The 288358-nt window shown below is 39.9% G+C and overlaps 1 protein-coding gene and 2 long non-coding RNA genes across 5 annotated transcripts; 1 reads left to right on the top strand and 2 right to left on the bottom strand.

The window, feature by feature from the left end:
* Window positions 1–85007: 85007 nt before the first annotated feature.
* Window positions 85008–116368, bottom strand: TBX18 (T-box transcription factor 18). The gene is made up of 8 exons (XM_004270067.3): window positions 114631–116368; window positions 113212–113416; window positions 110939–111040; window positions 107748–107919; window positions 99040–99207; window positions 95746–95810; window positions 90067–90161; window positions 85008–87995 (listed from the first exon to the last, which is right to left on the bottom strand). Exons 1-8 carry the CDS (start codon window positions 114935–114937, stop codon window positions 87271–87273), a joined length of 1839 nt encoding a protein of 612 aa, XP_004270115.1. The 5' UTR covers window positions 114938–116368; the 3' UTR covers window positions 85008–87270.
* Window positions 116369–124357: 7989 nt separating this feature from the next.
* LOC117201423 (uncharacterized) lies at window positions 124358–272033 on the top strand. Of its 3 annotated transcripts, XR_007470422.1 has the most exons (8): window positions 124358–125644; window positions 133509–133647; window positions 218850–218993; window positions 225458–225523; window positions 231892–231989; window positions 246061–246169; window positions 268784–268820; window positions 269372–272033. It is a non-coding gene; the product is annotated as an uncharacterized LOC117201423 (long non-coding RNA). The 3 variants fall into 3 exon arrangements; XR_004483437.2 differs by lacking the exons at window positions 268784–268820; window positions 269372–272033 and having other exon boundaries at window positions 124361–125600; window positions 246061–250237; XR_004483436.2 differs by lacking the exons at window positions 268784–268820; window positions 269372–272033 and having other exon boundaries at window positions 124361–125644; window positions 246061–250237.
* LOC125960612 (uncharacterized) lies at window positions 252408–256810 on the bottom strand. The gene is made up of 3 exons (XR_007470424.1): window positions 256594–256810; window positions 253857–253994; window positions 252408–253032 (listed from the first exon to the last, which is right to left on the bottom strand). It is a non-coding gene; the product is annotated as an uncharacterized LOC125960612 (long non-coding RNA).
* Window positions 272034–288358: the final 16325 nt, after the last annotated feature.

Genomic DNA, 288358 nt, shown 5'->3' with positions numbered 1-288358 from the left:
ATTTAAATTCTCCTTTTTTCTTCTCAGTTAAATAAAATTCTCATTTTCTTTGGTAAAGCAGTTAAATGTATGCGATATCTGTTTTGCATATTTTTGAGAAGAAAGTATTACAAATATAGTTGATAGAGGGATACCACAAGTGTAGACCAAGACATGTCTAACATCTTTAACTGGGCAACCGACTAAACTCACGCTCCATCCTCAGTGCTTCTTTGAGTACAAGCATTTCTAATCTAATCTAGTCCTAAAAAGAGAGTAATTGTCTAAGCAATGGCTTTCTTGGTGTGTTATACTGACACTGGGAGGTATAAACAACTAACATAGTGCTAAGCCTGATTGGTGGCTAAACCATGTCTGAACCTGGGCTTGAGTTTCACAGAAAACAGGGGATGTTTCCCAAGCCTTTTGGAGAAATGGGTGCAGATCACCAGAAATTCAGCACAAACTGTGGAGTTGAACATTATCAGTGTGAGCAAATGAATGAGCATAATAAAAATGTAATTGCTATATATAAGCAATTTGACTCCACTTCTCTGTCTTCATTACAAATCTTTCAGGGAAACAACATTGCCTCTTAATTTCAGCAGACTAGCATCTTAAAAGCAAATGCCTTCTGCCTCTGAGATATTTTGGAGAATGAAGCCATGAACCCATCCAATGCTTATGTAATGCATGGGTATTTGACATTTGCCAAGCCCTCTGCCAGGGAAATCCAGACACTTGCAGCCAAAAAGTTAACAGCAAAAGAAGGCAAGGAGCTCTGGAAAGTGATTAGGGAAAGAAATAATGACTAAATACCCAACTCAGTAGAACATAGCAGGCTCACTGGGGGACTTTTGAAAGGAAGGAGGGTGAGGATGTACAAACCCACTGTACGTCTTGTCTAAGAACACTATGGTGTCATCAGAGGATGACTTTTAGTATTACTCAGAAAGATAATAAATGTGCATCCCTGGAGCAGATACCATTGCTAAAGCTGATTTTCCATCATTAAAGTATTTATGATGACACAAGATTTAAATTTGTTCAGCCTCAAAGCTGGCACTGTGGTCTCACCGAGCCAGTTGGAAATCCTCTGAGCCCATGCCATATCTTACTCCCACCAGCCTTTGCTTCTCCTTCTTGCTGCTGTTTGTGTACACAGTGCTATTGTATCCCTTTCTGCGGGCCTAACAAGTTTACGACTTCTTTAAAATTCATCTAAATATGACAAATGAAGCTAGAATTTAGAAACACATTCACCAAATATTGTGCTGATTTTTAGGATGGCAGCCCGCACTCTCTTCTGTCTTGGTGTTTCCTCCCATACAGATTTGGGTTCACTCTAATCCAAGAGGAAAAGGTAGACAGCTTTTTAATTTAATTTTTAGGGTCTAATTAAGGATTGGTCACCATAGAGTGTTCTATGGTGTTTAGTTACTAAGGACAGAAATACAACTGCCTGTGAAAAGTCCACGTAGTGTACAGATAGTGTTCTGAGAGATCTTAGGCTAACATATAATCTTTCCTTTTGGTTATCCCATTGGGATTATTGAATGTAGATCTGATTTTCAAGAGGCAACTGTTCAGACAGGATTTCCATAACCCAGGCTCTCTGCCCCAGCTGACCATCAGTGACATGAAAAATTCCTCAGCAAAGTTCAGTGTGATTCTAGGCCAGAGACCAAACATAATTCCTTCTTCTCTTCACCACTCCTATTTAAAAATGTAAGTGCTTGGTCATCCTCTACAAGAATGTTCTTGCCGTCCCCCCTTGGTGCCCTGCCCTCCTGCCTGCGCGGTGGCAGCTGAAGCCAGGTCCTGCACTTCTGTCCTCACACAGGCCCCCGCTCTTTCCTCAGCCATTTGCTTTTCTGGAATCTCCTCCCTGACTCAGTCCCCCCCACCAAGATTGCTGTTATCAGGGCTCAAATACCAGTCACTCCCCTATGAAGTAAGAAGAGATACCTTGGCAGCCCCAGCGAGGCAGGAAAATGCTGGCATCTCATCAGTTTTCAGGGTTAGAATTTCACTGTCAAGCTCACTATCTGCTCTTCCCTCCCAGATAAACAGGAGATGGAGGCTCACAGCACATTCCTTTCACGCTCACTAATTCGCAAAGACCACTCTTCGGTCGGACACCAGAGGATCTCTGAATCCTGTTGCTCAGGTGGTGCCTCTGGTAGAAATCAGAAAATGTCCTTCCTGTCCTCTCAGCTGGGATGCTGTGGGCAAATCAATAGCCTTGTCAGTTAATATTCAGGACTGGGCATTTTACACTCATAAGAAACCATAGGTACAATTCAAGTTATTTAATAATAGGATATACATTGGAGATTCACATGCATATGAATCCTACTGCTAGAATTTCTAGTCTAAAGCAACAACAATAAATGTACTTATCTTATTCAGAAGTTTAAAATGATGTTTTTAAAAGTAAATAAAATTCAGGAGTTAAAATCTTCCATCTCACCCAAACTGGCTTTAGACAACTTGCCAACATTGTCATATTCCATGGGTTTTCCCCCTTTTGTTAAGTTAAATTCTACTCTCAGAATGCTTACTCAACAGCATCAAAAACTCATCCTTTAAATTGATCAGACACCTTGATTCTCTCCTCTCCAAAGTCTCCTGCCAAAGACAAGGGGAGTCATAAATGTGGAATGGAGGTGGGTGTCTGCCTACAATGTCTGCTTTTCTCCTCAGTGTCTTCCCAGCATCTTGGATAAGATTCTTTTCTGAAAACCTCCCATGCCATTGTGCTCACCATGAATCTTCTCCATCTTCTTTGATCATCAGTTTGTTCTCACCCCATAAGTGTAGATATTCTTCTCCTTGGCCCTCATCTCATCTGTGCTGGAACTTTCCCTTACATCAAACATCATTTGAATTTTCTATCAGCTTCTCTGGATCCACAGGTCAAACCAATCTCACATTCTTCACGCTTCTACCCAACTTTTCCTCCTCCTGATTTCCTTCTTTATTCTCCTAGAGCCTCCTGTCCAGGCTCTAAACTTTAGAACTATCTTGGACTTAACATTTCTCTCCCTCTGTTTCACCTCTAATCACTGCCACATTCCTTTTTTTTCTACATCCTCAATGTCCTTCTCATTTTCTCTTAAGTTCATACCATCTCCACTCTCATTAGGAAGTCATTCATTATCTCTCTCCTGACCTGCTATAAGTGCTTTCTGGCAGGTCTCCCCACTTCCAGGCTCTTACTTCTCTCCATCTCACTCGTTAGGAACTTCCTGATGCCTGGCGCTATTCTTGCCCTTGTTCTGCTCAAATGCTTTTGTTGTTTCCCCATTCTCTATGGGAAAAAAAGTTGAAAGTCTTGTTCCTGACAAATGTGACCCACTGAGGTATTTTTTTCCAATCTATATAACACTTCATTTTTCATCCTATTAAACCTTTTTACCTAGCCCCTTTTTTTTTCAGTCTGAAGGAATTCCAAGTACTTAAAGATACACAGCTCTCAACTTTGCTTGGCCAAACTTACCCCAACAAAAAGCCTCTTTCCTTCTCTGCCTATTCTTCCCTTCCATACCCGAATGCCATGAATTAACCCCTGATTTCGCAGATGGAAGATAATCTTTTTATCGTCTATTCGCCACAATGCATTGTACTTCCATTATGGTAGCGTATAGTAGGAAGGGATTCTTTGAACTGTAGTAACTCATTTGCCCATTTAATCACATCTTCCACATCACCAACTTGAGAGTAAGTGTTTGTCTTTGCATATATCCACAGTAGCCAGTAAAAAGCCATGAATTCAGTAGAAAATACTTGAGATGAACAAATGCATCACCTGAACATGCAAATCTCCTCACACATAAAGGACATTTTGCCTGGTCCATAAAGCCTCAACATTTAAATAAAGTAGTATTTCTTGCAATATGTACCTCTGTTTTTTCTTCCTCAAATATGGTATAGTGAGTGTACGAATGGGAAAAGGAGATGAAGTTAAGAAACATGCCTTCAGCAATCCTGAATGAAAGAACTATCTACTCCTAATCTTAGCCATTAAATGTTGTTGCTTCATTTCACTCTGTAGAAGGCAGACTAATGACTCCCCAAGGATGTCCCCACCCTATTCCCAGAACCCATGAATATGTTAGGTTATAGTCAAAAGGGACTTAGCAGTTGTGATTAAGTTTACTAATTAGATGACCTTAAAATAGGGAGATTATCCCAGATTATCTACATGGGCCAGTGTAATCCCATGAACCCTTAAATACAGAAAAAGTGGTTAGTCAGAGTCAGAGAGATGTGGTAGAAGAAGAGGCAGGAGAGATGTCAAGTGTGAGAAGGAGTCAAACCACTATTTCTTTGAAATAGAAGGAAAGGGGCCATAAGCATCCAGAAGCTGGGAACAGCCCTCAGCTGACAGCCAGGTTTCAGCTCCTCAGTCTTACAATCACAAGGAACTGATTTTTACCAACAACCAGAATGAACAAGGAAACAGATTCTGCCCTGGAGCCTCCAGAAAGAAGTGCAGTCCTGGTTAACACCTAGTTTTTACCCTCGTGAGATCCATATCAGACTTCTGGCTTACAAAACTTTGAGATAATACGATGAATTATTTTAAGCCACAGTTTGTGGAAATTTGTTAAAACAGTAACAGAAAACTCCTGTATCCTCCAAGTGGCTATTCAGATATGCTTGACCTATGGTAGGTCGAAGTGGATAAAACTAAGAACAGAGTGTGCATACTTGTTGAATTAGAAGGCTAACGGCATGCTTGGTTATTTTTTGATATGAAACCACTCCAAAGCATTATAAGTAATGTGGCTTATTCATTCTCCTTTTTAGTCAATCACTCTTTCTACAAGCATTTCCCAATTGTCTACACTCACAGTATAATTTTTCTTAGAGTTTGTGTTTGTGGTTCAATTTCGTCACTAGCCATAACATATAACCCGGAAAATGGCAGGCACTCAATAAATATTTAATGAATAAGACTAAGTGTGACTCTGTCATTCAAACTCTCTCTACCTGAAGTTCTTCACTGGTAAGATATGGATGGTAATTTTTTTTTTTTTTTTTTTTTGTGGTACGCGGGCCTCTCACTGTTGTGGCCTCTCCTGTTGCGGAGCACAGGCTCCAGACGCGCAGGCTCAGCGGCCATGGCTCACGAACCCAGCCGGTCCGCGGCATGTGGGATCTTCCCGGACCGGGGCACGAACCCGCGTCCCCTACATCGGCAGGCGGACTCTCAACCACTGCGCCACCAGGGAAGCCCATGGATGGTAATTTAATTCACAGGGTGGATTCAAAGACATATGCCTAAGAAATTTTTAGAAATGGGTCATTATTAATTCCCAAATATTATTTTTAAGATCTAAATCTTGATCCTTTTGTGCCTTAACTTACGTATTCATCTTTGCACTTTCCTCTAGGGTCTCTCATTTCACACAATAGCTTTTGTAAAGGACTATTATTATCTGGTTTCTTTCTGGCTCAAAATTCTCTAGTAGCTCTCCACTGCCTTTAGGGTCAAGTCCAAATTCCTCAATCTGGCATGCATAGTCTCACAGCGTGCCTATCCAAAGAATCTCCTCTCCCAGTACTTCCCAGCCTAGCCTGTACTCCCTCCCTCAATGCAGTCTCTACTCAAGTAAGGCTCCCCTCTGATCCTAAAAATGCCCCATTCACCCTACATAAAGTCTTTGATCTTGTGCTACCAGGTCTGCAGTGTCCCTGTCCTTTCTTTTCAATCCATCCTATCCCTCAGAAAGAGTCTTATATCTCCCTTCTAATAGGACTTTCCTAAATATACCAACTCAGACTAACTCCCCACTCCCAGATGTTGATCCTCATCTTGTTATAATAATTTGGCTCCAGGTCTTTATTCCTACTTATTTCATATTGGTTGGTATCCCTTCCTAGCTGTATCACAGAGAAAAGTATTCACAATTTATGATTTTTAATATCTGCAGCACCACACCCTACCTTGGCAATAATTCTGTGTTCAGAATAAATGTTGAGGAAAATCATGAACATACAGAGTGTTTACTATGATCTAAAAATCATTATTTACAATAATGATCTAAAAATCAATATTTATAATAGCCAGGACATGAAAGCAACCTAAATTTTCATCAACCGAGGAATGGATAAAGAAGATGTGGTACATATATACAATGGAATATTACTCAGCCATAAAAAAGAATGAAATAATGTGATTTGCAGCAACATGGATGGACCTAGTGATTATCATACTAAGTGAAGTAAGCCAGACAGAGAAAGACGAATATCATATGATATCACTTATATGTGGAACCTAAAAAAATGGTACAAATGAACTTATTTACAAAACAGAAATAGAGTCACAGACATAGAAAACAATCTTATAGTTATGAGGGGGAAAGGGTGGGGAGGGATGAATTGGGAGTTTGGGATTGACATAAACTCACTACTATATTTAAAGTAGGTAACTAATGAGAATCTACTGTATAGCACAGGGAACTCTACTCAACACTCTGTAATGACCTATATGGGAAAAAAATCTAAAAAAGAGCGAATGCACGAATATGTATAACTGATTCATTTTGCTGTACACCTGAAACTAACACAACATTGTAAATCAACTATACTCCAATACAAATCTTAAAAAATAAATAAATAAAAAATAAAAATTATTATAAGTGCTCTACAAATTTTATCTCATGCAAAGTCAAAACAATCTTGCACTTGTAGGTATTGTTTTGTCTCCGTCTTGCAGATAGGAAACTGAGGCCCAGATGCTCAATATCTACTTATTTATATGCTTTAAAAAAAAAAAAAAGAAATACAGTTCACATTGATGTACAATACTATGTTCCTTTCAGGTGCACTACATAATAATTTGACATTTGCATACATTGTGAAATGATCACCATGATAAAACTAGTAACTGTCTTCCCTGTACCAAGTTATTACTATTCCTTATGCTGTATATTACATCCTTGTGACTTAATTATTATATAACTCGACATTTATACCTCTTAATCTCCTTCATCTATTTTGCCCACCCCTTCACTCTCTCCCTTCTGGCAACCACCTGTTTGTTCTTTGTATCTACAAGTTGCTTTTGCTTGTTTATTTGTTTTGCTTTTACATTCCACATACAAGTGAGATAATCTGGCATCTGTCTGTCTCTGTCTGACTTATTTCACTTGGCATAATACCCTCTATATCCATTGATGTCATTGCAAATAGCAAGATTTCATGTTTCCATGGCTGAGTAACATTCCATTGTGTGTGTGTGTGTGTGTGTGTGTGTAAAACATTTTCTTTATCCATACTTCTATCAGTGGACACTTAGGTGGCTTCCATATAGTGGCTATTGTAAAGAATGTTGCAATGAACACTGGAGTGCAAGTGTTTTGTTTTCTTTGGATAAATACCCACAAGTGAAATTACTGGATTATATGCCAGTTCTATTTTTAATTTTTTGAGGAAACTCCATACTGTCTTCCATAGTGGCTGCACCAATTTACATCCCACCAACAGTGCACAAGGACTCCCTTTTCTCCACATCCTAGCCAATGTTTGTTAGTTGTTATCTTTTTGATATCCCAGATACATGTATCTCTTCTTTGAAAAAATATCTATTCATATCCTCTGCCTATTCTTTAATTGAGTTGTTTGTTTTTTCGATGTTGAGTTGTACGAGTTCTTTGCATATTTTGGATATTAATCCCTTATTGGATATATCATTTGCAAAAATCTTCTTCCATTCAGCAAGCTGCCTCTTCATTTTTTGATAGTTTCCTTCACTATACAAAATCTTTTTAGTTTGATGCAGTCCAACTTGTTTATTTTTGCTTTTGTTTCTCGTGCCTGAGAAGACATATCCAAAAATATTGCTAAGACCAGTGTTGAAAAGCATACTGCCTGTCTTTTCTTCTGGGAGTTTTATGGTTTCAGGTCTTACATTTAAGTCTTTAATCCACTTTGAGTTTATCTTTCTATATGTTGTGAGAAAGTTGTCAAATTTGATTCTTTTTCATGTAGCTGTCCAGTTTTCCCAACATCATTTATCGAAGAGTCTGTCTTTTCCCCGTTGTATAGTCTTACCTTCTTTGTCATAGATCAATTGATCATATAAGTGTGGGTTCAATTCTCTGTTATCTATTCTGCTACATTGATATATGTGTCTATTTTGGTGCTAGTACCATACCGTTTTGATAACTGTAACTTTGTATAGTTTAAAACCAGGGAGTGTGATACATCAGGCATTGTCCTTCCTACTCAAGATTGCTTTTTGCTATTAGGGGGTCTTTTGTGTTTCCAAACAAATTTTAGACTTATTTGTTTTAGTTCTCTGAAAAGGCCATTGATATTTCAATTAGGACTGCATTAAATCTGTAGATTGCCTTGGTACCATGGTCATTTTAACACTATTAATCCTTTCAGTCCACAAGCACAATATATCTTTCCATTTATGTGTGTCATCAATTTCTTTCATCGATGTCTTATAGTTTTCTGAGTACAAGTCTTTTACCTTCTTGGTTACGTTTATTCCTTGGTATATTATTTTTGATGCAATTGTAAATGGGATTGCTTTCTTAATTTCTCTTTCTGCTGGTTCATTATTAATGTATAGAAACACAACATATTTCTATGTTTTAAGTTTGTATGCTGCAACTTTACTAAATTCATTTATTAGTTCTAATAGCTTTTTGGTGGCATCTATAGAATTTTCTATATATAGTATCACATCATCTGCAAACAGTGACAGTTTTGCTTCTTCCCTTCCAAAGTGTATTCTTTTTATTTCTTTTGCTTTGTCTAATTGCTGTGGCTAGGACTTCTAATACTCTGTTGAATAAAAGTGAACATCCTTGTCTTGTTCCGGATCTTAGCGGAAAAGCTTTTAGCTTTTCTCTGTTGAGTATGATGTTGGCTGTGGTTTTGTCATTATGGCCTTTACTATGTAGAGGTATATTCTCTCTATACTCACTTTGTGGAAAGTTTTTATCATAAGTGGATTTTAAATTTTGTCAAAACGTTTTTCTGCATTTATTGTGATACTCATAGGATTTTTATTCTTCAGCCTGTTAGTGTGGTATGTCACATTGATTGATTTTCAGATACTGAACCATCCTTGCCTCCCTGGGATAAATCCCACTTCATTATGGTATATGATACTTTTAATGTATTGTTTAATTTGGTTTGCTAGCATTTTGTCGAGGATTTTTTCATCTATGTTCATCAGTAATAGTGGCCTGTAATTTTCTTTTTCTGCGATCCCTTGTCTGGTTTTGGTATCAGGGTGCCGCTGGCTATAGTGCTCATCTCCACTTCACTTCGTTCTTCTTCTAGGGGTTTGTCTTGTTCCTTCGTTTGGAACATATTCCTCTGTCTCCTCATTTTGCCAAATTCTTTGTGTTTATTTCTATGTATTATGTAGGTCAGTTATATCTCCTGATCTTGGAGAAGCGGCCTTATACAGGAGATGTCTTATGCATCTTGGCGGTACACACCCCTCTTTTTGTCAGAGCTCTATGTCTGGGGGTACAGCCTATGTGGGCTGCACGGGTCCTTCTGTGGTGATGGAATGGCTGCTGTGGGTGTGCTTGTCAGCAGGGCTGACCCGTGGTCCCGTTGGTTGACAGGCCTTTTCTCATGGAGTGGCTGCTAGCCTGCTGTGCAGTGCAGCAGTGTTCCGGTGTGGCTGGCTGTGGGGCCTGGCTTGCCGTGAGGTTGCTTTCAGCCCTGTGGTAGGGTGGGTAAGCCCCCAGCACTAGTAGGCTAGAGGGAGGACTCCAAAATGGCTCCTGCCAGCACCAGTGTCCTTGTGGTACACGAGCTTCTACAAACTGCTGCTGTCTGCTTCTCTGTGCCCAGGAGGAGTCCTGGTTGCCTCCTGCTTCTCCAGGAGGCTCCCCAAGATCAGCAAGTGCAGCTGACCCAAGGTCTTTTCAAATTACTGTCTCTGTGTGAGGCCTTGGAGTATGTGAAGTCTGGGGCACACCCTTTAAGAGCGGAGCCTCTGTTTCCTGCAGCTCTCTGGCTCTCTCATATGCAAGCCCTTCTGGTGTACACAAAGGCAGACATGCATTAAGCCAGACGCCCTGGGTACTTGTCTTTGCAGTGCAGGACTCCTGGGCTGGGGAGGCCAGTGTAGGTCTTGGAACACTTACTCCTTGAGGAGAATATCTGCAGTTGTGGTTATATGTTTGTGAGTCATCTGTCTGTGCGTGTGGGTCTTGACTATATTGTGTCTCTGTCCCTCTTACCCATCTCATAGTGGTTCCTTCTTTTTATCATGAGTTGTGGGAAATGTTTTCTGCCAGCTTTCAAATAGTTCTCATAGATGGTTGTTCTGTAAATAGTCGTAATTTTGGTGGACCCGTGGGAGGAGGTGAGCCTGAGTTCTTCCTACTCTGCAACTTGGCCATATCCTACTCAATATTTATTTGTTGTAGGAATTAAGAAACTATGAAAGTAGTCTATAAAATGTAAAATGATTGGAATCTGTAAAATGATTGATGATTAGACTATAATGTAGTTTATTTTAAGAGAAAATCATGCTTGGGAGGTTTGAGCTTGTTTTATTTTTACATAATGGAGGGTAGTATATGTTTAACAAATAATAGCAAATCAAGAAGACTATGCAACATACATCTTTTAATAATAAAGTGAGGTTGAATAAATAATCAATGGCACAAGTCCCAAATACTTTTGTGTGGATTTCAGATTATATCCATTACGACAAGCTACCCTCCCCAGGCTAACAAAGAGACTGAATTTTAGTTATGTTCAGCAGAAATGTAGAGTTGTAATCGCTCTCTGTTTCACTGTAATCTTCATTTTACCAGGTTCCTAATCCTTTGCCCTATGGAGTTATGTAGAGATTTTTTGTTTCTGTTGTTGTTGTCATTGTTGATGTTGATGGTGGTGGTATCTACTTTATCTCAAAAACCACTGCAAAGCTCTAAGAAAAGCCCCTGTGGACATTGATGTTCTGGAAGAAAATTCAGCCCACTCCAAAGCTAAGACTTTTCATGCAAGGACTCACAAGAGCTTCACACAAGTTATGTTAATACTAGTGAGTCTTCCCAAATGCATGTCTGAAACAACCATTGTCCGCAACAATTAAGGAACTAGCACAAAATATACAAAATCCAACTTCTGGCTCCTTGAATAATGTTTACATTGTTGCCATCACCCAGGTGATAATTCTCAGCTCAGAACTCTTTGTCGGTTATCTTGCACTTTTAAATGATTTATTCACACTGAGATTAATTTATAAGCTCCATCTAGCTCATCAGGCGATAATAAAAATAGACTGTCTCAAAAGCAGTTTAAGTAAAGGTCAAGGAAATCTTAGAAATTTAGCTTTACTGAATCAAAGCAGCTGTACAAGCTTTTCCAGTCAGGATGACAAAAGTGTTATCTGCAGTCCCGGGCCCCTCCCGGACCCTTTCTATTCTTATCTCCTGTGCCATTCACCACTGGGAGAAGCACAGGACCTGGTATAAATTCTATGGTGGAACATTGTTTTCAATTAAAGATAAACAAAAACATATTCCTTCCAGATGGGGATACTTGATTCTTCCTATTTTTCCATGTGAGAAATGAGGCAGAAAGATCCCGTAGTTCTTCTGAAATGTCATGAGTGTTTTACTGGGATTGGCAGGCCTCCACTCTGAAACAAGGACTGCCAGGGCCAGTGGCAATTCTCTGCCCTCCCTCTTTCCTGGCATCTAACTCACCAGCAGTCACATAAGGACACATTGATCTTTCTACAGCTTGCTGGGCAAGGTACGGCAGCGGTTTTACGAAGATAAAAGAGATTATCAACTTGCCAACATAGAATCTTCTGCCAACTTTTAAAGAGACATGAAGAGGAGGAAGAAAGAATAACAAATTATGAACTAATGGGAACCCACTTAATATAAAAAACATAGTGAACCCTCTTCCTCCACACAGATAGATGGTTTTGCCTTGGGGGCAGATTTAATATTCTGTGGTGCGTAAGACCTAGTCGATTTGGATACTGTGGCTTCTCGGTGAACCCACTGTTTAGCGCTTGAAGTTGAGTGTCACAAATTGGCCAGCCTGAATTCATCTATATTTTGGCTTTAGCCAGTTTTTTTCAATAATTTCGCTGCTCTATGTATTTCCTTTATGATGGAGACCCTTAGTGAAAACAGACAAAATGCACTTTAGATCAAATGTGACCCTCAGTCTTCATGTTAGCCTACATCCAAAACAGATCCCGGAACTTGGAATATTGGCACAACATTTCCTTCAGCTGCATAAAAGTGTAGTGGAGAGGAACAAGCAAAAGACCAGCCTAGGTAATAGTGTACAACAAGGGAGAAGATGGAAAAGGCTAGCAGAGGTTTGAGATATAAAAGCCCACATTGTCCGCAGAACATATTGAGACATATTTTCTGCCTGAAACAATAACAATCATAAATGAACTATTGTTAACACAAAAATACCAAATACTGGTAAGAGCTGTCATTTTGGTTTTCTTTACACATGATAAATTACATTTGCAAATTAGTGTCTGATCTGAGATGACATGGAACAAATGGTAATATTTACATTCTGCACATTATCCTTGTCAGATTAAGCTGCAGTTGGCCAGTGTGGATATAAAGAGGCCTTGGGAGGCTTGTCTGCTAAACCAGCATGTAAATTGTCTCTAAGCCATCCACTGTCTACATGTATTATCTCCTCAAACCAGTAACAGCCGTCCCATTTGCATGTCAGTTTTGCCAAGTTAGGGTAACTTTACCAGGTGAAGAGAAATCCCTCCAAGAAAGTACTTCAAAGCAGATTAAGGGCCACACGACACATTTTGTAAGAAGTTGTCAAAGGCTTCCTATTTCTTTAGTAGTTTAAGAGGAAAGGAGGCAGAGGAAGGAAGTCGCATTTAAGTGCCCACAATGCAGTTATGCCTCAAGGTGAGTCAGGTTACCCCATTTTATCCTCACAAATTCACCTCTAATATAGGCATCATTATACCCATTTTACAGATATGAACATTGAAGTTCGAAGACATTTAGTTATTTGCTGGTACAGTTAGTGAGGACAGAGTATTTGAATCAGGGGTAGCTGATGCTGAAAACTTGTACCATGTCATTCTGACGCTGGCCTTAACTAGAAATGTCTGAACAGGGTGGCAGGTCCCAGGGGGTTCTGGAGAATGTAGCCTTAAAAAAAAGAACATCGGGTTCCTATTGCCCCATCACTTTATATTGCAGAAATGTGGTTCAGGGGGAGGGGTATGTAGAAACACTGCTAAGCTCCTTCACAGGATACAGAGCTGACAACAAACTTCCCACCTATTTTCATCATAAATAACCGCAAGGGAGGCTCAGGGAGTCTGAAGGTAGTTTAATGTGACTTCATATTAATCCTGTCTTAAAGTTAAGCCTCACAGACAGGAAATGCAAGATGGCATGAGAAAAGAGGTTGCGTTTCTTGATCCTAAAGTTTCTGGAGGAAAGAGGGTAGCAGAAAGAACCAATGCAGTATCTTGTGCTTGTTTCAGAAAAAAAAAAAACAAAACCAAAAGAAAGAAAGGAAAAAAACACCTTATGATTAGATTGGCTGAGTTCATAAACCCAACTCTAAAATGAAGTCATTAAAAGGTAGATCTCATTGTGAAACCGATTTTAACCAACCAATTGCAAAAAGACATTTTGAGACATTTCAGGAATTTTAATTATGGATCAGGTACCAGATGATATCAATGAATTATTGTTGTTAAAAGAGATAATGACACCGTAGTTAGATAAGAAAATGCCCATTTTTAAAGAAATATGTTCAACATATGTAAGGATGAAGCAACACTGGATGGGATTTGTTTTCAAATATTTCAGTTTAAAAAAAAAAAAGTAATCCAAAAAACAGAAGTAAGATGGAAAAATCAGGATATTCCTTGATTTGGGGTAATGGAGCTCAGAGGGTCTATTATGTAATTCTCATTACATACATGCGTGTTTTAAAAAGGTCATAAAAAATAAAAAAAATAAAGTCTCTTGAAATACAGATCTGATTCATTCAAAACGCATTTAAAATGCAGTATGTTTTAAAGTGTGTTTGAATTTTAGGCTTCACCAAGTTTACTCAGCCGGGCTAATTAGCGGACAGCCCTGGGAAGGCCCGCAGCAAGATTCTACAGTCTGTCAATAACTTCTGCTGGTTCCCGAACAAGAAACCTTAGAGAAGTTACTATTACGACATGAGGAAGGAAGTGCTAAAATTGCCAGTGTTAATAAGACATGTTTAACTCCCTGCTCAGGGAAAGAGGTCTGTAAACTACAGAAGAGAGTGGCGTAACTATAAATCATACTTTAGGGTCTACCCTTGCTGTGGGGAGCTACTGCTTCACAGTACGCCTTCCATTGCTCCAATTTTCAATCAAAGCCAGGATGCTAGCCTACTTTGCTTACAGAGAGAGTTTCACATGCTCCGGAGGGGTCACAGAAGGTACTGGGGAAGAGGGGATATGAGCTGAGAAATAGACTCCTTGGGACAAAGGTCACATTTTCTATCCTGCCGATAGCATCCATGTTACCCAGGGAGCAGCTCACATCTGGGCTCCACAGAACCTGGTGTCTAGACCCTGCTCCCCAAGGACAGGAAAAGGCAGCAAAGACAGAGAGGGGTGTTAGCAGAGCTTCAGTCACCAATGCATCGTGTTTCCAAAATGTTGAAGACTTTTTAAAAGAGAGCATCTTTTTAGAAGAAATTTACAAAATACCTGTTCACTTGAGTGCCAAGAAAGATGTGTAAATGTGATCATGGGGAAGATCCAGGTGAAGTGGGAAAGCAGAGGAGACCATATTGTGATGGGGACTTTTAACAACACAAGGTATTTTTCAAAGTGAGGTCAGAAGCCACCACCTGAGTCAGAATCATTTGGGATGCTTCTTAGAAATGCAGCTTCGTTGGCATTGTCCCAAACCTACTCTATCAGAATTTGGGAGAGTAGGATCCAGGAAGCTGCATTTTAAGTGAGCTCCCCAGATTCTCCTGTGTAGTAAAGCTTGAGAACTGCCATTTCTCTTCTTTGTCTTCACCTATTTCTTCATCTTCAACGTCCATCCATTGTCCCCCTCCCTGGGCGTTCCCCTTGAGGCTTGGTCCCCGACCTTCATTTTTTTTTTTTAGCTTTGTAGTGCCTAATTCCTTCATTTTCCCATAAACTGGGCTCAGAAAGCCACTACTTGATGGCGTCTTTCATATCTTAGTTATGAGCACCTAGTCCCGCCCCTTCTCTGAGCCCCCATAGCACCTGTTTCTCCCCTGGTACAACTTACTATGTGGTATTGTAGCTGTCCATTTACTTCTTACACATCAGTTCCGCCCTGGATGAACTGCTTGGTACAGGGTAGGCATTCAATAATTGTTTGTGGAATGAGTAAACGGATGATTGTTTCAGACTCATAATTCTTACTACTTAACGCTAATTAAGTAAATTTTCTTTCTAATTGTCCAAAATGAATTTATGCATTCCAGCCATCTTACCTACCACCTTCCTACCCGGTCATCTTTGTAACTTGGCTAGTGTTTGAGCATACAGGGAAAACATGTGATTGGTCTAGCTTGGACCTGTGACTACCTCTTGGTTATGAGAGGATAGAGTATCTTGCTTTACTTCCGAACCGAGAGGACCCAGAGTGGGAGAGAAGCTATTCCTCAGAATGAAATCATCATGCTGCTGGAAGGGCAGTAAATGTTTGGAGGCAAAAATACCAGTTAATGTTAATAAAATGTCTAATGAGCTCTTAACCTGGACTTCATGACTAAACTCATTTGGAAATTTCTGTAAATGTTTACATGGCTACAATTTTCTTTAGATTTTAAATAAAGTCCAAGACACAAAATAGCTAGAAGTACTACAAAGCCTTGTATGTGAAAACACTTTTCTCCAAAATCCAAGTGTTTTGGAAATTAGTATTTTAAAACTCAGCAGGAAGTCTTGGCTAAATTTACTTGTCCATTCATCTGTGTTTAGGAAAGAACATTTAAATTTTGTCCAGTGGTTAGAGAGAAAAGATGCTTCATTTTGAATTCAGTGTTTGTTGAGATATGGATAATGAAGTCCTCAGAGCTGGGCGAATAAAGTTTATCTGGGATGTGGAGCAGGGCATACAACGATCCTTCATCCCCTTGTACCTGCTTGCCGGGCAGAGCTCAATCCTGCGTGAATCCAAACACCTGCCTTCTCTGGGCACCTGTGGACAGACATGGATTAGTTCCTAAGGAAGATGGATAAGTTTAAGACCACTGCCCTCCCCAGCCATCTTCCCATCACTATCCCTGGTCAGTTCACTCTCCCTTCTCCATAATGACTATTTCAAAACTTCTCTGCTCTCTTCAAACTTCCACAACTTCCTCCTGCTTCTCTGATAAAAATTTCTTCATAATCAGTTTATTGTTACATACTAGAGCCTGCAAGCAGGATAGAACCCTATCACCATTCCTGGATGAACTGATAAGCCCGCACACAGCACAATTTTCTTCTGTGATTCCCAGTTGAAGAGAGAGGTTGCGGGGAAAGGGCAGGGGGGGACGTCTGTTTCAAATGGCCCATCACATTTTTTAGATAAAAACAAATGCTTCTACAGTAAAGAAGTGTAATCCATCAATCTTGATACAAATATCTCTAAAGAATGTCCAACTACATTACTCTCATTTGAAGATCATTAAGAACCTTTAGATTTATAACTTAATATTGGGTTTATGAATCAATCTTCCATGTCTTTGGGACATAAATCAATTCCTTAGAGCCTGATCATTGGGATAGAAATAGCAAAACCAAGACTTTCAAATTGCAGTGCTGGGGACCAGATTCAGAATCCGAGATGGTCCCCAAATATTGCAACACCCTGTGAGTCTTGGCCTAAAAGGTTCAACCTGTCTTACCTATTTTTATTATCACCATTAGGCAATTTTTCTGTTTTTCACTTTTAGGAATGATCTGACTCAGAACACCAAGTTTGTTTTTTTTTCTGCGGTACGTGGGCCTCTCACTGCTGTGGCCTCTCCCGTTGCAGAGCGCAGGCTTCGGACGCGCAGGCTCAGCGGCCATGGCTCACGGGCCCAGCCGCTCCGCGGCATGTGGGATCTTCCCAGACCGGGCACGAACCCGTGTCCCCTGCATCGGCAGGCGGACTCTCAACCACTGCACCACCAGGGAAGCCCCAGAACACCAAGTTTGACTTTCTAAAGGGTGATACATCAACCTCCTTTCTTTTCTAGTGATTAGTGACTGTAGAAAGCACAATGCTTTGCTTTTATTTTCTTTGCTGTTTCCAGTGGAGGAGATGAATGGCTCCCCTTCCTGAAAGTCATTCTGAGGTCAGGAAGAAGAGGTTAAAATGAGTGGGCGTTTCAAGTTTATTCACATTCACTGACTCGTCTTTCAGGTTCCTCTTAAAATAAAAATTCTGTTTCTCAACCAAGGCTGGATTTAAGTTCAGATTTGTCTCTCCAGAGAAGCTTTCCCAGACACCCCTATATCACCTGGTACTGCCCTTCAGGTTGAGGACATCTCAACCAGTGTTGTAATGACTAGCTGACCTGAGTCAGCTGTATTTTGATCTGTATTTTGACTGTATTTTGATCATCTTTTTAGCCTCAGAATGTGGATCAATGGTAGATCAGTATGTGTTTGCTGAATAAATGAATGCAGTGTAATCTAGCTCAGTGCAGGTAATAAAGGAGTGGCCAAGATGAATTTCTGAAGCCGCTTTAATAATTTAATTTTGAGAAAAAATTGTGAATCTAAGGAACATTAGCTCTGGCTCATTTTGGAAGTGAATAGAATAGCAGTTTTTAAAATAAAATTATACCGTTAATATATGTCTACTCAAATCAGTTATTGTTTCACTGCGACTGACTCATTTAGCGAGAACAGCAAGTTAACATATTTATATGTGTGCCACCTAGCTTTGCCCTCTCTACCAAAAAATATAAAGTGAGTCACTGTGTCTTCCACACATCTGCTATGTTGGTTTTATATTAGGTCAACTTAGCCGAGTTGGAACATTTCCCCAAATTCCCATCCTCTATGGCCCCCAGTTAAAGAAGGGCCACAGGAAAAATTTGCACAAGATTTAGAAGACAAAAGTGATGTTGGTATTGCACCCTGAAGATTGGTACAAAGCATCAGGTGCTGATATCATACGGTATTTGTCTTCCTCTTTCTGACTTACTTCCCTTAGTATGATAATCTCTTGTTGCATCCATGTTGCTGCAAATGGCATTGTTTTGTTCTTTTTTATGGTTGAATAGTATTTCATTGTATATTTGTACCACATCTTCTTTATCCATTCATCCGTCGATGGACATTTAGGTCATTTCTGTGTTTTGTCTGCAAGCAGAGATTGGTGCAACATTGTAAATCAACTATACTTCAATTAAAAAACAAACCAAAAAAGCACCAGGTTCTGTGGTAGTTTACACCTCTTGTCACCGGGGTGCCTGCTCATGGAGCAGCAACCAGGTCCACAGCGCCTCCTGCTGGATCTCTTCCTCCAATTTCTCCAAGCCCTGGGCCCATTGCATATACAGCTTCATGGCAAAGGTACTTACTTCTTCAAGTCTCCAAGGCATTGAGGTTGGAGATGGTGAGAGACAGAGGCAGGTTGCAATTTGCCTAGGTAGGTTCTGGTTTGTCCTCACAGGTTCCAGTATGACCATGCTCTCCTCCACTTCATGTCTAGTTTACTATCTTAACAGCTGGTCCTGTTGGCCTGCAATGACTTCAGGTCCACACCAGATATAGAGGCAATAGATTTCCATAGATTTCTTCACCACCTCCCATCCTTGTGTGAGATCTAATCTCTATAGTAGATCCCTTATTCTGTATCATTCAGAGTTGTCCTACTTCCCTGATCAAATCCTAACTGATATACCTGTACAGGGCATCACCTTGTCCTGCCTCAGTCATTCTGTATAACACATATAGGTTAAAGCAGAAGAGAATCAGGAGTTAGACAATCTGGGAAGACCACACTACAGTTTATCACGATGTGTTTGCTAATTAGGAGTCAATAGAGCCATTTCAATTTTATGAATCACTTACAGGGCTGCAACATTGCACAATCCCCAGTGACGCTTGCGGAGCTGCCCAGTCTGTACCTTGTTGAGCTGTAGATGGCAGCCCTGGCAGAGAAGAATATTGCAAAAGGTTCCTCTTTATAGAAAATAGTCATTTTCAATTTGTAGCAAATAACTGATCCATTCATGTGGAACCATCCTTGACTCAGGCCAGATGGGATTTAAAGCAATCCAGTGTAGTATAGCATGTCACTGGGAAAACAAATAGAAAATACAGTGCATTTGAAGGATTTTTAAGCCATTAAAAGCAGAAGAAATTAATTGCATCAGCCAATTAACTTGACTATTCTAATAATATATTTGCTGCAAATTGTCAGGTGATTTGTGCTCTGTTCTATTTTCCTGTTCTAAAGCCACTCAACTGTCAATTGGCAAACCCAGAGAGTTACCAAGTAAATGGATCAATAAGCGCCCTCTCTATCATCAGAGCCTACAGAGGAAATTTTTCTTAAAATTAAAGGCAAGACTAAAACAAAGATCCAACACCATAAAACTTTTGTGGGCACATTTAAACTCAAGTGCCCACTCTATGCTTGAGAGAAACATATCTTCACATATTAAGAGGTCACTGATTCTCCTGCCTTGTCCAAACCCATCTTCCCTTCAAACTCCCCCTGTTATTAGCCATCACCTTCTGGTCCTTCTTGCTGAGACCTGGGACTGGTTCTTGCAACTTTCTGTTAACAATGTGCCTTGCATATGGTAAGCACCTAATAAACAATTTCTGTGATGATGGAGATCTCATGTCTACCCAGGTCATAGTTCTACTCTCCACCCATGATAAAGATAGTATGGATATTAGACCAAGAGCACTGGAATTGGAGTTCCTTGTAGAACTAGCTCTTCCATTTGCATAAACTTCCACTTTCTCAGGACCTCTGTTTGTCCTTCCTCTGTAGATAATGCTTACTATTCTTTACATCACACAGAACAGGGTTCTCCTATGAAGAAATCTACTACAGTAGACTTCTCAGCATGCAGCGCCAAAGAGAGCTGGCCCTGGGGTTTGTCTTGCCTGAGCAGATTAACAACCTGCCAGGACTGATCAGCTGAGACCTTCAAAGCAGTGCAACGGAGGTCAGATGCTCATCTGCTTCCTGCCGTCTTTTTCTGCCAATTAGCAGGTCTGATTCTGTCTTCAGTTAGAGACATAAAACCACAGCAATTGGCTTCTGAGAAGTATCTGGCTATGTCAACCAGGCACCTGCTAGCACTGATTTACTCACCCCTCTAGCATGTTTGATGAGATTTGTAAAGTTCATCACAAGACATTCTACTATTGGGCCTAAATTCTTAGGAAGAGTTGAAATAGTTTCAGAGAGAAGAAATGTTGTTTGTAGATCAGAACAACCAACAGATGGACCCCCGCTGGTCCAAGGGCCCCAAAGCAATCTTAGCCTAAGTCCCTGCCAAAGAGAAACCCTGAGAAAAATCATTTGCAGAAAGAGAAGAAGAATATCCAGTGTTTTGGAATAGTCCCAGGTAATTTCACACTCATATGAAGCCCTGAAATATTATTGTTAATCAGGCAAAACCCTTCCAGCTTGGAATTTGTTTATTTTCATACACAGTGATAACTCAGGGGATATTGTAGCAATAGAAGGTTTTGTATGTGAGTGGCAGCTGTCATCTCATCTCTGAAGATGTAAGACCATTAGACTTGCTTGTTCGCCTCATCTTGGGTGGTGAAAGTCATTGTCAGTTGTGTCCAAAAGAGCTTTGAATACCAGAGTTTTATGAAAGAGATTAGTTCATTTTTCCCCTGATACTTTTTTTCCACATACAAAAAATACCTTAGTACATAAGTTACAAGGACCTCTGACTGATAAGTGATTTATACTAAAAACACTGAACATAGTCAGGAGAAAGCAATCCCTGCTATTTCCCCAGCTTGGAATTTGGACCCATTCCAGGCATTTCTCTCTGAATCAGGCCCAAGGATCCCCATCTGGGGTACTTGCAAACTGATGAGATCTTCTGCTTCATAAAAATCTTATAACTTTACTGAAGCAGAAGTAGGCTGACCGTATTGTAAAGGTCTCTGAACAAATTACTCATCTTTTTTTCTAATTTAGTTGAAAATTTAAGGTTCCTTTTCCACATTGTGAAAGTGGTGGAGAATGTGTTTTCATATAACCTCTAGCATTAAACCTCACACATCACATCTACTTCTGCCAGAATCGAACTGGACTTTCTGAAACAGGCTGGTGCCGTCTCATTAGATTCATGACTCTTTCGAGCCAGGCTGGCTGATGCAATCAGCAATCTATCCAGGATTGTTTGCACATAGAAGCTGCTTTGTTAAACACTGTGCAGGAATCTGTCCATGAGTGGGAATCCACCCCAGCTCCAGATGCTCACGCACTTCCTTGAATAATCAGGAGTCACTATGGGTAACTTGAAACAAATGGAGAACATCTACTTGCGAAAACTCACATTCCTGGTTTATTTTCACAAAATCGCAAGGTTGGAGAGTTCAATAGGTCATTTTATCGGCCCCTCTGTCTCTGGCAGGCTCTTCATCTCAACAGTACCAAGTGGATGGTAGTCTAATCTAGGTTGAAAGGGATGCAGAAAAGGACATTTTTCAGTCCTACCTTGGCAATGCTCTTGAATCTGCCCTTCCCTCCCCCATTAAATGTCCTTTGCTACGACCCTTCTGTCCCTAGGAAAACTCATTTCCCCTTTTTCCATGTTCGTAAGAACTGGAGAACGCTACCAACCAGTGGACATATTTTCTTCTCACTTTCTCGCTGGGGTGGGTCTCATTCACTTCCACAGATAATTGCCAAATCAGAGAAGCTGTCCTTTGCAGTGTCTTCTCTGGTGAAATTAACTTGGACTTGTGCATTTCATGTCTCAAATCAGACCTCCTCCAACCACACCCTAAGTTCAATAAATAGTAAGTAGTAAAGATAAAACCCAGAGGCATTAGTCATTTAAATTATATACGCAATATTTTGGAACACACTACACAACTGAATCTAAGTTCAAAAAAAAAACAAAACAAGTGAATAATATCTGTTGTGAGGGACAAAGAGTAGTCCCACTTTTAATATAATATGTATTCATGATTTTTTTAATGCGAAAACAAAGGAAAGTGCACACATACAAAAGTTAAAAAGCATAAATAATCCTACTAAACACACATAACTACTGACATCTATTTCTTTCCAGATTTTATTTTTTTAATAACTTCATTCATTTGTGCAAACCCTGCTGCTAAGTGAAAAGTCATTAAATTACAAAACTGTTTCCATTAATTTTAATGGCAAAAATGACACGTTCCACCCCAATGTAAGGTATCAAACGATTTGTACAGATAGAAAAATATATCAAATTAATGATGAAATCAGTTTCTATAAATAGCAATCATTGAAAAGTAAATAAATACAGTCTGATCATAAAATTTAATGTAATGAAGGTTTATTGTACTCACCAAAGGGAAAAAAAAAAAAAAAAAAGAAAAGCCTTGATTATAGGTGGGTAGCCTGGAGGCAAAGTGTAAGCAAGTCATTTTCTGGAAAAGGTGGTGAGTCAGTGATCGACTTTCACACAGGCAACCTTTTTGAGCTCCTGGTTATCTTGCATATTTTAATGCAAACTAAAGCACTCTAAACTTGAATGGCTTAGACTAACAAACATTTATTATTTCTCATTATTCTGTGGGTTAACGGGGCCGCCGTTGTTTTGGTCCCAGCCAGCTTGGCCGATCCCTGTTGTTAGCTAATGACTCAGCTGGAACTGGTTGGTTTAGGACAGCAGTGGACAAACTTGTTCTGTAAATATTTTTAGGCTTTGCAGGCTCTGTTGTCTCAGTTGTAACTACTCAACTCTGCTATTGTAGTGTGAAAACAGCCAGAACAACATGTAAACAAATGGGTGTGGCTGTGTCCCTTGCTTACCCCTGGTGTAGGATGGCCTCATTCATGTGTTTGGCAGTTAGCAAGTTGGTTGGTCTAGGGGATGGTCCTCAAACTTGAGCATGTCTTAGGATAACCTAGAGCATGAAAACACAAATCGCTGGCCCCCACCTCCGGAGTTTCTGAGTTAGTAGAACTGGGGTAAAGCTGGAGAACTTGCATTTATAACAAGTTCACAGGTGATGCTACTACTGTTGGCCTGGGGACCACATCTTGGGAACCACTGATCTACAACATCTTAGCTAGGATGGCTCATCTCTGCTCCATGTATCTTTCACTCTCCAGGAGGCTACCCTGGGCTTTTTCTGGGTGGTTTCGGGGTCCAAAGAGCAGCAGGAAAGGGCAAACCCCAATGCACAGGTGCTTTCCAAACCTCTTGTTACATTACATTTGCCATTGTCCCATTGGCTAAAGCAAGTCATATGGCTGGGTTCTGTCATCATGAAAGAAGAAAACCTAATGGTGGAAAGAAGTTTGAACAAACTGGATGTCGTTACTGCAACAAACTACCACACAGTATAAAGTTAGAGAACAGAAACACATCTCTAGAACAAAATAAATGCTGAGCACAAGAGAGCTTTGAAGCACATGGAAAGAGCTCACATGCCCAATAGAAAGGAGAACCATAGAAGACACTACCTTTTTATCCCTTTCATTTGATATATATTTGCAAAGCAAAGCTTCTTGGGTTCATCCACTCAGGGCACACAATTCAAATTTGTTCCATATGATATTCTCCAATTAGAAACTGCTGTTGTCAAGTAATGGGTCTTTGCCTGAAATCACAATGTCAATACATGACTTCTGCTAGCATGTTTATTTAGTGGGCTTTGGGGTAAAAGAGTTGTTATATTGAGATAAAAAATGTGACTGCAAAGTAGAAAAGTAGTATAACCTTTCAGAAATTGTTTTAGCAAAAGGTTAACTAGCAGTTGTAATATGAGATGAGTTTGGGTATGTTAAATATTTTCACGATTTCTAATAAAGAAAAATGTAAGAAATTAGTTCTATTTCAATTAAACTCACACAAAATGCATGTTTTATGGATGACAAATGAAATTAATGGGTTCCACTTTGGTCCTAAAGCATTTTTCTGGTGGGGCCCCGGGTAGGGACATAGAATGGAACCCTAGGTACCCTCATTATGTTATGAAAGTCGGCATATGGCTCACCCCTTCCCATTGACCTCATAGTTTCGTGACAACATGGCTTTGATTTATAAAAGGTGTCTCGTCACGGTTCTATTTTTCAGGAATCTGTCTCTAAATGAAACACTAATGCTAAAATGAGTGATGCCAAATCCAAATGGCTTACAATATGTCTAGTGTTGTTTTTTTATGAGATGCAGAAGTATTTATATATTTCATTATAAACTGAAGCACATTGAACTTTTTTGTACTTCCCTTTATTGGAGATTAGAAACGTTAGTTTTGTTTACATGACAGTGTGGCTCCAAAATTGATGACAGACCAAATGCTTCTATGAAGAGTCTTCTTTCTTAAACTAGGCATAGAATTAAAATACAAGTTGGAGAATAAAATATGCTACCTATATAGAAACCCTGAAAAGAGCTGTGAGATAAACTGATAGTAAGCCAGTAATTATGGCTCTGAGCACTTGGTTAAATCCAGAATAGAAAAGACATTAACCCTAACCTCAAGGGACTGGCATTATAGGTGAGGGTCAGACAGGCAAACATCATGTGGGCCAATAAACAAAATAGTTATGAGACCAGAAAAGTAGCAGGTTGAGGGCTGTGCTGCAGATTGGAAAGTGAAAGGGATGAATTAGAAGGCTCCCCGTTTTCCCCCCTGGGTACAGATATATGTAGATTACCCCATCAAATGTGTGTGGTTACTGTAGTAGGTCTTATGAAAGCTACTACCTGAACGTGCTAGCTGGTATAATGAAAAAGAAAAAAAGCAATTTAATCTTGTCCCTGGACCATAAGTCCTCTTCCTCCGTAATTTCCACCTTCAAATTCTCTCAGTTGTAGGTATGGCTATCATCTAGACTGTTTGGAGGTTCCCAGAGAGACTGCTGTAAAAGGGGTCCCAGCTGAGGAGCTTTGGATTCAGCTTCTGAGTCAAGGGCCAGAAAACAGCCTTGGTTTACCCAGTTTTCCTCCACCTACCAAGTGGCATAAATGAACTGTTAAAAGATAAACTGAGGCACATTAAAATTCTGAAGAGTTTACTTCTTTCAAAAGTGATTCATAGGGCTTCCCTGGTGGCGCAGTGGTTGAGAGTCCTCCTGCCAATGCAGGGGACATGGGTTCGTGCCCCAGTCCGGGAAGATCCCACATGCCACGGAGTGGCTGGGCCCAAGAGCCATGGCCGCTGGGCCTGCACGGCCGGAGCCTGTGCTCCACAACGGGAGAGGCCACAACAGTGAGAGGCCCATATACAGCAAAAAAAAAAAAAAAAAAAAAGTGATTCATACAGCTTCCCTGGTGGTGCAGTGGTTAAGAATCCACCTGCCAATGCAGGGGACACAGGTTCAAGCCCTGGTCCGGGGAGATCCCAAATGCTGCAGAGCAACTAAGCCCGTGCGCCACAACTACTGAGCCTGTGCTCTAGAGTCCGCGAGCCACAACTACTGAGCCTGCGTACCAAACTACTGAAGCCCACCTGCCTAGAGCCCATGCTCTGCAACAAAAGAAGCCGCCACCCGCCGCAACTAGAGAAAGCCCGCGCACAGCAACAAAGACACAACACAGCCCCAAATAAATAAATAAATAAATAAATTTTTTTTTAAGTGATTCCTATATGGCAGCCCCAAACCGGAAGCGGTTTGGTGTGCTCCTCCTACAGAGACTAGGAGCAAGGCTTTTTATGGAGGAGATAAGGAAGCACAGCCTAGAAATTATTTGATTGGCTACAACTTAAACAGTTGCCTTATTTGGGAAAGCCTAGTTGGTTGTTTCTTATTGGTTGTTTTTAAGTTTTATTTTCTAAGGTTCCAGTGCACTGACTCGGGCTTAGGTTTTTGGTTTGTTTGCTAGGTTACCAAGGTATCCTCATAGATAACAAAAGCCACCGCAGCCTAATGGTCTCCTTGTTTAATTATATTAACAAAACTCATCCAAGCATCAGTACTGTAACCCTACATCTTCTCCAAGCTACTACCTCTCTGTAATAACTGAGGACATCATGCAGAGTCATGACCCATTGTGGTTCAGCTTTTTGACAATCACATTTAAGAACATGAACACTGACTTGCTGACACACTAAAATGCATGCAGGCGAGAGGGGTGTTACTTTATGAAACCCCCCATGCATTCTCTTAAAAATGGATTATGTTATAGGATTTAAAACAAAATGGTATCCCTTCACGGTCATAGATAAAAGGTATTGTCCCAATATTTCATTCTGTTATGCTGTGACCTTTCAATATTTGGCTTCTATGCTATCTTCTTGCAAAGTATTTCTTAACAGAGGGGGTATTTGGTGTACAAGGATAAATTAGGAGATGGAACCCCACAATGGGAATTTCTGGGAGATTGAATCTTGCAACTTGTTTTTTCACAAAGTTCTAGAGACTTGTTAACTGCTTTGGGTGTCTCCAGGGTGTCATCAGTTAATTGAACTCTGGCCTCGTAGAAGTTGATTGATATGCAGGTGATTGAAGCAGTGGCAGTGTCTCTTCCTGAAAAACACCAGTTTTTCTCAGCTCCTCCAGAGAAACGTGCTGGTGAGAGAAATGAGTCTGCTCGTTCATAGATCATGTATTACCTACTCATCACTTGGGAGGCGGTGCTTGTCAGGGACAAAATGGAAAAAGATGTAGGAAGAAAGACATTTTAACGCTACAGCACTGTTAGAACACTTGTCATTAACCCATTTCCCCCAAGACATTGCTTGCTTTTTTTTTTTTAAGGAAAACAAGCCGCGTGGGGTTTAGCTGGAGCCTGCCTATGTGGAGGTGTTGAGGTTTAAATGTGCTTTGGCCCCTAACTTCCTTAAAATAATGGACCATCATTCATTAAGTACTTTCTCTGTGCAGGGCACACACATGTATAGGCTTTCTGTACATTTTCTTAAATTATTCCTCACCTCAGCCGCATTTAGCAAATAAGCAAAATGAGGTTCAGAAAATTTCCCATGATCTCAGAGCTAGGAAGGGCAGAGCTAAGATTCAAACTGATGTCTGCCTCACTTCAAAGCCAATGAGAAATTCTTGGGAGTTTACTTTATTGCTTCACTTCCTTACCTTTAAAATATATATATGGAAAGGGATAAGAGGAAGCAGTAGAAAAATGGGGGTAGGGTTAATATGTTAATATTCCTGACAAGATTGTCCTGAGCAAGAATTTTATAAGAAAGGTTAAACGTGGATTTGTGAGTGTGTAAATACAGTCTCCGCACTTACAAACTGCAAAAATCCCTCAGGGTAAAGGTAAGATGTATCTCGAAGCAAGAGTCTTTTATCATTTTTGACTGACTCTATGGAAAATACACAGCTATATTATGATCCAAACAAGGCGGGGGGGGTCCTAAGAAGCTAGGAAAAGTCTGCAGTTGCCTCTTTATTTAAATGAGAAATTTTAATTCTATGGCTTCAAGATTGCTAAAGTACTGTTTTTTATTAAAAAAGAATTTGCATCGCTTGAGATCTTATGTCTTTTCCACATGCCACGTGGCCTCTGTCCTTGGGGGGTGACACACGTATTTCCTTTGAGAGCTTTGGAGGTTATAGGCAACAACCACTCCACCCTTCTGATAGCCACTTTCAGAAGCAGAGATACTAGCTGTCCATCCAGAAGCCATCCTTTGTCCTACCCTGAGACATTAGGTGCAGCCCGAGAAGAGTGATTTTTGGATTTACCCCATATGTGGTATAAATGATCCTACTCAAGCAGCTGAGGAGTACTTCGCTAGTAGAGCATTTCTTTTAAGGAAGTTGACTTTCCTCTAAGGAATATTAGAGGAAGGTGGTGTCATGTAGTTGAGGGTGGAACCTCCATTGTTCAACCATGTCCATCCCCCATCTCCATCACTTGTTGGCTGTGGAGCTGAGTCATGTAATGCCCTTATGCATTTTTATAAGAGATGATAATTAAAGAATTTTTGTGAGGATTAAATAAAAAAATATCACTTGCAAAGCATTTAAACCAGTACCTGACCCTCAATAAATCTTATGACTTGTTAATATTGATAAAGAATTCAAGCCATGTGTATTTTTCCTTTCCAATATTTTCCACTTAATTTCTCATGGTTGTTTTTTCTGTGTACTCTTCAATAATCACCCCCTAACTCTCCATTCAACTTCACATTCTGGATGGATATTTTTTGACTGTCATGATTTTTACTTATTCTTGGTCCCAAAAGAAGAATTCCCCAATATTAAATCCACACCAAACCAAATCATGTAAAGTATCACAATTCTTTAACCCAAATCAGAGCCAATATTTCTTTTTTTTTCCTGTTTTAAAAAAATAGGAGTTCCGGGAAGATGGCGGAAGAGTAAGACGCGGAGATCACCTTCCTCCCCACAGATACACCAGAAATACATCTACGCGTGGAACAACTCCTACGGAGCACCTACTGAACGCTGGCAGAAGACCTCAGACCTCCCAAAAGGCAAGGAACCCCCCACGTACCTGGTTAGGGCAAAAGAAAAAACTAAACAGAGACAAAAGGATAGGGACGGGTCCTGCACCAGCGGGAGAGAGCTGTGAAGGAGGAAAAGTGTCCACACACTAGGAAGCCCCTTCGCGGGTGGAGACTTCGGGAGGCGGAGTGGGGGAGCTTGGGAGCCGCGGAGGAGAGCACAGCAACAGGGGTGCGGAGGGCAAAGCGGAGAGATTCCAGCGCAGAGGATCGGGCCGGCCGGAGCTCACCAGCCGAGAGGCTTTTCTGCTCGCCCGCCGGGGCGGGCGGGACTGGGAGCTGAGGCTCCGGCTTTTGTCGGAGCGCCGGGAGAGGACTGAGGTTGGCGGCGTGAGCACAGCCTGCAGGGCGTTGGTGCGCCGCGGCTAGCCGGGAGAGAGTCCGGGGAAGGGTCTGGACCTGCCGAGGAGGCAAGAGACTTTTGCGTCCCTCTTTGTTTCCTGGTGCACGAGGAGAGGGGATTGAGAACGCTGCTTGAGAGAGCTCCAGGGACGGGCGCGAGCCGCGGCTAAAAGTGCGGAGCCCAGAGACAGACATGAGACGCTAAGGCCGCTGCTGCCGCCACCGGGAGGCCTGTGTGCGAACGCGGGTCACTGGCCGCACGCCCTTCCGGGGAGCCTGTGCAGCCCGCCACTGCCAGGGTCCCGGGATCCAGGGACAGCTCGCCCGGGAGATCGCGCGGCGCGCCTCAGGCTGCGGCGTCGCGCCGGCCTCTGCCGCTGCAGGCCCGCCCCGCGCTCCGTGACCCTCCCTGCCCCCCGGCCTGGGTGGGCCAGAGCCTCCGAATCAGCGGCTCCTTTAACCCCGTCCTGCCTGAGCAAAGAACAGACGCCCTCCGGCGACCTACACGCACAGGCGGGGCCAAATCCAAAGCTGAGCCCCTGGGAGCTGTGAGAACAAAGAAGAGAAAGGGAAATCTCTCCCAGCAGCCTCAGAAGCAGCGGATTAAAGCTCCACAATCAACTTGATATACCCTGCATCTGTGGAATACCTGAATAGTCAACGAATCATCCCAAATTAAGGAGCCCTGTGGATGAAAGGCTCTTGGTGCTGCAGCCAGGAGTCAGTGCTGTGCCTCTGAGGTGGGAGAGCCAACTTCAGGACACTGGTCCACAAGAGGCCTCCCAGCTGCACATAATATCAAACAGCAAAAATCTCCGAGAGATCTCCATCTCAACGCCAGCACCCAGCTTCACTCAACGACCAGCAAGCTACAGTGCTGGACACCCTATGCCAAACAACTAGCAAGACAGGAACACAACCCCACCCATTAGCAGAGAGGCTGCCCAAAATCATAATAAGTCTACAGACACCCCAAAACACACCACCAGACGTGGACCTGCCCACCAGAAAGACAAGATCCAGCCTCATCCACCAGAACACAGGCACTAGTACCCTCCACCAGGAAGCCGACACAACCCACTGAACCAACCTTAGCCACTGGGGACAGACACAAAAAACAACAGGAACTACGAACCTTCAGCCTGCAAAAAAGGAGACCACAAACACAGTAAGATAAGCAAAATGAAAAGACAGAAAAACACACAGCAGATGAAGGAGCAAGATAAAAACCCACCAGACCTAACAAATGAAGAGGAAATAGGCAGTCTACCGGAAAAAGAATTCAGAATAATGATAGTAAGGTTGATCCGAAATCTTGGAGATAGAATGGACAATAGAATGGACAAAATGCAAGAATCAGTTAACAAGGACCTAGAAGAACTAAAGATGAAACAGGCAACGATGAACAACACAATAAATGAAATTAAAAGTACTCTAGATGGGATCAATAGCAGAATAACTGAGGCAGAAGAACGGATAAGTGACCTGGAAGATAAAATAGTGGAAATAACTACTGCAGAGCAGAATAAAGAAAAAAGAATGAAAAGAACTGAGGACAGTCTCAGAGACCTCTGGGACAACATTAAACGCACCAACATTCGAATTATAGGGGTTCCAGAAGAAGAAGAGAAAAGGAAAGGGACTGAGAAAATATTTGAAGAGATTATAGTTGAAAACTTCCCTAATATGGGAAAGGAAATAGTTAATCAAGTCCAGGAAGCACAGAGAGTCCCATACAGGATAAATCCAAGGAGAAATACACCAAGACACATATTAATCAAAATGTCAAAAATTAAATACAAAGAAAACATATTAAAAGCAGCAAGGGAAAAACAACAAATAACACACAAGGGAATCCCCATAAGGTTAACAGCTGATCTTTCAGCAGAAACTCTGCAAGCCAGAAGGGAGTGGCAGGACATATTGAAAGTGTTGAAGGAGAAAAACCTGCAACCAAGATTACTCTACCCAGCAAGGATCTCATTCAGATTTGATGGAGAAATTAAAACCTTTACAGACAAGCAAAAGCTGAGAGAGTTCAGCACCACCAAACCAGCTCTACAACAACTGCTAAAGGAACTTCTCTAGGCAAGAAACACAAAAGAAGGAAAAGACCTACAATAACAAACCCCAAACAATTAAGAAAATGGGAATGGGAACACACATATCGATAATTACCTTAAATGTAAATGGACTAAATGCTCCCACCAAAAGACACAGATTGGCTGAATGGATACAAAAACAAGACCCATATATTTGCTGTCTACAAGAGACCCACTTCAGACCTAGAGACACATACAGACTGAAAGTAAGGGGATGGAAAAAGGTATTTCATGCAAATGGAAACCAAAAGAAAGCTGGAGTAGCAATTCTCATATAAGTTATATATATATATATATATATATATATATATATGTAGTTTGCTTGAGTGCAGTGTTTTTTGTTTACTGTACTGAATTCATTAGCATGGGTCGGTATAAAATTTAGCATAGGTCAATATGTAATTTGTAAACTAATAAGGTCTTAAAAGTGAGGAATTAAGTCTTTTAAATTTAATTATTTATTGTAAAGAGCAGAATAGCATACATAAACAGGTGCCTAAGGAAAACTTGCATTCTAATATGGAACTCTCATGAACACCTTTTTTTTTTTTTTTCTTCTAACAGTATGATAGTAGGCCATTTGATTATTTTTATGGCTTTAACTTTACAACAATGAAATATTCGTAAATTTTAAAAAGTATTTTTCTTTATTTGATGCGGGTGGGATACTGGAGAAATGAAAGGTCAAACATCTATTGAGGAATCCATACTTGTCTATATATTGTGTACTTTTATTTCAAGAACTGATTTAAAATTCCTAAAAGGATGCTATAATAAGTTATTATGCCATTTTACAGACAGAATTAAGTGAATTTCAGGGAGGTATGAAACTTGCCTAAGGCTATCCAGCTACCAAGCGGTAGAAGTGAGAATTAAATCCAGGTATACCTATAAAAAAAAAAAAAAAAAAAAAAAGAAGGCGAGGACAGCACCAGGGTATGGGGTTGTTAGTTTTATAGGGGTGAGTAATTTCATACGCTGATGAGTGGGAGGAGTATTCCAGCTATTTTGGGGAAGGGGTGGGGATTTCTAGGAATTGAGCCACCGCCCACTTTTTGACCTTTATGGTCATCCTTGGAACTGTCATGGCACCTGTGGGTGTGTCGCTTAGCTTGCTGATGTGTTACAATGAGTGTATACAGAGGCTCAAGGTCTAGTGGAAGTAGACTCGTCCGCCATCTTGGACCTATTTTGTTCTAATCAGTTTATGTTGTGTCCTCGGGCTATGTAATTCTTTTAAAGGTTGTGCCCTGCCCCCTTTCCTCCTGTTTCATATTGAATATATAATATTTACCAGAGTATGTTTTAATAATTAATACATGATATATTGTATAATTAATTTATATATCATATATATAATGATATCTATAGGTATTTGTTCTAATAAGTCATTAAAAATAAATGAATATTCAAAAAAAAAAAAAAAAAAAAAAAAAAAAAATAATCACATCATATTCCTCCTCTAAATCTGTACATTTGTCAAGAGTTTGACATATTAAAGTAACCAGATTATTTAAAGTGAATTGTCAATTGCCACCTTATACAAAACCTTTGTTATCTGTTTTCCCCCAGTTCCACACCATATTCCAGAGTCTGGCAGTGCTCTGAAGGAGATGATACTGTGAAACACAACTGCTTACCCCCGTGATGGATGGGAAGGTGGTGGGAAACTTACTGAAGAGTTTACTTTTCCAAGTTTGAAATGTTCAAAGTAGACATGTGTTAAGTCATCCATCAGAAATGTGGAATGCAATGACAGGAATAACCAGATGCCCTGTAACAAGATGCCACAGGGCAAACATGGAAAAATGAAATAACTATACTTTTCTCTCTTTGTGTAATAAAATACTGCTTGTAACCTGAAGTTTTACTCACACTTGTGTACAATTATTACTTTCCAAAAGACATGGCAAGAATCCTAGGAAAAAATTCCATAACAACCTCAATGTTGACAAAGGAACTTAACAGTATTCTAGTTATTTTTTTCTTTTTAGGCATTGATAGAAAGGGAGGGAAAAGGACTGCTTGGTAAGTCCACAAATATACTTTTGAAAGAAGAGTGGTTCTTTGTTGCCATGGTAACAAATAATGTTTTCTTGCTTATGGTGTTGCCTGGTGGATTTGTGGTGAAAAATTATTTTTTCAACACATAACTTTATATGAACACATACTGTTGGGCAAGGAGGAGAGTTACCAGAAGAACACAACATGGTGAAATCATAACACACAAGGGAGGATAGAAAGTTGAACAATAATTAAAATGAAAAAAAAAGCAACTTTTAAAATGACAAACTTATTACAAATATAATGTACTTTTTGAAACTTCATAGCCATTGTCCCTATCATTAATACTTGTTGAGTAGCTAATGCTTGTGAAAGTTAGCTGTAAAAGTGAGGTGATGCTGGGGTCAGCAGTTAGTAGAAGGAGTTGTGTTGCCTGCTGTCCACACAACACTCCACCAGGATCCTTTTAGAACTTACGAGGCCCTGCATTTCAAAATTTAGTGAAACGAACACCTAAAATCCCTGAACCCTCAGGAAGAGCGACTTGAGTCTTGGAGAAAGACGAGTGGCTGAGAGGTCCACTGTTTGGGGTTGAATAAGAATCCACAATTTCCTTCTTTTTGTGTTGGGAATAAAACCTTCTCTCCCTAACCTTCCCATAATAAACCCTCTGTGAGTTAAAAGCCCGTCTTCCCATATGCTCATGTTGTTTTTGAGTGGAATAGCCTACCCCTGCCTCATCTTCTTTTAGCTATTATGTGATTACTTAGTCATTCAGCAAACTGTTCCCATCCTCCAATTTATCAGCACTTACTCCTGAAAGCTATATGGAAGTGTGGTTCAAATTCCGTTTTTGCCCCAAACTTGAGATAGTTAATGACTCTACAGCAAAAGCTTCTCTTTCCTAATAATTAAACGGGGATAAAAAGAGTGTCCATAGAGGAATATTATGGGAATTAAATGAAATCAGGCACGTTAAGGGCTTGATACAGTGTCTGGCACAAAATATGTTTTCAGTAAATGTTAGCTGCTAGTATTATTACAGCGTGCCGTGTTCTATCCTGCAAGGTCAAGTTCATGTCCTATCTCCTCCATGAAGCCTCTCCCATCATGGCAGCCCTCATAGAGCTTCTCTCCCCAAATCCCAAGCATAGGCATTACCACCCAGTTTTAATCACACATGATAACACTAATGATGGTGAAACAAAGATATAATTCTATACTGCCTCGTGTTTTAGGATTTTCTCCTCCACTAGAAGGTAGAGTTCTTGAGGTTAAACACTAACTTTAGCTATCTATTCATCTTTAATTTTAAAAACATGTTCTCTGCACATTAATATGTTCCTGGAACTACAGAGGGTGATATAGGACATATGAAGATGATCGTGCCAAGGTGCCCATCGCTGAGAGCACTCAGTCTAGTAGGATTTAAGACACGTCTGAGCAGACCAATGGGATAAGACCGTATAGAGAAATAGAAAGTGGCTTAGGTGATGCAAAGAGAAAGAAGTCAACCCTGGGCTTAAGGAAAGCTGGGAGGAGGAGGAAACTTCTCTCTTTCTATTTAAACTGAACAGGAGAAGATGTGCAGGGAGAAGGTTGGAAGATCTGACATAGAGAAGCAGTGAGTAAGGAAGAACTCCATAGTAATGGGAACAACATGAGCTTGGTGAAGTGGGAGCTATCTAATTTTCCCGGGGTCCCCAACCCGGAAAAAAAGCAGTAAGAGAGGTGAATGGAAAGAAAGACTGAGATAAAACATACCTGTAGGCCCATTTTAAACCATGGTCTAAAAGAGACCTCTGGAAAAAGATCTACAGAGGTCTTTCCATGTCTGATATGTTTATTCTAAGTAGCACAGCAAATCCAGTAGTTGACAAAGTTACAGAGTAGTATTACATTTGTCTCTGCATATCCATATCTTCTCTCTGTATCTTTTACCAAGACTTTGTAATACAGCCCCACGCCTTCCATTAAAAGTCAGGGCTTTCCTGGTGGCGCAGTGGTTGGAAGTCCGCCTGCCGAAGCAGGGGACGCAGGTTCGTGCCCCGGTCCGGGAAGATCCCACATGCCGCGGAGCGGCTGGGCCCATGAGCCATGGCCGCTGAGCCTGCGCGTCCGGAGCCTGTGCTCCGCAACGGGAGAGGCTGCAACAGTGAGAGTCCCACGTACCGCAAAAAAAAAAAAAAAAAAAGGCACTCTCTCAAGTCTGCCATTCACATTGTAGTATAAATTAACTCCACAAAGTCTAAGACTTCCATGTCACTATGAAGATGTACTTGTCAAGGTAGGAGGACAGGATATATTGTGCATTGGTTTCTTAGCTTTATATATAAATATTTAGACCTCTATTTGTAGTCTTGCTAGGACCTCAGAAACATTAGGGGTAAGTGTAACACTGTGAACAGGTTTGCAAGTACTGATCCCAGGATCATGGCTCCCTGCCTTTTGCCTCAGTTTGATGGCTGACCACTGTGTTTCAGCAAAGGAGGACCCAGCTTCACAGTGGCTGGTCACTTTGAGTTAGAGCAGAAATTACTGTTCATTCTTAACTTCATCAGCTCAATATACACCAGAACTTCCATAAACCAAAAGTGAGTTGTAATTTTCACAGCCAAGCTGTGGTCCCAACAAGCATGACGACCATAATGGTTTTCTAGCAAATGTTGGCATTGCTGGTGCCTGTAACGGGGTGGAAAGGGAAGGAGAAGTTTCTGTGAGCCTGTTATCCACATATTTGCTGTTCTTAGTACGTCTTGCCTTACCACATGTCTTTATTTTTATAGGAAAAGAATTATGTCGAAGCCTTGAGTTTTATGGTACCCAATAAGTGAAGTTTCTGGGATATCTCCTAAACAGCTACAAGGTAAAGTATAAGAATGCTGGTTCTTGGAAAATACTCAAATGGATCTGGCAGCTTACTGTCTGAAAAATGGTCCCAAAATAAAGAAATCACCTCCTCCTCCTTCCTACAAGACAGCCAGTTTCATGGGGAAAAAAAAAAAAAAAGAAAACACTGTTCCACTACAGAGCAGGAAATGAAGAATACTTTATAACAGAAATGATGTGGGAAATTCTTTATGTTGGCAACGTGCAATTTCCCAAAATAGAAGCTGGCCAAAACCAGTTTAACTATTTGGGAATAAATATTGTGGCATTTTTACTTACCCAGAGTGGTCAGCGAAGACTCTTCAAGGCTGCAGAAGACAAATGCCGAAGAGGTCTTGTCCAGGCTGTGGAGTCTGTTCTCCCTGTGATGCCCCAGAGACAATGGAATTGCCATAGAATTACCGAAAGTTATTTGAAAAATTACTTTTTCAGATTACTAGAGATCTGAGAAGTATGTCTTCACAGGTGTTCAGAATTTTACTTGAACGATTTGATTATCTCAATTATGTTGAAGTCTTTGTTAATATTCCAGATATCTGTAGAAACCTGATATATTTCATTTACTCCCTTTTATTTCTTTAAAACAATCCTTTTCTTAATGCTGACAGTGTCAACATTAACTCAGATTCTATATATGAAACAGAGAAACTATGGTAGTCATCAATCTCTCCTTTCCATTTTCAGTCTTATGTGAACTAATTCATTTAAAAAATATGCTGTCACTTCCTCTCAAAATAAGGCACATATTGAGTTCACAAAAAAAAATTGATAATTTAATTTATAAAGTTTCATACACACACACACACACACACACACACACACACACACACAGCTTTCTGGGTTCTTTTGTGTCTAGGAGGGTATATTTGTGAGACTAGAGGGCCTGTCCTAGCAGTTTATGGACAAGCTAATTGCCTGAGGGAGCATCTAACACGTGGCCTGGTCTCCCAGACTCCCTGCTGGAACCACAGACCTCACTTGTCATTTATGCTGACATCAAGATGTTTATTCATTCATTACAAAGTGAGTGCTGGTGAACACCCAATGGACGTTGATGATATAAGAAGCAAAACTCCTTACCTGAGGAGAAAATGAGCTCCGGACTCAAGGCATAAATCAGTACTGAGAATGAAAGGTGAGAATATGTCTTGAACATTCACCCTGAAGATGGTTGTTTAATAAGGACTCTGTAAAGCAAAATAATACGTAAAAATATACGAAGCCAAAATGGTAGGGCAAGTCACCTACTCTTCTGGCCTTTACCAAAAAATACCATTTTTGTCATTTCTAAAAGAAGCTTAAATTCAATCATCTTTGAGAATCTCTAAATAATATTGCTAGCAAACAAAGACAATACGAGGTGCCCATGTACATCTTTTTAATGGCAAGAGACAAAAAGTAACGACCTTGAGTTTGAACATTAAGGACAATCCCACTCCTGATATGCCAGCTTTTACCAGTTAATTTGGAAGCTTGGGAAGAAATCACCCTTTGATTTTTGGTGAAATGTTCACTCCCCAGCTTGTCAACAAACTCCTCTTGAGATAGTGTATTTTTTACTCACGCATTCAGCCCAGCTTGGTCTCAGCATGGAACATCTTGCACGGCCCAGGGTTTTGCAAGGAATCCAGGGAGCTGTGAATGTCAGGCATGTTTAAGTATGATCTTGAGCACAGGGGCTTTCAGCTTAGTCTTTTGTGGAGAGATAATGGTTTACGTTAGATTGATTATATGCAGACTGAGAAGTGTATCTTGTGCAACAACTCTGAGGCGTGCTGAAAGATAAAAATCCCATTTGCTGCATTTTATATTGGTGGTCTCTGACGTGGGCAACACAGGCCTGCATAGTCCTTGTAAATCACAGATATAATGAGGGCCAGATAGCAGCTCACTTAACTGTTGAATGAAGTAAGTGTTTCTTTACTTCAGACTGAAGGATGGCATATTTGCTATCTAAAACCCTATGATATCACGTTGAAAGAAGTCTTTTATTTATATCTCTGAATGCAGACTAGATAGCTGGTTAGTTATGTGAACATTCCTGGTGTTGCACAGCAAGGTTTGAAAGGAAGTTGTATTTACTCAGTTTTATTTAAATTTTATAATGCTCTCCCTGGAGAGCCTTTAGTACTAGTGATGAGCTGCTTTCCAACTTCTTCCTCTTTCCATTTTGCCCCCAGCCCTCTGGGCAAAGAACAAAGGCAACCCTGTGGTTGCTCATCAACATTCGTCTTTAACTGGCTACTGGGTTCTCAGACGAAAAGCAGTATAATTCCAGGAAGCAAGAACAATTCCAGACCCAATAATCCTGCGTGAGTGGAACATAAACCTTGTGTGTGAAAACACCTTTGCTTCTAATGTTTCATTAATCTCAGTTTTATAGGCAGCAGTTTATTTTATGTCTAATAGGGGTATTTCCAAGTGTTTTATAATATGATGTATTTCTATATCTACAAGATGAATGGTAATTCCAGTGTTTTAAGTGGAGAAACAGGAGCACAGAAGGATTACAAGGACCTTGGTGCTAGAGTCACCAGCAGAGTTGCTTTCTATCGGTGCCATAAACACACACACACGTATATACACACAGATATACTCTCACACAGTCACAAACACACACATTGGCACACACATATGCTCACAGACATACACATACACTTTCACATGGAAATATCCATACTTACACTCACACACTCACACACATATATACACTCACACACTACACATTCACTCACACACATACATATACTTGCACACATACATGTACAATCACAAGCATGAAGACCTAAAGGGGAAGGCTCTCTGTATTACACTAGTTGGAAGAAAAATGACCTGATTTATGCCAGTTTTATAACATAATACCATTTAACTTTTTCTTTTCAAACACATTTAGTAACTTCAACAATCCAAAAGAAGTCATTTGTTTAATATATTGATTGTTCAGCGGAAATACTTAGGGGATTTGTTTTAATGAAGACTGAAGCACAGTGTAAACACTAAAAGTCCAAGAAGCAGCTCCCAAAGAAGAGTTTGGCACATAGTAGGCATTTAGTAAAAGTCCTGAATTTTAAAAAAATGTTTATTTAAAAGTATTGTAGACTTCAGGTTAAACAAGACAGACGGAACAACTCTGTTTATCCCATTTCCTCCTGAAACTCCATTAAATGAGAAGACAGCAAAAAAATAAATAAATAAAATAAGATATAGACCACAGGGACAAAGACACATCAGGGAAAATGAAAGCAAACAAATACATCAAAGGAAATTGAAGAAAGAAATCTAAAGAAAGACTGAAAATTGATTTCACAGTAGAGAACTCAGAAACATCCATGCTTATAGGGGAGGAAGCCATCAAGTCATAAACAATTCACGCTACTGAACTGAGCCAGGCCCAGGAGTTGGGGGTTCAAGGTATTTATGGAAGCCAAGGTGGGGTGCAAAAATGAAAGCAGGACGATTGGTTGAAAGTCTGTATTGAGGCCCTCCCAAGTCCTCTCCCTGGTCCAGGAAAGTGGAAGTATACTCTCTGGAGAAGGCTTTCACTTGGAAGACAGAGATCTAAACAAACAAAAGGAATTGCAATCGGAGGAGACATAGCAATGGACAGAGCTGAGATGGTTGTAAAAGACCAATATTTGTTGATAAGATAAAATATTGCAGCCATGAAACAACAGAATGTTACTGAAAAATGATAATGGCTATTCAGGGAAGAATAAACTCACTGAAATCTAAAACATATTAAAATAAAGATTTCAATAGACGAGTTGGAAAGCAAAGTTGAAGAAATACCCTAAATTTAAAACAGAAGGACAAAGAGATGGAAAGAAGGGAGCAAAAGATATGAAAATTAGATGTTTTATTCCGGGGAGGGGTCAATATGTAACTAGTAAGAGTTCCAGGAAGAACAAACAGAACAACTAGAGGAAAGTAAATAATAAAAAAATAATACAAGAAAACTTCTCCAAACTGAATGATGTGATGTCCAGATTTAAAAGGATCCAACATATATCCCAAACAATTATGAGAAAGATCCATAATCAATCATGTCATCATGAAATATTGCATCATCTAGGTATTGGGAGAGGTCACTAAAAGTCCCAGAGAAACAAAACAAAGCAAAACTAACCAGTGAAAACAAACAAACAAATATCAACACACATACCCAAAAAAGACATGAAATAACATTAGAATTCATAAAAAAAAGAGACTCCACTCATGAGAAGGCAATAGAGAAATGCTTTCAAATTCCGAGGGGGGAAAATGATTTTCAACCTAGTTCCTATACACAGGACTGTTAATCAAGTGAGGGTATAGAATAAAGACACAAGGTTGATAAAATGGCCTCACTTATGTCCTTCCTTGGGAGACTGTAATGACAAAAATAACAAACCTTACATAATATTCAGTGTGTGTCAGGCAGTGTTCTAAGCATTTGATATATAGTAACTCACTCACTCCTTGCAGAATTCCTGTGAAGTCATAACTCTTATGAAAAAGTTGAGGCACAAAGAGGTTGAAAATCTTGCCCATGGTCACCCCAGTTAGTAAATGGACAAGAAGGGGTATGGATTTCAGCAGCCTGGTCTCAAAGTTGCTGTTCTTACTGTCCTGCTACACTTTCCCTCAGGAACACTGGGGAGAGACATTAGAGGCAATCGAAGTATACCGTGTGGCTCAGCTGTGAATAAAGTCACATGGTCATAATAATGAAAAACTTGAATACTTGTTTAACAAAAGCTACATAACTATTTTGAGATGTATGAAGAAGTGTGAGTCTGTGTGTGTGTGTGTGTGTGTGTGTGTGTGTGTGGTGTGGGTATATGGTGTGCGTTGGGAGTAACTAGAGAGTTACTCTAGTTCTCATATTTCACATCTTTCGCAGTACAAACTTCTCATCTTTCACAGTACACAGTGAATGGATAATCTCGCAAACTGAAAAACTCGCAAACTGAAAAACAAACCTGGTTCATCTCTGCCTAGAATATATTAAAGACTCCATAAATGTTTGTAAGTGAATAAATGAATGTTCCAATATACATTCATTTGTACATTTATATAGTACTGTTATTGAAAGACTGGACAAATAGCTTTTATCTACCTCTGACATGTTATATGTGTCATGGACAAATTTTTCTGACAAATTTAAGTAAAAAATTGCAATTTTAAAAAGAATATGCGTATGTGTATGTGTATAATTACAAATATATAGAATTATATACATAGAATAAAATCTTTGCCAGGATAAACTCTAAGGTTCTAGCAGTCGATTGGGAAGAAGAGAATTTTTTATTTTACATGCTGCTGCATTTTCTAAAGCTTTGCAATGAGTATTTGTTACTTTGTAATTAAAAATTAAAGATTTTAAATGTATTTAAAATGTCACCAACAATTAATTTTTAAAAGATTGAGTCTAAATTCTTAGGTTTTGTGTTTCAACACCTTGAGTGCTAACACCTTAGATAAAAAACATTGCTTCAGTCAAGTATAAAAGTAAGTCGATTTTGGCTGAGAATAGATTAAGGGACATCACTGTCATCAGAGACACCAATCACTTAGAGACTCTGAAAGTTGTGGGTTGTGGCTAAACTACTGGAACTCTGGGCACAAAACCTGGAAAGCTGGGAAGCTGCTTTATGGACAGCTAGGGACCCAATAAAATTTTGACAGCTCAACGTTTCCCCAGCTTCCAAGCCAATGGCAGTCATGTGAGAGCACGCCAACCTTAAAGGGGCATAAAACCTGAATAGATATCTTTGTATGTCATCTTCTGTTATCAGTGTCCAACACATAAGGCAACTGAAAAGTAGCAAACAGACTTTTTTATTCCCATCCAGAACCTTTCACAGAGACTCCTAGACACACACTCCCACTCTATTGTCTGAAGTTCTGGGTGGGCTCCTTCATGAAAGAAACATATCACAGGGGAGGGTGAAGACTTGCCAGGACTCTAAAACTTTCACTTCCTGTATTTGTTTTTTAATGTATTTATTCCAGTTTCAAGGTAGGGTTTTGCTCATCTCTTCCCTATCCCCCAAAAATTTATGAAGGAAGAAAGGTAAAGCCAAGGAGACTTGCTCTTCATACAGACCTCATATTCGGGTGCGGGTGGAGGGTTGTTTGGGGTTTTGTTTAGGTAGTGTCTTGGCCTAGGCATATGGTTGGTTATGTACACACAGAGTAGGGAAGAGAAGCATCACTGATCCTTTAATGGGAAAGCTTAAAGTAAACAGAGTTTTTCATCTACGTTATGCCAAGAGCTGGAATAATAAATACAGATAGGAGGTAGCCTCATACTCAGCCTGTTTCTATTTGTGCAGTTGTTAACCATAAGGACGGTCGTAACCCTTGCTGGGATTTGGAACAAGTGCCTTGCCAGTCACCGCTCACATCATTCCAGCCCTGGAGACTAAAATTAGTTGACACTGCTCAAGTGTCCAAACTATGATCGATTGTCTCAACTTTCAGGGCAGACACTTGAGTTTGACTGGCAGATCAAAATGGCAACTATCTGGTTGGAGGGCCAAAGATCATGCTGTGTCTGTACCTTATTATATAAACAATGTTTCCAAGAAAAGAGCAGAGAAACCAGAATAAAGATAAACTGGAAAAGAATACCAGAATGACCAAAAAGTTCATTGCTTAAGTTTAAGTTTGAGACATATTTAATAAAACTGTTTTTCTAAAGCTTATGTACTAATAAGTCCTCATGTATTGTTCTGAGCAGAATAATTAAGAATGTCTTATAATTATGTTTGTGTCTTAAGCTTTTGTTGTCAGTTCTTTTGGAAATGATCTAAGATGTGTAATCTACAAGGCTGGATCTACCAACATCCAAGTTTTGTAGAAGTAAAATGCTGAGTAAATCATGTTTGAAATAAATAATGACAAACTCTTACATACAGATTTGTGTGAAGAGAAAGATGTTTTGACAGTAGGTGGGACAGAGTTTATGAATGTGTTTTATACTTACTTAATATTTTTCAAAAAACAAAAAGTTCTTTTTCTTTTCTCAGCGAAGCCCAGCTTCCTCATCTCCTGTCTTTTCCTTAACCCACTCCATTTGGACTTTTATTCTTAACTTGTCACTGAAACTGCATTGATCAAGGTCACAAATATACTACACCATGCCAAAGTCAACATCACTTATCTTTCTTTAGCCTCTAGATAGTATTGACTATAGTCATGGCTCCACCCTACTTGAACTATTCTGTGCTATAGCCTTCCATAACACTGCAATTGCTGGCTTTTCCTTCTACCTCACTGGCCCTCCTTTTGGGACTTTTTTGCAGGATTTTTCTCCTTTCTTATAACTCTTAATCTGGGAATGCCTCAGGGATCTACTCTCTTCCTTCTTCTCTGTAATTTTCCCTGGGTGTTCTCACCTAATCCATGCCTTTTAATAGTATCTCTACATGCATTCCAATGTTCTTAGCAGCACTATTTATAAATACCCAAGACAGGGAAGCAACCTAAGTGTCCATCAACAGATGAATGCATAAAGAAGATGTGTATATGGAGACCTTCAAGAAGGCGGAGAAGACATGGAGATCACCTTCCTCCCCACAAACACACCAGAAATACATCTACATGTGGAACAACTCCTACAGAACACCTACTGAACGCTGGCAGAAGACTTCAGACTTCCCCAAATCCAGGAAACTCCCCACGTACCTGGGTAGGGCAAAAGAAAAAGGAAAAAACAGAGACAAAAGGATAGGGACGGGACCTGCACCAGTGGGAGGGAGCTGTGAAGGAGGAAAGGTTTCCACACACTAGAAGCCCCTTCGCGGGCGGAGACGGGGCGTGGCGGAGGGGGAAAGCTTTGGAGCCACGGAGGAGAGCACAGCAACAGGGGTGCGGAGGGCAAAGCGGAGAGATTCCCGCACAGAGGATCCATGCCGACAAGCACTCACCAGCCCAAGAGGTTTGTCTGCGGGTCGGGACAGGCGGGGCTGGGAGCTGAGGCTCGGGCTTCGGTTGGATCCCAGGGAGGACTGGGGTTGGCTGCGTGAACACAGCCTGAAGGGTCTAGTGCACCACAGCTAGCCAGGAGGGAGTCCGGGAAAAAGTCTGGACCTGCTGAAGAGGCAAGAGACCATTGTTTTGGGGTCTGCGAGGAGAGGGGATTCAGAGCACCACCTAAACGAGCTTCAGAGAAGGGCAGAAGCCCCAGCTATCAGTGCGGACACCAGAGAAAGGCATGAAATGCTAAGGTTGCTGCTGCAGCCACGAAGAAGCCTGTGTGCAAGCACAGGTCACTATCCACACCTCCCCTCCAGGGAGCGTGTGCAGCCTGCCACTGCCAGGGTCCAGTGATCCAGGGAAAACTTCCCCGGGAGAACACACAGAGCACCTTAGGCTGGTGCAATGTCACGCCGCCCTCTGCCGCAGGCTCGCCCCACATTCCATACCCCTCCCTTCCCCTGGCCTGAGTGAGCCAGACTCATCAAGGAAAAAAGGGAGAAGACTCAAATCAATAGAATTAGAAATGAAAAAGGAGAAGTAACAACTGACACTGCAGAAATACAAAGGATCATGAGATTACTACAAGCAACTATATTCCATAAAATGGACAATCTGGAAGAAATCGACAAACCCTTAGAAAAGCACAACATTCTGAGACTGGACCAGGAAGAAATAGAAAATATAAACAGACCAATCACAAGCACTGAAATTGAGACTGTGATTAAAAATCTTCCAACCAAATAAAGCCCAGGACCAGATGGCTTCACAGGCGAATACTATCAAAAATTTAGAGAAGAACTAAAACCTATCTTTCTCAAACTCTTCCCAAAATCTAGCAGAGGGAGGAACACTCCATAACTCATTCTACAAGGCCACCATCACCCTGCTACCAAAATCAGTCAAAAAGAAAACTACAGGGCAATATCACTGATGAACATAGATGCAAAAATCCTCAACAAAATACTAGCAAACAGAATCCAACAGCACATTAAAAGGACCATACACCGATCAAGTGGGGTTTATCCCAGGAATGCAAGAATTCTTCAATATATGCAAATCAATCAATATGATACACCATATTAACAAACTGAAGGAGAAAAACCATATGATCATCCCAATAGATGCAGAAAAAGCTTTTGATGAAATTCAACACCCATTTATGATAAAAAAAAAAAAAACCTCTAGAAAGTAGGCATAGAGGGAACTTACTTCAACGTAAAAAAGGCCGTATATGACAAACCCACAGCCAACATCGTTCTCAATGGTGAAAAACTGAAACCATTTCCTCTAAGATCAGGAACAAGACAAGGTTGTACACTCTCACCACTATTTTTCAACATAGTTTTGGAATATTTAGCCACAACAGTCAGAGAAGAAAAAAAAATAAAAGGAATCCAAATCAGAAAAGAAGAAGTGAAGCTGTCACTGTTTGCAGATGACATGATACTATACATAGAGAATCCTAAAGTCTCTACCAGAAAATTACTAGAGCTAATCAATGAATTTGGTAAAGTTGCAGGATACAAAATTAATGCACAGAAATCTCTTGAATTCCTATACACTAATGATGAAAAATCTGAAAAAGAAATTAAGGAACCATTCCCATTTACCATTGCAACAAAAAGAATAAAACACCTAGGAATAAACCTACCTAAGGAGACAAAAGACCTGTATGCAGAAAACTATAAGACACTGATGAAAGAAATTAAAGATGATACAAAAAGATGGAGAGGTATACCATGTTCTTGGATTGGAAGAATCAACATTGTGAAAATGACTCTACTACCCAAAGCAATCTACAGATTCCATGCAATCCCTATCAAACTACCAATGGCATTTTTCACAGAACTAGAACAAAAACTTCCACAATTTGTATGGAAACACAAAAGACCCTGAATAGCCAAAGCAATCTGGAGAAAGAAAAACGGAGCTGGAGGAATCAGGCTCCCTTACTTTAGACTATACAACAAAGCTACAGTAATCAAGACAGTATGGTACTTGCACAAAAACAGAAATATAGATCAATGGAACAGGATAGAAAGCCCAGAGCTAAACCCATGCACAAAAGGTCACCTTATTTTTGATAAAGGAGGCAGGAATATACAATGGAGAAAAGGCACCCTCTTCAATAAGTGGTGCTGGGAAAACTGGACAGCTACATGTAAAAGAATGAAATTAGAACACTCCCTAACACCATACACAAAAATAAACTCAAAATGGATTAAAGACCTAAATGTAAGACCAGACACTATAAAACTCTTAGAGGAAAACATAGGCAGAACACCCTATGTCATAAATCACAGCAAGATCCTTTTTGACCTACCTCCTAGGGAAATGGAAATAAAAACAAAAATAAACAAATAGGACCTAATGAAACTGAAAAGCTTTTGCACAGCAAAGGAAACCATAAACAAGACGAAAAGACAACACTCAGAATGGGAGAAAATATTTGCAAATTAAACAGTTGACAAAGAATTAATCTCCAAAATTTACAAGCAGCTCATGCAGCTCAATATCAAAAAAACAAAAAACCCTGTCCAAAAATGGGCAGAAGACCTAAATAGACTTTTCTCCAAAGAAGATATACAGATTGCCAACAAACACATGAAAGGATGCTCAACATCGCTAGTCATTAGAGAAATGCAAATCAAAACTACCAAGAGGTATCACCTCACACCAGTCAAAATGGCCATCACCAAAAAATGTACAAACAATAAATGCTGGAGAGGGTGTGGAGAAAAGGGAACCCTCTTGCACTGTTGGTGGGAAGGTAAACTGATACAGCCACTATGGAGAACAATATGGAGGTTCCTTAAAAAACTAAAAATAGAACTACCATACGACCCAGCAATCCCACTACTGGGCATATACCCTGAGAAAACCATAATTCATAAAGAGTCATGTACCACAATATTCATTGCAGCTCTCTTTACAATAGCCAGGACCTGGAAGCTGCCTAAGTGTCCATCGACAGATGAATGGATAAAGAAGATATAGCACATATATACAATGGAATATTACTCAGCCAGAAAAAGAAATGAAATTGATTTATTTGTAGTGAGGTGGATGGACCTAGAGTCTGTCATACAGAGTGAAGTAAGTCAGAAAGAGAAAAACAAATACTGTATGCTAACACATATATATGGAATCTAAAAAAAAAGAAATGGTTCTGAAGATCCTAGGGGCAAGACAGGAATAAAGATGCAGACATAGAGAATGGACTTGAGGACATGGCGAGGGGAAGGGTAAGCTGGGACGAAGTGAGAGAGTGGCATGGACATATATACACTACCAAATGTAAAATAGATAGCTAGTGGGAAGCAGCCACATAGCACAGGGAGATCAGCTCAGTGCTTTGTGACCACTTAGAGGGGTGGGATAGGGAGGGTGGGAGGGAGATGCAAGAGGGAGGATATGGAGATATATGTTATGTATAGCTGGTTCACTTTGTTATAAAGCAGAAACTAACACACCACTGTAAAGCAATTATACTCCAATAAAGATATTAAAAAAAAGATGTGTGTGTGTGTGTGTATGTGTGTGTATATATATATGTATATATATACATATATATACATATATATACACACACACAATGGAATATTACTCAGCTATAAAGAAAGAATGCAATATTGCCATTTGCAGTAACATGAATGGACCTACAAAATATCATACTAAGTGAAATAAGTCAGACCAAGACAGATGTTGTATGATATCACTTACATGTGGAATCTAAAAAATAATACAAATGAATTTATTGACAAAATGGAAACAGACTCACAGACATAGAAAACAAACTTATGGTTACCAAAGGGGAAAGGGGTCAGGGGAGGAATAAATTAAGAGTATGGAATTGACAGGTACATACTACTATATGTAAAATAGATAAACAACAAGGATTTACTGTATAGCACAGGAAACTATATTCAATACTTCATAATAACCTATAATGGAAAAGAATCTGAAAATATATATGTATATATAGCTGAAAAAAATAGTGTATCTAAACTGGTGATTTTCAAAATCTTATTTTTCAACTTGACCAATGTCTTAAGCTCTATGTTTATGTATCCAACTGCTCCTTCACAACTCTAGTTGTCTAATTTTCACTGCATACTTAACACAGACCAAACAGAATTATTAAATCTCATCCTCCTTCCCTAATTCACTGTCCCCAAGTCTTCTCCATCTTGATAAGTGGTACCACTATCCATCTAGTTGCTCAGACCAAAATCCCAGGAGTCATCCTTGATTCCCGTTTTCCTCTCACATCCTGTCTCCAATCCATCAGCCCGTTGTTAGGTCTACTTCTAACATATAGTTTGAATCTGACCACTCTTGCCCTTTTCATTGCTACCACCTTTGCCCAAATTACTCCTATCTGTCACCACAAATCTTTTTACCCAGTCTTGTGTCTCCACCCTTGCCCCCTATAGTCCATCCTTCACCTAGAGGCCAAGAGAACTCTTAGAGTATAAGCAAGACCTTGAAACTCCCCAGTATTTCTTTGCTGATTATCATATGTCAAGCATTGTGCTAGAATCTGTGAAAAGGGGAAGGTCACAATTCAATACAGGAAATACAGGCACACTGTACCTCTAACCATGATCAGAGTGACAGGTGCAAAACTACTGGTATAAACAAACATGAAGAAACTAATTTTGACTAGAGTGGTAATGGTTGCTATGGAGCAGGCTTAGAGAAATTATTAGCTGGTCATTCACTCAACAATGATTTTTTGAGTGCATACTATACCCTGCATTTCATAGGGGAAATTACATTTGAGTTTTGCAGCATAAGCAGAACTTGAGAGAGATATTCCCTGCTAAAGAACCAACATCTAAAAAGAAGTTACACATTCTTCTGAGATTCATGAGTGGTTCAGTATGCTGAAACTAAGGCTATGGTTAAGGAAACCACAGGGACAGAGCCTAGGAAGGTTGGGAGGGTCCACATCATGTTGGACCTGGAAGGTCCAGCCAGGTCAGAGAGTCTAGGATTAGCCTGAGGGCCACAGCAATCATCAAACATGCTTTGTTCTGTTTTGTCTTTTTAACAGTGGAGTAATATGATCAACTGTGTGTTTTTAAATCTTCACTCAAGAGCCAGGATGAAGCATGATTAGTGGGAACATGACAGAAGTCAAGAACAGTGAGGTCGCTGCTGACAGAAGATGGTACAGGAGCAGTGAGAATGGAGAACAAGAATAGGGTTAGAGTATAGTTCCCTGTGCTACAGTAGGTCCTTGTTGTTTACCTATTTTATATATAGTAGTGTGTATCTCTTAATCCCCAACTCCTAATTTATCTCTGTATAGCATAGGGAACTATACACAATATCTTGTAATAACCTATAATGAAAAAGAATCTGAAAAAGTATATATACATACATACATATATATATATATATATATAACTGAATCACTGTGCTCTACATTTAAAACTAACACAACATTGCTAATTAACTATACTTCGATTTTAAAAAAAAACTAAAAAAAAAGAATAGGGTTAGAAAAAACATCACAAACAGCTTGCAAATTCAACCTTGTCGTAATGTTTTGTTTGAACTACATGCAATGTAAGCTTGTTTTGCCTGAATTCGTTGCCAAGATTTTAAAATCCAGAGACTGATTTCACATAAAATCGAAATTTCCAACTCCTCCTTAGAAATTCAAACTCTGTAGAGAGACAGAAAAAAAAAAGAGAAATTCAAATCTGCAGTACTGAGTCACGTCCACACCACAGCACTCCACCTGGCAGTAAAGAGCCCTTGCTCTCTTCCTTAGACAGAGTCCCACCCCCATGGGGCCACATCCCCCTCAGGCAACATTTGACATTTAAGAGACATTTGAGATAATCCAAGAAAATCAACAGGTCCCAGAGGTTGGTGGGTGAGAGAGTGATGGGGGAGGGGCAGAGTCACCTTCAGGGCAACTGAAGATGCAGAGATCTGAGACAGGGTGCACAGGAGCCGGAACAGGTTTGAGGAGTAAGATAGTTCAGTTTGGGGCATGCTGCGTGAATATATTGTTAAATTACTCTATCTTCCAGTGACGTGTTATTAAAGGAAAAACCATCGCCTGTTATAAGCTTTTAAAAACAGATGACTAGGGGCTTCCCTGGTGGCGCAGTGGTTGAGAGTCCGCCTGCCGATGCAGGGGACGCGGGTTCATGCCCCGGTGCGGGAAGATCCCACGTGCCGCGGAGCGGCTGGGCCCGTGAGCTATGGCCGCTGAGCCTGCGTGTCCGGAGCCTGTGCTTCGCAACGGGAGAGACCACAGCAGTGAGAGGCCCGCGTGCCGAAAAACAACAACAAAAAAAGAATCTTCAAACAACAACAAGAGGCAGCAGCAAAAGAATAGAAAAAAATCTTAGGTTAGAAAGGACATTTCAAGGAAAACATGAAATACAGGAAACTGAAAGAAAAGAAAGCACTGCATATCAAAATTTGTGATAAACAGAAAATTTAAACATTCAAATGTTTTCATCCTAAAATAAGCTTGAAAACAGTAAGCTCAACCTTCAACACAAAAGCTAGGAAAAGAATAGAGGCAACCACCCCCCCCAAAAGCCATTATCTCCCCACCAAAAAACTAGAAGGAAGAACATAAAAAGGAAATAATACAAATCACTGACATAAGCAACAACAAAATATTAATCAAACTAAAACTGGTTCTCACAAAGATCAGTATGATAAACATCTGATAAGGCTGACCAATAAAAGCACTAAAAAGTGTTTTAAAAATTAAATAAACCAATGCATAATAAAAATGGGAGATAACTATAAATAGAGGTTTTTTTACCATCACAAAAGAATGTTATAAATGACCATATGTTAATAAATATGAGAGCCCAGGCAAAATGGGACACATTTATGGAAAAATATAAAATGTCATAATTTGCACAAGAAGAAATTTTAAAAATTGAATAGATCGATAAACAATCTCTACAGACATAAAATGTTTAAAAATTAATTTCCATTGCCATGTCCTGTAGAGCCAAGCCCAGTTAGTTTAAAATGTGAGTTCTATTAAACTTTTAAGAAACAGAAAATCCCTATTTTATACAAGTTATTGTGGGAGGGAAAAAAAAGAAAATCTGCCTGATTTGTCTTATGAAACTAGTATGAAATGTATTCCAAAACTAAATCTTTATTCCAAAACAAGATGAAAAGAAATGAAGAAGAGAAAATATAGGCCAAATTTCCTTTTTGAACTTAGGCGTAAGAATTCTAAATAGAATATTAGGTAACTAAACCTAATAGGATGTTAAAAATAATTCTAAGAATTCAAGGTTTAACATGAGAAAATTTATCAAGATAGTTGGCACATTACTGGAAAAAATGAGGAAGTCATATTATTTTAACAGAGAAAAATATTCAATAAAGCTTAGCATACATTTATAGTTTTTTTAAAAAAATAAAAATAGGAATAGAAAGGAATGTTTTTAACAAGACAAAGCCAATCTACCCAAAAAAGTAGATCAAACAACATAAGTAATAAGGAAGTTTTAGAAATATTTTCATTAAAGTTAAGAATAAGATAAGGATAGCCATTATCATTTTCTATAAAACATAGAAACAACAGAAGTCCTCACATAATATAATCAGAAAAGGAATAGTAGTTATTTGCAGATGTGTAGATATTAACTCTACCCAGGGCTCCAAATAAAATCAACAGACATTAGATTTCAGTAATGTTGTCAGATATAAGATCAATTTACAAAAATTTACTTTTATATCTAGGGAATTTAAAATGCTTTATTTATAGTAAAAAGTGTTAAGTCTATTCAGGATGTAAAAGAAATCCAAGAGTAAAGAATTCAAAGTCACTCTCATACACTGCTGATGTCATTGTAAAATGGTGCAACCTCTTTTCCATTAGTTTGGCAGTTTCAAAAAGTTACACATACATCTACCATATGACCTGGCCACTCCACTTCTAGATATTTACCCAAACGAAATAAAACATATGTCTATACAAAGACTTTATTTGTAAAAACCAAAAACTGAAACAACTCAGGTGTCTTTCAACAGGTGCTTGTTTTTAATCTACACAAATGAATACTACCCAGCAGTAAAAAAGGAATGAGCTACTGATACACACAACAAAATGAAGGAATCCCAAAATATGCTCAGTGATTGAACACTTCAAAAAAAAAAAAAGAGTAGATATTGGACTTCTTTTCCATTTTTATAAAACTCTAGAAAACACAAACTAACCAATAGTGATAGAAGACAAATCAGTTATCACCTGGGAGTTGGAGGGGTAGCAGGAAGCAGTGGGAGAGAGTGATTATAATGGGGCACAAGGAAACTTGGGGGAATGATGGATGCATTTATTTTGATTGGGATGATGATTTATAAAAATGGCAAAATTATCAAATTGTGTACTTAAAATATGTGCAGATATTGTAGATCAATCATATCTCAATAAAACTGTAAAATAAGACATCATAGCTAGTTTTTTTTTTCCCCCCCAGGGGAATGTGACAAAGTGATTCTAAAATTCATGGGAAATTTTTGAAGAAAAAGAAGAGATTCATTCAGCCAGATTATTAAGACACCTTCTGAAGTCATGGTAATAAGTACAATATACTACTGGCACAAGAACAGATTAATACAAAATTAAACTCAATAAACAACTTATAAATATGTAATTCAACTTGCGGAATGATGGATGTAACATTACGAAAAGTGGATGACTCAGTATAGATACTGTTATGAAAGCTAGACAGAGGAAAGTAAAATCAAATCTCTAGTTATTAATGGTGAGCTCCAACCAAATCAAAAAATAAATTTAAAAGCTATGAAGGTAACGGAAAAAACATAGAAAAATGCTTACTTTGGTAAGAAGATCTCTTAAGACAAAACCTTTGAAAACATGTCATTGGAGGAAAAATCAATGTACTTTACATCAAATTTAAAACAAAGGTAACAAATCTTTAACAGACTGAGAGAAGATACTTGTACCTTCTAAAATCCACTAGGATTGATTTGTAATATACAAGAAACATCTACCAGTTAATAAGAAAGCAAGAAATTATTTTAAAATGGCAGAAGAAGTCTAATCTAACTGGCTAACAAATATAAGAACCTCATATTCAATCAGAGAAATTCACATCAGAAACAACAAAATTTATTTCTTCATACCCAGCAGATTTGCAAAAGTCCGAAAGTCAACACCTATTGTTGGCAAGAGTATGGGGTACCAAGAAACCTTACATTATGGTGAAATATAAACTAGAACAGCCATTCAGTTCTCAATGAAATTATCTCTGCAAATGTCCAGTGACTCAACAATCTCATTCCTGGATATACTCCTAAGAAACTCTCACAGATGCATAAGAAGACATTTATGAGGATGTACATATTATACTGTTGTTTGTGGTAACAAGTCAGTGGGAACAACCTCCGCATTCATCAGTAGGTGAATTAATAAGTAAAATGCATACTATGAAATACAATGTAGTGGTTAGGAGCACTGAATTCCATATATATACAACAACATGGGTAGATATTAAAAACATAGCCTTGATTATGAAAAGGAGAGGAAAAATATGTAGAATAACATCATGTATTAATTAAAATGATATACTTCCAGAAAACAGCATTATATATTTTTCAAGGTTGCTTGCATATCCAAGGATATATATGCTAAGGCATCTGTCAAGTAGAAAGATGGGGCTAAGAGTGGATTTCATGAATGATGGGGTAGGCTAAGATAATAAAATGAAACAAGAGAAAAGCTGTACACAGACCAATAGCAACAGTGTGCCATGAACTAAGGAGTAAGGTTAGCTCAGTTTTCTCTGCATCTGAAGTCCAAATAAATAAAATCTTTTCTATTCTGCACTAGTGAACATCATATGAATGAGTAGAGCAACTAAAAATAATAGTCCTCACTATTTTTCTTCAGTTAATGTGTTAATTTGGGAAAGCAATATCTAGAAAAGAGTCTTTTAAAAAATATTGGTGATTCAGAAAGTCATTCTTAAGAAGTCCCATGAAAGCAGGGACCATGACTATTTTCTATGACTCTTTGTAACTGCTACTAGCACAATGACTGGCACATAATAGGTCATCTATAAATATTTGGGAATGAGTAAACAGAACAAAAAGAAATGCACCTGAAGTGCTTTATGGGATATGTAATTACAGACACTGAAAAAACTCAGTCTGTTGAACACTGGAATCTGTGATGTTTGAATCACTTTTCTGTCCCCTGGGAGATTTAGGGAATAGGAGACAATGTGAATCAAATTGTCTTTGAGATATCTCCTTACTAGACATGGTGGGATTAACTACACGCACACACACACACACACACACACCCCTCTATGCCCCACTGCCCTATTTTTTGTTTGCTTGTTATTACTGTTGCTTTGGCATTTGTTTGTTTTCTCGAAAGGAGCTTAATCTAGATCTTAATGTGAATGGTGTCATGCAAGTCCCACTTGAGTCTGGAGCATGGTCTACCCGGGATAAATGGTGAGAAGTTGTTCTCTGAGGCACTTCACTGCATGGAGCCTGGAAGGACCCTGCCTCTGTGCTCTTTGAAACAGAGGCCCAGCCTTATCATTTATTTTGTATCCTCTATTAAAGCACTTAACCCAGAGTTCTACACACAGCAGATACTCCGAAAACGCTCTTTAACATTTTGAAGCATGAAGAGCTGCAGCTGATTTTTGCTACATGAACCTGATTCGGACTACAGAACTATTGTATCCACTTGACAAACCGCACTCTGAAGATCCAATGAGCACAGACAGAGTCCAGCCTGCTTCTGGAAGATGGTGCCTGGAAGGACTGCTTTGTCAATTCAACAATGTGTATGGACATACATAAGAAAGGAATACATGCATGCCTTAATGAACCAGCAAAGATAAACAGAATGGGCTAGAGAGTCCTAAATGTTTAGAGAATGAAAATAGGAGTTGGAACACCTAGGCTCAAACCAACGGTATGACTTCAAACAGTGTGACCTGGAGCAGACCACATCATCTGTCACAAGTTCAGTTTCATCTTTAAAATACATGTATAATACACACACTTACACTAGTCATTCACTAGTGAATCATTCACTAGGGATTTTTTTAAAAACATAAAGCAATTTAACACAATGTATAATGTTTAATTAAATCATAGAGCTTATGACCTGATCTGAAGTAAGCCACGTCATTTCTCTAAGGCTGTTTCATCTTTAAAATAAGCATATAATATATATATTCATATTCCCTCTCACTGGATTCTTAAAAGTACCATGAAATTTAATATATCTAGTACTTAATTAATGTTATAGAGTTTACAGAGCAGTTTCATATAAATTATTTCATTTTAATCCCGAAAACTTCACTGTGAGGTTCATATTATTATTCCCATTTTTCTATTATTCACTTTCCACTAGATTGTAAGTTCCTTGGGAGCCTGGACTTTGTCCTGTGTATCACTGTACCCCCGGAATCTACTATTCTACCTGAAACATTGTGGGCACTTCCATTAAACAAAAATAAGTAAAAATTAAGGCTCAGAGATATCATGACTTGCTCAACCTGGGACCCATGGGAAGAGCTTTTTTATTGACATATCAGAGTACAGAATAATATTATGGTCTAAAGCCTTTACTTCCTAAAGAAAGTAAGACCATCTTATTTATTCCATCCAAAACTGATTTGGATAATCTACAATCAAACAGCAAGTAGATAATGCTAGAGGCTCTATTAATATTCTTTAATGAAATCACTTTGGGAATTATACAAGGAAACAGTAATGTTTATTCAGAGATTTCTTTTTCCTCTTTAAAATGTATTTGGAACACATAGTTCCCAGGCTTAACAAACGAAGGATATCATTTTTAACAGTGTTTTGAAAGTTTAGAGTATTATTGAAAACAAAAACTCTGGTGTTTCCCTTAGGAGAGAATGAATAGAGAGAAAGTAACAAAATCTGAAAACAGAGGCTGAGTGGGAGAATTTCCTTAAATAAGTAATTGGGAAGCAATAGATCTCATAACAAGCAGGGGAAAATTGCTGAGGGAATTTTAATTTTAAAGCTTGCAAAACAGCTTATGAATAATCTAAGAGTAACCTGTTTGTAGATAAGCCAAAGTTCGTACTTGTTTTGTAAGATGTCTTGAGAATAAAGGAGGAAACCAGAAAAAAGTTAGTGGTTATTGTGCAAACTGAGTAAGAGTGAACACATTATGCCTAAATACTATATCTAAAAAAAAATCTTGTTGTACACTTCCTTTGTGTTTATTTCATCTCTTACCAACTTATCTAATTTGTAAGAACATAGAAACAAGCAGTTAATTTTTCTAAAAAATAACAGGGTTCATTCATATTTTTATTTCCCTTCTTAGTTGTCTTAACCAAACTGCAGCAGCTCCTTTGTCCACCTGGTGGAAATGCCTGAAATTGCAGGAATAGTTTTCAGAAATGCAAACCTCTCCAGTACATAAAGAAAACCCAGATGTCCTTTCCTGTGTTCAACAAACAATTATTAGATACTAAAAAAAAATGAGATATTAGAGCATAATGATGAATGTCAGTGGCAACAAAGTTTTTAAAAGTTTAAAACTACATCAGATACTGGTTAGCAAAGTTTAAATGCAACTGTGAAGTACCTAGCATATATAACACTCAGTTATTGAATTTAAAATGCTACAGTCTAATGAATGTTTACTCTGGTTGCACATCTATCAGCATTCTAATTAAAACCATATGTCTTACAACAGGATTCCAGTTCCTGTGAGACAAATTCAGCCCAATATACATCTCACGAAGATCACTTGTCTACCCCCGATTGTATTGGGCCAGTTTGAGTACCTGTTGCAACTGAAAGTTGCCAAAAAAAAAAAAAAAGTAAAACTAAGAGAAAAACAATTACGTGTTCTGATGAGTAATTTAATACAAGATGAGTATTATTCATTTTTCTTGGATACTGCTCAATTTTCCCACTCCTCGGGGTAAAGAAAAGCCTAAATTTGCTTTATTTTGCAACGAAATAATCTAAAACACTATGACCTGTGAGCTGAAGTGCCTCTTTAAAACATGTTGAAAACTATGACTTTGCTGACTAGTTCAAAACAGTTGCAAATACACAGTCTATAATTTAGGGTGCTGAGCAAATTAAAACTATTTTCTAGCCTGCCTAAGGCCACAGAACTTGCTGTAATAGGCTCTGGAGCCAGTTTGCAAGGGAACTAGTAGATACATGAAAGCCTTTAAAAAATACCCATTTTCTTTTGTTTATCTCTATATCACTCAGGGATACAGAATGAGCCAAGAGCCCATACACTCCATCTCTTGATTAGGAGGCAAACACTTGATTCAGAGATGTTTTTCTGTCTTTGGACCCAACTCTGGTCTTGAAATAGGATGTGCATGTCTAGGTGTAGACTGCCTCCTGACTAAAGTGATGAAATGACCACACTGGAAATTCATTTCTAAGCCATCTGTTTGAACAGCTCCAGATAAACCCATCCATTATCCATATCAATTCAAAGGTTTTCATTTTTTATTCAAACATTTATTTACCAGGTACCGTATACTTTGTCGGTTTTGGGGATACAAGGAAGATGAAAATTGAGCTCAAAGAACTTACTGTCTAGTGGCCAAAAGCCTAAATTTTATTCTTGCTGAGCTTGTGAACAATGTCCTCACTTCCCTCCAGGACTGCCCTCTGAAGCACACTTTTTAGTTAATAATTTGCTTGGTTTCCAAAGGGTATATAAAACTGAAACCCTTCAATCAGTGAGAGAAGCTTGCTCAGGGGAAGGATTTCATTCATTCCATCCTATTCCCTGCCCACCTTTATAGAACTAGAATAGAGGGGAGGTGTTATAAGGGAAGCGTGTTGACACCAGAATAGGGAATAGCATAGAGAAAACTCCATTCAACAAGTCATAAAGGGGAAGAATGGCTTTGCTGAATTTTTCTCCTCTCAGGGCAAAATGATCACACTTTAAGAGACAAATCTCTGGACATCCATGCTCCAGGTACCTCAGTACTCAGCAAACTTTTTAACTCTATAAACCACTTCCTTGGAGCTGAAGTAGGTCTCTGGGTAAAAATGATGGGTCTTAGCCAGTGGATGAGAAAGAAGGAGAAAAATCAAGAGAAAGGAAGTAGAAAGTAATGAAGTTAAAGAGGAAATGAGGGGCAGGGGTAAAGAAAAGGAAAAAAGAGCTCAAGACAACAGACAATAGAGAGGATTCCAGTTTGGACAAAAAGAAAGAGCTTACATGTGAAAAAATGATGAACTATTATACTAACAGTGACTGCCTTGGACGCACCACTCTGACACCTACATTCAGACCACTACCCTGTGATTTATTCTTTTCATAGTGTTGGCTTGCTCTCATTGAGATAGTCTAAACATAATAGCAATTGTGATGCAAGTAGGGACTTTTGCCCAAAAGGCAAAAGGGTTTGCCTTTTCTTCTTGCTCTTAGAACCCATAAGAAGAAGCCTGAGCTAGCCTGCTGGATGATTAGGAAAACATGATCCAATCACTACTGTTGCCTCAACCAACAGAGAGCCAAGTGTCACACGTGGGCAGGAGACCGTCCTATATCTACCAGCTGACTTCAGAGGCAGGAGTGAGTTGAGCCGAGATTAGTTATGCTACCCAGATCAGAAAAGCTGTCAAGCTGACCCACAGAAAATTTTTAAAAATCCATTTGGGGCTTCCCTGGTGGCGCAGTGGTTGAGAGTCCGCCTGCTGATGCAGGGGACACGGGTTTGTGCCCCGGTCCGGGAGGATCCCACATGCCGCGGAGCGGCTGGGCCTGTGAGCCATGGCCGCTGAGCCTGCGCGTCCGGAGCCTGTGCTTCGCAACGGGAGAGGCCACAACAGTGAGAGGCCCGCGTACCACAAAAAAAAAAAAAAAAAAAAAAATCCATTTGGAAGCATTTATGTATCTTCCCTAAAGCATTCATTGCTGAGGCAATAAGAGTTGGGAAGTGTTATATGGACACAGAAGGCCAATTGTTTTCTGTTATGTCCACAGAGGAAGATCTCTCTTTCAATGGAATATGCAGGAATTTGTCACCTTGGATGAATTCCGGATTCACTCCACCCTAGTTTTTGATTCCACTAAATAAATATATTTTGAAAGGGTAACAAAAACTTTAATAGCTATTTTTAGGAATCTCCTCTCTTTTTTGTGTGCATTTGGCTCTCAACTTCCTTTGGAACTGCCTTCTGCACAATATACTTCCTATTTGTTACTTAAATGTCCTTGTTTCTTCAAACAAAATGTAAAAGTAAAGGAGTTTGATCAGCAGGGCAAAGTTACTCTCTGCAAAAGGGCCCAAAACACAGAGTCTTGAAATCGGAAACTTCCAAGTCTTTTCCTCCACTGGCCCTGGAGTTAACCATTTTTTGGACCCAGCTGCTTCGGGAGGAATGAGGACTGAAGGAATCAGAGTTGGCAAGAAAAATGTCTCTTCTCTGCTACTTCCAGCTGCACATTCACTAAAGATGGGACATTTGAAGTAAGAGCATAATCTACCTGTCAGAAACACTTTGATTTTGTTTAAACACCAGGCAAACCGACAACCACTTTTCCCATAACTGAGAAGAATCTCCTAACATGAGAGGCACTTGAAGATGTGTTAAAATTTTTGCAGCTATTAACACATTCCTAAGGAAAATACTGCTGGAGACACAAGAAAGCCAAGGATAACAACCTCCTCTTTCCCATGAAAATGTTCTGTCTGTTTGATTAAAGGAGGATAAATGATGAAGGGGCTAGGCAAGCTCACCTCACGTTTTGCACTACAGTTTGGTTCGCCTTGAGACCAAGTGGCCTAGCTTAGGAAACATACAGTCTGTCCTCACGTCCCTGCATTCCTGGAGTGGAGGATCTCACAAGGAGCCACTTACCTTCAGGGGAAGAGCCCAACCTTCCCTGGCAACCTCTGCCAGGGGAGGCGGGAGAGAGAAGGCAGAGCAGAGCCGTAAGTGTATGTGTCCTTACACTCATCCCTGTTTCAAGGGATTCAAAGTGAGCCGCAAATTGTCCTAAGAGAACATGACCCTCTGGACCAAGAGAGCTGAGCTCTGACCCCAGCTGTGCAATAACAGTGACTTCAGACAACTCTTTTCTTGTCTCTGAGCTTCAGTGTTCTCTTCTAGTAAACAGAGGAGTTGTTCTAAAATAGTATTTTTCAAGCTGTGAGTTGTAGCCATTAGTGGGACATGAAATCAGTTTAGTGGATTGCAACAGGCAATTTTTAGGAAGAAAGGGATAGGATAGGATAAAAAAATTATACTGTATCACATATTGTTTCATTAGACTTTTGTTTCAGTTATTTGGTTGTGTGTGTGTTGTTAAATATAGTTCTCACTATGTATTGTGTTCTTTAAAAAGTTTTGACTGTTTTTTGTTGTATGCTCATCTTTATAATTGCTTCCTTTTTAAAAAAAAAAACAGTTAAAGTTTAGTATTCCATGGAGGTCCAAATCTATTGTTTGTTCTTTCTACCACCTCTGCTTCATCGTGGTCTTCCTTCTAGTGTGTTTGGTAATCCTTGCATGTGACTTTATGGCTTGATTGTATCCTGTGGAACTCCTACAGCCCTAATCTGGGGAAACATTCCTTCAGAGAAAGTTTGGTTCTGCCTCAACTGGTCATCAATGAGTACCTATGGCCTGGAACTATTTCAGCCTTTCTAAACAGTTTTAGCTCAGAGCCAGAGATCCAGTTCAACTTCTCCTCACTACTATTCCAGTGTTCCTCATTACAGAGTTGCTGTAGTAACACAGCCTCAAAGGTATAGGGATTCTTCCCTCCAAGCTACTGGCAGGATCTGGTATACTCCCTACTACTCTGACACGCTGTTGTTCCAATGCCCCTATTGCTTTGGCCCAAGTCCCCACCTCTGCAGTGTTGGTCTTAGTCACCCATGCTCAGCCCAGCTCACCAAGTCTTCTGGCTGCCTTGAACCAAGATCAGGGATGCTCATGCCACATGTTTCAGGGAAGGCAGAGAAAGTAGCATACAAATAAAATGCAGTCAGTTGGGCAAAGGGCAACTCCCTCTGCCTGAAATGGTCTCCTGCCCCAGCTCCATGCCTGACTCTCATCTACTTGGAAGCCTTCAAAACTCAGCTTAAACTTCACTTTTAGAAAGACTTTGATGAGCATATTCTATTTGTTCCCCTACCTACTCCACTAGGATTTAGGACTGAATCCTTCCTTGCTCCCAGGAGGTATCCTTTCTGTTTTTGTTTGTCTGTTTGTTTAATTTTTAATTTGTTTTAAAAGAGGAAATGCTCACAAAATTATGGGCAGCTATGCCTAAGATTAATAACAAATTTGAAAAACTGCTCCCATATGCAACAAAATTACCAATAACATAAAAAGAAGTAATTGGGAATCTTAACTTCTGACCAATTCATTATTTTACTAAATATACCCTTAATTTATTTCCTACCAAATTGTTTTGGATAGAATCATCACCTGCTCTCTTGTGACTCTACTGGATCCCACATGTATTTTAATCATAGCACCTTCAACCTTTAATTTCTGTATTTGTTTCCTAAAATACTAAATTATAAATTTCTTGGAGGCAGTCACCATTACCTCTATTCCCAGCACATAGTAGAATGTTTAGTATTTATTTCTCACTTAATATGATTAAAGTAATGAATGAATTATGTCCAGAATGATCCCTTTCTGTCTAAATAAAGTATACTAACTCTGTAAGAAAATAGTATACATTTTGTACACTCTGTTTATGACATAAATTTGGGTGCATGTATTAATGTTAGGTAATTGCTTATGTATAAAAGGTCTTTGGACTATTGTGAAATGATGATCATGAAGCTTAGAATCGTGATCCTGTGTATAGTTCATAGATTTTACAAAAGAGAGCATCCAAGGAAGAGAAAGCTGGTTTCTCTTCACCCAGATTTTCCCTCTTGAGGATCACAATTCACTTAATTATTTATTATAAAAGTAACTATACGCTGCCAACTATCAGAACTTGTGAGATGAACCTAACAGTGACTGGTCAAGTTCCAAAAAGATGAAAAGGAATTCTAAAGCTCAGAATTTATAGTATTTCACTTGCTTTGCTAAATCTTCCTTTAATTTATTTGTTGCCAATTTTCTTAATTGAATGCTTTTTTCGGATGGAGGGAATAGGGAAGGCTGTCGTTTTTCCCAGAATGTACCTCAATAAATGTTTACTGAATTAATTATTATTCATCTTCTTTCATATTGATTTTTTTGAGCAACTGAATGGAACAATTTAACCTATGCATTCTATTAAAAGCCATTAAAAGCTGAACCTAATATACAGGACTCTCCAAGTATTGTCTATCACATCCTATAGTGATGGATTTTGATTTGTGATACTGCAAAGACTCTGTATTTGATTTCAACATCTTGATAAGCATGGTTCATGACTTTGTCTGGGTGTATTTCTTTAAAATATGTGTAACCCTTTCTACACTGAAATGTCCAACTCATTGAGCAGAGGAAACTTAATTTCATTATTATTGATCCCATTTTTAAAAATAAGTAAGGTGGTCAAATAAATTTTGAAATAAAAACTGAAGCCATCTTAGACTGTATACTAATGTCAGCAAACACGACAGAACATTCAGATACAAATCCGTTTGGGAAGCAACTGCCAAACATTTTTTCAATTCATTGATTTTCTATTTTGAAAACACAGTTTCCAATTTGATGTTATATAGTGGGGAGCAGAGTGATAAATGGTGACAGGTCACCTTTCCTGGGGATTCTCAACTGGATCCAAGGGGAAGGGATAGGAGATGATGAGGGAGGGGCTTATCAGATTGATCTGTGGAGGTTTTTTTCACAATATACCTGTAGGACCCCAAGAAAATCTGACTATGGGACATGTAAGAGAGATAGCTACCTGTGTGTATGTCTCCACCTCCCAAGTTTGAGAGCTGCCTATGTTCAAAATCTAAGCTATCCTGGGTAATAATTATGCACACTCCATATTTTAAAGGCCCTTTGGGAGATTGAGATTGACATATACACACTACTATATGTAAAATAGATAACTAATAAGGACCTACTGTATAGCACAGGGAACTCTACTCAATACTCTGTAATGACCTATATGGGAAAGGAATCTGAAAAAGAGTGGATATATGTATAACTGATTCACTTTGCTGTACAGCAGAAATTAACACAACATTGTAAATCAACTATACTACCAAAAAATTTTAATATAAATAAAGGCCCAAAAGAAAATTTATATGCAAAGGAATACCTCTTTACAATGAAGATACAATGGTCTCAAACATAATAGTTTCCATACTGTATATTGTATAGTTGATATAATGTCAACTTTTCCCCCGACCAACTCTAGTTGGTCAAAAACAGCTTAGATACAGCAGAAACTAACACAACATTGTAAAGCAACCATACTCTAGTAAAAATTAATTTAAAAAATAGCCTAGAAAACTTGATAGTCATTTTTCATGTCTAATGGCATCCAAACTTCTTTATAGAAATTCTGTCAGTTGGTAAATGTACTTAAGTTAGTGATGCTGTGTTTACATAATGCTGATTTCGTACAGGCACTGTTCTAACTGCTTTACATATATGAGATGATTTAACCTCACAACATCTCAGTGAAGTAGACACTATCATTATCCTCTTTTTTTAATAAATTTATTTATTTATGTATTTAGTTTTGGTTGCATTGGGTCTTCGTTGTTGCGTGCGGGCTTTCTCTAGTTGTGGTGAGCAGGGGTTCCTCTTTGTTGCGGTGCACGGGCTTCTCGTTGTGGTGGCTTCTCTTGTTATGGAGCACAGGCTCTAGGCACATGGGCTTCAGTAGTTGGGGCACTCGGGCTCAGTAGTTGTGGCTCGTGGACTCTAGAGCACAGGCTCAGTAGTTGTGGAGCACGGGCTTAGTTGCCCCACGGCATGTGGGATCTTCCTGGACCAGGGATGGAACCCGTGTCCTCTGCATTGGCAGGCGGATTCTCAACCACTACAACCAGGGAAGTCCCTATCTCCTTTTTTACAGAAAAAGAAACTCAGAGGAGTTATGGAACCTGTGCAAGGTCTCAAAGGTAGAAAGTGTAAGGATCTGAACGTGCACTTGCAAATTTAGCAAAGTCCCTTTCATAAGAATGTGTTACAGAAACCAAATGATTTTTTCTGTACCTATAGAACCCAAAGAACTATCCAAGAATGTCAGATGAAAAACATGATAATTGAGGTCATTTTAAAAACAGGTAAGGAAGTCAAAGCTCAGGAGAATTTAAGTTATGTAGACTATCAACTTTCCTTGATTTTCTTTCTCTTACGGGGTCTTCCATTCTCTATTTATAAGAATAGGAAAGCTGAAAGTATCCATACAAAATTAAAAACAAAATACACATTCCTTGTTGAAAGTTGGGGTGAAATCAGGTATCTTATATCATCATTATTCTTCCCACAGAGCTATTTCAGAATGGGTCCTGAATAATTGCATGTGAATAGCATAGAGTCGTTCAGGAGCCATTAACCTAATTGTAGGTATACTTTAGGATTTTCAGAGATGAAACAATGTATCTCCATACAATTGGACAATAGCTTCCACATACCAGGTAAACCTCTGTCCCACAATAGTTTTATGCAAGAGGAAAGAGGCAGGGAGGGGATGCTTAAGAACAATTCAAATACCATCAAGATATGTTATATATATATATATATATATATATATATACACACATATTTTTTAGCCAAATATTATCATTATTATTGCTAATGTTATATTGTCTTGCCCCCTTCTTTCCTCACCCAATGTGAACATGAAATCCTTGCCACCAAGAGGATTGGCTGGAAAGGAAAGGCTAGACTGATGACACAAAATCACTCACCTTCACAAGTGTGGACCTATTCTGTAGAAGCATCATGGTTGGAATATGAGTACAAAAATCACCTTAGAGGCAACATGGGTGACAATGCCTGGTAAACAGCCTGTGATGTTGAATTTCTGTATCAGTCAAAGTGTATATTCAAGATGACAAAGCTATAAAAGAAAACATGTTTTTGGATCTCAGCCACAGATTGATCATGAGGGAGAGAGGAAGGGCAAACAGTCTTTAGACAAGACAAAAAGGAATGAAAAAGTATTTCTAGCTTAACAATATTTTGAGGGAATTGAGGTGGGAACTGGATTTCTGATGGACAAGCATTTGGGTCAGCCAAACAATCAACAAGACGTAATCTGGGGAGGCCACTTTGTCCTTCATTCCATTGGAGGCAAAACTGTGTTGATGTATAAATGTGTCTCCTGGCTTCCAACTGTTGTTCTCACTCAGCAGTGAGGCATGAAGCCTGGGAAACCACACATATTTGGATCTAAGAAGGTATTTTATTTCCCTTCTCCAGGGCTGTAGAGTGGAAAATACACAAGGGTACTTTATCTTAGTCCTGCGAGTTCTCATAGACCTATAGCTCTCTTCCTCTGAGCTTCAAGGTTATTAACTTGACCTGTATGTAATTTCATTATCAAGTGGGCTCCCTCATACACACATCCTGGGCCAGGAAGAAGATGAGTGAATTTCTTCCCTCGTCAAAGGCCACACACCTTATCCTTCTAACTTTTCAGGTGCCAGAAACAAACCACCGTAAAGCAAAGCAGGAACAATCTCTTTGCCTAGTTATTTACCGTCCATAGGCTTTGTTTGAGAAAGCGTCTCACTGAAAAGGAGAAAAATGGTCCTCAGCCCTCCCAACACACACACACACACACACACACACACACACACACACGTGCACACACGCATACTTCCTTTCCTGAAATCTCCATATCATCTTAATCCCTTCAGGACCTAGTCAATCCCAGTGTCTTCTATGGGGTGGGGGGGTGGGCGGAGGGGAGACAGAGCAGTGGATTCAGGGCTTCCCAGCATGGTTTTTATTTTCCTGAATCCACAGAGACTTCCCTCCACAACTTTTTCCCAGCTGTACTTGGAAGCAGTAACAGATCCAGAGACCATTTTAGAACCTCATTTGTATTATCCTGACACTTAGGAATCCAGTTTCTCTTACAGGGATGTCATCAAAGTTGGTGGGCTCAAAACATGACCTACTTTTTAAAGCCCATCTGTTAGGAGCCTATAGATTTTCTTGGTTTGTTTGTTTCTGACTGTCTACAGAAAGGGCAACAAAAATGTTCTCACTTTCCAAGCCCACCCCCAAATAGCAATCAACTAAATGCTCACCATGAAGGGGATGAATGCCTTCCAAATACGCAGCAGGCCAAAAAAAAATCCAGAAAACACTGATTTTCCTTAATCTGGAGGGAAATGGGTGAGGGCAGGAAGTAGTATTCAGTTTAATTTATGCACATGCAGGCCATTTCCCATCAAAAATTCACTCCAGACCAAAGAGCAGTATTTGAAAGTACAGCACGAGATCTACCAGTTAGCTTGCCAAGCTTTCACCACCGTGGGGTCATGAGGTTATGGTTGCAGCTAACAGTGAAGTTCCGAACATCATGGTGCCAAAGAAGGAAGATTTGGGGACTGTAAATTGATGTTAATGAACATAACATCACATAAACCACTAATGGCCTTGGATAGTATCTCTTTGGTGTGTGCTATCAATCGATTTTTACCCTAGTTCCATGGCTAAATGTACACATGTGTGAATACACACACACACACACACACACACACACACACACACACACACACGTGCATGCAATGAAATCTCTAAGTTCTCCAAAGTGATCATTCCTGGATTTGAATAAAGCTACAAATAAGGAGGGTAAAGAGGAAGTAGGGAGGGAGACAGAGAAGGAGGGGGAACACAAGAAGGAAAAACAGGACTTTCATATATAGTGACTATTCAGCTGAATTGTTCATCTCTACCTAAAAGTCAGGCTCCAGATTCTATTAACAATCAATTTTACATCAAGGGCACCCCAACCCAGTTTTAGTTAGTGATTCAGGCGTTCGCCGTAATATGGTTCAGGATCCTAGTTTAGAGTCTTTTGATTAAAGCCCAGCCTCCTCACGTTCCTACCTCCGACCTGCAATTCTGTAACATCTCCCCTCTCTACAGTTGACCCTACACGCCACTTTACCCTTACGACTCTTATGCTTAAAGCTGTCAGTGGTTCTGTCTGGCCCCCGGGAAATGTCCGCAGTTCATTGTCTGACATACAAGACCTCTGCATCTTGCTCAGATCTTCCATTTTAAACTTAGTTTTAGTATGCCTTGATTTTGATGTTCACAAAATGTCTCTTCTACCTCTGTGATTATATCTGTGTTTTAAGTGAGCAGAAGAATAAAAGTGGAAGGGAATAAGAAATCAAAGGTGGCACTTGTGGCACAAAGGAAAGCAAAACTTTTTCAAGTTTTTTCAAGCACATCAGTTTATATCTTACTGGCCTAAAGTCTTCACATAGCCAGTAACAGCTGCAAAGGAGTCTGGCAAAGCCAATAATTCCCAAAAGAAAACTGAAGTTCTGATAATGAGGAAGAAAGACAGAATGGTTACTGGGTAGGCAACTTGCAGTGTCTCCCAAAGAGTCCAAAGCCAATAGTGCAGAGAGGTTACAGTATATTTTGGTAAAAGAAATTAGACAAATACATCAATCGAGCAGGGATAAGCTCTGCATAGCAGCCTGTGAAGTGACATAGGATTTTGTTATAACCAGTCAACTCTAGACAGATGGGATGTAAAAAGAATTATTACATCCAGATATAAATATTTTTACAATCTTTTTGTTCTCTTTTCTGAATTCTGAGACCAAATCATGAATTGCTAAGAACCAGAAGGTGGTATACCCAATGAGCTAAGTTACCAGAACATTGACTACTCAACTATTCTTCCTAATTAAAAGAAACCTAGTCCAGGAATAAAAATGAATGTCAAAATCACTCAGCATTGTAGCAAACTGCTTGAGCTCAGGCACATTGAGGTGATGGATATTTTTGCATTGAGTCAAGCAAAAATTGTATATTTACATAGCATCAGTCTGAAGGAAAAGAATCAGAACGACAATAAATCAGTTTCTATATGAGAATTTGCATTAAAATGGAAAATAAATGCAAGTGTGGTATTAAAAAAAAAAGTATCCTCCATCGCTTTCAGATAGGTCAACCCTAGATATGACGACGGGCAGAAGCAATTGTTTTTGTGATCTGGCCTGCAAGCTCAAGTGAGTCACATTCTCTAAGAACTCTGGTAGACGATGCTGAAATGTGACCTGGAGGGAAAAAAAAATGGAGTTTTTTCATGACCACCTTGAACTATGCGTAAGCATTCCTTAAAGGAACTCTGGAGAAGTCTTTCCTGGGTGTGGCAACAGCAGGAAACCTTCCCATCCTTCTTCCATTCTGTCACCAGTATCTGCTAATTTGGGCTGGGCTTTCTTGCTGGTACTCTTATTTTGGCCTCTGCACTATCTTCTCTTTAAAATATAAGCTCCCAGATGTCAGGGTTTTTTGCTTTGTTTTCATTTCAGCAAGCTTCTAAGCCAACCCCAAAGATAAGTGTTCAATGCTCAGATCTGAAGAAACGCAGGCACAGCCCAGGGACTCAGCTTCCAAGCTGCACTTTGCGACTGACTCACCGTGCGGGCTTCAGGCAATTCATTTCTTTCCTTCCATTCACTCATCTTTGCAGTGGGAATAATAGCAGCCGTCCTCACTTACAGCGCTGTTTCCTTTGTCATTAAATATTTATTAAGCCTCCACATGCGTGACACAAAGTTGGAGCTATACAGGCTATACCAGACAGACCCCGTCCCTGGCTTTAAAAAGCTTTCGTGATGCAAAACACAGGCGGAATCTGAGCACTTAAGTACAGGGCAGGAGTGTGCAGATTTGTGTGTGTGTGTGTGTGTGTGTGTGCGCGCGCGTGCACGCGCGCATGCTTGTGCACTAAAGAACAATACCTTTAGCTATGTCTCATTGGCCATCTTTCTAACTCCATGTGCTTGCCTTGATTTTAGGTTATCTTTGACCATTAATATATGGAAATATATTTGAATTTCCAAAGCCCTGGAGTTCACAGGAGAGCATAACCAGATTCTGCCTCCTTTTCTATTTGCCCAAAGGGCATTCCCAAAGATGTTCCCAGAAGGTATTCACATAGCAAGTTCGCAAGGTGACCCTCACAGAAGAATAAGGACAGACATTCACAGCACCAACGAGATTTCTCACGTGTTGGTGGCACCTAAGTGCATGTGACCACAAGGGCATCATTCTGTATGATAGAGGTCAACATGAGACTGAACTATAACAGCCGTTTCTGCTAAGAAAATACTGTCTCTGGGCGGAAGTGGGCATTTAGGGGAGTGGAAACCAAGAGGGTGCAGAATGGTTGTTGCTATGTTAATAAGTCCCCAGCTACGAAGCTCCAGTCCTTCCCATTAACCTTGGGTCCGTCTGTCTTAGCAAGAGACAGTCAATTACACGAGGTACGCTATCATTCTTTTTTTAAGCGAGTAGTTGGAAGTCTTCATCCGGGCCCTAGCTGCGTTTCCCCTGTTTGCTTAATCTGGGCTTCCGCTCTTCCCGAAAGATGAAAGCCTGCCATTTTAGCCTCCATGCCTCCTAATATGTGCGTTAAACCCAGCACCGCCTCATTATTTATTAATGTCAAGTTATGATACTTGAATGGAGGATGGGAGCTGAAGCCGCAATGGTGACAGATGTTCCAACAGATCAGCTTATATAATGAGAAGTTGGGCCAAATCTGAGGAAAGGGGTGTTTTTTAAAAAAACACACTGACTTCAAAGAAATGAGTTGTGGCATCTGTAACATCTAGGGCGCAGCGCCAGCGGAGGCGAACGGGGCTGCAGCCGGGGGGGAGCAACTAGTGCGCTGATTGGAGCTTGCGGCGGGGCTGGAACAACATCTGGGCTGCAGCACGCCGGCCAGGACGTTTTAAAAGAGCTCCTGTGGTGCCTCAAACTTTGATTTTACAGAGCTGCCAGGAAAGAAACAGGCTGCGTTCAAGAGCTCGTGTGTTTTGGCTCACACGTTTGTCCTCGGACGCTGGGACAGGCCAGTCCGCTGGGGAATCAGGGACGGGCTTGGACCGTCGTTCTCTGTCCACTCTGCTTGCTCTGCGGGTCTATGCCTGGGCCTGGGCAAGTGATCCCTGCAAAGGGTATAAAATAAGAAATACCTCTTGCCAATCCATGAAAATTACACTTATTCTTTCTCAGCAAGAAACTGCTCAAGGGATGCATTTGTGCAGGAACTTGACACCTATAGCTGGTTTTGGGTAGTGCGCCAGTTGGCAACGAAATAGGGTATTGTCCGTGTGTGTGTAGTGAGGGAATGAGGACCGTGTCCTGCAGCTGGGAATTAAGAATAGCCATCCATTCCCACAGTATACCTGTATCTATTCCCAGCATCACAATGTTCAAAAAAAACGTTTTCCCTGCCTCCCTTCTAGAATATTCATTTATTCAACACATATTACTGTGAAAACAACCCAGTGTGACATAAAGTACACAGAGTCCTGGACAGGGACAAGACCTGGGACTGAATCGCAGCCTTGCAGCCCCCCCCCCCCCCCCCCCGCTCTGTGAGCCTCAGTCACTGCTCAGATGCTTTGGAAACCCTGACGTTCTCTAACACAGCACAGGTGGTGGGATAGCACGGTGATGAAAAGCATCATTTCTCGGCTTCCCTGGTGGCGCAGTGGTTGAGAGTCGCCCTGCCAATGCAGGGGACACGGGTTCGTGCCCCGGTCCGGGAAGATCCCACATGCCGCGGAGCGGCTGGGCCCGTGAGCCATGGCCGCTGAGCCTGCGCGTCCGGAGTCTGTGCTCCGCAACGGGAGAGGCCACAACAGTGAGAGGCCTGTGTATGGCAAAAAAAAAAAAAAAAAAAAAAAGCATCATTTCTGGAGCCAGAGTCCTTGGGTGCAAAACCTACAGGTTGTGTGACCTTGGGCACATTATTTGATCTCTCCTTGATACTCAGTGCACATCTATAAGATGAGGGTCATAGTGATAGTAATAACAGTAACCTATTCCAGAGGTTTATTCTTATGACCAAATGTGTTAATACGTATGATGCATTTAGAATTTTACTTGGCACGTAGAAAGCCTCATATAAGTGATTGCTCCTTTAAAACACACATCTGCACGCTCCTGTGTGCACACACACATACGCACACACACATACACACACACACACACACAAGAAAGGTGTTATTTCAGAGCTGAAGCCATCAGATGAGAACATCAAAACTTCCCTTTCTTGTTTCTGCATCCTTCTCTTTTCACCCCTCACTTGGCCCAATTCTGTCCTGGATTTCCTGATTCCCTTGTTTTTACAACTTTGTGTGTGTGTCTTTTAATCAATGTAAGCTTCCTTTGCCAACTTTTTATGCATTATAAATTTTGGAAGCTTTCCATTCCCAAAACACAAGCAGGAGCAGAACCCAAAGGGCAGGTTGTACATATAAATTAGAGCTGGAAAAGGAAGCACAGGAACCTGGAGAGAAGGCAGTAGGTAGAGGAAGGGGCTGGGGCCAAGGAGACTGAAGTTTAAGACTCTCACTTACTATTCCCTCCTACATTTAAGAACCCTTGATAAAGTGGGCTTTGGAAAGAATCAGACCTGGTATGCGTCTTGTCTTGAATAGTCACTAGCTGTGTAACCTTGGTAAATTTTTTAATCTGGTTGAGTCTTAGTTTCCTCATCTGTAAAATGAGGGTAATGATATTTCCTCCCTCCTAGCACAGTTACATAGGTTATATGATATAAAGTAGTGGAAGGACTTAAGAGAGTATCTGAAACATAGAAAGTATACAATTAAGAGCAGCTATGACTATTGCCACCGGCTACCCCTTAGTCAGGGAGGAGTGTAGGGTAGGAATTGCCTCCACCAGGAAGAAGGAAGAGAAAGGAAACCTCCCAGGTCTCTGCCTTTCTTCCTTTCAGATACTGTTAAGCATCTGAAAAAGCCTTCTCCTCATGCTTGATAGAAAAGAAATGGGCTAAGGAGAAACCCCAGGCTGTTTGCTCAGGAAAAGAGACTTACCTTTAATAGAATCAACATGAAGACCAAATTTCAAAGAATTTAGGAAGAAAATCTTGTTTTGTAAAGGCCAGTGACCTCAGTTCTCTGTGCCTGAAACAAACAAGCAAGCAAAAAACCCAAGCCAAATAGCCAATAGAGCGGCAGAGCTGGGGGAATTCAAGAATGACTTTAATAGGATCATAACATTCACGAGCTATTGCATTTGTTCCATTCTCAAAAAGGGACACTCATCAGGGTTGAATGGTTCAGCTTCACATGCTTCAAGGACTTACAGAATCCTCCCACTGTGGAAGCCCATAAATGAGTCACTTTGGGAACAGCACATTTTCCTCTTCTTCCTACAAATTCAGCAACAGCAGAAAGAGATCATAGTCTCTAGAAGCTACAGTGATAATCCTCCTTATCCAACCTATTTTCACTTCAGGAGGAAAGATGGTGTTGAGACCCAGCAGATTTTTCTTGAAGTTTATGATGGGTCAGCTAAACAGACATAAAGTCCAGCTTCCTCTATGATAGCTGCCTTTCCCCCCTTATCTAATGCCAACTCTACTTTTTATTGGATTTCCATTACTTCAGCGCTCTTCATGGAGACTCAGCTCCTGTAACTGTTACAGCTGAGGGTATTTTAGTACTTTAAACATCATTAATTAACTCTCTGCATCGTGCAGGCTGGACACATTTCCATCAAAAGTTATCATCTTGTCCTCCAGCCTTGTCTTGGCATGGTGCCCTCTCAGAAAGCCTGGATTACATCTAAAACCATGTGGCAGAGAGAGAAGCCAAAGATGGGCTATCCTGGGAAGATTCAGGCTGGGAACAAACCTCTACTGTCCAAACAATAGGGAATCAGAATCAACCACACTCAAAACAGCTCCACTGGCCAGCCCACAAATTTCCACATTTCTCTGAGCAATTTTACTTGCTTCCATACCAGCTGCCCCATCGTGACCCTCTCCACTTCTATTATAGTGGCAAATAAATCCAAAATCCAGTTTCAACTATGTCTTCTTTCCAAAATACATACCACTTTAGCATACCAGGTATACCTAGCACTTGTCATAAGCCAATAATCATTTTCATGGAGTATAAAAGAAATTCCTCTTTTCTGCAACACTCTTCCAATGGTTGTCTTTATGAGAATCTATCCTGAGTCACAGCCATTAGTCACCCATTGGGATAAATAAGCTTGTTTCTATCCTTTTACTGATTAAGTTATGCATGGCTACTACAATGGATATGAGAAAAGAAGTAAAGGGTATTAACACTTAGTAAGTACCTATTATGTGTCAGTCCCATTCTGTGACTTTAAGGATCTTACATTCATACTATTTATATAAGGCTAACAAATTCACAGTAATGGCTACTGCCTTTTTTTTTTTTTTTTTTTTTTTTTTTTGCGGTACGCGGGCCTCTCACTGTTGTGGCTTCTCCCGTTGCGCAGCACAGGCTCCGGACGCGCAGGCTCAGCAGCCATGGCTCACGGGCCCAGCCGCTCTGCGGCATGTGGGATCTTCCCGGACCGGGGCACGAACCCGTGTCCCCTGCATCTACAGGCGGACTCTCAACCACTGCGCCACCAGGGAAGCCCGGCTCCTGCTTTTTAAGCCATCACTTGCAGTGATCCTGCTGTCTGCTTCTATGAGTTTCTCTTTTCAGCCTTTACTTCCTAAAGAAAAGATGCCCTTTTAGCTCCAAGTCCCATTCAAGCCCTCCTGGGGATCACAATGCTCATACTTCTCATTTTTCCAATAACTTGGGTATAAGACTGCATATGTTCAAGTGTTTAATAGAATGAAATTAAATTCCCAAATCACAGAGATCTGGCTCTCACCAAAGCTTGAGGATTATGCTGTCCAATATGGTAGCCACTAAACACTGGTGACTACTGAGCACTTGAAATACTGCTCATGTAATTACAGAACTAGATTTTAAATTTGACTCAATCTTAATTAATTTAAGCTTCAATTTCAAAACAGAAGCAATGTAAAATATTTTTCCATTAAACAAAAATTTAGTTTTGAAAGGGCTGCCCTGAAAATTTAGCATCCAAATTGAGATGCACTGTTAGTGTGAAATAGATACTGGCGTTCAAAGACTTAGTCCAAAAAAAACAGAATGTAAACTATCCCATTACTTGTTTTTATATTAATTCCATTTTAAATGATAATATTTAGAATATATTGGGCTAAATAGAATATTTAATTAAAATTAATTTCACCTGTTGATTTTTTTAATGTGTTCGCTAGAAAATTTAAATATCCACATGAGGCTCGTTTTATATTTCTATTGGGTAGTGGTGCTCTGGAAAAGAATTATAAAGAGAATTGAAAGAGTAGTTTCTACACTGAAATGTAAGGGGAGAAAGATAGAGGAGGGAAAAATGAGTAACTATTAATTTAGCCCATCTAACTTTATGAAAGGAAAGTAATTTTATTTGAGACAACACCACTGGCTCATAATTCCCTGTAGGGTTAATTTTCCATTCCATGTTCCTAACCAAAACCCTTCACTGGCCACTTCTGAGTGGTGAGATTGTTCTGTGTGACACTGACTAAATGCCTGGACATGACATGTCCCCTCCTCTTATCAAAGTGCTTCAAATGGTATAATAAACACACAGCTTACAGTAATGGCATGAAATGTTTCCCTACAGGGTATCTGTGTGGAGCTTGATTAGATGGAAGGATTACAGGAAAAGTTTGTGTCATAACGATTCTTTAAAGTGAAACCGTAGATCAAAGTTCACCACTGCCAAATATACAACTTGAGAACAAACTCAAGAGCTGCTATTAATCATGGTTTCTGGGGATTTGATGACACAGATTAAACTGCTGTAAAGAATACTGCTGTGCATCACGTTCTTGCAACTGTCATCAACGCTTCTGCCAAGTGTTCACAGAGCAGGAAGAAAAGCTGTTCAGCCTTTGCTGTAGGGGCCTCTCTCACTGAGATTAGTCAAAAATCGGCAGCAGGTTTAAGTTCATGACAACACCTCAAGGGTATCTGCAAAGCCTCTGCTTTCCTAGAAGGAGAGAAAAGTCTTGGACAGATTGAGAGACAAAGTGGAGGTGGAACATAGGGGGACAAGTCAATTGAGATCAGATAACACATTTAATTTCACTTCCATTGAACTTCCAGTCGGATATAAGACTTTCCATAGAGATTCTATAACGTGTTTTAAGTAACTTATAGTGGATCATATTTCAAAGAGCTGAGGATATGTAACTTTTTTTCACATTTTGAACATCTTCCAAACAGAAATACTTCTTCGAATTGATGGCATCTTATAGTCGTTGTAGCCAGGCAGCAGCTACGATGAAATCATTGTTGCCTGCACGCCGTGGGCCCATTCAGTCATACTGGTCTTATTTTAATCACTTTCTTTGAGTTCTTTTTTTTTAAGAATTATTTTTTAAAACATTTATTTATTTATTTGGCTGCACCAGGTCTTTGTTGCGGCATGTGAGATGCTTCATTGTGGCACACGGGATCTTGCAGTTGCAGCATGCAGGCTGTTAGTTCTGGCATGTGGGATCTAGTTCCCTGTCCAGGGATCAAACCCAGGCCCCCGGCATGGGAGCACAGAGTTTTAACCACTGACTGGACCACCAGGGAAGTCCCCCTTTGAGTTCTTTGCACTGTTGGTACAACAAGGGCTGAGTTTAACTGCAAAATAAAATGTCTCTAAGAAGACTACGTAAGGATACCGTGTTGAAACAAAAGGCTATTGCCTTTTTGTTGCCTCGCATTATGTTTTGTAACACAGGGATTACTGCGAAAACAAATCTGGGATCAGATGAATTTGAGTTCAAATCCTGATTTTGTTCCTTTCCAGCTGGGTGGCCCTGACTAGGTGAGACCCTTATTTTGCTTCAGTTTGCTTATTTATAAAATTGTACTAAATAATACTTGTTAGGATTTTTTTTGTTGTTTTTTTTGCGGTATGTGGGCCTCTCACTGTTGTGGCCTCTCCCGTTGCGGAGCACAGGCTCTGGACGCACAGGCTCAGCGGCCATGGCTCACGGGCCCAGCTGCTCTGCGGCATGTGGGATCTTCCTGGACCGGGGCACGAACCCGTGTCCCCTGCATCGGCAGGCGGACTCTCAACCACTGTGCCACCAGGGAAGCCCCTTGTTAGGATTTTAAAAATTAAAACACGTAAAGGAGCTTTGGGATCATAACTCATGTTAAAAGATTTTCAGGCAATGACACCAACCATCATAATATTTAAATTTGAAGCTGGTGCACTTTTCCTTGAGCCAATACAGCAAGATCAGTGAACTTTGGCATGAGGTCAACTTTTCCATCAAGAAACAAATTGATACAATTCTCCTCCACTCTATCTTCACTATCTCCACATATTTGCTCCCTTTTTTAAGAGGCGTAGAAAAAAGACTTTTCTCAGATGAAGGCTTGACTTCAGAAATAATGTCCCATAGCATTTTGACATTTTGTACACATATTTCCAGGGGGATCATAAGAGGAAAAGCTGACCATTTCATGTTTCCTCTTTTCAATCCCTTAAATTGAAGTAAACTTAAATTAATTACACAATGAGGCCATTAGACTGCTGTGGCTCTAAGTTCACCTATGTAAGCAAACCCAAATCTAAGCCTTCAAAGGCTTCAAGGTTCCAGAATCAAACTCCCAGGGACAGCCAATCAAACAGCTGACTAGGCTAGGCTGTGAGCTAATAGTCAAGCCATAATTCCCTCCCTTTGCTTTGCTTTGGAGTTTATAAAAGTCTGACCCCGAGGTCCTGTCTGTAGAGTTCTCCTAACCACTTCGGTTTAGCACTGTCAGGTTAGAACTGATTTTCGCTCAGATAAACTCTTAAAACACTTAATATGCCTCGGTTTATCTTTTAACAACTCTAAATTTAACCAAGACTTTCCCACTGGCTTTGAGCCAGCTCTGAATCCCTTAGCTACCCATCCAAGGTAGGGGCTGTTCCCGGGAAGCTGGTGAAAAGAGGGAGGAAAGCTGTGGTGAAGGGTTTGTTTTGGGGATTATTCCTGCCAACCAATTGCTTCCCCTGGCAGGAGTTTCGGTCATGCGGAATCAGCAAGGAGCACTTTCTTTCCCTTTTTTCTCTTCCCTTCCCTCCCAGTCAGGCTTTCCCCTCAGTCATTATTTTTGCCCCAATCTCCTTCCTTCCACGCTGTCAGACGCTCTTTAGGCAACAGCAAACAGGCTGAACCCCAGTTTGTCACCTGATGGCCCAGTGATTGTGGGCAAGTCCTTAACTTTTGTGAGCTCCAGTTTCCTCACTTATAAATTGAGGATCGAAACATCTCACAGGAGTGTTGTAAAGACTAAATGGAATAATGTATGTGATTATGCAGTATGTTCTATAAAATGCTATGCAAACGCTAGTCATTTTTTAATATCTCCTATGAGGAACATTTTGCATTAATTTTTCCCCATCTTCCGCTAGGAGGAATTGTCTTCTTAATTCATTTAATGGGGGTAAGGCGAGAGAAAGAATCACATTCACTAATAAATGATTATCTGGGCTTTAATCAAGGGAAGAGGATGACAACCTTTCACCCTGTAATTCACCAGTGGGCACTGCACAGAGAGAGTAAAGAGCAGAGCAAGGAGAAAGGGGCCAGGGCATCCAAGTCTCCTCAGCCCGGAAGAGACCCAACGATACCAGAAACTGTCTTTCCTGCTTCAGAATTAATAACCGCTCTTCCCAAAACAAGCCTTGTCAAAGAGAATTACAATGTGTAAATGCCCCCGAAAGGACTCTCTTGGCTTCTTCCTGATAGAAGGGAAATGACCTGAGGCCTGGGTCGTCACCAAATGACTGTGCAACCAGCCCAGCCATGTGGAGGACAGAGGAGAACTGTATAGGTGCTCAATAAACATGTACATCATGGATGGGTTGCCAGGCAGAGTCTTGTAGCCTACTCAGTTTTCAGTGATGGTACAGTCACCACCTACTGGTAGTAACCCTCCAGAAGTATCATCCACACAGTGGGGTGAACTGCGTATTGAGGAAGATTTATTCTCTCCATTGCCCAATATCCACACTTCTCTTAGGACGTGCATTGCTTTCTGTTTCACAGAGTTTTCTAGAGCTTCGCTGTTCAATGTGGTAGCCACTAGCCACGTGTGGTTTTTTTTAAATTTAAATTTGAAATAACTAATATTCAATAAAGTTAAAAATTCATTCCCTGAATCACACTAACCTCATTTTGAAGTACTCAGTAGCCACAGGTGGCTACTGTATTGGTTGGTGCAGCCAGAGAATATGGTCACTGTTGCAGAAAGTTCTTTTGGACTATTGGAGTATTCTGTTCCAGAATACTCACTCCTCACTTCCACCACCCTTCCCTGGCCTTTATCAAATGGTGCCTCATCTTCACGGCTTTTCTTGATCCCTTCCTTGTGCCCCGTATAACCTTAGTCACACCCTCCAATGTTCCCACAGCTCTTGGTACTATGTCTATTTTAACATTTACCACATTGTGTCAGGACTCTGTGTTTAACATGTGGGACCCTCTGATGAGGCTCTGAGCATCCCCCCAAAGAGCAAATTCTTCTTGCTAATCACATCTCCAGCCACAGAATCTGGCATGTGGCAGGTGTTCCACAAACACTAAATGCAGGGATGAATTAATGATTGAACCACATGTAAATAAGCAAACACATGTATTAGGAGGGCAAGGTGTCATTCACAGCCTTCTCCCTGGGGTTCTGACAGATGCATCACACACACACAGGAAATTAGAAAAAACACAGAAACAAAGTACAATTTTATCAATCTGGGCAGATAGCTGGTACCCCCAAAGCACAGCTATGGTGGAAGTTACTTTGTGGACACTGCCCAGTAACAAAGTTACTTTGTGGACACTGTGGGGCTGCCTGCTTTATGGTTGCTCCCTTCCCCTAGTCTCTGCTTATGTCACCCCCAACCTCTTAGGTAGATCTTACTACTAGAATCAGAAGAAATACCAAGCCAAGTTCTCTCCTGCATACCAGAAAAAAGGAACGGGCAGAGAGCAAGAAGGGGCATGTGTGCCCCGATATGCAGTGCCTTGCTCATTTAAGCTGTTCACCCCCTGTACACCAGAGAAAAAGGAACGGGCAGAGAGCAAGAAGGGGCGTGTGTGCCCCGATATGCAGTGCCTCGCTCATCTAAGCTGTTCACCCCCTGTATACCAGAGAAAAAGGAACGGGCAGAGAGCAAGAAGGGGCATGTGTGCCCCGATATGCAGTGCTATTAGGTCAACAGTCATTGTTACAGGTTTCCTCACAGCAAAGAAGTTTTCCTCCAAGGTGTCTTGGGTCTCCACCAACAGAGAAAACATTTTTATCCTGACAGAGCACCCCCTAATCCATGTGAGTTGGAGAGATCTCTAGGTACTCTTCTGTAATTTTATTTTTTAATCTTACAAAATAGGTGCTTTTTCTAGATGAAATGACATTTATTGTAATATCAACTCACTTGCACAGATGTACAACTAATAACCTACAAGTAACTATGTTAATAACCTCATATGGCAATCCCTTTAGAGCCACTGGGCCCATAGCTCCCAGGATACAATACATCCATCACCTGTGAAGCCTGGACTTCTCTACCCATCTCACTTCAATCAACAACACATCTGTGTCCAGCTGGGTGTCCTAGGATGTAGAAAGCCCCACTTTCCTCCTCTTATTGCTAGACTAGACTCTAGGGATGCCTGCAACAGAAACAGTCAATTCCTGAAACTATAGCTTTGCCTGCTGAAGCTCCCTAGAATGAATGATCTCCATGCTGCATATAATACATTCTCCCCTTAGGAGTATTTCCCCTTTGAATTCATATAGTATCCTAATAGCTTTTGAAGACAGTCATGATAAAATACATAGAATATGGGGAGGAGTATCTTATGTAGGTGTCAGCCACAATGCTAACAGGAAGGAAGGAACAAAGGAACGAAGGAAGGAAGGAACAAAGGAAGGAACGAAGAAACGAAGGAAGAAACAAAGGAAGGAATGAAGGAAGGAAAGAAGAGAGAAAGTCTTTCCTTTCCTGTCCTTTTGTGAGGAACTACTGACCTCTGTGTCTCTGCTGATAATGGCAAATTGGCAGCTCACCAAGCAAAACCTCCAGACCTATCAAATTTTAGGTTCCTTTGTAGGCCTACAAAATTTATTCAATTTTTTATTAATTTATTCACACAGTTACTCATGTATCCGCTCCTTCATTAATCACTTTTTTATCTTCACTGTACGCTGTGGCAAAAACAAACGAGATACAGCTCTCTCCCTTATGGATCTCCCATTGTAGCTGGGCTGGTTGGCCTACATGAAGAGCATATATTGAGTTATTTTCTTTTGAGAGAGGTATGCATGGAGTGCTGTGGTAACATTCTAGAGGGCGAGTTTATTTCTCCTGGGGAAAGGAATATGGAAAGAATGGTAATTGGGAAAGGCTTCACTGAAGAAAGAGTACGTAATTCCTTAAAAAATGAGCATGCAGGCTTGAAGGACATTCAGGGCTGAGGGAAAACCATGAAGAAAGACAAGGAAGCTTGAAAGTGTTTAATGTCATTGATGGAGGCTATCACTGAAATTTTCTGAATATCTTGTCTGAAGCTTGTAGATGGTCAACATTGTTACCTCTGAAGGTCAGTTGCTTCTCCACATACAACTCTCTTACTTGACCACTCAGGCTCTTCTAGCTCTAATTTTTATATTTCTGTCTCCCCATTCTGCCCTCCCAAGGTAAAATTGAGTGGACAGCAGACATTTAAACATAGGCAATTGCTATTTCCTCTCTTCTCCACACACCAAGGTCATCAAATTCAGAAAAAAAAAAAAAAAATGAGCAGAAGCTACAAGGGACCTGCCATGATGTTCATTCATTCCTTAGTCCCTAAAGCCAAGGACTACTGGAACTTTGTAACATTCCTTGATAGAAATGACTTTTAAAATTTTCTTTACCATTGATGAGTGAGAGCTTCTATTCTCTTTGAAAAACATACGGTTCAACTAATTTTCCCTTGAAATTCATTTAGGCAAATTAAGAAAAAGAAATCTGCAAATCTCTGCAATTCCTTTCACCAAACACCTTTAAGAACAATATGCAGGAGTTTTCCAAAACCCTAAACAAGTAAGGTTTCCCCTTCCTGTTATTAATAGGGAAATATTTACTACAGTTCTGTAAACAGAGCCAAACTGAAACAATTGCATTTAAATGATGTTAGGGTTTCCAAAGAAAACCACGGAACAAACTCAGAATTAAGGCGATAATGCAACCCTGTTGTACCTTGGCATACGAGCAAGCATTTTGCAGTGACCATCTGGGATATGTAATATCATGATAAGGGCGAGGGCACCAGCTCACAGAGAAGCCAAGAGGCAACATTTTTTTCCTGCCAACTGTGATGTGTTACAGTATGAAGTTTTCTTCCGTAGGAAACCAGCATTTCAACTTTTACAGGGCATTTGAAGACACCAAAATTTTTTTTCACTGCAATACCTCAAATGTCTAAAATAATGTCAATGTAGATGCTCAATAAATATTTATTGATTGAATAAATACTGAAAGTGCCAACCTTTTTCTATGGTAATAAAAACTTCATGATGCTTTGGGATCTTTTCACTCTCCTTTTAAGGCACTTAAGGATGTAAAATTATTTACCCAACGACAACATTTCAGGTCTGTTGGGAGGAGGTGTAATTTATCAAGTACTATTAAGTTTATACAACCAAAAAGCACGCTACAATGCACTTCTGTTACTACTACTTCTACTAAGAATGTGAAAAGGCAGATCTTAAAAGTTCATCAAAATGTCTTGGCCCACATAACAAAAGTACAAGCAACAAAAGAAAGAAATAGATAAATTGAGTCTCTTCAAAATTAACAACTTTTGTGAGGCAAACGACATGAACAATAAAGTTAAAACACAGCCCACCAAATGGGAGAAAATATTTGCAAGAAATATATCTGATGAGACTTGTATCCAGAATATATAAAGAACTCTTACACCTCAATAATTAAAGGACAACCCAATTAAAGATGGGTGATGGATCTGAACAGACATTTCTGTAAAGAAGATATACAGGAAAAGATGCTCAACATCTTCAGTCATCAGGGAAATGAAAATCAAAACCACAATGAGATATCACTCACACCCACTAGGATGGCTATACCCAAAAAGACTGATAATAACAACTGTTAGTAAGGATATGGAAAAAATCAGAACCTTCACACATTGCTGGTAAAAATGTGTAATGGTGCAATGACTTGGGAAGACAGTCTGGAAGTTCCACAAAATATTACGACAGGATCCAGTAATTTCGTTCCTAGGCATATACTCAACAGAAATGAAAACATATGTCCACACAAAAACATGTATGCCAGTGTTTTTACCAGCATTACTCCTAACAACCAAAAAATGAAAACAATCCAAATGTCCATCAATGAGTGGATAAATAAAATGTAGTGTATACCTACAATGGACTATTATTCAGAAAGAAAATGAAATTAAATACGTGCTACAACATGAATGAACCTTGAAAGCATTATGCTAAGTGAAAGAAGCCAGTCACAAATGACCACATATTGTATGATTCCACTTACATGAGAAACACAAAATAGGCAAATCTATAGACAGAAAGTAGATTAGTGGTTGCCTAGGACTTTGGGTTAAAGAAAGAGTAGAGGGAAAAGGGGTGACTTAATGGGCATGCAGTTTTCTGCAGGGTAATGAAAATGCTCTAAAATTGATTGTGGTGATGGTTACACAACTCTTATTACACGAAAAACCACTGAATTGTTCACTTTAAACAGGTGAATTGTACAGTTTGTGAATTATATCTCAATAAAGCTGTTATTTAGAAAAATGTCTTTGCTTTATTATTAAGTTATTCTAGTGACCTGATTAATATAATTTTAAAATTATCAAATATTTTAAAATGAATATAGTTTTAAAATATTATTTTAAAATTAATATAATTTTTTAAATGAACAAAGGATTGGTATGTTGATCCAGCCTTGTGCAAACTCAATGAATTGCAGAGTAATCAACTTTTTTATATTTTGTATCTGAGTCTCAGCATGAATAAAACCCTTCAAAAAGACAAATTCATGGTTTTTTCTCAGTGAAGATTTAAATGAATTTTGAATGGCTTGGAATGATCTCTAAATATTTTACTAGATTCCATAATTATTTCACTTATTTCCAAAGTGAAACAATTTTACGCCATGCCACTAAGAGCATCATGAAAAGGAAATTTTATTAACATCTTTTTCTGTTCACTATAAAGTAGCAAATACATAATTAAGTGCAGCTTCCTTCAAATACTAATATACAAAAGTACGTCTTATATACTATAACTAAATAAAGCACAGCTCCATTTTTTAAAAACTCTAAGTAATCCAATAAATTTTAAATAATCCTGGTGGTGTAATGTTCTTTATAAAGATAGATATATATCTAAAATAGTTTTGTAAAAACATACCTTTTGGAAATATATATATCCAAATATATGTACATATCTCCCAAAGATATATTTTTATAAAGCTATTTTCCTACTATCAAGCTGAATATTTTTTATGCACTAAGGTCATATGAATTTGAAACTGAAAGGAATAGTACAGATTCTCATCCCAGACACTTCCTTCACATATAAAAAAACTGAGATCTAAAGTGGTTAACTTTTGTCCAAAATCCTGATTGGGAAACCCATTGTTTGAAACCAAGTTCCCTATTCTCAAGGAAGTGGTGATCTCACCATAGCAAAATTCCAAAAACAGAAAATTCACCATTTGAAAATCTATCAGCATGCAGATGGATACTAAGGTTATAAACATCTGTTGGACGTTTCTATACTTGAAAAAAATATATACATATATATATTTGTTCATTTCCATCACTGATACTGTTTTCAAGTTTTAAGCTCCTAGAAGGCTGTAATCACATATGTCTACTTCACTGTTCACATGTTCAACCTCACCTACTGTTTATCTGAGCACATATTTTAAGGAATGGTGATCAATGAGATTAAAACACAATATGGTAATAATTTAATAAAATGACTTAATTACCAATGGAAGGCTTAAGAAAATCTCCATGCAGATGAGTCAATAAACTCCCCATGAGGAAACCCAGCAGAGTTACACTTTGAAATAAAGGATTCTTTACAAACCTGTCTAATTAAAGACAGCATTCGCATAGCATCCACCAACTCTACCATGACCCCTGAAAGAAACTCATGAAATTAAATAATGGCTGGTATAATGGCTTTACACCAGGCTTGGCTAGTGATCACTTTTCTTGCACCTTCTTCTTCGCATTCATATTTTCCCAGAACTTCCCTACTCCAAAAATTACTCCTTTCTCTTAATCAAACCTCCAGCTATCTCTAAAACGTCTGTTTATCTATTTCATACTAAGGTGTGAGTTGCTAATAGGTTTAAATCTAGGGAGTGAGGTCTCAAGAGGAATTCACATTTTAAAAGTGAGGTGCATTTTGCTCAAAATTCCACTAATATAAAGAGTGAGTGTGATCCTTTGCTATATCAGCAACACTGTGCCCCAACCTTCTCTGGGGGCCACCAAAGTCTCCTGACCCCCTACATTCCAGAAATCAGGGGTCAGCAAGTGGGTGCCCTGCTTGTGAAAAGCTGGTGACCTCTGGGAGGGAGCTTGTATGGAAGCAAGTGTTAATTTTCAAAATGTGACTGGTCGTGATAGCAGCAACCTCACCTCATCACAATGTCCCTTGGAATGTTTTCTGAGTAAGGGGTCTAAAAGTGATCTGTCATCACTGGTCAGTGGTACAAGCAGCTCATTCTTATATCCTTGCCCTTCCCCCCCACCCCGGACCCGAAACAAAACATCCCACTCTGCCCTCCTCTTCTCACATGTGAATTTTCATGTGTTCAACATTTGTCAGGTCTTCACCTTCAATGAAATGGTCAAGGCACCAAGAAATTATATCGAACACATCAAAAGTGAATACCAGGCCCGTTTCCCCGTGCCTTGTACTCATAAGCCACAAAATTTGTGTTTGGAGCATGCGTGTGTGGGCCTGTTCTTGGAACAACATTTATAGACACTTCAAATGATTCCCCTCCAAAGCCATGAAAGGGTTTAGTAACACACTTTAATATATAATTTCTTAAGCATTTTTTAATAAAATACAGATATATAATTATAATTATCAATGCCTGTATGTCATTTAATATAATGATAAAAGGCTAGTCTTTGAAGTGACATGATGATTAATATTTACAGTAAAGCCTAAAGGAAACAGCATTTGTACAATATTGCTAAATCGAAAAGAAAAGATTAATTAAAAATGCTACTTGTATTGTGGTGTCATCTCAAATCACAAAGAGCAGAAAGGAAAATTCTCATCTTATTAATGCATATAGGTATAGATCATTACTTTCTATGTTTTCTCCAGATGGAAAAACTCTCTTGTTCTCCTTAAATTATACCAAGCACTGAGGCTGGGATGTACTCATAATAAGGACGTTTCCCGAATCTTTGTCAAGTTATTAATACCATACACAAACATCTTATGTAGATCTACCTATTGGATATATGTCATGTGCCTTCATGCTAATTTTAAATTTAAAGATCAATACTAATTGGACAAACTGTTAGAGAACCCATGAGGAAATTTATCAGTATATATAAACAGAGTCACATTCTGTGCAAATACTGTTTAAATAGTAATCTCCCTCAATATGTAACAGCCATGCTGTTTTAAAGTAAAGAAGCAAACCAGGAGCTTCGCCCTAGCCCCATCTAACCTAGGGATAGGTTAAAGCCATTCTGTTTAGCACTGAAACACACTGCTTTTGCTTGGCAAATATATGAAATGTAGTGAGTCAATGAACAGACACATGATTTTATCCTCAATAGACATTCGGTAATCCTCTTCACCTTGCATTCTTAGCCTTTCCTATTCATCTCATTATGTGCTATCAAAGTTACTACATGCTTCGAAACCCTGTATACATTGTTTTAGGGGTTTTTAAAAAATAATACTGCTTTCATTTTCTTTTTTTCAGTTTTGAGGTTAAAAATGATGTTGAGGTTAAAAGTTTTACAGCTCCTTTATCATAATTGGTATCTTCCTCCTTAGTCTTCCAAAAGGAACTTTATAGTAATGGGCTTTGGCCTTTGCACTGCAACCCCCAAAAGACAGATTGCTGGAGATAACCCCCTGAAATTCCTTACAGTGTTATTTAACACCATGAAGGCCTAGAATCTATCTGTTTTGAGAAAGACTTCAGACAAAGGGACAAGGTTCAGGAGGGGGAAGGTTTCAATTTGTAGGAGTTATGAGATATAAATAAGTAGCATAAATGCCTTTTCCCCTTACTTATAGACCATGGGTCAGGAATCTCAAAGCAAGGTGGAAAAAAATCCTGAATTAAAAAAAACCAAAACACTATAAAAACCTAAGGGATAGCTAACAATATAATTCTTCTTGATTTAAAAAGCTAGACATTTCTCATTGGAATCAAAGAATTTGAGGTGGATTTATTTTCTTTTTGCCATTCCAGTCATATCATATATTCCTTCCCTGGTGAAAACTGGAATTTAAAATGTCTATAGGACATTCTTTAATAGTCTACTTGATACTAAATAAAATGAGCAAAAAATCCAAAATACTGGAAATTTATTCTCTGCAGATGAATAAATACCTCTTACCTGTCCAATAGAAAGTGAAAAAAATCACAAGCTTTTCCATTTTCCTTAAGAAAGTAATTACTATGGATTATGAATTTTTATAGGACCAAAGTCACCTAATACCTGTGATAAATAAAAGCAAGTAGGAACACAAAAGCTAATCCTTCATGATTACAGATACCTCAGTACTATTACTAAGACTTCTACTGACTTAGGTTCTCACATTGTGCCCAAGAATAACAGAATTCACGAGACTCTGTGTGCTGGTTACTGCTGGTTATCAACCCTCAAGTAGGAAACTGTGTAGAGCATTTTCCTGATAAATTAAGTTATATGTCTTAGTCTGGTTAGTGTCATTGCCAAGTTTTAAGTTTGCTGTTTGGTTTTTTAAAAAGTATGAGAACTTTGGTTAAACATACTACATTTATGCCAATACTCTGTGTAACTGGGGGGAAAAATAGAGGGAGGATGTGGTTTTGTAGGCTGCAAAACCCCACATGCCATATACAGTATACATATGTACCAAAGATAATTACAATCTCACCATGAGAAAGTCAAAAAAACTCAGTGAGCCTTCATTTTCTATTATATGTACATTTTACAAGCTACTGATAAGTTTCTTTTCATATTGCTTTCCAAAAAGAAAAGACAAGGAAAACGAAGAAAGAATATACATTAGCCAGATTCCAATGTAGTTTAACTTAAAGGCTTCATCAGACCATATGTGCAGACACTTGAGATGATGAGAGAGTTAAGCTTCCTAGGGTCCTAGAATCAAAGAAACTCTGCTGACCCCCACTGCTAAGCAGGTGCACTCCTTCCACGGGGGGCAACATCTGCCGATCCGTCATGGTCCCACTCGGTGAGGACCCCAAGAAACTTCCTTGGGAAGAAACAATTTTCTCAGGACTGGCAGCCAGTTTGGGGGATGTGGAGAAGTTATATCCATACAAGGCACAGGGGCTGTGTAACCTGAACGTGTTATAGGAACCCTGGTGTGTCTGGTTAGCAGCAAAGGCGTTGCTGGGGGGTGAAGGCATGATGTACTGGAGCTGGGGGGACATCCCGGAAATCTGCATGGACAAGCTGGTCTGTGGGCAGCTGAAGGTGTCCCCATCCGTGCCGCCCATGGACATGTTCACCGAGGCGCTGCCGCTCACGCCCACGTAGGAGGGAGTCCTGGGCGGGGCGAAGGTCTCGCCCGTCTGATTGGTGAGCCTGTTGTAGGTCTCGGCCAAGGACGTGCTGTATCGGTTGAGGGTTAGGCTAGAGCGGGCGCATGCGGAGTAGTCAGCCGGGGCCAGACTACACAGCTGGCTGGTGTTGGGTCCCAGGTGGAAGGCTGGAGACGAACAAGGGGAGCCGGACAGAAGATGAGGGTGGGTGGCCGCAACGCCATTCCCAGAACCTTGGAGTAAGGTGGAGGAACCTGCATTTCCTACAAAAGAAATTGAAATGTAAAGAGCATCTTTTCCTTTCAACTGTGTACACATGAGCTAGACGGACTTGTTACAAGGGGCGGGTACAAAGACGAAAAGGAGATGGTCTCCACTCTCAGGAATTGTAATTTAATTGAATTCAGACTGAAATATTTTAAACATAAATCCTCTCAATATTTTCAAGGAAATTATCTCCCCAAGGAGTGACTATTTTTTTTTCCAGAAGATATTAGGACACTATCACATAGAATTTTCACATTTTCTCCCTCAATTAGCTTTCTCAAAGTTTTCTCATTTTTTAATAATAAACACTACAAATACTGACTTTCCTGGCAACTTTAGAAAATATAAATTTCATCTTACCCTGTATCTTGTTCCAAAAGTTCCATCACCTCACTTCTACCCAACTTTTTTTTTTTTTTTTTTTTGACTGTACGCGGGCCTCTCACTGTTGTGGCCTCTCCCGTTGTGGAACACAGGCTCTGGACGCACAGGCTCAGCGGCCATGGCTCACGGACTCAGCCGCTCCGCGGCATGTGGGATCTTCCCGGACCGGGGCACAAACCCGTGTCCCCTGCATCGGCAGGTGGACTCTCAACCACTGCGCCACCAGGGAAGCCCCTACCCAACTTTTACTCTTTCTTTCGGCAGAGCTTCCTCTGGAGCAATATATTTTCTTGCCAAAAAAGAAGGAATTCAAAGAAAAGAGCCAAATTGGTCAAAGACACATCCTGCCTCAAACAAACTTGCAACTTCCCACTGCAAGCTTGTGTGCATCAATGACTGTACCACTCAGGGCTACTGAAATAAGGCAACCATCTAGAACTTTATTTTCTTTTTAATTGGAGTATAGTTGCTTTACAATGTTGTGTTAGTTTCTGCTGTACAACGAAGTGAATCAGCTACATGTATACATATCTCATTTCCAAACAGAAAATGGTTTGGTGAATCACATGCTAACACAAGAGCAGAGGTCCAGCAAGTAAACAGCCCTGTGAAATAGAGAGGGGGGTTAACCCTGCATCCAATCAATAACAGTGGTGGCGGCTGACTCCCCCCTCTGGATTCGCTGACAGATTGATGTTTGCAACTTGACGGAACTTAGGGAGAGAAGAGAATTCCAATGGGCTGGATAGGTTGTAAAACCTTCATTGCTCTAGTGACAGTGTTTTATACAGCTTCTTAAAATAATCTAAAAGCCCAATCTGCCCAATGATAATTATCTAAAACCCAGCAATGCTAAATTCTCAACGGGGTGCTGGGCAGGATCAGACGTAAAATGCCTGAGTGCAGGAGTGAGCCGCGAGTCCTACCTACCAAGTAGAGAAGGAAGTGTCATCCCTTTCCATGCTGCTCCCTCTGAGGAAACACCAGCCCTGAGCTCGCAGGAAATACTCAAAGGGGAGCTCAGGGAAGGTTGCCTCAGTGTGCCTGACCTTCTCATCATAAATACAAGAGAACCCTGCCTAGAGGCAATTCTGCTGAAGGAAGAGGAAGCTGGCAAGAAAGGGTAAACCGGGACCAGCATGGGCAATTATCTGTGAAGTACACCTGGTACCAGGGCCAACTAGTCTACCTCTAATTTTAAGAAGAGATTTAGGGTAAAGTAAAGGTTATGAAATATATAAACAGCCTAAAACATCCAAGACTTAACCTTTGACCACAACGGCCATTTTCCTGGCCCATCCCCATACCAGACAGAAAAGAGAGGGATCCTGTAATGGGAGGATGTTGGTAATGAGGTCGCCATTATAGAGCACAAGCAATGACTTGTGCAGTTTTCAGTGCCTGAGCATCTAGGCAGGACCTGGCTGTATACATGAGCCAGGAGACTTCTTTTTTTTTTTTTCGTTTTTAAGTCTTTTTTTTTTGATGTGGACCATTTCTAAAGTCTTTATTGAATTTGTTACACTATTGCTTCTGTTTTATGTTTTGGTTTTTTGGCCGGGAGGCATGTGGGATCTTAGCTCCCAGACCAGGGATCGAACCTGCACCCCCTGCATTGGAAGGTGAAGTCTTAACCACTGGACCACCAGGGAAGTCCCTGACCCAAGAGACTTTGTGATTTACCTTGCTTGGGAATTCCAGGGATATCTTCAAAGGTGAGGGTCCGTAGTGAAGGTCTCCAGAATGCATATGACTCCACAAGGGCTTCCAAACCCATTCTAAATGGAAGGGTCAGGATGGGGGTGAACACAAGAAGCTCAGTTAGGAGCAGTTGGAGTTTGCAGCCACAATAAGCAGCTCAGAAAACACCGCTGCTGTTGACAGTGGCCCCCCACATTGGCAAGTGAGGAGCTTGGCACAAACAGAAAAAGAAATGGTTCAGAGATGAGCTACCATTCTGTCGCCAGGAGCACAAGAGGATGGAATCCACCCAGGATGTCCTGTTAACGTTCTCAGAAAACTTAGCTGATCTCAGGGGATAAAAAGCTGTACCCTTGTACCAGGAAGTTGGGGTGGAGAGAGTCCATCCTAGCTGCCATGAGTCCACGGCTTTGCTGTGATCTGGAGCTCATCCTCTCTCCCTGTTACACCACTCTCCCTCTGATGCGGAGAGCTCTGCCACAAAAGCACGCCCTGTAGAGGCATTTCTATCCAGCATCCGGTGCCTCGGCAGCCAGCTGAGAAGAGCACTCATCCTAAGAAAACTGACTTCTCTCTCAGAGGCGTGATCACCACACGCAGGGCAGCCAGGGCGGGCTCTGGGGAAGAGGGGGCAGCCCTGGCTTCTCAGCCCAGCCTGGAGGATGATCCCAGGAAGGTGATCTCACAGGGTGCTACGGTATATGGAGCTAGTATCAGCAGCAGACATTATTTTAAAGCCCCTACACACACTGAATGAATGGACACTTAAGAGAGACAGGATAACTTCATTATGGGCTACTTACATGGATACGTGTATGTTTTAAAACAAGGGTGACTACTCTAAATACATAATAAATGTATGTATCTCCTACTGTAAGTGATTCAGATATCACTTCCATACATCAGATAACTAAGTCCTCTAGGTCATAGAAATGAGGCCCTTCACTCAACTAGCACATTCTCAAGGCCTCACCAACTATTTCCTCAATCATCTCAGTGCTAAGCAATTTGTTAATCTAGGTAACATTGTGCTTTTCATGAAATATATAGCTCCACTGTAGGAAATGTCTGATTCCTGAGTGTCAAACAGCACACGAACACCTCTTGTGATTGTCAGATGCAGTTTTATTTAATACAGATAATCTGTATTTAATGCTGATATTAAAGACAGGGTCTATCTTTAATAGCTTAGACTCCACGTGCTACTTTCCCTCCATCCCCACGTCATGAGCTATGAACTAAGACTAGAGAAAACCGCCTCACAGAGTCACACCCCCTGTACAACATGGCGAGAGCTGTCTAAAGACCCATGGTAAGTGACCTGTGCGTGCAGCTAAAACCATCTTCCGCTGCTTGCCCTGGGCTGCCCTGAGCACGAAGGACAGAGTCTGTCTTCGGATGGAATCAGTGTGCCCCAGAGAGAGGACTATTTTGTGGTAAGGACACTGGATTGGAGATCAGGAGAACTGGGTTGTAACTACAACCCACTAACCTTGAGTAAATGTTTGAAGCTCCCTGGACTGCAGTTTCCCACAAAGTGAGGATTGGAATACAAAGCTTTAAACCCTCTCCTAGCTCTCAAGTTGTTTACCACGAAGTGATTTTTTTCCAAACGAGACATGCTATCTGTGGCTGACTACAAACCAGATCCAAGGCCACTCTACTCAGCAATATTTTATGTACATTAAAGTATTGACTGGGGAGAAGGTTGGCAGCCTGGTCAGTCCCAAAGCCCCACATGACCTGCAGGTTTCATTTAATACTCAACTTATGAACGCTGGGTGCTGTTGAGCTGATTGCTCTATTTTTAGCTTGTACTAATACTCAATTTTTATGACTTTCTAGAAACAAGCTTTTTTAAGCTAAAGAAGTTAGGACACAGTTTTGTATAAACTGCTTTGTGAAACCGCATAGATGAGTTTTCGTAATTGTAGTTTTAAATATTCAGGATACCAGAGTAGTCCTGGAGTGATCTCAAGGGGAATTTACAAAGCGGTAAGTCCTGAGCATCGATGGGACCTAGAAATTTACTAGCTGTGGAGATGACCATCAGTGCCTTATTTGCTTTAGCAGTATAAACTGTATGATGCTTCAAATACAAACCCACAGACCAAATTTTTAGGGAGAAGTTATTGATCCTCACAAATATATAACCCTAAGCTGTAAAGGGATGCTCTGAAGGTGACAGATCTACATGTGATCTGATTTGGACCTATTGATATTTTTCTTGAAGCTGTTGTTTCACACTGCAAGTTCTAGAAAGGATTTCAGATATTTCGCAGGAAACAGTTATAAAATATTTATTAGCTGAATCTGGACATTTTTTTTAAAAAGCCTTCATTTTCTCCAGTAATGGAGACTTTTTCCCATCTAGTTAAAGAAAAGATAAAAGACACCTCCTGCAGGAGTGTAGCCAAGACGGTAATTTATACAAGATGCTTTTGAACAATTTCCACATTTTATCACCTCGCTAATTTATGCTATCAAATGGCCAAGTTTATTTAGTAAAATGGTTATGTTTTTCCTGAAGTATTTAAAGAGAAGAAATTTTTGTACCTTCCTGAGTAAAACATTTTATAGGGTCAACCGTAAGGCCTAACTGAAGAATGAAACTATTCTCAGCACATAAATTCTCCTTCACGTAACAAATGTCTTGCAGGAGAGCTTTTAAGGGCTGAAGCTACTGATTCCTATAAAATAGGCTGCAGAACCATAAATAGCCAGGAGGGTATAATTTTTAATTCAATTGTTTTATAAAGTTTAAAAAAATCACAAGTCCAAGTTTCTTTCTTGTCCTGCATAATTTGTTTATTTCATGTCTAGGGAAAAATAAAAACAGAATGTGTATTAAAAAGCAGTAACAACAGTGCAAGAAAACTGGGGGTATTAAAGAAATATTTTGAATTTTTTCTCATGGGCTTTTTTCTCTATCAATATATGAAAACATATCACCCCTCCCCCAAGTCCTCAGCACCAACGCACCTTCCTGGTCTTACAGATAACTTCCTTTTTAAAGGAAAATAATACATAAGTTAGAAATCTTTAAAGCTGACCAAATTCTCTCTTTTCATTATAAGTGTCTTTTGCATTTGTCAATGGAAAATGTTAAAATCAGATTTTTTTAAAACTGGGAATACTGGTCCATAGATATTTAGCATTCCAAAATGGGCACTGAAGAGCTTTTCTATGATAAACAGAAGTCATTTAAATGAGAAAAAAAGTGAAACTATTCATTTCACTAACAAGAAAGCTATGTATAAGTTCAACATGTTTTTCCTATACTAAGGTATTGTTTAAAGATTTGGAGTAAAATAAAAATTTAAAATTTTAACAACCTTTAAAAAGTGTTAAAACATAATTTATTATTTTTTGCATGTCCATTAAAAACTTTAAAAGGTTTAGAGTCAGGCAATAAACAGCAAGCACCATGGATGCCATGCTTATATACTCCTGAAACAGCCAAAGGGAAGAAAAAATTTCTATCAAACCTAGCATTTGACCTCATGGTACCAAACAAGAGACTTAGTGGTTTATTTTCACCAATGCCTCTGAGTTTTTCTCACTGATAAAAGTTTTAAAAACTAACATCTTTTCATTGTGCTGACTTATCTAGAATTCTTCCTGAAACCTTGTAATATGTATCTTATCATCTCACTTCTACTTATAGGCTTATCCACTATGACTACTACCCAAAATACACCTTTAAAAATATGTGTAAAGTTATTGCTTCAAAAACGAACTGACAGTAATGTGCAACATGATAAATATAATGAACACTGCTGTATATTACAGAGGAAAGTTATTAAGAGAGGAAATCTTAAGAGTTCTCATCACAAGGAAAAAAATTGTTTTTCTATTTCTTTAATTTTGTATCTATATGAGATGATGGATGTTCACTAAACTTATTGAGGTCATCATTTCATGATGTATGTAAGTCAAATCATTATGCAGTACATCTTAAACTTAGGCATGCTGTATGTCAATTGCATCTCAATAAAAGTGGAAGAAAAAAAAAAGACTGCATACAAGCCATGTGACCCCCCAATGTCAACAGCAGTGAAGTCTTTGCTAGAGCCATCCTACAGGAGAGCCTGGACTTAGTTCCTGGATGTATAGTCTCAAGCCTAAATGCTGCCCTCCTAGAGTTTCAGTGAGTTTTAATAAATTTATTCTCTGCTTTAAAAAAAAAAAAAGAACTGAAAGAAATGCAAGGGTCATAAATAGATAAATACTCTTCGGCTATAACCAAAACCACAAGAAGATTCCATCAAAGTATTTGGCAAGGTAGAAAAGGAGTCATCCCAGGGGCTTCCTTCAGTCACCATACCAGTGACCACCCCAGTTACTAGATTATTCAACTTTCAGAAACTCCTCTGAAAAGCAAAGTTAACCACGAGCTAATGCAACATAACAAAAGCCAAGCAAAGTTTTTCTGCACATGGAAAGAGACATCTAAAATGACAGAATCATCTCAATACAGCAGACAATGTATAGTAGGAATACCTGCAAATCTTCCTACAGAGTGAAGCCCTGTTATTAGTCAGTCTTGTTGATCTGCCTGTGCTAAGTTTAAGGCTTAGGGCAGGTGTTTGAATGAATCATTGCATATGAAGATGAAATCAAGTCTTTCTGCAAGCATTTGAGTTTATTCTGAGAAAAGGTCTCTGTCTACACTACCTTGCCCAGCTAATCAGCTGAAAGAACTAAAAGTCTGCACTACTGCTTGATTGTTTTCTCTCTACAATTTTAAGTGAAATTGTTCCTAAAATAAGATAATCGGGGATTTTGACCTCATGTAGACACCGCCTATCAATACCAAGTTTTCAAGAAGTATTTCTGGAGTAAAGTGATAAAAAATGTCTCAAATACTTTTTAAAAACAAAGTGCTTTTAAAAACATTTAAGTCCAAGTCTTACCCTGAAAGGGCATCTGGAGAACGTTAGTCTATTATTACTATCAACAGTTATTTTAGAAAACGTTGCACCGAACTGTATTGGGATAGAATCATATCAATAAATTCAAAAACTCTTGGCACACAGACTAGGGTGGTCTGCTTTTTGATAAAAAGTAATAGGGTGGAATTCATTATTGTAGCTCTCCCACTTAGTACAAACACCATAAAACACGACACAGAAAAAATAAACAAGTGTGTGGCTGTCAGTAGAGCCAAGACAAATTTGGAAACCAAAGAACATCAGCTGTCTTGGCAGTGAGGAGTAGTCTCATATTCTAGTTGGAAATCTGAGTGAACAAGAGTCTGTCCTATTTCGAAGACAGATCAATACATAATTGTGACATCACTAAGCAAATTCTAAACCAAGAGCAGATGCAGAGAGTATTTTGATTTGGGATATTAAAGCCCCTGGATCTTGAGGGGCAGGTTTCCACAAGGCCCCTTCAGAGGCAGCATGCACTGTACACCCTGAGAACTTCCGTTTTCACCCCAGCATTTCACATCAATATTAATCTTAGAAATGGGCAAAATGCCACACCCAAAATAAGTTACATCCAAGGCTCAATGATATTAGTAAATTTAAATCCTCATCAGAAGTGATTTCAAAACCATGTCAGTAAATTTAATTGTTTACTTTGTCATGGAAAGTTCACAATAAAAAATCAAATATATTTATCACAGCCAGAATGTTTTTCACTAAGGCTCACCTGTTACGCCCAGAGTCTCGGAAGCCTTTGGCAAAGGGATTCCTATCTATCTTCAGGCGAGTAATCTGCAGAGCAGAAAAAAAAATCACATCAAGTCTTATTATAAATGCCAAGGAAGGTTATTAAAAATGGAAATGATGGAAGAACTATAAGTAACTCCAAAATTAACTGTCAGAGGATGTACTGTGTTCTTCCCTGTTTCTCAGGTATTTTATTATATTAGTAGCAAAGTTACATGAGAATTTCAGAAATCATCTAGACATTCATTTGCTATGAAAAGGACATTCCCCCGCCTCTGTTCAAGCTCTGTAATAGATAAAGTTTGCTTTGCTTTTAATATCCCTGGAGAAGGAGATTCTGAATCATCTGTTGATAATTTGCCCTTTGTTTGACAATCTCTCTAAACTAAAGTTCTTCCCTTTATTAACGCTGTGACATGTGTCTGTTTCTCTTGCAGTAGTGGTGATGCAGAGCAGCTAATATCCAGCTTCTATTTAACAGACATTTATACGCTCGAATGTTGTTAAGCTTCTTCATAAATAGGCAATATACATTCCTTTAACTTTGTCTCTCCTTGAATCATCTTTATGGCTCTCATCTCCTCTTTTATCTATGGATTCGTGACCTGGTCAGAGCACTACAGTGAATGTCTAACCAGAGGTAACCATGACTTGAAGGTTCTAATGGGATTCAATCTTATATATGTAGGAGAAATAAATAATGGCTTCATTTTAACTACAGTTGTAATTTGTTGACTCACAACCAGATTTTTGCCCAGGAAGACCCCAAGATTTGAGGGAAACATTTTTGCAAGTGGTCTAATCGTCTCCATTAAAAACAACTTTTTGTAGTCATACCATCCTGAAATTGACACTAGTGAACAACGTCCCATTTGTTTCTTACCAGATCTCCACTTTGCCCAAAGGAGTTAACAGCCTATTTTCTAAGAAGCACATCGTGCTTTGTTTTCTGTGTTCCCTGGTTTAGTGGAATCTCCAAAGTTAATGAACATCCTTCTTTCTTATTGTGCCATTTTGGCCAAGGACAAATGAACACTGCTGGACGACACTAAGGCAAAGAAAGGCACCCTTGGAAAGTCGTCCGCAATCCCCCTATATTATGCTGTGTATGCTCTCAACCATCTGCCAATCAGCCATGCAACACCTGAGGTAGGTGTACTCCATATGCTACTGTCTTAGTGTGTGGATAAAACTACATTATAAACGAGATAATGTAAGAGTCTGCTAAGTAATTCACCATGTCTGCCACTCTGCCATTGAAAGAATTCTTTATAATTCATTATAGCTCAATTATCTGTTCATTTAAATCATGTTTAAAGAACATTTAATAACTTAAGTTGTTCATTTAAAATAGTATTTTAAAAAAGAGTACATATTTATATAATGGTGCCTTGTCTAAATATAGGTTTTTCACAATTACTATTATAATGATTTTTTTATTGCTGACATCACATCTGTTGAGTGCATACCATGTGTGCTGTAATACGAGTTTTGTGCATATTATTTTATTGAATTCTCATAGCAACTTAGATGTAGTTATTATCCCAATTTTATGTTTCTTTTAGACTGGGTTAAGTTTCCTATGATCATAAGGTTAACTGGCCGTAGAACTGGGCTAGCACCCCAGGCTTTAGAGCCCACGCTGGCAGCCACCAAGCATGGGCTGCTTACCAATTTTCCAAAAGTTCTTCAAAATGGCAGCCAGGAAGTTTAAAAAAATGAACATGGTTTTTCATCATCAATTTTCTTTTCTTCTAACTTTTCCATCCTCTTAATTGATTTGTCAACATTTGTGAATTGGTGTTAGTCACCAACATGTACCAAAAGCCCACTGCAGCTCGTTTATTGTATCACAGAGGCTAGTAGAAAATACACTTTTAACACAGTTAATTGGGTGCGCTGGAGAGAGACTGACAGACAGAGAAAAAAGATGAACTGGGTAACAAATGACTCTGCTCTTTTCTCCCCATGCATTATATTTTTCCTTTAATAAAAAACATTTTCTACACCTGACATATTTTAAGAATATCTTCCTAATTATCTCCAGCCCTTGCGGGCCTCTCACTGTTGCGGCCTCTCCCGCTGCGGAGCCCAGGCTCCAGACGTGCAGGCTCAGCGGCCATGGCTCACGGGCCCAGCTGCTCCGCGGCATGTGGGATCTTCCGGACTGGGGCACGAACCTGTGTCCCCTGCATTGGCAGGCGGACTCTCAACCACTGCGCCACCAGGGAAGCCCTCTCCAGCCCTTTGAAAGGTTAATTTCATGTTCCCTCCCAAAAACCTGTATAGAAGTGTGACAACGTGAGTATGAGAGGACAGGACAGCCTGGGCTGTGGGACAGGTGTCGCCACATGGACGAGAACAGATGAGCCTCTCAGCCCTAAAGGAGGACGCACAAGACAGGGTCCAAATCTCCTAAGAAGCTTTAAAACAACAGAAAACACAACAGAGAGTTTATAAAGCCTAAAATTGTTAACTGAGATGTATATAAATGTAAAGAGAAGTGGAAACCTAAAATAATTCTGCTGACCGTTGAAATTTTTAAAAAATCTACCACAGACCACATCAGCCTCAACTCCTTCGCTATTTCTTATGAAATCTGTCCAGAATTGCATGGATCAAATAATTGCCTCAATTCAGTTATCCACCTGTTTGACACAGCCTTAAAGAAGTACATATACTTACTCATATAGAAAAGAAGTTTTTCACTTTTCAAATTATTTCCAATTTTATGAAACGATTACTCCACAATCGCTCATCTCTCAGACTATATAAGCATATGCATCACCCTCTATCACAATTAAAGCATATCTTGAAAGAAATAGCCCTTTTGTATATATATACTAAAATGACTGCATAGGATAAATGCTTCTGAAATATTTCCCATAATATATGGATGGTAGCTTTAAAATAAAGTGAGCTGTCAAATCCCATACCCTGTGATGCAACTCACTTTCATATCCTACATGTCTATTTCCTAGTCAATACACATGCTTTCTAATTTTAATTATGACATCAGGATTCAATGTCTCAAAATGGAAAGTAAACCTACACTGCCAGTCATGAGACACACTCTGGTCTAAAGAAATCCTCACTAGAGTAGCTTTACATGAGGAATAATGGATAAATAATTGTTATTACAATACATATATATTCTGGATGGCAAATGCTTTATGACAATTCATAACATTTAGATACAGTGAAAAGAAGAGCTAGCTTTCAATCTGCACATGAAATTAAACGGCTAGAAAGATCCCAATTCTGAGAACAGTACCTGCTGGTTCTGATAGGCGGTGACAGTGGTGAAAACAGTTTCTGGAAAGGAGAATGCCTTCACTCCCTCCCCACATGGAACAGGCTTGATGGGAGAAAGATCATCCCCACAGTCTTTACGGATGACATGGACTCGCGGTTGGTATTTGTGCATAGAATGAAGAATAATCTATGTCAAGGAAAGAGAAGCCAAATTTGTCAGCAACTTCTGCCTTGACTAAATCTTTAACGTGCAAAATGAATCCCAGTTGGAAATAAAAATATCCAAGGCTCTGAAAGTGCCAATTTAATAAAGTATATCAAAATTGGACTGAGACTGCTAGGAAGCTGTTTGCAAAGTGTGCATAAAAATACAAACGAAAAAAAGTAATCACTATTTTGGCGGAACCCTGTGTATAACCATACAAATGTAACATCAAATTTTCCGTTTCTGAAAACACAAGAATAAATTCATAAGCCTTTTATTTATAATGAGCCTAATGGAACACAGAGTCCAAGACAATAAAACTAAGAGTGAGACTGAAATGATTATTTGAATTCTACCACACCCATCCCCTAAAAATAAGTATTTGCACACCAAGGTTTTCTTCAGAAACATTTTTTCCCTTGTTGGTGACCACAACATGTCTATTCAAGGGCAAAGGGATTTTAAGGATACCCCAGGGTGTGACTTATGCGTGGCTCACAAAGTCTCTGGTTTGCCTGGAGAGCCCAGCGTCCGTGCTCCCATCATAACAAGGCTTCCAAAACCCAGATGCCTGGCGATGCAAAAGCTCTCAGACTCAGCTAGGGGAATCTGATGATACGGTTCAACTGCCTTCTGCCCAAAGACTCCACTTCTGAGAATTTATCCTAAGGAAATATTCCAAATCCAGAAAAGCGTTTCATATACAAAGATGTGCAGCGCACCATTTATAACAGTGGAAAAACTATAAACCACTGACATGAGTAGACTGGTTAGGTAAATGAAAGTCCACACAGTGGGATACAACATTATTCAGCCATTACTAACGCTTTTAGGACATTTTTAACCACATAATGAAACGCTTCTTTTTAAATCTTAAATTAGAATAAAGGATCCAAGTTGTTTTTCAACTTATCATAACTACATAAAAGTAGATAGTAAAAAGGACCCATACAAAGATATGAAGAGTGGTCACAGCTCTGGATGATGGAATTGTGCGTGAATGTTTTCTTCTTCTTTATACGTTTTATACTGTCAAGGTTGAGCAGGTGGGGTAAAGAAATAGCCCTAACCCTCTATGCCTACTTTCTGGAGATCAGCACGGTGCTTTGTGACCACCTAGAGGGGTGTGATAGGGACCAGGTGGAGGGAGACGCAAGAGGGAGGGGATATGGGGATATATGTATACATTTAGCTGATTCACTTTGTTATACAGCAGAAAGTAACACAACATTGTAAAGCCATTATACTCCAATAGAGACGTTAATAAATAAATAAATAAATGCAATGTGTGATTCTGGATTGGAACCCAGACAGGAAAAAACAGTACTCAAAAGATATTATTGTGACAGCTGGAAATTTTTGAATATGGACTGTGTATTAAAAATAGTATATGTCGGGCTTCCCTGGTGGCACAGTGGTTGAGGGTCCGCCTGCCGATGCAGGGGACACGGGTTTGTGCCCCGGTCCGGGAGGATCCCACATGCTGCGGAGTGGCTCGGCCCGCCCGTGAGCCATGGCCGCTGAGCCTGCGCGTCCGGAGCCTGTGCTCCGCAACGGGAGAGGCCACAACAGTGAGAGAGGCCCGCGTACCGCAAAAAAAAAAAAAAAAAAAAAAAAAAAAAAAAAAAAAAATTGTATATGTCAATGATTAAAAAAAAAGAAACAGCCCTATCCAATGGGATTTTCTATTTGCTGCCAGGAATCCAAATTAATATATTCACTAATGAGTTTAGTTAATGAATCTATATGTTTCCTGAGCTATACAATTTGAATTCCGGTTTTGAGGAGTTAGGAGTTTGGAGAAATGCTTAAACAAAGGTCTGGGAAAAACACAGTGGTTGGTTGACCTGCCTCATGTTTTTCAGGATGTGCGCAGTTTAAATAAGCCACATTCAGAATCACTGGTCAGCCCAAACACAAATAGCCCTCTACCTGTAGAGTGTGTTTGCTGCCCCCAAAGGATGTCTTTACACTCTGTTATTAACCAACAGTTTTGGGGTTTTTTTAACCCTAAAATTTTCTTTCTATCAGTGGAGGAAATGCCTGGATAGCAGATCTAATGATGGGACCCACCAGACCTTCCTGATGGAACAATAGCATGAGTCTGAGGAAAGGACAAGAGGGGACAATAGCCTTCATCATCACCCAGGGACACACAACGCAAATCAGCAACCTCTGGAAAAGTCTGTTTCCAGGTTTAAAAAAGGACAGAATTTCAACTAACTCATTCATGGCTCACAAAATCAGTTTAAAGTGTTGCAACTGGAAATTTTTAAAATAAGTAAAATTAGCAAATAAAGCAGAAAAATAGAGTGTGCTGCTTGTAGTAAGAATAGATACTGTTTTCCAAAACACTGTCTGCTTTCTGTGTGTGTGTGTGTGTGTGTGTGTGTGTGTGTACACTAAGTCTAACATGAAATGTATGTCTGGCTGTGAGTCAGGTAAAAAGTATGAAAAAGCAAGATTTAATTCCAATGATTAGCGAATTCCAGAGCAGGCTAAAAATTGGAAAAAGCCACTTTACATTAAACAAACAAAAATACAGTGCATGGCCAAGAAGACGAGAGTGAACTGGCTTGTAGTGAAGGAAACAAAAATTCATTTGGGTTTCTGTTTACTAGTCAATGAAAAGTGGGTTCTTGTTTTATAAAGTCTTTGTTCTCTCAAGCAGATTTCTCTGTATAGCTATATACACTTTAATTTCATTTATTTGTTTATATCCTTACGAAATCTCCAAAATGACTTAAGGTGGGGTATACTGGGGTAGGGTACAGAAATAGATGAGGCATGCCTATGTTTGCACATTAAAGGGTAACTGCCAATAGCAACCTGAAAATTATTCAAGGAAAATAATATACTTGCAATATGATCTATAGGAATATAGTATATCCCTGGAAATTTTAAGAGAATGCTAAACGAGCCTTAGTTATTCTCATAAAATAGCATGATTTGCTTTTTTTTTCCATTATTTGCTTTTTAATGAACTATCAAAGTTATAATGACAAGTGTTCAAGAATATTTTTTTAACATCTTTATTGGAGTATAATTGATTTACAGTGGTGTGTTAGTTTCTGCTTTATAACAAAATGAATCAGTTATACATATACATATGTTCCCATATCTCTTCCCTCTTGCATCTCCCTCCCTCCCACCCCCCCATCCCACCCCTCTAGGTGGTCACAAACCACCTAGCTGATCTCCCTGTGCTATGTGGCTGCTTCCCACTAGCTATCTACCTTACGTTTGGTAGTGTATAAATGTCCATGCCACTCTCTCACTTTGTCACAGCTTACCCTTCCCCCTCCCCATATCCTCAAGTCCATGCTCTAGTAGGTCTGTGTCTTTATTCCCATCTTACCCCTAGGTTCTTCATGACATTTATTTTTCTTAGATTCCATATATATGTGTTAGCATACGGTATTTGTTTTTCTCTTTCTGACTTACTTCACTCTGTATGACAGACTCCAGGTCCATCCACCTCACTACAAATAACTCAGTTTTGTTTCTTTTAATGGCTGAGTAATATTCCATTGTATATATGTGCCACATCTTCTTTACCCATTCATCAAGAATATTTTGCTTATTTAATAGAACAAGTAGAACAAGGAGAAACACTGGCCTTATAAACAAGGAGAACACAATGATAATGCCCATTTCTGAAACTCAATTATAACTGATCTGCATGTTCCGTGCTCTCTGTTCTGTTCAGATGGAGGCTGTTTTTTCCTTGGGGCATTACCTAGTAGCATAGATAGTCACATGGACCTCTGTCCATAAACACGGGGTGCATTCCCATGTGAAGGTTAATACAGTTTTTTCCCACATTAAAGATACTAGGTTTGAGTCAAAAGAAGCACGATGTTACGTATTTCTGATCTGATGGGCCTTAAGTGCCTGTAGTTTGACAGATACACCACCTGTCCCTCACAAAACAGCTCAACAGGGAAACACTACCTGCTGACTCTGGAAATTTTCTACATGACCTAAATGCCAGTGTTGGAACAAGTCAAGCAAAGGACCAAGAAGGAGCAGATAACAAAAACCTGGCTCCCTGCATTTTTGGTGATACCAGATGCAGACTTGCTTTCAATGGTAGGAGTCAGGGTAGTTACACAGGGTCGCAAGCTCCGTAGCAAAGTGGCCTGGGTTTTGTTTCAAGTGTGATGCTGTGCCCTTACAAATATGGACTTTCAAATTCATCAGCTCATTTGAGTCACTCAAAATTCTCTGGTTCCGATATAACCCGTGAGAGAACCAAGGCCCAGAGAGTCAAAGTTTTTTTGCTTATGAACCTTAGCCCTCTAAGCCATGGCAAGTTCCTTCCATCAGGGAGATCTAGCAATCTCCCCTGTGACCTCTTGCTTCCCCATCTGATTCTCGAGCAGAAATGGGAAGAGGGTGAGGACAAACTCAGAGCTAGGGTGACTGTATCAGTGAATCCTCAGCAGCTGGAAGAACAGACCCTCCGACAAGTTTCCTGGCTGTAGATGCCTGACTGTGCTTCCTTCCAAAGTACACCAGCACTGTGGGTACAAGTCCTGCCCTGGTTAAAGGTGCACCATTACCTTAGATATAGAATTACCTTAGATATAGAATTATCTAATTCTGCAGGGAAATGTTCACCTGAATGTTTCCCTCCAGACAGCAAATTCCAAGTGGAACATGCACATAATGAGAAGGAAATACCCCACCCAAGCATGCTGACCATCTGCTCCCAGGTAATCCAAGAATCAGTCTTGGTTTGTATACAATCCAAGACAAAGCTGACTACAGTCTCCCCAAAGGACAAGTAGGGATTATAAAGTCTTCACAACATTCAAGATTAGCTGTGGAGATTGAAGTAGGTCAGAAAGAGAAAAACAAATACCGTATGTTAACACATATATATATGGAATCTAAAAAAAAAAAAAAGGTCTGAAGAACCTAGGGGCAGGACAGGAATAAAGACACAGACGTAGAGAATGGACTTGAGGACACGGGGAGGGGGAAGCGTAAACTGGGACGAAGTGAGAGAGTGGCATGGGTATATATACACTACCAAATGTAAAATAGCTAGCTAGTGGGAAGCAGCCGCATAGCACAGGGAGATCAGCTCGGTGCTTTGTGACCACCTAGAGGGGTGGGATAAGGAGGGTGGGAGGGAGACGCAAGAGGGAGGAGATATGGGGATATATGTATATGTATAGCTGATTCACTTTGTCATAAAGCACAAACTAACACATTGTAAAGCAATTATACTCCAATAAAGATGTTAAAAAAAGACATACATGTGTAGTCCTAAAAATTATAAGATTAATTTTTCTTTAATAAAAAGTTGACACGCTAAACAGGAAAAAAAAAAAAAAAACAGATTAGCTCTGGAGTGGTGGGACGTTTCTACATCTCTAGATTCTCACCAGTATTCCTCTCTAAACAATTCTTGGTGTTTGGAAAGATGAAAAATCACTTTGGGGAAAATCACAACGGCACATAATCTCATGTGCAGCCCCAGGTCCACTCACAGCCCTGTGACAATTTGTTTCCTCCAATCTCTCTGTGTTTAATAAAAGTCCCAGGTCTACATGGAGTTCTCAAGTCACCATGTTGAACACTTGTACATCTTTAGCCGAATAAAACTGGGAACTGAGAGGACAAAAAGTAGGAAACCAATTTAGAAAACAAATTACCTCGCATTTGAATCTACAGCTTGATTGGTTAGAGATTAGTGTCACTTCCTTCAGAATTGGGGGGTGGGGAGGCTCAACTGTATGAGGGCAGAGAGGTGAGAGTCCCTGAGAGGTCTCTGCATCAGGAAAGGGACTGCTGAGTTAGTCCCATCACAATGGTACTGCTGTCTTCTCAGACGCTGAATCACATCAGCAATAGAATAAGAAATGACTTCCTAATCTCTAATCTAACCTTATTTAGGGTCACCAAACTGAGCAAAGAATCACAGCAGACACCTTCTTCACAGGGCCTTCCCAATGTCTCCTGGCTGGAACAATATGGTAGCTGCACTGCTGTGCGCTGACATCACGATCACCTGTGTGCCTGTCCTCTCTCCCCATCTAGGCTAGAAGCTCACTGAAGGCAGAGACTATGGCTTCTTATCTCTTACTACATTTTACAAAGTCTTCAAAACTTTGTTTTTAAATAAAGAACAGAAAAGAGCATTTTCCCTCCTACCTTCTCCTCTAGTATCAAGCAATATGTACATTTTTACTATTTGCAAAGGCAATTTCCTCGCTTCCAAAATGCACAGGTACATATTATTCTCTCCCTATTCCCTGCGCACACTAATTACTTTCCTTTATTAAAGTATTACATCCTGTCACAACCTTAAAAGAATTTTACTGGAAAATGACACACTTCTATAGATTGTGTCTGTTTTCTGCTATGTTTTTATTTTTTTTAAGAGTGAAATGTTATAATTATTTAGGTATAAACAATTGTGGCTCAACTTGCAATCTATTCTTTTGTATTTAAAACAAATGCTGTGTGATAATTAACGTTATGTATCAACTTGGCTAGACCATGGTACCTAGATGTTTGGCCAAACACCAGTCTTGATGTCGTTGTGAAGGTACTTTTCAGTTGAGATTAACATTTAAGTCAGTAGAGTAAATCAGATACCCTCCATAATGTGGGTGGGCCTTACCCAATCAGTTGAAAGACTTAAGAGAAAAAAGGTGGAGGTCCCCTGAGGAAGAGGAGATTCTGCTTCCAAACTGCCTCGAGGCTCAAGCTGCAACATCAGCTCTTCCCTGGGTCTTCAGCCTGCCCACCCACCCTGCAAATTTCACACCTACCAGCCACCACAATTGTGTGAGCCAGTTCCCTAAAACAAATTCCTCCTCTATCTCTATCTCTATTTCTATCTATATCTATCTATATACCTATAACTATATCTATACAGTCTGTGGGTTCTGTTTCTCTAGAGAATGCTGTTTTAAATAAAGTCTAGTGAAATTATGAAGTTAAAATCAGATGGATAAATTACTAGATCTATATCTAATTTTGTAGATATGGTAGATATTAGATATAAAGCCAGTAATTTGACCTGAAAGAATTTGAATTATAGAATGACTATATTTATTTAAATTATTTAAAGGAGTTTGTCCCTTATATATGACAGTGTATAGCTTTTAGACCCACTTATCTCTTTAAAAGATATATTCTCAAACTATAGAACTCAGAAAAGCAGGGTATGTTTAAGCTTTGAAAACAGGTAACACTTAGTGCCATTTATTTTAAAATTTTTTACTGTAAAAAATATTAAAGACTCCTCAATGGATGCACTGGCAAAATTTCACAGTTGGCTCCCTCAATGAGACAGAAGAAACTAGTGTTCTTTCATTGAAATCAAATGAAAAATAACTGTTACAACCTGACTGTGTATATACAGAAAAAATAGAAGAGAAGCAAAGTAATGCACTAAAGTACAGGGCATGAAGTGGGATTCAGAAATAAACTGTACACTGTTACTTTTCTGATTCTGGTTTAGAATATGAAAGGCAACAAATAAACAAAAGTACTGGCAGTTTGAGAGAGATGAGTCTTAAAAATCCAGATGCTGCATCTGTACCACAATGAAATTTGTACTTGAATGTCTTCATTAAGGTCAATTTGCTTAAGATATTATCTAGCAACTTACAAATCACATCCTGTCATCGCTGTATTACTAGCTTATGACAGTTTGCATTTTTGTTTGAAAAGATTGGCCCATAAATATGCTATCTTCATGTCACCCCTTTGAGAAATGAACTAGTTGGTATTCCTTTTACGTACCATATATGCTCTTAAAAAGGCATTTCAATCCTGCTTCAGTCAAAATCCTCTCAAATAACAGAAACCTAATAAAAATGCTAGCATTGAGTGGAAATCAGCATGTATCCAGAGTTACTTATTTATTAAAATAATAAGGGTAGTCTTCCCTAGGAACAATACTGTGTAAAAATTAATAAAGTGTTAAAAATGACTATATTATTGAAATGGCTGGCTTTAGCATATATATCATTTTTCAGCAGTTTTAAGACGAAAAGGAATTATTACAACGTATTTGACACCTTAGATGTCATTACAAAACAATTGGGAGCTTGCAGGTGGAACATGCAAACAGCATAAGCCTGGGCTGTTACTGAGAAGCATGAGCTTCACTGGAGAAAGAACTGGATGCAGGCAGGACACAATAAATCATTATCACTGTTCACCCAAGTGCCAAGAATTCATATTCAGAGTATAATAATTGGCACCTCACGGGATTTCAAACAAATGTTTTGGCTAAAAATGGCTGCCTGAGGTTCTTTCATTCCAATACAAATGCAATATCTAGTTTTCCCTATTAAATGCTTCATAGAATACTCCGGCCACAGGCATAATCTCTGATGCAACTATAACCTAGATTTTGCGCAGACTGTGCACAGGCTAGTCAACCAGGAGAGGAATTTCATGATCTTAGAAAAGTTCATTTCCTTCAGGCAGGAACAGTACAGATACAGCCCACGCCATCCAATGGAGGCAAATTAGGGAGGCCGTGTACTTACATGGCCTTGGTCATCCAGTTCGTTGTTGGTGAGCTTCAGCTTGTCGAAACTGATCACTTGTCTCATCCAAGTCTCCCCTGAGGCAGGCGAGTCTGGATGAATGTACACCCGGGGTGGCACAGGGGAATCAGCGTTGCCCGCCACCATCCATTTAGAGCTGTGGTAAACATACCTAGAAGGCAATGACAAGGCTCAGTTTGTGAACTGTTGCTTTCTTGGAATTTCCAACTCAGTAGACTCAGACAAAATCTGCACCCTTTAAAAAGTCTAAAATTTGACGATTTGCTCTTTACATTCAATGCATATAAAATAAGAATTCAAGCACTTTTTAAAAACTCTCTGAAGTAGTGATAACCTACTGACCACTCAAAGTGGTATGTTAAGGATTTAGTGAAAAATATGCACACTATTCCCACCATAAATACAAGTGTTTTAATTTGGATGAATCACACTTAAACACATTAGACATTCTGTCTGTATTCTGATGTTTTCCATTTTTCATCTGGATGTTCAATTGACATGAAGAAACTAAGTTCTCAATCTCTCCTTTAACGAAATCTCAAAAATACTTGAGAGTTATACCTTAAAGTGTCCCACTTTCTTTATCACTTCCCATTTTATGCTTATGTTCAAACTGATGAGATAGATGGTAGAAAGGCAAGGGGGGATTGTCAGAACTTTCAGTAAATTTATTTTCATAGGGAAAAAAGTTCCATCTATTATCATTTATAATTATTTTTTCTAACTCTATTACACTATAAACTGAGGATATTCTGTTTAATTTTAAAAGTTTGTAAAATCATAAAACATAGGCCTTTATCTCCTATATTTCTCTTTGTTTTGACTATTGTAAGAAAATTCTTTCAATTTTTTATACCACTAATTAAAATACACATCAAACTTTAAAAATTATGATATATCTAATTAACATTACCTTTCTAACTAAGAGACAAAACATCTTATTCTATTTGTGTATGTCAACTATATTGACTCTATAAAAATAATCATTTAAATAACAATGCTTCAAGTAGTATATAAGACAATAATGTTTAATCTTATATTCAGACCATAATTTATTAATGTTCATTTAAAATACACTAATTCAAAAACTAGAAACTAGTATATGGATGATTGACTTAGAAAAGGGTAGAAAATGAAATTATATACTTCGATGTTTTTCTTCCATTTGTTTTAAAATATGGCATACAATTTAAAGCAACAATTTACAAATAGTCTCAGAGAATTCTACCAGTATATATGCAAATTTCTTTTTAAAATAGCATGAAACAGTTTCATAATATCTCTGGTGAGGCTCACTGTTTCAATATGGTCACACATTTCATTCTCTTTTGAGTTCAATATGCCTTCTATTCTTTAATTCCTTTTCTTGGGAAAAAATACACTATCACAAAATAAAGAATAATAATAAACACAATTCCCCTTAATTGATATAGTGCAATTTCAATAAATAAGCTCCTAAGTGCATGGCCTTTTGTGAATATTAATTTTACATTCTAATAAATCACAATCACTTTTCATTTCACCAAATGCCATTCTTTGATAGCAGAGAATAAGCCAAAAATATTTGTTTCTACCATTGTTGAAAAAGTTGGAAAATAAAATGCAAATCTTAGAAATGCAAGAAAAGCAGCACAATGAATATAGAGCTATTGCCAAAATAAATAGAGTGATATGCTCTGTCAAAACCTTGAAAAAGTATGCATATTGAATAGTTCAAAAATCCACACCCACTAAGAGAATAAATGCTACATGTTACATATTCTTTGTGAAACATTCTCAACACAAATGCTAAAAACAATTTTTTTCTTGAGAAGCAATATAAGTGAAAGCAAATTTATGTTTTATAATTTGACCTTTTATAATATGGCATCTTAATACTTGAAATTTTTCTTGCTTTATGTGTGAATAATAAGGATCAATTAAGTAAAATAAAGCATCCAAAATATATGGAAGAGATCTGGAGAAAGAAATAGAAGACAAACTTAGAAGAAAAAGGAATAATTTCTAAGCTCATTAGAATTACATTGTCTTCCTAAGGGCAAAACCCAAATTAGAATATGGATTTTAAACCAAGTAAACTTAAAGAATAAACTTCAATGCCTTCTAGCTTCGATCATGTAGTAGATAATTTTAGCAAAGCTCCCTAATGAATTATTTAATTAAAATAAGGGATACAACTTTAAAGAGTAATAAAAACCAAATCTGATTTCATTTAAAAACTTACCAAATGCTCTAGCTGTTTATTTAAAAGACAGAAACAAAGAAATTTAAAGCAGCATCTTCCGATTTTCCACTCAGAATTTCCTTTTTTAAATGTTAGCATTTTTTTAAACATCTTTATTGGCGTATAATTGCTTTACAATGGTGTGTTAGTTTCTGCTTTATAACAAAGTGAATCAGTTCAGCCCCTCAGTAAAATAAAAAGAATTGCCATTGACGACTGTTGATTTGCTTACTTGCAGAAGGAAAAGCAAAGGTTGGTTTGATACCGAAGAAAGTATCTTTTCCAACTTTACTTGATATCTAGATAAATATATTCTCTCAAAATCCAAACACTACAAAACTTTTAAAAAATTACTGTGTTAACTACCAGCCAAAAAAACAACAGTGAGGTAACAAATTCATTGCCAGCTTAAAGATGTCTTAATATAGTAATGAATTGAGAATTTTTTTTCTAAATTGTAAAATATCTTCAATAATTTTCTCAAATTAAAGGGAAAAAAGCCTGTGAAGAAGCCTATGATTTTGTATGTAACACAATAAAGGGAAATTATTTAAATGTCCAAAAAATCACAAAGAAAATGAAACAATTTGTTAACTATTATGTATATCTACAAACTTGACTCAACATTTTGTCTCAAAATCCTAATCAAAATGTAAATCAACATTAAAGTCACATTTAGTTTAGCAACACTAAACTGACTCCTTATTAAAATTCCTCAACACTTAAAGACATTTCTGTATCTACTAAAAGCAAAACAAAATTTTTTTTCACATTTATTGTAAGAGAAGGCACCATCTAGACTACTGGAAGTGACAGGGTTTGGATTATGGATCTGATAAGTCTACAGGCTTCTGGAAACAAATATCATAATCAGCACAGATTAAATAGGCGTATCCTGTAAAATCCCAGCGTTTTCTTATCCTCTGTATCCATCTGATCACTGTACCTGTATCTTTTGTTGTCCACTGGCACAATATCCATGGCAATGTAATATTGCTGGTGAGGATCTAATCCTGATATCTTCACTCTCATTGCTGGAAACATGCGCCTATGTATAAGGGAGGGGAGGAAAGATGGTTTGGGTTCTGTTTTTGTTTATGATTACACTTGGAGAATGAATAAGCAAAGAAAACTCTCGAATCTGTATTTTTCACAGGGAAAAACTTATAACATTCACTTTGGTAATGTAATTCAAAGAATCTGAACACAGGATGTATCAAAACTGAATCATTTAAATGTCATTTGTCCCTGTACTTTATTCCATGTTTACTGAAATGTCAGTATAGCTAAAAGCCAAAAAAAAAAAATTGTACACTGAAGAAATAATGGCACAGAAAGCACTTTATTTTTTAAACAAAATTTGGTAAGCAGATTAACTTTAATAATACAAATAATAAAGTGTTCCAAATGGTAGAAATAGAAATTTTGAATTTCTAAAAGTGATAAAATATATTATAATGTGAAATTTTAAAAGGGTTATAAAAAAAAAAAGCACAAGGAGCCAATGTGCCACGCCATAACCAAACAATATGTTCTTTATTGAGACAGGACTTCCTGTCTGCAGCATGGTAAAGGTGAAGTGCAAAAGTTGCTCTAAATTTGAAAGGTATAGTAAAACTTCTTTATTGAAAGCAGAAACTAAACACAATGTATATTTGCCAAATCATTCCTTCCCCCACCATACCCTGAAAACACTTTCTTATTTAACCACACTTACTCAAAATTTGCTAATTAAAATAAATGAAAATCCACATTTCTCTTGGCTTCCCAGAGATGCATATAAAAGGAGATGCTAAAATAAACGCACCTATCTTTTAAAAAGGGCACAGCTGCAAGGAATACAGCAGCAAATTATTGTATATAAAAAAACAAAGCAGTTCTCTTAAAAAAAAAAACTTTCATCAAATGATTTATGTCTAGGACCCTTCCGGTTAATCTAATTCTTGCTAATTTAACCTTCTAACACAAATTTTAGTACTGTTATTTACCAGAAATGTTTCCTATAACAATAAAGCCATTAAAGACCACTTCCAGAGAAAAGAAAGTCCATTATTCCTAACTAGGCATGAGAACAGTTTAATACGCTGGCTGTTTTAGTGTTATTTCAGTGCACCTGTAAGATAAAGAGTAAAGGTCTTTAACTACATCCTTTATAAGACAACTGTTGCTTTGTGTTGTTGAAGACTGAATTTGGATCATTAATAAAAAGCTCTGTGAAAATGTAGAAGGTAGCATATGGATTCAATAAAATATGTTTTTGTAATTTCTAATAAGTTTGGATACTTTTATGCTATCCAGGTTTTTGCCATGGGTACTCCCTGAAAGAGTTGTGTGTGCTTTTTAAAGTTTCTTTTAAGGAAGATAGTATTCACCGATTTCACTGCACTAAATGAACTGAAAACTCTAAAACGCAAATATTTCTGTCCCTCCCTCACATTAACATGATTTGTGCAACAAATCAATTTATTTTACTAACTGACGGATGTGCAAATTTCACACTTTCAAAAAAATAGATATAACTTACAAATTTTTTTGGTATTCCTCAGCAAATTTAGGCTAATTTGTTGGAATTCATTTAGAAAAAAAAAGTAATCACGTAACTGTGAATCTATAAAAAGGATGGTTTTTAAAAATCGGGGCAATTGTTTTTGCAGGGATTAAGCATGTATTACTGGTGATTCCACTAATTTTCATCCTAATCTAATATCAAAATAGCATAACACATCACGTTCTCATACTGCCTGCAAATCTTTTGATAAAGATCCAACTGGAAGTTTCGAATCTAAAAAAGCAAACGATAGTTTGCTAAAGAGTAAACTGCGTTTTTTTAAAAACGGGGGGAGGGGTGGATAATCTGTTCCTTAATTTCAGAAACATAACTAAAGCCTAAATAAATGCCTGAACAGATATGAAGTATGATCACGAAACTATAACTACCCTGCATGCGGATTATCAACAGTAACCGTTACCGCCTCCGCGGCGACAGCGATTTTCTCCTTAGCATCCAACGAGAGGACAGCCGGGCTGTGTCCCTCGCCGGCCGACTGCACTCCAGGTTAGGTAGGCAAAGTCAGTCTCAAAAATGAACCACTACCCGGGGCCTTGTCTGCAGAAACTGCTAACAAGAGACCCCACCGCTCTGGCAGGTCCTTCTTCCCAACCCACCAAGAGGTGCGGTGAGGCCAGAGCCGGGGCCGTTCGCGCCAGCGTGCCCTTTACCTGCCGGCCTTGGTGATGATCATCTCCGTGCCGATCTCGTGAAAGCGCTTCCAGAGCTCAGCTCCCTGCAGATCCACCCGTGGGGCCTCCGGCGAGGGCAGCGGGGTCACGGGCCGGGCCAGGGCGGGCACCGGGGACCCCTTCGGGGAGTCTCCTGGGGATGCCAGTGGGGAAGCGCCCTGCAGGAAGCCGTCCTCACAGCCGCCTGGGCAGCAAAGGGCAGAGAGGGGTAACCGGTGAGGGCTCGAAATGGGAAACCTGGTGGGGAGATGAACCCCCGAGGGCGGCTGCGGAGAGGAAAAGGACCGCGAGGAAAGAGGAAGCTTTCTTGCCATCCGGCCCTTACAACAAACAGGCCCATGGGTGGGTAAATACGCGCTCCGCCAGCCAAAGGGACGGACACTCGACTTTCAAGTAGAGCCCTCTCGGTCCCCAAGTCTCAAGTCCCGCAGAGGCGTGCGGCCAGCGTCCACCCCACCCTCCCTGCTTCCGCCCGGTCAAGGCCCCAAAATAAGTTTTGTGCCGCAGCCGGAGTCTGGGATGCATGCCCAACGGAGCCTGAGATGGGTTCCCGAGTCCAGATCCGCAGTGCAGGCCCCGACACACCCCACGCCATGGAGAGCACGGAGCAAAAGCGCCTGGCGCCCCGGCTCCTGGTCCCAAGCCCTTGGGCCTCCCTTCGTAATAGGCGTCCGAGGCGCCTTGCTTCGGGCCCGGCCGGAGGCATCCTCTAGAAAGCTCTTCAAACACCGCTCTCGCCAAACTCCCCGGCCGCCCGGAGCTTCTTAGCAAAGCAGCAGCGGGAAGAGAAGAGCACGAAAAACAAGCCCACGATCGCCGTCGGCCTTGGCAGCGGGAATCAAGAGAGGAAGGCAAGGGAACCGCTCAGCTACCCCTCGGGAAACCACGTTTGCAAATATGCCGCCCTCTTCCTGGTTTGCCCAAACCGTTTAGGCATTCGTTTCGGTTTCGGGGGTGTGGGTATGCCGTCGCTCCCCCCACTCCCATGCTTTTAAAAGTTAGGAAAGAAAAAAGAGCACCCAGGGGCTGGAAGCCCAAGGGAGGCAGATGCGGAAAGCACAGATGTGCACCGCCGAGCGCCGCAAACTGCAGCTGCTGAGGGCGCGGTGTGAGTGGGCGGTGGCGGCAGCAGCAGCCTGAGAAACCAGGCTGAAAGCGGCATTTTACTGTCTGGAGGGTGACCCGAGTTGCGCGGCGAGAGCGTCCAGGGCAGCGCGAGCTCTGCGCCCTGACACCCAGGCTAGCGCTCTGATGGCTGAGTTGCCCCGGGCGCATAGGGACACCGCGCGCGCGCACGCCCACAACTCGCAGTAGTTCAGGTTCTCCGCGGCGGTACTGGCCCGTGGGACCGGGAGAGGACGTCTAAGGAAGAAGTTAGGCGGGAAGGGGCTGACTCACCCGCGGCTCCGCGGGAACCGCAGCTCCTCTCCAGGTCTGCACAGCTCCGGATGGGCCCGGATGCCGCCCCAGCCGGCGGCGAGAGCGCAGTGCCTTCGTCTCCCTCAGAGGAGCCCTTTTCTCCGGCGGCGCTGCCGCGGCTGCAGCCTCCGTCATCTAAGGCCCCGGCCGCCTCCTCTGCGCCCAGCTTTCGCCTCTTCTTCTGAAGCTGTTGCTGCTTCTCGGCGCCGATCAGTGCCTCCACAGAGAAGGCGTGCGCCTTAAGGCTTAGCATGCTGCACGGCGAGCCCCTCCGTTTCTCGGCCATCCCCGCCGCCCGGCGCCCGCCCCTCGCTCATATACACAAGCGCAGGCACACGCACACACTCGCTCTCCTTCCCCTACCAAAATCTGAACGACTCTCGGGGCCTCCCGCAGGCCCAGATCTGCCCTCTTCCCCGCCCGGGCAAAAACAAATTTGGCGTTTCCTCTCTCGTGCTTGTGTTGGGATCCCAGGAACCAGCGACGCGCCCGCCAAGTTTCCTTCCCTCGGTCTCTCGCGCGCTCTCTCAGTGATGGACTCTTTCGCTCCCACCCTCTCCACCTCTTCCTGCAGCTCCAAGATCTGCCTCGACTGATGCGCCAGAGAGGACTAACATGGGTAAAAAACACTCTGCGGACACAAATTAGGGATTGTAATTGAAATTTGTTGCCTTGATCTGTCAGCACTTCCAGGCAGGAGAGCGGTGGGAAGAACTTGCTCATTAGTGTCAATAAAGGGGCGGGGGCGGAGTCCGGGGCCCTGTCAATCACCGAGACGGCCAGCCAATCAGGAGGCGCCGACTCCGCTCCGCCCGCGCCCACTTCCTTACAAGGTCGCAAAAAACCTAGAGTGGAAAGCGCCGCCGTCTGGCTTGGAAGTGCCAGCCCGGGCCCTGAACCGGGTCAGTCTCCCTGCCTCCCACAGCCAGTCCAGTCCGGGAGTCTCCAGCTTTCCCCACCGGGACCTGGAAAGGCTGAGGCTCCTGGCTTTAAACCGAAATGATCACCACATTAGAATATCAAGAATTTTTCAAGAAACCTTAAGTTCCAGTCCCATTCCCTTATCACTTAATATTGCTACAACTCAGAACATTTTGAGGAGTGGGGAGAATTCACATCCACCAGGCCCGTCTTTTCTCTTGGACACATTCTGCATTTAGTAACACCCACTCTGCGCCGGGCGTGGCACTAGACTTATTTGTTTTACTCCGTGGATTTTTCTTGGGGAGGGAGGGGGAATTCAAGATACGTTTAAATCCTTTATATTTAGGAGAGCAAAATTTTACCCCATTATTGCTCAGTCCTTTATATGAACCTGTCAAAAAAAGCACGCTCTTTCCTGAGTCTCCCATTTCTTTCGAACAATGATCGCTAATTTAAACCTGGTATTTTAATTTTTATGTCTTTAATGATAAGGACTTAACTTTAAGACCCCTAAACACTTCGCAGAGTGAAATAAGTTTTAAGATGCAATAAAATTTCCATTGCAGTTTTAGAAAATTTCTCTGTGATTTAACGTAATTTCATGTTTGCCCTGTTTTTGCCAGGTAGCTACTTCTTTCCTCAGGCTTTTAAAGAGCCAACATGTTTCTTTAAAACCTCTTTTTAATTGAATAACACTTAACATGTATCTGTACAGTTTGTTTTGTAGTTTCAACTCGGATTTTGCTCTGGATTAAAAAAATAATGGATGTGATGTAAATAGAGCAAGTCTCTTTGTAGAATTGCTCTGGATTAAAAAAATAATGGATGTGATGTAAATAGAGCAAGTCTCTTTGTAGAATAAAACTCATCATGGATATTACTCTTAAATCTCTGGTATAAAATACACGACAAAGGATTGAGGGTTTTTTGTTTGTTTTTTGTTTTCTCTCCCTCGCTCTGTTTAACCTCCACACTGTTGGCTGCCCCATTATCTCTTACTTCTCTTAGTTTCCAGTACAGTGATTCAGGCAGTAGCTTCGCCACTGCGATCTTTTTACCGTAGCTCCAGGGGGAACTCGCGGTTCCTCCAAGGAAACCAGAAGAGCGGGAACCAGAGCGGGCGGTGCTCAGAGGAGTCTCCGCACGCGCCGCCCGGCGGGCCCAGCAGCCTCAGGGTCAAACACGACTCCCTAACTACCTGAAGAGGAGGCCTCTTTTAAAAGATTGAGAACCAGACTCAACTAGGAGGAGGTGTTTTGCATTTGCAAAAAATGGCTTTGCGAACGATCTGGAGCGGTCCGGACCTCGGTGGACCTCCAGAGTCTGCGGCGACCTAGGCGGGTAGTACAGCCTTAAAAGTAAGCGTAAACCTGGTTTCTGAAGCCTGCCCGAAGACGGGCGCAAGCCCGGCAGAGCGAAGAGGCCGCCTGGAGGGCTGGGGCAGGGAGTGGGGAGGGATGCGCTGGAGGGAGGGCCGCAGACCTGGCAGGAGGCTGCCCACCGAGCTCCGCGCGTCCGGGGCATCTGAAGCCAGCATCCATCCGCAGCCTGCGGGGACCGAGCGCCCCGCTCCACGCCCAGGCTTTCAGTGGCCCCAAGGAGGAGCGACCCGAGGCTCCTCTGAGCTGCCCTTGCGGACTTGGAGAGGTGGATGCGCTGAGGCCCAAGGGTGGAGTCGCCGGGGCCCTGAGGCCTACTCCGGGAGAACGGCTCCTCTGGAGAAACCCCAGGCCGCCAGGGACGACCGCGGTTTTCCAGACGCGAAGCCTGTTTTGTAGACGGGTTCTTGTCCGTTTACAGGCCCCGCTGCTCAAAACTGATTTAGAAGGGACTACACGGGCCTGCAGGGCCCCAAGGCCTCCGATATCCCTACACCGCTTCTTTCTCCTTTACCCCAGGCAGCGAGGGGCTCAGCCCTCGGGACGCCGGGGACTTGCACCCTACAGACAAGCTGGAAAGCCGGGCCTCACACACATCCACTATGTCAGATAGAACGTGGCCCTTAAAAATAATCCAGATGTGCCCTGGGCGCCCGGGACAGGACCAACTCTGGTCTCCTTAGTCCAAATCCAGGCTGGGCTTTGGGAACCACAGCGACAGAGCCGCACCGCCGCTCTCCACCTTGGGCTCGCATGGAATCCAGCTCAGACTCCGGGACCCAGCGGGACCAGCTGCCCCCGACCCCACGAAGCAGAAGGTCGCAGACCTCAGCTCACCCCCGACCTTCGCTCCCGAGAGGGGAAGCCGAGCTTCTCCAGGAGCCTGAGGGGAGGAAGGCGGGTTTGGCAGGCTGGCGGAGTCTCGGCCTTCGAAGCGCTGGCGAAGCCACCACACTAATCGGGCGTTTTCTCAAAAGCATGGCACGCGCGTGCCAGAGTAGAATCAGGGCCTTGCACTTTGCCAGTCAAGAGAGCAAAGGAAGCGGGGACAGGGCACAAACTGGCGGGAGAAAAACTCGACAGGGTGCGCCCGTGCACGTGCCTGTATGTGCGTGGATGCGCGTGTGTGCACCTGCGAGGGTGTAAACATGGGTGGGCATGTGTACCGGGGAGCGTGTGCCTCTCGTCACTTTAAGAGAGAAAATGTCTGTTCCCAGTATGAGCTATGTTAAGGAAACGATTAAAACTGAATTAAACTGTCAGGCCTCTGGCATGACTAGCACGGCTCTATTTCAAATAAAAGTCATCCAGGGAAGAACGTTATCAGAGTGGGCTTCTCTCAGGAACTTGGGCGGGGAGAGAGGGAAGGACACAAGAGCCTTGCGAATGGTACCTAGTGGAATCTGTGTTCAGCCAGTTAGCAAAACTATCGCGGGAGGGGGGTGGGCGTTGAAAAGCGTAGTCAGTTCCTCTTCCTTATTTTTCTCTGTGCATTTTTAAATTAGACAGTTCCAAAAGATTTTTTTTAAACGCATTCTGTCGGTTTCCGCTGTGCTTTCTCAGCCTAGAGCCTGTTCACCCTATATATAGTGTAACATATATATGTTTGGAAAGAGCTTGCTATTTCCACTTACCTGACATAGCTACTTGTATTTATAAACAGTTACTTATTTTTAAATTCTGAATTTAAAAATTCTATGCATTAGGATTTCATTCTCTAGATAGACTTCTTTTTTCTTTTACACTTGACGTTGGCCATAAGAGTTTCTAACCCTTACGATTAATTTCCCACACTCAAGACATGACACAGGAGGTGAGCCCTGGCACACAAGACAGTCTGTTCTTGGCCCTTGAGTGGGAGTTGCTTCAGGTGGTCCCCAAGTTTCCGAACAGGCATGATCCGGACTTCCTTCCCATGCGCTAAAAAATAAAAATTAAAAAAAACTTTATTATTAGCTAGAAGATTAACCTAGCGAGAAGTACAGAAATAGACGGGAGAGTGGGGGTGAGCAAGGGCCCAATCCTAGCACCAAGGGGGGTACTTATTTGGCTGCCTTAATTTGTAACAGTTTGGGAAGAAGGTACATCCTAATTGGGGGCGTGGACGTCAGAGCCGCCGAGTCACCAGGCAGCACCTTACTCGCTGGCTGGGGCTCCCTCTCTCCTCCCTTCCTTCCCTTACCATCTTCCACTCTCTTCGTTATCTGCCCTGCTATTCTTCTCGCCTCTCCCTCTGATCTGGGTTAATAAAAACAATAAATTATAACCTGTATAAGTTTACAAAGAGTAATTTACGGGAGTAAATTCAGTCAGCCAGGGGCTGGACCGCTGCGCTCTCGAGGGCTTCCTTCCTGCCGGGTCTCCGGCTGCAGCTGCAAACCCAGGCCCCGTGGAGAAAGCGATCCCGAACCGCGATTCCTCGCGGCTTGCTTCTGTCGTGGATTTGCACACACACACACACACAGCACTATCCCACATGTTGGCGATTGTTTACCATTCTCCTCCTCCAACAAGTCTCTTAAGTATTCTCATCAGCTGAGACCGAGTCTCGATAGCAAAGAAATCGCGCAGCCCACCGAAGTGCTCTTCGGGGCTCCCGAGCGCCCAAACTCAGTTTGGGGTCCGGAGAGATTCCTTTTAGTGCTGGTTTTTCAATCAATGCTCAATTCTCGGTGAGGTTTAGGGGAGGTGCGCTGTTTGGAGAGAGCAAAAGGCGTGTACTCTAATGGTAAGCTTGTCGTCATTACTCCCTCCCTCCCTCCACTTCCAGTTCTCCAGGGAAAGGTAAAGGAAGGGAGAAGTGAGGCCCCTGACCCACCAAGTCGAGGGGCTGTGAGGACGTAATAAACCTGTAATGTATCCGGAAGAAAACTCACTCGGCTGGACGAATGAGCTTCGCCACTCATGTCCAATTTCCAGCAGTATCTGCTCTACCTCCAGATGATGCTGGAATTATTTTTCACCCTGTGCATGAAAAACCGCCCTCTTCACTTCCTCATTCATTGACCTACACTCCTCTGACGACACTACTACAGTAAGGGGTTAGTAACAGAAATGTCCAAGAAGGAAACACTTGTCTCTATCACTAATACCTGATCCAAATACAAGCTGGCTTCAAGGAGGTAATGAAATTAACACCTAGATGTAAATGGATACCCAAAGATGGGTAGATGGACATTGCTGAATTGCAATAGGTCAATTTGGACATAAATCAAACTGAGACAATGAATGGAGAAATTAATATTCTCTAAATAGTTAATGGGCATTTTAATAGTTTATGCTTTATAAAATGATGTTTAAATTGATATTTAAGATATGCAGCTTCATATTCTTTGAATTAAATATTTAATGCTATTTTTCCCCATAAACAAAGATTTTCTTGAGTCTGCTGGTTTAATTAAATGAATTGAAAAGGGAACTGAGTGCCTGTTTAGGCTCCAATAACTAGGTAGGATGTTTAGCTTTTTATACAAATTATTACACCCTCTAATTGGCTGTAAATTGGGCCCTGTTCTCCTATTTCACATCTGTAGATACCCACAGTTATTAAACAGTGAAAATTCTGTGGGCATTTATATAATCTGCTGAAAGTACGAACAATAAAGAATGTGGCTGAAATTTATTCATATTTTTGTACTGACAGATGAGGCATTTCAGTTTCAGCTGAATGAAAAGACTTTTAACAGATTAATTTAAGGCTAGCACTGGAACTGCACAAAAAGAAGTGAGCTATTGAAAAATTCTATTAAGAATGATCCCTGAATTTGAACACATGGGCAAAAAATTTGAGAACAAGTTCTGACTTTTCTACATTTGGTTTTGCTTTGTTTTCACTTTTAATTGTGTAAACTTCTCCATCCTTTAACGAGTGTAAGATGAACAATTAAGATAGCTGAAAAATGAACGAGTTTAAGGTTTTCCCCGTTTTTGATATAAAAATATTAAAATTTTTCTCAAAAAAAATAATCTTACTGGAATACACTTCCAACCTGGGTTTTCAGGAAGAGCCAAATTAGAATCTTCAAGCAAAAGAACAGTAATAACAAGAGGATCTTTACCAAAACATTTAGAAATTTTGGAAGTGTTGCTTGTAAAGAATTCTCAGCATATATAACACTGCATTTCCAAATTCAGTCTCAAGAAGAAAGAGAGGAAAAAAGCTATCCAGGCCAAGCACGATAGGTGATGTAAATTTTGAATAACTAGCATTTCTAGAAAGACTTGTGCTTTTTTCTGTTAACCTTTACTCTTTGGTGCAGGTTCCTTCTCAAATTACATAAAATGTACTTTAAGAAGCACTCACTACCTGCTACAGATGTCCAGGAAAAACTGAATTATGGAAGTCGGAAACATATGGCAGTTGCCTATTGCAAAAGGAAGGTACATATGAAAGTTATAAATTTCTTTCTTTAAGTCCACATTGTAAATGCATTTTATAGGGTTCACAGTATGTATTACACCTGTAGATTTAATTTTTGAAATACACGTTTTTAGGAGAAATTTGTGGCTTGGGATTCTAAGAGAAAGAACTCATCTTGATGTGTTAGAAATAAAGAAAAAACAACAAATAAAAATAAATATGTGGCGAGGCAAACATTTTTCTTTTAATTTCCCAGTTGGTTACAGTGAAAAGGACATCAGACCATCTATTGGCAAAGGATTACTCACAACACAGGAGTTGCCCGTCAGCAGAGCACGCTGCATTTACTGAGTTCCAGCTCTGAAGAAGCAGAGATGTCAACCTGAGCAAAACCAGTTTGGGGTCGATATAAAAAACACCAGATTAAGAATTGGATCACACAAATGTCAAAACCACACCAATATGATTTGTTTTTGAGAAAAATTTCCAACTACTTGCTGATCTTTTTCCCCATCAAAATATTAGATTTAATTTAATTTTATTTAATGCCTTTGAAACGTTTTTTTGAAGTCATAATTTAATATTATATATTCGGTATGGATACCAAGCACTATCAACTACCAAGATATCTTCTCTTAAACCTTCAAAGTTATTTGAAAATAATCCCTCCAACTTTCTACCTGAAGCCCCCTTTGGTATCTTTAAATTTAATTTTAATTTGTGGATCTTAAGAGCCACAGTCTCCTGTTCCATTTTATTTGGAGAAATGTTAGAAGCATGTTGTGTGAATGGTCTTGGTCAAAAAGAAGTTTAAACAAATATATACTTGTTTAATACCCTAAGACTGGGGCAGGTGCCTACATTTAAGGTCGCTGTGGTTTCACGTCAAGAAAACCGTCTTCAGATTCCCCTTGTGGAAGCTAGGGAAACGCTCCTGCCTGATCTCCGTTTTGCTGTGTTAGAATGAAATTTACTTGCTGGGGTGCGGGTTGTGTGAAATAATGCCAAAATAATAGCAGATGCTCTCCACCCTGGCAGAACTTTTATTTGGTTGCGTTTTGAATTCCCCTAAGTGATCAATTGTTGAGTGGTCGCCTGAGTGGGTTTTCTCTTTTCCAGATCCTGCCTTACTGAAGGCCAGTCCTGCCCAGGCTTTAGACCATTCGATCTATGTGCGGCGGTAAGATATCGAGCTTTCATTATTAGGGGCTTCCAGACAGGTGGAGGAGAAGAATGCCTGAGGCGCAGAAAAGACTATCAGATTCTTTTCTGCTTATTCACAGAAATTTGGGGACATGGAAAGTGCCAAGAAATTTCTGGTTTCCTTCTCCAAGTCGTAGGTCGTTTCCAGAGCTCCCACCCTGTCCTGCCCAGACGGTTCTCGTTAACTTTTACAATTGGAGCTCTTCAAGGGGACCCCCCCAAGATAGCATATATTATTTAATAACAAAAACAGCAGTAACGGTAAAAAGAAATAAAGAAATCAGTCCAGTTTCCAGGGTACCCTAGAAACCCCAAGGCAGATCCGACTGGTAAAACATTTACGAATTCACATTCTCGATGAGGTTCCACGCCTAAAATTAAAATCCAGTCTGGGTGTCTGAAGCTCGTTTTGCTTTGGTCAATACCTGCGTTTTCTTTCATTTTGTTTCCGTTCCCTCCTGGGTTTCGTGCTTTTTTTTTCCCCCCCCTTTGCAAAGACAATCTGATTTACAGTTTGACTGAGAGTTGCATTTCTGTTTAGAAGGTGAAACGTCCAAGTCAGTTAGCCAAATTATTCCCCGACGGCTCCAATATTGCGCCAGAGTCAGTTATTTTTACGTCTGACTGTATTTCAAATGTGCAAGGTGATAAATAAAACACGCCTCAAGCTGCAAACTATCTCAGTGTGATGAGGAACAATTGACAAAAATTAACTCAGCCAAAGCGTCGGGGTTCTCGCGAGCGGCTGGAGCATAAATCAGTATCCTGGCAGCTTCGGGAAGCAGCGCGCTTGAAGCCGCGCGCCCGCTGCAGCCGCGATTTTCCAGCAGCCGCTCGGCTCGCCTGGCTTGAGTGAGCGAGGCTCGGCCACGGGGATCCGAGAGGGAATCGGATTCCACTCCGAGTTCAGAGTCATCCGAGGAAGGGACATGTTAGGGGAGAAAGGCATGGCCACGCCTAAGCGACTCCGTAATTTATCACTGAGACTTCTCCAGTGGGTTGTGTGCGAGTGAAGTCAAAAGGACTAGGAAGGCAAACTCGGGGGTGGGGGGTTGAGCAGGGAGTAACAACCCCCAACTTCCTCTGGATCCCAGAGGAGCGTCTTTGATTGCTCAAGTCACTTGAAAAGGAGATTCGTCTCAGCTATTAATTAAACCTATTTTACGGAAAATCAAGGAAGGCGCCTGGAAAGCTCTCTGCGTTAGCGCTGTTACTGCTTGGAGTCCGGAGCCCGCCTGCATATTCACTCCCCAGTGCACACGCCGAGTCCTCGCCCCCTTCTCCATAGCGAGGTGGCTGGCCGCGACACCCAGGAGACATGGGTCAGGCAGGGCGGAAGGTGTTCGGGTCGGTTGCCGCCGGCCCTCGCCACCTGTTGGAGAGACCAAGCCTAAGATCCCGCGCCCCCGGGCGGACTCGCGCTCAGCAGCCACAGGGAGTCAAGGCTGACGAGCCGCGGGTTTCTGTTGCTAAGAGCAAAGAACAGCCCTTTCGGTGCTAAGTGCACAGTAAGTGCGAAGAACAAATACATCATCTCCCGGGGCTGCTCTCTCGGAAAGGCCTCTCAGCCCCCTGCAGTTCAGAGCCCGCTGAGGGTTATTGATTAGAGCCAGCGCCCGCGCCGCGCCGCGCCTGCGCCTCTGCTCGCTGGCTGAGAAGGGCGCGCTGCCCCGGCCACAGCGCACCACTCGCCTGGCGCGGCGCTAGCTCCTCCGAGGGGAACTAAAAATAAGGCTCATCAAAACCCTCAGAGACGTCCCCAGACCCAGGAGACCGCACAACCACGCTGCCGACGTCCCAGGCCTCGCCCCACCCTGCCTGGGGAGCCTGAGGTGCACCGCAGAGCCCGGACACAGCGTGCGCGGCGTGTGCGCATGTGTGCATGCGTGAGCGTGCGTGTGCGTGCGGATTCGCCGCGGGCCGTCAGTCCCAGTAGCCGCGGGAGACGGGCAGTGTCTGGAGGAGGGGGCAGGAGGCCGTTTTTGTCTTCTATAGCTTCGAATCAAGACTCTCCTTTTAAAAATCGGTTAAAGAACAAAGTGAGTGAAAACCTAAGCGCCCCCCCTCCCTCCGCAGGAAGCTCTAGTTCCGGGGCTGCGCGGGCCCCGTTTCTCCGGGGGTTAGCGCACGGGAGTTGGGCGCCCACCGCGTCTGCTGCTGAGGTCGGGCGGCCGCATCCCGGGGCACCTGGGCCTCTTCGTGGCTCCTGGACTCCACAGCGCAGGCCTCCTCTCGCGCTCGGCTCGGCAATCCCGGGCCCCTGACCTCTGTAGCCGAGCCGCCCACCGCTTCCTCCCCAGAGGGCGTAAACCCGAATCCACTCTGGACTCGGGCCTCGGCCTGCGCCTTGGCCGGCGGACCGCCCGGCTCTGAGGATTCTGGGCGATGGGGAGGCGGGCTGAGCTCCCCTCCTGACGGGATTCCGCACGCATCTGTTTCGGGACCCTGGCCGTGTCCCGGCCTTAACCTCCTCAGCGTTACAACGGGGATAATAAACCTTGCTGGCTCGCCCGCCAGGTGGTGGCTGGATAATATATTCCGGTGGAGGACTGAGGAGGGTTGGCAAAGACTGTCGACTATTCCGCTGGGTGGCCGTTCACAGCCCTCCCAGATTGGAGGGTGGAGGGCGGGGGTAGTTCAGCCCCCGGCCTGCGACCTCCCGGAAGAAAGGGGCTTGTGGTCGTTTAGGTTGCGCAGAGCCCGCCACGCTTCCGGCTGGGGCACGTGGCGCCCTTGGGGACCTTCGGCCTCACTGTCCCGAGCTCGGCCTGGGGCGGAGCAGCCTTCTCGGCACCCTGTACTCGGCTCTGCGCGGACCCCACCGTCTCGCCGAGGGCAGCAGCCGTAGGAGACTCCGGAACTTCTGGCCAGAGCAGGAGCTGAGCGTCCCCGACTGAACCCAGGCAGAAAGGGAAGCCCTGTAGGTTGTCCTGATCTGCGGACGCAGTGGAGGCGACCCTGAGTCTTGCAGGGAAACCAACCCCAGAGAAGACATTGGCCTCTGATGGTCAGACCTCCGCGGAGAGTATCAAAGAAGGAAGTCCCACCAACTCTTCACAAAACTATAAAACCATCTAAAAAAAGTAAGCGTCCATATGGATTGAGGGAAACAGTTGAGAATTAAAAGGTAAATAGAAGGAGAAACTTGAAAGGAATATTAATGTACATTTTGTTTGCACCTGAGTTCAGGTTAACCCTCAAACAAAAAAGGACTTAAATTTCCCCAGGCCCTGGGCCTGCTAGCGCGTAGTTGCCAGGCCAGTTCCCGTGACCTGTTACCATTATCAGTGCGCCAGATAAGAGGGCGAGGAATGAACTTCTCGTTGTCATTTCCATTTATAACTGCAGGGCACGCTACTGATGAACTTTCTTGACTTTTCTCATTAGTGAGGTTCTCTTGGGTTTTTTGTTGCTGTTTGTTTTGTTGTTTAGAAAGGCACATTTCACAAGTTTGTAAGTAGGTCAACTGTTGCAAACTGTCCCATCTTGAATCATATAGCAGAGGAAAAAATGAATACAAAATAACCTGTATATGGGGGTAGTGAGCTAAGATGGCTATGGGCTTTCAGTTGCATAGTTATTTCTAAGAAGACTTCATTTGAAAAAATGAAAAACATTTTGGGGCAGTTACAGTTACATTAGTACATGTTGTGGAAATAAGCTTGCAGTTAGAGAAAAATTATTAGAAACAGCTGTGATGTTAATGTTTCAAAACCCAAAGTGCTCAGTACGCTCAGTATCTACTTTTCATAATTTTTTCTTGTGCATCCAAATAGTGCACTACTCTGTGTGTAATATAAGACACTTGTTTAATAAAGCAAATGATTGTCTGTGTCAGGGAGATTTGGTCCTCTTTCCCTCTCCCAGTCCATGTGCAGAGCAGATCAAAGACCTGATTACCTCTGTCTTTCCAAAGGCACCAGATGGTATCTAGATTTTTTTTCAGATATTTTAGCAATATAATTCAAAGGACTAAAGAATGTGTGTGATGCTACAGATGAAAGCTGTACCCAGGTAAATTATTTTTTAAATTAATGTCATGCCTACTAAATGTTATTCCACTAAAGTTTTGAGGAGTCTCATGAGAATATATATAATGAGTAAATATATAAATGGCAAGTAAAGATTAGAACCAAGTAAAATAGAAATCACAATCCAGAATCAAGATAAGAAGACAATAACTCTGATATGCATGTGGAGTACTACACAGTTATTAAACAGGAACTTTGGATTTGTCTCCAAGCTTCCTAGCAGCAAGGGTAAAGAGCAAAACAAGATCCTTATAGTGCACAGGGAGAAATCTAATCAGTTCCTTATAGTAAGCAATAGTTCCCTAAAATGATAATGATGATGATAGTAACGATGCTAGCAGCAGCAGCTGTTCCATTTGGGAGATCAACTGCCCTTCCCCTCCCTGCCTCCCAACACATTCAGATACTCTTCTTGGGTTGTTTTTACTTTGTTACAGTTAGGCTAAAAGCTGCGTCTCTGCATAGAGGCAGTTTAGCATCTGGAAGGAACTTTGGAATCAGAGACAGCTGAATTCAGTACTGGCTTTTGCACTTAGGGTTCTGCTGTAACCCTTGGCAAGGCATTTAATCTCTCTCTCTGAGACCCAGTTTTCTTTATAAAGTGGAGACAGTTTATCCCATCGGCTTATAGGAGATAGTTTTCTACATCCTGACACTAAGAAACTCTTGGTGTGAGGCTGTTGCTGTTTTTATTTTCCTTCACATAACACAAATGTTAGTTTCCTTTCTCCTTTTCCACAGCTACACAGCATTCAATGCCACTTCTACTTTTGGGCCTCAGAGCAAATGAGAATGCCAGGCTTTAGACTTGAAGACCTGTCAGTACAGTTATATGAGCAAGGTCCCTGAGGTCCTTTACTCTCCCTACTTACCTGTAGTATTTTTCTGGGGAGAGAAGGGGGTATTGGTAAGATGGACCTTGTCTTAAACCAGCAAGTGTAAAAGGGCGTCAGTCCCTGCGGCTGCAGGTGGGTTCTATACAGCAGCTGCACTCCTAGTCACCAGTGGGGATGGCAACTGTCTGGATGACCTTGATAATGAGGTGAGTCATTCCATGAATGAGTTCCAGGAGAAGGCAGGTAGATCTCTTGAGTATTTTTTTGGAGGGAAAAAGAGCACTACAGTTGTGCAGGCGACTATAGAAAGTCAGTAATCTCGTAAGTATTGAGGATTTGGTGCAGGAGCGAAATACAAGGTGAGCCTCCCCTTTCCCCCATCCTCCCTCACCCTGCCTCTTACTGTGTAGAGCTTCTAAACTGAGTACTTGCGAAGAATCCAGTAGTGGCTCTAGGTTTTATGGAGACAGGTTCTCTGTCCTGGATCCACCACCTAAGACTATCCAGGCAGTTGGAAACTCTCACCTTTCTCCTGCTAAAGCTTGCAGGTTGATAACGGGTTAAATATCAATCTAGTGTATCTAAGTCTTTGTATTTTCCAAGTTAGTTGTATCTTAGAAAAGAATGAAGGTGTATATGTGCATGTGTGACCTGTTCTACAAGATTGTAAGCTTCCCAAGGTCAAAAACGTCATGGTGTTTGTGCATTGACTGAATTTGGAACAGCAGATCGTTTGTTTCAGGTTGAGGTGGCCCCAAGACTAAGATGCCAAGAAGCACACTTGTGCTTGTTGTTTGTGGAGTACAGGCCAAATGATCCAGAAAAAATCTCCAGCTTCTGTCCTTAGCAAATGCACAGAATATGGCAGAAGGGAAGCAGCCTTATGATGGCTTTTTGGATTTTTTCCCAGCTAATGAGGTGCATAGTGGGTATCGAGCAGTGTGGTGTGCAGCCAGTAGTGGGGTCCACCTGGCCCTGGGAAGGGGTTTAGAGAGGCCTACCTGTTCCTGTGGCATGGATTTCGTGGCCACGTTTGCCCACTCTCTGAAGCTCTCTCAGGGGAAGGGAAAGAAGGAGTGAGAAGACAGCTATACTCTGTTAAAGTATATGAATCTGAATTCCTCTGCTGGTTTTAATGGATTCCAGAATTAAGGCTGAAGGCAGAACCAGTAGACTGTTTTCTAGAACAATGCTGTGAGAGAAGGATACAGTAAGTTCTCACAATAAGGCATTTCCTTGCTTCCTCTATCAATTGGGTCGTTGAGCCTACAGCCCAGCCCATCCCTCCGTCCTCTATGCTTACCTTTAACTGGAGCTCCTCCGAGCAGCCCTTCATGCTGTGGCCCGCCCAGAGCCTCAGCCTGGGCCAGCTGGTACAGCACTCCTGCATTTCCTCCCTGGAAAACTGGTGCTTCTAGAGCTTCTGCTACTATTGCTTGCAGCCACCAAGTTGCTAAACTTGCCTGTTGCCTTGGTTACTGATACTATCTCCACAGTCACCCCAGCTTCCCATCGCTGGGCCTGCATACATGCTTGGGTATTAGATGTTGGAGGCCCTGCTAAAGTGCTTCCTTCTTGCCTGTGTCAGATTGGGCTGGGATGGTCCAGATCACTTGTCTTTTCTTCCTGCTGTGGATTCTTCTGGTTCTTCCTTCGCTCCCTTCACCCACACAGCCGTAAAAGTGAGCTACTGCACTCTGGCCATTCCTTCTAAAGGTCCCCTCTTTGACTGGCAGGCCCAAAGGTATGGAATGGTACTTCCTGTGCACCTCTCCTTGTAGCTGCAGGAAGTACCCATGTACCCACATGTGAAGGCTGGTTGCTGGTCCCCTTCAGGCCAGTTAGGTTTCCTTGAGTTCACTTGAACGCACATTCATCCCCATCCATTTGTGGTGCATTTATCATATAAGTTTCAGGCTTATTTATTTTAGAAAATTTCAACATTGTAGAAGTTACGTATTAGTCATGGAAAGTAATGCTAACTGCTATATCATACAATCCTTGAATAACAGTGGAATAACGCAATACTAGTTTACTTCTCACTTACTTAAGAGGCCCACGTGGGTCAGGTGGCATCTTTCCTCCAGTTGGTGACTCAGGCACCCAGGCTGACTCCTTGTAGCTATGCTATTTGGAACTTGACTTCCAAGTTTGCCGTGGAAACAGAAGAATGTATGGGGGAAGCACACCTATTCTTAATGACCTCAGCTTTGAAGTGACACTTATGACCTCTGTTCACACCGGAAGGCAATCCCAAAGCCCCTTGTACCTGCAAAGGAATCTGGAGAATATAGTATTTTTTCCCCAGGAAAATAGAAGTAAATTTGATTTTTCTCTGTTACAAGTTTTGAAGGGAAACCCCACTCTTTTCTGTATAAGGGAATGTCCAAGGCTAGTATGCTCCAGACTCAAAAGGACAGAGAAAATAGAATGCACTGTTTAATCAGGTATAAAAACTAAGATGAGTACTATAGGCCAATATTTGGTTTTTGCTTTTACGGAGCTGATTCAAGGACAAAGTTCTCTTTGAGGTCAGGGAGAATTACATTCCATGGAATTGAAACAAGGTGTCTGGAGGAAAATGAGGATGTGACGAGCCAAAGGATCTCCACTTATTGTGGAAACAGCTGTATCAGTGTTAAAAGCCCTAAATCCATCTATTACAGATCTCCATAGTGTTTTTATTGCCAGAGTAGTTTCCAGTGACTTGGAACTTGGGAAGGTTTAGCCAACAAGCTATAGTGATATTCCAAAATCCAGGAATTAATCATGTCTTTTCTGGCCTTTTACTTTTAGTCCTAATAGATGCTATCAGCACTCTCCCTTCCTTCTCTGTCTTGGTTAACATTTTATTTGTACCTTTAATGATTTAACAGATGTCAAACTTTGTTAGGGGTTTGACAAGGGTTGTGCTTGAACGTCCTTGCCCGGGGCCGGTTCGTTTATGAGGGGATAACAGACCACTGATGTCATTTTCATGTGCTTTGATGGAAGTTTTAGTGTCCCAACTCCCCTTTGGACAGAGTTTTACACTTCTAAAGTGGTTGCAGCCTTCTTGTTAAGTTCTTTTCCCAACACACTCTTGCATTTTACTTTCTCACTGAACAGTATATTGTAATACCATTTAGGATAGTTGGTTCAACACCAGTATGCTCAAATTTTCCAGATGAGAAGTATAGTTAAGAGAAGAAAACTCTAAATGTCCTCTTTTTTAAGAGAGATGATGGACATCACACATTGATCTGTAGTTCTGGTCTTCGAAGGGACTAGAAAAACCTTTGTGCTGTCTGTTCTTAGAATAGTTGCATTTATTGTTTAAAATAGCCTGACTTATTATTTTCATTCCTGAACTTATGTGTGAGGAGGTCTTAGAAGTCCTGCCAGAACTTTAGAAGCCACTTGGTTAATGCTCACTGGACAGATTCAAAGCACCTAAGGAAGGCTCTGGCCAAAGAGAGAAGCTAAATGGGGATCCCTTGAGTGCCAGGAGACATATGTCATGAACTATACTGATCGTGGAGAAGACCTGGCCTTTACCTTCAGTAGTTTATAGCTAAATGAACTGTGTGAAAAATCAAAAATAAATTAACTGTATTAATAGGGCAGGAAAAGCATGGTCAGAGGCAAACCAATGATAATACCTAAAGGAAATGAAGGTGAAAATATTTGGCTGGTATTCTTTCATGCAGAAATATTTTTTAAAAATGCCCAAATAGGAGTCAGGGTCAAGTGAAGGAATAAGAGTTGAGAGGTTGTTTCTGGTGCAGATCCTTTAACTTACTGCCTATATGACTTTGAGGGAAGTTCTTTAACTTTTAGGCGCCTCTGTTTCCTCATCCAAGAAATAGAGTAATGTGGACCCTGGCAAACACATGAACTGATTGTGGATCAGATGAGACAGTATATTTGAAAGTGCTTTAAAACGGTAAAGTGCTGTGCAGGTAGCTTCCCAACCCCACATCCACACACAAACTGTTGTGGCTCTTCATTGCGGCACAAGGAAAGGATCCCACAGGAAACAGCATTTCTGGGTGGAGGTGGTGTGGAGGTGATCGTTTTTTTGGTATGTTGTTTGGCACCATAAGTACATGTAAAAACAGTAATGTTGGTAGAGACCATTTTTTCCCCAAAAGTTCACTTCCAGCTGCTAAAATCATTTGCTACGTGAATGGAAACATAAGTACGGTAGTATGTGGCACTTGGTGATGGCTCCAAATCAATTCTTTGACAATCAATTTGCCAAAGTACCAATTGCTGGAAACCGTCAGGTATATATCTTTTACCAGGGTGGAGAAGGTTTGTAAAGAGCCTTTTCACCAGCAGAAGTAGAGGCAGGGCCAGGGCATATACCTGCAGAAATAGAAAAGGCTGCAAAGAGTGTTTAAAGGAAAGCTCGTCCATCCACATCTTCAATGCTGAGCGCTGGAGAATTGCTTCAGCATCTGAAGTGTGAATCACATGGGAAATTGATAACTGAGCCGCCCTCTCCAGTCATTTGTGAAAACTACTGGTGCGAACAATCACCAAAACTCAGCTTTTGAAAAAATTCAACAATAACTCAGTGAATCGGTCATTCAGAAACTTTGTCAGACCAGTAAGGGGTGACCATTGATCACTGATTCAAACGAGAGTGGGTTGGATCTAAATTGCTTTCCGTATCCGTGTGTGTGTGTGTGTGTGTGTGTGTGTGTGTGTGTGTATGTGTGTGTGTTTTGAGGAAGGGGGGAGCACTGCAGTAGTGGCATTTAGGTAATGGAGATTTTCAGAGCTCGATGAGAGATAGACTCATAGTTTTCTATAGTTTATTCAGTTCGGAGCAGGATCCAGAATAGTATTGAGGGTAAGGTAGGAGCGGAGGCAAATGCTGGGGGTGAAACGGCTCTTGGAACCCATGTGTACAGGGCCCGTCCCATGAACACTGGAGTTCAGACACAAAGAAGCCAATCAGATTTCAGAAGCACCTACAGTTGGTTTAGAGCTGTGGTTAGGGAATGGCTCTGGAGCCCTTCAGGTGGTCAGAGATGTGGGCTGGTGACATCAGTGTCAGCATCTGAGAGCAACAAAGGACCAAAGCAGCCAGTGCTGAGCCAGAGGTCAGGAACCCCAAGTTCTGGCCCCAGTGTTTCAAACTCTTTGTGCAGGATTATTTTTTTGAATGTCAACCCATTTTGGATTGACATATGGTCCTGGTGTACATGACACGCACTCAGCTTGTGCCACATGTGACTTACCAGGTGAATTAGATGACACACAAACTGGTTTACACTCTGTTCAACGAGATGAGTATACTACTGATCGTGGGCTTGCATGTCACAGAAATATCAAATTACTGTAAGTTTTTAAGTGTTTATTTTGTTTTTGATCTTATTTTTGTGAACTGATAACAGACTTTCAGTGGAGTGCATGGTCTCCAAGTTGTTGTCTGTTTTGACACTTTGTAAATGCAGGTGTGGGAGGGGCACTAACCTTTCAAATACAGTGCTGCTTCCTTTATGGGTCATTATTGGAGAATGAGAATGTGAAACTTAATATAGGTGAATGCTTCAGAAAACAGAAGCTTAAAATACTGGTTAAAAGGAGACTGGTTGTTTTGCGACCTCCATTTCTTCTTCTCCTTAGTATTAGAACCCATACTCTTTGGTTGGACTCATGACCCTTGGAATAAAAACTACATTTCTCAGCTTCCTTGTAGCAAGGTGTGGTCATTTGCTAAATTCTGGACAGTAGCATGTAAGCAGAGGTGGTGTGGCAACTTCTGGGAAGCCTGAAAGGGAAAGCCCTGGAATGTGGACATAATTGCTGGGGCTCCAACACTGCTATGCTTGGCTGCTTTGGGAGTGCAGGCCCTGTAAAGCACAGCAACAGGACAGATGGAGCCTCAGCCCCTCTCTCCGTGGACTCAGTGTGGCACATCAGCCCCAGCTGCAGTGTCAGACGGATGTGAGACAAGGAAATTAGATTCCATAGTTTTCAGTGGTGTTTTATTTGCTGAACCCAGTCCTTAATATAAGTATAATTTTAAAATCCTGATATTTGTATTAAAATATTTATTTAACAAAACACAGTTTATTTCCCTAATCCTTAAATAGTTCAAAATGTGATTTAATCTCTTTATGATTAACAGGCATCACGACACAGGGCTATGATTATATATGCCATCGTCCAGGAGACCACAACTACTTGCTTATGAGGACCGCGCTTATAAGATTGTTTTCCTCGTCAGCTCTACCACTTCTTACTTTCAGTGTGCGTGCATCTACAAGGTAGGACTATATTCCTTTAAATTTTTTCTGCTTCCAGATGGCTGCAACATGGAAACCAAAAGTATTAAAGTTGGGTTAGATCAATTCCACCTCTATTTATTAAACACCTACTTACATGCCAAGCACTGAACTGGATGCCAGGCATCCACATATGAACTAATACAATCCTCAGTCTCAAGTTGTTTAAAATCCAGTGGGGCGTTATGAGTGCCATCAACAAAGTATTCTAGGAGCATTAAAGAGGAAGCTATTACTTTTGTCTGGTTTGGGAGCAAGGTTGTTAGGAGGGTTGGGAGATGTGCCCAGAAAAGGTAACATTGGAGCTGGGTGCTGATGTAGGATGTTACCCGAGGAAGAAGTTGTTGATAAAGTCACTCCACATAGGGACATAGCTCAGGAGAGCCATAGCAGAGTGACAGTGGATGTCACATTGGTGAAGTAGCCCAAGGAGGTGGAGGCATGTAGTTGGAAAGGGAAGTTGAAGGCACATTTAGATGGATTTTGAATGGTTTATTTAAGAGTTTGGTCTTTGTGGGCAATTGGGAGCCATTGAAGTGTGTTGTTTGTTATTTGTGTGTTTTTAAGCAGGGCAAGGATGTGACAAAATATCTAATCTTAGGGAAATAATGTCAGACAACTCTGAAAGAAAAATTGAGTGGGAAAAAGAATAGGAAAAAAAGGTAGGAATCTACTGCAGTATAATTTATACTACAATCTATTACATTATAGATCAGAACAGGACCCAAGACATTGGCTACGAGGAAGGGGGATGCTTGTGAGACACGTTTTTAAAGAAGCAAAAGACTTGCTGGGGGAAGGTTGGTTGTATCTATGTATGTGGGATAAGGAAAGGGAGTCAGTTACAGTTTCAGTGAGACTGACGACACTTTTAACTGCGATGAGATGAGGAAGGTGATTTTAATCAATCAGATTGTGTTGAGATAAAATCTAAAGAACATCAAGTTTTACATCATTTACAAATTTTAATTATCTGCTCCCTAGGGCAAGGGCTGTGTTTATCTCTTTTCCTGTGGTGTCCCCAACAAACGGTGTTTGACTATGACCACTGCACAGTATCAAATATATATTGAGATAATGACTAAATAATTCAACTAATGGAAAGGTCTAGGGAATAGATAGGTATTTGGAAGTCAGCAGTATATGTGTGATGTTTGGGTCTGTGGGAATTGAAGAAATGAACAATCAAAAGCTTAAAGAGAGGTGAAAAGAGAATTTAGGAACCTTAGGAAATCTCATATAGGAATAAAGAGGAGAGGTAGTGAGGATGTATCAGAATGGGTGATCAGATAACAACATGTTCTAGAAAACAATACAGTTTTAAGATTGAGACAGTGGTGAATTCTATTAAATGCCACCACAGAGTAAAGTTTCATGAGGACTAAGCTCACTGGTAGATTTGGAATTAAGAATGACAGAGACCATTTAGAGAGCAATTTCTGTAGAGTGACGATTCTCAAACTTCAGTGTGCATCCGAATCATCAGGAGGGCTTGTTTGGTAGGTCTGGGATATTTGCATTTTTAACAAGTTGCCAGGTAATTCTACACTGTTGCTGATCCAGGATCATGCTTGAAGAACTACTGCTATAGTAAGAGAGAAAATGATCAGATTATTTGGGGATGAAAGAGACTTTCCTAAAGGAAGAATTCCTGGAAAGATGGGAAAAAAAAAAAAAAGCCCACTCTCCTCACTAATTAAGACTTCATCACCTCCTGGTGGAAAAGCAATAGAATAGATTTTTCTTAAATATTTAAAGCTGAAGAACTTTTGTCAAGACATGCAACCTCTTTGAACTTCTGTTTCCTATTCTGTATAAATAGGAGTAGTAATAAAACCTACCTCTATGCATTGTTCTTAGGAGTAAATGAAGCATCAGTGTTGTGATAGCATTCACCTATGTTTAGTGCTCAAATAAATGTTGAATCTGAGCATATACACTGTTTATCAAAGGCCAAAAAGCCTATACATAAATGCATCTGTTAACAATAAAAACTGCCTCTACAAACTTCCAGCAGTCCTCCAAAATATTTTTTTATAATTGGCACTCCAGTGCCATCTATAAATTATAAATTGAGCAAATATAAAAGGCTTGATGACTGTTTTCAGGGACAGTGGAATTTAATACCACAAAGCTTTTTCCTTCTTTCTCTTTAAATATGTGCTGTTCCAAAATTTCCATCTCCCGAAATTTTTTCCTCTGGTCACTTTTAAAAATAAACATTTAAATTAACCATTCAACATTTCTTTCATTAATGTGATGAGTGAATATAAATCATTAAAACATGTTTGAGGAAAGACTACAAAAATCTATTCAAATAAAGATGTGAATGTTTGCTAAAGAATTTAATAGGAAGCCAAAACAAACTCTGTCAATATTCTTTATTAAACAAGTGAAGTATTCCTTTAAGTCACCCTATATTTAAATAATGAATCCACAAGACTAGGTAAACAAACCGGGACTTTGAGAATTAAAATTTAAATTTGTCTTACAAATATTCTAATCCAGTAATTATACTTAGGTAGGCAATAGTTACCAAGTGTGGTGTTTTATGGCTATATAATAATAATATTTTAAGATTGTGTCTGTATATTAAGAAAAGGAAAATATTTATGATAATATCAACTTCATATAATTGTTCTGAGCATTAAATTAAATGATATACATAAAATCTTTAGATTACTTGGAATAGATTAAACACAATAATAACAGCAATAATATACATAATAGCTACCACTATTTTTGTCTGAAATTATGGTCAAGTTGTTACCACATTAGCCTAGTTTAATCACTATTACATTATTATGTAGTATATATTATCATTAGCCTCATTTTACAGATGAGGAAATTAAACCTTAGTGAGGAAGTAATATCCCAAGTACCACAGCTAGTAAGTGGTGGAGGCAGTGTTAGAACCCAGGCTCTCTACCTCTAGAGCTCTCCCTCTCCCCTGCAAAACCACTACTATACAACACCTCCATGTGTTGGTGCATATAGTATTGTGAATCTAATAGAAATGTTGATGAGGGAAGGCATGATACTGAATGTGTATCCAATGCATTTAATTTGAAGGATTTAATTATAAAGCATGTTGACGTTAACTTGAATGCAGGAAATGTGTCTAAAAGAAGACTGTGATCATGTAGAGAGTTACCAAAACATGCAAATAAAATGCTATACACGTTTAGCAAATCACATCTCTGATAAGGGGCTTGTATCTAGAATAGGTAAAGAACTCTTACTACTCAGTAACAAAAAGACAAATAACCCAATTAAAAACTGAGCAAATAATCTGAATAGACATTTCTCCAAAGAAGTTATATAAATGGCCAATAAGCACAAGAAACAGTGCTGGATATCATTGGCCATGAGGGAAATGCAAATCAAAAACACGAGATACCATTTCACACCTACTAGGATGGCTAGAATAAAGAAGTCAGATACACTCATACACTGCTAGTGGGAATGTAAAATAGTATGCAGCCATTTTGGAAAATAGTCTGGCAGTTCCTTAAATGAGTAAACATAGAGTTACCACATGACCCAGCAATTCCACTCCTAGATATATACCCAAGAGAAATGAAAACATGTGCCCATCCAGAAACTTGCATATAAATGTTTGTAGCAGCATTATTGATAATAGCCAAAAGGTGAAAACAACCCAAATATTCATCAACTGATGAATAGATAAATAAAATGTGGTATATCCATATAATGGAATGTTATTTGGCCATAAAAAGGAATGAAGTATTGATATATGCTACAACATGAATGAACCTTAAAAACATTATGCCAAGTGAAAGAAGCCATACAAAAATCAATGGCATTTCTGTATGGTAACAACAAACTGTCTGAAAAAGAAGTAATGAAAACTATCTCACTTGCATAGCATAAAAAACAAGAAAATACTTAAGAATAAATTTAACAAAGGAGGTGAAAGATCCGTGTGCTGAAAACTATAAGACTGTGATGAAAGAAATTGAAGAAGACACAAGTAAATGGAAAGATATCCCATGTTTATGGATTGGAAGAATTAATATTGCTAAAATGTCCACAATACCCAAAGCCATCTATAGATTCAATGCAATCTCCATCAAAATTCCAATGGCATTTTTCAGAGAAATAGAAAAAAACTATCCTAAAATTTGTATGGAACCATAAAAGACCCCAAAGAGCCAAAGCAATCTTGAGAAAGAAGAACATAGCTGGAGGCATCACATTTCCTGATTTCAAACTATATTACAGAGCTATAGTATTCAAAACAGTATAGTAGTGGCAAAAACAGGCATACAGACAAATGGAACAAAATCAAGAGCCCAGAAATAAACCCTCACATAAACAGTCAACTAATATTTGACAAGAGAGCCAAGAATATCCAATGGAGAAATTAGTCTCTTTAGCAAATGGTGTTGAGAAAACTGGATATTCACTTGCAAAAAAAAAAAAATGAAATGAAATTGGACCCCTATCTTACACTACTCACAAAAAATAACTCGAATTAAAGGCTTAAATGCAATACCTGAAACCATAAAACTACTACAAAAAAACATTGGAAAAATTCCTCGACATTGATCTTGGCAATGATTTTTCGGATATGACACAAAAAGCACAAGCAACAACAGCAAAAATGAGTGGCACTACATCAAACTAAAAAGTTTCTGCATAGCAAAAGAAACAGTCAACAAAATGAAAAGGCAACCTGTGTAATGGTAGAAAATATTTACGAACCATATAAATAATAAGGGGTTAATATACAGAACATATAAGGAACTCATACAATTCAATACCAAAAAAACCTCCAAATAATCCAAATAAAAATGGACAAAGGACCTAAACAGACATTTTCCCAAAGAATACAAATGTCTAACAAGTACCTGAAAAGGTGCTCAACATCACTAATCATCAGGGAAATGCAAATCAAAATCACAATGAGATATCGCCTCACATCTATTAGAATGGCTCTTATCAGAAAGTTAAGTGTTGGAGGGGATATGGAGAAAAGGGAACCCTTGTGCATCATTTTTGGGAATATAAATTGATGCAGCCACTGTGGAAAACAGTATGGAGGTTCCTCAAAAAATTAAAAATAGAACTACCATATGATACAACAATCCCACTTCTGAGGGTATATCCAAAGGAAATGAAATCAGTACCTCCAAGAGATATTTGCACTTCCGTGTTCATTGCAGGATATTCATAATAGCCAAGACATGAAGTGTCAGCAGAGGAAAGGATAAAGAGGATGTGATATATATATACATATCACATACATATACACACACACATACATGCACATACTGGAATATTATTCAGCCTATAAAAAAAGGAAATCCTGTCATTTGTGACAATGTGTGTATGCCTTGAGGGCTTATGCTAAGAGAAATAAGTCAGAGAAGGACAAATACTGTATGATCTCACTTGTATGTGGAATCTAAGCCAAACTCATAGAAACAAAGAGTAGATTGGTGGTTGCAAGGGCAATATTTATTACTGAAATTTCTGAGAAAAACCTTAAATGGAGGCATGTAATTAAATTAGGGTACACAATTATCATAGAATAGTATTCACCTGTTAAATGAAACGTACAGTGACTATTTAGCAACATGAACAGATTATTATAATGTCATATTAAGCAAAACAAATAAGTAAACTTCAGAAACAAAATCCCTACCAGAATGCAAACTTAAATCAACTGCCTAAAATTATTGTATATATATGATCAAGCGTTAGGTGGAGACACAGAAAAATTGAAAGTTTGATTTGTTGGAAGAGAGGAACTGTAGGTAAATATTTTTATTTTCTTTCCATTTTTATCAATATAATGGGCAAAAAATAGGAGATATATGGTGCAGTGGAGAAAAAGTGCTGTCAGTTGCACTTAGCAAAGCTGACTGCTACGGCAATGGGTGAAGTAAAATAAGAGTTAAGATATTAAGTGAATCATTAGAGATGTCTGATACAGTTTATCAAATATTAGTTTAAATTAAAACTTTTGTAAAAAATGTTCAAGGCACTTTAGGAAGGTTTTACCTTATTGTTCAACTCCTTGCCCCAAGTTTGGGAAAGGAATTGCTGTAGGAGATGCCATCCTACCACTGTGTCCCCAGAGGTGGACACATAAGAACTAAGTGCTGAAATCAGGAGTTCTCACATAAGACCAGAGGAAGATGGTACATAGAAACCAAGGAAGTGAATAAACCCATGCATGAATGCTGAGCCCATCAAGCTGGGAGATGGGACCAACGGACTGTAAAACCAAAGGTGCCAAAGTTGGATATGGAACCAGAAGTAAGAGTAAGTGCAAGAAAGCCAGAAACAGACATCCTGATGTTTCATAGTAATCTGAGATGATTTTTAAAATTTTCATGCTACTTAGTGTGTAGAAAACTGGAAAGAGCATCACTCTCAAACTTACAACAGAAACAATGACAATAACAAAAAGCCAGATAATCTGAAAAATCATGATTTTTCATGAAACCATCAGAAAGTTGAGATCACAGGGCAACCAACTCATCCAAAATCTTAGGAAGCACAGGTACCTCCAAGGAGAGGCAAAACAGGAGCAATTAGGGCTTACCTGGGGCTGGTGCTACCAGACGCCACACAAACTGGTAGGAAAAATTCTGCTAAAAACTTTCACAAATTGCTTAAGGCCAAATGGGGGCCAGCATGAAAATATAGAATGCCTGCAAGTGGCAGACACAAGGAGAAATAGCGCCATTTTCAGGCTCTTCTCCGCAGATCTCAAGGGGTGCTCACCAAGAACAGTGAAGGTAGGATGAGAGTACCAAGAAAGCCATCCTAGGATCTGGGAGAGGGGGAGAGCATCCACAGTAAGAAGGTCAAGAAGACCAGCCTGCGTCCTTCTCTCCTATTTTTTTCCTAAGAGACAAAAGTCCTAAGCTACTGGGGGAAGGGCAGTGACCCCTGTGGCACTTAGGGTATTGGTGAAGACACATGGAAGCTGGCGGCAGGGAACCGAGAAATCTTCTCTATCTCTGAGGGAGGTACAAGAACACTCCTGGTCCTAGACCATTAGAGGTCTTCTACAGCTGGGGACAGGGCAGGATCACAAGGGGGCCCCACCAGTACAACCCAGGGACATAATTCCTGTTTAAAACTAAAGCTTAATCAGAGCAACACAGTAAACATCCCACCTCCTCTTCCCAAAACAGAGACTAAGAATCTTTAAGCAATAGCTGATAGCAGTCTACTGCTGGAAGAGGGGCTGGACAGTGCAGGGACACCTGTCTGAGGCATAGGAACAAAGACCTAAAGCTGAGGAAAACTTTTTTTTCCTCAGATACTGAGGAAAACCCTCTGACAAACCAGCCACTACAATAAGCACAAAGTAATTCTATGGGAATTTGAAACGTATGGCGCACTGAGAATAACCTTAGCATCAGCATCCCCCGACCCATTTAAATTTCTGACTAGATTGAGTCAAACTCCCCTCCCCCACACTAAAGTCCTAACAGAAGAAGTGGTATGAATATTTTCATACATAAAATCTATTTACCTTGGTCTCTACTGCACAAGATGTAAGGCATACAAGGAAGCAAGAAAAAATATAACACAATTTCAAGAGACAAAGAAATTAATAGACTAGACTCAGATATAACACAGGTATTGGAACTATCAGACAGGAAATTTAAAATATCTATTGCTAATACATCAAAGGATCTAATGGAAAAGGTAGACAATATGCATGATTAGATGGGTAATATCAGAAGAGAGATGGATGGGGCTTCCCTGGTGGCGCAGTGGTTGAGAGTCCGCCTGCCGATGCAGGGGACATGGGTTCGTGCCCCAGTCCGGGAAGATTCCACATGCCGCGGAGCGGCTAGGCCTGTGAGCCATGGCCGCTGAGCCTGCGCATCTGGAGCCTGTGCTCCGCGGCGGGAGAGGCCACAACAGTGAGAGGCCCGCGTACCACAAAAAAATAAAAATAAATTAAAATAAAATAAAAGCAGCATGATGTGATGGAAAGAGATAGAGTTTGGCAGAAAAATAGATCTGGATTTGATTCCTAGTCCTGCTACTTACTGCTGTGTAATTGTGCAGGTTTATTTCTCTGAGCCTCAACTTTCTCATTTGCTAAAGCGGGCTTTGTAACATTTCACATTTTTGTAGTAATTAAATGAGATAATGAGATCATTTTTGCAAAATATTTGACATAGTATAAATGCTCCATGAATCAAAACAATTGTCTTATTTTATTTTTTCTGAACAGCACCTGGCATGTAACCCAGAACATTTTAGGTATTCAGTAAATGCTGGTTAAAGAAATAAAAGCTACAGAATCAGCAAACTGCTTTCTCCTCATGATGGGTTCCCTAAGTAGGCTTTCCTAACATCTTTCCTGTCCTTCGTATAAATGCACTGATTACCTGTGCGTAAGCAGTATACTGTACTTCTAATAGTAAATCACTGAATTAGGATTTTGCCATAAATCAGTCTCATGACTTACAGTTATATGAGTTTTCCAAAAGTCTGATCACTAGAGAAGATCACTGATGTTTCCCCTTGAAGCTCTGCTGATCAAATGTATTAGAATATAAAGGCTGCCTGAAGCTCTTTCTTCTCCTCCAGGTCTTCTCTGAATTTGAGGGAGCCTGGGCTACTTTTGAGACTTGCAGTGTATAAACCAATAAAGTGCCAAATGGAGTTAAAATCGTGTGGTATATTTTAAATGTTTACATGAAGTAAAGTAGAGCTTTTAACCCTCAAAATAGAATGTATTATGTTCCCTTTTGACTGTAAGCTGTCAGAGGTCTGAACATGAGGCCCATCATGACTGTAGGGCTGGGGCAAATGGACCTCGGGGTTCAACTCCTCTGAGCCTGGCCCTGCTCAACTCATAAGACTTCTAACTTGTTGGCACTTTAAAGCATTTTTCAACAACTGTTTTATGCTTCTGAGAAGTAGTTCTACACTTCCATAAAGCGCACCTGGAAATACCGGTGCATTTTGGATAATAGCTCTCATATTTCAAAATTAGACCTGATAACTTACTCAGTGTGGAATGAGAAAAACAGACGCTCAGCCAGAAGAAATTCTGTAAAATGCAGTTTAGGTTGATATGCCTAAAACCATGCATAGGTAATAAGTAGTATCATCCAACTTGGGGGAATATGTTTTGGAACTAAATGCTATTCTTTTTTCTTAAGTTTAAAGAAATGATTTACATAGGAGGCATTAAAAGTATATATATCAGTGGGAGCTTTTTATTATGGGTTGATATAAATTATCCTTGGAGTCCTCTAGAACTAACATACTTTGAAATAATATTTATGAGAGTGCCCGTGGCCACAAAATTGTGTAATAAAGACTATAAGGGACCATAGGCACAGCATTTTGTTGTAGACAGGGGTTCAGAATGTCTCCCTTGTGATTTTCTACAGTTGAGCATCCTTCTGGCTATCAGAATTCTATTTCTATTGACTGCTATTTATAGAGCAGTATATTGTGTCAGGCCTCTGCTATGAGCATTCACTTAAGACTCCTTAAGAATGGTTACCTGATAATTGTGGAATGTTTTTGAATGGATACACTATCATATTTTATTCTCACTCTGACCCTGTGAGGTATGTATTATAAACTCAACTGTGAAGATGAGAAGCTGCAGTCAAGTAACTAGTGATTAGTGGAGTTAAGATTTATTTTTGCATCATCTATGCTGAGATGTCTGGAGGGCCAACCGTATTCATTGTGCTGTGGTCACTTTATATAAGGGATTTGAGCATCTGTGGATTTTGGTATCTGTAGGGGCTCCCAGAAGGGTGACTAAGTGGGCAGCTTTGATCCAGCTGAACTTAAGTGGTCAGGATATTGTTATTCCATAGTATCTGTTCTGTATCAGAGACTGAGGTAGACATTGGTTTATGTTGTTTCTAAATCTTAAACCAGTGATGTTTCCCTGGAAACCTGGGCCAAGCCTTCCATGAGGTGTTTAGATTGTATTTTAATTATTTGTTTTTCTGTTTTTAGCTATCCAAGGGCAAAGATCATGTCTTATAATGGGAAGCAGCATGATATGATGAAAGGAGCTCAAGTTTTGCAGTTAAACAGACTGTCCCATTTTATGGGCAGTGAAACAGGATTAATAAGATGAAGTGACTTGTCCATAGTCACACTGCTGTGAAGTGGTAGAGCCTGGATGAGAATACAAGTTAGTATAGTTCAACAGCCACCTTCATCCTTCTTTCCCTCCCACCCCTGAACAATGTTGAAGGATGGAACAATGATGGTGCTGTTGTTTGGTCCTAATGTATAGTTGGATCCTTTCTGCACTGGTTAAGACATATATCTGGATTTATTGATGTCTCATATTTTTACACTTCGAACCTGGGCAGACTAAATCAGACAGTGGAAACAGGTACAAAAGGATAACCACCGTATTCGTTGCTGTGTAGAGATGTTTGAAGGTTCAATCACTTATATTAATTGTGCTGTAATGCATGGCTTTCTATAAGCAGGACACTTGGATCCTGGCTGTAGCTTTGATTGCAGCAGCTCCTTCCAGATGGCAAGACCAGGCTTGTGTGGCTTGAGAAGTAGTACAAGATCTGACCTAAGGTAGTTTCTGAGGTTGAGCTACAGCTGACCACACTGCCATGTTAGAGCCTTCTTCTCTCTGGCACATGGTAGACATAATTCTGTGGAACCTGCTAAAGTGATGCTTTGAGCGGAGAGTAAAGAACCGTGTTACCTAAAGGGACTTTTGGCAGACTTGACCCCTCTGTGGAAAGTGAGCCAGGTGCCAGGCTCCGGCCGTACCCACAGTCAATAGTTCTGCTTTTGATAGGTCATCTGACCTTCTGTGGAGATGACTGTGCCGAGGATTCCATCCAGAATAGACTGAAAGCTGATGTTTCAGTCTGGTTACAGAGCAGTGACTGCACAGACTGGTTCTCGCTGGGTGGTCTGGAGCAGGGTATTGTTCCAGTTCAAAAGGATAAATTGGAAATGTGCCTACATACACATTCATGAAACAGTCTAATGTGTTCTGGAAGAAATCGCTCATAGAGTGCTGCATTCTGAGGAACTGGTACTCAATCCAAACATCAACACAGAATATTTAAATTTATTAAATTATTTATTCTTTCATTCATCAAGTATTTATGGGCTGCCAACCGTGTGCCAAGCACTATTCTAAATTACAGAGGCTCAAAGATGAATGAGATACAATCCCTGCCCTTGAGGAACTCACAGCGTAGTGGGGAGACAGATACAATAATGGGCAGTGATAAAACAAGGTGAGAGATTATTGGCAAGTATAAAACTGCAGGAGATATTACTGGAGCAGCAAGAAAGGACCTCTAAACTAGCCTGGTGTGTGGGTGGGGTTTCAGGGAGACTTCCTGGAAAAGGTAGCTCTTGTGTTGAGTCTTGAAATAGATGCTATAGTATACCTGGCAAAATATAGGGTGAATAATAGTCCGTGTAGAGGAGCTTGGAGCAGTAAAGCACCAAGCAGCAATGTGCCTCTTTGGAGAATGTTGCGGAGTGTATTGCTGATGGAGCACAGTTAGGATGATTATAATATGTCCAGAAGGTAATCTTCTTTATCTAAAATCATACCCATATTGCTCTCTCTAGTTCTAATTTGGTATGATCTATAGGTTTCAATAACTTGAGTGATAAATTAGAGTTCAAATGATGAAATTTGAGTGCCCAATAATCATTACAACAAAATAACAACATGTGCTCTGTTTCTGTGTAAAGATGCCCAAGGCTTAGTGGGAGACATCTAGTTTCTGCAAGGACCAGACTGCCAAATTCAACAGAAATATAACTGGGAACACCATCCCTGTATCTTTTAGGTTTTAATAGTGGCACTAATCTCCACCATCCCTCCTGGTATGTGATATTGTTTTTGATTTACTGTCTTGGTCTTTAGAGACAAGAGCAGTTTCAAAGGTTTCTATTTGGTCTTCCCTACTATGATAGGTCTTACTCCATAAGCTGAGGACCCAATATGGGGGTTACTTTAATTGCTTAACATGTCAATTCCAATTATAAGGTAGAGAATTAAGGAAATGACCACTGGGTAGGTCTCTAAAACTTGTAAGCCAGACTTTAGCCATAACTGCATTTATTACCTGTCGTCTATAAGCCCCCAATCTAGCAGGGGTACCATGATGATGCTTTGGGCCTCTGGGATTCACTGTCAATTCAGACTCTGAATCCAGTAGCCTCAATATGTCTGGGTATTCCCCTTTCCCCAGTATATCCAGTCACCCAAGTATATGCCCATAGATCCCATTGGGGAAGAACAGGGAAAATCATTACAATATGTCCTTATAGCAGTGTTGTAGTGTTCTTTCAAGGGACCCTTTCAAGTCAAGGGATTCTGGATCTGAAAACTGAGCAAGGGATTGGTACTTCTTTTCTGATTGTAGAAGTAAAGCAGCATCCTTGTCGCTCAGTGGTCTATTTTGCCCCTACAGACGCCACCATGTTATGTTAACCATCTCTGCAGTTCCCTGTGCGTCAAGACCTCTTGGCTACCCCTCTGGTCTTGCATGTAATAATTATGGTAACTGGCCTCTGGTGGGTAAGGACCCCCATGAGGCCTCTAGTACTTTGGGGCTGAATGTTATTGAGCTCAGCTCTCTGGTTGCCTCCCCTACAGTGAGCCCAGCCTACAGAGAAGGGCCACCATGAATATTTACTGTTGCTCACGCCCCTCCCACCATTGCCATTTTAATGGCCTTAGTGAGTGATACGTTCTGTTCTCTCGACCTCACTGGGGAACATAATCTTCTGGCCTTTTAATATATTCATTCCACCATGTCCACTTCCCTCAGCCTCTTTATTTCTTCCTCTACCATCAGCCAAGGCAACCCAAGCATTTCCATTTCTCTCAGCATTGGCCGTAGTTTTTTAGAAGCCTCTAAGAGCTACTCTAGCAGTGAGTTTGTTGCATCACCTGGGATCCTTACCATGATATTAAATGTAAATATACTGGCTTGGACAATAAATGTTTTTGCTCATTTAATCTTACATTCTGGATTATTTGATGTACATTCTGGATACTTGTATCAGTCTAGGTCTAGTCAGGAAACAGAAACTACAGTGTAATATGAACAAGGGATTTTTAATATAAATAATGATTAAACCATATAAGGGATGCAATAACTATAGGGGTGCAAAAAGAACCCTAAAGGAACCCCTCGGACTAAGGAAGCATACCCGTGGAAGGAACAGCTTGGAACGGAGGCTCCGTCCCCAAGGCCAGGCTTCAGACCTCACTGTGGTAGGTGTGGTTACAATTGATGGTTGAGATGTTTGCTGGGTTTCTTGGGTCAGAGTTGGTCTGCCATTGTCAGGCAGTAGGACGTAACTCTTTGGAGTGTAGGTAAGCTGAAGCTGGTGGGTAGGCACGAAGAAGGAGTTGGGGTGCCACTTCCAGTGCAAGTCCTGGAGTGCACCAGTGTTGATGATAGGGCAACTGCAGCGAGGTGGTCACCAGGCCCAGGCAAGGGCTGTGGGGTCACCAGTGGAAGCTGTTCAGCTCCATATACACTCTTGTACACCCGTGAGAACTCCCATGCAACAACCGTACCACTCCCTATTTCTTCCTAACGAGATAGAGCTATCTTCCTCACAAGTAAAGAAATTCTCACCCTTCCCCCAAATGAGAAGACACACAGTTCCAACAGTCTGAAGGGGCTCTGCAGAACCAGCGTCTTTAGGGGCATCCATCCAGATGGCCTCGTGCCATATTTCAGGGGCTCAGTTTTTCCCAGCCAGGGTTCTTAGCCTAACCGAGTGAGCATTCAAGCATCTCTGGAGCTCCGACACTCAGCTGTCAGATCTCTAGATCTCTAGGATGTTGCTCTGCTGTGTCTGCTCTTCCATTCAGGGGTTAAGGACCTCTTAGTGAGCTACCAAAGATATGCTCTGGCTCTCACACTCAGCTCTTAACTGCCTGTTAATGGCTCAGTTTCTCATCATCCCTCTGTAGGAAATCAAAACAACTTAGAAATAAGTAGTCACCTCCACTGTTCTTATTGTTACTTCACATCTTTCAAATGTCTGGATTGTTTAAACTGCAAAGATATTTCCTCCCACTCAGACATTTTCCCAGGTAACCACTAGTGAAATCTCTAGCAACTGAGCTGCCAACTTGTGTCGGGAACTATCTATGCTCCACTTACCATTCAGGATAGCATCCTTTTTGCCTTTCTGTGACAAGTAAGCCAGTCTCATGTTCCTATCTTACCACCTGTTTCTCAGACCACCTCCAGTATGACTTGCATTAGTTCATGCCTACTGAGAAGCAGATGCCAAGATGGAATTAGACATGTAGGAGATTTATTGGGAGAAGGAGCTGGAGGAGGTGGGGAGAGGCTTCCGGCCACACGTAGGTCTGACATCTGTGGAATATGAGAGAGAAAGAAGGTGGATGGGAAAGAGTCTAGTTTTGTACTGTGATGTGATTTCAAGAAAGGTTCATCCAGGCTAATGAGTCCGCAAACAGCACCACGTATTAGAGAATCCCCACATCTTGGCAGAGCGCCTCTGCCATGCTCAGGCATTGCCTGGGAGTGGCCAGTGGGAAATGTGCACTTGGTGTGAAAATAGTCCAGAGTGGCAGCAGGGGGAGGAGAGGCAATAGTCAATTATTCTCCCCCAATCAGTAAAGTTGAACAGGCATTTTCATTGCTTGCTTGGGGAGTCTGCACCACAAAGCAAACTTTCCAGCACTCATCAAGGGGGCGGTTGATGGATCAGGGCACTGAGAGCTTCAGGAGACAGCAGCTGTTTGCGTTAGAAGTAGCCTAAGTAGGAGGCATAATAGAGAAGGGACTGAGGCTTGGCAGGGTCAAGGGCTGATGGTATCCTGACTCACCCCAGCAGACCTAGAGCCGGGCCATGAGCTGCCTCAGACTTTTTTCTTTTTTTAAACTCTTTATTTATTGGAGTATAATTGCTTTACAATGGTGTGTTAGTTTCTGCTTTATAACAAAGTGAATCAGCTATACATATACATATGTCCCCATATCTCCTCTCTCTGGCGTCTCCCTACCACCCTCCCTATCCCACCGCTCTAGGTGGTCACAAAGCACCGAGCTGATCTCCCTGTGCTATGCAGCTGCTTCCCACTAGCTATCTGTTTTACGTTTGGTAGTGTATATATGTCCATGCCACTCTCTCACTTTCTCCCGGCTTACCCTTCCCCCTCCCCATATCCTCAAGTCCATTCTCTAGTAGGTCTGTGTCTTTATTACTGTCTTGCCCCTAGGTTCTTCATGACCATTTTGTTTTTTTGTTTTGTTTTGTTTTATTTTGTTTTAGATTCCACATATATGTGTAGCATACGGTATTTGTTTCTCTCTTTCTGACTTAATTCACTCTGTATGACAGACTCTAGGTCCATCCACCTCACTACAAATAACTCAATTTGTTTCTTTTTATGGCTGAGTAATATTCCATTGTATATATATGCTACATCTTCTTTATCCATTCATCTGTCGATGGACACTTAGGTTGCTTCCATGTCCTGGCTGTTGTAAATAGAGCTGCAATGAACATTTTGGAACATGACACTTTTTGAATTATGGTTTTCTCAGGGTATATGCCCAGTAGTGGGATTGCTGGGTCGTATGGTAGTTCTGTTTTTAGTTTTTTAAGGAACCTCCATACTGTTCTCCATAGTGGCTGCTTCAATTTACATTCCCACCAACAGTGCAAGAGGGTTCCCTCTCCACACCCTCTCCGGCATTTACTGTTTGTAGATTTTTTGATGATGGCCATTCTGACCGGTGTCAGATGATATCTCATTGTAGTTTTGATTTGCATTTCTCTAATGATTAATGATGTTGAGCATTCTTTCATGTGTTCGTTGGCAATCTGTATGTCTTCTTTGGAGAAATGTCTATTTAAGTCTTCTGCCCATTTTTGGATTGGGTTGTTTTTTTGATATTGAGCTGCATGTAAATTTTGGAGATTAATCCTTTGTCAGTTGCTTCATTTGCAAATATTTTCTTGCATTCTGAGGGTTGTATTTTTGTCTTGTTTATGGTTTCCTTTGCTGTGCAAAACCTTTGAAGTTTCATTAGGTCCCATTTGTTTATTTTTGGTTTTATTTCCATTTCTCTAGGAGGTGGATCAAAAAGAATCTTGCTGTGACTTATGTCATAGAGTGTTCTGCCTATGTTTTCCTCTAAGAGTTTAATAGTGTCTGGCCTTACATTTAGGTCTTTAATCCATTTTGAGTTTATTTTTGTATATGGTGTTAGGGAGTGTTCTAATTTAATTCTTTTACATAGAGCTGTCCAGTTTTCCCAGCACCACTTATTGAAGAGGGTGCCTTTTCTCCACTGTATATTCTTGCCTCCTTTATCAAAGATAAGTTGACCATATGTGCGTGGATTTATTTCTGGGCTTTCTATCCTGTTCCATTGATCTATATTTCTGTTTTTTTGCCAGTACCATACTGTCTTGATTACTGTACTTTGTAGTATAGTCTGAAGTCAGGGAGCCTGATTCCTCCAGCTCCGTTTTTCTTTCTCAAGATTGCTTTGGCTATTCAGGGTCTTTTGTGTTTCCATACAAATTGTGAAGTTTTTTGTTCTAGTTCTGTGAAAAATGCCAGTGGTAGTTTGATAGGGATTGCATTGAATCTGTAGATTGCTTTGGGTAGTAGAGTCATTTTCACAGGATTGATTCATCCAATCCAAGAATATGGTATATCTCTCCATCTATTTGTATCATTGTATTTAATTTCTTTCATCAGTGTCTTAAAATTTTCTACACACAGGTCTTTTGTCTCCTTAGGTAGGTTTATTCCTAGATATGTGATTCATTTTGTTGCAGTGGTAAATGGGAATGTTTTCTTAATTTCACTTTCAGATTTTTCATCATTAGTGTATAGGAATGCCAGAGATTTCTGTGCGTTAAGTTTGTATCCTGCTACTTTACCAAATTCCCTCGCTGCTTTTAATATGTTTTCTTTGTATTTAATTTTTGATAGTTTGATTAATATGTGTCTTGGCGTGTTTCTCCTTGGATTTATCCTGTATAGGACTGTCTGTGCTTCCTGGACTTGATTATTTCCTTTCCCATATTAAGGAAGTTTTCAACTATAATCTCTTCAAATATTTTCGCAGTGCGTTTCTTTTTCTCTTCTTCTTCTGGGACCCCTATAATTCGAATGTTGGTGCGTTTAATGTTGTCCCAGAGGTCCCTGAGACTGTCTTCAATTCTTTTCATTCTTTTTTCTTTTTTCTGCTCTGTGGTAGTTATTTCTACTATTTTTTCTTCCAGGTCACTTATCCGTTCTTCTTCCTCAGTTATTCTGCTATTGATCCCTTCTAGAGAATTTTAAATTTCATTTATTGTGTTGTTCATCATTGTTTGTTTGCTCTTTAGTTCTTCTAGGTCCTTGTTAAACGTTTCTTGTATTTTCTCCATTCTATTTCCAAGATTTTGGATCATCTTTACTATCATTATTCTGAATTCTTTTTCAGGTAGACTGCCTATTTCCTCTTCATTTGTTAGATCTGGTGAGTTTTTGCCTTTCTCTTTCATCTGCTGTGTGTTTTTCTGTGTGCTCATTTTGCTTAACTTACTGTGTTTGGGGTCTCCTTTTTGTAGGCTGCAGGTTCGTAGTTCCCGGTTTTTTTTGGTGTCTGTCCCCAGTGGCTAAGGTTGGTTCAGTGGGTTGTGTAGGCTTCCTGGTGGAGGGGACTAGTGCCTGTGTTCTGGTGGATGAGGCTGGATGTTGTCTTTCTGGTGGGTAGGTCCACGTCTGGTGGTATGTTTTGGGGTGTCTGTGGCCTTATTATGATTTTAGGCCGCTTCTCTGCTAATGGATAGGGTTGTGTTCCTGTCTTGCTAGTTGTTTGGCATAGGGTGTCCTGCACTGTAGCTTGCTGGTCGTTGAGTGGAGGTGGGTCTTTGAATTGTGATGGTGATCTCTGGGAGATTTTCACCTTTTGATATTATGTGGAGCTGGGAGGTCTCTTGTAGACCAGTGTCCTGAACTTGGCTCTCCCACCTCAGAGGCACAGCCCTGATGCCTGGCTGGAGCACCAAGAGCCTGTAATCCACACGGCTCAGAATAAAAGGGAGAAAAGAAAGAAGGAGAACGAAAGAAAGAAGGAGAAAGAAAGAAAAGAAAGGAAGGAAGGAAGGAAAAAGAGAGAGATAAAATGAAATAAAATAAAGTTATTAAAATAAAAAATAAGTATTAAGAAAATTCTTTTAAGTAATAAAAAAAGAAGAGAGCAACCAAACCAAAAAACAAATCCACAAATGATAACAAGTGCTAAATACTATACTAAAAAAAGAAAAAAAAAAACAAAAAAAACGGACAGACAGAACTCTAGGACAAATGGTAAAAGCAAAGCTATACAGACAAAATCACACACAGAAGCATACACGTACACACTCACAAGAAGAGAAAAAGGGAAAAAAATATGTATATCGTTGCTCCCAAAGTACACCTCCTCAATTTGGAATGATTCGTTGTCTATTCAGGTATTCCACAGATGCAGGGTACATCAAGTTGATTGTGGGGATTTAATCCGCTGCTCCTGAGGCTGCTGGCAGAGATTTCCTTTCTCTTCTTTGTTCGCACAGCTCCCGGGGTTCAGCTTTGGATTTGGCCCCGCCTCTGCGTGTAGGTCGCCGGAGGGCATCTGTTCTGCGGTCAGACAGGATGGCGTTAAAGAAGCCGCTGATTCGGGGGCTCTGGCTCACTCAGGCCTGGGGGGAGAGAGGGGTACGGATGTGGGGCAAGCCTGCGGCGGCAGAGGCCACCAGGACGTTGCACCAGCCTGTGGCGCGCCGTGCATTCTCCCGGGGAAGTTGTCCCTGGATCCCGGGACCCTGGCAGTGGCGGGCTGCACAGGCTCCCTGGAAGGGGGGTGTGGACAGTGACCTGTGCTCGCACACAGGCTTCTTGGTGGCGGCAGCAGCAGCCTTAGCGTCTCATGCCCTCTTCTCGCGCACCAGGAAACAAAGAGGGAAGAAAAAGTCTCTTGCCACTTCGGCAGGTCCAGACTTTTCCCCGGACTCCCTCCCAGCTAGCCGTGGCGCACTAACCCCTTCAGGCTGTGTTCACGCCGCGAACCCCAGTCCTCTCCCTGCGCTCCGACCGAAGCCCGAGCCTCAGCTCCCAACCCCGCCCGCCCCGGCGGGTGAGCAGACAAGCCTCTCGGGCCGGTGAGTGCCGGTCGGCACCAATCCTCTGTGTGGGAATCTCTCCGCTTTGCCCTCCGCACCCCTCTGGCTGTGCTCTCCTCCGCGGTTCCGAAGCTTCCCCCCTCCGCCACCCGCAGTCTCTGCCCGCGAAGGCGCTTCCCAGTGTGTGAAAACCTTTTCTCCTTCACAGCTCCCTCCCACTAGTGCAGATCCTGTCCCTTTTCTTTTGTCTGTTTTTTCTTTTTTCTTTTGCCCTACCCAGGCACGTGGGGAGTTTCTTGCCTTTTGGGAGGTCTGAGGTCTTCTGCCAGCATTCAGTAGGTGTCCTGTAGGAGTTGTGCCACGTGTAGATATATTTCTGATGTATTTGTGGGGAGGAAGGTGATCTCCACGTCTTACTCTTCCGCCATCCTGAAGTTCCTCCCCCTGCCTCAGACTTTAGTGGTGGTTCATGAGCCATCAAAGGTGGGTGTGAGGGCCTAGTACCATCAAGGTCTGGGCCTCACCAACGGAGTTGTTACTTTTTTTTTTTTTTTTTTTTTTTTTGCGGTACGTGGGCCTCTCACTGTTGTGGCCTCTCCCGTTGCGGAGCACAGGCTCCGGACGCGCAGGCTCAGCGGCCATGGCTCACGGGCCCAGCCGCTCCGCGGCATGTGGGATCCTCCCAGACCGGGGCACGAACCCGTGTCCCCTGCATCGGCAGGCGGACTCTCAACCACTGTGCCACCAGGGAAGCCCCGGAGTTGTTACTTTTAAACAGCGATAGAGAAATAGTCAGAAAGGCAGAATGGGATAAGTAGTTTAAAGTTCAGTGTTTGAAATAAGATATACCTGTGTTTGAGTCTCAGTCTGCTTCCTAGTAAAATTGGGATAATAATAGTGTTGATCTCAGAGGAATGTGACGATGAGGGTCAAGTAGGAAAATCTGCATAAAGCTCTTAGCACCAAACAGGACATGTTGCATTCATTAGATTTCCACTGTAAAAAATATTAAACAGTTAATCAAAGACTAGCACCATTTCACAACCACACAAGTGAAAGAAACAGGGAAGCGGATACAAGAAAGATAAGCAGGGCAGTCAGAATGTTTCATTGATCACATTCTGTTGCTAGCAGGTTTCTTTTTGAAGTGGGCAGCTCAGCACCTCTTGTTCCAAAAGAGTTCTTGGAACCCAGTGATTGAATTTATAAGGATATAGCAGTGAACAAGCTGACTAAAATCTCTGTGTTAATAGAGCTTACGTTTCAGTGGGAGAAGGCTGTGTGTACCCTCGTTTCTGCAGAAACCCTCTCTGTATGCATCAGAGGAGCTCTCTGCAAAGACTAAGAGTTCAGCTGGAGAAGGGGGCTATAGGTGGATTTCAAGAAGGGTAAAGGAGAGAAAAATCCTCTCACATCCTCCACTGGTTTCTGTATCACGATTTTCTTCCTCCTCTTTAGACAATATAGTGGTTAAGTGCAGGAGCTCTACCCATATTAACATTTTGCCTTTACTCAACATTGAGTAGTTATATGTCCTGGGTGTGTTACCGTGCTGCCATCTGCCTCTCCAGATCTGGTCTTCACTCTTCTCCTCCTTGCTCTGTATTTGGGAGGCTGGCCTTTAGAGACTGCATCACCAAGTTCCCCTGTCCTGTGGTTTCTAGTTGAGTCAGCCAATGTGATATGGTTCAGGAGATCAGAGAGAGGGGAGACAGAGGTCAGGATATTTATTCTCCTGGCCACCTGCCTGCCAGGTCACAGTTTGGCAGTGGCTGTGTCCTTCTATCAAAAGCTGTTGGCTGGGCTTCCCTGGTGGCGCAGTGGTTGAGAGTCCGCCTGCCGATGCAGGGGACACGGGTTCGTGCCCCGGTCCGGGAAGATCCCACATGCCGCGGAGCGGCTGGGCCCGTGAGCCATGGCCGCTGAGCCTGCGCGTCCGGAGCCTGTGCTCTGCAACGGGAGAGGCCACAACAGTGAGAGGCCCGCGTACCGAAAAAAAAAAAAAAAAAAAAGCTGTTGGCTGGTCTTATAGTGTTCCAGCCTGCGATAGTAAGAACTTCCTGATGGGGTTATCCTCTCACCATTGCTTGCTGGTTTCCCCTAATTTTACCCACAACTTTGTAAATAGTCACTTCATTTAACTCTCTTTATTTACCCCTTTTGGGGTGGCATCTCTTCCCTGCTGGGGTGGATCTCAACAGGTACAATTGTTTTTCATCTCTAAATCTGTTCCCTCACTTATAGAATGGGGATAATAATGGCACCTATATCATAGAATTTTGGGGATGGTTAAATGAGGTAAAATTCTTAGCATGGTGTCTATAACATAGTAAATGTTCAATGAATGTTAGCTGTCGCTCTTGGTACTGTTATCATTATGATTATAATTTTTATTCAGGTCCTGGACATTGGGACCGAGATAAGAATGCTGAGAATTGGGCTTTCATCCAAAACCTCCACTTAAGTCAGGATACTTGGGTCCCATTAGACCCCATTGCATGATAAATCCACTTTGCCAACATACAACTCACAGTGGGATAGTTCTGATCATTATTTCTGAGTGCATTTAAAGGCCGAAGGTTAGTGCCATTACCATTTATATTTCCCTTGATGCAAATTAAATTAATTTAGAGAAGGAATTCTCAATCAGTAGCATGAGGTAGAGGAAAAAACCCTCTAAGCACCTCAAAAGACATTACTACAACTTAGAGAAGCAAGACTTATTTCATCCTAAATGCTTTACAATTCCTGAATACATATTACAATGAAAAGAAACCAATACCTAAAAGAAATGCTGTAATTTATCCACATTATCTGTGTAATCATTCTAATGGTCTCACTGTGGCTTGGATCAGTTAGTATATTTTGTCATCGAGGAGATAATAGTCTTAATGAGGCTGGGTTGCAGATTTTATCTCCATGTAGTCCTCATAGCACAGAGGAATATTTTACTCCATGATTGAAAACTGTACTCATAGTCTGATATTCCAGTTTGTAAATGTGTGATGATGATCACAAGAGGAATGGAGAGGAAGTGGGAGAGGGTTTGGTACCTATTAATTTGTAGAAGTGGAAGAAAACTCCAAGCGCATGTTTTTCTGGGAGCGGGTAAATCATATTATTTTCCTATGGAAAAGTATAATTTTTTGGTATGTGAATAGAATAAATTGTCATGTAAAGAAAGAACAATGTAACTAATATACAAGTTTTAGTAATACACCCTTAGTGTCTGTATTAGTTTCCTTGAGCTGCCATAACAAATTACCACAAACTGGTTGGCGTAAAACAGAAATTTATTCTCCCATAGATATGGAGGCTAGAAATCGAAAATCAAAGTGTCAGCAGGGCCGTACTCTCCCTGAGGGCTCTAGGGGAGGATCCTTCCTTGCCTCCTCCTAGCTTACGGTGGGTGCTGGCAATCCCCGGCTTTCCTTGGCTTGTGTGAGCATCAACTCCAGTCTTGGCTTGTGTGAGCATCAACTCCAGTCTCTGTCTCCATCTTCACATGACCATCTTCTCTCTGTGCCTGTGTCTAGATTTCCTTCTTTTTGTAAGAATACCAGTCATATCGGACATGGGCCCCACTCTAATCCAGTTTGACTTCATTTTCACTTGATTATATCTGCAAAGACCCTATTTCCAAATAAGGTCATATTCACAGGTTTTGGGGGGACATGAATTTGGGGAGAACATTATTCAATCCATTGTAACTACTCAAGGGTTGGTTCATCGCTTTGTGGCTCTTTTAGGCTTGTCTTTTTTCTTCTTCTCCTTTGATACTTGATTCACATCTTTTTAGCCATTTTTCTTTCTTTTTAAAAAAAATTTGATTGGCTTATCCAGCAGAGAAAGATTTAAGTTACATCATTTTGGTGATTACACAGCAGACAGGCTCTGTTTGTGGGGCAAGGGCTTGTCTCATCCCACTCCCTCCCCCTCATGGGGTGTATATTCATATTTCCACTGTCCCTTTGCTACCTGGAGGATTATTGGTTGGTGGGGGAAGGAGATTTCGGTGAATAATGAGCCATCGGCAGGCTTCTCCATATGGTGTTTTACAGTCCATAGACTCTAATAAAATGCCTGCCGGATAATCCCGTTCTCTGTTGCCCACTCTACAACGTCTTCCTTCCTCATGCTCTCTTTTCTGAAGCTACTCCCTAGAAAACACCCCTGACAAACAATTATATTACTTGAAAGAATCCCACAATTCTCTCCCATCTCCCAGCAGATGTATGTTTACAGTAATTAAACCTGTAGAATTTAAGGATTGTTGGGCAGAGAGGAAACATGGGAAGGGAGAGATCTTCTGCCTTTCCAAGCCCTCTCTGCTCAAGCCTCCTCCTCACCCTTCCCCAAGTCGGAAGAGTTGCTAAGCTGACTGTTTAGAGTCCAGGAATATTGACTGGTGGTCTGATGATCGGGTTACTGTATTCATGCTCGTGCACCCAGGGGCTTTCTTCTGTGCCCCTCCATGGTGCTGCTGGTGCAGTGAGAAAGCCTGAAGCTGTCTTGTTGCTCCCCTCACAGTATGCCTGCACTTTTTGGTCATCGCTCTGATTTCTGTGTCATATGACTGGCCAGAGGTGGTAAGAGCCTAATATGGGTTAGGAGTAGGGAGGGGTAAGAAGTGGCTCCACTTTGTAGTTTAGACTATGCTGCATACACAGCCCAATCGAGTTTTCACCTTCATTTTGCACTGGAGATAATTGGGCAGGGCTAAGCCAATAAAATCCAAGAAACAACCCCAGCACTTCGCACTTTGCTTCCCTTTACGTGTGTGTGCGCACGCGGCACAGCAGGAACCTCTGAGGAGAGGTGATTGTTAGAGCAGAATATGTATTTTTTGGATCGTTTAGCCAAATATGTCAACATCCCAGCAACAGTTCTAACAAGTATGTTACAAGCAATGTCTACAATAAGAGAACTGGGTTTATTTGCTGGCTTAACTTATTCAGGCCATTCATTAGTTCAAATAATTAGGAATTGTCCCCATTGTGGGAGCCCATAGTATGTCCTAGGCAGGTCAGTTCAGAGGTGAAACTATGTTAGATTGTTACAAGAAGTATGAAGCATGTACTTCGACAGCAGTTTTGCACTTATTCATGGCGTTGATGTACAACGAAAGAGAATATCATTTCGTAGTGGCTCTGACTAATGTGTTATTAGCTGGTCATTAGACCCTAGAGCTTGGATTTCTGTATAATACTTCAGTTTTACAGGACACAACACTCTAGGAATAGTGGTGTTATTGGAATATTTTTTATTAAACTATTCAGTGACTAGCTTTGAGGTTGTGGAAATATTTTAGATCCTAAGTCATTAACTGTAAATATATTGGACTCTAGTTCTTTGCCTTATCATAGAGAAAGGTATTATAATTATGAAGGATCTAGTCTATGAACGGTCTATTGCAGGATCATTAGTTAAAAACGAATTTGGAAATGTGGCTTATTTCAAGTTAAACCAAAATATATATTAAAACCATTCAGATGCCATTAAAACCCTTTTAATGGATTGGCTAAAAAAAGCAGAATTTTAAAATCCAGATATATACAATTTTGATATGATAAAATAATTGTTTGATCTATTTCTTAAGAATAAGAGTTTAATATTTTTAAGGAATAATAATTTTACTTATATCCAATTTTAGTCATTTGGTTACCCATTTAACATTTTTATAGTTCCAAAAGAACCCAAGCTGATATAAATAAAGATTATTAGAAATATATAAAACTATTAAAAATATTTTGTCACAGGTAGGGTACAAATATTACCTGTATATTAGTATAATTATGGCTGATGGATATGATATAGGTAAAATTTTTCTATAAATTGAGAAGAAAGAAACATGTTTTTGTGCTGTATTCATTCCAGAACTTGAATGGATTCTAATGGGACAAACTCCTCCTTGTTTTTTCCCACAAGAACATGAATAATTTTTTGTTCCAGTACCATTAATTGGAGATCCTTAGTAATGGCTTATCTCTAAGGCTATCTTTGCTGAAACTGATGTAAAGTTCGTACGTAACTTTTATTTCCAAATGTACATGTATGTCCCACGATGTGTGAAAGGTAGCCTTTCTAAATTATAATCTACCTCTTTATGGCATTGTCAATAAACTTTCAGGAAATGGCAGAGTAGCTCCATTTTGAGGCTGAGGAAGCAACATCTATAACCAGAGTCCAAGAGAGCTCACTGGAGGTAAACTAAAGCCCACGAAAATTAAATACTTATCCATGGTGACCCAGAAAATCATTAGGCTCAGATCCTCTGGCTCCTGAGACAAGCCCTCTTTTTGCTCTCACTTATGATGTTATATGCTTCCCTGATACATGCCTTCTGAATGTACTTCTCAGTGTGTGCTTTGGCATGACTAAATTAATTGAGGCTGTTACCTGGACCTTGAAAGGCATGTTCCACTTTGCGGTGCTACACAGATTCAGATGTAAAATCTGAACTGGGTCCTTATGACCACATACTGACTTCAATCCTTTTGGGCAACTTCAACTTAATATCACTGGAAATAACTTGCACGGATCACGAGTAACATGTGACCCCCAGGCTCCTCTAAGTTCATTATAATCTTTCATTTCTTCTAGAGCATGTGAACTGGATTTTTTTTTCCATTTATGCTGCCTTATCTTTTAATCATTTAAAGAAATATTTAATTGTATGAAAAGGAAGGTTGCTACTGAAGGAGAAAGAGTATTCAGGGGGTGTTTGCACTGCTTTTTCTTGGCTAACCTGCTCAAGGTGAGTTCACTGCAATGTTACCAACTCACTGCTAATGAGATTGTCTGAAGTCTGCCAGCCTACCCCATTCTTGCTTCAGGTCCTGTGCTACTGAAGTTTTTGCTCATGGCATCGGCATTGTTCTTCCTTGTATCCATGACTGCGTCTGTTAAGACCTTTCATACAATAGCCTCAGAACTCTGGTTGCAATTAGAGTTTTGATTAGCTGTCAGTGATGTCATAGCCATGGTTATTTTAAATCCACTGTGCTAAGTGTTTTCCTTTTCTTAATGTACTATAGAAATTCCATTTCTTGACAGCAGTAAGACACTTCAGGCAGTGTGTTTCAGGGCCAATATTGCACTTCTCATGGAGTTAAGACACTTGGCCTTCAGCCTCATGACTTATAACACAATCTGAGTTATGCTATAATCACCCAGATATATACATGGCCTGTTGTGTTTTATTGCTTAAATGGAACCTGTCCCAGTGCCTCATCAGCTGTCAAGGTGGGAATACAGCCCCAGATGACTGTTCAGATTCCCACCGGGGGTTGTATTTGGTCAGATCTCCTTCAGCCTTTCAGGGGTTGCGCTGAAACTGGAGGCCTTTGGTACATTTACCACAAAACAGAAATCAAACCCTCCAGCGTCTCAGGTCTCACTGCCAGACTGCCCAACTTAGGTTGCCAAATATCTCCCCCTCAACACATTTATTGAACTTTAAAACAGCAGAACAGCATTGAATGAAGTCCAGTAATTTTTATAGGATATATTTTAGTCACTAGGCTTTGAAGACTATTCCAACATTAATTATAAAGTTTCTGTGTCTGGATAACCTATTGTTAACAGTTATTTTGCAAGCGCTAATGGCAGGATGGAAGATTTCCAATAACTTTATTGAGGAAGTCGCAATTAAAATGTTGAGCACTACAGGGTTCATACAAAATAAAAATAATCTTGCAAATACGGCACTGTACTTCACGACAAAAATGGAGGTATACTCTATATTTTCAAATAGATATGATGATTTTGCACTTCCGCCTCTTTTGGTTGGAGGAGGATCAAGAAGTTTCTTTTTTGTTGGTTTGTTCACCTTTAAAGGCGGCGTAAGATGCCTGTGCTCGGGGCTGGGCTGACATTATTTACCACAACGTCATGAAATGATTTTAAGACAAGTTGTCACCATACTTCTTTCAACAACAAATATCACTAAAATGAGATCATTGGCTTCGTGTGACAATTTATGACTCTGGAAATGCATGAGCTGTCTTTTCTAAAGACCCTCAAAGACCTCATCCAGCATGGTTTTCCCTCCAGAGCTCTCCGGTGTGACCACCCATCTTCCAAACTCACCCTACCACAGTCAGCCAGCAGCTTGGGGTTGTTCGCCAGTCAGAATGCTGAGAGCAGCATGGTGGACAGCAGGAGGCAGCAGGCAGGATGGAGGACACTCCAGTACATACGGTGTCAGGGCAAGACATAGAGGGTTGAAGGGACTTGCCCAAGGTCACAAGGCCGGGAACCCGTAGATGGTGCATGTGGGCTCTGGGTCCAGATGTGTGTCATCTTCACCATATTGCTTCCAACAATTTTAAATTCAGAGTGCAAATTATTAATTGCACAGTCAAAACCCCTGGAATCAAAACAAACTGATTTTCTGTCAACTTGGTGCAGTTACATTTCGAAAAGGATTTTAGACCAAGAATACATTTGCTTTCCAACTTTACTTGGCTCACCACTTTCTTTTTTTAGCATATCCTGATTGCTGTGTAACTTAGGCCTAGGTTTCCCTTATTAATTTGGTGAAATAATTTTTTACCTGAAATGTAATCTATATTTTCCACTTTAGTTTAAAGTGGAATGTTTATCAGTATGGGCTAATGATATCAAACCATGCTATAGTATCACTGTGTGAAGTTTCCTGCTAAAATATTTTCCTTAAGGTTATGCTTTCCTGGGATCAATATATACTTCCCCAGGTCTTCTTTTGTGGATTACATCTTAAAAACACCTTATCTCTGAAAGATCATAAAAGAGCATTGGGATCAGAAATTAGCTATTCTTTTCTCATGCAAGAACAATAGTGAACATAAGAAACTGAAGTTACCAGGAGTTTTCCACCCACCTTGCTAAATCAGAGGTATTTTAAAAGACATTTTTAAGGATCTATACTCAGAAAGGCAATAATTCTCATTAACGGGGTCTCTTCTTTTTTAACCCTTGCATTTGTGGAACTAATTCTTATATTTTCACATTACCTTATTTACTCATTCTTATGAATCCTAAATATTAAACCAGATTATTAGATTACTCTTTAGCTTTATTTACTATTTTGTTTAACAGCACATCAAGGGCATATTAATTTCAGTTAAATAATTCATTTCTAGAATTCCATGATCTAGCCTGAAAGCAAATACTTCTTTAGCCTGCCATCCTAGGAGAGGATTTTTCATTTGTTGACTTATTGTTCCTTATGAGAGGATTTATTATTTATTGTTTAGTGAATATCATTGGTTCATATTGGGTAAATATATTACCTCTCCACCTTTGCCTCATAGGGGGCAAAACATGTCCATTTTTTCTTTTTATGTTCAATGTGTTATGATGTCTTCATCTAGTGGATATTCAAACAAATGCTCATAAATGTGTGGAAACTGAATATATGTATTTAATCCACGACATATTTCTTTTCTCTAAGAAACATATTCTTAATTCGTGAGTCACAGAAGCCATGTGTTTAGCAAAGAAATTATTGATTATATATAAGTGACATTGGAAAAATTTTCTGATTTTCCAAGTGATTTTTAAGACTGATAAACTAACACAACAGAGCACAGAAGAGGGCAAAGCTTCTGGATAAAAGCCAGTATCAGGGATTGGGATGGTAAACTGTCAATGAATTTCAGCATAACATTGTCACTCTTCTATTTTGCTAGTATACCTCAAAGAATATTTACAAAATTGATTTTGAAATGCAAGGTTTTAAAGCTAGAAATAAAATTTATATGAATAGAATTTGGTTGCAAAGATGATCTTGGAAATTAGTTTTCCTGTTGGTGGTTGGGCCCCCTGGGAGCCAACTAGTGAATTCTTAATCTAAATTATATGTCAGGTCTTGAAACAGTTAACCTCCAAAAAGTGTACAATTTATCCCCAGGATGGTTATAAGTACTCTGCGATTAGATGGGAGTTATTACAAAGAACTTGGAATAACTGTTACCTATATAGGAGTCCCTGGAAAGAGCAGTAATTACCTGTTACTGACACTGTAAGTTTTTATGACTAACACGCCAGAAATTTTTCTTCTTGATTTCATTCCATGTCATCATGATTCTGTAGCTGTTCTACCAGATATTAAGAACCAAGGTTTGGACTAGACCCAGGGTAGCCAATGAAAGGCAGTGTTTGATGGTTTGGGCTTTGACAACTGACAGAACTGAGTTTAATTGCTATGTCTGCCTTCATATCTTTGTGAATTTTGAAAATCCAGTTGTGTATGACTTTCTTTTACTATATTGCTTTCAGACAGAATGGTAAGACAATTACAGGGACTGAAAAGGCAAACTACATTTTCAGGATGTATTAAAAATATGAGATATCTTTTTTCCCCCCTTTTTTGTGAAAACCACTCTTTATCCCAATAACCCATTTGTTTCATGATCTTGTCCAATTATCTATGAAGAAAAGTTTTGAAGGTGCTCCTATTGAAAATATGCCAGCTATGGAAAAGACTTCTAGATGATCAACGAAAGCTTTTCTTCCTTTTCCAGGCCATGCAGCCAGATAACATTTTATAAGACTGTATTATACTTAGATGTAGCCAGGTGACTGATGGAATGAGTTAGACGTGATGTGTAGCATTTCTGAGCCTGGTGTATAAAAACCTCCCCTGATAGATTCTCTAGGCTGTTTTCCTTCACGTGAATTGATGCCGAGGAATGTGGCAACAGCTTTGTGTTAAAGCTGATAGAGCCACAGATGGGAGGAGGGAAGTACCCTGAATCAGTGGCCGGAGGTGAGCCCCATCAAATCAGGAACACTCATCTGGCCATCCATGAGTGAGAAATATGTGTTTGAACCATTACAAGCTTTGGATTTGTTTTTACAGCAGCAAGCATTACCTTAACTAATAATCTGTGTAATTAGAATCTTATATAGAATTTATTTTCTTTCACAGTCTATTACTTATGAATATTAGAAGTGCTGTTGTCAGCTTTTAATGATGCCATTGCACATGAATGAAAGAGTTCACATTGAATAAATGTTCCTCTGTTTGACCATATTGTCACTACCCTTATTTTTACTGTTTTCTGCCATCCCTGAATTTACTAATACACAAACAGGCTAGTCCAATTTCATTTTGTCTTTCACTGAGGCCACATATCCCCTCTTTCCACCCCCTGCCTCTGGAATTCTGCCTAAAATGAAACAGCAACAGAAGAGAGGTCAAGAACTTGGAAGGATTCATATGGGAGAAACCAGGTACAGCTTGATTTAATATCAATATTTCATATGTTCAGAGCCTGGAGTTTCAGGCTACAAGATAACAGCCCATCATTTTTATGCCTTTCCATCTGTGAAAAGCTGTTCCTCAAAGCACAGTGTATGAACAACCTAGCAGCTTTTCATTTTAGGCACCATATTTTTGGGGAAAAAAAAAAAGAGATCTTTTGATGCATAACTAAACTCAGAGGATAATTGAAATCTATGGAGTTTTAGGGCCAGACTCATAAAGAATGCAGATTTCCTCCTGAAATATATTGCTGGGGAAAGGTGCAGAGCACAAATCTTTAACATAATGAAAACTTCACCTCCTGCATATATAAAACAAAGGTTACACCACCTACTATCTGCCAGTGAAGAAACAAGTACTTTATACACGCTTAAGAGATAGTATCAATAGAATGGGAGGAGCTACAGGGATAGAGTAAAAATTTTAAAGCGGGTTTGGTAAGAGAACGGATGAAAAAGCAAAACATAGAGTATTTTTAGGGCAGTGAAAATATTCTGTATGATACTACAATGATGGATACACATCATTATACATTTGTCCAAGACCATAGAACGCCAAGAGTGAATCCTAACGTAAACTGCGGACTTTGGTGAATATGATGTGTCAATGTAGATTCATCAGTTGTAACAAATGTACCATCCTGGTGGTGAATTTGGTAATAGGGGAGGCTGTGCACATGTAGGGGCAGGGGGGTGGATGAGAAATCTCTGTACCTTCCTCTTAATTTTCCTGTAAATGTAAAACTGCTCTTTTAAAAGTCCTGAAAAGTTTTATAGGAAGTCAAATATATAATGCATTTAAATTTATAGGGTGAGGTTTTGTTTAAAAGGTATGAATAATAATAATAGTAATGATACAGATAAATCCCATGAAAAGCATTTTATAGCAAAGCATAAAATAGAAGTAGATTCATATTTTCTTATCTTTAGCAAAACTCCTGACATAATGAAAGACAGTAGAAGAATCCGGGACTTCTCTACCTTCCTGTCTTCCTGTCGCTCCTGTGATAGGAGTGAAACCTATCGCTCCTGTGATAGGAGTGAAACCACCAATGCGAACCTTGGACCAGGCTTTTCAGGTAGCATTCCAGGTCAGGAACTTGTTAGCAGGGACCTCGCTTTCCATTAAGGCAGGCAACCATACCCACAACCTTTGAAACCCTGGGGAACACTGTGGCAACAAAAAGACCGATTAGTCTGAAGACGGTTCTTGTAGTTCCAAGCTCAAAGATGGAGATTGTTGCCCCTTTTAGTGTACTTTTGCAATAACATTTTTCCATGGGAAAGGTCTCTCTTTGTGAAGTCAGGGTGAATAATTCATCTATTTCATGATTCACATAGGAGCGACTTTTCCAAAAAGTAGCACTTTTGTTGAGTTGCATCTAAATCATAACAACATAAAAATTCTAACAAGAGTACATGTTTGAGAGAATCATCTTTCTTTCATCACGTCTCTTCTGTCACATCTCTCACTGTATGAATTGTAAGCTACTTCAGTATGTTATTCAAGTGAATCAAAGAATCTCATTTTTAAATACTTCTTACATGTAAGGAGGTAGATCTCTGAGATATTTTTTAAGTCACCATTCACTCATTCAACTTTAATCGAAGACTTACTGTGTTCTAGGCTACAGCTGCAGTAAAGCCTCAAGGAATAAATAAGCAAAAAAACCCACAAACAAATACATAAACCAAAGCAGCTAACAGTTATTAGATGTCATGAAATGGTGTGAAGTCTTGATTACCCATCATTTCATTTAATCCTCACAATCATCCTATAAAGCAGGTATTAATAGGATCCTTGTTTGCTACATGAGCAAACTGAGGTTCACAGTGGTCAAGTCACCCACCCAAGCTGGTAAAGGGCAGAGCCCTGCTTGGTTCTACTCTAGAATGTGTGCTCTTAACCTCCGCACAATGTCTTCCATCGTCTTTACTCTAGGATACTAATAAAAGCTCTATTGGAGGGTACAAATGTGCTAGCAAGTAATTTTGGTTTTTGTTTGTTTGTTTTGTTATTAACATTTTTATTCAATTTATTTAAACTAAAACGTAACCAGGTCACCTATTTCTCCCACCCCCTACCCTTCACTTCTTGCAACTGCCAACCTGTTCTCCATATCTATGAGCTTTTTGTTTTGTTTTGTTTTTAGATTCCACATATAAGAGAGCGCATATAATCATATGGTATTCATTTTTCTCTGTCTACTTTTTTCATTTAGCATGATGTCCTCAAGGTCCAGTCACATTGTCGTGAATGGTGAGATTTCACCATTCACGACAAAAGTTATTCAACTTTTTATGCTTGAATAATAGTATAGTTAAACTAAAATTCCTTTTATTTGTGCATCGTTTTTATTGAAGTATAGTTGATATACAGTATTATATATTACAGGTGTACAATATAGTAATTCACAATTTTTAAATATTATACTCCATTTATAATTATTATTGTAAAATATTGGCTATATTCCCTGTTGTTGTTGTTGTTGTTGTACTATGTAACCTCGTAGCTTATGTGGCTTCTTTTATACATAATAGTTTGTACCTCTTAATTCCCTACCCCTATATTGCCTCTCCCCGCTTCCCACTGCCCACAGGTAACCACTAGTCTTTTCTCTATATCTGTTTCTTGTTATATTCACTAGTTTGTTTTATTTTTTAGATGCCACATATAACTGGTATACAGTATTTGTCTTTCTCTGTCTGACTTCACTTAGTGTTATGCCCTCCAAGTCTATCAATGTTATTGCAAATGGCAAAATTTCATTCATTTTTATGGCTGAGTAGTATTCCATTTTATATAGATATAGATATATGTATTCCATTGTGTATATATACATACAACATCTTCCTTATCCATTCATCTGTTGATAGACATTTAGGTTGCTTCCATTTCTTGGCAATTGTAAATAATGCTGCTATGAACACTGGGGTGCATGTATCTTTTCGAATTAGTGTTTTCATTTTTTTTCTGGATATATACCTAAAATGTCCTTATCCATTCATCCATTGATGGACACTTAGGTTGTTTCCATATCTTGGCTACTGTAAATAATTCTGCAATGAACATGGGCATGAGCATATCTTTTTGAATTAGTGTTTTTGTTTTCTTCAGATAAATACCCAGAAGTGGAATTGCTAGATCATATGGTAGTTCTAATTTTAATTTTTTGAGCAACCTCCATACTGTTTTCCACTGTGGTTGTACCAATTTATATTTTTAGTGGAGTCTTTAGGGTTTTCTGTGTGTAATATCATGTCATCTGCAAATAGTGACAATTTTTACTTCTTCCCTTCTAATTTGGATGTTATTTATTTATTTTTCTTGCCTAATTGCTCTGGCTAGGACTTCCAATACTATGTTGAATAAAAGTGGTGAGAGTGGACATCTTTGTCTTTTTCCTGATCTTAGAGGAGAAGCTTTCAGCTTTTCACTTTGAGTATTATGTTAGCTATGGGCTTATCATATATGGCCTTTATTATGTTGAAGTATGTTCCCTCGATTTCATAAGTGAATGTTGAATTTGGTCAAGTACTTTTTCTGCATCTATTGAGATGATCATATGATTTTTATCTTTCATTTTGTTAATGTGGTGTATCACATTGACTGATTTGTGGATGTTGAGCCATCCCTGCATCCCTGGAATAAATCCCACTTGATCATGGTATATGATACTTTTAATGTATTGTTGAATTCAGTTTGCTAATATTTTGTTGCGTCTTTTTGCATCTGTGTTCAAATTATTCTGTGTTCATCTAGATTGTTCAAATCAAGCAAGTAATTTGAATGCATCAAGAATGTACAATGTGGGACTTCCCTGGAAGTCCAGTGGTTAAGACTCTGCACTTCCACTGCAAGGGGCACGGGTTCAGTCCCTGGTTGGGGAACTAAGATCCCATATGCCACATGGTGTGTCCAGAAACCCTCCAAAAACCTAAAAAACAGCAAACAAACAACAACAACAAAAAAGAATGTACAGTGTAATACTGGAGCACAGCAGAGGGAGAGAATAACTTGTGCTGCAGAAGTGAGAAAAAAAGATGTTATTATATTGGGGCTGCTGGATAAAGAATGAAGGACAGACATTGCAAGCAGAGGGAAATTGTTTTCAGACCACAAAAGGCATGGTATTGTGCACTAGTGATGGGATTCAGTGTGGAGGTTATAATGAAAAGTAGGCAGGGGCCAGATTGTTAAGAAGTCTAAATGTGCAATATGTTGAAGAATTCCTTAAATAGAGATATTAAATGGATTTTTTTCCCCTGAACAAAGGTGTTTGTAATACAGTGAATGGACAGAAACAGTGATGGTTGGGCAGAATGATGACCTTTGTACCATCATTTATTTATTTATTTTGTTTCTGAGGATATTGTTTCAGAAGAAAGAATGAGATTTATGTCTTGTGGAAGGAGTTGTATATAAATAAAAGATAATGACATCTTCCATGTATTAAGAGCCTACTGTGCACTAGTTGCTGTTTGAAACTTTGCATATGTTATTTTACTTAATCCTCAAAAATAGTTTTGCAGTTTTGCTGCATTTGTATTCTGTTGATAGATGTCTATGGAAAAAATCCCCATTTTATTGATGAAGACTTGGAGGCTCTGAGAGTTTAAAACGCTTGTCCAAGGTAATTCAATTCTAAGTAGCCAAAGAATGAGTTCTAATTGCTCTAATTCTGAACAAGGAAAATAGATGATGTTTGCAACCTTTCAGATGGCTTTATTGAGATGTATAAATTCTGGCATGTCTGGTTTTTAGAAAGTCTAAATACTTTTTCAATCACACTTAATATTTGGTCAGTGTTGATCAGGATGGATTTTTAATCTTCTCATTTTTAAAAATAACCTTGCAATTAGAGTATATTCATATTACCCTGCACTCTAAGGGAAAATACCAATGACAAACACAGAACAACTCTCTTAGATTAATAGCAACCTACATAACAAATCTAAAGAGATTGTGTAGTACTATCACACAAACACATCTTTGATATTGATTTCTGGAAACAGGCACTGTCTGCTTGCCATTCTCTGCAGTGGGAGTTCAGGGAGCATCCAGCCAAACTAAAAGAGATTTTGTAGAATCAGATTGATTTGTTTTGGTATTTGCCCTCAGTGTAGCATCATTTCTCATATACTTGAGGCCGACCTAAGTTTGGGAAATTTGCCAATCAATTGTTCAGACTTCTTTCTTTATTTTATAACCCATAGTATACTATTGACCAACACAGGAAAACGTCTGTTATAAAGAAAGCCAAAAGCTACTAAGAACTTAATAATAGATGGTCACCTTGTCCTTTTTATAGGCACTCCAGAGTTGAATGTTAAATTCAATCAGTCCAGTTATCTTTAATTAATTACACTATTCTGGAGGTTGATGCCTCACTTTGTGCAAAATTTTACAAGGTAAATAGGGTAATTTGCCTAACAATTCCAGGATTTGGAATAGAGCTGGGGAGAGGCGTGTTAACAGATACAGCACGACTCTTTTTCACTCCTTAGCAGAAGGTTGAAGTTCAGCCAGAGGTCTTGTTTAATAGGAGTTTTTAGAGGATATTTAGTGAGGTCCCTATTGGAATGTTATCTGTATCACAAACAACCGTACATCATTTGGTAATCATGGGCAAGTTTCAACTTGGGAAAGCCTTGTGTTGATTAGCTTTATGTAAAATGGAGAGGTCCCAATTTTGAAGATGCCAACATACTTCTATCAAATCCCTCATGTCAGGCGGGATTATCTGGTGGAGGAGTGGAGGTAGGGGAAAGGGAGAGAAGCTCTGGAGCCATCCCTGGACACCAGGAGGTTTTCACACATCCTTCTTGGCTAGGATATAATATGAGGGGCTGGGCTTCATGGTCTCCAGAGTCTCTTAAAGCTTACAACACTCTGCTCCTAAGCTCTGTCACTTGCTCTCTCTGTGTGAACGCTGGCCAGCGAATGAATGGCCAGCGAGAGTTCCCAACAGGGCCATCTGCTGCTGTTGTCGTGAAGGCAAGGCTGAATTCTCCAGCCCCAGCTCCTTACATTCAGATGCAGCTGTACCACTCCTGACAGCTGATGGAAGCTCAGGAGGCAGCTCACCTGCTCTGCAGAAATGGCCCGGCCACCAAGCTGGGCTGCAGCTCTTCATTTTTATTATTTTAGTTTATATAGCATATCTGCACTGGCCTGCTAATTCAGGGGCTTTCAAACATTTGGAGACACAACCCACAGTAAAACACAAGAATACATTTGATACATACCTAAACACTAACACACAGCTCTTAAATATTTTCACAAAATAACATTTTGCCTTATTCCATGTGATGCCCTCTGATATTTTCATTGTTGATATCGTAACCCATGACAGATTATGACCTACAGTTTGACAAGCATTGTTCACACTATTTTAACTGGATTAGGCATTAGTTTTTATTTCATTTTCTCTTCTCAAAGAGAATGTAAACCCTCCAAGAGCAAGGACATTGCACAAGCACGTCCTTGTATTAAATATGGCAAATAAATACAAATTCATGGTAGAAACTAGAGGCATTTCCTTATTGTCTGTATAACTGCAGCACTACAAAAAGCTAGCATGCACCATTTTGAGGATCCTTATGTGTCATCCATATCCTGGAATCATACTTGAAATTCACAGACTTAGAGCATTTTCACCCAGAAGTCAGGTTTTATTTCCAGGAAATAGGCAGTAATGAAGTTTCTCACCATTCCTAGCATTCGCTCTCATTCCTGCTCAGTCATATTTATTGAACTTTAGCTTACAGCAGTTTTCCCAGGGTTAGGCATTTATTAGCATATAAATTTTCTATTTTAAAAAACTTAATTTGTGTACATACTTTGTTGACTGAATTGTATATATCTTTTTTTCATGCTTTTCAGAACTAAATATATTTTTAAAGGAAACCCAAAACATTCACTTATTTTTAACGATGATTATGATTGTTGGTGTGTACTTTTATGGTACAGTTATATAAATTCAGTAGTTTCAAAGCAACCTCCCAGTATTTTTTCATAAATCTTAACTATGAGTTCCTCAAGAGTTTTATAGACAGGTAACAAAGGGCTCAGCGTGTTTAAATTCCTTGCACAATGTCAAACTAGGCATAGGAGAAAAATATCCAGGATTTCAGACTTCTAATAAAATTCTTTAAATAAATAAGCCTATTTTATATTAAGGTGCTTGATAAGGACTTGAATTAAATATATTATAATTTAAGCTTTACAGTGTTCTGAGAGTGTGACTGGCTATACTATGGTATTAAGGAGAGAAAATACACAGCATCCCTTCATAGACTGTTCCACAGCCACAGACTATATTTTTGTTTTCTTAATTCACCATTCACCCATCATTCATTCATTCCTTCATTAGGTTGTCCACAAACTTATGTCAAGTGTTGACAATGTTGGTTGGCACTTGGCAAAAAAAAAAAATTGGTTAAAGGCAACTAAAGATATACAAGACATGGTCTTGGTCCTTAAGGAACTTATAAGTCTACAAAGTCATAAATCACTATGATAACAACTGCCAGTTGGTGGTACAGCCATTACCTGTGCCATGTGTGTCAGGAATTCAAATAACCAACTTAACAAAGTCAAATGGTTGTGGAAAAGACTAGGAAGATTCTGAAACCATTTTGAAAAAAGCAAAGGACCTTTGAAGGGAAAAGTCCAACAACCTTCCGAACAGAACCATTAGTCTATAGGAATTTAATTTCTCTACTATAGATGATGACTACACAAGATGTATACTGAACATTACTAGGAAGAATGTGGGAAGCGTATGATAAGAATGGAGGGCTAGGGTGAATATTATACTAGAAGCCTTCATATAAGAATGGAAATCCTTTGTATTGAAGTAGTTGTTAAACATCCATGAATTTTTGTTTTAATAAAAGTCAAGTAGGAAATGCAGACAATAGTCTTGTCACAATTAATCTTACTGTAAGTCTGCATGAGAGGAATGTATGTTAAATCTTTATTGACAGATGGCTTTGACCAATGAGAATGCATAGATACTGAAAGGATTTTGGAGAGAAGGACGTTGGGAAACACAAGAGAAAACTGGATCCCAGTTCAGCTCACAGATTCTAATGACATCAACTGTGGAGAAACAAGAGCTTCTGGAGGAGTACACTCAATAGGTTCAACCATTAAAACAAACTTCATTCTACTAATTGCTCTTAAGGCGTAGAAAACAAGAAGACAGATAGAGGCCTTCTGGTATCTCATGCAAAGTTGCCGTCTGATCTCTCTGGTGCTATCTCAGTATGACAGTGAGAAGAGAGAAACAGAAAACAGTCACGCAGATACTGCTAGAAGGATGCTGACCCAGCTAGAAGGTTAATTCACTGGGAGCTCAAATAGCTCACCCAAGGTAGTATGCTAAATCGAGTCCCACATGGGGAAATGGAACCTGGCTATCCGATGCACCTATAATGTGCAATTCTGTCTTTTTTTGTTGGAAGAAACTCATGAAATCCAATTGCAAGTCTTGGAAATAATGATGTATTTTAGCTTAAAGCTTAATATCAATACCATGGAGAGTTATTAAAGAACAACCACCTTCCAAAGAAATAAATAGATAACTCAAAAACTAAATTCAAATGCCTAAACAATATAAAAAAAATCAAATTTTGTAGTAATAAAAAATAACAAGAAGCTATTACTTAGTTTAATAGTATTATTATCATCATCATCATTATTATTATTAACAGCCAGTTTGAATTGAGATTCAGGGACATGGGTGTTCAAACTTGCTGATTTCTGGATAAGTTGATGACCTGTATCTAAATGAAAATGTTTATTCCCTTTCTTTTAGCAGTTCTGCTTCTAAGAATTTATTTAGTCCAAGAATATAACCATAGATGTGCTCAAACATTGATCTATAAGGGTGTAGGATGGCTTATAATGGAAATAATACAAAAAGGGAACAGAACAAATGTCACTTAATAAGCGGCTGATTTGGCCTATCCTGGTACCTTTACATGCTGAATGCCAGCCCACTGCCTCCACCTTAGACCCAAGATACTCCCCACTTTATGTCACCATCATCTCTTAACCGAACTACTGCAATATATCCTAGCTGGTCTTGAGATCTTCACACTTGTCCTCCTCCAATACATTCTTCAACAGGAGCAACACTGATCTTAAACTATAAATCAGATCATGTCATTCCACTGCTGCAAACCATCCAAGGGCTTCCCACTGTGCTTGAAATAAAATCTAAACCCATACCACCACTTCAGAGTCCCTGCATGAAATGACCCCAGCTACTCTTGTTTGTGTGTATGCGTCCTTTGTTGTGTGTTTTATATTGAATTATAATTTATAAGATATAAGTGTATAATGTGGTGAGTTTTGACAAATCTATTTACCCATGTAACACACACCCCTATCAGGATAGAAAACATTTCCATCACCCCAGAAAAATACCCTTCTCAGTTAATCCCTGCCCTACTCCCTAACTTAGGGACTATTGTTATGATTTCTATCATCAAAAATGAGTTTTTTGATGAAATCCTGTTCCAGGATTTGATATAAATGGAAGTACATGGTATCATCTCTTCTGTGTCTGGTTCCTTTTACTACACACAGTGATTTTTTTAGATCATCTATGTTGTTGCCCATAACAGGATTCTGTTTTATTGCTGAGTAGTAGTTCATTGTATACCCCAGGTATTAATCTCCTGCCTACCTTTAACTACGTTTTATGATACTCTTCTCTGTACTCACTAAACTCGAGCCACACTGATCTTTGATTGGTTCCTTGGACAAGCTTCTTTTGAATCCTCAGGGTCCTTGCATCTGGTGTTCCCTCTGTAGGGAATGCACTTCCTTCATTCTTTGCATGGCTGGTTTCTTCTCATCGTTTTAGGTCTCAGCTAAAATTCCACCCCCCAGAGAAACCTTCTCTGACTAGGCTATATAAAGCACCTCCACGTAAGTTCTCTCTGTCACTCTTACTCTTTTCTTTCTCTTATAACACTGATCACAATTTGTAATTCTTTTATTTTCCTGTTAACTTGTTCTATGCCTTCCTTTCCAGAATATAAGTTCCCTGAAGGCATATAAAATGCCTCTTACTCACTGATTTATCCCCAGCACCTAGTGGAGTGTTGGCATATAAAAGATGTTCAATCAATTTTGGGTAAGACTAATGCGATTCAAATAAATAATTACCTAAATGTGAATCATTATTTCAATAGCCATTAAAATATCCTTGAGGAAAAATATATAATGTCATAGAATATTTAGGTTAGAAGGCAGTTCAGTAGGTAGGTTACATAGCAGTATACATGGTATAAACTCATTTTTGTGAAAAGTTAAAATTACATATGTCTGTGTATAATTAACATATTGTTGAGTGGCATAATTTTTATCTTCTTCCTCATGTTTCTTTTTTTGATGTGGACCAATTTTAAAGTCTTTAGTGAATTTGTTACAATATCGCTTCTGTTTTATATTTTGTTTTTTTGGCCGCGAGGCATGTGGGATTCTTGCTCCCTGACCAGGTATGGAACCTGCCCCTCCTGTATTAGAAGGCGAGGTCTTAACCACTGTACCGCCAGGGAAGTCCCCCTCACACTTTTTGTATTTTCCAAATTCTGTGCAGTGAATGTTAATAATTTTAATACTTGAAATTAATAGTTTATTTTTAATCAGTGCCTCCATCTGGAGCCCAGTGCGATGCTGACGTCCATGTCTTCCCATGCCTAGATGGCATCAGGCAGGCATAGGCTGAGCCCAAATTAGAGGGAGTTCATTCTGTGTATTTTGTGGTGGTATCAGGTGGTCTTTTAAGAAGCAGAGAAGTCAGGAAGTGGCTCCAAGTAAAATCTCTTCTTCTATTACCAAACTTTTGTGTAAAAGGCCAGCTAGTAAATATTTTAAGCTTTGTGGGACATTTGGCCACTGATGCAACTACTCAATTCTGCCTTAGTGTGAAAGCAGCAAAATATAATCAAATGGGAGTGGCTGTGTTCCAATAAAGCTTTATTTACAAAAACAGGTGGTAAGCTGGATTTTGGCCCAAGGGTCTGGTTTTCTGACACCCTGATTAGTGTAACATCTCAAATTTTATTTCCTATTTTTTTTCTGACTATTTAGTAGAGTCAAACCGTCTGGCTTTACTATTTGCAGGCAGTGTGCTCTGTTGAGCATGTTATTTAACCGCTGTAAGCTTCCATCTTCATGCCTGTAAAACAAGGATAATAGAAGCTTTTTGACAATTAGATAAAATCGTCCATGTAAAGGCACCCAGCCCAGGGTCTGGCATAAGTGCTCGCTCTAGTTATGCTCTGTTTGCCCCACATCCATTCTCCATCCTGCTCTGCCTGGTGCCTGCAAGACTGGCCCCTGCAAGTGGCATCACCATGTCCTTCTTGCTGGCTGGCTGCCAGTTGAGTTCACCCAGGAGCCCAATAGGAGACACTGGCCAGAGACGACAGGGTGGCAAGAAAAAGTGGGTTTGAGGTATTTCTTCCTCCCTCCCTAGCTATTTCAGCACTGCCTGTCTGTCAGCAGCTGGGTGTCTCCCCAAGTGTATTCTGTCTTCGGCTGACACCCTGACCAAAACACTGCTTTTGTGTTAGGTGTGATGAGGATAATAGTAACTAATGATTATGGTGTCATTGTTGTAGTTATCAGTGTTTCGAAAATTTTCAGGTCTAGGTTTTGAATTTTCTGTTTTTCAGTATACTATCCATTGTCCTGCTTCTATTTCTTTCCAATATAATTTCCATCAGCTAATGCTGTGACATGTGGTAATTGGTTATGGTGGCTAGGAGGTCACCTTGGGAGGTCAACTAATTTATTGTCTTGCTTCAAGTGTGAAACAGAAGGACAGATAGGAATCTACACCACTGTGCCTTTCATCCCCTTCATGTAGGGAGAGTTTAAGTATGGTAGTATAAGCCCATGATAAATTTTCCAATAGTATGGAAATCACTCAGCACATAGAACAATGTATACATTCTCATGTCATTCTTCTTCCAAGTGGTGGACAGGAATAGGGTGATGGGCAAGGACAGCGTAACAAAAGCATCATAACTCAAGACAGAGCTGGAAGTCCCTGACCAGGTATTTAGAGAAGTAGTCTCAGGTCCATGGCAGACAAGTGTGACAGTGCTCCTATAGATTGGGCCCTGGTATAGGGGATCTGAGCTAGGATCACCCAGTAGCCCTCTCCCTGCCACCTTCCTGAAGCTGAAACTGAGCTGACCACCATTCTGGTTCCTTGGGGCTATTCATATTTGAGCTCTCCTAATTAGCTCAAAATATTTGGATTAGGTGTATTAGCACTGTGCTACTTCCATTTTCCAAAAGAAGCCTAAGAGAACCTGTATTTTCAACACTCTCCATTTTAAATAACAAAGTACGGAACTGAGCTGAATTTGACTTTCATTTCAATTACATTGTTGAATATATCTGCAAACTGACCAGAAGGTCTCAAAAAAACATTGTATTTTGTCATTTATAAAATGAAACTTTAAGTGATCATTTTTGTGTACACACACACACACACACACTCGCAAATATATATAATACGTATGTATTTATTTTGCCAGCTGAGTTTTCTCAGAAATGATTTTCCTTTACCCTGAGATACTTTCAACCTTTTTGCATTAAAATAATCTTTCTTTTGAAATTAAAATAATGAGGATAATAACAGCATGTGCCAGGCATGGTGCTAGGTGCTTTGTCTGCATTTAGCGGGTAATTTATGTGTAATTCTCAGGAGAAGCCTAGGAAGTGAGTACAGCTGTCATCACCATTGTAAAGAGACTAAAACTGAGGCACAGAGTAGTTAAGCATCTTCTTCAAGGTCTGGATACCAAGTAGATAGTCTGACTCTACAGCCTAAACTTTGTTTTCTTTTTTTTTTTAACATCTTTATTGGAGTATAATTGCTTTACAATGGTGTGTTAGTTTCTGCTTTATAACAAAGTGAATCAACTATACATATACATATGTTCCCATATCTCTTCCCTCTTGCATCTCCCTCCCTCCCACCCGCCCTATCCCACCCCTCTAGGTGGTCACAAAGCACCGAGCTGATCTTCCTGTGCTATGCAGCTGCTTCCCACTAGCTATCTGTTTTACGTTTGGTAGTGTATATATGTCCATGCCACTCTCTCACTTTGTCACAGCTTACCCTTCCCCCTCCCCATATCCTCAAGTCCATGCTCTAGTAGGTCTGTGTCTTTATTACCATCTTGCCCCTAGGTTCTTCATGATCTTTTTTTTTTTTCTTAGATTCCATATATATGTGTTAGCATACAGTATTTGTTTTTCTCTTTCTGGCTTACTTCACTCTTTATGACAGATTCTATGTCCCTCCACCTCACTACAAATAACTCAATTTCGTTTCTTCTTATGGCTGAGTAATATTCCATTGTATATATGTGCCACATCTTCTTTTATCCATTCATCTGTTGATGGACACTTAGGTGGCTTCCATGTCCTGGCTATAGTAAATAGAGCTGCAATGAACATTGTGATACATGACTCTTTTTGAATTACAGTCTTCTCAGGGTATATGCCCAGTAGTGGGATTGCTGGGTCATATGGTACTTATGTTTGTAGTTTTTTAAGGAACCTCCATACTGTTCTCCACAGTGGCTGTATCGATTTACATTACCACTAACAGTGCAAGAGGGTTCCCTTTTCTCCACACCCTCTCCAGCATTTATTGTTTGTAGATTTTTTGGTGATGGCCATTCTGACTGGTGTGAGATGATATCTCATTGTCGTTTTGATTTGCATTTCTCTAATGATTAATGATGTTGAGCATTCTTTCATGTGTTTGTTGGCAATATGTATATCTTCTTTGGAGAAATGTCTATTTAGGTCTTCTGCCCATTTTTTGATTGGGTTTTTTTTTTTTTTGATATTAAGCTGCATGAGTTCCTTGTATGTTTTGGAGATTAATCCTTTGTTAGTTGCTTCATTTGCAAATATTTTCTACCATTCTGAGGGTTGTCTTTTCATCTTGTTTATGGTTTCCTTTGCTGTTCAAAAGCTTTTAAGTTTCATTAGGTCCCATTTGTTTATTTTTGGTTTTATTTCCATTTCTCTAAAAGGTGTCAAAAAGGATCTTGCTGTGATTTATGTCATAGAGTGTTCTGCCTATGTTTTCCTCTAAGAGTTTTATAGTGTCTGACCTTACATTTAGGTCTTTAATCCATTTTGAGTTTATTTTTGTGTATGGTGTTACGGAGTGTTCTAATTTCATCCTTTTACATGTAACTGTCCAGTTTTCCCAGCAGCACTTATTGAAGAGGCTGTCTTTTCTCCACTGTATATTCTTGGCTCCTTTATCAAAGATAAGGTAACCATATGTGCATGGGTTTATCTATGGGCTTTCTGTCCTGTTCCACTTATCTATATTTCTGTTTTTGTGCCAGTACCATACTGTCTTGATTACTATAGCTTTGTAGTATAGTCTGAAGTCAGGGAGCCTGATTCCTCCAGCTCCGTTTTTCTTTCTCAAGATTGCTTTGGCTATTCGGGGTCTTTTGTGTTTCCATACAAATTGTGAAGTTTTTTGTTGTAGTTCTGTGAAAAATGCCAGTGGTAGTTTGATAGGGATTGCATTGAATCTGTAGATTGCTTTGGGTAATGTAGTCAGTTTTACAATGTTGATTCTTCCAATCCAAGAACATGGTATATTTCTCCATCTGTTTGTATTGTCTTTAATTTCTTTCATCAGTGTCTTATAGTTTTCTGCATACAGGTCTTTTGTCTCCTTAGGTAGGTTTATTCCTAGATATTTTATTCTTTTTGTTGTAATGGTAAATGGGAGTGTTTTCTTAATTTTGCTTTCAAATTTTTCATCATTAGTATATAGGAATGCAAGAGATTTCTGTGCATTAATTTTGTATCCTGCTACTTTACCAAATTCCCTTGCTGCTTTTAATATGTTTTCTTTCTATTTAATTTTTGATAGTTTGATTAATATGTGTCTTCGTGTGTTTCTCCTTGGATTTATCCTGTATGGGACTCTCTGTGCTTCCTGAACTTGATTAACTATTTCCTTTCCCATATTAAGGAAGTTTTCAACTATAATCTCTTCAAATATTTTCACAGTGCGTTTCTTTTTCTCTTCTTCTTCTGGGACCCCTATAGTTCGAATGTTGGTGCATTTAATGTTGTCCCAGAGGTCTCTAAGACTGTCTTCAGTTCTTTTCATTCTTTTTTCTTTATTCTGCTCTGTGGTAGTTGTTTCCACTATTTTATCTTCCAGGTCACTTATCTGTTCTTCTTCCTCAGTTATTCTGCTATTGATCCCTTCTAGGGAATTTTAAATTTCATTTATTGTGTTGTTCATCTCTGTTTGTTTGCTCTTTAGTTCTTCTAGGTCCTTGTTAAACGTTTCTTGTATTTTCTCCATTCTATTTCCAAGATTTTGGATCATCCTTACTATCATTATTCTGAATTCTTTTTCAGGTAGACTGCCTATTTCCTCTTCATTTGTTAGGTCTGGTGGGTTTTTGCCTTGCTCCTTTATCTGCTGTGTGTTTCTCTGTCTTCTCATTTTGCTTAACTTACTGTGTTTCGGGTCTTCTTTTCTCAGGCTGCATGTTTGTAGTTTCCATTGTTTTTGGTGTCTGTCCCCAGTGGCTAAGGTTGGTTCAGTGGGTTGTGTAGGCTTCCTGGTGGAGGGGACTAGTGCCTGTGTTCTGGTGGATGAGGCTGGATCTTGTCTTTCTGGTGGGCAGGTCCTCGTCTGGTGGTGTGTTTTGGGGTGTCTGTGGCCTTATTATGATTTTAGGCAGCCTCTCTGCTAATGGATGGGGTTGTGTTCCTGTCTTACTAGTTGTTTGGCATAGGGTGTCCTGCACTGTAGCTTGCTGGTCGTTGAGTGGAGGGGGGCTTGGCGTTGAGATGGAAATCTCTGGGAGATTTTCACCGTTTGATATTATGTGGAGCTGGAAGGCCTCTTGTGGACCAGTGTCCTGAACTTGGCTCTCCCACCTCAGTGGCACAGCCCTGACATCTGGCTGTAGCACCAAGACCCTTTTGGGACGTCTGAGGTCTTCTGCCGGCGTTCAGTAGGTGTTCTGTAGGAGTTGTTCCACATATAGATGTATTTCTGATGTATTTGTGGGGAGGAAGGTGATCTCCATGTCTTACTCTTCCACCATCTTGAAGCTCCTCCCCCTAAACTTTGTTTTCTGATATTAGATTGCAGTTACTTTTTTTTTTTTTTTTTTGTAGGTATGCAGGCCTCTCACTGTTGTGGCCTCTCCCGTTGCGGAGCACAGGCTCTGGACGCGCAGGCTCAGCGGCCGTGGCTCACGGGCCCAGCCGCTGCGCGGCATGCGGGATCTTCCCGGACCGGGGCACGAACCCGCGTCCCCTGCATCAGCAGGCGGACTCTCAACCACTGCGCCACCAGGGAAGCCCCTGCAGTTACTTTTTGTCAATGCTTTTAATTTGGAAAACTTTACTTGTTTTGAAATTCCAGCACCTGGGAACCAGTGGACTCTCCTTTTTGTTCGCCATATCTGCTCCTGTGTCGCACATAAGCCTGATAGAAGGGGATAGTGTGGGCTGGCTTAAGGAGCCCTGTCTGAGCCACTGCATTTCCTGAGGGGTCAGCACAGTGAGGGACTGCATAGGCAGGTGAGATTGACATGACCACAGAGCTGTCCACAAAGTCACTGACCACAGGAACAAAAGGGCCAAGGAGAGGCATTGTGGCTCTCATGACACCACAGTGGGGTGTTATTTCATTGGTGCTATCGCCACCCCCATAGCAAATACACCTCCCTCACCATAAGAAAGCAAACCTTCCTGAAGCAGCACATTCTGAGAAAATATGGCTGCAATCCAGGAATCTGTTTCCAGAAACCACGCCAAGCTGAGAGCCCTCGCCCCAGCCGGAAAGTCTGGTTATTGTTTGGATCAGCTTGTAAGGTCCCCATGGGACTCCCCTGCTCCCTATGATAGTAGCAATAGAACACAGGCTCTGGGAAGCAGCGTCTCTCGTGCTGCTACACCCTTCACCTAACATCGGGGCAATGTATTCTTGACAGGCATGATGGTGTGAGTATGAAAGTTGAGTTGTCTCAATTGGTCTCAATTGTATGCTCCAGAAATTTACCCTAAGAGAGTAAAGGTATTCTGGGTGAAGCTTTTCCTAGAGTCAGGGCTTGAGGGGAATTTGGAAGCCATCTACTTCATTCTGCCAGTACCAGAAGTACACTAAACCACAAATAAATAAACAAAACCAGGCAGAATATTGGTTCTCCAGTTATACAGAAACATGAATCATCAAACCGGTGTGTGTGGTGTATGTGTGTGTGTATGTGTGTGTGCATGTATGTGTGTGTGTGTGTGTGTGTGTGTAAGAGGTCAGGAAATCTTTCTATTCAGTCATCATCCACATGGGTCACCAAAAGGTCAAATCTATACATAAGCAAATGCCTACAAGGTATATATGTGAGGACAGTTCTGTGCTTTCTCCTGGGGATATACCTCTCTTTATTCAAACCTAGCCTTGCTGTTTTTCTTGCCAAACCAACGATGCACTGCTCAAACTGTTCTTTAGTGTTTGCTTTTAGTCCACACCAATAATGTATTGCTTGAAGTTGTTCTTTAATGTGTCTATTATTAATAGTAGCTACAGTTGACCAAACTCCTGCTATGTGCCAGCCATCATTACAAGGAATTTACACATATTATCACACATTAATTTATTATAACAATTCCATGATGAAGGAACTATATTCCCATTTTATAGATGAAGAAATGAAGAACTGAAAATTTGTAACTTCCCTAAGGTCAGGGCATTAGGAGCAGAGTTGGGATTTAAACTAAGAAGGTTTTTCTGGTTCCAAGATTCACTCTCTTTCCATACACCAAGGCTCCCTCTTTTCAAGCAGGTGTTCTCCAATATGTGTGTAATTATTACACTTCTGCTTGCTACACAGCAGCTCTGGAGGTATCTTGCCACCTCCCCGCCCCACAGTCCTGTTCAGCATGGGGACCCAGTCAGAGGACCAAGCCGGGATGCTTGTTGCTCAGCAGAATTGATAAAGATTCTAGCTGCAAGGCCTTACCTATCTGGTTCTGCCAGCTAGTGATAAATAGGTGTTAACAAAATTTATTTTTAAAGTTGCTTAAAGAAACAAGTTTTCTCACTTTGCAACCATAGAGAAAGTTAGTTGGTAGAATTTTAGTTTGAGAACTCCTGTGTCATAAGGAGAGCATCTTGATTTTGGTGCTTTAGTTTTCTGTCAGTTCCCTATTGGGCAGTCTGCTCTTATGGTAGAGAGTTGGGCTCCAGATCTGTAAATTCTAAGGAAAATTTGGATAAGTGGAGCATTTCACTGAGTCGGGTTGATCTTGGCCTTCTCCCAGGCACAAAATGGATTTCCTAAAATGGCCCACACTTCTGGTCATAGAGCAAATAACCTGGAGAAGAGGCTTGAGAATTTTTGATGATGCTTATGTCATGCTTAAATGGAAGATTTTACTTTAAGTTTGGAAATATAACCTAAAAGCAGATTTCATGATGCCTCTTGAACTTTATTTCAACAGACATTTATTGAGCATGTACTATGTGTCAGACCTGTTGTAGGTGCTGGAGATAAAGCAGTGAACAAAGCTGATAAAAGTCCCTGTGCTCATGGAGATTATGTCTTGCTGCAGGAAGACGGACAATAAACAAATAAGTAGAACATATATCAGTTGGTATAAATACTAGGGAGAAAAGTAAAACAGCAAAGGCTGGTGAGGGGTGATGGGGTGGGAAGGATATTACAGTTTTTAATAGGGCGATCAGGGAAGGCTTCACTGAGAGAGTGACATTTGAGCAAAGACATGCAAAAGCTGGAGGAGTGGCCATGTGGATATTGGAGGGAAGGGTATTCCAGATAGAGGGACAAACCCCAAGGCCCAGAGAGGGTGCCAGGCATGTTGGAGAGTTGGCAGGGCAACAAGCATGGACAAAGAGAGCAGTGAGAGAGTAATAGGAGAGAGAGGCAGTGGGCACAAATGGCCCTGTGAGCCGTGGTATAAACTTTGGCTTTTGCTCTGTATCGAACAAGACACTGGAGGGTTTTAAATAGAGAAAGTACTTCCAAATTAAAACGATTCTCTGGCTGTGGTGTTGAGAATAGATATTATTGGGAAGAGCTGCTAATATTTGTGTATTCATTTTCTATGCTGTGTAACATATTACCACAAAGTTAGCAGCTTAAAAAACATGTATTTCTGATCTCACAGTTTCTTTGAGTCAGGGGTGTGGGCACAGCTTAGCTGGGTCCCCTGCAGGCAGGAGTCGTGATATCAGCCAGGGCTGAGGCCTCATCTGGAGGCTCGATTGGGGAAGGGTCCACTTGCAAGCTCCCTCAGGTTGTTGACAGAGTTCATTCCTTTGCAGCTGTAGGATTCATATAGATGTCTTCTTCAAAACTAGCCATGGTGAGAAAAAAGGGGGAGAGAAAGATTGTGAGAGAGAGAAAGGGAGAGATCCAGACTGTAGAGCAAGTCTGTTAGCAATATAGAGTCTTATATAACAGAACAGGATTGTGGAGTGACATCCCAGTACTTTGCCAAAATGCATTGGTTACAAGTGAGTCATGGGCCCCAGCTACACTCAAGGGAGGGAGAAGATTACACAAAGGTATGGGTACCAGGAGGTGGGGGAGCATGGAAGCTACCTTCCAGTCTATCAGCCACAGTTAAGAAAAAACAATTAGGAGGCTCTTCCAACAATTCAGGCAGGAACTGTAAGACTCACACTGGAATAAGTAAAGAATCCATTATATAAGATTTATTGGTTCCTTTGGTGCTGATGATGGCTTGGACTGGACATGACGAATTTGGAAATGATAAACCAGAGAACTTCATTGCCTTCTCTGGGCATCCTTTGGTCTCACTCAATCTCCCCTGTCTTCCCTGGTACTTCGCCATCAGGTCTGTAATGGCCTTGCCTGAATGATAATGCCCATCAGAGTTCTCCACGCCATCCTGTCTGAGCCATAACCTACACTGCCCCAATCCCCCTTCCATCTCAGAACAACTCCCAGCAGCCATTTGGGGCCAAGTATTCCTATGCAGCAGAGGTCAGGGCCCAGTGTGGGGCTCTGGAACTACTTGCCGAGTCTGATGGTAGGCCTTCTCTACTCATGATAACCTTCTCTGTGTGGCCTTGAGTCAGAGCTCACCCATCTTCAGGGTCTCCTCCTCCTGGTACCACCTCCCCTATGCCTGGATGCCTGTTCAGAGTTATTGTCTTAATGCCCTGCTCCTATAACTGGCATCTTCCTTAACCTCTTCAGGCAAGTTTCTTTCTGGTTTCCGGTACTATTTTCCAAGGATTCTCAAACTAGGGTCATACCACCACCCCACCTTAGGATCTGATTTCCTTCCCTAAGTTCCATTTGGTGTTCCTGCCTGTACCTCGGAGGACTGACAGCTTCCTGTTTGTTTTTCCCAAAGTGTGGCATTGTGGCCTCTTGCTGCCTCTCAGACCAGCTCCTCTAGCCTGTCTAGGACTCTTCTTCACAAGTGTTTTTACACTAAGAGTAAAACTGACTCATTGTTGATAAACAGCAAGATAACCACACAATGAAAGTTGTCCCTTGAGGGTCCAGACTCAAGGTTTAGTGAGATACTATTGCAGAGTTGATAAATGAAATAAAGAGTCCTTTCCTGTTTTGTATGTTTTCTGAATCCACCATGATGCAAAATCACATCACTCTTCCACATTTTGGCCTCAAGTTCCATTGTAAATCTGAGGTGCTTATTTTATAGGGTCACTCAATAGCTCAACACAAAAGCTTTGGGCTAAGATTTCTGGTCGAGGTGTAAAGTAACCTGAATATCTCTGTCCCTGCCTCAATCATGGCCAGAATTGTTATGAAGCCATCTGGATTTTTTCCTGAAGCTTTGTGTCTTTCACATAAAACAAGTGGTGAGTTTTGCACCTCTGGAATTTGGTGGCATTTCTGCAGTGTTCTCTTTGTTGAGGAAATATGCATGACTCTATTCATTTAGCACTTTTGGTCAAGAACTTTCAGTTACTCTGCCAGCAAGTCTGTCAGGTCAGCTTGCCCCCTCTCCTCTTCCATTTGTCTTCCCCAATTCTCCACACCTTTAAAATTTCTTGGAAATATATTTTTATTAGTCTGTAGACTTAATTTCTTCATGCCCACACACCCAGCCTAGAATCTCTGCATAGAGACTGCTCTATCTCATAAAAGCTTCCCACAAATTATAACTCCTTCTATAGTCAAGAAAATCTCTCTGACCCCACCCTTTATATTCCCCAGCTCCTCAATCTGTTATCTCCAATCACCAATCAAATGATTATTTAATATTTCCCATAAACATACAAGACTCAATAGAAACCACTGTGCCAAAACCACCAAAAGTGTATGTCCTGAAGAATTCACATTCTGATGTCACTCTGGTTGTTGTCCACACATCAGAGCCATAATATCATGTTGGTGCCACAGAAGAGTGCAGTCTAGGAGGGTAGCATTACTTCCAGAAATTTTAGAAAGGACCATTTAGTCAGAATTTGGATCCTTCATAGAACAGTCTGCATGAAACAGAACTGCCCCTGACACACTGCAGCTCCCCTTTAAGTCAGTGAGAGCCTCTGGGTTCTGTGAGTCATCCTATCCCAGGTTTTTAAGGCTTAGATAGAGTTTTGAGAAAAGACAAGTCTAAGTTGTTGCAGCTAATTCACTTAACCCTTCCTTTGGAAACATATCACCCCAGAGTTTTCTAGTTCCTGCCATAAAGACTTCCTAATGAAGCTTATAGAAGTCCTACTGGATGTATAACTAGGCATTCAAATAGTACTGGATGATAAAAGAAAAATGTTATAATTGCCTCTTTAAGGAGTTGGAAGGAAATGAGTAAACTAAAGGATATCGACTTTCTAGTCTGTCAGACTGACATTTGAGGCACAGCTTACAGTGGGCAAGTTTCTTATTTTCTCTGAATCCTAGTTACCATTTCTGTAAAATGGGGATGATAATACACCACATACAATTCTTCATAGAATTAAATATGCAAAAATACCCTGTGGAGTCCAGGCACCTTATAAGCATTTCCCGCTTGTGAAGTGGAGATGATGCTCATACAGAATCCACCTGCAAGGTTGCTTATGCGAGCACTTCACATGTGAGAACAGCTAACAAGCTCGTCTCATTGGCCTTTCCCTGTGAACAATACAGATTCAGAATTTGTCCTGCTGTCCTCCTGCCTCACCCAGCCTTGGCTAAAGGAAATGCAATAAAGCAATAACACTTTTTAGATCACCTTCAAGCATGTTCACAAAGTATGGAACCATGCAGGAACCAGAAGATTCTTAAATCTGCCGGGTACTCATGTGGAGGCACCAAAGAGATTTCACAAAAATAAAATGCACAGCATAGCTCAGAAGCCACCAATATGGTCAAACCGGACTCTTTATTCATCTTTTTATGTGAGAAACACCTTACAGGTGATGTCCAGGATGGCAGGGGAGGATTTCAGAGGTGGACGCTTCAGATTTTCTGGACCATGCCAAACTTCTCAGTTTCTTCTTCTATACCTTCGTGTGGTGGGAAGCCTAGTCTCTGCGTGTCAGAAAGGAGTGTGTTTGTGTGTGAGTATGTATGGGGCTGGCAGTGTATTTTATTTAAGAGTAAGATTTAAGAGTATACTAATTTTTTATTGCTGTGTATGCTATTAAATACATCAGCACTCCATATTTTCTACACTATTATACTTTCTTATGTTAGCTTGAAATTACAATCTAGAGAACTTGATTTGTGCCCTATATATAATATCTTTACGTCACTGAATATTATACAGCTCCATGAGCAATTTCCCAAATTTCTGTTTTTCTGTTGTTGATTTTATTTTAACCAAGAGGTAAACAAGCAATCTTTAAAAAAATTCAGAATTGTATGTGGGTATCACTTTGATATATAAGTATTATTTTTAATTTATTGTATTAACATCTTTATTGGAGTATGATTGCTTTACAATGTTGTTTTAGTTTCTTCTGTATAACAAAGTGAATCAGCTATATGTATACATATATCCTCATATCCCCTCCCTCTTGCGTCTCTCTTCCACCTTCCCTAACCCACCCACCTAGATGGTCACAAAGCAACAAGCTGATCTCCCTGTGCTATGCAACTATCTATCTGTTTTACATTTGGTAGTATATATATGTTGATGCTACTCTCTCACTTCGTCCCAGCTTACCTTTCCCCCTCCCCGTGTCCTCAAGTCCATTCTCTACGTCTGCATCTTTATTCCTGTCCTGCCCCTAGGTTTATCAGAAACATTTTTTTTTTTTAGAGTCCATATATATGTGCTAGCATATGGTATTTGTTTTTCTCTTTCTGACTTACTTCACTCTGTATGACAGACTCTAGGTCCATCCACCTCAGTACAAGTAATTCAATTTCATTTCTTTTTATGGCTGAGTAATATTCCGTTGTATATATATGTGCCACACCTTCTTTATCCATTCATCTGTCGATGGACACTTAGGTTGCTACCACGTCCTGGCTATTGTAAATAGTGCTGCAATGAACATTGGGGTACATGACACTTTTTGAATTATGGTTTTCTCAGGGTATATGCCCAGTAGTGGGATTGCTGGGTCGTATGGTAGTTCTGTTTTTAGTTTTTTAAGGAACCTCCATACTGTTCTCCATAATGGCTGTATCAATTTACATTCCCACCAACAGTGCAAGAGGGTTCCCTTTTCTCCACACCCTCTCCAGCATTTATTGTTTGTACATTTTTTGATGATGGCCATTCTGCCCGGTGTGAGGTGATACCTCATTGTAGTTTTGATTTGCCTTTCTCTAATGATTAGTGATGTTGAGCATCCTTTCATATGTTTGTTGGCAATCTGTATGTCTTCTTCGGAGAAATGTCTATTTAGGTCTTCTGCCCATTTTTTGATTGGGTTGTTTGTTTTTTTGATATTGAGCTGCATGAGCAACTTGTATATTTTGGAGATCAATACTTTGTCAGTTGCTTCATTTGCAAATATTTTCTCCCATTCTGAGGGTTTCTTTTGGTCTTGTTTTTGGTTTCCTTTGCTGTGCAAAAGCTTTTAAGTTTCATTAGGTCCCATTTTTTTAATTTTTGTTTTTATTTCCATTTCTCTAAAAGGTGGGTCAAAAAGGATCTTGCTGTGATTTATGTCCTAGAGTGTTCTGCCTATGTTTTCCTCTAAGAGCTTTATAGTGTCTGACCTTCCATTTAGGTCTTTAATCCATTTTGAGTTTATGTTTGTGTATATAAAAGTCCTGACCTGCTCACTTCTCTTCCCTTCCTACCTCATTACATGTGGATCTTTCTTACAGGCTTGCTTGTACAAGTGTCTTTCTGCCCGTCTCTAGTTAGTTTTCAGTGAGAATCTCCACATGTAGGTATATTTTTGATGTGTTCAAGGGGAGAGATGAGCTACACGTCCTCCAACACCATCTTGATCTGAATCCTTTAGTCCTATGTCTCAAGACCTAAGTGGGTCTATCACTTTGTGTACTTGTGTATAACTCAGCTACTTCGAAGGCTGTGCATTAAGTGATACCTTCAAAGAATCCATTCAATCAATATGAACTTTTATGTATCTAATACCAATGACAAAATGAGAATGTCCAGCTGAAAACATGCGATTACTCTCATGCTCAACCCCCCACTATAAAAGAAATATGGAGTAAGCACGTGCTAACAGGGTGGGCTTGGGGTACATAAAAGTACCAAACTTTCTTTAACTAACTTTAACTTTCTTTAACTTTTTCTTTAACTGGAAATAACATAAATCAGGGGGGGAAAATACTTATGTGTGGCATTGGGGTCCTGTGTTCTGGAGTGGCCTGGTCTATATGCTTACATTATACATGGATAAATGCTTCACATCTGCTGCTACCTCATTGGCATAGTCAGAGGAGGAACAGTACTGTCTGTAAAGTGTTTTAGTTCCCTCAGAAAACACCACATAAATATATGGTAATATACTATTATCATTATATAGAACAGAGGCCAAAAGCCTCTTGCCAAAGTGATTCTCTAAAATTTTACACCTATTTCATGCATTAAAAAAGGAATATGTAGCAAACGCTTTCATGTATTTTATGATTAGCTCATCAGATTTGCATCTGTGGGGACAGAAAGCCAAAAAGCCTGCGTCTCTCAGGACCCTTCCTCTGCCCCTATGCCTGCCTCCTCTTCCAGCATTGTCTTTAAAAGATCTGGTCTCACAGGTCCTCAGAAGTAAAATAATGCTCAAACTCAATAACTTGCATTTGTATTGGTCTTTTAAGTTCACAAAATGTTTTTATATAGTCTCATTTGATTCTCACGACTACTCTATGGGGCTAGCAAGGCAGGGAATGATATTCCCATTTTACAATTGTGGAAACTGAGACTGAGAGAAGAAAAGCTTCATGGCTTGTTTCACATTATCCAGGTATTAACTAGTAGAGCCTGTGACTTGAACCCAAGTCATCTGGCTCAATTCAGTACTGCTTTTTTCACTCTGCCCCAGCTGCCTGTGGGAGACCGAACTCTAACATGATGCCTAATGACCTAAATAATCTCCTCTTCCAAAGTGTTGGTGAAACCTGTAAATATAATGAGACATCTCCTTGATCACATCACTTTAGATACAAAAGGAATTTTGCAAGTGTAATTAAGGCCCCAGATCAGTTGACCTTAAGATAAGGCGATTGCCTGGGTGTGGCTGACCTAACCAGAGGAGCCCTTAAAATATGGGTCTAGAGGTCAGAGATGGAGGAAGTCAGAGAGATTCAAAGCATATGAAGGATTCAATGCGAGGGCGATTCTCTGTTGCTGGCTTTGAACTTTGGGAGGCCTCCGTGGCAAGGACTCCCTGCAGCCTCTGGGAGCTGGGGGTGACCCTGCTGACAGCCATCAAGAAAATGGGAACTTCAGCCTTAGAACTGCAAGAAACTGAATTTGGCCAATAGCCTAAATGAGCTTGGAGGCAAATTCTTCTCCAGAGCCTCTAGATGAGAACTCAGGCTGGCTAACGATGATGTTAGCCTTGAGATACTATGAACAGAGAACCTGGTCACACCATGCTGAACTTTCAAACTGCAGAACCGTGACATAATAAATGGTGTGGTTTTAAGTTGCCAAATTTGTGATAGTTTGCTATGCAGCGATAGACAAATAATGAACTGCCACTCATAAATATTTATTGAGTGCTCATTACATGAAAGACAGTAGTTTTTATTTCAGAGATGCTTTATTTTGTGCCTGTGTCTAGGACGGTTAGTTTAAAAAAAAAATCTGTAGACTTGTGGTAACATTAGTATTTCTCCTTACCTGTGGGAACATAGAGAATTCCAATCCTTATCTTCTTGAAGGTAAGCATGACTATGTCCCTTATTCTGACCAATGAAATGGAGGGAAGTGGCATATGTCTCTTCCAGGACAATGGCTCCCCAGTTCTCCCTATTCTTTTTCCCTCTTGCAGCAAACCCTGAAGCTCTGGATAAGAAGGGAGTTTCCCTTGGGACTTCCCCAGTGGTCCAGGGGGTAAAACTCCGCGCTCCCAATACATGGGGCCCGGGTTCGATCCCTGGTAGGGGAACTAGATCCCGCAGGCACGCTGCAACTAAGAGTCCACATGCCACAACTAAAGATCCCACATGCCGCAATAAAGACCCGGCACAGGCAAAATAAATAAATAAATAAACATTTTTTTTTAAAAGAGAAGGGAGTTTCCCATGATGGGGATCACCTGTCAGCCTGGGTCTAGGGAGCAGAGCCTTCCACCCATCTGCTTTGGGTGTATAGTGTAAGCAAGGTATACACCTTTATTGCTTTCAGTCTCTGAGAGTGTTGGGTAGTTTGTTTGCTCAACATAACCTGACTTATCCTGACTGACACGTTTGCCTTGAACATCCTGGAGCAGCATGTAGTACTGAGCTTCATAAACACCGATTGCCGTCCTGCTACAATAGCGAGGAAAGCCGGGTGATCTGTTCCTGGGACATTTGGCTGAACATTTTTTGGGCAAGAAACATTATTTACCACCACTTTTCCCTCCATGTAATTGAGGAGTGGGGAAAGGGATGGAGGAAGTAGCGTAAGACTGAGAAGATAAGGAAAACAGGAAACAGCCTGTGATTTTCTGACTGAGCAACAATTACTGAGTGGCTACAACTAAGCTTTGTGAGTGCCCCAAATGTCGGTGGAGACAGGCCCGCTTTCCGCAAGACTTTGATGACCACAGTCAGTCATTAGTGTACCAATGAGTTGAAGTGAAGAAACTGTGTACTTTAAGTACTTAAGGTGCTCTGTTCTCTAGGTTTGCTGGAACAAACTACCCTAACTCAGGAGAAGGAAATCAAGACTGTGAGCAAATTTTAAGGGGTTTCCACATTTCATGTTTCTCTGTGTTGTTTCTGTAGATGACGTAGAGGGTAGATCTAGATGGCGGCTAAGTTAAAAAGCAAGTTTTATATTCAGAAAAAAGTCATAACAAACGTAACAACAAGTCTTACTATTTTGTTTGCAATGAACTATGCTTATAATCATTCATCAGCTATCTTTTTCAAAAAGCAACATTAGATAAAACATTTCCTTCCTGTCAAGATAGTCATTAAGGTTTAGAATTTTAAGTGAGCCAAGCTGAAAAAGTTGGTCTCTTTAACCATACACAACAAACTTCTTTTGAAAATAAATTTTTTTGGGAGGGTGGTAAATTCCATGTAACTGCTAACAAGTGGAGGTCAAAGTGAGCATCTGTTGAAAACATTATTTCAAGAAGTTTTGATACAAAGCAGGAAAACTCTATGTAATGTTTAAGCTCTTGGTTTCCAGGCATATCCCATCATCACTATTTTTCTGTTTATTCGCTAATCAGATTAATCAACTCTGTAAGGAGTTTCTTCCATCCATTTGTGAAGTTTTTCAAGTAGATCTTCTCAAACTAAACTAAAGCTAGAGGATTTCTATAGAACTTCAGAAGATTTCTGGAAATCAAAACCAAACTGGACTTTTTCTTTTTTTAGAAGATAATTTCAAAAATGTGGTTTGATTTTCCTCATTTCTTTGCAATTCTTTTCTTAAATATATTTTAAGGTAATTCTAAAGGAATTAAAAGTTGAATGTCCTTCAAGATCACCTCTCTTTCTCTCTCTCCCTCTCTCTCCTATATTATCAAGTCAGCATCTTGGCACCTGGAATAGAAGGTATGACTTCCATGGTATAACAAATGGGTGTAGACTGTGAATTCTGAAGACACCCCTAGCTCTCACTGCAGTGACAATTTCGAGCTAAGAATGAGCTTTACCAAAGGTTTCTTGTGTCCTGGCCTGGGTAGGGGAAGATGGTACCTTGGGAGGATGAAGCAAGGGTGGACTACATAAAACTACTACCTGGTACCTCCTGAAATTTTCCATTCTTCCCCCACTGCCATATTCAGCTTCTTCATCAGCATGTTAATTTCAAACTAACAGATGATTTTTCTTTAAATGAGCGAATTTTCTCTTTAGAAAGTACATGCAACAACTAATTCCAATCTGGCCCTGAAACAAGAGTGTCATGGAAGGCATAAAAAGGCCAAGTTTTCAAGTGCGACTTTTTTCCTTTCCCCCCCATGCAAAAAACACACACATTTAGTATTTCTTTATTTAAAGACATGCCCGCCCACAAACATCTGAGAAACATCTGTAGACAAAATGCCAAAATGCATAGTCGAATTTTGACTTACACCTCACCACCCACCAAGACCCCTGTCAACTCACAATAAACACCTTTCTAGCATCTGCCCCAGAGAAAGAAACGCCACATTACCCAAAGGTCAGAGCAAACAGATGTCACTTATTGCAGACCCTAATCATATCCATATCCAACCTTAGGAGGCCTGCGGTGAAAGCCGACTTCTGGAGTCGGGGTTCCTCCAGTTAGAAATGCTCACCCCAGTTAGAGACTCCCTCCCCCTCCCTAGAGCCAGGGGGCCTTAGGAGCAGCTATCTCTAGGGGCCACCCCTACACCCCGCTCACAGAGCCCATGACTGAACACGAGGGTTAGGGAAGCAGCGGGAAATTCTTCATGGTTGGCCAGCATCTGAGCAGTCCTCCTGCTTCTCATTCTGTCAGACAGACCTGGAATATTTTTCAAGAACATCTCCTGCCTCAACCTTCCTGATTCACTGTGGAAGACTTGAAAGTGCTCTTCTCTGTTCTCATAGCCCTTTGTGCATATCTCTGTACCTCCTTTTATAGCCCTCATCATAGTGAATAGCATCACCTTACATCTCTGAGCCCCATGAGACTGAATTTCAGTTGGAGGAAAGAAGGAAGGGAGGAAGGGGAGAGAGAGCAGAAAGAGAGAAAGAGAGAGAGAGAGAGAAAAAAAAAGCGAAAGGAAGGAAGGAAACAGGGGAGTGGGATATGGGATTTACAAAAAGAGGTTTAATGAAAAGACAATGTTGGCAATCCAATTTGGTGGGGTTTTTTTTGTTTTGTTCTTGTCTTTATAAACTGATAAAGCATAATATTCAATTCAGTAACTGTATGTTCAGTATCTATAAAAGATTTTTAGAAAGATAAATGTATCAATATGTTCTGCTTGTTCCTGCAGACCTACCCTTTACCTTTCTCCTATCTTCTCCCCCCATTTCAGTCCTGGTGTGGGGGACAGGTCCAGTTCATTCAAGGAGAAATATAGTGAGAATCATAAATAATTTAGAAGATATAGAGGTGTAAATCTCATGATATTAGCCTATACATGTGAAGGATTCTTTCTCATGATTGCAAATAAGTTTGGGAAGGGTTGATAGTTGAATGTGATATAAAAATAAAAGCAAAAGAAATGAGGACTCTAGCTCACTTTCCATAACAGTATTCAGTCGCTGCCTGCCTCACACAGACACATACATTATATACCTACAGCCTGAAGGTTCAGCCTTATCCAGTTCTTGAGACAATCCTACCATGTCTGTCCGTGTATTAGGAGCTCCATCCCCTCAGCGACCGAGCTCTGGATGCAGTTATGCTGTCATAAGCCTAGTGCCTAGTGATCCTGGAGTGGCTCCCTATGCTCCCTGAAATCTTCTCTCCATCCTCATGACTGAGCATCTGTTTTCCATGTGTCTGTGTCCCAGTTCTTTCCCCTCTGGAACTGGAACCCTATTCTGACCCTTAGACCATAGTTGGGAGCCTTCTAGCCAAGTCTTGTCAACTTACCTCCATGGAGACTGAACTCTGCTCGCTGGCTGAACTGTGCTCCGACAACAGCCATCACTCTACTTGTTATCTGTGTCTGCCAGGGGCTCATTGTATATTACTGGAAATTCTCACCAAAACCATTCAAGGCAGATAACATTGTCCTCTTTTGCAGATAAACCACAACTCAGAATTAGAGATATCTAAGGCCTTAACTACAGCTAAACAGCTACAAAGTAGAAGAGGCAGGTGCCTCTGATTCCAGAATTTATGAACTTCCAACCCCTCGTCTCTGGAACTTTGACACTATTCATCCACCATCCTTAAAGACCCCGTCTTCCAGAGATGCCACCACACAGGACACTCAGATATCAATGCCAGACCTGACTGGACATGGATTTGGACAACTGTGGAAGGGGCAGCCTTTGCTCTACTGTCCCAGCTCCACCCAGAACCGCCTTACTCTCCTTGCATACATTAAGAGTTAGTTATAAATTTTTTATGACAATCCTACAAAGCTTTAGCCTCATCTCAAAGGCTTCTTTAAATATTTTTTTCTCATATGAGAAAACACATGCCCAAAAATGTAGGCTTTTAGGGATGTTTTTTCATACAAACATAACTACCCTGAAACCTCATCACATGAATGTTGATTCTTAAAGGAGTCCCATTTCGTTCTCAATCACTAGAATTTACAGAAGTGAAATTTAATATCCCTAAGAGTTTGAAAATTCTACAGACTTGTAAGTGACTCTTGTTTGCTCTGAACTGAATTATCCCATTTAGGTATACTGAGTCTTCTTGCTTTTCTTTCCTCTTGCCTTCTGAGTTTTTCGAATAAAATCTATCGGATAAAAATGATTACTGAACATTTCTGTGTACATAGTACTGGTCTACAGTATATCTATTTTTTGAGTATCCATTAGTGGATGGATTTTATATCTTTATGATTCTAAACCAGGTTCTTGAGACGTTGTTGATAACTTAGAAAAATAAGAGATGCCCTTTCTAAATGATGATTTTTTTTGAAAAAGTTGATGACTCTTAAAAGAGTCTCCTTATTTGTTCAGATCTTTCCAGATTCCTATTTAAAAATTACTTAAATAACTTTTATTAATAAACATTTGCCAGTATATATATCAATAGCTATCTTGCCCTTCTGTATAAGCTCCTCCAGGTCTTTTCAGTATGAAGAAAGACCTGTGTTATAATATACAGGTAATATATAGGCAAAGCAATGCCAGCTACTGTAACAAAGCCCCAAATGTATAATGGTTCAAATACAATAGAAGTTTATTTCTCATTCACGTAAATTCCAAAATAGATGTGTCTGATTAGCAGATGACACTTTTGTCAAGCAGCAAAGCAGAGGCCCAGCACCTTCCTTCCTGTGCTCCCGTCATATTTACCATATCCAAGGTGTCTATGCATATTTGCCTCAAGCCCATGGAAGGAAAAATAGCATAAAGTAGCGTTCTGCATGAGGGATTTTATGGGCCAGTCCTGAAATGGTACACATCATTTCTGTTTACATCCAGTATGTGGGACTTGGTCACATGACCAAATCTAACTACAAGCGACTACAAGGGGTCCAGGAAGAAGAGGAAATGAATTTAGTGAGCCCACAATGTGTGTTTAGCGTCAGGCAGATCTGGGTTCAAATTCTAGTTCTACAAAGAATTCTTATGTGAGTTTTCATGTCTCAATTTCCTTGCCTTTTAAGGGATAATAAAGCTGATTTCAGCAATTGTTGTTAAGCATAAAGGGAATAATAAATATACAGTGATAAACACATAGTATTGTTAGTTGAATCCGAAAGGCCAAGATATATTTTGTTTTATGGTTATACAGATTTGTATAATTTTAGATTTTGCCTGGTCCCTAGCAAGTTTTGTGATGTTAAAATGCCCTCCTTGATATTTTGAATTTTCAGCAATATTTTACAAATGCACTCATGTTACCTAGCAACCTAATTGAACATGAAATAAAAACAGTAGATTGGTAACATCTCATCTAATGATTATCCATGATTTAAGTTACTTCTACCAAAATTTTGCAGATTACACTGAAAAAATAGATTTTTTTTTTCCATTTCACCATATTTAGTTTGGTGAATTGATACAATGTGGTGGAAATAAAAATAATGGGGCTTCCCTGAGAGTCTGCCTGCCGATGCAGGGGACACGGGTTTGTGCCCTGGTCCGGGAAGATCCCACATGCCGTGGAGCGGCTAGGTCCGTGAGCCATGGCCGCTGAGCCTGCGCGTCCGGAGCCTGTGCTCCGCAACGGGAGAGGCCACAACAGTGAGAGGTCCGTGTACCGCAAAAAAAAAAAAAAAAAGTAATAATAATAATAATAATAATGACTACAATTGAATTCAACCATAATGATGGCTTTCAAACCCTGTGACCATAACAGTGGGATAAACTCTTAAAATTCTCTTCAAAGTTCAAAAGGTTGACAGTCTTAAGTGTTCAATCTTCATTCATAATCCAGGTTCGTAAAAGCATGTGCCATTTCAGAATCAGAAGTCACCCAATAACCAAAACTTTAGAATAAATGGAAAGAATGATCAGGGTTATTTTTTGATAGGTTGTGCAAGTCACATGCATTTACCTCCTTTTGATTCCCTAGATAAATTTTATCCTTTGTTATTTCTTTTTCTTTTCTTTCTTTCCTTTTTTTTTTTTCTTTTGTACCAGCAGCAACGGGACTTCTGCCAGAACTGAACTCAGCCACTTCCCTGGGAATGTTGTCCAGTTGCTAATTTCACTACCGGAACTGTGTTCCCTCGCGTTCTGGCCTATTTCCATGCATGCCTCCACTGGAATAAAGGGTCTGACAGTTCTGTGGATAATGGTAAACATATGTAGCCAATGATGTGCAATTCTTTTAGAGCCAGAAAGCATTAGTAGGTATTTCAGTTGCTGGCAACAAAAAAATCAGTGTAAGGCACTTCAAACACCAGAACCCAAAGAAAACTACACATCAATGATTTTAATGCACAGCAAAGTTCTTCTTTCATTCTTTCTTTTTTAAATCATTGACTAATTAAAAATGAAAGACTATTATGACAGCCTAATTCCAAACTTTAAAACTACAGGGGAAAAGGTTGGGTTTAGGGAGAAAGAGAACATTACAACTTGTTTATTTTGGATACTATTTCAATTTCAAGTTAGGCCTTTTGATTCTTTAAGTGTACAAGAGAACTATGACTTTCCCCAATACACAAGGGAAAAATTACATATTGTGATGTCATTGCCTTGTGGATTTCTCATACCACCAAACACATTAGTCACACTGTCAATGTCTAGGAGATAGAAAAGAAAAAGGAAAAAAACATATTATCTTCATATGAGACTCAGTAATGATTTCTCTTTGGAAGCATTTCTTCAAAATTGTTTCCCAAATTCCAGTGGAATCTAAGAGAGCTATTAAAAAATATGTAACAACATTTCCAACAGGTCAATTTGTAGTACTATATTACCAGCTTAATAAAAACATTAGCATGTAATGATAAATAAGAATACAATGAAGGATACTTTGGATAGTGTCTTATTGGCTGTATAACTTTGACCCAGTTAATGGTTTTATTATTCTATATTGTGTGTTGATGATTGCAGGGAGACATTTTTATCCAAATATACTGAGAAGTGATAATCCTCCAGGGTTCTTGTCTACGGTGTTAAACTGATAGAGGTGTCCCCAGGCTCCTGACTGTTTGCTCTTGCCAGTCAGCATTGCAGCTGCCTCCTCGTTTGCCTGGAAAACCATCTGCCATCCCTTACTCGCTGCTTTGTTTCCTGCCCTCTGGCTGACTAGAATTCCTTCCAATATAATGGAGGACGTGCCTGATTGAATGTCTTTAAGATATAGTAGAATCGTTCAATGCTAAGTAGGAGCTTCTCTACCTAAACTCAGAGCAAATGACCCAGAATTGGTTCCAAAGAGAGGAACCAATTGCAGAGACCCAATGTAGAGAAAATCAGAGATACTGATTAGACCAAGAAGAATTCTACTTGACTGCATTTGAATCCAATATCAAGGTATTCAGTTGGCTCAATTCCCCAGAGGCTGTCTAATGAATTGTAAAGAGAGAGACGGACACACACCTATTCAAACCTCTTGATACAATAATGTAAGTGAGCCAAAGCAAGTAGGACCATTTGAAGTCCTTTCAAATCAGTTAGTTACTCTGGATGCACGAGCACTTGGACCATTTCTCAATTGTCCACTGTTTACTTAGATGCGGGTTTCTCAATCTTGGTATTATTGACATCCAGGGCTAGATAATTCTTTATTGTTGGGGGAGAATGGCTGTCCTGTGCATCACAGGATGTTTAGCAGCATCCCTGGCCTCTTCCCACTAGATGACAGTAGTGCCTCCACCCGACTTGTAACAACCAAAAATATCTCCAGACATTGTTATTTGTCCCTGGAACAAGGGGAGCACAACTGGCCCTGGCTGAGAACATCTGAGTTAGACAAATCTGTGCGTGGAGTTTTTGAGATGAGTGCCCAGACACTGGCCTTTAGCTTAAGCAAGAGTGTTCCAAGCCGTGGGGCTGGTGGTCAGAATGCTTGACCGTTGGGAAAAGAGACAGGAGTTGTGAGCTGTATAAATGGGGCCACCTACAAAACAAACAAGCAAACACACACTCCACAAACTGTTTCACTTGCCCTTTGTGACCCCCATGAAAATGAATAGCTTGCCTCAGAGTTGAAACATTCTGATCATAATGAGCCCATGAATTTAATTATTACACACTACGTCTCTGTAGAGCTATAGGTACATTCTTACATACAGGTATAGGTAAACAGAGGCAAATAGTTCCCAAAACACTTGTCTCAGACAGACCCTTAAGCAATTCTCTCAACTACCTGTAAGGTAAAATGGTCAAGGGTTTTGGTTACTCTCATTTCATGGTTGAGGAAACTAAATTTCAGAGAGTTGACGTGATTTTTTCCTAGATTATACAAGAAGTGTTCGTATCAAATCCAGGGTTTCTGTTGCTCAGACTTCTTTTAAAAACAAAGGTTAAATAGTGACAGGTGGCATATGCTTATACCATAAAAATATCTAGTTATGCATCCCATAAACAGAGAAAGATTAAGTGTCTCCTTCCCTGTGATACAGGGAGAAATTCCAGTACATGTTGGTGAAGACGACCTCTGAATTGGGGGCTCCATGGTGTTCATATTGGATATTTATCAGTGGGGCTACAGCAGCCCGTTCGCACCAGGAATAAATAAAATAATCTTTAATTCTCTCTCCTTTAACATCCAGAATTTGGATCTAGTTCGAAGGAAAGGAATGATTTTCTCAACTGTGACAATGCTTTAAACAACTTCTTGAACTCATTTAGCTGCCACTGCCACTGATCCTATTGTTTTGTTTTTTACATCATCAGATTTTGATCAAAGGGGTCACAAAAATTAGAAATATAAAGAGCAGAGCATGCTGTGCGTCAGCTGTCAGTAGAGAACAGATTAAACAAACGCCAGGGTTTATCACAGGCCTGGGACTACCCAAGCCAGCAGTTTCGAATACAGCAAACCCTTAAATAATTTCAAATCCTTTTTCTTATTATCCTTTACAAAAATAAAGCTGGATACATACTAGATTCATAAGCATTCTCTTATGGAAGAACCCATATCATGCCAGATCAAATGCTGTTTCTCAAAATTAAATGTACAATAAATATAAACAACAAATAAGGAATGAACTTTTTCAAGAGTTCTGAAAGGATTCTGCTTGTGTCACACTCTACCTTGATAATTAAGCAGTGTCATGTCATCTCGTGTGTAAAGGTTTTTAAAACAATTTTTGTACAACTAATACATGTTCCTTTTTTCTTTTGAAAACATGATACAGAGAAGAAACTAGAAACCATCAATAATCTTCACCTATAATATATACTGCTAATGTGGGGATATTTTATTCTGGCATTTTCACTGTGTATTACCATATATAGTTAATTTGAAAATCATGTACTATCTGATATATACAAAAAACGTATAAGCCACGAGGCACAGTTATAAAATGACACCCCTGAGTTACAACTCAAACTAGGAACTAGCACATTATCAGTAACTTGCACCTTCCCTTGGGTTCCTCCTCTACAGTCTCCCTGCTTTGCTCTCTAGTCCCAACCCAGAGGCAACCTCTATTCCAGGGATTCTCATTTGGGGGCAACTTTATCTCCTGTGGGACATTCCACAATGTCTGGACACATTTTTGGTGGTCACAACTGGGATGGAGGTTGCAACTGGCCTCTAGTGGATAGGGACCAGGGATGCTGCTAAACATCCAATAATGCATAGGACAGTCTCCCGCCACCAAGGGTTATCTGCTTCCATTGCCAGTAGTGCCAAGGTTGAGAAACTCTCTTCTATTCTGTGTGTTTGACTTATCGTGACTGTGCTTAAAACAATAGTTTCATCATACATATGATCTCCTAGATAATATGTAATTTCCTTTTGCTGGTTTTGGAATTCTATAAAAATATTATCATCCTGCATGCAGTATTCTGTGACCTCCTTTTTTTCTCAATAGTTTGTTTTAGTAGTCATTTATCATTTTGTCCATTTATTTTTACTGGTGTATATTATTTCATTGTGTGAATATACCCCAGTGTAATTTTTATTCCATTGTCAATGAATATTTTGTTTGTTTACTGTTCTTTTTGTTGTTCTGGGTTTTTTTTTTTTTGCTAATACGAACAATGCTTCTAAGAACATTTTGTACAAGTCTACTAGTGCATATATGCAAGAATTTCTGTGAAGTGTACATATAGAATTAAAATTGCTAGGTTGTAGGGGATGTGAGCCTTAAGTTTAAAAGATAATGCGAATTTCAGTATGACTGTACCAATTTGTATTCTTACCATCAACATGTAAGATTTTGCCTTGATCTACCTTTTCTCCAATTTCGGTATCTTGGCTAACTTTGGCCAATCTAGTGAGTATAAAAGATAAATCAATGTGGTCTTAATTTGCATCTCCTGAATTACTAGCAAGATTGAGCATTTTTATGTGTTTATTCACCGTTTGTGTTTCTTTTTCTCTGAGGATCTTGCTTTTCTCTGAAGTTTGTTAGTGTTCTCAATCTTGTTTGTTAGATGAAAAAGCCTTCCCCATCAGTTTGTGACATTTCCTTTATTACATAATATGTCTTCTACATACTAGAGTCTGTTTTAAAGTTATCCATTCCGTCTCATTGATCTGTCAATTCTTTGCCAATACCATGTGGTTTTAATCACCAGAGTTCCATGTTACATTTTATTCTGTGGTAGTGTGAGCCTGACTTCAATATTTCCTTTGTTCTAGATTTTATAAGCCATTCTCATACCTTCACTTTTATGAGCTAGTTCAGTGTTAGAATCATTTCAATAAGCTAAAATTTAAAAAATAAATTTTGATTAGTAAATGAGTAATTTATCTTTAATATTTAGTGTCATTCAGAAACATGACATTTCTTTCTCTTCTTGCATATCTTTTGAATTACTGTTATGGTTTACTTCAGAAAAGTTACTTCTGTGGCTCACTTCAAACAAAAGTCACACTTTCTTGTTAGTATTTTGTCTAGTTATTTTATGTTTTAGGTTTTACTATTGTGACTGGAATTCTCTAACTGGCTATTGTTTATATAAAGAAAAGTTATTTTGGATATTTATCTTGAACTTCATCATCATGCTGAAGTGTCTTTCTTATTTTAAGAATTTTTAGTTGTGTCTTTTTAGTTCTGAAAGAATCTCACATCCACATAATAATTTTTCTCTTCTCTTTAGGCATGCGTGATGTTTCTCTGTATCGTCTTACTTTGTTAACCAAAACCTGAAAACCAGTTGTACTAATAGTAATAGTGAGCAGGATCTTACCTGTTTGGAGATTCTCGGAGTGTGACTTTGGAGGCACACTACTACTTCGCCATTAAGTATGGCTGTAGGTTTAATACAGTTAATTTTTCTCATGCTGATATTTCTAGCTCAGTCCTAGTTGTCTAATTAGGAATGTATGCAGAACATGATTACTTTTTCAACATAAATGATACTGATGAATTTCAGAAAGTTAAATGTCTCAACAACTCTACCATGGGTCAAGTAAGAGAATATTTAAGATGCCATGTGGCAAAAGCAAATATGTATATTTTCAACCATTATAAAGACACGTGGATTGCTCTGGAAACTACTTGCAGTGCTTGCATCCTCCACTTTTCTAGCTTAGCTCTAACATGTCCTCATGACTTTTCAATATTGACTTTGGCTAGCCAACACCCGCTTCTTCTTCTTCCAATCCTACCTCTCGGTTCCTTGACTGTATTTGCTGTTGTCCAGGACTAATCCTGCATACTCATGGTTTCAGAAATCCTCATCTAGAAGCAGCATGGTGCAATAGTTCAAAACAACTCAAAGAGAGATCAAAAACTGAGAAACATTATTTCTATAACATTGTTCCAATTTGAAGTGCTCAATCTACCTGGTTCGGTTAATCTACCATTTGCTACCATTTTACAAAATAAAATAAACTCAGGTTTTCCTGTTTTGCCCTTTTATATCATTATTATTACATGATACAATAAATTAATAGTATTTATTATATGTAAGGTTATTATATATAATACTCTGCTTGTACGTCTTGGTTAAGTCTCATTCCATGCAACAATCTTATACCTATCAGAAACTGAATTACAGAAAAAAAATTGCTCATATTATGTTAGATACATTTAGTGAGTTGCTAATATCTGTCTTGTGATCATTCCTCTTCATTTAAGGAGTCATTATTTTTAGACAAGAAATAATTTTCCTTGCAACATTCTTACTACATAAAGTCTCATTTTCTATGTCTAATGGGTCTCTAACTTTCTTCCTTAAATGAGAGAAGAAATTTTCAGCCTAGAAATTTACTGTTATCTGATGCTAACTTTATTCAACTTTTTTCCCATTCTTAGAACTCAGCCTTTGTTTGTTCATCCATTTAAAATTTCTAACAGCCTCAGACCATGAACTAGATGTTCAAAAATGACATTTTCGTTTTGCATTTTAGCAAGTGACATTTAAAAGAAAATTTCCCCTTGTTTACAATCTTCTACCCACCCCCAACAAAAATTCTTACCATCTATGCTCATTTCTTGTCTCTCTCTCCCTCTGTCTCTCTCTGTCTCTCTCTGTCTCTGTCTCTCTGTCTCTCTCACACACACACACACACACACACACACACCTGCATGTGCACAACTAAATGCTGTCAAGTCTTGTTGATCAGTGATTCCAAGTTGCTGAGAGGGCGGTTAAGGGGATGGCACATAGCAGTGTAAGGAAGGTTTTGGGGTAGGATGGCTGATTGCAAATCCTGGCTCCTACACTTACGGTGTTTCTTTCACTCTGTTTCATTTTTGTAAAATATTTATAAATGGGGCCTTGATTTTATATTATAATAACAGTCCCTTCCAATAATTTTTGTGAGGATTAAGTGGAATTATGTAGAATACTCAAAACATTGATCAGTGTGGCAAATGCTTAAGTGTGGTTTGTTTGTGTTATAACTTCATACTAAACAAATTGGCTTTGAAGAAAAGGAGGGCAAGGATAATTTCATCCTTCAAATGTCTTTAAGACAAGTGCAAGAGACTGAAACATTATCAAGCGTATATGCTAACTGTGCCAGAAATAAAGTGTTAACAGAAACAATCTTTTGAAACCGTGATTGCAAACGGTTACATATGCCTGTGCCCAGTAAAACAGGCAGCAGGTACGGAAAGAGACACAGTGTACTGAATAAACACCTAGGAGCGAAGTTGGTAGGTGACAGGATAAACGGAAATGTAACCTTCCAGTCCTTCTCCAAAGTGGTCATGCTACTTTACGTCTCCACCAGCCGCAGATGAGAGTTCTGGTTATACAATACCCTCAGCAATATTTGGTTTTGCCAGTCTTTTAAAAATATTTTAACCATTCTCATGAGCATGAAGTGGTACTTATTAAAGGAATTAAAATTGTAATTAAATCTTTAAAACTCCGAACTCAGACGGTTTCACTGGTAAACTACCAAGCACAGGAGGAACCCTTACAGGTTTAGGGAAATAGAGGGTGGGAGGACACGTTCTGGGGCGGTGTGGGATCCAAGAGTCTGTTGCTCAAGGATTTCACCCACACTTCTCTCCCTCACTCCCAGGCCAGAGATTCCTGGCTCCACTGATTCCTGAGAATTGGACTTTGGTCCATTGGCGGGGTGGTGATGGGGGCTGGGGGAGGGTGTTAATTAGTTACAATTAGGCTCCCCGCTGGGAACTTAGGACCCAGTTTTCTTGGATGAGCTACTTAGTCCTTCCTCATCCTTCAGCTTTTCCAGCTTTCTAAATGTTGTTGCCGCCATCTCACCTCCTGTTTTCCCGTCTGTCTGAATTTGTCTTTAAAAGAAATCGCTTTCACTGGTGTTTTCACTGGGGCTGAGGGAAGGAGTGAAGTTAGATGGTGGTCCCGCAACGTTTTCTGCGGCCTCTCTCCAGTTCGTCTCCGTGGAGGGATTCTGATCTCTGGTGAGATGGGGCGGTGGTGGAGCACAGGGGCTTTGACTCCGGAGGCCCTGGAGGAAGAATGGGTTGGATTCGTCACTGACCACTTGTTAGGGATTTGGGGTGAGTTACTTTTCTCACCTACTGCATGTAGTTTGGAGGATTAAGTAACACATGTATCACACCCAGAACAGCGTCTGGAACGTAGTGAGGTTTTCATAGATATGAGACGTCACCACTTACTACTCGTAGGAGGGCGTGAGAAGGTGAGTTTCCTTTGGAGGGTAAACGGGTAGTGGTGAATGCCACCCAAGGGTGTTTTTAAAAACTGTTTGCAGGTTTGTGTATGCGAATATATATTGCAACTTTTGCTTATTATTTCTATTTGTGTTTTTTTGATCCAAGTTTATCTTTGTGTCATATATAAGATTCAGCAAACAGTATCACAAGACTTGCTTATTAATTCTATTTGTGCTTATTTCATCCAGGTTTAAGTTGGTCTTTATACCACTCCTAAGTAAATATTTAGCAAACTATTTAATGGTCTAAAAAAATATTTCAAGGGGCTTGTTTAGCTTGAAGAGAACATAGTGCTACTGATTTGCTTACTTTAGCACAGCGATCGTATAGAAACAGATAAATGAAATTTTTATTCACTAAAACGGAGACAGCAGTAAATATCGGTTAGTGTCAACAGGGAGAAATTCTTTAAACCATTTTTTCAGTAATAGAAAACAGCTTTCTTTTATTTGTTAATTAGTGACATGGTAATTATATTCCTACAGTGTAACAGGCAGTGTACTCGCATGCATACATAATTTGAGGTGAATTTACATAACTCCTAACTATCTTAAAATAGGAGAAAGTATTAACACATTTACTAATTAAACTTCTATTTATTTAGTGTTTTGAACTAACTGCCTATTTTAGGTAGCTATGGCAAATGTCACCTCTTACTGTATGTGTGAGCGTGTGTGTGTTGGGCGAGGGGCTCAGCAAGTAGGATGTAGTGTGGCATGGACTAAAGTGAGCTGCCAGGTGAGAGGGATAGGGGTGGTTGGAGAGGAACTGGGCAGCATTACCCTTGGGTTCAGGTAGAGGAAGAAGAGGTCAAGGGTCAAGAACCACATGTCAGCAGGTGAGTAGCCAGGTCTGAGCAAGAAATGTACAAGAACCATTAAGCTGAAAGTAGGCTTAAAGGACTGACAAAGAGAGGGAAACTGGGAACCATGTGGGGGCAAGGAGGGCAAAAGCGTGCTCAGCTCTGTTCAGATGTGTTCTCAATTCCAGTGGCCTGGCTCTACGCTTGTTCTTCTGCCCATCTGGAAAGGGTAGCATGGCATCTAGTAGCAGAAACCTGATGTCACCCATATTGCCACATATAGTTATGTGTTCTTTTGGATGATGGTCATTCACGTGTGGCCATGAGAGGAAACAAGGAGAGGGTCAGGAAAACAAAATGTATTATACTCACAGGCCCTAGAGACAGGAGGCAGGCCAGACAGCAGCACATGTGGAAGCACCAGTGTCGTCAGGAGGTTACATGGACCGAGGTGAGGGGAGTTTCTCTGAGAAGGACAAGGCAATCAGTTTAGGATTGGCTAGTTCGAATTATTTTGGCAGACCCTAAGCGATGGGCATGGTCCCTGGTTGCCTGGCACCTAACCCTGGGATGATAAAGGCAGAGGAATATTGCCTCCAAGGATGCTTGGGCCACATAAAGGAGGTGCGGCTCTGGATTGGTTAGTTTGTATGTGAAGTGCGCACTCCCAGCTGGGCGCTTAGCTATTTCTAAGAATTGAGGCTAGCCCCAGAAGGGAAGTCTCTCCCCAGCCAGGTTTTTCAGGTGTCAAAACATCATAATATACAAAAAATAAAAATATAAACAATACATGTGTTAACTCGCTAATTAACACAGGATTATTCCCTTGCAAGAGAATTACATGAATAAATGTAGTGATTGTCACCCTCAACTAAAGAAATTAACTCCTGTTCTATAAAGAGTTAGGGCATCTATATAGTCATAAAAGGCACAGCTGGTTCCAAACTTGCTTATATATCACCTCATTTTATCACTGTTTACTCATGTGTAAAATGGACTGATGACCATAAAATGTTATAAGATTACTTTCTTAGGAGATTTGGTCAATACCATTTTTGTAAGTTTCAAGCTGGTGTTTCCTGCCTCACCTCTCTAGAGATTATAGGGGGCTTTATATGTTCATCCTTTACTAAGTTTTTTTTTCAAAACTCAAAATACTCCAGTCTTATAAAATGTGTGGGGTTTTTTTTCTAAAGAAAAATAAATTGGCTGGGAAACAAATTAACTCTATAATAGATAAGTTCTATTTTTATAAATATTTGTACCCCAGAGCTACTCTTACATTCTATATGTGCAACTTGGATTTGACTTTCAGTAAAACTTTACCAAAACTAAGAAAGCATATGAACACAATCCCTAGATGATGAGTCTGCACCCGGAGCCCAAGGTGCAGATGGGGTAGGATTGCTGGAGTCCCCTTAGACAGACAGTCTGTGACTGGGCTCCACAGTTAAGAACACACAGCTAGCCAAGTGCATGCAACAAATCCCTAGTGTGATTAAAGCAAAGTAGAGGTGACAAATTCAGTTTGAATCTCATTAGGTTTTTGTTTTTTGTTTTTTCTGGTTGTATCCCTTTTAGCAAAGTACGTAAAAACCCTTTGGTGTCCCTGAAATGTCTTTTGTTTTCCATATCCTGTGACCATTCACCAACTCTTTTCTCCAAAACTCAGTGTTTCAAATGTTGAAAAGGTTAACATTCAAGTGATGAAATCCATGGCATATCTCTCAGTACTCAATGAACTACTTTTAGTATAATCAAATGCAGGGACCCCAGTTGTTCCATAATCCTTTCCCCCAGATTCTGGCTCTGCCAACCTCTGCCCAACTGACTCTCCTAGGGAGAAAACATCACAGCTAGTACTCCTGAACATGATTGCATTTATTAATAGAAATTAAAAGTAACTGCCATTTCTTGAGGGCCCATGATGTGCCTGGAGTTTTATTTTCATCATCTCTCCCTCTCCCAATAACCCTATCAGGTAGGTAACAAGAATGTTAATTACATTCATCACCCTTTTAGCAAGCACTGTACTAAAACTTCTAAATACACAATCCCAATATAACCTCACAAGGAGCTCATGAATTATTGTCTCCATTATACTAATGTTGAAACTGAAGTTTGGAGAGGTTAAGTAACTTGCCCATGGTCACAGCTTGTGGTCTAGCACAGCCAGGACTCGAATCCAGAGCAGTTGACTCAAGGCCTCAGTTGTTTCCAAGATAGCATTCTGGGTCATCTGGATCTGTCCTCCCATGAATAGGTAGAGCCACAGATCAGAGTTCCCAGCTAGAGCCTAAATACCACACACAAACACACACAAATACACACACACACTATGCATGTGTGCTCTTAAACCTACTTCTAAAATAGAGGTTGTCCCTGTAGAAGCCAGTGCTTCCACACTTTTGAGGGTGGGCAACATCCCTTCCAGCTCCAGCTGAAGCCAATGCCATCCTCTTCTCCAACAGTGCTTCTACTGTTTCCTTGGAAGGAAATCCAACAGGTTGGCCACCAGATGCCGGGTTGTGCCTGGAGCCATGTGAAAGGTTTTACACATTAAAAGCAAACCTAGCAAACCTAATTTTTGACAGCTTTGTGGAGTGTGAAAAAAATCATATTTCTCTGGCACCGTTTTATGAGTTTTTGTCTTCAGCAAGAGGGAAGCTTTGCCTTTGAAAATGGTAAAAGGGTCATGCAAATGACCTCAGCACTGGCAGCCTGATTGGAGATCCAACAAATTCTGAAACTGAAAAATTTCACCAAAATCCTCCAATTTTCAGTGCAACTGCAGAATAGCTTTCCTTTGCATCCAGGGACCCTACCCCCAACCCCTTTGCTCTATCACCTGCAGCTGACAGGGCCCAGAAAGCCCAAGTCCAGAGATCTCCATCAAAATGCTGCTGAAAAGAGTAACTGACCATGATTAATTACCACACAGGGCAGGGTATTTGCAAAGATTCTTCCAGGAGGCACATTTGTACAAGAAGATTATTTGGCTGGACTGAAAACATAAACGTAAGAGCCTGGTGGAGGCTCATGAGAAAGAAACCCTCTCTACAAATCTACTGTCACGGAGCTAACAAGAGGATGGGAAGACCGAAAATCTAACCCTTGAGGTATCCAGTCTCTTCCCATCATTTCAAACAGGCAGTTCACCACACAGCTAACCTAGCGTGAGCCTCGGGGCCCCGCCCTGCACATCACTGGGGAGAGTCCTGCCACGCGATCGCATGATTGTGTCTTTATCAGCCCTTTGCAATTTTAAAATTTGTTGCATGTCCTCATGTGGTCTTTCCTCTACGTGTGCACAAGTCTGTGTCTTAATCTCCTCTTACAAGGAGACGCCAGTCATATCAGGTGAGAGCCCACCAAATGACCTCGTTTTACCTTCATTACCTCTGAAAGGCCCTATCTCTAAATACAGTCACATTCTGAGGTGCTCAGGGTTAGGACTTCAACATATGAAATTTGGGGGGAGACAGTTCAGCCCGTAACCCACCACCCTCTTGTTTGCCATAAATCACGTAGTTCTCACATGCAGATACGTTCATCCCAGCCCAAAAGTCTTAACCCATTCACGAATCAACTCTAAGTCCCCAATTCTCATTTGTCTTGTCACTATCACTTCAGTTTTGCCTTTTGGGTTGTTGAAATTCTGGGCAAAAGGCTTTATTACTCCTAGCACCCAGACACCTAAGCCTGGAGCTGCCCTTAGCTGTTGGCATAACATAGGAAGAGGTGGGCTCAGACGCTGGGCAGTTAAAAGAACAGCTCACTGTTGAACAGTTCAACTCAACATTTGAAGTTGACACGATTATATTTTCCTCTAAGAATTTAATTGGCCTGGTGTATGACTCTATGCCAGCCCCAGAAGGCTGATTTCATAAGCTGGGTCATTACTTAGCCCTTTCCCTACATCAGCAGGAATTTTAGACATGCCGATTCATTTTCCACCAGAGGATCTCCACATGCCCAAGGACCCTGAGGGTCCTTCATGTTTATCCAGCTTAGTTTCTACTTCCAACATTGCTACTTTTAATGTCCAACACCCCAAACCCACAAACTACCCCCAAAAGAGACTTACTGGTGAGGCAATTAAAATGGCAAATCTCACTTTGAGTTGGCTGGATGAGTCGCCGAAAAGTGGCGGGGTGGAGATCCTGATGTTTCCATATTTCTGTATTTTATCTCCCGTAGGAGAGACCTGAGCGGTGTGTGTGTGTGTGTCCGTGTGTGTGTGGCAGCAAATGGATATGGTAAGAGAATAGAAAATTGTGAGGGGGTAGAATAAAGGCAGAAAAATAAGACTTAACTCTAGGATTTGTAGGTGACGGTGAAGGCTACAAACACATATTTATACACACACACACATATACACATTTGCTGCTGCAAGGCAAAAAAAACGCAAACAAACAAAACCCCAAATCCTTCACTTTAAGTGTCATAGACCCACGATGACTGGCGAATCCTAAGGAATAAAATTGGAACCCAGGGTTGCTGTTAGGCTATTTTTCTTCTTTAGGTACATAGTGAGTACTAGGGCCTTATTAGTCTGCTCATTCATTCAACAAACATGTACTGAGCAACAGTCACAGTGTCAAGAACCTTCCTAAGTGCCGGGGATTCAAAATGAGCAACAATGTAAGGTGGCTACAACAATGTAACAGGCTCCATCGCCAGCCACTCACCTCCTGCTGTGTGGCCCCGTCTGCAGGCCGGGGCTTGGGGACCCCTGGTTCAGGGTACAGGAAGGACAGAGGGCACCCTGGCCGGGGGGTGGAATCAGGAAAATGGGGTGACCTAGTGCTGGATGCTGGAGCGGGGATTCTGGAGAGAACAGCCAAGGGGATGGTCCTAATGCAGGGAGGCTGTGTTCAAAGATGCCAAGTCATAGAACGGAAGTTAGGGAAGAAGCAACTCAAGCTTATAGAGTGGAAGTTGAGTACAGCATACAGAGGAACCTGGACTCACAATCCTTCGAGGTTTAAGGTGTCCCTTTCATTTTTGTCATTTTTCTAAAGGGAATGAAAAGCCTTTGGGTTAACCTAAGAATGGTTCACCCTAAATATAAGATCAGTAGCCACAAACAACTTGGGGACTATTTCTGACAGAAATGCATTTGAAAGGAAATTCTTCCGGGAAATTTATATTTTGGATGTGGCTTATTTCACCAACTGGAGGTGAATAAACTTGGATACAGACTGTGTCTATATCTGTTTATGCTTAGAAAACAATTTACAGTGCTGATGCCAGCTACAGTCAGCAGTCTGCAATCTTTTATTCCATCTAGGTAATTTAGGTAATGTGTAGAGTAGGTGCATAGGAAATATAGACTAGGGAGGGCCCCCAAAGCAGGATACGGCACCAAGGGTATTTGTGGATGCCCCTCACACCAGCACATATTTTTAGTATCCTGTATCCAGCATCACTTCAGCAGCAGAGTTCTGGGTAGTCCGGTGTGATGAGTAGTCTAGATTTTGGAGTATGGGCTGAAAAGAGTTCCATAAGGCCACCCAAAGCCTAGCACATGGTCTAGCTGGGACTTAATAAATGTGTTGAGTGAATGAATGAATTCCAGGTACTAATTGAGTTTAGATCATTAAAGCATTTTAATACTAGATCACTCTAGATGTATAATACTGAAAGAAAATTTTTTTTAAAAAACCATGGCCATATTGTTTACATAAGCTCCTTCTTCGTCTTATGATTTATGCAAAAAAGTGTTTCTTGGTGCTTAAATCTATAAAACCAAAACCTTGGAATAAAATTGATGTTGAATTTTATCTAATTTGGCAATGACTAATTGAAAAGGAACAACTAAATGAAAAAAAGAGTTCCATGTGTTTCATTAAATGATGCATGTCTAATAAATGTTCATTTTTACGTTTATAAAACATTGAGTGTATATTAACGTTGCTTTTGATCAGCCGTGTGCTAATTATAATAATAATCCAATATAGAATACATGGTTTAATATTTAGAGCCTTATGTCATATAATAAAAAAATATTTAAATTTAAATTTATATACACATTTTTGTTGCAAAGAAATATCGGATCCTCAACAGAAGACACTTAATCCTGAAAATATACTCCAGTAGGATGGGATTCTACAGGGGAAGTAGGATGGAAATACAGGTCAAAGGAGGGGGAAAAAAACAATGTAAAATTTCCAACTTGTTTGTGTATTTCTTACAACTTTTTTGAGGTATAATTTGCATATCGTAAAATGTACCCCTTGTAACAGTGCAACTGCACGGTTTTTAGTAAATGTATACAGTAGTGCAGCGTTCCCACATTCCCACTTGGGACCATCTCCATTATCCCAGAAATACCCTTGAGCCCACTGGCAGTCAATCTGCATATTCTAAAAATAGAAAACAATGGGTATCAAATAGCTATGTTATTTAGATTTCACTGAAAACATTTAAAAGAGTGAAAATGTTGATATTTACAATGCACTGGAGATTGTATCTGATGTATCTATATAAAACTATAATAAACATTTTCAGATATCAACCTAAGAATAAGAGAAGGGAGCTCCTAGCTAATAAAAAAATGTAAGGGTTACCCAAGCACAAATGACTGAAAACCAATAGCCTACCTCTTATCATTGATCATTAATTATATAATAGTTTACTCTGTAGTGTTTTCTTTCTATTTTATTTGATAAAATAGGGAAAAGTCTGGTCAATTCTGTACTTGTTTGGTTGGTTGATTGAAGTAGTTTATGATATTACTGACTTTGATCCAAACCGGGCGGTTCAAAATGCCTTTTTCTTTCAAAAAAGATGCTGTACCCTAGTCTGTATCACGGGAAGAGCAATAAAATACTTCTTCCTCATTTAGAATGACACAGGACAGATTTTCAAAGTCAGAAGACAATGTAATTATATTCTTGGATAACAGCTAATGTCATGTTTATGCTCTGAATCTTTGGCAATATTTCTGTTGACCTAGGCCCCCTGGGATTCTCTTGGGCTTTCTTTTTTTTTTGTCCCTTCATTTTTCTTTTGATCTGGTTATTCTGGTGGTAACAATTTTCATTCGATAAAACTCTTAGACCTTACTGCCACGAGGTAAACAATATACATTTACATTTTGTAGATGCAATAAGGCTCCAAATCTCATTTTTAAATTAAGTTCCATAAAAATGTTTTGTATATATGTATGTACACACACACATACATATATTCTCATGGATATATATGTATGTCTAAAAAATAGATTTTAAAGGATAATCTTGGACTCCATCCTCACATATAACCTTCTCTAAGACCATGAAAGGATACACAATTTAAAAAAAAAATCAGGAATAAAACTTGCTTCTGATGCATAAAAATAAAAGGTGGGTTTGTTTTATTTCTCATTGACTTGCATACTCCATATTCTTAATAAAAAAAAAAGAAAAGCCCCTCAATTACTAGAGATTAAACTGTAAGGGTCTACATCAGCATGATAAAGGTTTCTAACTGTGATTAAGGTTCCAATCTCATGACATGTGGAATAACCTATGTAATTATATTCCCCTTAGTGCTACAGAAAAGTCCAAGTGACTGTAATACATGCTAACTTAATCTTAGCCACAGAAAATGTGTTTCTAATTTTCAAATTCGGCAATTTTTCAATAAAAGTTGTTGCACTTCGTCTGATCTATTCTCAAAATACGGAAGTGCTTGAAGCCCGACCACCTGCAATAACAGATTACTGCTCTCTAAAATATTACCATACACCTACAATGTGGACGCACAAAGCTTTGCTAAAAAAGATCTTTGTTGTTTTTTCTAAAAGAAAGAAGTGATCCCAAAGTAAAGCTGGTTTTCAGCAGCCTCTCTGCTCCAAATGTGACTGGCATCAAAGTCTAATGAAAACCTGTTTGCGGACACTGGACCCATTCCAAGGTACACCATTGGCATATTCTAGACCCCTTGGGACATGACTCATATAAAAAACACAGGGCTGTCATCGGACGGCTGGTGGCTCAAATAAATCAAATTTACTTTCAAAACTGAGGCATACCAAAATTTTATTAGGTGAAACTTGGGCATTTCTTATAGCCAACTTGCACATATATTTTTTTTATTACTTACAGCAGTTAAAAGGTATGCTACCAATCATATGCAAAACAAGAAAAGATTGCAGAGTACATTTTTTACTGGGTGGTAATAGGAACTACCTTTTTTTTTTTTTTTTAAGAAAAAGAGCAATTCCAAATAATAAGTTAATAATAGGTGGCCTCAAAGAATTCAGCTCAGTGTTTACGTAATTCATAAGCCCTCTGGTGCATATTTCTCCATTGCACCTCTATTTAGCAGACCCCATCACTAGTCTTAAAAACTGACTTTTGCCCCAAAGTGATTTCTTGCTCACTAAAACTATCAACTGTACCACACTTCATGGGATGATGACAGATAGTGTTTATAATGTGCATTTATGAGAAACAGACATGAACATACTCAAGTTCTTGATGATCTAAAAGGGCTTAAACTTTAAGCTTCAAAGACCTACTACTGCTTATACTCTAACCCGCACACTAAGTCAGTTTCAAATTCCGGATTAGGAAAGTTCAGTCTTCTGTTAAATATTAGAAATTTCTCTATTTTTAAGTCTAATATGTTAGACCTTTTAAATATGTTGATCGGTCATCAAAGGCATAGCAGAAAACGGGCCCTTGCCCAGTGAATAGCATATTTGCAAATTAATATTCACTTTTTAAGGCCACGTCTGTCACATTTCAAAAGTGGTGGCAGCTTATTTTCCTTCAGTGGCAAATCCTTCAACAGTCTTACGTGGTGAGGCATGTACTATTGTGTATATGTTTTAGTACACACACAAATCTTACCGGATGGTACATAGATTTCAATTGTCTTTGTCAATAGAATATTTTTTCATATTGTAATTGGCCAGTTGTATCTCTTCTATTTTTTTGGTAAATTTTTTTTTTTTTTTTTTTGCGGTACGCGGGCCTCTCACTGTTGTGGCCTCTCCCGTTGCGGAGCACAGGCTCCGGACGCACAGGCTCAGCGGCCACGGCTCACGGGCCCCGCCGCTCCACGGCATGTGGGATCTTCCCGGACCGGGGCACAAACCCACTTCCCCTGCATCGGCAGGCAGACTCCCAACCACTGTGCCACCAGGGAAGCCCCGTATCGCTTTTAACTGTTGCCTGCTTATGGTCTTTAGCTCATGTTTGGTTTTTTCTGTTGATGTGTTTGTCTGACCTTACTGATTGGTAATTGCTCTTAGAATATTAACCCTTTGTCAAAGATGTGGCAAATCTTTTTCCCAGTTTCATAATCTGCCTTTAATTTTGTCTTTTTTTTTTCCCTAAACAAAATTTTAAAATAAATGATAAAGTCAAAGCTAGTAATCTGTTCAGAGGGAGAAGACTATTCAGGTTGAGGGAGAAAAAGGAAACAAACACAGGCAGCCGGGAGTGAGGCCAGTTCCTGCACGGCTGCTCTCAGCCACTGCTGTCTTCTCTTCCCATCACAGTTCTGTCCTTCCAAAACCCTGAATTGAGCTCACTCCCGTAAAATACGCGGTACTGCGTCATTTGGCATGGATGGACTTACTGTCCTGTATTGCTCCTAGGATAATTCTTGTAATCATTCATGAATTCTCAACCAGATTGTAAACAATTTGAGGACAGAAACACTTTTCTATATTTCTTTCATAATTTTCGTACTTCTAGCACCATGCTCTGCAGGTAATAAGCCTTGAACAATTACTTGTTCATTGATTACAGATGTGTTTCCTCCCTTGCATTCCATGGCCAAATGATTCCATTTTTCCTTTCTCGAATATTTTGTGGAGGCTAAGTTTATGTATGAAAATCACTGAGCCATTTTAAATGAAGTGATTTCTGTTCTGACAAATTACTAGTCAAAGTTCTATTCAGAGTAAGTGACTTCCTTAAGTGATGGGTAAATTCAGTCAAAATAGTTGATTTGAGCCTTCGAGTTGACCCAGCTTGCTCTCAGTCAGTAAGAACACATACAAAGTTGGGTTTCCCTGGATGCCTCCACTGCTTGCCCAGTGAATTGTGGGGAATTCCTAGAATGATACTAAAATAGAGAAGCTATACTGGTGGTATAGCCGGTGGTCTTTCCTAGAATGATACTAAAATACAGAAGGTATACAAGAATATATGTGAAAGTATTTCTAGGAGATCTTTAAAAAATACGTATGATAATATAATTTTAATAGATTATTGGTTTAGTTTTGGGGTAAAAGCCATTCTTTAAGACCAGTGATGGGGCCTGCTAAATGGAGGTGCAATGGAGAAATTTGCACCATAGGGCTTGTGAATTACGAAAACACTGGGTTGCATTCTTTGACATCACCTATTACTAACTTATTTGAAGCTCCTTTAAAAAAAAAGGTTCAGTTAAAGCCATTCAAGCTAAGCCCATAAAGGAATGCAATTTTTACCAACCTAATTGCCAAAGAATGATTAAAAATTATAACACTTGAGGTTGTTAAAGATTGAGAGGTGGAAACATTTGTTCACAGATCCTGGGAGGATAAATTGTATCGATTTTGGAAGGCACTTTGGCAATATGTATTAAAAGTCTTAAAATATATACTAATCTTTGACCCAGAAATTCTATTTGTAGGACATATTCTTAAGGGAATAATTATGGATGTGTTCAAAGGCTTAAAGATAAGAAGGATTACAGCATTGTTTAAGATAACAAAAACTTGGAAATGATGCAAAGATCCAATAACAGAAGATTAAATAATTAAAGTTTAAAATTAATAACTTATTAAATAATATTAGTGATATGGAAGTATGTCCTGTACACTAAGATACAGAGTAGGTTACAAACACTATATGGAATACATTTCATATTTTAGTAAGCGTATACAGAAAATAAATTAGAGATACATTAATATGTAACCAGTGTAATAGTAATTCTCTGGGTGCTGGGAATACAGGTTACTTTTATTGTAGTGTTTTTTTAATTAAAAAAATATATATACTATTTTTTGTTATTTAAAGAAGTCTGTTCATAAAACAAGCTGCAGAAAACAGTTTGAGGCTAAAGTGGGTTGTACGTATTTAAGGGGGTTTTCTTAGCCTGCAGCACCAACGGTTGCTATGGGTCGCTTAGAAATTCTTCTGGATTTTCCAAAAATATGCATTTCCAACAGGGATTTATGATAATGTCCTTTTCTTTTCACCGTAGCTTCAGCAAGAGGCTAAATAATAATGTTATAGAGTTTAATAATGTTATAGAGTTCTGTTAATTTACTTTTTAAACCATCTTTTGCAATTTCTTTTTTAAAGGACTGCATTAAACTTGTTTCATCAAGGTGACAGCTAGCAGCTTAATTTTTTAAATTTCAAGTAATAGGTGTAAAAGTGAAACATTTAAAATATGTATAATTGCACAGAATTTTATCGGTGTTTATTGATAGATTTAAGAGACCTTTTCCTAAAATGTTCTTGTGTGTGGAGAGAAATGGGTTCAGGAAGAAATATGCTTCGTGTTCTTCCTGTATGACTTACCTCAGGAGAATTTAAGGGGCAGCACGAATCAAAATCTCCAAGTTCTAACCAGGCTTTGCTTCATGGCTTTAAAGACAACTCTTTCTTGACTGTCTTAACTAACGGAAGAAATAGTGGGGATGATCATACTCAATAAATAACCAAAAGCTTTTGATTATTGTCTTTGCAACAAATGATATAATTTTTCAACAAATATTATACCAAATATAATTGCCATTGATTATTGAAAGGATGAGTTTGGGAAACACATAGAAACATCTGAGGGAAGCTGGTTTAAATTTTAAATAATTGCAGAGAGAAACAAGATAGACTATGGATTTTAAAAGTTAGTTGTGCCATGTTTCTTTGCCAGTTTGGCTCCAAATTCTATCTTGAAACATAAGGATATGATTAACTTGCAGAAATTATTTCTTCTGGAAAAGTGTAAGTTTATTCTCACCCATACTCTGAAAATGGAAACGTTTCCCAGACTGTTCCAGTGTGATGGTTTTTCTTTAGGTCGAATCAGACCTTTGGGCCAAAGCCCTTTATCAACCAGTCAACAGGAAAGCTTTTCTCAGTCATGAAAAATGATTTTTTTTTTCTTTATAAACATTCCTGAGAAAGGGGGAAGTTTTCTTCAGATTTAATTTATAAGTTAGAGGGGGATTTCTTCCATGAATAGAATGATTTTGTTCCCATATTTGAAAAAATAACATGGGTAGTGTCTGAGGTTTTGATGAAGGGACTGAGGAAGAATAACCTGAGTTGTGCTTCTGCAAGTGACGGAACCCAGCGGCGATAGAAATACGATCCTTTGCGGAGGGAGTTCTCTTTTATAAACTGGATTCTATGTCAAGTGATTCCAAATCCCCATCTGACCTTGTCACCAACCTGACCCTATTCCAACTCATTAGGAGCAAAACTAGTGACCATTTGGAACAAAGTACCTTCGTGGTCAGATAGGAGAGCTAGACAGTAGGAGCATTTTACTCTGTAACCTGAGTTGCAACCACAATCCTCTGAAAACCTCCCACAGTCTCCTTCTCAGATAGTTCTCCTGCAATTATCTTTGCCCCTCCTTCCCCAGCTGCTTTCCCCTCCTCATTAAAGATATAAGAGCAGCTAACTGGAGAGGTGTTCATCTGGCTGAAGTTTTCTTAGTTTTGTAAAAGACAGTGTGGCATACTCATGCTCCCAAGACTTACAGATAAAACTAGAATGTCATTAGCAGAAGTAAAGTGAGAACAGTAGGGAGAACACTGCACCAGGACTCAAGACACCTACATTCTTACATCTCTCTCTCTCATGCATGAGGCTTGTCGTTAAAATAGTCATTTGGTGAAACTTCTTTGTGCCTCATTTCCTTCTCTGAAAGAAATGAGGAGTTATGCTACCTAGGTCCTTTCCAGCTTTCATGGTCTGTGAATCTAAATCTTTTACAAACTATCCTTAAAAATGATTTTTATTTCCCTTCTTCAATAAGACAAACCTTTTTTTCAGTCCAGTGATATCAAAGGATTACAGCCTGATTTGCCACAAAACTTCTCAACAAGTCTGATCATACAAATATTCTTGGAGATTATTTTAGGAAGCCTATATGCTAGTACTTTTGACTGCAGGAAGGGAAACAAAGTTTCTCCGAAGGTAAGTGTGTGTTTATTTTATCTTGTCTTATTTTACTTTTATTTTATTTTATTTTCCAGGGGGCTCATATGATAGAACAAAGTACAATATTAAGTGGTTAACTCATTTATAAACATCCTAATAAAGTAAAAACAATTGAAACCATAAATATAGCATCATTACTGCAAAACAATACAAACTTGCTCCATCTACTTGGCTTTCCTACTCCTTATGATAAGCAACTAATTAGATATGATTGTGCAAGTCAAAAATGTTATTTGCAACCATTGTATTTATATGTATTCAAAATCAGTATTAAATATCAGGAATAAAACAATTATTAATTTCTAGTAAAATCCAGAGTGCACTTTTTTACCTTCTTCATAGAAGATTGTTGAGCATTTTTATTATGATTCAGAATGTACCTTTGATAACTGACTACTTCACACATGTTTTCCTGCACTTGATCCATATAAAACTGGTTTGCCTGCAAACTCTGATCTCTTTTTGAATTTTGTAGTAGAGAATTATCAGTCATTAAATATATTCACACTCTTATTTTGAGATTAAAGGAGTTGCTGTTCTCTCTCTAAATATTATCGTTATTGTTATTAAACTTATGGAATACCAGATATTTTCTCCAAAAAAGAAGGAGGTGGTGACTTTACCCTCTTATGGCTTCTAAGAAACCCCAGTCACTTTAAATACCATCTTCCTGACAGATAAACTGCCTCAGATGAGTTGTATTAATAAAATATACCAACATTTGAATAGGTTTTATAAACACATTTGTTTTGATTCAGTAAGTATTGGTAAAGCTCCTTTTATGAAAAAGATTATTTCAGGGACCATGTGACATACATAAAGGGTTCTACCTTGGTATAGCAAAAATATATAGTTGGAGATAAACCAAGAAAACCAAAACAGCTATAGCAGAGTTCAATAAATGGCAGAATACATTGTTCTTTGAAGCAAAGAAAAAGTATGATGCCTGGGTGGTTGATCAGATGGGACTACCTGGAAGAAGTTATTTGAAATTAACTGTTAGTACATCCCTTCAGAGATTGCTATGGGGACAAAGTATTCCAAGTGGCTCCAGACTGGCTAGGTAAGGACATGTTAGAAACACTGAAATTGGCCCAAGTTCTCCTGGTGTTAGTACCTCCACTTAGAACTAGTTCTTCATATCACTTGCTAGTTATTGGTTGCACTCTTCCTACAAGGATTCTAACAAAGGCCACTGAGCTTAACTGTGTAGAATGCAGAAGTGGAGGAACAACAAGAAGCCAGATTAGAAAGGCAAACTGGACCCACGCTGTGGAGGGTCCTGAATGCCACACTGAGTGTGGAGCTGGCTCTAGGGACAACCAGAAGCCATTCAACCTTCTGGGCAGAGTTGCCCCATAATCAGATTTCACACCAAACTGCTAGCTGTGCATAGGACGGCTTGGCCCAGGGAGTGTCCTTGGATTCAGAAACAACAACGTGGAAGTTTTTGAATACTTGACCCTGGGTGATGGCAGTGAGAAGAGGGAAGGAAGTGGAGTGGTTAAAGAAACAAACAAGGAGAAAATTGGTAATCGCAATTATGTAAGAAATAATTCTCAATTATTTAATACCATGATGGTTCCCAAAAGGGATTTTAGAATTTTCTACTTATGAAAAATAGAACCAACAAAATTCTCTGTAGCTCAGGGTAACTAAGCAGAAGGTCAAGGAAGGGATAAAGTAATTTTGTTAATTTTCTTAATTCTTTTTAAAAATATTTTCATTAGCTTTTGGTGTTAACAATTGGCTGAGACCTGATTTTTAAATGGATTTCACAATGAATTATTTTCTGCTTTTAGAAATTTAGAAAAAAAAAATGTTTAAAAACATAATCGTTAAAAGTAATTCTTTCAAATCAATTTTTAAGGGGACTCTAAAATTTACAGCTTCAGAAAATCAAACTAAAAAATATTTTGTCATATTAGAGTGATATTTGTACTTTTTAATTTTTAGAATTTTAATTATTGAATTAAATAGAAATGAGTGTCTCACTGCTTGAAATTGACTCAGTTTTCATGGGTTATTTTTAAAATTTCCTGAAAATGTAGACAACCTAAAAATGCATTTGGAAAAAAATTAAACATGAGTCATAAAGGCCTACAGTCAAGAACTTTATATTTAAATAGAATTACTTTTTACAGGTATTTTTTTTATAGCAAATACACAACAAAGTACATATACCTTCATATATATACAAGACAACCCCAGTAGTCCAAATAAAAAGTGTAAGTTACAAAATCAATAATAAAATGATTATTTCAGATACAGATTCATATGCTTTCATAAGTTTTCTCTTTCTCAGCCTAAATATCTTACTTACATAGAAAAATTATCAAATGAAATAATGATGTCAATAAAACAAAACACTGACATCTCACAATAAAAGAGTCATTGGACACAGAAAACAATTTGAACTTTTTAAGGTACAAAATAAGAAACATGATTTTTACAAAGAGATTAATTCTAAAAATGGCAGCATGTTGAACTCAAAAAACCTCCTTCCAAGGTGGCATAATTAACAACCAAAGTCAGCTTTCTCACATTATCACAGAATTTTTCTTTTCACCACACTGCATGAGACATATTCGTACATCAGGTGGGGCTAGCTGGAAAAGGAATCCAAACGGGCCTATTTTTAAATAATAATATTTGTAGATTCATTGATAACATGTCAGGTGACAGAGAAAATATTGACCCAGAAGATTATAAATCAAAAAACGTTTTCATTGCTGAGTAATACTAATAGTAATAATGCTTGTCAGAGCCCTGAAGAAAAATACTTGGGAGAACCATATTTACTCTGCCAGAAAATTTCCTAACAAATTACTAGAGTTGCAACAGTCATTAGAAATAAGTAATATGGGCTTCCCTGGAGGCACAGTGGTTAAGAATCCGCCTGCCAATGCAGGGGACACAGGTTCGAGCCCTGTTGCAGGAAGATCCCACATGCCGCGGAGCAACTAAGCCCGTGCGCCACAACTACTGAGCCTGCGCTCTAGAGTCCGCGAGCCACAACTACTGAAGCCCATGTGCCTAGAGCCCGTGCTCTGCAACAATAAGATTTGAATGGCCGCAATGAAAACCTACACACCGCAACGAAGAGTAGCCCCCGCTCACCGCAACTAGAGAAAGCCCGCGCACAGCAACGAAGACCCAACACAGCCAAAAAACAAACAAACAAATAAATAAATCTATATTAAAAAAAAGAATATATTATGGTAGCACCGCAAGAAGGCTTTACATCAAGAATTCCTTCTGAACGTCCAGAGACTAAGTAATATATTGTCTTATTTATACAGGTGCTCTCAGATATAAATGTCAGTCTATAGATCTGAATTACACATATTATCAAAATGATAATCTAATAAAATCCAAGCATCCACAGTCCTATTTTCAGATTTTTGCAAAAAATACTATCAGAATACCACTTTCTGCTGGTTCATATTTATTTGCATTGGCTGTCCAAAGGAAAAGTTTTGTCAACAGTTTATAAACTAAAAGAGAAATTGAAAAAAATTGGACATTTTTCACTTTGCAGATTTGCTGAAGTATAGGCTTTGGCTTCAAAATAGCTTATTTGATGGAAATTTGCAAAGATTATGGAAAATGTATTCATATGTAATGACAAGGCCAAAATTTCAGCTTTAGTAAATGGAGATTAAAATAATTGGCAAGGGATGTGTAGTCAATACAATAATTTGAGTATTTACAAAAACTTATTAAGATCAAGTAACATTTGTGTATTGTTGAGGAAAATCTTCATCAGTATTTGAAATACTTGATTTTTAAAAATACCAATTGGATTTGAAATTTGTTTTTGTATAACAAGAAATTCAAATATTATATTTATCAATGAAGGAAAAAGAAGAGTTGTTATATTTAAAACATTGATATACTATTGGTGTTTAAAGAGTTTGCATTGTTCGAATTGTGCTCAATGGTATGAAGGAGTCTGTCAAAAAAAGTAATAAATATGTTTTTGCTATTTGCTACCTCCTACTCCTGTGAACAAAGTTTCTCACACATGATTTCTACCAAGAATGTGACGAGACCATCATTAAAGAAATCTTGATTAGGATGTATGTGTGGCCAGCAAGCCATAAAACTATCATAAAATGCTATTATGCTAAAGCAAGCTCCAATTTCTCATTTTAAAATGTGAAAAGATTTTATTTGGAAATTGTATACAAACTCAGCATGTAATATTCTCCCTAGCATTTGTGGTTTGCTTTTCTTAGCATATCTATATAAGGTAAAGAAAATACCATATTTTTTTTTGTATGTAAGTGCCAAGTGCCAAGTGCTATGTAGAAACCTCCAAAATCCTCCCCAGTTTACTCTGATGTGCTGTACAAATACAATCGTTTTATATGTGACTTGGTATGAAAAAGCTTGGGAATAACTGCCCTAGGGGAATGAATTTAACTGATTGTTAGGCAAAGTACAGTAGAGCAACGAAAAGCCCAAGATAACCCAAAAGTCAAAAATATTACCAAGGAGAAAAGTGTGACTTGACATTAGCTCAAATGTGACTTTAGCTCAAGTTGTTTCTTAGGAGATTTAAAGGAGCGTGTGCTCTCCTCAGACATCGGAGTGTAAAGACACTCCAGAAAGCAGCACACCCATCCTCTGCCACATTTCCCTAATGGGGCTCCCAGTGCACTAATGGTGGAAACCTGTATGGGCATTAGTTGTGGTTTCTTATAAAGACCACGTATAGAAGTTGTCTGAAGTTGTAGTCAATGACTGAATCTTACAGAACTTGGGAGAGTTTGGTATTTGGGAAAATCGCTTCAAAGCTTCACTCTTCTGGCGACTATCTGGGAACAGGAAGGGAAGAAGCATGAATATACTCTTAAAATAACGTACATCAATAAATCAACATTCATACTAAATTCTTTAACTGAGTGGTGATACAGATCAGAAGTTCTGTTAACTGTGGAGACACAAAGAATCTTTTAAAAAATACGCTATTTTAAAATCCCATCCAGGAATAGGTCTGAAGTTTTAAATATGTATTCCAATAACTCGTATTTCTTAGGACTTCTGTACTTTTTATCTCATCTGCTATTTGAGGATTTTCCAGGTTCAATATTGTGTGCATCAAATTACCCCATATTCTTGTATTTTTCAGAGAGTCTGAAGAGACAAAATAAAATACTTTCCTTTTGATCTAAAATGGCATTTCCTATTTAAGAACAAAAAACCACAAGAAAGTTTTAAGGCTCCTACAACTAATATATTCAAAACCTGTGCAGCTTAAGACTGAACATAAAAAAATAAAAAAAAACTGAACATGATTTCCAGTGAAAGGTTTCCAAACCTACTGGAAAAGGCTGTGTCAGGAGGAATGCCTGTGTGCTTACAAATAACAGCAAAACTCTGGGCTGCGAATAATAACCTAAGAGTTATTGAAGGCATGAGAACTTGTAAAAAGCAATTGTAAAGCATTTTGTAAAATATTATTGCCATTCAAATGTTAAATGATGACAACAGAAGCTCTTCAGGGACTGGTAAAAAGCAAACACTGTTGGAAGAGGAACTATAAGGAAAAAGGAAAGAAAACAGAGTGGATATAAAGACCTCATAAATTTAGGAGAGAAAAAAAGACAATTGTGAGTGACAAACGGAGAAGGCTTACCAATTTTATGTCCTATTCCATCAAAATAAATAGCACATTTTTAATTTCAGGGGACTTGAAGCCAAATGGGAGAGTCAAAGTTAATCTCTTAAATGTTTATAGAGACATTTTTCACACATATAATCAAATATAGAAGAAATATATACTAAGTGATTCTACTATTTTATAAGATTTATAGTACAATTGAATTCTTCTTAGGGAAACAAAGTAGGAAGGATGCATCTTTCTGCATTGTACTAATAAACAATGGAGCAGTCTATATGAAAGATAGAAAGACAAGATGTTCAGCAATCTTCCTTACTCACGCCTCAAAATCAAGGTCTTTGGAAAAGAGCCTTGATAATCGTCTTGTTTCCTAAGAACCAAACCTTCATATAATAATTATTATTAATTATTAGAACAATAAATACCCAACAGAGTACCTTTAATTCTTCTACTTTTCTTTTGGAGTGGCAAAATCGATGTCATGGGGAACGCTTTCTGAAACTGGTATATTTAACTAAAATGAAGAAAAAAGAAAGGGTCCTTATGTAAATCAAATACAGGTTTTTCCAGTTCTGCAGAAAGGATTCCTTATTCTTTGCCCTATTTGGCACTTGTATGTTCTTAATTATTGCTGTTTGGCCTCTTAGAAAGAGAAAGTGGGATAAAATGTGAATCACACTAGAATGTTTTCTGACGTAACAATAATGAATAGCTTTTTTTTTCTTTTTTAAAGATTAAAATAATAGGAGTAGGGTCAAAAGATTAACTTGATTATCTCTGTTTCATGGGTGTGTTTTTATCCATTTTACAGTGGTCATTTCCAGGAAGCAAGACTTACCGCTCATAGCTAAAGAAGACCAGTTTCCGGAGAAACAAGGTTTGTTCTGTGTTTATGTTGCATATTCCATTTCTTCATGTTTTATAGAGCTCACTTTTGTTTCCTCTGTAGGGCCTGGGTTATCTTGTTTAGATTTTATATTGTCTACATTAAAGGGTGACTGCTGAGTCCTCATTTCCCATACTCTGTGAAGAAAAGGTGAGAAGAAACAGGAGAGGGTATGAAAGAAGCAGAAGAGGGTAAGAGAGAGAAAGCGAGAGAAAAGAATCAAAGAGATTTCCTCCTACGCTGTCTGCCCCTGAAGGAAACATCTGCCTGAATGCTTTACTCTGGGAATGACCTGTTCACGTAGTCCAAACTTAGAGGGAAGAAATACAAACTTTCTGAAAATTGAGAAACAAAAGTGAATGGGTAATATTATTTTGCTTCTTCAATATTATGTAAATGTTATAGCTAGAAAAACACATGTGCATATATTTAGGCAGAATTTATAAAGATCAGTGTTCAAATTTCAAGGAATGTGTACTAACTGAAAAGCCACCAATCCACATTGGGGAGCCATGGGGAAGAGGCAGGGACAACGTAGAACAAGGAGAGCATGATGTTTCAGCATCTTTGTCCAATGGAGTCAATTTGTTTGACTCAGCTCGGGTTTAATCTCACCCAGTGTTCCTGGACTTACTATTGCAAAGCTTTGTAGAATTCTAAGTGAAGTCTTGCCTTCGTACTCATGGTCCCTTTCTAGCCCTGAAGTTACTCATCTCTAGAGTGAGCTCTGAGGCCCTGAAGCTTGGACACCACTGCTCACGAAGGCCCTGCCTAACCCTGCCTTGTGACAGGACTCTGTAAGTCACCCCACGTATGGCTCTGGGACCTGAGGACTTTCTCTGGAGCAAAAGCCATACCTTCCCTTGGCAGGTGCTTCAGTGTTTAACGATCAATGGCCCTTTCATCTGGATGACTGTTTTTTACAACAGAAAAATATGAATCTGATTTCTTTGAGGAGATAAAATAGATCCTTCTGATGAATGACTACTAAGGAGAGCATGGATTCACAAGTTAGGGAGATTCATGACGTACAGAAAGGGGCCAAATAAATGCCAGATTAGCAAAGGAGATTCATACATCAGAGGGGACTTCAGGCTGGCTTTAGGCCAGGTAACGGGGGCAGTGGCCACAGAAGAGTTTAACTCACATCACAAGATGTCAATGCCTCCTGAATTCCAGCTATCAAAAAAAGATGACTTTATTTGACAATAGACAAATTAAAGGGGAAAGGGGGATGGGTAACAAATTATTGTCCAAAACAACCAAACATCTTTGTTGAATCAAAGGAAAACCGTTTCAAAAGCCCCTGACTGAGCCCACTAACGGTCTCCAGAGGAGAGAGGCTACCCTGGTCACCTCAGAAATCTGCTTTAAACCTTACGGTTTAATTTATTATTGGGTTTTTAAACCTTACGGTTTAAGTTTAATTTATTATTGGGTTGGCCAAAAAGTTCGTTTGGGTTCTTCCATAAGATGGTATGAAAAACCCGAACGAACTGTTTGGCCAAGCCAATATATCCAAACCCACCTCCTCTGCTATCTTTTATCTTGCCATTCTTAATGAAGACAGAACTGCTGCTTCACCAAACCTTTAGTGACAACACATCTTACCCAGAACCACCAAATCAGACATTTGTCTAAAAACATATTGTCTTAGTTCCCAGTTTTACAAGAACAATAGTATTTCAGGAGACAATGGCCTCCTTAAACTAGGAAATTAGTTTATTTCTTCCACAGTGATTTATTGAACCAAGCACATTCATTCAAGGAGGCTGCTCACTGGTCTCAGATATCACAAATTCTGGGGCACCTAAGCTTAAACATTGGTGCTCGAAGAGCAGACCACCCCTTCTGTTCTCAATGAGCTGGCGTTCTCGCCTGCTTTTGAAGATTTTAAAAACACAACAGTAGCTGTTGGTTTCTTTAACTTCCAGGTAAAGAAAGTGGGAACTGAAACCAAAGGGTCAGAAGAGTCTACAAATAGGGGGTTAGTGCATTGCTGGAGGAGGAGGATGGCCAGTGAGTTCATACAAGGTTGAAAGGAAACATTGGGGCTAAGTTAATCTTTCAATTCACTTTTTATTTTCCAAGTTAATAGGACTGATATATGGAAACAATCTAACAAAGTTGAAAGAGTAATCCATTTGTTTTTTTATTTATTAACCCAACCCACTTTTTGTGTCACCCAGAAATTTATGACCCAGACTTGACACCCAAGGAACTTATACTCTTGTTGGGGAGACTGGACTTAGGCTTGAGATACAATGAAAGAGGATTCCAGAGATGGAATTTAATCAGACAAGTGCTGATGACACTGTTTTATTGTGTGCGATCTCCCTGTGCTTTCTTATCCAGAAAGGAACTCCATCAGCATTTCCTCTTAGATCAAAATTTATATGCCCAGAAGTATTTTTTAGGTGCTTGTGTTCCTCTTTTCATTTCCATCACATTTAGACTATACTGATTTACACTAATACAGTCCAGTGTAAATGAGTGCTCCCTTGTGTTCCATCACAGACCTTCCATACCAATAATTGCTGTTAGTATGCATTGAACAAGTACTACGTGAAAGGCACTGTCCTGAAAAATGCGCATCTAATTGCAATCCTGTCATTTTGGTATTAGGATCATTCCCATTTTGTAAACAGAAGATTTGAGGCAATTTAGTCGTCTGTTCAAGTTCACAGAGCAAGTCAGTGGTAGAGCTGGGAATCCAATCTAGACAGACTACTTCCCAAGCCCACTAGTTTAATCACAACACTGTATTGTTGACTTTTGTGTAATGATGTTTAGGTTAGTCATTTGACATGATTTGTACAGAATAAAGGAGATTGATATGGAATGAGCTTTTACCATATCTGATTGATCATTTCAACTCAAATGTCAATTAGGTGCCAAGCATTGGATCAGACACTGGAGATTCAGAAAAGAACCAAATCCAGTCACTGTGTTCATGAATCTCCTCCCAGCTGGAGTGAGAGCTTTAAGGAGTGTAGGTGCAGCACTGTAGGATAGGGAGGGTTGCAGCAGTGAACTCCTCAAATGCCCAACAATGAAGTGTCTGAATGAGCATCTGTCTCAGAAACTACAACCCGAGGAAAAGTGGAACAGCCTTCTTCCCCTGCAAGTAGACATACTAAATCTTGCAAAAATGTAGGCACTCCTGGCAAATTAGAACTACCCATCTGTCTATGAGCTTGCTAATCATTCCAAAGCTAAAATATAACCTCTCAAGAATGTCTCGGATTTACTCATAGGCCAATTTGGTGAGTCATAAAAAAGAAGCAGCATCTGTATTCAGTCAACCTAGTTGGAATTCACTGGAAGTCTGAAAATACTAGGAAAACTTTCTATCAATGATGAACAATCATGCTCAACATAATAAAAACTCATTACAAAGGAACTGGGGGGGGATGGGAATAAGAAAGGAAGGTGAAGATTAAAGCCAAACCAAAATATGGATAGATTGCTACAAGATTAAGAGGATCTTTGTATTAGAAGTAAAGAAAATTAGTGCAAGTTTGTCCACGGAAAGACAGTGAAAACAAAATTGTCCCTTATGTCAGCCAATTTTGGATTTTCTATTATTTATTACCACTTGGTGATTTATAACAAGAGAAAGGCAATGGAGAAATTGAGAATCATTAGAATGTAATGATGAGTTTCAAAGTCAGCCCCTAATGAAAAGCAGAAATTTTAGAAAATAAAAAAACCCAAATCATATTTGTTTAAAATCTGTAATGACTTCTTTTGAAGTCCACTGAGCTACAGTATGTGCTTACATTGGCTGTTGAGTTATGATTTAAATTTATGCTGTATTTAGGAGGTTAATATTTGTTGACTTATATGGAAGAAATTTAATTGTGGAAAGTTGAGGAAAGAAAAAATGAAAACAATATAGTACTCATTAAAGTTTACTGTATTGTTTTATAAGAAAAGAAATAGGCGCATAGTTTCATATAGTCAACTTGGGTAAAATGTATGTGAGCAAAATACACTAAAATGTTAAGAGAGTTATCTCTGCAATGTATCATAACTGCAGGCATTCTTTTTCTTTTTTCTTTGTACTTCACCTGACTTTTCAAAGTTTGTACAATGAGCTAGTACCACTTTTATAATTAAAAACGTCATGTTATTTTAAAATAGACTTGCATCCATGTTCTAGAAGGAATAGATTATATGATGGTAAATTGAACACCTATTAGAATACAAGTGATTAGCAGTATATAACCAGCATTTACAAAAAGCAAATCAAACTATACAAGCTTAATAACTTCTTTTTGGCTTGCACTGTAAGATTCAGCAGATGTTATATTGGAATTTTAGTAAAGGACATAATATGGTCTCCTGAGATTTACTGACAAAAAGAATTTATTTTCTGTTAGGAACAGAGAAGCTGCACTTAGCTGGAAAACGGGCTGAAACTCTGTAAACAAAAGGAAATAATGACATGATCCAGGGAAGGTGCTAATGAAAGCTGTAGCATCAATCAACAGAAGCCTTAGGGATAAGGGCAGAGCATAGGTAGCTCATGGGGTATCTAGGGAAGAAAAAGGCACTGGTGGGAAGTAGAACTGGGAATGATGGGAGGAAAAGAAAGCTAATAATTACATATCTACTTTGTGCAAAGTAGGGCACCAGGCTCTTCTCTCCAATTAACAGGTGAGGAAATTAAGAATAACAGAAGCCATTAAATAGGAATACTGATGGATACGTTGACTTATTTCTTTGGTTAAATGTGATCTGAAGAATAAAACCTATTACTAGTTGGAATCTAATTTATAGGAAAAAACACATAGAAATTAGTGGGCTAAACATTGACAGAAGTGTACTAGGTGATGTGAAAGGAAAAACTCTTTTTTTTTTTTTTTTAGCATAGGCGCCTCATATTACACTTAATAACAAAGACACAAGGACAGTTAGCCCCTCTCTCTACAAGTATGGTGATATTCCCGGGGCTTTGTATCTCATTACGAGAGATTTATTCTAGTAAAGAGAGTAAGGTCCATAACAACACTAAAGCAATGCACATGGAGAGCCCGACTAAATGATAATTTGGATGAGTCATAACATATATGAAAAGCATAAGCACTTGGGGAAGATGATGTGGCCTGATCTAAACAGGATAAGTAGGATAAGTGGGATAAAAGTATGGGAAAAAAATAGGTCAAATATCAATAAAAAACTTTTCAATAGTGGGAACTATCAAAACCAGAAGATTTGTTCCCAAAGGAAATTCATGATTGTGGAAGATTTAATACTTGAGTGAGTAAACATGAAAGAATAACTAATCGAGAACAGTTCTAAATTTTATGCTTCTATAGATTCATTTGTAAATAAACTGTGAACAATGAGGCCTCATTTATTCATCAGCATCAGGGAACACATTGTTCCAGAGAAGTCAGTTCCCCAGATACTGCAAGCCTCACAACAGGAACAGATTTTTCTTTAATTTCAACCTCTCCAGTGGAGATTTATTTAAACGGAATGACTCAGATCCTTGGCTTCTTAAATATTCCAATCCAGAATTAGGATATGAGATGCCAGAAGTGTGTATGGAAAGGCCTCTGGAACACAGGGTCAGGACAACCAGAGATCCAGTCTTGGTTCACAGAAAGGTGATCTGGAGGTCTTTTACCACTCTGGTCCTTAATGTTATGTATATATATGTATTTGTAAATAAAAGCACAGGAGAAGATTATCTTTAAAATTTCTTCATCTAAATTTTCTAATTCTGAACATCTGCTACCTAATTGCACTATACAGGCAGACCTCACTTCCTTGTGCTTCGCACATTCTGTGTTTTCCACAAATTGAAGGTTTGTGGCAACCCTGCTTCCATTTTTCCAACAGCATATGCGCACTTCATGTCTCTGTGTCACATTTTGATAATTCCTGCAATATTTCAAACCTTTTCATTATTATTGTATTTGTTATTGTAATCTGTGATCAGTGATCTTTGATGTTACTATTTTGACACTTTTTAGCAATACCGTATGTTTTAATTAAGATATGAACGTTTTTTAGACGTAATGCTATTGCACACTTGATAGACTACAGGATAGCATAAATGTAACTTTTATACACACTGGGAAACCAAAAAATTCATGTGACTCGCTTTATTGCGAGGTTCACTTTATTGCAGTGGTCTGGAACTGAACCTGCAGTATCTCTAAGGTATGCCTGTAATATTTGTCTCTACATTAAATATTTTAGACACTCTTTTCTGCTAGTGGGCCTTAGCTAAGGCTTCATGTAAGGTGCTACACTCCATCAATGAATAAAAGGCACGTGCTTGATAGTAACTCTTTTCCTTGGTACTCCAAAGCTTCTCACATGGTTTTTAAAATTATTTTCAGGTTCACAGGTAAATACCTAATATTGAGGCTGCTGGAAGTCTGATTTCCAGGTACATGGGTCGAGACTGTATTCCTATTTGGGGAAGGTCAAGTCAGAGGTGAGACTAACTGTTGTTATTCTAACTGTCACTTCTAAGCAGAAGTTTTCAGAGTCAGCCTACTGTTTGCCATGCCCTCGTTTGCTTCTGTCACAATGACTGCACTGCCCCACATGGAGGTGGCTCCTTCAGCCGAGGCCTCGCTCCTGGCTTGCAGATGGCTGCCTTCTCAGTCGTGTCCTCACATGGTCTTCCGTGTGTGTGTGTGTGTGTATCCCTGATGTCTCTCTGTGTGTACAAATTTCCTCTTCTTTTAAAGACACCCGTCAGATTGGATTAGAGCCCCCCCCCCCCGAGGGCCTCATTTCAACCTCCTTAATGGTCCTGTCTCCAAATGCAGTCACATTCTGAAATACTGGGAATTAGGCCTTCAACATATAAATTTGGGGGACACAATTCAGCCCATAACATAACTAGAGTCTTGACTTGCTATGAAAAGGAGTTTTAGGCAGAGGAAGCCAAGATAGCAGAGACAGTGGAGAAGGGTCACTCTATACAGCTGTGTATAGAATGAATAGAGGCAGAAAATATGAAAATGGAGCAAGAAGTAGGGCTTTGGGGTTTATTCTGTAGGATCATTGCTCTTCGGTTTTATAGTGGAATCACTTGGGACTTTTAAAAAATGCCATCATCCCAATCCTGTTCACAACCGGTTCTCTCTGAATCTGTAGGAGTGACATTTTAAAAATATCTCACTAGGCGATGTTAACATGCAGCCACATGTAGAAGCCACAGCTATAGCAAGTTGAGATCTAGGAGCCTAATGAGATGAGATTTGTGTTTAGGAAGCTCCCTCTGACTGCAATGAGAAAAATGGGCTGGAAGACCGTGAGGCTGGGGGTAGAGAGGTCAGCTTGGAGGGACTATTGTAAGAGATGGTGGGGTGTGAACAACACACAGTGATGGGAATGGATAAGGGACAATATGAGACATGAATAAGGTAGGAGAGAAAGAACTTGATTCCTATTTTAATGTGGGGAATGAGAAAACCAAGAGATTTGTGAAGATTCTTGCATTTTTGGCTTGAGTTAGTGAGTGGAGAGAAATTGAGTTTATTAATAACAACAAAAATGCAAGAGGAAGATAACATTTTAGGGCAGTGACAACAGGCTCAGTTTTGGATTTCTTGGGCTTGAGTTTCTTGTGATGAAGTTCATGGGGCACTGGTATATAGGAGAGAAAGCTGAGCTAAAGGCAGAGAGTTTGGGGTCATCAGTATATGAATCATAGTTGAAGCCATGGGAGTGTGGAAATGGCCTGCAAGAGAGGAGGGAAGACTGCCCCCTGGAACAATAAGTGCATAAAGAAGACTGGGAAGACAAACCAGGTAGACCAGGGGATGACAGTGACAAAGAAACCAAGGAAGGAATAAGTGGAGGCAAATGCCATGGAAAGATGAAGAAATACTAGGATTGACATGAGTCCACTGGATTTGTTAATCAAGAGGGGATTAGTGATCTTTGCTCCATGATTTTAGTGAATGAATTTAGTCTTCATTAAAAGACTACGGGGGCCTAGTCTTAATTGCAAACTGATGAATTTGCGTTGTGTTGGAGTAGATTGAATGAGTGTAAAATATTCTTTGGTGGAGGAGCATGCAAAGTCAGAATGTGGGTAGACTGTTAGAAAAGTTGCAGCCAAAGTAAGAGCGGTCATGAAGATGTAATGAGAAGAAGCGAGTGAAAGGGGCAAAGGCATTGAAGGTTTTACTTGGAGACTGATATAATAAAGTTTAAGATTTCAGAGTGGGCTGAGGTCCAGGCAATGATTATATTAAAAAAAAAAAACCTTTGGAATGAGCTGCTAAAACAGAGTGGAAGAGGTCAGTGAATTTTGAAGCTAAGTTATTGAATTGATCAACCACACAGAGTCATTGTGATAAAAGGACAGTCTGGGCTAGGGGCAGCAGAAGACTGAGAATCAGGTGCTAATGTCATCTATGGAGATACAGATAATATTAATGGTTAGGGGTGAGGTAGACGAGGGCCAAGGTTACTGTGTGGGCCTAACCCGACCAAAGATGAGGGCTGGAGGGGAGTTCCTGGAAGTCCAAGGTAATGTAATAGTGATCAGCCAGGTGCAGACACGGTGATGGGCTTTCAGGATGAAAACAAACAACAGCAACAAAAAGGCAGGCACAAATACATTCAGAGACTAGACTCTCATGTACCTGAGCAGCCTTGAGTTGCTACAGTGAGCAGGTGGAAAATGCAGGTGGAGAGCTGGAAAACGGTAAGGTTTTGCAGGGCCTTATAGGCTAAGCCAAGATTTTAGTTTTTCACCTGCGATCATGGGGGACCATTGCCTGGTTCAAGCAGGAAGGTGACATGGTCAGGTCTGAGTTATAAAAAGCTCTTCTGGGGACCATGTGGAGGACGACGTATTGTTAGGAGTCAGGTTGTAGAGACCAGTTTAGGAACAAATTGTACAAATTCATTTAGAGTCTAGAATAAAACAGGGGTGGTGGAGCTGGGGAAGAGGCAACAGCCTTAGCAGCCAAAATGTAGTTGACTTGGTTATGTGGAGAGAGAGGTCGAGACAGAAGCCAAGCTTCCTCCTATGTCTATCATCATAAACTCTGTTTACTTAGGTAAGAAATCTTACTCAGAGAACAGACAGACATGGAACTTACACTTGAGTACCAAGCTAGAATGCAGAAGGGCTCAAGGGTAAGCTGGGACGAAGTGAGAGTGTGGCGTGGACATGTATACACTACCAAATGTAAAATAGATAGCTAGTGGGAAGCAGCTGCATAGCACAGGGAGATCAGCTCGGTGCTTTGTGACCACCTAGGGGGTGGGATAGGGCAGGTGGGAGGGAGGGAGATGCAAGAGGGAAGAGATATGGGAACATATGTATATGTATAGCTGATTCACTTTGTTATAAAGCAGAAACTAACACACCATTGTAAAGCAATTATACTCCAATAAAGATGTTTAAAAAAAAAAAGAAACATATGGAGAGAGGGGAAGAAAAGGGAGATGAAGAAGTCCTTGTTCTCAAGAAACACATGATGTATATAACTGTCTGGATTTGATGCCCTATATTCTGATATATATAGTAAAATGTGACATTATTTTTTAAAGTCTCTGTCTTTCAGATATTCTTCAAATTTCATAAATCAGTTTAAAGTAAGTGCTTAGATAATCTTTGGCTGACAAATTTCAGTGATTAATTTATCCCTGCCATTATCACTTGCATTGGTGTTGTTTACTATGTAGTTATTCAAATGGAAATATAATCATAAACAATAGGAAAACCAGAATAAAATGTTATATAGAGTTTCTTTTTAAGGGCTTAACTTACGCTGAGGAAACCAGAAAGTTGAGTGTCATCTATTGGTATTGTTGATAATCCTGATTCTGTCCCTACTTGAGGAAATAAAACATAGAGTATCTGATTGATTTCATGAAAGATTAAGCACAACCCAAGCACTGACCAGGACATTGATCAGGCTTGAAGGGAATTTATTCAACTGTGTAAAATAATAAAGGAGATAGGAAATATGTAAAATTAATGATTTTTTATGTAGGCTTCCTTAGAAATACAGAAATCTATTACTGAAAAAAATATGATTACGACTTGCAAATTCTTTACAGGAGGAAAGCAATTTGAAACAGAGTCCTTCTTTTAGGACTGCAGATATTCCGACTCAGAAACAAAACTGAAACTTTAGCAAAATATTATTTGTTTGAGGAAATTTTCTCCCTTCTTCACTAGAGCCCTTTCCACACATTAAAACTATGAAGGATCATTTCTAATAATCTGGGAAACTTACATAATATTCTGTTGGTTTTGTTTTTGTTTTTTTTGCGGTACGCGGGCCTCTCACTGTCGTGGCCTCTCCCGTTGCGGAGCAACAGGCTCCGGACGCGCAGGCTCAGCGGCCATGGCTCACGGGCCCAGCCGCTCCGCGGCATGTGGGATCTTCCCGGACCGGGGCACGAACCCGTGTCCCCTGCATCGGCAGGCGGATTCTCAACCACTGCACCACCAGGGAAGCCCAGTTACATAGTATTCTTACATCTTTTTTAAAGTATGGACTCATGGTACTTTAGATGCCTCATGAAGTGATGTGTTCCTGTATTGGAGATGTTCCTACAAAGGCCAGAGCTCCAGGTAGCACAAGCATCATATGGGAGGCTCACAAGCTGGGCTGCAAATTAGGGCAGAAGGATCGTCAAGGTAATTTTTATCATTAAAAAACTTATTATTTCATACTTTCTAATTTCTCAGTATTTTTGATCCAGCATGTACCTCATAATATTTTTGAAAATAGAAAGCAATCAGACTTAGTAACTATAACATGGATGAAGCTATCAAACACTGTTTAGTGAAAGGAGCCAGACAAAAAGGAATGAATACTGTATGATTCCATTTATATGAAGCCCAAACTGGGCAAAACTAATCTAAACTGTTAGCAATTGCAAAGTGGTTCCTTGAGGTGGAAATTTACTGGAATGGGCCACATGGGAATGTTTTATAGGGTACTGGGAATGTTCTATAACTTGTTTTGGGTGGTGGTTACACAGGTGGATACAGCTGTCCAATTGTCTTCAAACTGGAAACAAATTCCCTACATTTTATTGTACGTAAATTATGCCTAATTCTAAAAAATAAGTGCTCAGAGACTCACCTTAGGGTGAGAGACACACACAGACTGAAAGTAAGGAGATGGAAAAAGATATTTCAGGCAAATGGAAATGACGAGAAAGTGGGGGTAGCAATACTCATATGAGAAAAAGTAGACTTTAAAATAGAGGCCATAAAGAAAAACAAAGAACAGCATTATATAATGATAAAGGGATCAATAGAAGAAGAGGATATTATACTTATTAACATATACACACCCAATATTGGAGCACCTAAATATATCAAGCAAATACTAACAGACATAAAAGGAGAAATTGATAATAATACAATAGTAGTAGGAGACTTTAACACCCCACTGACATCAATGGATAGACTATCTAGATAGAAAATCAGTAAGGCAACAGAGGTCCTAAATAACATAGTAAACCAGTTAGACTAAATTGATATCTACAGGACACTATATCCAAAAAAAACCCAGAACGCACATTCTTTTCAAAGGCACATGGAACATTCTCTAGGTTAGACCACATACTAGGTCACAAACCAAGCCTCAACAAATTTAAGAGGATAGAAATTATTTTGTGCATCTCTTCTGACCATAACAGTATGAAACTAGAAATCAACTACAAAAAGAAAAATGGGGGAAAAAAGAACATATGGAGACTAAACAACATGCTACTAAGAAAAACCAGTGGGTCACTGATGCAATCAAAGAAGAAATCAAAAAATACCTTAAGACAACTTCACAGATGTCTATGGGAGGCAGCAAAAGCAGTTCTAAGAGAGAAGTTCATAGCGATACAGGCCTTCCTCAAGAAATTAAAAAAAATTGAAATAAACAACCTAACCTACCACCTAAAAGAATTAGAAAATGAAGAAGAAACAAAGCCCAAAGTCAACAGAAGGAAGGAAATAATAAAGGTAAGAAAGGAAGTAATTTAATAGAGATAAAAAACAATAGAAAAGATCAATGAAATCAAGATGTGTTTTTTTGAAAAGGTAAAATTGGCAGACCTCCAGCCAGGCTCACCAAGAAGAAAAGAGAGAGGACCCAAATAAACAAACTAAGAAATCAAAGAGGAGAAATAATAACCAATACCATATAAATACAAAAAATTATAAGAGAATATTATGAACAGTTATATGCCAACAGATTGGACAACCTGGAAGAAATGGACAAGTTTCTAAAAACATACAGCCTGCCAAGACTGAGTCAAAAAGAAACATAATTTGAACAAACTGATCAATAGACAGGAAATAGAATATGTAATTTTAAAAACTCTCTGCAGGGCTTCCCTGGTGGCGCAGTGGTTGGGGGTCCACCTGCCAATGCAGGGGACGCGAGTTCATGCCCCGGTCCGGGAGGATCCTGCATGCCACGGGGCAGCTGGGCCCATGGGCCATGGCCGCTGGGCCTGCGCGTCCAGAGCCTGTGCTCCGCAACGGGAGGGGCCGCGACAGTGAGAGGCCTGTGTACCACAAAAAAAAAAAACCTCTCTGCAAACAGAAGTCCAGGGCCAGATGGCTTCACTGGGGAATTCTATCTAACATATAAAGAAGAAATTATACCTTGCTTCTCAAACTACTCCAAAAATTTGAAGAGGAGAGACCACTCCAAAATTCATTCTATGAGGTCACCATCACCCTGATACCAAAACCAGACAAAGACACTACAAAAAAAGAAAATTACAAACCTATATCTTTGGTGAATATAGATGCAAAAGTCCTCAACAAAATATTAGCAAACTGAATCCAACAATATATAGAAAGGATCATACACCATGATCAAGTTGGATTTATTCCAGGGTCACAATGATAATTCAACATATGCAAATCAATGTGACACACCACATTAACAAAAGGAAAGACAAAAACCACATGATCATCTCAATAGATGCAGAAAAAGCATTTGACAAAATTCAACACCCATTCATGATAAAATACTCCCACCAAAGTGGGTATAGAGGGAATATATCTCAACATAATAAAAGCTGTGTACAACAAACCCACAGCCAACATAATACTCAACAGTGAAAAGCTTCCTTCTAAATTCAGGAACAAGACAAGTATGCCCACTCTCACCACTTCTAATCATTGGAAGTCTTAGCCACAGCAATCAGACAATAAAAAGAAATAAAAGGTATCCAAATTGGAAGGCAAGTGGTAAAACTCTCACTATTTGCAGATGACATGATACTCTATAAAGAGAACGCTAAAGTCTCCACACAAAAACTATTAGAACTAATGAATTCAATAAAGTTGCAGGATACAAGACTAATGTACAGAAATCTGTTGCTTTTCTTTAATAATGAACTATCAGAAAGGGAAATTAAGAGAGCAATCCTGAGAAAAAAGAAGAAAGCGGAGGTATAACCCTCCCAGACCTCAGACTATACATATAGCTACAGTAATCAAAACAGCATGGTATTGGCACAAAAACAGACATATAGATCAGGGAAACAGAATAGAGAGTTCAGAAATGAACCCATGCACCTATGGTCAATTAATCTACAACAAGGGAGGTAAGACTATACAATGGAGAAAACACAGTCTCTTCAAGAAATGGTGTTGGGAAAGCTGGGCAGCTACCTGTAAAAATAAATAAACAAAATTAGAACCTTTCATCACACCATGTACAAAATAAACTCAAAATGGATTAAAGACCTAAATGTAAGACATGACACCATGAAACTCCTAGATGAGAACATAGGCAAAATGTTCTTGGACATAAATCACAGCAATATTATCTTAGATCAGTCTCCCAAGACAAAAGAAATAAAAGCAAAAATAAACAAATGAGACAATCAAACTTAAAAGCTTTTGCACAGCAAAGGAAACCACCAATAAAATGAAAAGACATTATACAGAATGGGAGAAAGTATTTGAAAAAAATACAAATAACAAGGGGGTAATATCCAAAATATAAAAACATCTCATACAAATCAATGTCAAAAAAACAAACAACCTGATCATAAAATGGGCAGAAAACCTAAATAACATATCTCCAAAGAAGACATACAGATGACCAACAGGCACATGAAAAGATGCTCAACACTGCTAATTATTAGAGAAATGCAAATCAAAACCACAATGAGGTATCACGTCACACCTGTCAGAATGGCTGTCTACAAAAATTCTACAAATAATAAATGCTAGAGAGGGTGTGGAGAAAAGGGAACCCTTGTACACTGCCACTGAGAATGAAAACTGGTACAGCTGCTATGGAAAACAGTATGGAGGTTCCTTAAAAAACTAAAAATAGAGCTACAATATGATCCAGCAATTCTACTCCAGGGTATATATCTGGAAAAAAATGAAAACTCTTAATTTGAAAAGATGCATGCACCCCAATGTTCATAGCAGCACTATTTATAGTATCAAAGACACGGAGGCAGCCCAAGTGCCCATGAACAGATGAATGGATAGAGAAGATGTGGTATATGTATATACAATGGAATATTACTCAGCCAGAAAAAAGAATGAAATTTGCCATTTGCAGCAACATGGATGGACTCAGAGAACATTATGCTTAGTGAAATAATTCAGACAGAGAAAGACAAATACTATGTGATATCACTTATAATTATACAAATGAATGTATATAAAAAACAGAAACAGACTGACAGACATAGAAAACAAACTTACGGTTGCCAAGGTGGAAAGGGAGTGAGAGGGACAAATTAGGAGTATGGAATTAACAGATACAAACTATTATACATAAAATAGATAAGCAATAAAGATTTACTGTATAGCACAGGAAATTATACTCAGTATCTTATAATAACCTATAATGGAATATAATATGCAAAAAAAAAAAGCTGAATCACTATGTCGTACAGCTGAAACTAACACAATATTGTAAATCAACTATACTTCAAATTAAAAAAAATATGCTCATAAAAAATCATCAATCTTAAAACATCTTTAAAATATTTTATCTCATGTTAACATACAGCATAGGATCAAAGCAGGTTAAACATAACACATAAATGCCTATTTTCTAAAATTCTAAGAAGTTATTTGCTAAAATTATTTTTTTTCTTATATCCAAAATCCAGGAACATGTAACTGCTGACTGCCCACTGATATATTATAAATACAAAAAAATTAAGGGAGGGTTTATTTTTTGGTATCTAGCTTTGTATCAGCTTGCGTACTCAGGAGATATTTTTTATGCTGTGAGAATCACCTGTTTTTACTTTGAAGGAATCTGTCTTGTCAGTTTGCAAATCCTAAGTGTGAACATAAGCAAAATACTGGTTCCTCCCTGACAGGCCCAGTGTCAATCCAGGGCAGAGAGTTTCTTTGTTACAGGTATTTTTGTAACAAGAAAAGAGTAACAGCCAAAGAGGAATAGGCCTTGAGGTAATGGGACAGAGTTTTTCAGGTGCTTCCTAATCCAGAATGTATCCTAATTCCATCCAGAATCAAAGAGGTACAGGAAACTCCTCCTGACACAGTGCAGATGAAAGATCATTTCACAGAGCACAGGGGAGAGGGTGATGGGATGCTCATAACGCCTGCACTGGATCCATTGCCTGTACTCAGTGATGGTAACTGGGCCCCAAAATAAAAACGACAGAACTGCAGAGCAGAACCCTGTGTATTTGTGGTAGAAGGCCTATTCTTTAAACCCTGAACATGAAGAAATTGCAGTCCAAGAGACTTTCTGTATAATCAGAAACAATTCTGCTACCAGATGGAGCACAGAATGGACCAGAGTGGGATACACAGGTGCACAGCACATATAGAAGACCCAAAGGTGGGACAATCGAAGAATGCAAAGGTATAAATTAGGGCAGACAGGAAATTTGCTTCTAAGAACTTTACCCTAGGTTTTCATAGACCAATTGGTCATTAACACCAGACTAACACCATAGTTTACACCTGAAGATTATTTGTTACTATACATAATTTATTCCATAGGTGGAACATCATTCTCTTGCTTAATTATTTTCTTATCCTTGTAATATGCCTTGAACTAATATAACCACTATAGCAACAATCAGGAAGATGACCTGCTTTGATAGTAATTTGCATTTACTATTTTGGAGCCCCGAGTCAGAATCCCTTAAATGAGAATATAGGACAAAATCAGACCATGTGAGGCTCTGTTAGTAGCAGTATGTTTGTTCAATATGTTTTTAACTTTCTGAGCAGAGGCATAAGGATACTGAAAGGTAAGTTCCTAAACATTTCCACCAGCAGATTTTTGACCATTTTTATATTCTTACCTTTGTCAATAAAGTAAACATACTTCATAAATGCATGATTGTCATTTTCCTAACACCTAATGTTGTTTTGCTAAATATACATCTATAAATGACTGTTTATATTAGCCCTTAAGTATATGTAAAGACTCATACAGGACTACCTGTCTTTCCAAGTAGAGGCTAACAGTCTTGAATTAAATCAGGACAGTGTAAACAGGATGGCATATAAAGTGTGAGCCAATATACGGAGGACAAAATATGTATGAAGGATAACTGATTAATAAAACATGGCTGGCCTTGATTTCGTTTATAAGAAACTTAAGACATTTATCAACATCTGTCTGAACCCAGCTCCAGTCTCTTGGACTCTGTTGTGGATAAGCTGATTAATAAAAGATGATGCCTTAGGAAGGAAGCTTAGATCTTTGTAAGCAATGACAAAGGAAAAGGCAAGGCTGAATCTACATATGAAAGGAAATTGTGAAAGTAAACTAGTTTACCACTAAATGCCTGGCTGCCACTTCCCTATAACATTTCATTTCCCTCATATTGTCTCAAGTCTGGAGAAATAGGAAGGAATTTCAAAAATTAAGTGTGGAATTAATTTACAAGACAGATTATAGGTTTTTTGTGCTTTTTTTTTTTTTTTTTAACTCTGAAATATAATCTGGTTCCCTTGTGGCTTCCCCCTCTTGGTGTTCTTAACTTTGCAGCTTTCCATGTTTGTTTTTCATTTGTATACTTGATCTTTTAGGCTTTCCTTTCCTCTTGGCTAGAATAAAGCACCAGGACTGAACAAGTGCCTCCCTTTACCAGCTGGCAGACTGTTGCCCAATAAATGTTGCCCTTAGGAAACCATCAGTGCCCTGTGTTCCATCTTCCAGCTAGCCATTCCTCGAATCATCTCCTATCCAGCACATTTAATTCACATCTGGTCACTTTGGGATTTCTTCATTCAACATCCATGACCCCAGACTTGGAGGTCAAACAGAGTAGTAAATGCAGTAGTGCCTGGAAATAAACATCTCTGCCAAAACATCGCATTATCTCCTAAATGTCCAGGAAAAATCACTACATAACACAGAGGAGGAAGGGGTCTAAAATTTTAGAAGAAGGTACCGTGGGTTACAGAGGGAATTAGAATCATCACATATTTTAATGCTCTCTATGAAAATAAATGCCTTCCTCAATACTTAAGGAAGCACAAAAAGTAAAGTTACGTGATCAGCACATTTCATTAATAATGGTCAAATAATAAACTTGAAAAAATTATAAACTCTTTTGATCTCACGTCGTTACAGGACATCAAAGCACTGGTTGCTCTGACAGCAGACTTCAATGTCTGAAACTCAGTTTTATGGCTGTGTCTAGAGTCTAGGTTGGATATTCAGAGTCCAAACAGATAACCTGAAGACGAAAAGTGGAGGAGATGGGGGTTAATGCTGAGGGTGGGTCCACTGAAGACTTGGTGGTCATACATCACCTGGGCCATTTATATTCACCTACCTAACTGGATAGTCTCACAATTACAACTCTTCTTTGCGCTGTATAAAATTACTTGGGTCAAAGTAACTGTATATCAGTAAAAACAGAAGCAAAGGACTGGAAGAACACAAAGAAAAATATTCTGATCTACTCTTAGAAACAGAGGTCTGAGAACATCTTGATGTTCTGCTGATCAGGTTGTAGGACTTATCCCCCAACACCAAAGACTCTAATTTATATATACAGCTTTCACTTATATATAAATTTAAAAGACATGAAGAAGCAGCAGCCAAAAATCTCACCAGGGGGATTATAGGAATCACTGTTGCAAAACTGATTTATAAATCAATCTAAGGAGTCAAACAACCCCAGCGCAAGAGGAGGGCCGGAAGCCTGGCTGCCAGTGTCCACTGTGGGGAGGTTTTGCTATTTTTGATATCCTTATTCCCTGGTTAACTGCAAGTTGTCCAAGAATTATTTTTCTAAGACTGTTTTTGTAATCTAAAACAGTCCTTCACACAAATCAGTAACTTGCCATGCCAATCCTGAGAACATGATAAATGTTAAACAAAACTAAATAAATGATTTGTTTAGCCATTTAAGTACGTGTGTATATGCATGTGTATGCATTTGTATATGTGTATACAGTCCATATGTATATATGTGCATGTATATATACTCATATATTTGAGAGAGAAACTACAATGATACTTCACCTGTATGTTACCTGAAATTAACAGTGTTCTGTGACAGCTGTGAAGGAGCCTGTATACTTTTGCGTTTTCTTTTGGAGGGGTGTGTGTGTGTTCTTGTTTGAGCAGTTGCTGACAGGAGCTGGGGAACTGAGACTGATAAAGCTGCAGGAGGGCTGTGCAGGCATAACCTTTACTTCAAGCAGGAAAACCACCATAAAAAAAAAGAAATTGGGCCGGGCTGGGCAAAGCTGGAAGCAGGACTGTCCGGGAATGTCAGACATGTGGTATTATTTAAGGCTGAATCCCCCAGGGCTGGGAACGGTACTGCTGTTGGGATATTGTGCTCTGCAGCGATCGCCCTGGTGGGGAATGGGGTCGGAGCTGAGACCGCACTCTTGTGGGTGAGAGGTCAGATTTCCCCTGAAGGGAGGGGTGTTTGCGCTCCCAGGCATCGTGGGAAGAGTCGGATCCTGGGTCAGGAAATAGGGACTCAGAAAAGTCTTAAACAGCATATTCCTTGCAGACCGAGATGGGTCCCCTCTGTGTCTGTCAGTGTTGTTCATGCTGGGTCAGAAGCAATAGTGAACATTCTGTGATTCTGACGGATGCTCAATTCCAGGGCTCCTGCCCACAAACTGCACACGGTGAACACCTAAGTCACTTGCTGCTTTGCTTATTCCTGAAGGTCTGTGAGAGGCCCTGCAGCATGTCTGGCTTCCTCAAGGTATCTAGGGGGTAGTGGGTGGACAAGCATTAACTTGGGTTGACTTGGGTTCAAGTTCTCCAGAAACCACTTATTTGCATTTCTTCACCAAACCACTACTGTGCCCTCCGTCTGTTCATTGGTAAAAGGGAAAAAATAATAACTTGTCTTTTCTATTTTCCAAGGATCTGATGAGGATGAAATAAAAGAAAGAATGTGAAAGTGATCCATAAACCATGACGCATTATTTATTCCCATACACTCCTGCCTCAGGCCCTTTGCACTAGCGGTTTCTCTGCCTGGAATCCTCTTATATCCTAATGGTTGTACCCTTCCTTTCTTCAAGTGTCTGCCAACTGTCATTTCATCAGAGAGCACTTCTCTGGCTGCTTTGTATAAAATAGTGATCTTCCTGACTCCACTGCTTTTGACACTTGTCCTAACCCTGCTTTATTTTTCTCCAGAGCCCTTGCCACCATCTGACATATATTTTTGTATATTCTTCAATTGACTCCATAAAGAGGAGGATTTTGGGCTGTTTATTCACTGCTATCTCCCTAGGGTCTAGAACAGTGCCTGACACATAGTAAGCACTTAATAAATATTGTTGAATGAATGAATGAAATGATTCATTGCAAGATATTATTAGAGTTGCCCAAGTCTCCACAATATAAATATACCCCAAAGTTACAGAGGAATCATTTCCCATCACTCTTGTCCAAATGCTGTTGCATTGTACAAACTACTGAGAGGCCTGGGATGAAACTCAGAATTGTCTCCAAGCTCTTAGATATTTTTCCTGGCCTGGCTCATTTTGAAGTATGACTGTGAAAGCCTCAAATTTATGTGTGGCTTTTTCCTCTTTTTTTTTTTTTTTTTTTGTGGTACGCGGGCCTCTCACTGTTGTGGCCTCTCCCGTTGCGGAGCACAGGCTCTGGACGCGCAGGCTCAGCGGCCATGGCTCACGGGCCTAGCCGCTCCGCGGCATGTGGGATCTTCCCGGACCAGGGCACGAACCCGTATCCCCTGCATCGGCAGGCGGACTCTCAACCACTGCGCCACCAGGGAAGCCCCATAATTTACTTTTTATTTGCATGTATTGTTTGTTGTCTGACTCCCTCCTGCTAGAACAATAGCTCCATGAGAGTAGAGATTGCTTTTTTTTTTTTTTCTCATTTCTGCACTCCAAGGATCACGGGCAGGACTAGGCCCAGAGAAAGTGGTCAATAAATAGTGTTGAAGAAACAAATTGACTTTAAAGATGAGTGAGGTGATTTGCATATTGCTGGCTTTCCTTGTCCTGACTAGTAATTGTAGGCTTTCTGAAATCCTAATTCTTTGTAAAATGTATGGCATCTAATTTGCTTCTCTTTCCTTCACAGAAACATGATGCTACTGAATAATACTTCAATTCCAGGAGCATGAACTGAAAACCTCCTAGGAATCAGGCAGTCCTACATAGTCCCTGACTTTAAGAACACAGACAGAAATGTAAGCAAATAAATTATAATTCAGTATCATAACAACAATAGTGGAAGCATACTCAAAGTAAAGAGACAGCCCAGGGGGAAGAGATCTGGAATCTTCACGTGGGATGGGAGAAGGTTTTCAAGGAAGCCTTCCCAGAAGAGGTGCTATTAGAGCTGAACAGGGGTTTCTCAAGATGAATCAGACTTGGAAATAGACAAGCAAAGTAAGGAAAGTCATTCCAGGCAGAGGGAACAGCATGAATGAAGCCATCAAGCAGTGTGGTACCTATGGGGATCTATAAGTTCAGTATTGCTGTTCCATAGAATGCAAGGTAATTGGTTCCTTTGGGGAAAATAATAACGATAGCCTATACACAGGGTGCTTTCCACATGCCAGGCAGTGTTCTAAGTCTTTATACATTAGCACGTTCAATCTTCCCAGCAACCCTGGAACATAGGCACTATTATTATTCCTATTTTGTAGATGGAAAAACTGAGGCACAGAGAGATTACTATATAAGATGATAATACTGCACAGGTTCTAAGGAAATAGTATATATTTTTTCTTTTTATTAAATCATTTTTTGTTTTCTTTTTTTTTTGAATTTTATTTTTTTTATACAGCAGGTTCTTATTAGTTATCCATTTTATACGTATTAGTGTATATATGTCAATCCCAATCTCCCCATTTTTTGTTTTCTTAAAGCAACTATTTTAAAAAGTCTGGTCTAGCTGTCCAGGACTGATACACTCAGAGGAGAGCAAGAAAGAGTAATTGGTGATTAAAGGAAGAGAGAGGTTTTTTTAAAAAAAATCTTTGAAAATAGTGTCATTTAAAGTAAAACAATTGTGGTAGTGGTGTTGTCTTAGTTCCTTAAGGATTTTTAGTGCACATAAATAGAAAGGATAAATATTTCTTATGTGATTAGTAAGCAAAAAAGAGTATGAAAAGTGGAAATAAGTATGTATGCTTTTTAATACTTTACAGAAAGTTATATTAAAACTTTATAAAGGCCCACTGGATATTTATTTTCCCTCCTCCAGTAACAGTCTTAAATAAATATAATTACTTTTGGACAATAAAGTGCTTCAACGTTGTATACTGAAAACCAATAAAAAATACCAGTCACTTGGAAGAGGTCCTGTTTGGAGGCTGACCTGGCCCTTACACAGCAGAGTCAGAAGGTGAAAGGTTAAAAGTGCATACTTGATCTTAGACTGAACATAAAGTGTAAACTCCGGGTTTGGTTTTTTTTTAAGCCAAAAGTAGTTTTATTTCCTTCTCTCTTTTTTTTTTTTTAAAGTTAATTAGCCACTAATGTGGACAGTCTTAAGGATCTAAGTCAATTAGGACACTTCGTACGTAACTTTTCCAAGCTGAAGCCGCATGCCCTTTGCATTTATAGCTGATGTACTCTGGATAAAATCTCTTTGCAAGGAACAATAAAAGGCTGAATGATGGAGACCATGAGCTTAGGGTTGATGTCATAAAGAAGTTCTCAATATTTTGGCACTTCCCTTCTGATGTGAAGTGTGTTATTCTCATTTGGCAGGCGGTGGCCAAGTGGAATAAGCACGTGCTAAGCCACCGCAGCTCTAAAGTGACAGCAAAAGGCATCTGCTGCATTTCCCATTTGGATTCTGCAGCCCCTTTGATTCACACCCAGTTTTTTCAGATTAGATCTCTGCCATTTTACTTATGTATGTCGCTACCACATTCAATTCACACATTATAACCTGCCACACAGCGTAGCTTTTCTTATCCTTATAGATACAAATGACAGTATTTGACCGTTTTATCTTTAGAATTATTTAGTATCTCCCAACAGTCTGGATCATTTCTTTTCTTATACTTTGTTGAAGTACGATTGACATGAAAAGTTGTACAAATGAACTTATTTACAAAACAGAAATAGAGCCATAGATGTACAAAATAAACTTATGGTTACCAAGGGGGAAGTGGGGGGGAGGGATAAATTGGGAGATTGGGATTGACATATATACACTACTGTATATAAAATAGATAACTAATAAGAACCTACTGTATAGCAGGGTGAACTCTACTCAGTACTCTGTAATGACCTATATGGGAAAAGAATCTAAAAAAGAGTGGGTATATGTTTATGTATAACTGATTCACTTAGCTGTGAATCAGTTGTGTGTTAACAAAATCAGCTGTTGTGTTAGCAGAAACTAATACAACACTGTAAATCAACTATACTCCAATAAAAATTAATTTAAAAAATAAATAAAATAACCTATGTGGTATTCTAACTCTCCAAAAAAAATAAGTTATACATACTTAATGTGTACAACCTGATGAGTTTGGAAATAAGTATACACCCATGAAACCAGCACCACAATCTATGCTATACATGTCACCTCCAAAAGTTTACTCCTGTCCTCTTTATTAATTATTATTATTTAGTGATAAGACAATTAACATAAGATCTACTCTCTTAGCAAATTTTCTAGTATACAATATGGTACTGTTATACTATATTGTATATGTATATGTATACACTCTGTGCTGTGCAGTAGATCTCTAGGACCTTATTCATCTTGTATAACTGAAACTTGCTGCTTTTTGACTAATACCTCCTCTCTCTGCTCTCCCAACCCCTGGTAACCACAAGATCTTTTCATAATGAGTGCTTGCTGCTCTATTTTTAATACTACCAACATTTCCATTTAAAGGGGGAGACAAGCTTCTCTTATAGCACAGAGTCCTACATTTCTAAGTTTAATTTATATTTACGAATATAGATTTACATATACATGTGTATTTTGAGAGCTATTTCAGAGGAAGAGTTGACAAGTCTTAATGACTAATTGGACATGGGAGGTGAGGGAAAGGGAGAATTCGAAAACAGTCCTGAGGTTTCTGGCTTGAGCAAATCTGTGAATGGTGATGCCTTTCAAAGCCCAAATGGACCAGGGCCCATTTGAATACACTGGGCTTGAGGTGTCTGTGGGATGTCCAGGTGGAAAGGGCCAGTGGGTGGTTGGATGTTTGGCTTTGAAGCTCAGGATGGGTTTGGGCTGAAGATAAGGCACAGGGGTCGTCAGCATCAAGGAGGCAATGGAAGACAAAGATGTAGGTGAGCTCATCAATCAGAACAAGTAGAATTTGAAGAGAAGACAACATCCTAAGGAAGCCCAATGTTTGAGGAGCTCTAGTGGAAGAGAAGTCACAGATGGACTGAGAAGGAACATCCAGAGGGGACAAGAGGAAAATAAGGAGAGTACAGGGCCCTAGAAGCAAAAGAAAGGCCACAGCTGAAGGAGCCAAGGGGGCTCAACAGCCACGGGGTCACAAAAGATCATAACTGCAAAGTCACCTTTGGATTTAGCAATGATGACATCAGCGACCTTGATAGGATCACTTGCAGTTGATAAGTTGGGCATCATCCCATTATAATAATAGAAACAATCATCTTAAATTAATGACATGGATCTTTAGAAATTTGCAAAGAACATTACACGCCTCATTTCATGCTCATAATACTCTTGTTAATTAGATGTGACTGCTTCCATTACATAAATGAGGGGAGAATTAGAAAGTCAAGTAATTATATAATAATAAAACAATAATAGTAATAAAAATGGTCTTTCTAAAACATTTACTGTGCAAAACATTGTACTAAACATTTACTTTGCATAAAAAGATTGCAATGTAGATTTTATTAACTCAATTTAAGGAAGGTCCAGAGAAGTGGGGTAACTTTTCCAGGCTCACACAGCTAGGAAATGGCAGAATGGGGCTTTGAACTCAGAGCTGTGGGGTGCTGAAGTACAAATTCTTTGCACTATTAAAGACTGCCTCACCAGATGTTCAGGTTTTCAGGCAAATATCACTTTAAAATTTTTTCTTGAGGGCTCCCCTGGTGGCGCAGTGGTTGAGAGTCCACCTGCCAATGCAGGGGACATGGGTTCGTGCCCCGGTCCAGGAAGATCCCACATGCCGCGGAGCAGCTGGGCCCGTGAGCCATGGCCGCTGAGCCTGTGCGTCCGGAGCCTGTGCTCCGCAACGGGAGAGGCCACAACAGTGAGAGGCCCGCATACCGCAAAAAAAAAAAAAAAAAATTTTCTTGAACATCGATATGTATTCTTGAAAACACTGACAGAAATCCAACTTTGCAAACTGAATTATTTCCCTTCTTGTTTATGTTATAATTTAAAAGATGTGTCTTCCATGGGAGGAAAATTCACTTTAAACATAGTATTTGGCTGCACAGAAATCATACACTGAAGGTAAAATGTTAACCTCTGTAATAAAATATTAACCACAGGATTCCATAATGCAAATACTATACAGAAGACAGTGCTGGATTCCACAAGTAGAGAGGAGCCCCTTGAGGTAAGGAAGGAAAGAATGCTGCCCTGTTGGAGAAAATTCTGAGGGAAAATTTGCTTCCAAGGTGGTAGCTCAGACAAACCTTCTATATCTTTTTCTTCCACTTGACAAATATCTGACATTTTTTGTTTTAGTAGTGAAGCTGCAAGTGCCTAGCATTCAATTTCTACCACATTAATGATAAAACATGAACTATATTTTAGATTTTAGAAACAAATATATATATTGTATATATATGATTTTTTCTTCTAATAAACTAATCAGTTGGTGAGAAATTAAAGCTAAGTTTGGACCTATGTGGTGTGTGTATGTGATTCATTCCATAATTCTTCAACTTTTCTGTATGTTTTAAAAATTTTCCTAATAGAATGTTATTAAAAAAAAATTAAAAGGAAGAAAAGAAAAAACACCAAAGCACCAGGAATGTAATAAGCTGTAGGTCCAGGAAAGAAAGTGTACTCTATGAATATAACTGAGTTGTCTCTCCAAAGTACTCAATTGTCTTCATTTCAGCAATATTGAGTTATTTTATGAGAAAGTTTAGATCCAGATAAAACTAAAATAAAGCTGATTTCTGTCCACTAATTTGTCTCCATAACAAAGTTACCAAAGCTTTCACATTTCTCTCGTTTTAGTTCCATTTCCAGGAAATCATGAAAAGTATGGCACTGGCTCATAGAAGTTTTAGAATATAAATTGAATTTATAGTTAGTAAATGAGTTATGATATAAGCTAATTTTAAAGCAAACTGACTTTATAGTTTTATTTTTAATCAGGAAGTAAGGTAATCTTATGACCTAAAGTTTGGAGAAAAGAGAAAAAAATAAAATAAAATCCTCCTCCTTAAATACAATGGTTATAATTTTTATATATTTTTTCTGGTCCTTTATTTCCTAAAGATGCTTTTAAATAGTTGCAAACATACAGGTTTAGACCCTGCTTTTTTCACTTAGTGTTATATATTAAGTGTTTTTCTGTGTCAACATATTTAACATATTAAAGGTTGCATAACCCTTCACTGTTATAAACAGTGCTGTGATGAATCTTCAACTGTACGGCTTGTTTTACATTTTGGATTAGATTGCTGGAAGTGGAATTACTGGGTCAAAGAGCAAGAAATTTTAATAGCTCTGTGTATTAATAAATTGCTTTCCAAAAGTGTTGTACTAATTTATATTGTAAATGTAATGCAGAAAGTCATCTTTGCCAGCAGTGAGTATTATAACTCCTCAAAGTTTGCAAAGGACTGGCCCTTATTGTTTGCATTTGTATTTCTATAAAATATTTTAAAACAGACTCCTTCTGCCTACCATGTGAGTTGACAAGCAGGAAGTATGACAGTCAGTGGATTTCATGATCCTTCTGGTTATAATTAAGTGTTTCCCTATTGCCCACCACAGCAAATTCAAATTCCGAGCTCTTGTCTTCAAAGTCCTGGACCCATTCTCCGCCTCCTGTCCTGTCTTGACAGCTCCCTCCCAATGTGTCTCAAAGTTCACTGAGAATGATCACCTGGGCTGCTTGGTAAACACACACATGAAGGCTCTGAGCCCCACTGGATGCCCCTGAGGGTGGGGAGCCCGTATATTACCCTCTGCATTTGTTTCTTCATAAATCTCCTGGCTTCCTTTCTTTTATAGATTTTTATGCCAGGAATAGTCAGATTAAATTCAAAACTCATTTAGGAGACTATTGTCCCCAGGAAGTCTGCATAGATTAGGCAAGAAACGAATTCAATATTAGTACTAAAGTGATGAAATACAGCTAAAAGTGAATGATGATGGTCTTTGCCATCTGCAAACATACTTCGTTCTTAACTATGGAAGAAATAGAGCTATTCCAGTGGGGGACCCAGGTGGCTGGATGGTCCTGCTCTAAGCAGATTGACTCACCCCTAGAGGGAGAAACAGAAAAGTCCATGTGAAGAGAGGGTTAGATATGCTGGAGACCACTGGTGAAGGCGGGGTGGGCTGGAGTGTGAGAGTCAACCTTTGAGAAAGTCAAGGCAGCTTGAATGGGAAAGTAGGGACTTACCAGGTCTAGGAGGGTCCCCAGTTCTTCAGATCAACGTAGGGAAATATTTTCTTCATTTCTGTTGTTATGACTATTTCAGTCTCAGGCTGATGAAGCCAAGAAAAAAGACCTGTCATGTAGCATAATAACTATAATATTCACGATGTCACAGATAATATTTTTAAGTACGTATAGTGTGCCTGGCATGGTGCTAAGTTCTTTTCGTATGATTTCATTTTAACCCTCGTGCCACCACCTCGCGCATGAAGTAGGCCCTGATATGATCCTTGCCGGGTTACAGAATAATAAATGATCCTGAAGTCACCTTGCAAACATCCAAACATCTTGGTCCTTTTGTTGGCTGTTTTCTTATATGGGATTGTAAATTCCCCAAGGTTGTCAACCATGTCTTCTATGGTTGACATCGATAGACGTGTCTTCCATGTCTTCAAGTACTCACAGGAGGCAGGGCTGGAGACAGAGCCCAATCAGGTAGCTGCTCGACATGAACTGAACTATAATGAAAGAAAAAGAATGCTTAAAAGATCTCTTGGGATTTTCTATTAAAAGATTTTTCTTAACAAATTACAAAATAGGTTTCTTCAAAAACCACCATAATTATCTGGGCCGTCCTCCTGCCCCCTCCTCCCACCCCTTGCCCAGCAAACCCTTGGAAGTTCCTTTTCCTTTTGGGTCCAGGTTAAAACCGAGCAATTCAAATTATCAACCACTAGGCTTTTATTTTTCCAGACAATTGGCAAAGGCCTCAGTAAACAATATTGTTTCTATTCCCTTGAAGTAAGCACATATTTTAAAATGCAAACTTGGATGCATTTTACGTAGGTCAAATCTTGGTCAAAATGATTGAATGGCTTGATTCCCACCTCTCATGTTGATGAGTGGAGGCCCATCATTGAGCTAAAACATCACACATGCTCAGGTCTTAGAAGGCCCCCAGGAGGCCCAAGTCGGTGTCGGCACAACACATTTTTTCAGCTTGAATTACGTGTTTGGGCTTAGATTCGTATTTCCTATTAAAGCTACTGGAGGAGAGCAAATGAGTAAGAACTCTGACAAACCCACTTCGCCCCAGCTGGGTGCTGGCAGCCCTTCTCCAGCTCCCAAAGACAAGGAATGGCTCCCTCCACCTCCCACCCTCCAAGGCAGAACAGCGCTCTGTGCCTGCTGTTCAAAGCCTCCATTTCGCAGGTCCAAAATCAGGCTATGGAATAAAACTAGGAAGGTTTTCATGGCTCTGCTGTGGATGTCAGAAACTTGGGTAAAAGACTAAGAAAGCCCACACTACATCCATTCCTAAAGGCTTGAAGGCATCACCCACTTGAAAGGCAGCCAAGGAGACCCTGTCCAGGGTTTGAGGCTGATTCTCTTCCTTCTCACTGGACTGGGATGCCGAATGAAGGCTTAAAACGCAAAGGAGCCTGGGTTTCCTTCCGTGGACCACAAAAAAGACCTGTGCCTTAAAAGAAAAATGTAAATGAAGCAAGAGGAAGTTTCAGCCCAGCAAGATGATGTAAAGGCTCCCTTTTCCAGCTCCCAGGAAACCCCGTAAAGGTATGAGAGAGGCTCCCTCCTACGCATTTCTTAAAAGTTGTTGTTCTCCCAGATTCTCCCTCTTAGAGCTTGAAACTGAAATGTCTTCCGCCGATGATGACATAACATTGAGCTTCTATTTCTAAAGAAATCCAAAGTGAGCTTGTTACGAATCAGGGTATGCTGCTTAGGTAACGCTGCTGACATTTCCTGCCAAGTCTACCTTAAACTGTATTTTAAGGGCAATTGATTCTAAAGGCATTGATAATGATAAAGAAAAAAAGAAAAAGCTGTTTTTTAATTGAAGAAGAGGTCCATTATTTTGGGAGCTAGTCAAGTTCTTGGAAGACTTACACCTACACACCTAGGAGTGGCTCTGACTCCTTCTACTTGGCTCTCTCCTTGTTCCTCCTGGCTCCTTATCAATCTTTATCCACTCCCAGTTTGCGGTTGTTTTATCCCCAGCTAAGAAACGATGCACTTCCATATGCCACACTCCCCAACCCCAGCTCTGACCTTAGAAATGACCCAAAGTTGATCCTGATACTCCACATACAACCGATGAGAGAAAGTGGCTTTCTAGAGATTGGAATATCCATAGTAGAATGAGACAACAGTGCCAGAAAAGTTGAATCCTATGTACAAATCTGTCAGCCTGTCCCCTGTAGCACCACGCTGGCCATGCAGTGTGCCAAGGGCACCTGTCAGCAACTGCTAGAAATGCTTTTCAAACCTCCTATAAATTTCAATAAGAGAAAAATAAACTAACAAACTCCAAACATTTTAATTTAAAAATTTGTTTCTACTTCACTGTGTGGCTCTGTTTTATTTCGTTGAATTTTGGTGTGGAAAGGACGCTAAGAGGACAACTGATGTCCTCTTCCACTCTGTGAACGAGGAAACCAAGCCACCAAGCACGGTCCTGTGGTGGCCACAGAACTTATTCATGTCAGAGTTACAGCTTGAAGGCCCAATGCTTTGCCAATTTCTATTTTTTACTTTTTAAACAACACCAGAATAGGAGTAAAAGCTCTCTTTTACTCCTATTACAAAACATGATGTGTTTAATTTTTAAGATAAATTTATATTTCTGAGGTTGTATTTCTAAGCCCCCTTTTCCCCCAGATATCTTTTTTCTTCAACATTTTTCTCTGTCTCCTAATACTCTTGGTATCTTCAGCCTTTTAATTTTTCTGATTTTTCCCCCTGCATTTGATCTTTAATCCCCTTGGTTCTCTCTCTCTCTGTCTCTCTCTCTCATCTACTTCTATAATCCATTTGTGTGCATCACTTTCCTTCCTCAACATTTTCTTATATCTCATTCGTATTTTTCTCTTTATTCTTTTTAAACTTCTTTCCGGAACCTCTACCTCTCCCCCTGCATTCCTTTTCATCTTGTTTCTATCTGTATTCCTTCCTTCTTGAATGCTGTTCTATTAGACCATTTTTAACCCTTTCTTCATTTTTTATCTCCTCCTTTTTTGTCCTGTTTCAACATGACCTCTTTGTTTCACTGCCCTTTCCACACAGCAATGAAAAATACGTGACTAAGTGTGAGTGCGTGCGTGTGTGTGTGCGCGCGTGCACACATGCATTTAGAATTACTTGGGGTAGGGGTGGAGAAAAGGGGAGAAGAGATTGAGGGAGACACCAAAGAATGTGTTCATAGAAGGAGAAATGCTTTGCTTATTCTCTCCCTGGGGATGTTAATCAGAGAGTTTCGTTTCTAATGCCCGTTTAATAAATACAAGTTATGTACATATGTTTCCTATATAAAAGTATCCTGAATCAGTACTGTATGTGTGAAATGTTTCAATTTTCCTAAAACATTCTAAAACTTATTCCAGATCCATTGTACAAATAGTTAAGGAGGAACGGGATTGCTTTCTGAGTTTCATTTGGACCTATTTCAAGTGTAATAAACACATGTTAAGATTATGTTTTGAACATCACAGAAATGTTTATCAACTATTTTGAGACAACTATAAAATTACCATGGTAGCATTGAGTAAAGTTACTTGCTACTTTCTATACAAGAAAAATCTAGATATTTAAGCATAGTATTACTTAAAAAATTAATTTTTTCTGAGCTCTAGACTTTTGAGTGAATTTGGTTAATGTATATTATTTAAGAGTACTGCTTTTTAACAAAAGAAATTTGTTTTATTAGTCAGAGTACAGTAATAAAAATGACTGTGTGTGCGCCTTAAGGATTGATGTCTTAAATATTTATAAAGGTTTATCCTGTCTATACCATTAGGCACAAAATGTTTTCCTTTGTTCCATAATCACAGTTCCTTACCCAGCTCCATGACTGAGTAATTCAGAGTTGGAAATGAGCCCATGTATAACTGCATACGTCTAAGAACCAAATCTTAACAATGACTGAGGACAATCATGGCACAAAAAGAACTTAAATCAGAAATAATTCAGATAACTCCCATTCATTTCTTAAGTCTGAAAATTATAAAGCATCCTTAAATACTAATGAATGAAAAAATAAATACATGAACAATAGTAATTACCTTTTAATTACAAGACCTCTGCTTAAAATCTTGTAAAAGGATCTTTCCTCACAGGCTGCTTTTCGGTCATCTTACATTGGTGAGTTTGCCTGGTGTTCTCCCAGATGACCTGGGTTCAACATCTGCTCCGAGGAAAGATTCTCCTGGCTCAGTAATTAAAATGCAATGATCTTATTACAGTTGGAAAAATGATTTATTCATCTTTCTTACACATTGATTTTTGGCATGGCAGAAAATAGGGGAGAGATATTATATGTAATTCCATGGGGCCGGAGATGGGTCTAATATTACCTAATACCTTCAGAACTGACCAGATCAAATTAGACAGTAATCCAGAGTTAGAGAGGCTGACTCACACTTTGAAGAGACGGAACACCGCAGAGGCCATTGAGCATTTGATGAATCAGTGGGATCAGATGGCTTGAAGGAGGGACACTGTTACATACAGAATAAAATACATGAATGGTGGGGGAGAAATCCACAGAAACTGACAAAGAAGAAAGATGATCAATGAAATGACACATATGCAAAAAGAACAGAACTGACCTGAAATGCAAAAATAGAATGACCATGTGAGGTAACTATTCTTTCTCTTCTTAGACACAACTGTCTAAGGAGAGACACTATTGTTAAATCATAGTTTGGAAAACTAAACAGTCTGATTTTCTCCTGGCAGAAAGAATATGGGAATGCCGTGCCGCGTTTAATTCACCATTACTCTTTCTTAACGAATGAATTTGCTTCTCAATTCCCCACTTTCTTCTAATGCCAAATTCTAAATGAATGCATTTAATTGCCACCCCATCTTAACCTTTTACCTGTATGTAATCAGGTGTATTTATTTTCTAAAATGATTCAGTATTTCTGACCATGGTCTGAATGTCTATCTTAGTGTTAACAGTACAGAAAATAACATGGCAACAGATTAACAATGTTTTTAATACAAGGGCCAATAATACATATAAGAAAAGATGACATTAAAAAATCAGCAATAACTGGGTAGACTGTTCACTTTCATTAAAATGCCTTGAGTCTGTCTGAAAAAAATCAGCTATAATAAATACTCATTAGGTAAATGGAAAGGTCTGTCTCTATAAAATGTTGTGACTCATCATTCTGTTAATCCTAGTTATTCATAATTTTTCTGTTTAAAATAAAATCACATAGAATAAGTCACTAAATTTTCTTTTTGAGAATTATTTTGCATATCCTAGGTTTTTTGCTTTTCATACAAATTTTAGAAATAACATCAGTTTCTATAAGAACAACTGCTGGGGCTTTTTATTGGAAGTATCACCAATTTAAGTGATAGTTTTACAATAATGAACCTTCTGACCCACCAGTATGGTGCAGGTCTTGGGCATATTTTGTTAAATATATCCCTAAGTATTTAATATTGTCGATGCTGTTATAATTGGTATTTTGTAAATCTCAATTTTCAATTATTTATTGCTAATACATACAAATACAATTGATTGTGTATGTTGACCTGTTATCCTGTGGCTTTGATAAACTCATTTAATTCTAGAATATTTATGGATTCCTAAGCATTTTCTATATGGACCATTATGTCATCTGCAAATAAAGATAGTTTTATGTTCTCCTTTCCCAAAATAAAGGAGAAAAGTTGACACTGATCATTTTAAAAAATTGATTGGAGAATGACATTCTTGACAGACACAGTGTTTACATGTTTAAAAAACAACTCTATTTATAATGGGACATTTTTGGAGAATAGTGACTGGAAGAAAAACTATCCATCTTTGTTTAACAATGAAGTTTTAAATTTTTTCCTGTGGAATGGTTTTGTGTCTTAGAAAACCACAATGGCTTCTGCTGCTAACAAACATGAGGAGGAGAGTGTGTTAAGAAAAAAATAAAAATAGGTCCACTTGTTCTTGGAGATTTATAAATCATGAAAACAAGGTCATAACAATTAAGGAAAATATAAGAGGGGAAAAGTCAGGACACAGAAAGAATGAAAGAGAACGTGAGGAATTGCCTTTGGAAATGAGTATATCAATAACTTATTATCTGAAAGAATTTCTTGGTTCTTTCCAGAAATACAGGTCTTATGAAACCAAAACCGAATTCATCAACTTCCCCTCCAAAACCAGGGTTTTGGTTTTTGTTTTTTTCCATTTCTCCATTCTCTTTCATCAGAACCACATTTCCCAGTATCCCAAGTGGAAACCAGTTAGTTATCTTTGGTCCCTCTTCTCCTTCGCTTTTGACATTCTACCCAAGTGCCAAGCCCCAAGCCCCATGCATTCTGCCTAAAAAAATCTCCCGGCACCCACTGCCCCGCATTTTCCCTTCATGCGGGGCATGGCCGCCTACTTTCCATTCCTCCCAGGGTCACCTGAATGTCAATTACTTATCCCACGGGCAGAGGGGCAGAGCGTGCCTTGCACAGTTGCTGGTCAATGGCTCATTCCTTCTCTTTCGTCTCTTCATCTTCTCCAGTTCATCTTAGACCAAGAACCAGGAACACATTCTGCAGACAACTCAAGGACACCATGCCTGTGCTAAACATCCCACTCCAGGCCCAAGCAGGCTGGTGCTCACCGCCGGGGTCCCTCTGTCTCTCATGCCTCTCTGCCTGCTCACTCTCAAGACCTGAAGTCCCTGGCTCGCCCCTCTTGGGAGGCAGCCCCCAGAAGCCCAGCGTTCCCTCCCTGACTCCCCCTCTTCCTCTGGGTTTCTTCATCCATTCCCATCAGTACCTTTCCTGTTAGCATGTAAATTTCCATTGCTATGTATAACTTTAGAAGTTTCATGGGTATAAGTCGGAGACTACTAGTTAACCATAATCCTTTCCATCTCCCAAAGCATCTAGCAGGCCTCATTAAATGCTCATTGAGTGAATAAGTCAGGAAATCAGTAAACACAGTTTCTTTAACACACATCAGGCCTTTTTTTTTTTCCTAGGCTTTTGGTATTCGCCAAATCAGGATTCTATTAAAATGAAAGGATTTAATTTTTTATTTGCCAAGGCAGGATTCTATTAAAGAAACAATTTATGGTTTCAGATTTTTTTGGAGGAGGAAAAAAGGCTTTTGTAACATTTTCAGATAATAAATGACAACGATAATTGTTGACTACTGATCACTATGTGTCAGTCACAGTAAGTATATCAGTTTATTTAATCTTTACAACATTCCTGTAAAAGATTCATATTACTCTCACTTTGCAGATGAAAAAACTAAGGATCAGAGAGGGGAAGCAACTTGCCTAGTGTCACACAGCTAGCCTGTTTCAGGACTAGAATTTAGATTTAGGTAAACCTGGCTCTGTCTTCGTCAGACCAGGTTACCTTAACAAAATACCACAGGCTGCATAGTGTAAACAACAGAAATTTATTATCTCACAGTTCTGGAGGCTGGAAGTCTAAGATTAAGGTATCAGCATGGTAGGGTGCTGTTGAGATCTCTCTCTTTGGCTTACAGACAACCCCCTTCTCTCTGTGTCCTCATGTTCCTATTTTATTTATTTATTTATTTTTGGCTGCACTGGGTCTTCATTGCTGCACTGGGTCTTCATTGCTGCATGTGGGCTTTTCTCTAGTTGCAGCGAGCGGGGGCTACTCTTCGTTGTGGTGCGTGGGCTTCTCATTCCAGTGGCTTCTCCTGTTGCGGAGCACAGGCTCCAGGCGGTCGGGCTTCTGTAGCTGTGGCTCGCAGGCTCTAGGGCACAGGCTCAGTAGTTGCGGCGCATGGGCTTAGTTGCTCAACGGCATGTTGGATCTTCCCAGACCAGGGCTCGAACCCGGGTCCCCTGCATTGGCAGGCGGATTCTTAACCACTGCGCCACCAGTGGAGCTCTCATATTCCTCTTCTTATAAGGCTACCAATCCTATCAGATTAGAACCCCAATTTATGACTTCATTTAACCTTAATTACTTCTTAAAAAGCTCTATCTCCAAATACAATCACATTATGGGCTAGAGCTCCCATATAGGCACTTGGAAGGGACATAAACATTCAGTCCATAGTAGGCTCTAAAGAGATGTGGGGATATGGATTGGGCATTACCAAGTGAAATCCAAGAAACTGGCTCCCAGGGATAGATGGCCCAACCACCAACTCGTCACAACTTTCAAACTCCCAGACTTAGTTTCTATTAATTCAGCATGCCAGCTCACACTAACACCCCAATCCTACCTTCTCAACAGCCGAGGGATTTCAATTTTTAAAAACAGAGTAACAACTCTTAAAATTTTCCGGCCTGTACTGTTCTGGATTTCATGCATATTTCAGGATGTGAATTTAGGGGATATGTTTGACATTGAGGGCCATAGTTAGGAGAGGCTGCACAGAGGCTGGGATGCCCGTGTTCTGTGGGTGGTGACAACACACACCCACCAGTGCTGGCTGGACTCTGGTGATACAAAGGCAGTGGAGAAGCAACCCATAAGGATGTATCTAGTTCTAGGTGGCTCCACTCATAAAACTCCGAAATGCACAAGCAGAGTAATTTTCTGTAAGGCAGGTGAAAGTTGAACTCCTTGGCTGCTGGAATGGGCACCAGGCTTCCCAGGAAAACAAATCCAGTGTTCAGATTCTTCATGAAAACAGTACTGTACTGGCATTTCTGCCTTAGAGAACTGATACCCTGTGCCAAGCAGGATCCAGACATTCCTGTATGTCTCCCCTCCCGTGCGGTCATCTCTCAATGATTATTGATATTTCAGAAAAGAGAGGCATTTCGGCAATTTCTGTTTCATTAAAAACACATCTCACAAATAGTTTTGTCCTTATAAAATTTCTCTTCTTTATTTCATCATCATTTTTGTTTTTAAACTTTTCCTACTGTAATTTCTTTGGCTGTTGTGAGGCTTTGGTTTACTTATTTCTTTTTCAACGGGAGCACAGGCTCCGGACGCGCAGGCTCAGCGGCCATGGCCCACAGACCCAGCTGCTCCGCGGCATGTGGGATCTTCCCGGACAGGGGCACGAACCCGTGTCCCCTGCATCGGCAGGCGAACTCTCAACCACTGCGCCACCAGGGAAGCCCTACTTATTTCTTTATCATTATCTTTACTCGGGTGGAAATCACTTACAGTGGTGGTGTTTTCCTAATGTGTTTGCCTCCAAATTCTCTTCTCTCTGCTTCTCTCTAAGACCCTTTCCTGCCCTGCTGCTCTGCATGAAATCTAACAGTATATGAACCCAGCATAAAGGTTTTATCCTAACAACTTTTTCTGTTGATTTGTTTTAAGTGGATTATAGAGAGGCAAAAGGTAAATCTCTTTCCCTCTGTGAGAAATGGCATGAACATTATTTGATCTAAATTGGAGGATGCTGTAATTCTTCTCCTATAGTGATTAATTCAGTCCATCCAGAGAGAAAATGGGGAGGTGATGTTTCCCAAGCATGCATTACTTAAGTATTCACAGTAAAAATAATTGTATAAAAATGACATTTAAATGCTACCTGATAGTTAAGAAAGTACATCTGAAGTTGAAATTACCAAAACTTGTACTCTGCTCCAATTTTTGTAGCGGGTAAGATTACTGAGACTCATAAATGAACTGATAGCAATAAGTTCACAGGTGTTATATGAAAATGGATGTATTATGCATTTTCCACTGTTTTATTGCTGACTGAGCAGGGCTGTGAGAGGCTGCCTGGTTATACTAAGACCTCCCCCCCCCCCCACGAATGTCACACATTCTTACATGTGACTATCATCTCTGCCAGGAAACTTTTCTTCACCAGCTTAAAATCCTCTTGAAATAACATCAGTTCACTTGGTTTTATTTCCAACTTCTACGGCAATGGAGAACAGCTAGTCATGAAGGAAAGCTTCTATGTTCCTACATTCTAGACTAACCCAGAAGTCCTTTTACATTGTCACCCTAGAAGAGCTACAGTATGCTTATCATTCTATGGTCTTTTTGTGTCTGCTGAGCTACTTTCCAAGCTCTCCTGAAGTAGTGATTTCAGACTTGTATACAGTTCCAGTTTTTTCTCTGTAAAGCCTCCTTGAGGACAGGGACTATTCTGGCATCCTTATGGTGCACAAAGAAGTGGTTTAAACCTTGGAGAAACAAATATATGTGGAGTGTATGTATTTAATTGAACACTGGTTGTATAGCGCTCACTGGGTGCTTTACAAATATTAACTCCATTAAACCTTATAACAACTCAATGACATAAATATTGTTTTCATCTCCATTCCACAAATGAGGAAATCAAGGTGCAGAGAGGTTAAGAAATCAGCCAAAGGTCACACAAGTTATAAATACCTGAGCCAGGATTCAAACTTTAAAATAAGGAAGTTGCAGACAACAGAGCAGCGTATAAGTTCTTTAAGTATATTATGTTTCCTTGCATGCGTTGTGCAGCAAGTGTATAATTTAGATATTACTTAATTTTTTAAATTACTGATTTTGACATATGCAATCATCTGTAAGCACTTAGCTTTGTTGTTTCAAACCCTGATATAGATGAGGCCAGAGTCAACTTTACTATGACCAACATCAGACACAGAAAAACAGACAAAGCAGCTACCTGCTGTACCAATTAAATAATAGGTACGACTTGTTTATCATTACATTTTGTAATTATAGCATTTTTGGTATCAAAATGAGTTTATAAGATGGAATATTAAAAAAGTATACCTGCAAAAAAACAGAGAGAGAGAGAGAGAGAGCTGTCTGTGTGCAGGACCACCCTCTATGTAATCCCTCTCTGAGTGAATAAATACACGAAGGCATGGATAGGCCATCCTTTGATAAATTGTTCATAATATTGTACCTGCTTTGATCACAGTAGTTACTCATTGTGAATTTGTCGTGACAAATTGTTTTCTGCCCTAACTATACGGAATCAGGTGTTGCCCATTTTCTGCTTACAATGTGTACTCTTAACAATTCTTGCTTTCAATCTCTCACTCCCTTTTCCTTCTGCACTGATTCTCTCTCACATCCAGTTAGTTTCAGGGCCTTGGCACTCCTTTTCCAGTTTCTCACAGCTGTGATATATTCTGGTGTTATATTTTTTACATCATCTGCCACTTTACCAGTGCACACACAATTTCACCATCCAAGCGAATGACAAAAATTCTTCTCCAGGGAATATCGATCGGGCTAATTCCTGGCTATGGCACGCAATTTTCTACTTGGAGAGGAGATTAGGAAATTAGTGTTGTGCCCTTTAAAAATAAACACCTTCCCAATGCGTGTATTCCACTGGTAATGTTTCTAGGATTCAAAGCCCACCTTCTAGAAATTTATCTAACTACAAAAATTCCTATATAGCAGGGAGAATATTATTATAGCAACACAAGTGTGACTGAGAAATGTTGTATTTCTCTATTTTTTAAAAAATTAACTAATATGAGGTCCCCATCTGGCCCATTTTTTATTTATAATCTGTATAGCACAGGGAGCTCAGCTCGGTGCTCTGTGACCACCTAGATGGGTGGGACGGGGGTGGGTGGGAGGGAGGCTCAAGAGGGAGGGGATATATGTATACATAGAGCTGATTCACTTCATTGTACAGCAGCAACTAACAAAACATTGTAAAGCAATTATACTCCAATTAAAAAATCCTCTATTTCTAAAAAATAAAAATAAAATCTGTACTCTTAAAGATTCTTGCTTTCAATCTCTCACTCCCTTTTTCTTCTACACTGATTCTCTTTCACATCCAGTTAATTTCAGGGACTTGGCATTCCTTTTCCAGTTTATCACCATTGTAATGTATTTTGATGTTATATTTGGGAATATAAGCTAGTGGGAAGTTAAGTCTTGGTCACTATTGGGGCTCCTTCCTTTTCCTTGATAGCCTCATGAGAATCTGGAGGCTTAAGTGGTACCCAGCAGATAGGGGAGGTTGCCTAGTCTTTACGCTATTGTCATCATGGATATCCTCAGCCGTCCATGCCTGTACGCTCCCCCGCCGTCCAGGGAAAATTTGCTGATGGGCTACGTGTAGAGCACAGGAATGTCTGCCAGGCTGTTCCTTGGTCCACGCAGGGGATCCAGCCTCCCCAGGTGTGCCTGGCCTTTCCCTCTGAGCTTCTGCCACTTCCCCAGAGACTGATCAGGGTCAAATACGCCCACTAGTTGAAGTATCTGCACACCTTTCTACCTTTCCCAAGCTGGGGAATGATATCTTCCTCTTTCCTGTCTTCCTATCCTTAGGCACTTCCCTCCCTTGCCTTCTAGAAACATTCCGTTTCTTCTATGAGTTCAGGTGTTTACAAAAGACAGGAAGAGCCCAAGACTGTAGGCATAGTTTCTCTTAGCAACCAAACTTTCTTTGGACAAAGGGCTGGGGGAGGGAGAATATATGTAGGAAAAGAACTAAATTACCATCTGAATCGATTACTCTGACATACTTGGTGATAGAGTTCTTGCTGTTAGTTTGCTTCCACCTTTAAGCCGAGGAGAAGAGACATGTTTGCCATGCAGAGATATCAACATGTGATCTTGCTAGGTGACCAAAAAAGCCTAAGAAATTCAGGTGCACAGAACTCCTCTCTAGGACTAGCCAGAAAGAGATCTGGCTTATGGGAAAACTTGTTCAGGGAAAAAAATGAGACAGGTTTGAACCAGGAAAGTAAAAGTGTTCAGCCATTTCATTAACGACTCATGGCAGGAAAAAGCAGTAGGAAGGCAGCGGGTGAAAAATCAGACATCATCTCAAAATTGGTGCTTTTGTCCACGCTTAGGGGTAGAAAAGGAAGTAACACTAAAGTGTAATGAAAGTACGTAGGTGTAGTCTCTGTATGGTAAGTGTTGGTGTGTTGGCTGTGCTGCTTTACAGTATAAGCTCCAGGTGGGAGACATCTAGCAGATGCTAATCCACGAAGCTGTTCAGCCTTGGCCTTGAACCATGAAAAGAAGCGGTAACATTTTAATTCCTCAAACTAACTGCTACCCAGCTTTTTATCACACCACTAATCACCCCACTAAATCGGATGTTCTTACTTATCCTCACCCACTTAAAAATGGAACAATCTTAATCCAGGAGGAAAGGGGTGGTGGTCTGGAGGTGGGTATGTTGTATGACACACCACGATGGGGGTAGGAAGGGGAGACCTAGAGCTACCTGGTGAGAGAGGGTATTTTTATGGGCTATACAAAATCCAGTACTGTGATCTGAAAGAAACAGTAATGGGATGTTGAGGTTACTTTTTCCATCAAAGTTTTCAAGGACTTCAAGCCAATTTCTGTGATAAATAAGGTATAGATTTTTGTTGTCTACTTCCTTCACCTAAAAGGTTAGTGGAAAGGCACATGTAGCATTACTGCTATATTCCATTAAATTTAAGTTAAATCATTATTCTATGTTCCACTAAAGAGAAAAAATACCATCAATTAAACTGACACACTATTTTCTAATCATTTAACATTTGTATATTATTGAAAACTATTTTGAGACTCATCTGAGGTATAGATTTCATTATATATCATATTTTTCTGTTCCTGTGTCTTTCTATGTGCATACTAAAACTTCAGTGCTGATTCATGGTGTAATTTTTTTGAGGACATTTTAAAAAACAACTAAACTCAACCTTTTTTAGCATCACCCATACACATAACTCCAGGAAATGATAGCAACATGAACAGCTATGACCAAGTATGAACACGCACAGGCTGAGCAATTATGTCAAAACCACGGCCTGATTAACAGCAATTGTAAGGTGCATCCCACTTAAAAAGGTGAAAAGTTTGCATCTCAGAATCAGTGAAATACAGCATTTGGGGATGAATAAAGCTTCCCTTTGCAGACAGTTTGGGTGTGTTTGCATAACTCTCCATTTTTCCCCTAAGGATATGCTGCCCTTTGAATAAGATCTTGTGCCAGACCTTCAGTTTAAGATGATGCTATCATCCATCATGAACTTGGAGTTGCTTTTCTAGTTGGGGGAGTGCAATAGTGATTCATGGACATCTATACTCAGCCTCCTTGCCTAGAAATGACCTTGGCTCAGTAAGTGTATTTTATTCCACACAATTCCAAATGCAGAATTTGGATGTGTCCTTGAAACCTGAGAAACCTTTACCCAGCTCCACGCCTAAGTTACAATCTGAAGATGAAGTTGGCTCCTTGACTTAAGATTTCTGATCCGATCTTTCAAGCAGTTCTTAAAAGCTTCCACAGTTTGGATATCTCAAAGGAGCCAAGTTTGGAGGTGGGGTTTAAATGCTAAGGACAGCCTAATTGGTATCAATCAAAAACACAGAAATTTGGTTATTTCCAAGAGGAATCAGAGAGAAGGTAGAGAGGAGACAGAGGTATTCTGTGAGGTGGCACAGTCAGTGGGAAAGTCCTAGTGATGCGACAGCTAAGAGGATTTGGGGAACGAGAATACCAGCTCCATTTGTCCACACTCTCTGTACCACCTGCTACGCACACAATGATTTCATAAAGGGGATGTGTGTGATACGGAAAAGAAAACAAAACATTGTCTGGTTTCCATAGTTAAGAAAACCTAGTACCTAATAGTATGAAGGAAAACCCCTAACCTGAATTGATTCTGTGGAACCAAGAGCTCAGAGTCAAGAGTGAGCATGAAAACAAAAGTCTCTTACATAGTCTCAACAATCCTGGGGAAGGCCTTGCGGATTCCCTCTAAGTCATAGAATGAAGGTGTAGAAAGAAAACTACATTCTTTTCCTTAGTTTACATGCCAGCTTGTGCCCAGGTGGCATCTAGGTCCCACGCAGTACAACTCTGATGCCTGGCCAGGCAGGTGGAAAGGTGAGGAAAGCAAAGGAAGGCAAAGGGTCTGAGTCCAACCAAGAAGTCGGTTACCAAAGGACTTACATGGGTCTGAGGGTCTGGTTGCTCCTCGGGAACCAACTATGAACAAGGAAGAGTGAAAAACAGAGGACTCAGATGGTAAAAATAAAAAGAATGTGTGTTGTCAGGAAAAATAATCAGATCCTGGATAGCTACCCTCTTAGTATTCTCTTTGTAGGCTCCAGCCTCTTGGCCCCTGGCCTCTGGGTTACCCTACCTTCACTTCTTTCTTCGACTTTCACTCGGTCGACCATAGATACTCTGCGGGCACCAGATCCTGCGGTGACCTGGCCAACGTTTGATACGACACTTGGGCTTCCTTCCAAGGTACCTCACTCTGTGTTTTAATCAAGGATCCACTCTTATTTTCACTAGAGCAAGACCTTTCACTAGATCTTGGCCATTGTCTTTCTTCCTGAAGTATCTGGCTGTAATCCTCCATTTTCATGATCAACAAAGCTAACTTGTGACCAGAGTTATGAGTCCCCTCACTGCCAGGTCTCGATAGCCTCCAGCAAAGAACGCAAAAGCAGCCTGCCACCAGCTACCTGGCCAGGGAATGCTGGAGCTGAGCCATTCAGGCTCCAGAGGATACTACTCTTGGCTAGAGAACAAAGTAAGCACCGAGGAAAACAAACAGACAGAAACAAGTGTAAGTCCTACACCTGCTCTAGTCAGGAGCGCTCGGGAGCACGTCCTAGAGGAGGCTTGAAGGGCTCCCCGGGTAAGACTAGCTCTTCGTCAATAGACGGGAGTCATGAAGACAAAAATGCTCAGGGGGGAAAGTGAACCTGGTGTAGGGAGAAGCATAACCAAGCCTCATTCCCATTCACACCATCCTCCAGCCACTTCTTCACCTTTTTTTTTTTTGCGGTACGTGGGGCTCTCACTGTTGTGGCCTCTTGCATTGCGGAGCACAGGCTCCGGACGCGCAGGCTCAGCGGCCATGGCTCACGGGCCCAGCCGCTCCGCGGCATGTGGGATCTTCCCGGACCGGGGCACGAACCCGTGTCCCCTGCATCGGCAGGCGGACTCCCAACCACTGCGCCACCAGGGAAGCCCTTCTTCACCTTTTTGAGCAGGCATCCTAAGGCAATTTCTGAGCACAGGCTTCATATATAAATATTTACTTGTTTATCATATATGTGTGTGAGTGTGCATGACACAGAGAGAGAGATGAAAGACATAGGGGTTAATATAGCATGAAGAAAATAATAAACAATTAAAACATTAAAATATCTTGATAATCATGATGGCTTCATACTTTAAGCTAATATCTCAAGACACAATATACGCTCGTGGCAGGGATCATCATTAATGTGAACGCCTATAAATCCATGTTTCAGATGGTCTTCTTGGTAATTTTACATTTCTTCACCTTCCTGTCAGATCTGATTAGCTAATTCGTTCTTTGCTTTCCTTCCTGAAAGGACTGATGCAGAACTGGAGCAGGGTGCTAAGCATGGGGTAAGGGACAGCTCTGCTGTCTTCTTGTGGTCTGCTTGCATATTGCATTATGATTGCATTCATCTTACCGTTTCTTCCCAAGAATCTTTTTCAGCCTCTTGACCATTTTGTGAGAATTGGTTGGGTTCAAACTTTATAATAAAAGTGCACACCTGCCTTTCCTAGGAAACCCTGCTCACAGCAGCATGGCAGACTGAGCATGGAAGCAATGCCAATACATGCACTAAACACTAACAGTACTTAATTACTTTCCTCATTTTTAGATTAAAACAACAGATGAGTAGCGGTCCTAACCCTTTCTTCCTGCGCCCTCTGGATTGTTTATTTAACCCACTGGCATGTTACATCCGAATTTGGAGACTACCATCTAAACGACTGAATTAATCTGTCAACATTTGAGGAGTTGAAAAAAACTCAAGAGTTGGACCCATTTTTTTTACGTTCGATTTAATGTAAATGTGAGGCGGGGGGGGGATTTTGGGGGGGGGGACCTAAAATTATGCCCTTATATATTTTTAAATCTTTAAGAATGTACTATTAAATCATGCCAGTAATTCTGTGATGCCAGCTTTAGACTGAAGACAATGAAAACTCTTCCAAAAGGAACAAAACAATAATTGCTAGCTGCACACAACGAGGCAGTCAGTGGCTATGTGATCCATCATGAATCCCGAAGCCAAAAAATGTGCCTGATGTTGGATAATGATGATGAAGTGTATCCAAGAACATAAAGAAAATGGACTGTGTTATTTTAAGGGAAAGACTGTCATTCCCTCCTCTCAAAAGTAGGAAAAATTATATTTCTTAATATAGTGAAACATTCAGACACCTTCCAGTTTACATAACCACTCAGATAACAGGCTGGACGACTTCTCACCTGTGACCACACACCTCCTTACTCCTAATATCTTGATTCATATTAGAATAAAGATACTGTCTCTCTAAAGAGTACACTGCTAAGATAGAGCATTATAAATATAATGTTTTTATTAAAGTTCAAGTCAGATTCCTTCTACTTGTTGGCTTCTATGGAAGGCTGAAAACCACTACTCTGAGGACCCAGAGTGACAACTTCAGATAGTTACAGTACAGCGCTTTCCTGAAAGCAGAAATTCACTACTTCTGTTTAGCTCTGAATCTTTGTACAATTCCATGAAGACTTCCTTAGCTGGATGAAACCTTCAGAAATAAGACATTTTCCCATATACTTCATGTGTCAAGTTTTGGCTGGGACTTCATAAGGCAAGGGCTCCATGGTGTTACTTTATCAGGTCCCTCAACCTCTGAGTTGCAATGATTGTGATGTTTGCTAATAGCACATTCCTTAAGTCAAGAATGAGAATGGATTTCCACTGCCCCCAAACATACCCCTCCTGGTTGTGTAAGGAGGAAAGAGAAAAGGGCAGAGTGAGAATAACAAGTTTGAGACTCCCTCAGAAAATAATACATGTTAATAGTAATCACACTGCCACCCACATTCAGTTGGCCAGGACTCATTCGTGGGAATACAACCTAACTGCAATGGAAGCTGTTAACTGCAACCTTCCCCTATGTCTAGAAAAGGAACTGTGTAGCGGACACAGCATGGTCTCGGTCAAGTATGTAATAGCTCCTCGACCTCAAGAGTAATCAGAGGATGCACATCCAGACAACAGCAAGAAACCATTTCCTCTCATCAGATTGTCAAGAATTAGAGAGTCAAATAATACAAAGGTGAATGAAAATAGGAACCATCACAGACCACGGGTGGATGTCTGCACTCATTCCGGCAGAGACTCTCAGAGCAATAAGTGCATGTGAATACGCACGTATCCTAGGACCCAGCGATTCTATTCTTGAGCACATGCCCTGTGATAACTTTCACGCAGATGCCCATGGAGACTTGTATAAAGATGTTCTCTGCAGAGTTACGGATGAAAATCATGGCAATCAAAAACTCCATCAATAAGGAAATGAATAAAGTGGAGCATGTTTTCAATCAACAGAATACTATGCAGTGATCAGAGGCATTGATAAATATAAATTTTCCTTTTACTCTTTTTATTTCGCACTATAGAAAACAACAACAGCCAGTCACATATTGCTTTTCTTCACATTCATATGGAGAAATAACCTACAGACCAAAAGAAGTAGTACCACATTGTGAAACCTGCAAATTCCAGAAGTGGACAGCTTGAAGACCACACCCTGGGGGTGGGGAAGAAAATAAATGTCACAAGAGAGAAGACGTGCATATTAAAGATGGCAAGCTGGGGAGATGACCACTGTCAGTGCAACTGACCCAGATTGTAGGCGCCCTTTTTCTCCTGGCATCCACGGCCACCACCTCAAAGGGATGGTTTTTCATCTGAAGAACTCTTTTCAAATGCCACAAGAGTTGCTCTGAGGAGCAATGCAAAGATGTAGATATCTTTGAGATACTGAAGATAAATAGATCTCAAAAACGTAAGTGAAAGAAGTAAAACTGAATGAGATTTGTAGCAAATATTCTTCATGTAAATTTTTAAAAACATAATCACACTGTGTTGTTCAAGGATACACATTTTACAGAAATAAATGGAATTTGCAAGGACATACACAAGAATGGGTGCTTATGAGGTTGGAGGGGAATAGGATGAGGACAGAAAATAATATAATCCAAAAAAAGAGAAGGGCACACACGATTCGGTACTTATTAGTGTGGCACCAGCTGAAGAATCTGATCAACCAAATTCTGGCCCTCTGGGGCGTAGCTCCGTCGCCTCTGTGTAAGCGTCCTGGGAACCACGGGAGAAATTTGGATTAGAGGTAATATTTTATGATCATTTCTTCTACTTCTGAATCACGTTTAAATCACATGTGTTTGGCCTTAGCTTCCTCACATTCTTTGAATACGATTCTGATAATAGTTCAGGAAGCAGGAGAGCTGAGGGGACCACCGGGTCATCTGGTCCGATCTTCATTTCACAGATAAGGAAACTGAGACTACAAGCAGTCAGGGAATCTTCGAGACCTCCTTTCAGTTTCTTGGTTTCTCTTTATATGTGAATTTTGCTTAAATTCATTTGAGGAATTTGTTTCCTTTTCTAAATACTATCTTTCCTCGCTGCAGGGTTGCTCCAAATTCAGAAAAACAAACAAACAAACAAAACCAGGGGGCTGAAGAGGATTCAAACCAAAACTATTTTAAGTGTAAGAATCTGGGCAGATAATAAAAACATGTTTTTTAACTCATTTAAATTGTGCGCATCTGCATTTATTTGTTCTCAGATTTTGTACATTCCGTGGGTGGTAGCCCAGGAAAAAACACACGGAGACATTTGCTTGGGGACTGTACCACATAAAGAGCATTACCACGGTGGACAGGAATGTGCAAGCCAAAACCCAGCACAGGTCAGAATCCAGATCCACAGTCAGTTGATGCCCTGGAAGGGTCCACGGCTTGCCTGTATCCTTTCCCTGTTGAAGGTCACGTGCTTCTTCACAGATGCAAAGATCTTTAGTAATACTTTCAGTTAACTACTGCTCTGTGTCCTGGTTACAATCATGTACTGCCAAGTTACTGTTTGGGCAACAGTTAATTATCAGCTGTCTCTACTAGCTCATGGTAAACATATTACAGTGTTTCATCACTCATGTTTTATTTAATTTCACTTGTCATCAAGGTCCTTGATTGGAGCTCGGTGATTTGGTCTGAGAGAGGTGATTTCTATTCCCGTTGAAAACTGCTTGTCATTCATTTCGTGCCCTGCTCCCAAGGCAAGGATGCTCCTCTCGCCCCCATGAGGCCAGGTCTGGCGCTCCCTCTGGCAACTCCCAGAAGGAGCTGGGGCCATGGATTGTAATTGCGATGGGATGGCAAGAAGCTAAATGAGAGACACATGGCATTGCGGGTGGTATCATCTGTCTTCAGTTTATAATGACATTTCCAGTGTGGATTACTAACAAGAAGACCCCAGGACCACTGCCCAAACTTCATATGTGAAGAATTAGTGAGCTCCCACATAGGTCTTGTGAACAATGAAGAAAACTTTAATGATGAGATACAGTTTTTCATGGAGATGTTTGTGTTGTGCCGGATGCTCTGGCGATGATACAGAGCCCCCATCTTCAACACACAGAAACACATGCGAGCACATACACACACTGAGACGTGCCGGCTGATTTTCTCAGCACACTGATCGCAAGGCTCCAGGTCAGCCCCGTAGCGAAGCCAGTGGAAAACCTGGAATCAGCCCCAGCTCTGACACTCAGGTGAGTGGAGAGCTGTAAGAACCATCCTCCGCTGTGAAATGTGTCAGGCAGACAAACACACCCCTGCATGCCCCGTTCCTCTCTAACATGGACAAGGCACAGGCAAAATACGCTTCCTCCAAAGGAAAACCACCCCTCCAATGCCCACCAGGTTGTAGCCTGTGGGCTGGGTTCCCAGCCAGAAAGGGCAGAGTTTACCCCTGACTGTAGAAGGAGCTCAGAAAGGAACTTCCCATCCAAAGAACCTGCCTGACCCATGAGGTTCTTCAGTGCAATTTGAGGGCTTCCATTTTTGGTGGGAGCAAGTAAATAAATAAATAAAAATAAACAACGGGACAAGAATGTCATAAAGTCAGTAAGTACAGCATGTCCTTAAAACATTGATTTGCCCCAAATCTCTACGTCTATTATTTTCCCCCCTCTCAAATATTAGACATCAGTAGCCAGCGTTATTTGGAGCTGATTCTAATTTTCTAAGAAACAAACCTTAGCTACTTAGCCCAGGATTATCTGCTTTGGCACATAACAGAGAAAGAAAGAACTCCAGTTGCAAAACAGTTAATAAGGGGACTTCTTGTTATTAAAGAAACAGCACACTAATAATAACCATGTCTTTCATTTGTAAATGTATAATTTTGTAATGAATAATCTATAAAATAAATGATCATATTGATCAGCAAGGGGAACCAGTCATTCTAGGTGCCCTGAGCAACTCTCAGTACCAGGCGAAGCTGGGAAAGGAAAAGGAGGTGCGCTACACATGGCTCTTGCCCTTGAGATGCTCACAGCCTGCTTTAGGAACAGATGCACACAGAAATATTGGCATAGTAACAAAAGCACCATAAATGGCAAAATGATCAGAGGACTACAGAAGCCCAGACAAGGGAATATATAGTCTCATGTAAGTATATACCTGTCCCACATATGTGTGTTAGAATAACTGCAAAAACTTAGTGGAAGAAGCATAGTTTTTATAATCAAATTCTTTTTTATCTCTTATTAAATGGCTTTGAGCAAATTGTTTGGGTGAGTAGTCAACGTGAATGTGGACACTGACATTGACCATAAACTTCATGAGGGCACGAATGAGGCAGTCCTACCACTGCAAGCACTCTGAGCATCTGCTGAAGCTGTGCTACCGGAGTTGTGCCGTTTACTAGCAGTGTGCCACTGGGCAAGCCACGTGGGAGGGAAGGGTCTGAGACTTCTCTTCAGGTGCTCTCCCAGGACCCTCGCAGCTCTAAGGATGCTATGACACGCATAGAGGCATTTCCTCCCTCACAAGGAAAGGCTGAACGGACTCCAAGCACCCAAAGGCCCCTCCCTTACGTTTGTCCTTTCACTTCTGTCACTCTCTCCCTTTGGTCTAGAGGTCGGTTCTTACCACAACTGGCATTCCATAAGTGAATGTCCAAGACTGGAAACATCCTGAAGCACGATTTTCCACAAACTGTTCCTTGAAACACAGGTGATCCCTTGAAAAAAGATCAAATAAGACTAGGAGATGCCACAGCCACTCACAGGCACGCTAACGTATCAAAGGATTGGAGAAATTCTGCAACACCCGCCCCCCTTCTCTTACCATAGTTTTTCCTAAGCCATAATGTCGCTGAGAGATGACGATCCGTACATATTAAGGTAGATCCAGGTGATTCTCAGAGAAATCCTGATTCTCTGGCAAGGTTCATAAAATTCAATAAGGTATAAGGATGTGACAGGTTACTCTCGGGACCATTTCTAAAGAATAAGAAGGATGTGTTTGCAAAAATAGCCCCAATTCTTCACTCTGCCCTGAATCCAAACTCTTTACAGTGTGACTTTCCAGCTCCTCCTATTTAAAGGGTAGAGTCTACTTCCCCACCTTTGGAGACTGGAATGGCTTTATGACTTGCTCTGGCCAATTAAACAGAGGAGAAGGGACCTTGTACCATTTACAAGCCTAGGCTTTAAAAAAAACCTTGCATGCCATCGCTGGCTTCCTTGGAAACCTGTCATCACTCTTCAAATGACCCTGGGCTAGCCTTCTGGGTGATGAAAGATAAGGCAGCCCGGTCACCCCCATCACTCCAACCAAGAGCCAGCCAATCACTGGACATATAAATGAGACCATCCTAGACTGAGCCAATCCCCACTGAGGTACCAGCTGACCACAGATGACTGAGTAAGCCCTGCTTCCTGGGTCACTTGAACTGGCCCAGTTTAGCAGAACGACCCAACTTGTGAGCTGGGTGAGCATTAAAAAATGGTAGCGGTTTTAAGCCATTATTTTGAGGTGCTCCACTACATAGCAATTCAATAATTGATACACAAGGTGAAACCCCTGTTTACTCCCATGGACAAAAATGGAACGCTGATGGAGGGGTGGGATAGGGAGGGTGAGAGGGAGGGAGACGCAAGAGGGAAGAGATATGGGAACATATGTATATGTATAACTGATTCACTTTGTTATAAAGCAGAAACTAACACACCATTGTAAAGCAATTATACTCTAATAAAGAAGTAAAAAAAAAATGGAACACTGAAAAACATAGGATGATGATACATTATAAAATACCAGCAGAGAAGGAAAACTGGTTCTAACAGAAATCATAAGCATTTCCAACGCAGGGGTTAGGTCTTATTCACATTTGTATCCCTTATACCAAACACAATGCTGTGCACATAGAGTGATCAATCAATGATTCTGAGGAATAAGGGCTTGGTAAGTTGTCCGTGTACCTGACAGCCAACTCTATACCAGGACCAGTGAATTATGTATCACAGTCTGAGAAATAATATAAGACAGAAGCATACCTAAAAACAAGGAGGAATGATACTGATGGCAGACAGTTGGAAATTAATAGTTTTCCTGATCTGAACTCCTGTTTCTCATGCTCCTGGGATTATAGGCAGGCGGCCCTTCCAGCGTTTGCACCCCGGGATTAACATCTGTGCAAATGTGGCAAAAGAAAAAGGCAGAGTGGATGAATTCCTGAATTGTTCTCCCTGACATTCACAACATTCACAGATATGTTTTCTTGGATGATCCCAGTTCACAGGTGCACTGGCCACACACTAATTGAAAGAATTATTTTCTTAACATTCAGTGTCAACTGCAAAGGCTTTTGTGAAGAGCAGAATTGTTTCAACCAGCTGCTAGGAGCTGTTTTTATTAATTTTTTAAAAAATCAAACAATGCCAAAGCAGGGGATGTTTGTAATATTCCCACCCCGTCACATTCCTTCGGGGGAAATCAGTGAAAGACAACAACCTACAGCTCCATGAGGCTAAGACCTTTGAAGACCAAAGAGTTGGGTTCTGTAAACAGCAACAACAAAAATGTGTCCGTTTTCTCTCTATTTTTATCCTCACCCCATGATAGACTGTCTGCATACGGCGTGTCTGGGGGACGCCTGCTGGCATTTGTGGAGCCCAGAGCAGGTCCATCAAGGGCCGGTGCACTCGTTCTGCCTGATAGACTTAATCCCATATTTCCACCGTGTTTGCGCCCTTAAACTAGAGAAGATGCCTCAAGTTCAACGACTTCTGCTCTCTGGGTGGCTGCCAGACCCATCTCCAAGAGACTGGTCCTAATAGCTGAAAAGAATCTCCTTATGGAGTCAAATCTCCAATGTATAATAATTCCCAAATTCTCCCAAAGGCAGACAAACTGTAAATGTTTCTAAGTCTAAATGTCACTGCAGCATTAGACTACTTTCTTCAAATTATTTGCTTTCCCTCCCTTTTTGATTTTAAGTTCCTGAAAGTGGCAAGTTAAAAAAAAAAAAAAAAAAAGGAAAACATCCAGGAAAGAGATGTGTGAGAAACTAAAGGAAAAAGCATGCATGCTGTCACTCGCATCACACGGGGAACCAGCAGTGACCTAGAACAGGATTGTGACAATCAGGGTTGAAAGTGATAGTCCTTTTAAGTAATGAAATAAGACACAAATCAAGGTAAACTATTATTTTATAAGGCAGAATTGGGCTCTTTGACTACTTGGAATCTTTGGAAATACTTCTTTTAGGTCAAAATAGATGCTCTGTTGTAATAACCTATAATGGAAAAGAATCTGAAAAGGAACATATATATATGTAAAACTGAATCACTTTGCTGTACATCTGAAAATAACACAACATTGTAAATCAACTATGCTTCGATAAAAAGTTGTTCGTTTTGAAAAAAAAAAAATAGGTGCTCTGAGAGGAGTTTTGCACACACTTCCATCAGATTACGGTATCATTACAACATGCAACAGAAAGCGTTAGTGTCATCCTCAAAGCGTAATGCATTCATTCTGGAGCATGATTTCCTTACCTTTAAATTTTTTTTTTTCACATAACAATCAGCAGCAAATTAAATGCAAATATCTAGAGAAATGAACCACTTGCGCTACAAATTTACACACACCAAATCAGAAAAAGAGAAAGTTACAGTGCTCTGGCCGACTGTAAATCCCCAGACTTCTAAATACGTACACTCAATGCATTAAAGAGCAACTTAACCTTGCTTGGAGGACTTTGACTTTTGCAATTCCCAACATATGTTTATTCTTCAAACTAAAAATTGCATTTCCATTGGGTTTAATATTAATATGCCAGTTTCTGCTAGCGCTTAAGCTACTTGTTAGAAACAAGTCTGGCAGTTTTAAAAAATTACCTAGAGCTTTTTAGATAGCTGGAATCCCACATAGAAGAAATGTCATCAAAGGGGAATGCCAAATTGTAGTTAAGTACCAGACTGTTTTAAAAGACAAAACATAAGAAGCAATCACATATTCAAAGTCACATGGGGACAAACTCCACCATCAAATGCCAACGGGTTTTGCCATCACTTATAGACACATCTCCTGGCAGGCAATGTTTGCAGTGAGGTTATTGCAGCATTAGTGTGACATTTTCTCAAATTTAATGCATCACCCAAAGTCACCACCCCCACTGTACCACATCCACCGAGCTTCACGTCATCCTTTCCCAGATGTTGGATGTATTAGATAAAATGTTGCAAATGGTATTAGATGTTGGATGTATTAGACAAAATGGGGAAATGGTACACTTCCACTTTTCAACATTTCTCTGTAATTGCTTCACCTAACGTAGCTCTCAATCACCCTCGTCCTTACTGATCTTCTCAGACCAGAAACAGATGTGCAGTGTCATTGTATACTCACCACTTAATGATTAAAAACAAGGGAACTGCATAGGGCAGGACAGGGTTGAAAGTCACCATGTAGATATTGGGTTTCCCTCTGAATTCAGAGGAACTGTGCTGAAAACCCACAGAGGGAAGGTAGAATTAGAGTGAGAATCAAAGCCGCCTTTTGCTGAAGTTACTCGTATAACAAGAGAACCCAAAAGATGTCTTTAGTTCTCCCAACACCCCCTGCTATGTATTCTTCATTTAAAAATACTTTGTAAGGACTACAATCCAAGAGCCACTTATTCACATACAAGGAAATGAGGACGATTCCAACGACCAAAGAGGAGTACGTGTAGTTTACAGGTCAACCTGAACAGTACAGAATATTTTACTCAATAGTTAAAACTCTCATTCTGAAAGATTCAGTTACTGTGGAGAGGAAGCCACCCTCTTGTCCTGTCATGTGGAAGCTAAAGCCACAGGAGACCTGGGAGCCGATGGGCTGGCCGCAGGTGATCCAGATGTGCACATCTGCTGCAGCTGCCCCCTCCCCTGGGCCATGGCTGGGCTGCAGTCCCTCACTGGGGACAGCCAGCTCAATGGGGAGGCAGAAGAAAAAGGTAAAATGACACTTGGAGGGTTTTCTGAGTTATGATGATAGTCTTTGAAATTCCCAAGCATTGTGAAGGGTCTTCAAAGGGATTCTCAGCTCCAGGATTTAGTGCTCTGGGCAGCCACCCAGGTACCACAAAATCCCCATGTGTGCACGTCTCCTTTGTTACCCGTGTACAGGCTCCCTCCCTGACGTCAAAGCCATGTTTGCTCAGCTTGTAGAAAATGTGTTCTTCGCTGGCCACATTTTTCCCTTTTCTGAGTCAGTGAGGCTTCCACAGAGCTATGGCACTGAAGCTGCTCCCGCCATAGATGGGTCGGGGAGGGAGGACAGTTGTTTCTGTGTCGAGCCATATGCTAACCAGACAGGGCTTGTTTGCCTAAGAACCCTTGTGTTTATTCTTGTTTCTGTTTGTTTCTGGCATCTCACCAGCATTGTAGTAAAACGTCTGTCTCTTAGCTTTGTGAATGGAAGACTTGTGTAAGAGGGGCCTCCTCTCTATTCCTCGGTCCCTCGGTGGAGAACTGTTCTAAGAATGGTACTGGACCTGGCGTAGCCCAGCATGTGGCCAACTTCTCTCTCTATCTTGAAGAAGAATAAATGTAGCATTGGTGGAAGATGGTCGCTTACTGCTAGTGTGCAAGAGATGGTGATTGTCATTGGCTCTTCTGAGGTATAAAACATCTGAACACTTGCCAAAGTTTTGATTGAACTGTAGTCCGAGGAGTTTAAAAAAAAAAAAGCAAAAATCAGCTTGATTATTCAATGAACTTATTTTAACTATTTTGGAGACTTAGTCATTTACAGCTACTCCAAGTGGGATGGCAAAACCTTCATCATCTCCTTTGAAGGTATTGGTCTTAGCTTAGAGCCTAGAAAGAAGGATTTGTGACCAATCGCCTGGTCTGTTCCATGTAATTTATTGTTAAGAATGGGGAAAGGGCCCAATATTTGTTACGTGTCTCTGATGTGACAGACTTTCAGCATGTATTATCTGACTTTAAATCTACCAGATAGTTAGTCCCATTTTACAGCTGGGAGACTGAGGTAGAGAGAGCTTATAGAACTCATTCACATTCACATAACTGGTAACTGATGAGATCAGAACTTAATCCTGTGCCAGAATGATATCAGAATGCTGAAAAAAAGGCTCTGACACTATATTCTTGACAGAAAGACCTGATAACTTCATGGCTGGCCCCAGGGTGCTGCTGTCATGACAACAGATGCCAATGGAAAGCAGAGAGCACTGAGGCTTCTGACGATCCCCCGACTATTCCACCCAGTGTCCTGCCCACCTTGTCACCACATCCCACCCCTCTTACTCCTCAACATTTATTTCTCATATTGCAAAAGGGTCTACTCCACACCAGCTACTCTTCAGGGCCCTTGGTTTCCATGGTAAATGGTCTCCCCCAGAGAGGAACTTACATCCGAGTAACATTTTCTCCTCACCTCTAGGATAGAGGTAACTCAAAATGCACTTATTTTCGGAACTGAGACTTTAAAGAAACTCTGCACTCATTGACATAGGCTCACACTTTTCTACCTAGCTCAGCCATTCTCAATTTGGAGCCCCTGAAAATAGGGGCATCTATAAGCTGTTTAGTTATCTGAATGTTATTCTTTGAGAGTTATTAAAATACTTAATCAGGGGAATTCCCTGGTGGTCCAGTGGTTAGAACTCTGCACTTTCACTGCTGAGGACACGGGCTCGATCCCTGGTTGGGGAACTAAGATACCGAAAGCCCTGTGGTGTGGCCAAAAATAAAAATCAATAAAATAAAATAATCAGATTTTATTAATCAGATTAAATGGAAATCATACCTTTACTTGAGAAATATGGCACAGGCTAATTCAAGCAACAAAGTCCTTTGTGTTTTTACTGAAATTACAGTGAAATAGGCTTTCGACTCATTAAAATGGGAAAACTATTAGTTTATAAAATAGTGTATAGGGTAGGGGCGATAGCACTGGTGATATCAAGGGAGGAGCTAATAAAATAACTTTACGGTGGCAAAAAATTGAATACTATTGACCCACTGCTTCAACTCAACACTGACAGGAAGGCATTTTAGAAATTATACATCATACTTTGAAAACAGGAGATGAAAGTGATTAACTCAAGATTACCTCAAATAGTTGCCAGCCTAAGGAATAGACCCCAGATCTTCTGATTCCAAGCCCATGATAACTTCTAGGACACGCTAATTCAATCAACGTGTGCGTGGAACGCCTGCTTTCTAGAAAATTATTTGAAGTTCTGAGAATGTGGTTAAATTTCTAACACTTCTGCAATTAGATGAGCATGTATTATACTCTAGGTGTTTAAAGATAAATAGTAAAGTGCCAAGAGAGACAAAACTCATCGAACTAATTGTATATTGCAGGAAAATGTGTATATCTAGACCACTATGCACTTGGTTAGCCACAGAACTTAGACCAGTAGATAGGTAGAAACACAGCCCCAAAGAGATTTGTCAATGAGTAGTTATGAAATAGCAACAACATCTCACTTTCAACTAAAATTACCACCCACAAATAATTTATAACTTCAAACACAGTTTATTTGGTGTCCCATTTTCCCCGTCCATAACTCCCATATTGAAGGGTAGGATCTCACGTAGGGTCTGCTACATGGAATTTTCACATTTTTGATGAAGGAAGAGTGCCAAAACACCATAAAGAAAATTGGGTCCATGGGCCAAAACAGCAATTATAGCTAAATGAAACACAAAAATTGAAGGGTGAATACTTTATTCAGTTCAGCTGTTAAGTCTTAATGCAAAGAAATAGCTTTCCACAAATCTGTAATGGACACCAATTTAATCTCCTCCGTTATTAGCTTTTGAAACTCTTATCATGATGTATTTTGGCAGCCAACCAAACCCAGGATGTTCAGCTTAATAGATTTAACCTGAATTTTTAGGGTTTCCCCTCTTCTGCCATTCAAAGCATACAATTAAACCTCTTGGTGAACTGCTGATAACATTTCTCTAAGCTAAATTTGCTTTTGGATACAAAAGACACATTCCTGAAGACTGACATAACATTGCCACTGGGCCAAAAGGCAAACGTGCTGTGGAACTTTTTTTCAAATGACAAAGTATATTGTTTCAGGATTATATGCAGAAACGGCACTATATCACTAACCAGATATCAGGCTGCTGGGACTGAAATAACATCCTTCGTGGCCAGAGGGGGTGTGTAGTTAACAGGGATGTCTCTATGAGATCAGTTGTCTGAACATCAGCATACATAAACTCTATCGTTGTAGAGGGTACAGTGAGAAATAGAACTCGAATGAAAAGGGTACAAGCTAACACGTGCTATTAAAGCTACCTTCTGACAGTTACAGAGAAATAGTAACACTGCCTGGACCAATACCAGCCTGAAATATTGGATCAAACAAAGCAATGCATTCATTCAACAAGTGCTTACTGATTATCTAAACTGCATCTGGCTCTGTATCAGGAGTACAGATATAGTGATCTTACTGAGTTTACAATCTGCTGGATTACAGGCACATTAATCAACAACTCATGCAAATGAACATCGAACTGCACCTGGGATAAGAAAATAAGAAGTCTGAAGAGGATGCATGGTTGATAACTTAGTGTACTTCAGCTGTGTTAGCTTGGATACACTGCATAATTTCCCTGAGCTTCTTTTTCTTATTTTTTTCCATGTTTTAATTGAAGTATAGTTGATTTACAATGTTTCAGGTATACAGCAAAGTGATTCAGTTATATATATATTTTTCAGAGTCTTTTCCATTATAGGCTCTTACAAGATGCTGAATATAGGTCCCTGTACTATACAGTAAGTCCTTGTTGATTATATATTTTATATACAGTTCTGTGTATCTATTAATCCTAAACTCCTAATTTATCCCTCCCTGCCCTTCCCCCTTTGGTAATTATAAATTTATTTTCTATGTCTGTGAGTCTATTTCTGTTTTGTAAATAAGTTCATTTGTACCATTTTTTTAGGTTCCACATATAAGTGATATCAAATGATATTTGTCTTTGTCTGACTTACTTAGTATGATAATCTCTAGGTCCATCCATATTGCTGCAAATGGCATTATTTCATTCTTTTTTATGGCTGAGTAATATTCTATTGTGTGTGTGTGTGTGTGTATATATATATGTGTGTGTGTATATATATATATATATACACACTGTGTACATATATATACATACCACATCTTCTTTATCCATTCATCTGTTGATGGACATTTAGGAGAACAGTATGGAGGTTCCTTTAAAACCTAAAAATAGAGTTACCATATGATCCAGCAATCCCACTCCTGGGCATATATCTGGAGAACTCTAATTTGAAGATACATGCACCCCAATGATCATAGCAGCACTAACTGCAACAGCGAAGACATGGAAGCAACATTAAGTGTCCATTGACAGATGAATCTTTTACTTATTTTTTTTAATTGAAGTATAGTTGATTTACAATGTTGTGTTACGTTTTCTTATTTTTAAACGAGGTTAATGATGGTCCCTGTCTCAGAGGGTTGTTATGGGGGATTATATGAGATGATCAATGTAAGTATTGATAACAGTGCCTGTCCTATAGGATGCTCTCAGTAAATGCTAGCTATTATGATTGCCACTCACTGTTATTTTCATTACTATTAGTAAAGGGGGTCAGAAAAGCCTTCCCTGGGGAAATGAGTCCTGGCTGGGGGTTCTTAGGATTAGTGGGAGTTAAAATAGTAAGGAAGAAAGGGATGAGACTTCTACATGGGGGACCAGAAGGTTCACATGCTCGGCGGAAGCATGGCATGGAGGAAGAACCAGAGCAAGCTGGCACGGAAATACTGAGAAGATGGAAAATGAGGCTGGAGAGGTGGACAGTACTGAGTATCTTTGTGGATGTATTTAGCTTACCTCAAATATTTATTGTGAATTTTTAAAAACACAAAAAATGGTTTTTCCATTAAAGTAGAAATCCTAATTTTATAATACTTTGCAGAGCAAACATAGCATAATTCTGTTCCTGTAACATTATAGTGGACCATGTATTTATTTAATCTTTTTTATCCATCTTCCAACCATTCAACATTTATTGAATATCTACAGTGGGTGGAGCACGGAGTCCATGCTGAAATTACAAAGGTGAATCAAGCACCTTCACTTTCATGGTGAGGGAACTAGAAATATGAACAAATAAAATAACTCCCCAAATTACTAAGAGAGAAGAACCAGTGTCTACAAGGACAGAGGAAGTATCCACTGATTGTGTGGAGAACAGGGGGAAACATTAAGGAAGAGATTTGGAAACCTGAAGAATAAATAGAAGGGAAAAAAAGAGGAAGGAGGGGAGCAGGTCATGAAGAGGACACAGTGCAGGAGTGAGGCCAGGGAGGGCAGGCAAAGCGATGCAGGGGGAAGCCGCAGGGAGATGCGCGGGGACAGCTGGGGAAGTCTCGGGATGCGGGCTTTGTACGATTTTATTCGTTGGGAGCCTGGAACCAAAAGATTGAAGCAGAAGCCTCATCACTGGGACAAACCAGGATCCTTCCATGTTCGGACTGCAAGGTCCTTCGGGTAAAGCAGTGTGAAGCACCAACACATACCATGCTTTGGAACTGCTTTTTACTCTGTTTGACCATCCAAGCGGCTTCTTTCCAAGCTAAGGCAGAAGGTCAGAGAAGGACAGAATTTTATCCCAGAGTTGTCACCTAGAGTGAGACTCGGAATCACTGCGGGTTGATAGTGCAAACCTGAAGGCAGGACATGTGTAGCCTTAAAAATCGTGTCTTTGACGAGTATTTTATATCACCAAATTCTCACCGTATAATGCTAACTGAACAAAAACAGGAGACAGAGCCATACGTAAGTGAGAGACTCCAATTTGGTTGCGAGCGTGGGGTGTATGAAAGAAACGTTCAAAGGAAAAACACCAAAATGTTCAAGGGTATTATCTATGAGATTATGAGTGATATTATTTACTTCTCTTTACTTTGGGTGACTTTCCAAATTTTCTTCAAAAAAATATATTGATTCTATAGTCAGAATAATAACGTGTTAATTGAAAGTCATATTAAATGAACATCATCAATAGTCAAGCTAACATGGAGAGAATGTAATAAGGAAACCCTGGACCCACCAGCATACGACCCTTTGACACCAATTATTTAATAGCTTGTAAAAAACTCTAACTCATGCCACCACTTCACCCCTCAACGTTATGTCAAATATAAGGTAGATGATTAAGGGAGATAGAAACAATAAAGCTGAATTCGAAGATAATTTATATAAAGCACCTACTATAGGGTCAACACACCATAAATGACAGATTTAGCCCTTTTCCCTGAAACTTACAGACTTTATCTCTCACAGAGGAGCAGATACTAGTGGCAAAAGAGGGAAACAACTTAGCCATGAGAGGCCTAAAGGAATATGGAGCTTTCCTACTGAGTACAGAGCAAGAAAGGCAAAATACGAGCATGTCAATTATGGCCAGTTGCAGATTATACAGCACTGAAGCAAAAGGGATTTATGTGGCCAAGAATGGGAGTGTGGGTATGTCTAAATCCCCAACCTATGGCCTGATTGTTAATCCTTGAATATAACATGTAGCATCACGCTCCCCTGAGTACCTTGTAAACCCAACTGTGCATAAATTATCATTATTATTTTGAAGAGGTAAGTCATTTGGGATAAAATAAGAAGGAAGGCCAAACCAAAAAAAAAAAAGAAAGAAAGGAAGGAGAAAGGGAAGGAGGGAGGGAGGGAAGGAAGGAAGAACGAAAGAAAGGAAAAACTTGAGCACATATAATTGCAACCATTTATTCAAGACTGGGAACATGAATTGGAAAAAATTGGGTACCCCATCTTCTTTATCCACTCATCTACTGATGGGCACTTAGGTTGCTTAAATATCTTGGCTATTGTAAATAATGCTGCAATGAACATAAGGGTGCATATATCTTTCCTAATTAGTGTTTTTGTTTTCTTCTGATAAATATCCAGGAGTGGTATTTCTAGATCATATGCCAGTGCTATTTTTAATTTTTTGAGGAACCTCTATACTGTCTTCCATAGCGGCTTCACCAATTTACATTCTGACCAATAGTGCACGAGGGTTCTCTTTGCTCCACACTCTTGCCAACACTTGTTATGTGTTGTCTTTTTGATAACGGCCACTCTGACAGGCGTGAGGTGATATCTCATTGTGGTTTTGATTTGCATTTCTTTGATGATTAGTGATGTTGAGCATCTCTTCATGTGCCTGTTGGCCATCTGTATGTCTTCCTTGGAAAAATGTCTATTCAGATCCTCTGCCCATTTTTTTAATTGGGTTGTTTGTTTTTTTGATGTTGAGCTGTATGTGGTCTTTGTATATTTTGGATATTAACTCCTTATCAGATATATCATTTGCAGATATCGTCTCCCATTCAGTAGGTGGCCTTTTTGTTTTGCTGATAGTTTCCTTTGCTGTGCAAAAGGCTTTTAGTTTGATGTAGTCCCATTTGTTTATTTTTGCTTTTGTTTCTCTTGCCTGAGGAGACATATCCAAAAAAATATTATGAAGACCAATGTCAAAGAGCATACTGTCTGTGTTTTCTTCAAGAAGTTTTATGGTTTCAGTTCTTACATTTAAGTCTTTAATAAATTTTGAATTTTGATGTGACAGAAAGAGAAGGTAGGGAGACAGCAAGGATGTGGAAAGCCATACAGAGATAGAGTAGGGAAGCAGCTCGAGGTCCACGCCAAGCTTCCAACACTGAAGGAAGTCTCCTCTCTAGGAAACGAGGCAGGATTGATGGCCACAGAAATCGCTGCCCAGTTTTGGCATCCAGATGTTACATTTTTGTGGAAGTACATCTACTTTCAAGAGAGAAGGTTAGGGCTTCCCTGGTGGCGCAGTGCTTGAGAATCTGCCTGCCAATGCAGGGGACACAGGTTCAAGCCCTGGTCTGGGAAGATCCCACATGCCGCGGAGCAACTAAGCCCGTGAGCCATGGCCGCTGAGCCTGCGCGTCTGGAGCCTGAGCTCCGCAACAAGAGAGGCCGCGACAGTGAGAAGCCTGTGCACCGCGATGAAGAGTGGCCCCTGCTTGCCACAACTAGAGAAAGCCCTTACACAGAAACGAACACCCAACACAGCCAAAAATAAAAATTAATTAATTAATTAATTAAAAAAATAAAAGAGAGAAGGTTACTTTACTGGTATTTTTTCCCTCTGCCCTTCTCCAGGCGGAATTTAGACAATATTGCTTGTACCTTTCCTCCTCACAGACCTAAGCTGACTCAGAAGAAGGCAGCACCCAGAGCAGCACTATCAATGCGAGCTGTGATTCAGGTGAATCAAATGCATTCTGGGGTAGCAGCAGGCAGGTGGCTGTTATTGCTTCCCAGGGGATGTTTCCCCTTGATTCTGTTTTATGTAGCAGAGTTCTATTTCCGCTTCATCTCTCTGTCTTTTTCTGACTATCTTCTTCCCACGCATCACATTCTACCTGGTATCTAAAGAGTCTACACGTTGTAGTGCACACACTGAAAATAAGAAATAAACTAAGAATACATGAGGAATCAACACAGAGCCTGCAAACGCAACCAGACTGTCCAATAAACTCCATATTAAAAACCAGAGCATAAAAGTTTGGATTCTTCATCAGATTTTCCCCTTCTGAAAGCTTACCCGATACAGTAGCACATTCATTCTGAGAAATAAGAATCAGAGCATGTGGAATACAATTTTTTCTTTCCTTGTTCCAGTTCTCATCTTCATTTGATCTTTCATGAATGAATACTTGTAGCATTCTTGTACTTTCTTTGATGAATTATTGAGAATTATCTGAAGAATTACTGCTTCCTTTTTCTAGTCTTATAGCCAATCAAGGGTTCTGGGCAAAAGCGAATCATTGCAGATTTGTGTTTGAGATCAATCTCTTCAGCTCTGAAGAGCAGATTCAAGGTGGGTAAGGTTGGGAACAGGAAGGCCAGTTAACAGGCTGTGGTGGCCCAGGTAGAAGGTGTTGAGTCACTGAGCCAGGACAGTAGAGTAGGGATGGGGAAGCCAGGAAAGATTTTAAAAATTAGATTGAGTGGTTGAATATGTGCTTAAAAGAGACAGGGAATTTGGAGGAAGAGCCGGTTTGGGAGCAGAAATAAACATTTCATTCTCAAACAAGTTGAGTTTGCAGTCCTTGTGTATGAATCAGATGAAAAGGTCCAGTAGAGAGCTGTACAAACATGAAATTCATGGAGAAATCCCTGGAGTTATAGACTAAGGCATCAGCAGCCTGCAGGTGACTGGAATGATGAGAGTAGTTGTGATAACTCAAGGGGAGTTTGCAGTGTAAGCAAGTATTAGTGCAAGGACAGAACTCTTAGCAAAAAGACTTAACGGGGAGAGAACAAAGTGCCTATGCCTGATAATGTGCTGAAGACCGTGTATTCACATTCAAGACTAGTCTCACCCTTCTGAGCTCTTCCTTGTACGGCAGGGGCTGAAAGCCTAGAAAATATATCTCTCCGACTCCCTTGACAGGAATGTTTCCATTCAACTCTGTAAATAGAAGGTGCTTACATGAGAATTCGAAGGC

The sequence above is a fragment of the Orcinus orca genome, chromosome 12 (genome assembly GCF_937001465.1).
Source record: "Orcinus orca chromosome 12, mOrcOrc1.1, whole genome shotgun sequence".
Lineage (NCBI taxonomy): Eukaryota > Metazoa > Chordata > Mammalia > Artiodactyla > Delphinidae > Orcinus > Orcinus orca.
This window is presented reverse-complemented; position numbering and strand designations above follow the sequence as displayed.

What these genes read in the sequence shown, in the direction of transcription:
- TBX18 (XM_004270067.3), bottom strand. Translation starts at nt 114,937, where the DNA reads ATGGCCGAGAAACGGAGGGGCTCGCCGTGCAGCATGCTAAGCCTTAAG. An exon ending in CGAGACTCTGGGCGTAACAG is followed by an intron (nt 90,162 to 95,745) that starts GTGAGCCTTAGT and finishes CCTTCCATTTAG; the next exon opens with AATGGGTTTGGAAGCCCTTG. An exon ending in CCCTGGAATTCCCAAGCAAG is followed by an intron (nt 87,996 to 90,066) that starts GTAAATCACAAA and finishes TTTCTTTTGTAG; the next exon opens with GAAATGCAGGTTCCTCCACC.